Source organism: Cygnus olor, chromosome 3, assembly GCF_009769625.2.
Source record: "Cygnus olor isolate bCygOlo1 chromosome 3, bCygOlo1.pri.v2, whole genome shotgun sequence".
Classification (NCBI taxonomy): domain Eukaryota; kingdom Metazoa; phylum Chordata; class Aves; order Anseriformes; family Anatidae; genus Cygnus; species Cygnus olor.
In genome coordinates, this window is record NC_049171.1 from 88983860 (window position 1) to 89267908 (window position 284049).

General features: G+C 48.0%; 1 protein-coding gene and 1 long non-coding RNA gene across 5 annotated transcripts; one reads left to right on the forward strand and one right to left on the reverse strand.

Annotated features, from left to right (window-relative positions):
- Positions 1 to 90021: 90021 nt before the first annotated feature.
- On the reverse strand, positions 90022 to 226753 carry MDGA1 (MAM domain containing glycosylphosphatidylinositol anchor 1). Of its 4 annotated transcripts, none has more exons than XM_040552848.1 (17): positions 225399 to 226753; positions 178921 to 179060; positions 176477 to 176651; positions 172375 to 172571; positions 169415 to 169547; positions 165100 to 165285; positions 164373 to 164702; positions 161144 to 161437; positions 138977 to 139246; positions 135230 to 135381; positions 118651 to 118828; positions 117545 to 117568; positions 110519 to 110671; positions 109163 to 109297; positions 92429 to 92559; positions 91515 to 91623; positions 90022 to 90243 (listed from the first exon to the last, which is right to left on the reverse strand). In XM_040552848.1, the coding sequence occupies exons 1-17, from the start codon at positions 225523 to 225525 to the stop codon at positions 90152 to 90154; spliced, it is 2826 nt and encodes a 941-aa protein (XP_040408782.1). In that variant the 5' UTR covers positions 225526 to 226753; the 3' UTR covers positions 90022 to 90151. The 4 variants fall into 4 exon arrangements, with proteins under 4 accessions (XP_040408782.1, XP_040408781.1, XP_040408780.1 ...); XM_040552847.1 differs by having other exon boundaries at positions 110531 to 110671; positions 165100 to 165369; XM_040552846.1 differs by having other exon boundaries at positions 165100 to 165369.
- Positions 226754 to 226946: 193 nt separating this feature from the next.
- Positions 226947 to 229955, forward strand: LOC121067669. Its single transcript, XR_005818374.1, has 3 exons — positions 226947 to 227040; positions 227702 to 227803; positions 228874 to 229955. It is a non-coding gene; the product is annotated as an uncharacterized LOC121067669 (long non-coding RNA).
- Positions 229956 to 284049: the final 54094 nt, after the last annotated feature.

The window sequence follows — 284049 nt, forward strand, 5'->3', positions numbered from 1 at the left end:
TTGGACCAAGCCAGCAGCCCTGGGAAAGCAAAGCACTGGGGGAGGGAGAAAATGAAGAAGCAGGAGACTGTAATTTTTTCCCTTCTTAGACAGAAGACTTGCTTAGTGAGTGTAAATACAACCTTAAAATGCATAGAGGCTTGAAGAAAACCCATCTGTTATGGTTTGCAATGGGATGAAATAGCCATCAGTGCAGCAGAAAGCATTTTCTCCTTTACAAAGGTGAGTATTGATTCAGGGGAGAACTGTCAATTCTCACATGCACGCTTCTTCACAGAGAGACGTACACACACCATTTTGCGGGCAGATGAGCATGACCTTTGTTGTCACATCTTTTGGGAAGACAAAAGGGGAACTGGTTCCTCCCTCACAAACAAGCCACTGCTGCTGCCATCGCAAGCAGCAGATTTTAATTCATGCGTTGTTCCTCCTGGCCCTTCTGAATCCATCAGGCTGATAACCTCATTATGCTGCTCTCCTGGTCTTGGGTCTCCTCGTTCTGCCCTGAGCTGGCACCCCCTCTTCAGCCTTTTTGCTGTGTTACATCTCCATTTCTTTTGTAATGTCATTCAGGTCATCTATGCACTGACACAAGAAAGAAAGAAACTTCCTTTTTCTCAGCAAACTTTTAATCTTTTCCTTCTTGAAACCCAAAGAACAGATCTGGAAGTTTTTCACATGCAATGACATAATCTTTTGTATTTTAAAATGTCTACAGACATGAGTATGAATTTGAACTACTCCATATCAAGTGGCTGCTGGCTGGTCACAAGCATATTTAAGCTGGAAATTAGAAGTTTCTAGCTGTGAGAGCAATCAGGTTACAGAACACGCTTACTGCAAGAGGGTTAAGAGGAAAAGACTGAAATAGGTTTTATTCATCTCTTGAATGGGATGGTTTAGCACAATGCCTGTTAGAGGAGAGCCCAGGATGTGACGGCGTATAGCTGAACACCAAATCGCATATCCAGTAATTAGACTGGATAAGGCTCTGGTGAGACCCTACTCAGGGCCTCTGATTAGGCTACAACCACTGAGCTGGAGGGGTCACATCGTTGCAGTCAAAGTGAGTGATGAAGTGATATTAGAAACTGTAAAGATTACCCATATGTCAGTCTGAAAGGAACATTCAGGGGACTTTCCATCTACGCACCCACAGTCAGGACTGGATATACCGATGGCACCCATGTGGATGTTTGCCTTCCCTGCACTTAACACACACCAGGGATCCTGCCACCTCCTTGATATCCATTCTACTGCTCATTGAGTGATAGCTGGGAAGGTTTCCTTCCTGTTTATAACCTAATCAATCTTGTTGCATCTTGATCTGTTCTCAGGAGACAGGGGGACCAGCATCTTCCTTCAGTGATATCCCCCACTCCTGGTTTCTCCCTGGTAGACTCAACCCTCTTCATTCAACCCTATGCATTTTGCATCGCCTGTACTGTTTGTTACCTTCTTCCAGTCCCAACATGAACTAAGCCTGTCTGAGAACTTGTGGGTATTGAGAAAGTGAAAAGGCACTCCCTTGTCTTATATGCAGTATGCCTCACTAATATAGCCAAGAATATTTGCCTTTTTGTGCAACACCTTCACAATGGTAATTCATACTTAGTTCCTGGTTTCTGTAACTCCTTGATCCATTTCCTCAGTGCTGTGGTCTATTCACTTCTTCCCCCTTTTTTTGCTGGTGCATTTAATTTTCATACATCTCAGTACAGTGTTTTGCACCAGCCTTATGGGATTTTAGCTGACTGATTGTGATATATTTCTTCAATTTGTCAAGGTCTTTTGATTTCCAATGCTGCCTACAGTCTTGCAAGTTCTTCCAGACGTGGGGCAAGCCATGTACTTTAAACGTACTTTATTTCATCATCTAAGTTATTGAAGAAGCTACTTGATAGAACAGGTGTGACATCTCTGGAACAGATCTCAGTAAGTCCTCCTGGTCTGACTGCAGACCACTGGTAACTGCTTTCAGAGTGCACACCCATAACAAATATCATACGGGATTGTTTCAAAAAGCCTTACTGCGCATCAAGGTAGCTTTCAGTGCTGCACCTGCTCTCTCCACTATTCCAGTTACTACAACAAAGAAAGAAAGTTAACCGGTTTGATATGATTTGTTCTTGGTTTTCTCTTGTCTGGCTTTTTCTTATCACCTGATTATTTAATAATTTGTTCCACAATCATTCAGAAGATGGAAAGGTAATGACCGAGGACCGAAGAAGCAATGTTTTCATGAAGGTATAGGGATACTTGCTGATTTTTATCAGGGCAGTGCTGACTTTGAGGGTAATTTAATAGAACAAGCATTAAGTCTTCAATGGTAATTAAGTCTTTACTAGTAAATTAAACAATGTCAAGAAATGATCCCAGAATACAAACTCAATCATCTATGTGAAGTGTCAGCACATCCCCAGTATGGTTTGGCTTGGTCCCACTAGGACTGTCCCAAACAATGTCCGGGCATGATTTAGGAGTTTTGACAGGCAAAGGACCTTTCCCAATAGGCTTTTGCACGAGGTCACTGTTTCAGAGGCGAAGAGAGTTTAATAATATGGATGTAAGCCATTCAGTGCTAGTTTGCAGGATGTGTCTAGGAGAATGTTCCTGTGCACTCCTGATTTACTGCCTTCCTACCTCTTTTTGCCTTCTCCATCTGCAAGATTCACTGTGCATTGTAAGCACAAATGAATCAGTCCTCTGACAAGCCTGAGAGGAAGCTGAGGCCAGACACCTCACTTTATAGACGTGAAGAGTGAGATAATATCTGGCCCTGTCTCCACAGCAAGTAAGTAGCTGAGTTAGCGCTGAGTCCAGGGGCCTGATCCCTTATCCTTGACTAGGTCATGGGGAGCAATTCTCCATTCCCCAGGCATCTCCTTCCCCATCTGGTCACGAGGCAGTGTCTCAAGAGGACGGGACGTCCCAGGGACCTCCTGAGCACAGGTTCCCCAACACAGCAGGTGGCCAGCTCTAGCCCAGTGCCACCACTCCTCTCCCACCCCAGCCCTGCTGTACAAAATACAGCTGGTCTCTGGGACAGAAGGACACCCAGCACAAAGGAATCAGCAGAACATGTCACGGGGGCTGGGGCAGGGGTTGTGTGTTGACCACCTGGAGGAAGGAAGGGCTGAGTGAGCAGGAGGGGGAAAGCGAACAGAGGTGCTGTGAAATGGATGTGAGCTATAGGGACTGGAAAGGTGAAGAGCTCAGGAACAGCTGACGAATGGCTGCTAAGGCATGCTGAACTGAAATTGGGCAAATAACCTGCCCTTAGAGCTGCCTGCGGCAACAAGGGCTTTGCTTTTCCCCCATATGCTTTCCATAGGAGCAACATATAAATTCCCTCCTTTCTCCCCAAACCCTATAAGCAGGGATGAAACTGTGATTTTGAAACAATGACCAGGGGACACAGATTGCGGTGCAGATATACCTGCCCCTAGCGGGGACACTGCAGAATTAAACGCCACCAGGGAACAGAAGAGTGACAGAAAATGCTGTCAGGCTTCCACAGGCTGCAAGATGCTCCTTCCTGTAGCGTGGGGTGGTTTTTTTCCTCTTGGAAGATATATATAGAGAACCCAATGGGCTGCATCTTCAGTTTTGCATTCTCTGCTCCCACCTTGACGGGCTCCACACACATTCTGGGAACAGCTTGAGACTGTGGAATTAATTAAATGAAATTAATCAAAACAACTTACCCGGAGACAAAACTGGCATTGGTGAAATGCAGAGCTGGGCCAAGAAGGGATTCTGTAGCCAGGGATGATGCCTGCCCTCATCAGTAGGTTCTGTTTGGGTGAAATCGCATGTCCTACATGCCTTGGTCAAACGTGAGGGGCTCTGCAGAGTTGTACACTTCATGCAAGACCACACAGTGCAGTAATTGGAGCGGGAACAGATGGAGTCCTGTTTTTCGCAGAGCCAGACTCTGCGTGTAATCATAGATCTCACTTTGATGCTGAATGAAGCTGAACTCCAAAGCATGCTGTCTTAGTCTGGAGGATGTGGGAGAACTGGAGCAATGGCCTTTAAAGATGTGATCCTAGAGGGATTCGTAGGGTCCAGTTGGTGGGTCCCATTCCGCAAAGCCGGGAGCTGGGGTACCGATTTGCCCAAATGCATTACTGAAAATTGGAGATGCCCCCTTGCTTTAGTCGCTGCCCGTTCCCCCAGGATGCGTCAGCCCTACTTTTCTTATGCCAGGTTACCAGTTAGGAGGCATTTTTCTGGGCCTGCCTCAGCCATTTGTGTTATTTGTTCTACAAAAGCATTGCTGTCCTGCTATGAGCATGCAGCATCACATTGAGGGTCTAAAAAGTTGCGTGGGCATAGTTCCTATCTATCGAGCAAGGAGAAGAGCACAGTTACAGGAAGAAATACATGGCAGAGTGTGAAACGCTCAGATACATCGTGGGGATGGGTCCCTTATAAATATCTGAGAACAGAGAGAGAAACCTAAGCAGCTTTATGAAGTGTTGTGTTATTGGGGCCGCAGCCCTGTGACCGAGTTTATCCTGCAGGCAGCAGAGGCGCATCCATCACAGAGACGGGTGCTGCGGTGCAGAGACGGCACAGGGCCCCGCTGATTGCCCGGCAAGTCATGGGGAGCTGCGTGTTTCTGAATCAGGGCATGGCTGAGTGGAACAGCACGCCCTGCTTTTAACATTTGGCAAGCATAAGCATCACGTGAGGAAAAACGTGGCCATCACAGTTCCCCAGGGCAAACGTGCTTCTGACCTGTTGGGGGGAGCTTGGCAGGTGCCCCCTTGGCATCCATGGCAGTTCAAAATCGGGTGGCTGGCTTTATAGCCGTGTTTTTTACTGGGGATCCTGAACAACAGCCTAAGCTCTTTCTTGGCGATTTATCCCCTTGAATGGGCTCCAGGGAACCAGAAAGTGCTTACGAGGCAAATGGGCTGCAGTGTTTTAGGGAGCTGAAGTTGGCCTGGTGAGGTGGAGCTCGTGCACACATCTGTCTTGGCTTCAGAGGCAGTGATCATTTCTGGTCCTGCACTGGGCAACTGGCAGTGATCTGGCACCCACAGCCTCCATTCATGGCTGCTGTCACCCCATTTCCACCTGCTCTACCTCCGGTCCCGGTTGGTGATGCTGTGAAAGGCACGAGGAAGCTGAACCACATCATCTGTTCGTCATCAGCAGCACATTCTCTTTGGGTCCGCTGGGGGGTTTGTCCTACAAGATTCCAGGTCCTGCTGGGGTACCAAAGTGCTCACGGATTTTGTAGCATTGCTGGCAGAGGCGGGAGAAGCCAAATCCATGCCTCGTACTAGTCCGTCCCCGTCTGCAGGGCTGGTGAAGGACTTGCCCTGTAATGTGTTCTGTGCTTTTCTGGATGGCGGGACGCTGCCTGAAAAGAAAGGGCATAATAATCATGCTAAGTGACGCCACCCCCCACCCCCCATCGTGGCTGCCTCAAAGTCCCCCTTGCTCAGCTTGGTGCTCACTCATTGTGGGCAGCCCCCCCTGCTCCTCGGAGGACGTTGCCGACCCCTTGCTTCTTGTTTCCCCTGGGCAACGGGGAAAATGGGAGGCTTGTGAGGACAGGGTGCTCGGGGCTCCCCAGGCGGGCAGAAGCAAAGAGCTTGCTCCTACACCGAGGTGCCTGCCAACGGGAGGTTACAGCCGTTTGCATCCCTGCACGCTCACGTGATGTGTAGGTAGGAGAGCGATTACGTCCTCCCAGGTGTGTGCTGAGCTCCGAGGGAACGTGCGGCTCGCTGCCTCTGATCAAGGGGCTACCAGGGAGTCTGCAAATAGCATTATTTCTCCTGCTATCACTTTTGCTTCCTCAAGTGACTTTCCGGGTGATTGGTGGAGACAAATGCTCCAGAAGTGGGAACCTGGCAAGGAATCTGAATGCCCCCAAGTCTGAGATAGCCAAAGAGCCGAAATCAGACAGACAGACACACACTTCGTTAGCCGCTAGCCTGCATGTGAAATGAATTGAGATTTCCTGAGCTGGGATCCAGCTGGCGCCCTAACGAAGACTTCCCTTCGTTCTTGCGAGCAGAAAATAAAAAACAACCCAGATACACCCCCAGCTTCCCCAGGCGTTTCTGTTATATAAGTAGTCCGGGTCTTGATCAGTGTTTCTTTGATTATCTCTGTGCGCCCACATAAATATCCTGTGTGTGTGCACACAAAATCCATCTATTTAACCACCCCACAAACCATTTTGCTGGGAGACAGCATGGTCTCCTGAATTTTTTATGGCTCTACTTAGGTTGAAAACAATCCAGGGGTCAAACACTGCACTGTATCTCCAGTCACCTTGCCAGTCAGCACGGAGCATGGGTCTCTGATACTTTCTGAATCTCCGATCACCCACAGGGCACTAAATTACAGCTATTACACTGCAATTCGCTGTACAATTTTATTCTTTGATACACTACCTGCCTTTGTCTGTCTGCATAGCAGCGAGAGCGGTATGCATTATTTACCAGGCTAAGTACACTGCTGCTGCTAGTGTTGAAAAAAAAAAAAGAAGATAAGAGAACTGGAACAGGCTTGAAATATAAAAAGATGGCACAAATACGGCTTGCTGGGAAATGGTTTTGCTGTTATATAAAACTTTCTGAGGTTTTGCCTGCCTGTGCAGAGATGTAACCGGGGCTGCCAAGGAAGAGCAGAGGTGCTGGGAGCCCAGGCTGACCGTGTCGTGGCTTCAAGGGACCCCGTGACAAGTGCCGTGCCTGTCTGCAGGGTGCTGCTTCCTCCCAGATGGGGCACGGCAGGGCTTTTAATGGGTCTGCATCCCTCTTGGTTCGGCCAGAAATCCTCCTGTGGCTCCTGCTGAGGTACCGCACCGAGCAGGGATCGGGCAGCTGCAGCCAAAGCGGTTTCAAATCTAGTTTGTGGTCAGTAAAATGTTTGCTCGCTAGCTGGATGTCATGAGGCTAATGTGGAGGGGGGAGAGATCTGGGGTCTGCTTATTGCAGGGGTGGTTGAAGAGGCACTGGCCTGTATTGCGGCTCTGATTGTTTCCACTTTCCCCAGTGTTTGGGGGCCTGGTTCACTTTCTCTTCACCGTGCTTTCCATCTGAGCTGGCCCTATTATTGCTCAGCAATACAAAGTAGATTGCAGGTTGCTTTCTCCGGTTGGCCCCAAAAGCAGTCCTTACAGGAGATGGGTTTCTGATTGAAATCCTCCCCGTCAATTGCTGCTGGGATTCTTCCGGCACAGGGTGAACACACTTCTTGTCAAATTGCTAGCAAGACAGGGCTGTGTTTTCACCGGGCTCAGGCCCCCACTTCCTTCTGCTTGCTGGCAATGTGGCTTTGCCCCCATTTCAGAAGCTTTGCACCCCTTCAGCTTTTGCAGGTCCCTGAACCAGGAGGTGTCAGAGGAGCCCATGGGTGAGCACCCCCAAATCTCTGCCCTAAGCAAGCAAGGCTGCTGGTTGTACCTCCCGAGATAGGCATCTTCCTAAATTCAGTGCTAAGAAACAAATATTTTCCCTCTTGCTCAGGTGCACCAGCTCTGTGTGAGCCCCAAAGACGCTGTTTCTGACACACAGAGCATCAGCCGTGTCCCTGTCCCTTTGGGGCAGCCCAATCCAATGGTGTTCAAATACGGGATCCCCTGTGCTGATGGGATGCAGGAGGTGCCATCCTTTTCAGTGCGGGTGTTGGAGGCTCCTCTGACAGAGCAGCGTGGTACAGTCTGAGCAGCTTTTAGCGCAGCCAGGAGGTGCTTCAGGCACAGTTTGATGGACCCCAGGCTTGTTTCAAGGGCGGCACCTCAGCTCTCAGGGTGCTGGTGTGCCGGGGGAGTTCCCTCTGCTGCAAGGTTTTCCTCTGCAGACAGCAGAGGCAGTGGCCGTGTGAAGCAGGCTAATAGCTTCACTGCCTTTTCCTCTCAGATCGTCTGGCTGATAAATGTAAAGAAATTAAAAGCCAGTACCATTTTCTCCATTCCATCCTCTGCCTGACATTCCTTACAGGTGTCTCAGACACAAGGAAGGGTTTAAATGCCCAGAAGCTCATCTGTCTTTTCCAGCCACAGCAGCTGGAAAAGCGATTCTCCCGCCTCACATATTAGGCTTCCCTGGCTGCATTCGTTTCTCTCCCAGGAAGAATAGGACTGCTCCACGCTCCTCGGATGGCCATGAAACTGGGACAGCGTGCACATCTCTAGGAGGAGGCCAGATACAACTGGCTGTGGTGCTGCTCCAGGCTCAAAGCCTTCGCCTTGGCTGTGAAAGTGGCGTTGGCAGGCAGGAGGAAGACCAGGGCATGGAGGGGAAGGCGGCTGCAGCACGAGGCACGTGTTTTCTTTTCTAATTTGGGATTTGATGAGTATGTGGCACATGCAGGTGGGATTTGAATGCTTTTTGATGACTATGCAAAGGAATTCCGCTGTTCCCAGATTTCACAACCTGGAGGGAGAAGGGAATAAGCCAAACTACTTACCTCCAACCTCTAATGGCCAGTCCTTGAAATGACACCAAGCATCCTGCTTCAGAGCTGCCACTGGGGGCTTGGGAGAGGCAGGAGAGGTGCCACAAATCAGGGGAACACATCAAAAGAGGAAACAAACAGACAGACAGAGCCATTTTGTGCACCAGCTGCTGCTAAGCCTGACAAACAGGGACCACAGGAGGGGTCCCCATTCTGCTGAGGGTGCAGAGCTTGCTGCAGAACCCAGCTGCGACAGGAGTCCCCAAAACCCAGCCCTGGGTGCATTGCCCTGGAGTAGCCTGGGACATGGCTGGGACCTACTGTGTCCTTGCTTCTTCTAGGGAAAATGGTTTGTCCCCAGCAGGCATGTTTGGTGTATGAAGGCAGCAGGTAAGCCAGCTAAGGTAAGACTCGCTCTGCGAACTCTCTGCACTGGGGCAAGGCACCTTCCAACTCCAAAGGTGCTCAGCAGGAGACCTGACTTTTAAATTATCAAGAGCATTTTTTTTTTTATGACTTCTCTCGCAGACCCTGAGTGGCTGCCAATGCTGGAAGCAGCAGGGACCTGAAGCTGCCATTTGAAAGACCTGACAGTGGGGGACTGGCAACAGAAACGCTCTGGGTGAGCTGCTTGGAGAAGCCTTCAGAGCCATTCAGTTCAGCCACTGATACTAGTTAATTTCTGCCTCCCGTTGGAGTTTATTATTAAGAGCCTTGAAGCAGACACCTCACCCCTTTGAAATGTCTCCCGGCTCTCCCCCTCCAGTCTCCATCTCCTGTCACCAGCATCCCAGGCAGCTCCAGGGAAATGAAGAGAGAAGCTGTGAGTGGCAGATCAACACTCCTTGGTGAGAGAGCAAACACCAGGAGCTGGTAGTGGTTCTGTTCAGAAGATGACATCCCAAATGACAGTGCTCCAGGAACAGAGATGTGGGTGACACCTGCTATGAAAGCAAAATTTCCTCAGCAGGGCGGTAGTTGCAGTTCACAAGGAGCCAACACCTCATTAATTTTCTGCTGTGTGTAAAATAAAGCTGTTAATGATATTTAGTCCTTCTTTTGCACCTTCCCTTTGAGGAGCTTGAAAGCATTTTGCAGGCACTAATTAGTAATGGGTTGCAACTCCTTGGGAAACATGGCAAAAAAAAAAAATCTGTCTTTCATGCCTAGGGAGACTGAGGCACAAGGACGATGCGTTTCCTGCGTGATGCCAGGAGAGCACCACGTTGCCATCAGTAAAGGAAAACCTTCATGCAATAAATGGTTAATTGTCCTCTGCTTTTTTTTTCAGGTGGGAAGAGATTCAGGTCTTCTAGCTTCTCTTGGAAAAAGTCTATTTTCTATTTAGCCAAATCTTTGTCAGCTAATCTTGTTAAGGCCCGGCACAGGCATGGCAGCTTCTGTGTGAAATGAGCTGGGTAGGGCCTCAGCTCACACCCTAGGGTGTAGGTACAGGGTCAGAAACCAGGAGCTCGTCTCTTGCCCAGCCATGGCCAGCGAGGAATCCAGCGGCCTTTGGGACCTGGGACACTAAGAACGGAGGCTAGATCCATTGCAAGGCAAGGCAGAGGAAAGGACACCATCAACGCCTGCACCGTCAAAGCCCCAGCCTCCCTGAGGACAAATCACGGCCTCTCTGGAGGTTTCAGCTGACTGCCTTTGTCTGGGGCTGCACAAAAAAGCATGAGAAGAGGCACTGCAAGACGCGGTCTGTAGCCAGTGCAACGGCACCATGCCTATGCTACCCATTTTAGAGAGGTCGACAGACTAACGGGTTAATTGCTGATGAAAAGCCTCCCCCAGGTAGCTCTTACCCTAAAGTAGCAACAGCATGGCTGTGGTGTTCTCTGATCCATTAGAGCCTTATCTGGAGCTCTTTATTCATCTTCCAAAATCTCTTTAATTCACGTCTTCCCAGAAGACAAGCAACCCTCGTATGACTTCATCCTACTTAGCGTATATAATCGCCTGTAGTAATCCACGAAAACACCACTGATACCTTCCTGCTTGGGTTATCGAAATCCACTTTATCCTCTGTAGGAAGAATGTTTTTATCTCTCTCTTCTTTTTTCTTTAGACAGATTAATAATTTCCTGGGTTTATCACAACCCCCATGGGTGTCGGGCTGTTCCCTGTGCCTGGTATAAACTGCAGAGCTCTTTGAGGCAAAGTTCAGCATCTCTCCCACTATTTTAATAACAGTCCATCACAAGCAGATGCTTTTTATTTTCTTTGCTTTCTGCTCTGAGGTCCTTCCTGATTTCCCCCTCTAGTATCACGTAGGTTTGATACCGTGGGTGACCTGTGATGTGATTTGGTGAATCCCTCAGCAATACCGGGCAGCGAGGGCGTCTGGGTGCAGGGGTGCTTGGTGTGTGAGAGCGAGCAAGCACCCACCACTCACCCAGACCTGCAGGGACGAGTTGGTTGGTGCCTCACCTAGGAGCACCCAGCCCCACACAGCCCTGGGGGCTATCTGCAGGGGGGAGAGAAGGTCACAGCTAACCCAGCCTTCCTCTGGGACTTATACCCACTTCAGCCTCTGCAATCCCCTCCTGGGAGCGGGAAGCACTGCCTGAAACACACATCTTCTCACATCGCCTCCCACTTCTCGACAGTCCACTGTAAGAACCAGGAGCTCACCAAACCATCCTCACAGCTAGTGGGCTCAAAATGGAAAACATTTGTTCTTCATGCACTGTGGCTTTAGAAATCCTGGCCACAGGGCGTTGCGGTGCTTAAAGTTTCCTCTTTTTTTTTTTTTTTTTTTTTTAAAGGGGAAGCTGGATAGGTTCATGGAGGAAGAATGCAAAGAACTTTTCATGGTGACTACTTCTAGCTGCATGCACTGAAAAGACCTTGCAGGGGGAAGGATGCAGGTGGAGGGATGCCTGGTTTGTGTATTACAACGCTCTTACCTGCTTATGGAGCAGTGATTGTAGCCTATAGGCTCTACAGGGATGTTTTAAGGATCTGTGTTTTGTGCTCACACATGCTGCTTAATTCACATGTTCATTTTTTTCAGTTCCAGATGGAAATGGTATTCACCCACCTGCTTCCTCAGCATGTTGTGCTGCCTAGGAAATCTTAACGGAATGTTTTGGGATCTTGGGATGGAAGATGATCCACAGAGGCAAGAACTGACATGTTGTTGACTTGGAATGGTGGCCTTCATGTGAAGGCCTACAGGACCTATCGCAGCTCTCCCCTTTGGGACAGCTGGTGAACCACGTCCCTCTGGCACACTGTCCCTCTGGAAAGGAGGGATAATGTGCCACGTCTCACCGGGAACTATCAGCCCTCATCTCAGTGCATGGTGGTGAAAGATGCTGAGCTCTTCTGAGAGAGGATAAATGTTGAACACAAAAATGCACAGAAACAAGTCCAGTCTCCTCTGCAAATCCATTTAAAGGGCTATTAGCACCTAAGTATTTGCTCTCCAGCTTCAGATAACTGGAGTATTTTATAACTTTGTCTTTCCTGTGAAAATGCTAAAGGAATGGATGAGGTCAATAAGACTAGCTGAAAGCAAGCCAACTCTTCTGCGAAAGAAGGATGCTTTGGTCAAATTTGCAAGAGATAAAGGAACAGCCTCATCTGGCAGAAAGCAGCCTGAATTCTCCTTTCCTCCGGAGACATCAGGCATCTCAGGTCTCAGGAACTGGCAGATGGCTGAACAATACAGAGACAGCAATGAAAAGCAACTAAAATCCCTTCTACCAGCACCTTATCAATGAGTGGCTCAGCTGTCCCTCAGCCCAGTGTCCGTCCTCTTCCTCCTGCCAGCACCAAGAGCTGCAGAGAAGGACACGGCAGCACTGTGATGGGGATCCATGGGCTGGAACAGAGCCCAAGCCTAGCAGACATTTCCTCTCTTCCCTCCCAGCCAGGCAGCAGAGGTCCTGCACTGGGCTGGGAGGAGTTAAAACCCCGTACAGAGAGATTTTATTCTGTCAAGTGTAATGGTGGATATTTTCATTATTCATATCAATGGCTTTTCCTGTTCTGAATGCTGCTAAGCCTCTGTCCTCGGTAAAATCCCGTGGCAGTGAACTTCACAGGTTAATTATTCATTGCATAAAAATAGTCTCTTCTTTTATCAGTTTGAAATGCATTGCCTTTCGCTCTAATTTTGTGTCCTCCCTTCTTGTACTATTGAACTGTCTATGTGAAGGAATGATTTACTTCTGCCCTTCCAGCCCTATTTTGTACCTAGTTTTTGCATCGCTTTTATTTATCCGCTCTGTGTGTCACCCTTGCACCCTTCAGGGTGCCACATCTAGCAAGGAAAGGTGTGCTGCCTATTGGCATTGCTTGCTGTGCCGGGACCCACTCTGTGAGCCCACTTGTGTCTCTCGCTAGAGCCCTGCGTGGCTGTGGTCCCCTAACACATCACAAGGCAACAGGCAGCTCCAAAGCAAACTCGTCTTTGAAGTCATGTTGTTGTTGTTAAGACCTTTTTTTTGGTTGTTGTTTGAGTTTCCTCTTAAGTGTTTTATTTATTTATGTATTTTAATACTTGGCAATTGGCAAATGCAGCTTCCAGCTTATTTATTTATTTATTTATTTATTTATTTTCTATAATCAGGATGTTTGAAATTCGATAGGGACAAAGCAAGCTGAGATGCTCATGAAATAACGTGCCTCCAGGAGGTGAGGACTTGAGACTCTCCTTTTCCTATCCATCGAACAGCATAAGGCTTATGGAAGAAAAGTGAAGACTGATAACAGAGGTTTAACCAGCTTTCCACACATTTCTCAAAGACTGATGAAAACAGAAACTCCTGTGTGATCTGAAGAGGTACCAGAGGTACTCTCGTAGTAAAGCTACAGAAAGAGAGGAGATTGCTAAAGTCTTCTTGCCTCTTTGATCGTTTTTTAATTCTATTACCCGCACAGGTGCTGGTGCTGGTGCCACTGATTGTGTTTTAGCAGTTCTTTGAACCTGGTTTTGATCTTCAATAGCTACTTACATCTTACTTTTGATGACTTTGCTTTCAAATGGCGCCAGTCACTAGAAGGACTGTGGATGGAGGCTTTTTGAACATCCGAAAAAACCACCTCACTTCTCCTTTATCTGCTGTTTTGCTGACATGCACAAAGCATCCTATTACACGTGTGAGGCGTGAATACTTTTGCTGAAGCAGTGTTGGTTTGTTCCTGTTATATCATCACTGCCATCTAGATGTTTTATTCTTTGCACTTTAATTATCTTTTCAGCTAATTTGCCTAGTTCAGAGTAAGGCTCATTGGTCTGTAATTCCCAGGATCACCACTAATGCCAATTTTAAAGATAGATATGCTTTTACTGCCCTCTAATCCTCCTTCAATAGAGTAGCTTATTTTAATGAAATATCATAAGCATTAGAAGACCTGGATAAGCCACTGAGGCTCTCCTTCCTGATCAGTGAGTTCATTAGGCTGTTCCTGCACATATTCTCTCAGTCCGTTACAATCCTTTTTCACATTTTGCTTGAAAAGAGGGATCCTTGGCCAGCTTCCTCCTCTTACTCTCCTGTCCCCCAGACGAGTGCTCAGATGGATGCTGAGAAGGAGCAATCGCCTTCTTTCCCTACAGTGTCTTTCTGCACTCTGGTGGTCCCTTTCAGTCCCTTGCAGCTGACTCCCAGCAATGCCTCCTGCTCCTGGCAATGCCTTGAGCAGAGGTTTCTCAACCATTTCAATCCTTGGACCAGCTGCTGTGGCCCCCCAGAGGCAGTACAGACCGCTGGTGACCAGAGGTAAGCCTTTAGATGGCTGGTGTGCCCCCCTCGCTGCCCTTTACATCCCCAAGGAGGACCAGAGGGCTGTGGGGTGAAATCACTTCTTTGCAAAGCTCTTTTCTTCAAGCATTTCTTCTATTGCATGGTACGTGGCTCATCTGAGCCCAGGTTCAGGAGGCTGAAGAACCTCAGCATGGGCTATGCTGGGGGCTAGCACAAGAGTCCCTTGTCGTCCAGCTTCCCTCAGCACCCCAAAGAGGGTGACACACATGCCAGGGGCTTAGAAATGACCTTATGGGTGAATAAAGCCTGGGGCAGATCTCAGTAAAACTGGATCCTGCATGATGCATAAGAGGAGACAGGTACAGTGCCTTTTCCCTCACCTCCTCCCATGCTGAACTGCTCTTCTCAACTAGGACTAATTTATCTACATAAGAATGACATTTAAGGGCAATCTGTTCACATTTGGTACATAGCAATTTATAATCCATATCTGCACCTTGTTTAATCCTGCTGCTCTAAAGCAAGTCTTTTTATCATCAGCTGGAAGGCTCAGTAAGTGAAATGATACATCTTTGCTCATTAAAAACACAACTCCCCTTCTCTGTGATGAGTATGTAGCGTAAAACATTTTAGCATCCCATTTGCTTTTCATTTTCTCAAGCTCGCTATCTGTCAAATGAGTCTTTTGCCTCTTAATATACTGATTTTATATGTGTATGTATCTGCCTTTCAGCCTCCTCCATACCTGTAGGCTGCTATATCAGAAATCCAATGGTGGTTTCTAAACAGCGACTCTCATAACCCCCAGCTGAATTCTCTCCTATTTTTTCCTGGTAATGTCACACCTAGGGACTTTAATATATGGATCTGATTATGGCACTTAAACATATGCTCTGTCTTGCTGGCACACAATAATCCATAACGTCTAAGCACACATCTAAATCACCCCAAGTTCATCAGCAGTGTCATAGCTACCTACCTCAATAGACCTACATCTATAGGTCCAAACCTACCTGGAGAAGAGGCCAAGATGTATTTCATGCTATCTGCTCTGCTCCACAAGAGGCACCCAGCTCATCCAGCTTGGATTTGCTCATGGTTAGGGATGGGATGGAGAAGGCTTTGGTGCTGAGCTGGGTCTCAGTGCTCTCACTGCAGCCAGCAGAGATGGGGACAAGGCAGCCAGCGGAGTCGGGAGGACAATGCAAAGGGAAGAGCCTATGTCAGGGTGAGCCCCGCAGCTCTGGAGCCTCGCAAAGGTGAGATTTAGCTGCCTAAATACAGATGCCTCATGCTGTGTGGGAAGCATTGCTTTGAACTCTTATGCTGGGTTCAGACTGGTTTTGAGGTTTGAAATGGGAGAATGATTATTAATATCAAGTGTTAAGTGGTCGTAGTCATCGCTCAGAAAGCACTGATGTAATCTCAGGGAATGAACTCAGACAATGGTGTCTGAGTGTCTTCACCTGCTGCATGGTGTCTACTGGGTTTGGATGTGGGCAGGAAAAGATTCAAAAAAAATTGTGGAGAGCTGTCAAACTTAAAAATGAGAGTCCTTATGAATGCCATTAGAAATACCCATTGTGGTAGGCACTGAACGAGCATGAGAATCTGCTTCTTTGCTCAACAGGATTTCTAGCAGAGGAGGAGAGGGAAAGAAGAAGAAGACATAAAATAAAGGCACTTTTTGATAACTCCAGTACATGCCAGACACCTCTTTTTTATCCATCCACCTAATGCCTGTACACAGTCAGTGTCCTGAGGAAATACAGGAAATTTCCAGACACTGGAAGGACTTGCATGCAAATGGCAAGCAGCTGGCGTGGAGCTCTGATACATCTTTCAAGCCATGAATAACACCAGATTAGGGATTAGCGAAGGCAGTGTCTCTGGTTAATAAAGACAATAAATGTGCTCTGGGTATGTACATGCCCATGTCTGACCTCAGCTATATTTAAAGCTTTTAAGCAACTTATGAAGGATGGACAAATTAGCAGCGGTAAATGGAAAAGGTCATACAATGAAGTATGGGTTTTGCCCTGGGCAGATGATGGCAGAGCAATTTGATATCTTTCTTTGAGAAGACAGCTGATTTTCTAGAAAAAGGAGGATGTGAGAGATCATTTTATGCTTCAAATACATTTTTGATAAGGTGGCAGTGAGAAATCAGTGGAGCTGAAGGATTTGGGGATCAGTAGCATTGACAAGTAGGGTAAAAACTGTCTCAAGAGGAGATGACAGCAAAGTGTGTTTCACAGGAGTGAACTGACAAGGCTTAAAGGTCTAATGGTGTTCCTTGGGGATGAATCTTAAGACTGATATAGTATTTTCATTAACGAAAGCATAGATGTCCTCTGGTGGAATCTGGTGCAGGGCTTGGACCAGATGCCTCCAGAGGTCCCTGCCAACCTCCACCATCTATTTGAGTGCTTTCAAACAAATGTAGTCTGGAAAAAGGCTTTGTAAGCATCAGAAGGCAGTGGGATTCTGCAATAGTTTCCCAGCAAGTATAATGGGAAAAAGAAATATTCCAGTGGGATTTGAGAAGGAACTTGTCGACAAGTGAGAGGACATGGTCATTTGCTTGCCAGCTGGAGCAGGGGTTTGGGCTCAGGTGTTTCAGTGGCAAGCCCGTATTTTTAAACTGCCAAGGACAAATGCAGCTTTTAGGGCATTTCTCCAAACCCAAAGCTTCAGTGAGGATCTCTTGGTATCAGCAGGTCAGCGCTCTGTTTTATATCCTTTCTTCTTCTGAATTATCATTTTTAAACCCTTGCTGAAAGTTCACTTCTTCCTGTTGGCTTCCCAAATTGGAAAAAAAAAAAACAAAAAAGCACAGGCATAGCAGACTTATAATACGATCTTCCCTGCTTTTCTAGGTTGCTGTAAATCTAGGTTTTGGGAAATCCAATGTGTCACTATAATTGGCCTGGGCTGCCTCCCCGATGCTCCCTTCTCACTGCTGGGGATTTGTGCAGTACTTCCTGCTGTTGGAGAGTTATCTTTGCCCATCATATACCAAATATCTTTAACCGTGCTCCCTGGGAAAATGTCTCCATTCAGCAGTTTTGCACCGATGGGCAACCGGCTAAGAAATACAGCCCCCTGATGGCACAGGCAGTGAACCGAAGCTCCCTGCTCTGCAAACTGCACCAGGAGACCTTTGTTTCCCTGCTCAGACATGGTGGCTCACCCCCTTCGGGCACCGCTTTGTCTCTGCCTTTCTTTGCTCTCCTGGAGTTGTCAGCAGCCTGCCTTTCTGGCTGAGGGCAGGAATTACAGCTGCAGGAAGCTCTGTGCTCTTCCCTTACAGGGGCTTGGTGCATCTTCATTCCGTACATCCCTATTTTTTCCTGCAAGATGCTCCTTGTTTGCCTGCTGAACCTTGACACATCATGGGAAGCTTCCTCTACTACTCAGCTTGCATCTCCCAAATCTGGTCTGACGGTCCCCATTCCTTTGCTGCCCAAAGCCCCCTTGCACCAAAGCCAGAGGATATTGGGGCAGGCACTGGGCACTGAGGGGCTGCCACCGCTGCTCTGTGCAGTCCCTGCCTATAAAACTGGCACTTGGGCAGGATTTTCTGATGTGATTCAAGCTGTTAGAGAAGGAGTTCCCAGGGTGTTGGCTGGGGTGGGGAAGGAAGGTGGGCATCTCTCCCTGGTGGGATGCTGGCAGGGAGAAGGGTCCTGTGTCACTTGGAGGTGACAGGAGGTGGAGAGGAGAGCCCAGGGGCATCTCCGTGAGCTGGCCCTGAGGAGCGGGCTGCATCATCCACCCTTTCCTGGCTGTGGTTCTGTGGAGCTGAGTTTTCCAAGAGAGAAAATGCTGTGCAGCAGGCCTGGACGTAGCCACCTCAGCCCCTGCCATGAGCCCTAGGCCAGCCACTGCAACCGAGCTCACATTTGCTAGGTTTATGAGCACAGGAGGGAGGGAGAGGAAATTCAGGTACCCTCATCCAGGCAAGATGTGACCAGTGCATCCCAGTGCCCAGCCCAGCATGCACATACTGGTCTGAATTACGTCTCATTTTGAGCTAATGGAGGAGTTGTGGCACAGACTTAACCACAAGCCGAAGAGAACAACAAAGCACTGATGTATCTGTCAGATGAGAAGCATCATTTTTTTCTTTCCTTTGGTACGGAGGTGTGTATTTTACTGACAGCTTCAGCAGTAAAAGAACAACAGCAAGATGTTTGTGCTAAGAGACAATAATCCGTGACACGCTGGGGATCTGTGCTCCTCTGCTCTCTGCGTCATAGATAACAGCAATGTCACAGTGCATATCCCCAGCTGAACAAAAAGCCACCGCAGCAGCAGACCCGAGGCTGCCGCTCAGAGTAATGATGCCATTGCACTTGTGGCTATTACTCAGAGACGCTCTCCTTCCCATGAATATGCTGCCTGCCTTCAGCTTTCCTGGCTGCGACGGGCGATCTGGCCAGCTGGTGAGGCTCAGTGAGGCTGAGATGTCAGCTTTCGGCTCAGCTCGGTGCTGCTGGGAACACCCCGAATCGGAGAGGCAGAGGGGCTGCCAGCCCCACTGTGCACCCCAAGACCAGGGAGGGAGCACCCCATGAGCCTGGCAGTGCCTACTACCTGGAGGTGGCAGTGCCGGGGGAGGCAGCTTTCAGGTCCCTGGAGCGAGGGCTGACAGTCCCATTTGCTGTGCCAGTCCTCCAGTCCATGAAATGGGGATAATGAGTAAGTGAATAATTGCTTTATTCACTTCTTATCCCCCAGTTTGCAGAGCTGTGCTGCTGTGGGACTTGTTCAAAGTGCTGCCCTAGTGCAGGCAAGTGGCAGTGACAGGCAGAGGGTCACCCACCAGACTGCTGGTACCCCTTGGAAGGGGCTGGGGCCACCCAGTGCCACAGACTGGTCACACTGAGCCCATGGGTTCCTCCTCTCTGAAGGAAGCGGGCTAAGCTGCTGCTTTCTAAGGCCCAGGAGACTGCAGGGAATGTTTCAAGACTCATTGCACCAAAGCCTCCCTCGCTTCAGAGCTGTGATAAGCAAAATATGGAAACAAACCCGGGTTTCGCCTTTTCTAATTACTGCTCAGTGCTTGAGATGTGTCTCTCACATTTCTGGCTGCCATGGGAAGGTGGTGATGTGGAAAGCTGATGTATATTAAAAGAGCACTGATTTGGCTCCTTGTTGCTGCTGGCTCTGCTTCTCCGTAGAGCCTGCAGTACACCCTGATTTTCTGTAGATGTTGCTGCGCGCCTGCAGTCTCCCAGCGAGGATTTTCGCAGAGTCCCGAGCACCTGGAGAAGGTTGCACTCCCAGTTCTCTTCCCTCCCAGGGCCGCAGAAAGCAAAGATACAGGGGTGGGGGCTGATCTCTGCTGCCTGGCAGCGGGTCTTGAAGAACCAGCCTGGGATGGGTGCTGAGATCACTGTGGTGAAACCTGGTGAGCCACAAAGTTGAGAGTTTGCCGAAAATTATCAGCATCCTTGTGTCTGGGGCACATGTCCGTGTTGCAGCACCAGTGCCACTGGGCTCCTCACCACTGGCTCTGCACAGATGGGTGGTGTCTGAGATAAAAGCAAAGCTGCTGTTATTATTTTCATTCCACCCCGGGCAACCAAAGGCTCTGCAGGTATAGCACTCCCCGGCGTGTCCCCAGGCATGTGTACCCACCCTCCTGGGTGGCCCGAGTCCCCCGGCTCAGAAGTACAAGGTCTGGAGGCAGAGAGGATTCCTCCTATGACTTTAGGCTGCCTCTGCAAAGTTATCTGCCGAGTTACCAGCTGAAATTCACGGTGTGCCAGCCCACGCACTCCCAGTGGCAGGTCCTGCCCTGCGGCTGTTGCCTGAAGCCAGGTTAGAGATTGATGTGACTGCTCCTGACTGCAGGAGGGTAGGCAGCAGCCAGCCAGGCCCCAGGAACCCGGAGTAAATCCCAGCAGATGGGAAATACTCCTTGTGACAGATGCAGGACCTTAGAAGCAAGGAGCCATCAGAGGCGATTACCCTGAGATGTGATCTGTGCCAGGCACATACAGAGCGACTGGGGAGGCTCTTGCAACATTGCTCCCACTGCCATGTATTGTCAGGCTCCTCAGCCCCACGGGACAGGCAGGAAGGAAGTGGGCAGCAGGGTGAGGACGAGGAGTTATGCTGTTGATAGCTGTTTTTCCCGTCCTAACACCTGCAGCAAGCTACATGCTGGGTGATGGGGACGGGGGGCTATACCTCCTCCTTTCTCCGTGCTCCTCCTGCATAAACCCACCTTGTTTAATTAATACAAATCTCTTATCTGTGAATGCAGGAGAAATTTCTCATGGGGAAATTACTTGCTCTGGTTTAAGAAACCAGACAAGAAACACGATGATGAGTTTGAAGAAACAGCCCTGACTGAAAACCACACAGCGAGAGCTGGAATACAGGACTGATGTATTCATACCAGACTGGACCAGGCTCTGTTGATGCTGATCAACATTACACAATAGGATTAGCACAAGTGTTTGGCATGTTTGCTTGTAGGTAGTGTTGCTTTCCGATGCTTATGTCCTGAAATACAAGGTATAGCATGTGGGGGAAGCTGGAAGTCACTGGTTGTCACTGTACTGGAGCAGGGACAGAACTGGGGGTGCAGGACTGGGGATGATGGTGCTCGGGGTGCTCTGAGGCAAGTGCCATGGGGATGCCACATTCAGCGTGCAGGCTGTGGATTGCCTTTTAGGATCTGCAGGTCCTCTGGACTCGGATATCACCCTACAGCTTCATATTTAGCAAAGAGGAGGAGACCTTACCAGATACCCCTCTTCTCTCCCGAAATGCCAGGCACACACTGACTGGGGGCTCCCTGTCCTGCTGGCAGAGCTTGAAGCAGGGATGGTGAGATCCTGGCTGCGCTGGGCTCCCAGCATCATAACGGCTGCTGGGTGTGAGCTGGGCTGGCCTGGGACCTGGGCACACCTGATGGGGACAGTGCTGACCCCCCCGTGCTTTCCATCACTCTCAACATCCCTGCCTCCCCAGTTGGGTTACTCCTGCTTGGCAAGCAGAAAACAAAACCCATCAGAGGCTTCAGCCATTCCTCCCCTGCCCTGATGTGCTGCTTTAAAAAATGCCCCTCATTTTGGGTAACCCCCAAATCAGCCCTGCTTCAGGGGTGCAGCTGGGGCACGAAGGAGGTGAGCAGGGAACATCCCTGGCACCACACAGCCGTCGGGCTGCAGGGCAGGCAGGCCTTGGGCGGGTTGAATGTGGTTTTTTCTTTTCTAAAGAATACCTTAGGACCTCTAAATCCTGCCCAGAAATCTGCTTTGTTAAAGGCCAGCCCTGCCTCCCAGAGTCGGCTCCCTTTAGTTTCTTTGTGCTTCGGAGCAATCTGCTCCTACACATGTTAAGAAGCACTTAGCGAGTGACTAAAACAAAGCCTCAGAAAAGGAATAACCTAAGGATTTAATAAACTGCAAACGAAATTATATAAAAAATTTTCCCAGGCAGTTGAGTTTTCAGTGATTAAGAAAATACAATTTCCTGTAATTAAATCTTAACAAGAAATGTTATTAAAAACACTCTGTCCCGGCTTTTGTAATAATTGCCCATTCCCCCAGAACAGTAAACAGAATTAGAGTCTGCAACACACACTGTAATCCATGTGTCATTTTGATCAAATTTGCCTTAATAACTTTATCCGGAGAGAAAAGTTGAATCACGGTGTCTGAAATGGAAACCCCCACACGGCAAATGTGACACGCGGCTCCTGCTGGGGTGGGTGACAGTGACAGCAGAGGGGGTGGTGGCACCGGCCGGAGGTGGGAGACGCAGGCAGGCTTTGCTCGGCTCACTTGGGTGCTGGGGACCTGCAGAAGGAAGCTCTTCCAGACCCTTTCCCGTGGGAAACCGCTGTTTCTGTCGGTGTTTCTGCTGCTCTGACCTCTGTCCCACACGGCTGCCCCGTGTTCTGTGTGCAGGGACCCTCACCCAAGCACGGTGCAGACACCCAGGGCACCTCTCCTGCTCGTGGCTTTACCCCTCAGCATCTGCATCCCAAACTTCTTGGATGCCCAGGCTTCCAGAGACAGGGATGCCCCTGTGCACCTCTCCCAGCCCCACCACATCTTCTTATACCACTGTGGCCCCATCCCATAGACCTCCATGCAACATCTGAGTCACCCACAATGTCAGGGGGCACCCTTTGCTCACATGCACATGCCCTTGGCTGTAGCCCTGCCTCTTGGCAGCCACATTGCTCCCCATACAGCACCCCAAACCTCCCTGCTGGGGAGCCCTGCTCCGCAAGGGTCACTTGCCCACATCCATGGCTGGAGGCAGAAGGGAGGTTTTCTCCCTCTGCATGGTTTCTCTCCGTCCCAGAGCAATTCTTTTCAGGACATTGCATTTTCCCACCCAGCTTTATTGCCCTGTGGAGCTGTAGTTCAAGAGCCCACTGTCCTTGTTCTCCTTTAGTGACCCAGCTTCCCAGCTAGGTGCTGCCCAACCCTTGAGAGCCTGTCACCCACAGCGGGAGGCTCTCCTCACTGCATTGCAGGAGATGCAAGCCCACACAGGTGAGGGGACTCAGCCTCTCAAAGAGGATCTGAAGCCTGACCTATAAACCCCATAAGGTGCTGTACTCACAGGGAAGCACAGCTTCAAACCAGAAAGGTATGTAGAACCAGCAGTGCTCCATCCCCTGGCCCTGTGTATAGGTACCTAGCTGTGAGAAGGAGACAGGTGCTACCAAGGTGGTGCTGGCTGGCCAGCATGGCAAATAGGAGGAAGATAGATGGTTAAATGTCTCTATCTATCTATCTATCTACCTATCTATCCATCCATCCATCCATCCATCCACCTGTCTATTTCTCACTCCAGCCCTCCTTACTCTGCAGTCGCACCAATCCATCCGTCTCCATCGGAGGACTGCCCCATTACGCTGTTTGATGGTAGCAGCTCCCTCTCTGAGTAGTGTTTCTGTGGTGGCAATCATCACGGTAAAGGCACCACCTATCAGCAAAAGAAAAGGCTCAGAAAGTGCTCTGCGCCTCTGAAATACGGCCGCAAACCATTTTCTCTCTCTGAAAACCCCCAAACAAGGTCACAACAGATGCCATCTTTCTAAACAACAGCTTCTTGCAGAAACTAAGTTATGGGTTGTACGGCATCCAGCGGTAGCTCTGCCCTGCAGAAGCTGCGTGCTCCCCCTGGAACCAGTCCTGCATTATTTCAGGGAGGCGGCAGGGCAGGCTCCGTAGCCCGCATACTCCATCAATGCATTTTGCTGGCCAATTTCTTATCTGTCGGAGTCTAAAATGCCTGCTGCTGTCAGAGTGTTTGAACAAACTGCCAAATACTCGCTCCGTGTCACACTGCTGGCATCTGTTGCTTATTCTGGCAATAAACCAGTTTATACTGTCACGATCCAACCCAACAGTTCTCGTGAGTCTCTGTGCGTGGTGGCTCAGGAAGGCGGCTTCCTTTTTGCAAGGTTTTTATTAAAAACAGCATTGGAGAGAGGAGCTTCTGTGCTGAGATGGTGGAAGTGGTTCGGGGATTGTTTTTTATAGCACGTTGTACATTCGGTATTTTATGTGCGTCCTTCCTGCAGGGGATGGCCTTGATTCTTCTCTTCCTCTTGCAGGTGTAAATGAGGAGGCTTTTTAGTGGAGTTACCCTGCTGTGAAGCAGGTGTAAGCAAGAGGAAAATCAAGCCCCATCTAAACAGAATTGGCACAGATAAGGTCTTGGGAGCATGTCGGAGATTGCTGCTTCAGTAGCTACTTGAGGAATACTCTCTGTCAACCCAGGCAGCAGGGCCTTTGGCAACAGAAACCAAGTTTAAATAAAAACTTCCTCAGCTATTCAGCAGAAAGCAAGGCTACAGCAGTGCTAGGCTTCTAACACCGGTACAGCCACCATGCCAGGGTGGGATCTGCGTCCTTCCCCGCACCACCAAGCAGCTCGGGTGGGAATCTGGGGGATCCTAAGGCTGGTTTGGGCACCAAATGGCTTTGGCCCATCCAGCAAAGGAGAAATTATTTCAAAAGAAACACTGTCATGAGTGAATCACACTGCTTTGAAACTGAGCTTCCTCTGTTGTCTCAGCTAAAACCACCTGAAATCTGCAGGGGGGGGAGTTGTTTCACACTCAGAAGGTCCACAGCATCATTTTTAGTTGCTGTGTATGGAAATGTGCTGCAGACCCTTGTCTGGAAGCTGGGGTCCAGGGATCTGGGAAAATTTGTCCATATGGGAGTCATTCTGGGGTCCTCCCAGCTGCTACTTGCCAGAAGTCCAGCTCAGGGGGATGAGATACTGTGGGTATTTCACCTTGTGCCTCTTTCTTTTGGAAGCGTGGCATTACTGCCCACTGGAAGGACAAGTGTTTGGAAGCCCGTCTAGCTCCAGCCACTGGTGTAAAAGGGTTTATCTGAGCAAAGGAAGGAGAAAGTGCATAGCTGGCCACAGGCCTTGCTCCAGGAGCCCACTGGGTGGGTTATGAAGCTTGGAGGACAGCAGTGAGACCTCCCGTAGCACTTGCAAGGAAGGCAGCTACCATGCAGTGTGCACACTGTGCCATCATGGGAGAATCCTATTGCTCACCTGCAGCCCTGGGCTGCCATCATCTGTTTTTCCTGGCCCTGCAAACACCCAGCCAGTGGCTGAGCTCACTTGGCTTGTACCTCACCTCCAAACTCCAGCATCCATTGCTTTGTCTCCTTCCAGGAGACACAGTCACTTCTCTCTTCCCCCTCCACTAGGGAGGGAGCAGCATGATATGATCACAAGTAAAAGGCTGGGAGGAAAGGTGTTTGTTCTTGTAGTAGCAGACACAAACAAGAAAAACTACAAAGATCGTGTGCCTGGCTCAGTTTCATTAAGGCCTTTAGCTGTAAGCCAATGACAGGAATTGAGTTAAATCACTCAGGTCATGTTTTATTAAAAAAAGGAGAGAGAGATTTTAAGCCATTTTCATGATTTCCCCTCCCTTTGCGTTACTGCGAAATTTTAATTATCTCACTCTGTGCTTTGCACTGATCTTTGGATGTTAAAACTGAGACCTTAAGCTAAGGATCATGCTCTAATTTGGTATGGCTGCTGCACAGCAATGCAGCTCCCTTGGCACGCTGCAATCCTTGAATTCTCTAATCTTAATTCTCTAATCCTGCACTGGCTCAAGGAGCAGCAGAGCTCTCTGCTTTGGCCATGGATATTTTGAGCACTGTCCATCGGATCCTTCCCTGTCCTAGGAGGCCATGCAATCAAAGTGACACTCTTCAAATCAGTGTGCCCCATAGTTGTATGCATGCAGTCAGTAGTCTTCACACTCTCCTGGCTTTTAGATATCAAACCTTCCTTCCCCTTGAAAATGACTCAAGAACATCCAACTGGTCCTACACCATCATGAAGAATGGGAAAGCGTCTGTTTTTCTCTAAGTGGACCCAAAACAACGAGGTGCAATGGGAGAATGCTGCTGTTGGCTCAGAGACTGCAGGCTGGAGAGCTTCTGCTCTCTTTCTCTTCTTCCTCATCTCCAGAGGCAGCATCCAGTGACGACAGGGTTTGCTGCTCAGCCCTGTGCTCCTCCGTGGTCTAGACACCTCCTTGTTCTGGCAGATGGGTGGCCTGGGTTGCTCACCGACACCAGGAGCTGATGGGTGCCCGCTTCTCTGCTCTGCTGGGAGCAAGTAAATTCCAGCAGGAAGGTGGGGAGAGCAGGCAGGTGCACAGATATATGAAGCTGCTTCAGGTAAATGTTGCAGGGCTCATTTTTGGGAACCCACAGACAGCCTTTAAAGCGCAAATGCGCCTGTCTGCCTCTGTTCGTTTGAATTTTGCTTGGCTGTTTTCTGAAGGCTTTGAATGGGCTCTAAGTTTGTACTGTGTTATGCATGTTCAATAATGCATTTCCTGCTCACAGTGTTTAAATTCTTATCTTCATTGTTATTTATTAAAACATCTCCAGGAATGTCTGGACATTCGTGGCTCTGCATCTCAAGTGATTCATTAAAACACCCACTTCCTCTGTCAGAAGATCCACTCTTGCATTATATTCTGATCTTCACCACCGAGAGGGTGAAAGGCCCCGTGTGAGGCAGGATGAAACCTTTATCCCACCGCACACCCACAGGACAGGGCGCTTTGTGCAGTCTCTTGCGGATGGATGTGAGCGTATGCTTCCAGTTCTCCCCTCCGGTTACACGAGCATCTCCTCTAGCCTTAATGCCAAGCTCCAGCTCTCATGCCCCCATCTCGTTGGCATCTGAATCTCGAGTTCTGGGTTAAAGCTGGGGAGAAACACCAACAAACTGCAAGGAGCCAAGGGGAGGGACACAGATGGCTGTGGGCTGGGGCCGTGGCATGCGCAAAGTCTGGGGAAGCGAGGAGCTATTTGCTGTTTTCAACCACCAAAAGATCATTGCAAACAAGATGGGAAAAAATTGTTCTCAGGGGTGCACAGCAAAATGATGAAGTGCACAAATCACAGGGAGAGAAATAAAGGCATAAAGGACAAAATTCTTTCCTGTGAGAGTGGTTGAGCACTGGGATGGGCACCCAGAGAGTCTGTGGGGTCTCCATCCCACAGATACTGACAGGAGGTTGGGCTGGGCTGGGCTGGACAGCCTCTTCCATCTTGAATTAGTGTGATTATAATGCTGCCTTGACTCCTATAGCAAGCAACATTTCATAATCTCATAGCAGCCCTTCTCTTGATCGCCAGACAGAACTTGCTCCTCAAGCTATATGGCAGGTCTGCCTTTAGCCTCCTTCTGTCCCTACACAAAACACAACCTATCAAGGAAGACATTTATTCCTTCCTTGTGCCCAGACTTGCCAGCAGGCTTCCCTGCCTAAATTTTGGTCTCCTGAATGCACTCTCCACCTCGCTGTGTTGCAGTTAACACGTCCCTCACCCCAGCCGGGTGTCCCAGAAGGAGCTTCACCAGTCTGGGAATCAGATCACAGAGTTCCCCAAAATGCCTGGAGGAACGACAGTGCCATCCCATTCTGTCTTGTTCTTTAAATTCAAGAGCCATCACATAACTCTAGCAGGAGCTGAGCCTGAAAGAAGCCAAAAAAGGCGTTCCTCTTCCCAGGAAAGGTAATTACTCTGCTGCACTCTTTGCTGCTGGATGTTATGCTAAAGTTCCCATTAAGTCCAAAAGAGGAAAGCCCACTGGTAGTTACTAAACACAGAGAAATTACCTCTGTTTCGGGAAGTCCCTGTGCTGAAAATGATTGGAGAAGAAGGGAATTAAGAGCAAGCCTTGTGTTTGCCTGCCCTATTCTGCCTTGGCCACCATAAGGTACAGATGCTGGAGGATCCTGTGCAAATGTTCCTATGGAGGGAATCGTGTCTTCCTCACCACAAAACTCACCCCTTTCCAAAAAGACCTGCTAACAGTCTTCTGCCAGGCAGCTAGCTAAGACAACAAGCAGCCTCGGTTTCTGTGTTTGTTGGGAGAACGTGCCACATGCCTTCCCAGGCAGCTGTGTGGTCTTTTGTTCTTAGGTGGTCAGTAGGGAGTTTGAGGAAAGTGACATTTATCTGTAGCTGTGCACACAAGCACTCCTTTGGTTAGCTACAGGAACAGTGGCATTCAAAAAACAAACAAAACAAAACAAAAAAAAGAAAAGGAAAAAAAAACTGGGGGTCACTGTGAAATTCATTATTTTTCAGTTTCCCGTTGAAATGAAAAGCAGAAAAGTCATCTCGTGTTGAGTAAATGACTCGATTTGAAAGCAAATGTTCTGCTTAGGGATTTAAAAATGAAAGGTCTAATGGACTATTAGAGATCAGTAAAAATAAATGGTTATTTCAACAAGGAAACCCAAAACAGTTAATTCAGAAAATATTGAAATGGAGCCTTTGAACTTCTCAGGATTTTTCCCCTCAGCTGAAATAATTCGCTGATTTTTGCAGTGTTCCGTGACTTGGCTCAGTCAAACCCCAAACGTATATTTCGGTGAGAGACAGTGACCCTGAAAATTGACTCTTTCTCCTGCTCAGGTTCACCCCTAAAATGTACTCCTTCTCCTGCCATGCTGATTTTCAATTGCTGCTGCTGTGGTGCTGTCCTTGCCACTGCTGAGCTCTCCAGCTCATCCCTGAGCCTCCCTGGATGGAGGTCTAAAAAAAGCCATTGTGGGGTTGTCTGCTTCATGTCCACTTTCTCCTCCTCCAGGGTCTTTCTGGCTTTGCTTCTGAAGCAACAGGGATTTGAGATATGCTTTCAGCTCTCTGTGATACCACAAGGAACCCAGCTTGGTCCCTGTCTTTCTTCCTGGCATGGAAAGTGGCACTGCATAAAAGCAAGAGCAGCAAGGCTTGCAGGAACCCTGAGGAACACCGTGGGCTTCAGAGGGGTTTATAGCACGTGCAGCGTCTGACCTGAGGTCCTGAGGTCCTGTGGCTGCAGACCCCCAGCGTTAAGAGAGGAGAGGGTGGGTGCTGGGCGTTTATTTCTGACCTTGCACTGCCAGGTGGCCGAGGATGATGTGGAGCAGCGAGGTGCTGTGGATGCAGACACTGGTGCATGGGTGAGGGAAATTTCCACCCCCAGCTCCACAGGGTGAACGTGAGCCCTGCTCAGCATGGGAAAATGAGACAGGGCAGACTGAGATTTCCCATGCTCACAGATGCATGGGAATCTCCTATGCTCACAGATGCATGGGGGCTTCGGGCTGTATTCATTAGCGTCCACCAGGAGGGAGAAGATGTCGGGGGGAAGGCTCTGGGATGGCGGGGAGGGGGGGATTAGTCACTTGCAAGCACCCCCCCATGCTCAGGGGGAGCCGGGTGCTTGCTCAGCCTCGTTCCGCACAAACAGAGCGAGTCAATCCTGCCGCTGCGCTTCCTCGCAGCCCCCTCCCGGCTCCCAGAGCTGAATGCGAAATTAACACATTTATCACACGCTGTCTGAAAATAAATAAATAAATAAATAAAGAGAAAGAGATCAATTTGGAGCGACCTGTATTTGCAAACATCCGAGCCTGAAATAATGCAAACAAACAGTTGCGTGACAACTCCGCTGTCGCTTTCCACCCGCAGCGCTTTGCCAGGATCCAGCGGGCTGCCCCCGCCTTGCTTCTCCCTGCCCACTGAGGGCTGATGCAAACAGTTTCTGCGCTTGAGCCTCCAGTTATTCCAGCAAAAGCTCTTGAAGAGGCACCAAATACCATCTCAGCCCATGAACATCCCCAGCTGTGCCAGTGCCCTCACCCCCTGCGTGATGCTTCCCATGGTAATTTTCAGCGTGGCTGGGGTGTCCTCAGTGCTCTGACCCTTGGGAGAAGACAAGTTCTTCCATGATGGGCTTCCCAAAGGACGTGTCCCTCCCACTGGTGCTGTGATGCCTCCGCTGAGGCTCATCCCATCCACCTTCACCCCTCTGGCCAGCCGCCAGCAGCAGCAGGCTCAGCGCTTCGATGGCTGGCCAAAGACAGGTTATTTGTACAGGAGGGGACGCTAAGATGCTCCGCCAGCAGGGAGAGCTGTTTATTTTTAATCTGTACCAAGCCTTCAGAGCCAACTCCCTTCTCCATGCGTCTTTCTCAGTTCTCCCTCCGTCCCGCCCGCCCTCTTGTTGTCACTGTCGCAGGCTCACAAGGATGATGGATGAAGGGCCTTAAAAGCAGCTGGTTTCACATTTCATCACTGTCACATAACTCGCTCTCCTCTTCCCTGAAACTGCTGCCAGGAACGCCCTTGGCATCCCAAGGTGGGCTCTTCCCTCACCAGAGCCCAGCCGGTGGTGGCCGGCTGGAGGTGAGCGCCGCCGTCGTTCTGCGAGGTGCCTGGGTGCCTTGAGAGGAGGGATCCATCACAGCCCCCTGCTTCTGACAGCTGGGGACGGCAGCCTGGACTTTCACCACGGGGCGAAGGGGTGGCCTGGGCGCAGCAGGGATGCTGAGGCACCCAAACTGGGAGACCCTGGTGGCTGGGGATGGGTGGGTGCAGCAGACAGGGGGAGGACCAGTGATAACCACACTGGGTGCCCCCATCACCCAGCCCAGAGCCCTCCCCTGGGTGCCCCAGCAGGGAGCCACTTGGGGGTGAGGTGGGATTCGGGCAGGCGTATTTTCGCTGCTGCTTCTCGGGTTTGCTCCGCTTCCAGCGCAAGCAGGTGAAAGGCTCGGTTGCAATCCCCCCGCCAGCAGCTGTGATTGAATGCCCGAACAGGGGAGGGGAGGGAAAAGAGGAGAAGAAAAGAAATGATTGAATAAAAACCAGGCTAAAGTAAAATAAGAATCAGTGTGAAGCAAGAGAAGACATTGTAAATCAAATCCTGCAAAAGGAGGCAGAGAGCAAACACTTCAGCCAGGCCTGAGCCACCACCAGTTATTTATTCAGATAACATATTATTAGTGAGGAGAGACACTCACATCTGATATATACCTCCCAGTCCCAGGGAAATATGAAAAGGCAGCTGGCTCTGCTCCTATCAGAACCATTCCAGATGTTTTCAGCTGGTGTCAGACATGCTGCTTGGCATGACAAAGCAAAGGGAAAAAAGGAGAGAGAAGGAAAAAGAAAAAGAAATGCCATAATCTTATTTTTAAAGTACAAGAGGAAAAAAAAAACAAAAAAAAAAAAAAAAAACCTCCGTGGCTTCTGATATTAAATGTTTCCCCTGGCAGCCTGTGGTGCGGTTGTCATTATTAGCTGAAACAGCAAGAAGGACGGCGGAACGTGGGGCTCCTGGTTACCTCTGTTAATCAAGCACCAACTGCTGGTTTAGATATTCTTAAATCATCATGAGGAACATTTCAAAAGCATCAAGAGCCCAAGACCCCTTCTGAAAAGTGCTTCCCATATCCGACTATCAACATCTGAGCTCTTTAGGTGCCTCTGAAGATTTTTCCCTGAGTGGTCCCGGCTGAGATGGGAGCACGGATGTTTTGTGCCAGCTGCTGCAGCCGCCGTGCCCTGAAGGTTTGGATGAACACTGCAAAAGGTGCAGGAGGAACTGCAACCATCTGATTATACAGGTGGGGGATGAAGTTATACAGAGATTAAGGGTGGTGCCTGTATTGCCGTATTAGATAACCCAGGGAACAGAGGTCGGTGCAGTGGTGTGTGTGCCGTGTGGTAGCCGTGAGCCTTGCTGTGCGCTTCCCAAGCAGTGCCGCTGCTGCAAGACCAGGCTTTCTGCCTTCTGTTGGGAGGAAGAAGGAGCGAGCCACTAAAGGAGCAGCAAAGATAAACACAAGCAGCGCTGAGGCAAGGCAAACACGGGCTGGGATGCAGCCGGAGCCAGTTTCCATAGCTACTCCCCATCCCTGTGGGGATGGGGCGAAGGCAGCAGCTCCTGGCACCCCGAGCACGGGGAGCAACCAGGGCCTGGGCTGATGCTGGCCTGACCCGACATGGGCAAGGAGAAAGTCCCCAACACCCTAAAGCTGGCATGGTGCAGCTCCACGGCTGGGATCCAAGCCCACTGCTTCTGCGGGGTTTTGCTGGGGGATGGGCAAAGATGTGGGAGTGCAAAGAGCAACCAGAGGTTGGTGGTGGGCTTAGTGGTGCTGCTTGCCTTGTAGGTATGAGTCTGGGAAGCTTGTGGGAAAGGAGGGCTTCTCTTGGAATTCCTGGTGTGGGATCAAGTTGGGATTTCCAGGATAGCTGGCTGCTCTTGTTCACACTGAGACCTAAGCTTAGATCTCTTTAGGGCCGCTGGAGGAGCTGCCTGGAGGATCCCATAGGCTGTTCACCCTTCTTGACTGTGCAGAGTGCCTCTGTGCTCTTGAGTGCCCTGCTCCCAAAGAAAACACCCAAACTCCAGCTTTGCTTTGGGCCCATCACTGGGATATCAAAGAACATGCTTTACCTGTACTCAGCATGAGTCTGAGCCCCCAAAACCACCTGGAAAGTGGAGCTGTGCTGCAGGATGTCAAGGGTAGAAATGGCAAGGGCCTTTCCCTGGCAAGAGGCTGATGTGCAGTGGCACTGACCAGTGGGTGGCTTGTCCTCTCTGAAACAGCGACAAGGAGACATTTACATGCGAGTGAGAGAAAAGCAGCTTGGAAAATGAACCAGAAGGCCCTGGAAGTTCACCTTGAGCACACTGGTGGCCACCTGCAGCACCATGGCCCGGGGCTTGCCTGCTGATGGGCACCCCAGCTGGTGTGCTGGGTGCCTCGGTGCAAAGCTTGGTGTCGAGCTGCAGGACAGAAAGTTTGAAGAAACGGAGACTTAGGGGATGGTAGCAGGCAGCCCCATCCCACAGGATGGGGGTCAAACAGGCTCTGAGGGCTCCGCACCCTCCAGAGGCGGTAGCTGAGAGCCGGGACCGTAACCATGGCAGCAGCAGCTCCTGCATCGCCACATGGCTTGGGGACACGAGAAACAGGAAAAGGACCAAAAAAATAAAATAAAATTAGAAATTCTAATAATTCTCTAAGCCTGCCGGCGGATCCGGCTTGCTGAATGCCTCTCTCCCCGGCAGGGCCCACCCCCGGGCACCAGTTGCAAATGCGGTTCGCAGAGGATGCCAAGCGTGTGCTCCGGGAAATCGGGTCGTGAGCGCGCGGCTGGAGGCGGGGAAGGGGCTCCGCTGGCTGCCTCGCTCCTGCAGCTCTCATTACACTAATAGGGAGCACGGGGCAGAGGCATGGGTGTCAGCACCCTTGCTGTGCACTTAATAAAGCGCCTGAAGCTCCTCTATACTTTTTTATTAAAAAAGTGTCAGTGTCTCGGTGAAAGGCGGGGGGGGGGAGGACTAAATTGCTGTTAAGCGACATGTTGAGACATGAAATCAAGTGGAAGGCTACGTTTTTAAATTAGTTTTTGACAGTTCTTTCCCCAGTGTCTCACCAATCTGCAGCTCCTGGGAGAAGTTGTCCCCTCCCTCCCCTGTCCCCCTTCACCACGACCTGCGGTGCCCGTTTTCCCCGTCGCAGAGGCTGGGCTGGGGAGGTGGGAGCAGGGCAGGCTCTGCAGGCAGGACAGGGATCTGCTCCTCTGTGTTTGGGACCGAGCTGTCAAAGCACCAAGGAGGGGCTGGGAGGGAGCAGGGCACCTCTGGTGTTCCCCTAATGCTGTGTGATTGCTCCGCTCCCCAGTGGTCTGGCTGGTTTTGCTGTGATGGCGATGATGGGTTGGTGATGTTCCTGAGTTTCATGGCTCTCCAGGATGCCCAAACCGACTCTTGGTCCATGCACGCAACCCATACCCACTCCCTGCTGCCCAGCCCTTGCCAAATTTGTATTTTGCTGGCAAAATGGGGTGCTGCTGGGACAAAATGGGGTGCTGGGGTGGGTGGGACTCTTCCAGTCGCACTGCAAGCAGAGCAAAGCCACGTCTCCGAGAGGCAGACTCGTTTGCATTGCTCCTCACTTACTGCAGGAGTCCAACACCTCTCCCCAGCAGGGATGAAGTGAAGGGTCAGCCCCAGCTCCCAAGGTTTGGTTTGCTTCGTCTCGTCTGGGATTTATCACAGAAAAAGCAGCTTCACAAGTTTAAAGGGTCAGGGCTCGGAGCTCCATTAGCTGTCGTGGGGAGGACAGCAACGATGGAGCAGGGAATGGTGGGGATGAAGGCAAGTTCAGGGATAAGCTAGGGGCAGCTCTCAGGCTGCATGCCTAGGTGCAGGGAGCTCATACATAAGCCTTCATCCCCTGTCTGAACCCCCTTAGAGCTTCTCAGGTCAGAGACATGGACAGGGGCCCCTGCAGGAAGTGGGGGCAGGCTGTCATCTCCGATGAGGAGGGTGCCACAAAGAAAGGAAGAGTTTCCTGCCTGACACCCGCGTGCTTCTCCCATCCCTCGCTTCTGTTATGGAGTATTAAAAATTAACCAAACCATGTTCGTCATTAACACACGTTGCCTTTGTTCTCCAGGCTCCCAGAACTCATTTGCGAGACTTTTGTTATGTATTTTTCAGCACTTTGTCTCTTTAATTGCTTGCTTCTCTCTGACATGCCAGGCTGTGGTTTGCAAGTCAGCTGTGGGGAACAGGGGGGCATTTTGATTGCTTCACACTGGAAGAGAGTGAAAGAAAAGGCTCCGCAAGCCCTGGCACTTGCAGTTGAAGCAGGGTCTCTGGGTGCCCATGATGGATGCTCCTTGCCTACTGGGGGGCAGCCGGCTCCAGAGTCCTTAATCCCTTGGGGGCAGAGGGATGGAGGGAGTCTCTTCTGAAACTGAGGCTGCCTTTGCTCCACTCCAGCCCACTCCTCCCACTGTTGAGCTGCGTAGATCTTTTCCTCATGCCGATGTGCAGTGCGGGGCAGGGATGCAGGCGCTGCTGGGCTGGGGGCCCTGGGCAAGCTCAGCAAGGCAACAGCCACGAGGTCACCTCTTGGAAGAGGTACCCGAGGGGGAGATACCAGGGCCGGGGGTCTCTGTTTTGGGAGCAGCGGAGGGGGAGGCTGTTTGGGACTGAATCCTGCCCTCTGGCAGCTTGGGCAGAGAATTTGCCTTTGGGTATGGACGATTAGTAGCACTGCAGTTGGGACTCAGCTCTTTGATCAACAAATAACCCAAGACACCCAGTTTCTGGGATTAATTCAAAGGCTGCTGACTGCAGTTCGACAAACCATGCCATGAGGAAGGGCAAAGATAAACATCTGTTTCTTCTGCCCCAAAACTCTGTCTGTCACCCTGCTGGCAGCAGTATCCGGGGCCTCAACTGTGCTAGTTCATCTCCTAACCATTCTGATCCTAAAGGTGGTAGATCCCCAAAGCATCCATCAGACCTGGTGAAGGACTCAAGTCCCACTGAAGGCAGTGTAAATCTTTCCCTGGACTTCAGCAGGCTTTGGGTCAGTGCTGGGCTCACAGTGGTCTCCTCAAGGCAAGGTGCAATGGCACTGTGATGAAAACAGCTCCCAGTGGTGGTGATGGCAGGAAGTATCAGGAGGGGAAAGGCTGGTGTCAGCATTCCCTGCAAGAACTTTAACACCCAACGTGTTGAAATTTAATAATTAAGGAGCTGCTTTCACTTTTTTTTTTTTTTTTTTTTTTTTTTTTTTTTTTAATGGTCTAACAGCATGAAATAAGCCATTCAATAATTAATTGACAAAGTCAAACCACACGTTCCAGCACCCGAGCTGAGGGTGTGGGCTCAGCCTTTGCAGACAAATGAAGTGAGAAGTAATTGCTTGATGAAGAAAAGGAAGATATTAACATAAGATTTGTCAGGTCCCTCGTAGGAATTCATCATAGTGGGTCTGGGGCTTCGAATGGGATTTGTGCTGCTAATTCATCACTAATTAACACTATAAATTGGCCCAGACGTGAGGGGAGGAAGAGAGCTAGGGTGATGTGAGACTTTGAAGAGAGCAAGAAGGAGGGGGGGAGAGAAAACCTTGATTTGTAGGGCACGATTCGGAGGGAAGGAGGGAACATACTACTGGTGCTGGATGACATCTGGACGTGCATGTGTGCCGTAGGGGAGGTGTCTAGCAGTGCTGACACCCAAAAGGACGATCCCAATGTGGATGGGGACCCACTTCCAGTGAAACAGGTCCCAGCTTCACTCCTGGCTGACTCCAGCCTCCCTCCTGCTCTCCCTTGTAGGGATGTTACGACTGCTCTGACTGGGGGAGATGAGCCATTCAGCATGGCCCTGGTCCTCTGCTGCCCGAACTTTGCTACTTCTGCAACCAGGAGAAAGCGATAGGTGCACCAGTGAGGGTATCCACCGCCTCCGATACACAGGCTGAGCATGTAATAGGTTACAAATCCTCCCAGCTGCCACCTAAAGCTGGCAGCTGCACATACAGTAATAGGCGGCACGTCAGAGGTGTCCCAATAAGTTAAGTCTGCCTCAGCAATACATCACCGAGCAGAGCTGTGCGAACGCCTGCAAAGTCTCCCAAGCATTACGGCTGCTTTAGCTCCTTACAACCTCGTTTGATCTGCCTGGTTACATGGCGTTAACACCAGGTTTTGTCTCTCTGTCTCTGCATGTGTGGTATGTGACTTGGGTCCCCTAATTGGCACCAGGTGGGTCAGCTCCACTGGGAGAGACAGGGAGGGCTCAGCCAGACTGCCCCAGCCTGGCACTTAGGGTACCCTTGAGAGGTGTGAGAGCATCAGATGCACTTTCTGACCCACCAGATTCAGGAGTTTGACATCAGAAATGTTCTGTTCCCCTCCATGTACTGATTCCCTGGCTATTAGAGCAGTGTCACCTTCTCTGTCAATCTCTCTTTCTCTCTCCCTTTCTCCCTTTCTCTTTCCCTTTCTCCCTTTCTCCTTTTATTCCCTTCTCCCTCTTTCTCACTTTCTTTCTCTCTTTCTCTCTCTTTCTTTCTTTCTCCTCTTTATGACAAAGCTCGAAAGTCTTGCTTCAACATGATAAAACCACTAAAACCTTGAAAAGTGTGCCTGAGAGGAAATTGTTTTTCCCTGCTCCAAGTTCATTCCCAGGGTAACAGATTAGTGGTGTTTAAGGCTGAAAAGGATCACTGTGTTAATCGATAGATTAAAGAAGATCACAGCCATTAGTGCCAGACTTTGATTTCCATGCTGCCACTGCATTTTATATGGCTGCCTCCCAACCTGTGGCATGTTAGAGCACTCAGAGTACCTCTGTGTTACCCCAGTCTGATTTGTGCTCTGATCTTACAGTATTTGCCTACATCTTTGCTATCTCTTATCTCTTTGGATGTTCCTGGATTGGACATGATGGTGTGGACGGAGTGCCTGCCAGGCTTGGAGCACCTGAGCCAGCTGCCAGAGTCTTCCCAAGTGGGACTGCCAGGAATTGGATAATCTCTGGAGAACAAAAGGCATTTCTCCACTCTCTGCTCTTTCCTATCTTACAGCAGCTGAGGTACTTCTCTCTCCACCTGACCTGTTTCTGATCCTGGGCTCTCCTGCTGATGATAACTCTGGAGCACTCTCACAAAGGGCAGATCCCAGGCTAAGTACATTGCTGTCCACCCAGCTGCTGCTTGGAGGTTGGGAGTGCTGTAGAAAAGTCCATGCCAAGAAGTATCCCCATGCCTCTTGTTTGCACAGCATGGAGCACTGTGGAGTCCTGGTCGGGGACCAACACCTGCCTGTGTCACTGTACAGATAATAAATAATATTGAGACTGGTGACAGATTTACTGTGGAATGGGGAAAAGCTCTGGAGCAGGGAAAGAAAAAGAAATGGATTGCAAAAAAGTTGTTTTCTCAGAAAGTCAGCTCCAAAGGTCCCCTGAACTTGTGTAATTTTTTTTTTTTTGCTGCCTAGATGTGTCTATATACGTGGGTGGATGAATTAGGATGCTGCAGCAGGACAGGCTACAGACAGAAATGAAGACACTGACAAATAACAGTGTTTCCTTGGTGGAGCTTATTCCAGAGACCTTGCTGCAGCTTCTAGGAAAGGAGTTACCCTTGAGGGAATACAGCAAATTTTTAACGTCTCAGGAGGCAAAACCTCCTTTCTTAAAAATGCATTTGGGTTTCCAGCTGGGACCCCTGTGAAAAGCATCTCAGTGTGTTTTGGGATCTGGTTATCTGTGCATTGTATGCACAAACATACCCCTTCCTCATCTGCTGTTCACCGAGAAGGAAAATTTTAGTGGCAGCTGCTTTTATGAATACTGGACTTCCTGAGTCAGAAAAGCAGAAGAAAACTTCATTGCAGAGAGCCACCAGTCTGTTCTCTTTCTTCGTGGTACAAGTCTCTCGGTGACTTTCTCTAGATCTGCTACAGACAGGTGACATTTTCTGTCCCAGCTTTGAACTGATTGGCACTGAGCATTTCTACTCTATTGTTATGTGTCCAGATGGGAAAATGAGAAATCCTTAACTGAGGCCTTTAGCTCCATATTTCTATCTCGGTCTTCATGAGGCCCCCTTGGTCACTGCTCATCCAGCAGAAAGCCTCCTCAAGGGTTTGTTTCCTGCTGATCAACAAAGCTTATTGCAGTGAGGTTTTATGTTTGCGTTTCAGGGTGAGCTGGGAGTTTTAACAGGCTTTGGACATCCCTTTTAAGGCCAAAACAGCAATGTTGTCTGATAAGTAGCTTCCTACAAGTCTTATCATCCATCAGTGCTGTAACTTCACAAAGGTGCAAGCTCTCCAAAGCTGGTCTGAGATGCGCAGGTCAGCAGTGATCCAGAGGGGAACCTTCCGCCAGACTGTGAATACCTGTTCCTGACTCCCCATGGCTACCTCTTGTGTCTCCTGATTTCTCCTGGCAGGTTTTCTGCTCCAGAACCCACCAAGGACCCAGCTGTGGACAGGGACATTGCCTCAGTGTGCCCAAATAGTCCCGAGGATAGCACAAGCTTCCTTCTCCACTGGGAACAGCAGGTACCTGCAGCTCTGGAGTCAAAACAACATCTCCAACTACTTCCACAGTGGGATTTTTAAGACAGCAGAGACAGAGAATGGGCTCTGCTCAGTGAACCTCCTGGAGACCTGTGTCTTGCCACAGTAGTGAATGTGATTGTATTCTGGGAAGAAATTCTGGAATAAAATGACTCTGGTGTGTGCTTTTGGTGTGTATTGGGTGCATATCTCTGCACCAGGCCTGGTGTACATAAGGCAGGTGGGTAACAGTTTGGTGTATGCCTGGAAAGTATATCTGCAACATTATGTTAGGCTTGTGGCTCCCTGGAAAGACCCAGTGAGCTGCACGCAAAAGCAATACATTAGTGTATTGCAAGCAAAAGCAATACATTAGTTTAGAACAAGCAATAATGTTTCCCTGCAATAGCCAGCAACTGTAATAGCTTTCTCTTGACTTTCTGCTGGAAGAATGACTCTTAGCTGGAACGATGTATTGGTGGGTAAGGGTGCTCTCCAGTACCAGCAGCTGCTGTGAGCTTTGCAAGGAACACTCTTGCATATATCCTCAAACCTCAAAATCTGCAAACAAAATGACCCTGAAGCATCCTCTTCAGTGACATTGAAAGGAAATCTCGTAGCTTCATAAATCAAACTGCAGTGAGGAAAGCGAGTGGAGGCTGCCGAGCTGAAACCGGGGGGGTCAGCCGATGGAAGGAGCACCTTTGTGCTGGGTGTCAGATCTATCCAACTTCCAGGAGTAAGTGACGGTGTCCTGGCTGGGTCTGATAGGAGCAGGATGGATGGAGTGGTAAAGGCTGAGACAGGCAGATCTACAGCTGAGCAAATAGGACCAAACGTGCTGTGTATATCATGCAATTCAGCCTCTTTTCCTCCTGGGGGGAATGCCAGCCATCTGCCATTTCGCTGAATCCACTTAGCATTCAGAATAATAGGAGTGGCTGGGAAAGCGGGGAGATAAGCGCAGTTTTTATATGTGATAGCAAAAGGATCGACTGCAAGGGTCTGATCTGCCAAGGCTTGTGGCCAGGCTCTGCTATTATCCCCCAAACTGCCCCTGCCATGCCCAGGGGAGCGTGGCACCCCCAGGGACCTCCCTTAGTTTAGTACCTGCTTTGCTGAAAATGCTTTCTGCTTGGAAAATTGCCTGCCGTAGGCAACCAGTCCAGGAGGGCTCCCCATCTACCTTCCCCCTGGGGCACCGCTGATGGGTTGGGGCAGGGGGAGGCTTTGGCCACCAGTGAAGCATGCTAGGGGTGGTGGCAGGGCTGCAACGCTCCCACTTGCAAGCTCTCAGCTCTTCCTTCACTCAGGCGGATTTAAAAGGAAATCCAATGCGCGTTTACAAGCTCCCAGCCCATTAATGAACAGGTTCATAAAGCAGCGAACAGAGGCTAATCAATATGCTGAGTGCAGGGGAGAAAGAGCCTGAAAGCATCCCCTAATCAGGGGGACGCTGTCGGCCTCGTAAATAAGCAGGGTGTCTCTCTGATGGGGAGTGGGCCCCGGGAGCAACTCGGCACCTCTCATCCCGGTCACCTGTAAATGCTGCTCGCCCGTAATGAGCCCACCGCTCTCCTGGCTCCCGGGTGCATGGCGAGGAGAAGGAGGAGGAGGCAGGCGGAGCTGCTGCTAATGGTGACTTGCCACCGGGATCAATGGATGGGGAGCAAATTAGCCGGGCTCCCGGGGGCGTCGATAAGAGGGGTGGCGGGGAGTGACACCAGATCGGACGGCTGTGCAGCTTCGCACATACCAGCGTGTAATGAACACCCGAGGGACCCGCAGGATGGGCGTCCTGGCTGACTGGGAAGCTGCCTTCCCTCACCTAATCCTCCCATTAGCATATACGCGGCTTTGATTTTCCCCCTAATGAGTCCTCTTGCTGCCTCTCTCCCTCTGCAAGATGCTGCTTCCCCAACAAATCCCTCCTGCAGATGGCCCTGGGAACAGGAAAGGAGCTTGGACCCAAACCCACCACGCTGGGGCTCCTCACGGAGAGTGACCGGGGGGCTTTGCCTTAGGACACCCCTGAACCAATTCCCAGAGGCCTGCAGCCTCCCTCACTGCCTTTCCTGAGATGACATGCTTGAAAATAAAGCCCTGGCTTTTTGCTCAGCTTAATGGCTGTTGTGGGACAGTGCTGTGAGGTGGAGAGGCAGGAGAGAAAGGGCTTGGCTGGGCTTTCCTCCATCAACCCTTCCTTCTGGGCACGGGACAGGAAGGATGCTTCCCCAAGCAATGGAGCTGCTGAAGCACATTCCTCTCCCTGCCAGGTTGGCTAGTTGGCTGATTTTTAATATTTTTGACCATTTCCAGAGACTGAGGTGTCCTCAGAGTCTCCAGCCAGCACCCAGCACAGGAAGCTGGTAACCTTATGGACACGGGACTGCTGTGAGGTTGGGGTTATGGAGCAAATATCTCCATCGGAAACTGATGCAGCCTTTATGCATTGTTGCTTGACCCTCAGCTGCTCCAGCTACAAAATTAGGGGAACAGCCCTCGGCTGGGAGCTCAGAGGTGGCTCCTGTCTGCAGTCTTCATCTGCATGTAGTGTGCCTGGCACTGTGGGTGTCAGTCCTGAACCGCAGCCAGCAGAGCAGAGAGGAGGAGAAGGAGGAGCAGGACCAAGCCTGGCTTGGAAAAGGGCAGGAGTTGCAAGCTCTGGTACCTGCTGGTGGTGTTTTGAACAGGAAATTTGTGTGCAAGTAGTGATTTCAACAATTGGACCAGATCTCATTATCTCCGTGGTAATATTAGGCAGCTCTGGCAGGAGGGTGGGTGGATATGAAGGACAAGAGCAGGGGAAAATAGTGGGCTAAGAAAAGCAAGTCCTACTCACACGCAATGACCAGGATAACCCTGCTGGAGCATGAGTCGTGTCTGTGGAGCAGATCCGTGTTTAGTCACTCTCCTGTGCTGCAGATCGCAGGGTGCGGTGTCGCAAGGCATGAGTCAGGTGCCCAGAGAGCCATGGACTGGATTTCCCAGGGCAGTTGGTGGAAGAGGAGCAAGATTCAGGTTCCTGGAAGCCAGCACCAGCCTTTCTGTGGGGCAAAACTTACATGTAGACAACGATGGGCGCTCCTCCTGGAGAGGGCCAAGGACACCCTCATTCTCCTGGAGCCACCTGAAGCAGATCGCAAGGCTGAGTCTGGTGACTTCTGGGGAGGGCACACAAGCTCCCCAGGTGGCTGGGGAGCACATGGGCATGAGGTGCATCCCTGAGCACGCAGAGGGGGGCATCCACACCTCTGTCTCTCACCTCCAGTGGAGGAGGGAGAGGAATGGAGGCACTCCCACAGGCATCTTTCTGGCAGCAAGCGATCCAAAGGAGCAGGGCCATCTCTGGGCTGCACTCCCTGAGCTGCTCAGTCAAGGGAAAGTTCTCGCTGTGCTGGGAAGTGCTGCCCCTCCTCGACTGCCTGACAGCTCATGCTCTGGAGGGCTTATTTGGTGCAGAGCCAGCAGCGAGTTCAAATCACATTTAATTTTGCCGGCACGCACAGAAGAGAAAATCCCATTGTTTCTGCTGCTAGCTGCTTGACTGGCTGCCCAAACAAACAGGGAAGATAAAGTGACCCTGGGCATCTCTGCTGAGCCGTGGCCAAGGCTTGATTGAGCAAATGAACCTGCAGACAGAGAACAGAAAAGGCAGGGGATTTGCTCTGCGTTGGCCGTCCTCCCTCCAAAGGCTGCCGGCACCCGAGGGAGCGGGGCTTTGAATGAGTTTCACATCAAGCAAAGCCAGGACCTGAGTCCCTCTCGGTCCTGGGCACCCTTCTTGCTGTGGGCTGAGGGGGCAGGAAGACGGCCAGCTTTATGGTGGGGGGAGAAGGAAGGAAGGGATCTATGGCGTGCCCACCTGCCCCCTTCTCTGCTCATGGCAGGGACGGGCAAAGTCCCGGTGTCTGTGGGCATGCTTAGGAAGACATGTTCAGGATCGTGTTGTTATCGGCCTGAAAATAATCCTTCCTTGCCTCCTTCTGTCTCTCTCACCGCCTTCTGCACCCTGCTTTCTCATCCCTCCACCTCTCCTTGCCACTTCTCAGCCGATCTCCGCCTTCCTTCCTCGCCCTCCCTCCCTCCAGTCTCTCCCCTCCCCTTACTCCCACCCTCTCTCTGCGGCAGGGCTGTGCCTCTAAAGCGGCCTGCTGAGGGGCCTTGCCAGAGGAGCCATCAGCTGGAAGTGGAGCAGAGGCCTGTGGTGCTGAAAACAAAAGGAGCCCTGGTGGAGGGCAAGGGGTAAGGGCCACTCTGGGCAAGCTCCTCGCTGTGCATCAGTCTGAAGGTGACAGAAGAGGCTGGCAAGCTCCTGGCTTTTTCAGGTCGTTAGGAAATAGAAGGTAATAAACATGTTTTTCCCACAAAAGCACATTGCCTTGCTGACATGGCAGGGGCTGAGCATGAAGACATCTCAACCCTTGGTCACCGTTAGGAGTGGAGAAGAATGGTCTGCATACAAAAATGGAAAATGAGTTGAACTCGGCTCCCCACCTCTCTGTGCCCAAACTCTTTGAGGTTAAAATAATGCCTGGATTTGGGGACAACTTCCACTGGGACAGTTTAATAGGACTGCTAGGACATTATCCCTTTTCCTCCACTAGAGGTTAAGCCTAGCTGCCTTCCCAGCACCACACGAGCAGTTTCCTCACACAAAGTTTCTGCCCTAGCAAAGCCCCAGTTTGTTCCTCATATATATAGGATGTAGTGATGCTGTAGATATAAATCAATATAGATGAGTGCTTAATATCAAAAAAAAGAGCAGCATCATATCAATCGTCACCTAAGTGCTTTGAGATCCCCAAATATAACAATTGATATAAATGCAAAATCACTATCATTTTGCAAAAATTATTCATTTCCTTCTATTATACTCACACGCACCAAGGAGTACGTTCCCATTGCCAAGCATTTGTGAATAATCTCTCGAGAGGGGGTTGTCTGATGTGTTTATTCAGTGTAAATAAGTTAAATGTTAGGGAATGAATGGTTCTACTAATTGAATTTATTCTTGTAAATTTAATGCCATTCTAGCCAAATGCGCCATCAAAAATGTGCATTATTTTGTTCATCTGCATGGCCACCATTGAAACTCAAAGAACACATCTGATATCCTGGTGCATGGCTGGAGGAAATGGTCTTTCCAGCAACCCATGGAAGTGCAGTGTGGAACTGCCATATTTGTATATCCAGAACGACTACTTAAGTTCTTTCAGTAGAAGGATCGCTGACTGCAGTTGTAAGGTTGGAGTATGCCCACTGTGAGGGAAAGTAGTGTTTCTTATTTTTTCTTAGGTCTCTCATAGGGCTCCCTTTGTGGCTCGCAGTCCCTCTGCTTGCTGTATGCTCACAGAGGATTTCTAAAATAAAAAGGAAGGGACCAAGGAAAATCTGTAAGTTTTTCTATAACCGTGCTTTATGTACATGGTAAGAATTATACTCAGGCATAACTCAGCACCAGCTAGGCATATTTTATTCTGATTCAAGCTGTTTTATAGCCCTTATGGAGACCTGACAGCAACGAGCAGGCTGTTTGTGAGGACACTATTAAGCGGTTTGGAAGTCCTGAGTGCAGGTGTGTCTTTTCATGTCTGAGTGCTAGGATGGTCTGTTACACTCCTTGCAGCTCTTCATCCATGCCTCAGGCCACAGCAGGCTGTGTGTCTGCCACAAACCCATTGTGATCTTCTGAGCCTGTTCAACAAGGTGGCTTGGAGGTGGAGGAAGCTCCTGCTAGCCGTGCCATAAGAAGGAAAGAGAAGCAAAGCAGAGCACATTGTTACGCCACTGCCCATGTGCTGAGTAGGGTAGACAGTTCTGGCTTCTCCAGTTCATATGTCTTTTATATTTTAGAGCTATAATGACTCAGAGCAGGGCAGCAAGGATGACCAAAGGTGTGGGATGGCTGGAGTGTGGGAGATAATTAACAGGGCCAGGACCCCCTTGCCTGGAAGAGATGGACGAGGAGCTAAAGTTTATGAAATCGTGAGTACTGTGGGGAAGGGGAAAAAGGAATGACTGCTATTTCCTAGCCTCAGGACTGGGGGGTCCTGAGGGGAGTAGAGGAGGTGGCTCCACACCTGTGACATTGCTGAGCTGAGAAACACCATGGTACCCAGCACCTGGAGCATCCTGAACGTGACTGGACAGCTCTGTGCTAGAAAAATCTATCGTGAAGTATGAAACACAGGAATGCCATGTGCAACCTGGGACATCCTCGAGAGAAAGGTGGCTGGGAGAGTAATCTGGGGAAATCCCACAGCATCCCTGCCTTGTTCTCGTCTGCTGCTGGTTGCAGACAGGCTGTTGAGTTATCTGGGCCTCTGGTCTCACCCGATGTGGCCATTATTACATGTTCATGTCCGTTGTTCAAAAGAACGCCCAATGGCAGTCAGTTCAGCCTGAGGAACACTAAACTTTACAGAGTTCTGTAACTATTAACTGCTTTATCTTCATGCCATTAAGTATCATTAGGTCCCTACCACGGGTTTAGCAAAACCCAGATGAGCCAAGAGGGAGAAATAATTGCAGCCCATATGCCTGAAATCATCCATCCCACTAAGGGCTGCAATTCAGCTCATGAGCTGTAATCACATCAATTAACCTTTGTTCCATTTAACATTAGGAGGGCCACAGAATTACAGTGTTCGTAATTAACCTCCTGGATACAGATGCATCCAAAAACAAAGAAATATCCTTGTGTCTCCCAGGCCTGTGCAAAGGCGGGGCCAGAGGTGAGGGTTATTAAGCAAAAGAAAAGAGGGATTAACATCTCCTGAGCTCTGCTGCTGCCTTGTGAGGAGAAAGGCTGCCAGGAGCCCCGTGGGCTGAACAGCCACACCATGGGGTATGTGCCAGGGAAATGAAGGCCCTGGATCCAGAAAAGGGAAAAGGGGGAGTCCCCAGGGTCTACGTGACAGTGAATAAAGGAAGACCCCTCCCCAGAAAGGGTGTCTGCGTGGTCCCCCAGCACCTCTGGGATCAGGTGCATCTCTGAAGAACCATGGGCTGGGTGGGAGCTGGTCTCTGCTGCCCCATTGGAGGGGCAGAGCTGGCCCCAGGGATGGAAAAACACAGAGCAGCCGTTTAAGTGGGAAAAAAATGGAGAAGATTCACTGAGCAGCAATGGGAAAGTAATTGAGCTAAACTGAAACGTAATTGGAAAATAATCATGGTGAACAGCAGTTTAACACATTTTATTCTAATTTGAACAGAAGTTGCTTTATGAGTTGGTGTTTGTGGCGTGCTGTCTATAGCCTAGACAAAAGACTTTTTTCTGTAGCTGGGACTGAAGCCAGAAGCAGACCCTGCTCCCAAATCCTCACTGCCACCTCTGTCTCCATTCTCAGTGCTGGGGGCAGAGAAGGACGAAGCATCCAGTTTCTCCAGCAGTGTGCCAGAAGGACGGTGGTACCTCTGCAGGAGGCGGTGGCTGCTGGTTGGGGGGACGAGGCTGGGAGACCCTGAAGGCTTGCTGTGCAGTAGTCAAGAGTATTTTCTGTCCATGCCTTCTCCGTGCTGTTCTGCTCCAAAGCTGCTTATGCAAAGCGTTCGATAAATACCCCCTGAAACGTGGAGGAGATGAACAAGGTAATGTGAAGAATAATGAAATGTCCCTCAGCCTCCGGGGAAGCAGTATTGACCAGCCATGGAGAGAGCTTGTAATGAGGCCCACTTTACCCAGAGAGAACAGTAATAGCCTTCCCTTCCGCAGCCCCCCTCGCCCCCCCCGCCCCGTAAATTGTGTTTGCTCAAGAAAATGATTTGTTCAGGAAAGGAGACAGGCAGCGAGTGCTGGCTGGAGGAGCCAGCAAGGAGGCAAGGAGAAGGGCTGCGGGGAGAGTCATGGGCCAGCTGTGGCTCCCCAAGGTCGGTCGCTGTTGCAAACAAGATGTGCTGTGTCAAAACGCCCCTCTGCATCCTGCTGGCCCAGGAGGCCGGGGGAAGGACACTTTGGGAGCGGGGCAGCCAGAGGTGGCAGCAGGGGTGGATCCTGTGTCCTGTGAAAGCTACCCTCATCCTAAACGTTCTTCCTTTTGCCTCACCCGAACCTGTCCGTTCAAACCTCTGTTCTTTGCACAGGTGGTGAGATCTCTCTCTCTGCTGGTCACCCTTGCTCTGCTGCAGAAGGCTCTCACGACATGTCTGGATTCCTTGATACCCACTTGCACAGATTGCAATTCCTGGATTCCTGGATACCCACTGATTGCAATTCCTGGATTCCTGGATACCCACTTGCACAGTGGGTTTACTGCTCACTCTTTGGCCCATTTATTGAGCACCGTCTGCCATGGAGACCCCCGAAGCTGTGGCTGTGGACTCATTCTTGAATTTGCAGAGCATCCAGCAGAGATTACACCCCTGCACAAATAGAGGTGCAACCCAGAAAACTGCCTGCTCAGCAGCAGGCTGCTCAGCCCATCAGGGCTGCAGCTTCCCACCCACAGCTGCTCTTGTTTTCTAGCCCATGACCAGCAGCCTTTTCTGCACCACAGTGCCCCTTGTTTCAGCATCATGGGGGTTTCTAGGGCTGCTCATTTGGTTTTAACCATGCTATCTGTTCAAGGCACCACCCTGTCTACATTAACCTTTATTGCATTATTCCTGTGTCTTCCATTCCTCATTTCCATTCGTTGCCCCCTTGTTATCTGGGGACATAGCAGGTCACTTTGCTTTGCTGTTCTTCCTGTTTGCATCTCTGCCTTTTGCTGTCAGTTTCCTTTGCCTGCTCCCTCCCTGAGCAGCACTCCATTTGGGATCAGCGTCTCATTGGACTGCAATTCCCTTTGCTTTGGTCCAGTGTACAAAGTGACAGACCCTCTCAAATTGATCTGGGACTCTTGCCTCACAGCCAGCAAGGTCACTGCTGTCCAAGGAGCTCCTCAGCATGTGTGTGTGTGTTGTGTCCCACATTAACACAGTACAAAAGGTAGCTTGGCAAATTTTACAGCTATCTGAGTCCTCAAGCTGGTGCATTTGAACACCCACAGGCTACATAGTGTGTTTGGAAGATGGAGGGAGAATAAGGGTTTATGTTTATTATAACTATACAATTTATGTCCTTCGTGATGTCCAGAGGAGAGACTCCTGCCTGCCTCCATGGCAGCTGAGAGAAGGCTGCAGGGGAAAACACCAGAGAGGAGACACCTAGTGCAGAGACCTGCCACGTATGACTGGGATATGTGAGACCTGAGTGAGTTGTGGATCACAAACACACAGCAGCTCACCAACCATGATGGTGTGGTCTGCCCCAGGAGGGTTTCTTCTTCCCTGCTATGTTCTGATGTGATCCAGCACATGGTCAATCCAGACAAAGTGTTTCAAAACTTTGCTGTGTCTTCCATGGTCTCACCCTGGTACTCGGGACAAGGTCATGATCCCTCCCAAGCTGTGGACAGTCCCATGCTGGCACCCTCAGTGGACACGTGTCTTTCCTCTCCAGGCAGGGAACAGAGGGGTTAGACTTCACCATGCCCTGGACAAAATGCTCTGGAAGCTGTCAGGCTAAAGCAAATTGGAAGAGCCTCCCTACTGTGTTCAATCTGTTGATTAAAGCAGCAGCTGATCTTATTGTCATTCCTAACAGATCAGCGCTGTGTTTTCCAAGGCTGCTGCTGAGCCTATTGTTAGCTTGGCTGGTTGCAATGATCTGAATTTATCCTAAGGGTTTTTGTTGTTGTTGGTGGTGGTTGGTTGGTTTGTTTGTTTTGTTTATTTGTTTTGGTTTTCAAGGCTTTGAGCCTGCTCAGAAAAATAACTTCATTCTCCCTGTGGGTTCATTGGGGTTTCACGTGGAGGAACCTGCCCACCTGGCCACAAACATTTGGTTGTGAGTTCCTGACTCACACTAACTAAAGAAAACTCATTGAAATCAGAAAAAAAAAGCCAAGATAGGACAAAAGCAGACCACGTTCAGACAGACCTCCTTAGATTAGCCCGAACCGGACCAAACCGCAGACCTACCTTGATTTGAGCAGACCTGACCTGGCATAGCTGAGTTTAACCAGGCTGTTCAGATTCTGTGGTTTGGTTTTGCTATATATTGGGTTAAATCAACCTGCTCATCTGTTGACACAGCCTCTTCTGCAAACCAAGGACCTTCTGGGATGCATCCCAGCAGGACAGACCTGTAACCTTGCATTAGCTGTTGCCCTCATACTGCTTAATGTGGGATTGCTCTCACACTGGCTTAATGTGCAGAGATCCCAGGGACGGCTCAGAGCAGTTGGTTGAGTGCCAGCAGGTGCAGTAGGCTACTAGGTGCTGCTTGGCACCTACTGCACATAGGCACAGCGTTTCAGGGGGCGACCACTTTTCCCTAGGTAGAAAAAAGACCTTGTGATAAAAGCCAAATGAAAGCAGACCCTCATCCTTACCCGGTATTTACTGCCTTAGGAATCTCTGGAAACAATTTGGGAAACAGCACCCATCCGTATCACACCTCTGAATGTGACTTTTCTGCTATGAGTGATGCCAGGTGCTGAATTTGATTTCCTCCTACCTGGAGGTGACACACAGCCCTGATCTAAATGAAGGAGCTAGGAAGCTGCGCATCTATGACATATACCAGTGTAACGTACATGGTAATTATCAATGCTAGAGGGGCTGAGCTAAAGGAGTCCCATATATAACATGGGACTAAAGCTCCTTTACACTTTTGATAAATCCAGACCTGAACACCAGGGTATATATAGATCCTTGACTCAAAGTTTTTGTGTTATACCTACTTAGCAGTCTGCCACCCATCTTCCAAACTAAAAATATTGATTGCGTAAGCAGATAAAATGGGCTACCTGAAATGATCCTGTTCATTGAAACCCATGTAGGCACAACACTCATCAATAAAATCAAACTGGAAAATAAGAGGGTGTTATAACAGTTAGAAGGTGTAACAAAATGATGGGCAGACCTTGTAGGAAGGTCCTGAGGTGTTCTGGAAACGGACAAAGAGTTTCTTCATCAGAGATCCCTCCTGGCTAAAAATACAAGTTCTGTGGGAATATCGCAGGTCAGATTAAAGTGTACCCTGGATTGCCCTGGAAACCAGGCTAAGACAAGTTTGTTGCCTTAGCAGCTCTTTGCAGTCTACTAAGCCTCCATCTCCAAGTGAGTTCACCTTGCTGACTGCAATAGAGCTGGGGAGATGAGGGCTTCCTGGACAATGTTGCTACGTTGATGCTCTGCAGAGCTGGAAATCCTAGAACTTCCAGTGCCCGCAGGTCCCAACATTTGTCTCTCTGGTTGCCCCAAAGTTGAGCATCACCAATCCTTTCAGATCCTCTGATGTGAAGTTGTGACCTAGTTGTGTTTTCCAGCATGAGCTTTCAAGCCCAAATGGGGCAGTTGGGACCTCTTGAACCCTGTCAGCTCGGGATGCCATAATTGTTCCAACTGTAGCTCTTGGGACTTTTAGGGTCTCTGTATTTCAGCCCTGGAAATCCTGACATAAGCTCTCCAATGCACTGCAGAAAACTTGAAGTCCTGAGAGCCTGACTTGACTAGGATCCACTTGCTTCCCACCTTCTTCATATAGATGACAGTAGACTGTGCACTCCATGGGCCAGGAGAAGTGTAGGAGAGGAGAAACAAAAGATATATATCAGAGACGTATTGGTGAAGGTTATCCACTATTTTGGATGCTTCGAGGAAAAAAGCTTAGAAGAGAAAAACTAAAGTCTGAATCTTGAATGACATTTTGGACACCAAAAGCTGAAAGTCAATTTCCCATCCCTTTGAGTAACATCCTTTAAAAGTCCTCACTGACCCTGACCAGAGCGAGATGTCTTGCTGGCACTCTGTCCTTCCTAGCTAAGGAGAGAAAACTATTTTCAGTAGAGCTTGATATGGAGTCTCATGGATCACAATCAGCAGCACGGCTTCATACCCTTGCTGCTTTCCACACAATGAGACATCCAAGGGCAATCCTAAACAGGAACACTGAGTGTTAAATGCAGCAGCTCTTTGGAGACTGGGTATTTACCAGGCTGTCATTATCTGTTGAAGTTCCCCACATGATTTTCCCCATAAAAACAAAGAAACAAACAAACAACCCAGCAGAAATAATTTTCTGCAGTCTCAACAATCAGGATAAAATCTTTGTTTTTAGATGCTCTTTACTTCCCTGCGCTTCAGGTTGAGCTTGTTACTTTTCCCAGTTAATTAGCATGCAGCCTGCAGGTTCCACAGCATCAGCTAAATATAAACCATCCTTTTATTTTTTCCCTTTATTTGAGGGCTGTTGACAGAGCTTTTTGTTCACATGAAAGGTAGAGGATTAGCCATGTGAGGTTCATCCCTCATGTCTGTCTCCTGTCATCAGAGGACGGTGGGTCTCATCCATTAACCAGGCACACGTCCAAGGCAATGCACTGGGCAAGGCTTCACAGAGGACAATGTCACAGCCAGACTCAGGAGACTGTGTTCCTGGTCTCTGACTTGGCCACAGTCTAAGTGCTGAGGACAAGAGCTCGGCTCTTGTCAGTCCTGGCTTTTCTTCCCTGCTCTTGGCTGTCCGGAGAAGTTACCTCCCTTCAATATGCTTTGCCTTCTCCATGTGGTCTTCAGGGAACAGTCCTGCTTGGGACGTGGAGTGGCTGAAGAAGGACTTGCAGGAAGACTTGACCCCAGTCTTCGACCTTTAGCTTTAACCAGTTTGTACTTGTAAACTTCTCTGAGATTTCCTAATAAATGAACTTCCAGCAGACACGGGGGCAATGATACGTGTCCTCTCCATGTGCTTTCCAGGCTTCTACTAACAGACTTGGCCCCTGTATCTGGCTTGCCTGCCAGTTTGTAATGCTTTAGGAGCAATGACATTCCAGGCTGAGGAAGGATGAACACAGCCTCTATGTTAATTTCTCTCTGTTCGGTGCCCCCCGTGTCCCTTTTATACCCATTAGGAGGACAGGGTGACATTAAGGGAGCCACAGACTGCATTTCCAACCCTAAGGGATCCCATCTTGGCTGAACTGTAGCTGACATTTCACCCAGTCTGGGCTTTAATGCACAACCAAGACCCTCTGGGCATGATACACAACCGTTTTATAGAGCACTGAAACTGAGCTTTCTCCAGCTGGGATAATAAAGGAGGGGATTTTTTTTTCGATGGCTCCTGTTGGAACACATTATGAAGCCCTTTGTGAGAGGCTTTAAACAGTGCCTTTAAAGTGAATTCAAATGGAGTGAGACTTGGCAGAGATTGAAGTGGAAGATGAAGGTGGGAGTGTAGGGAGAATCTCCGAACCAAGGGGAATCGTTCCTGGAGCATGAAGAAAGCTCTGTAGGATTAGATCTCCTTTGTCCTTCCAGCCACAAGACTGAGATTTCCCGATGCCAGGTGCCCTGTGCTTCCCTTGAGCTGGCATGCAGCCGGCCAGTTTGGCACTGGCTCACTCTGGGTGGCCCCAGCACAGACTCGCTGCCTGCCAGTGACCAGGTGATTTGACTGTGCTGTGACCCCAGACGAACATCCCCTGGGCCCTGCACTATCTCTGCAGCCAGAGGGGTTCCCATTCATGTCTGCCTCGCTCCTATTTATTTCTTTGACTCCTGCTGGAGGTGGAAACAAACTGCCACCCCCTGCAGCATCTGTCCTCCTCTCTTGTTCCCCTCTCTAGGGCTGTCTCTATGACTTCTCTCTTTTTCTACCCAGTTCCATTTATCAGTGTCCAGCATCATCAGAGCTTTCAGCATGGAGAAGAAAGACTATTTGTTAAAAAGTTAAAGAGATCCCCACGGCCAACACATGTGGAGTTTTGTAGTGGAATTTACAAAGCCAGGGAGCCTGAACCTATCAGTTCAAGAGCTAAGACCTTCACCCTGCTGAGCTGACACCTCACCTAGCCTGTGTCCTGCTTGCTGACGGTTCATCCTGGCAAGCCTAGAAGGCTGTGGGACTCCCTTGCTTCCCAGTCCCCTGCTGCTGACCCTATGCTGCCTTCACCTGAGGACAGAAAGGGAAGAGGAACAAGCCATTTGCTGAGGGGGCAGCATCATCGACAAGCACACAACAAGGACTTCTGTCACAGATTTTTGTCTGACTGGCAGCGAGGGCTGCTGGACGTCCAGAAATCAATGTCCTCCTGAAGAGTTAAGATGGTAGGGACTGATGTGTTAGAGGTTTTCTGGTACCTTGTGGTTCTCCTGGGGAGCCTGGTGAAAGAGAAAGCAGGTGCTTTCTGAGGAAGCCTTGATTTCTGAGTTAAATTGAAGTGTTACTACAATGAGTAAGGGCATGAAACCTAAAGACAGGGATGAGAGCAGAAGCCTGCTTGAAAAGGTCTCTCCTACATGTTTGAGTCTTCCCCAAAAGGAGGAAATAAAAATTAGTCTGGAACTGAAGTGCAAGAGAGCCTGAGCCTGCCTGAGCCTTGGGAGAAGGAGGGAGTAAGGGAATAGTGTGTTTGGGGATCTTTATGGTCTGTCAGCGAAGCCTTTTGGCGCAGAACAGGTCTTGTGTCATCTCTGGGCTTTCCAACGACAGCACAATGACACATCTGTGACACACAAAATAGAAAAGAAAAGCTAGAAATCCGATAGCTTGACCGGAGCCTGACTCTGCTATCTTTTCCTTAAATCCATCCTCATTGCTGCACTACAGCCATTAGTTTCAAAACCTTGATTCCTCTGTGCCTACTCCAAAGTTGATCCGTATGTTAACTGTGCGAGCTGGGGTTTTCAAAGCTGGAAATATGCCTCGGGCTGTTTTAATGTTTCATCTAAAGTGTGCCATTCATTTTTGAGGGGAAGATTAGGGAAAAAATAAACACCGCTGGTTTGACCACACCAAACAAAATTCTGACAGACGAGTGGCTGGGAAGTGAAAGCTTATGTGTTGGAGAAGGGAAGCAATGTTTGTAAAACACCACTCAGCCTAGCTAAAGCTACCCCCGTGAAAAGTTGTGCACCTTGGAAAACTCCCCAGCCCATATATATTCTGCAGAGAGCAGTTGCAGCTTGACTGCTCTCTCCCTCAACGTGTCTGTGTAGGCTGAGCTTGCTCTGTCTTCCCATGGCACCTACAGTCCAGTTTGACATCTTTTCCAACAGCTCCAGGGGGAATTTTTTCTGCAGCTGTTGTGTCAGGACAGGGTTTTCAACCCACAAGGCAATCTAAAGCACTCGTGCTAAAAGGCCTCTCCCCTTTGCAGGAGGCTGCTCCCCCTCCAGGAGCTCCCCTCACTGTTGCACATGGGGAAGGTTGGGAAGGAATAAGGCAGGGAAATGCAAAAAGCAGAAGGATGATTTCTCACTGCCCATCCCAAGGAACTGGCTTGCTTTCTTCTTCTGACACTGTCAGGGGGAAGGTTGCATAAAGTAAGGTGCTCACTGAGAGCAACATATTTCTCCTCTGAGTAATAAGATTTATTTGTGCTGTCCATTATACCCAGATGGACCCATGCTTTGGACACAAAAAATCCTATGTAAACCCTGAAAAAGCAGACTTTAAGATCTTTGGAAACCTAGCTTCCCAAATCAATGATGATTTCGAATAAATTTGGCTTTGTTTCTGTCCCTCAGTTCCTTAGTTATGAAGATAATAAAACCACCTAATTCAACGGGGAAACTGCTGATGAACAATTCATTAATACCTGTGGCACTCGAATGCTATGATGAGCAGAGCTTACAAAAGGCTTTGAGGAAACCCATCAGGGTTCAGCTGAAACACAGCAAATAAGATACGGAGCTGCACGTGGAGAGATGTGGATAAAGCAGAATTGTGATGAACTCCTTCCATCTTGTGCACTGAATGACCCTCGAAATATAAAACACAGGGAAGAAATCAGAGGTTTCTGCACCTACTACGTGCAGAAGGATCCAACCAAGGTCAGAAGGCAAAGCCTGCTGAGATGTTGTCCATCTCTGTCTCCCCTCTGGGCATCACTGGTTGCACCCAGGAGATTCGGGGTGCTAACAGACCCTTCCTAAATTCTCACTCCACGGAGATCATAACCCAAGGAGGCCTCAGACACACACAGCTGGGTGGTTCTGCCTGAGGAAGCAAAGCCAACAATCCCACGGGGGAGCCAAGGCAGCAGCATGGGGCAGAGGCACCGAGTGTGCCTGATGGCTGGTGGAAGTGCAGACCCCCTTACAGGAGGGCAGAGGAGGATGCACAACTGCTGTCCCCCGCTGAAGTCTGTGAATGAGCCAGAGCCAGAGCCAGAGAGACACTGTCTTAAGTACTAAGTATTATCTGCAAAACAGGAGTCACAACAGACAATTCAAAGCACCTGACAGCCTTCTTCGTATGGCACAGTGGTAATGTGAGGATCCTCTGTCCCACAGAGGTCTGTTAATTACAGAAGAGATCAAAGTGATCACAGTGATGGGAATGATCTGTCTGGAGGGTTGGATGGAGGTATTTCATATCCTCCAGTGGTCTAAGAGCCTGAGCCCAGGTGACTCCAGCTTCTTCCCTCACATATCACCAGGAACAGCAGGACAGAGGTCTTCAGACGTCCTCTGGCTGAGTTAGCTTTGGGAGGAGAGCTTAGGTAAGGCCAAGCAGTGAGCTACTGCTTGGTACCAGCTGTAAGTCACCTGCATGGGAAAGAGCTGTGCTTTGCAACAGCCTGAGCAGCCTAAGATAAAATTTGATAAAGTGCCACAGCAATGGGGTCTTCCACTGTAAGGCTCCTATTCATTAAAACCCAGAGTGTGCGACGATGAGAGCTGGCTTCTGTGAGTGGGAAAAAATATACATGCGAGAGGGAGAGAGGAGCAAGCATCCCAATGCAGCTGCTGGCCACAGGCTTCTCCTCCTTCCCCTCCTTCCGTGGAGCCTTTGGATGGAAAATGCCACATTGCCACTTGGCGAGGGGAAAAATGCTGCAGCCTCCCTCCCTGCCCGCCATGCAGCTGGATCCGTCCCTCTGGAGCAGCAGCGAGGGGAGAGGGGAAGGCACAGCGGCAGGGAGGGCCGGGCGGGAGAAGCCCGTTTGAAACCCTCGATAAATGCCACGGTGCAGCCAGCGTGAAATGAAGAAATATTGCTCCTGGTAAATATTTATTTTATATCAGAAATTAGCATACCAAATGTAATTAAAAACATCTTTATGTGCACATCCCCCAACCCCCCAGTCTGTCAAATGACGTTTTGGAATAACTAGTCATAAAGAATGTGGCCTAATTAGCAAGCATCCCAGCCTACTGTTGCCGTTTGATAATTACCCTGCAATGAGCATCTGAAATTAGGATTTCATACCCCCATCACAGCCCTCCTCCGGCAGAAGCAAGTGCTGGCAGGTTCTTGTCATCCCCACCTTCATTTTACCTCTCTCCTGGTGAACACCCAGCCTGGGAAACCCATCACTTTGTGAGCAGGGGATCAGGGAGCGATGCCTGTCAGCAGGGGTGCCCCGTGCCCCAGCCACTGCGCTCCCCGAGCCCCGATCCAGGTTCCCTGAGAGCTTGGAGATGGGGACAGTGCACCTCGGATGGGGGGGAAAGGATGGAGGCATGGGAGGAGCAATGGGAAAGGTCTTGAGACCAACCAGGGAGCAATTAATCCTGCTGGGGTGTGCAGCAGTTTAATTGCTCGTCCCGGAGCTGCTCGGGGACTGCCGGCATGCAGCAAGCATGCTGCCTCCATGCACCGGGGCGTGTGTGAGATAAAAATCAGTTTTGAAGAGGGCTTGCAAAGTCTTAAATCCATCAGAAATGACCCATCAGTGAAAAAAAAAACAACATAAAAGGACCAGATGGCGCCTTGTAAAAGTCTTTCTCCTTCTGTAGCTCAAGTGAAAACGGTGCTCTCTGTGAGCCTGGGGAGCTGAGGTTTAGGGCAATAAGTCCCAGGGGGTCTGGTGGGGGCTCATCACCTGCCTCGGCCACCTGCAGCCTGCGTGTCTCTGCCCGAACGAGCCCCTTGCTCCCTGGTCCTTACGGGAGAGGACAAGGTGCTTTGAGGGCTTGGTGTGCCTGACTTGTTTTAGACATTGACTCTGGCATGAGACAAATTACGTCATGGTGGAGGCTGTTTTCTTCACTGACTAAGCAGAGACCCCAGGGTGACTTAATCAGATGGAAAAGAAAAAAAAAAAACAACAGCAAGATGAATCCCATTCTGAGATCTTGTTTTCCCACAAATAAGGACTAACAAAGACAAAGCAGAGCAGAGGGGCAGCTAGTATTAAAGAACAACAGGATTAGCTGTAAGGGGAAGCATTTCCCAAGAGACTCTTAAAAAAATAAGACTTTTCATCAGCCTGTGAGAGAGGCACTGGCTTTGTCTTTGTCTGGGATGCTTCAGCCAGAGGGATGAGGGGAGGAAGGGCTCGGATTTTGGAGGGAGCACCAGCAGGAAAAGCCATGCTGGAGCCGAGTTCCCTGCAAATTCAGAAGTGGTGCTGAGCCACCCTCAGCTCCGTGGTGGTGCTTTTGGCAGCTTGGTCGGGAGCAGCAGGGAAAGGAGAGGTTGTGGTGATTTTGCTGGGCCTGTAGATGAGGGGGGCATTGAGCAGATGTGCTGCAGTAATCAATAACCTCACCATCTCTCTTGTTCTGCTTCTCCCCACCATCTTGCGGGGGCTTGTGTCCCCATGGAGCTCCACGTGGGTAGATCAGGGCTGCCAAGCTGGATGAGGAGCTCCAGCATGCTCCAGCCCTCGCTTCCCGGTAGCCTCTGTCAGTGCTGCCAACTTTCTTGAGATCTCCTCCTCCTCCCCCTCTCAGAGAGGTCAGGGAGGATCTCCATGCTGACATTGCAAATGCAGCAGCCCCAGGCGCTGGTTTCCTAATTGCTGTGCATGGCTGAGTCCTCCTGGGGATCCGGGAAGGAGGGCTATTGAAGATAAAGAAATCTGACGTTTCGTTTAAGTCATTAGAGAGCTCCTTGGGGAGCTGGAGGGAAGACAAAGTGAGAGGGATGGAGGGGGAGAGGGAGGGCGAGGCAGCGGGAGAGGAGGGGAGCAAGGAGAAAAGGAGGGAGGGAGGGAAGGTGTAGGCAAAATAGGATGGAAATAGGGTGAAAGTATCTGTGAGGAAGGAAAAGAGAAGGGAAGAGGAGAGAAGGGTGTGGGTGAGGGAGATGGGGGGGTGATGGAGGAAGGGTAATCCTACCCTGCAGCACAGGTCCCCCTGAGGAGCCCCGAGCTGTCCCCTGGGAAGGGGATGCCCATGGGGAGGGCACCGGCTGGGGTACAGGGCAGGAAGAGGCAGAAACAAGAGATGCTGCCCGACCTCCTGCCCGTGCAGGGCTGCAGCAGCCAGCTCATGGCAGCAGGGCGAGCTCGGCAGCGCGGGCTGTGCGCTCAGGAACTTCTCATTGGAAATGGTTGGCTTGTTTTCTCTGGAAATGTTTGCTGGCTTGAAAATAAAGTCTCTTCTCTATATACATTTTTTTAAGGTAGCAGATTGTTGTTTCTGTAGAGCATAACATTTAGTAGATGGAAAAAATAACAAATATGTACAACTATATGCTTTCTTTTCTTCCTTTTTTTTTTTTTTTTTTTTTTTTTTTTTTTTTTTTTCCATGTAGGACATAAAGGGAAAAAGAGAGAAAAATGTGTCTGAATAAGTGAAATATTTTCATGGATTATTTTGAAGAAAGTGATTTTTTTGTTGTGCTTGCAGAGCAACAGAAAGAAGAAAAGAGTTTTGATGAATTTTGCTTGCATCCTGAATAGACAAAGGGGAATACCTTCACTGCAGGTATTTCAGTACTGTTTTGAGGCAGGGGAAACTGAGGCATGGGCAGCATCCCCAGAGGATGGGGATATGGTAGATGGGCTTGCCAGACATGCCTTACACACACCTATCTCCTTCCAGTCTAAATGGCACCGTACCTTTCCCCTCCTGCACACAGCATACTTACACCACCCTTGCTCCACCCCAGATCCAGCTCGGGGGGACTGGGCACACTGGAAACGAGCCGTGCACAAAGGACATTTCTGCAAGAGGAGAGGCCAGGGAGGAGCAGGGAGGAGATGATTTAATTGCAGGAACTCAGGACGTTTTACAACACAGACTTTCTCAAACAAGGGATGCATCAAACCTAATTGCTTTCCAGGCTGACCGGCTCCTTAATTAGGAAGCATTTTAAAGCCCTGTGTCAACTGATAAAAACACCTCCCAGCACAAAGTGAGGACCGGCTGCCCTCAGCTCCTTGTTGAGTGCCTGGACCAAGGTGGGAGCACAGGGTCCTGTGTGCAGGGAAAGCCACGGGGCCACAGCACTGTGGGGTTTGAGGGTGCCCTCTGCCCCTGCCACCCCTCCTTCCCCAGCCCATTCCCACCTAGGACGTGTGTCCCTGGGGATGAAGGGATAGAAAACCCCAGCTCAGCGAGGACTTGAGGGGTTGTTGTGGGTTCAGTCCTGAGGCTGGACGAAATGAGAGCAGCAAGGGGCACGCTGGGGAGATGCTCCATGGCTTCCCTGGTGTGGAGATGCTGCAGTGTCAGCTCTGCTGGTCCACACTGCAGCACATCCATGGGAGCGAGAGGAAGCAAATACTCCCCAGTGCAGCCTCCTGCCTCTGAACGTGCCCCCCCCCGCCACCTTTCCCCGCTACCCTGTTGTCATTTCCCACTTGGCCAGCTCCACAAACATCTTAATTTCATGCCTCCTTGTCAGGACCGCTTTGTGAAACATCTGAATGACATTAGCACAGTTTAAGAGTGTGACAGACTGAGGAGCAGCAGCCTCCTGCGATTACCTATTCCAGATGGTTGAGTGACAAATCTCACTTCTGAGATCTTAACTAGAGAGGTGTGGCAGGACAAAGCCCCCCGGGGAGACCCAGACCCATCCCCACGCCGGCTCCGAGCCCTCTCTGGGGGCAGGCAGCGGTTAATCCAGACGGAAGCAGACACGCAGCAGATGCTGTGTTCTTCAGGGACCCTGAAAGCTTTTCCTCTGACTTGTTGCTGTCTCATCTCAATTACGTGCACAGCCACAAGCAAAACCCTTGTTTTTTTCCTGCAAGCATCTTCTGCCCAGTGGCTACTCTCACTAGTGTGGTGCTCCGTCGTGTTGCCTTCCAATGGCATTTGCAGTCTCATAGACGCGCTTCAAACCCCAAACCATTGCAGGATGTTTTGGGGGAGAAACTCTGCATTCACACGTGTAGTGGAAGATGAGCATTGCTGGGGGAAAGTTTACAGTCAGAACTTGATGTGCACATGAGTGTTTTCAGTCAAAATATAGCCCAGAATGGTGAAGACTCCTGTTCAGGGTGACACTGCAAGCTGCTTGCATCTCTACTGCCTTGCTGCGTGCAGCTTGGCTTGGCAATGCAGCCACTCCTGGGGCATAGCTAGCTCCTGGGCCACTTACACTGCTCTAAGAGGCTCCTGCTACTGCTGCCTTGGGGAGTGGTAGAAATGCACTGCAGGACCAGTGATTGCAGGGTCACACTCTGCTGGTAAGCAAAGCTAGATGTTTCTGGGCAGCACAGGTGACTCTGTGTGTATGGATTGTTATTCTGCCTCCTGAAATGCAGCTGACCCAGCCCAGAGCACAGCAGCTGGCTGGACAGGACAGGGCGGGGGATGGTAGGGAAATAAATACTGTAAAACTGAGGAGGGATATTTAATGATCACCTACAGCTGGAGTTTTGTGCCTCCGCTGCAGCACAGCAGTGTTACAACACTTCTAATGAATAACTGGCATAAAACGCTTCCTTTCATCCTTGCAATTTAATGCGCGTTTCCCATCCCAGCTCAGGATCTGGATCCTGAGGCGACGATGTCTTTTCACAAAAAAGTGAATTTGAGGGTCTTGGGACAAGATCAGCTTGAGCAGCAAACCCCAACACCCCACCTTGTGCCCCGTCCCAGGCAGCTCTCTGTTTTGGGGGACACCCAAGGGGCAGAAGCAGCACCATGTCTCACAGTGGCTTGCTCATGCCAGTGACCTGGACAGGGAGCAGAGCAGTTTACCAGTGCTGAGGCAAGGAAATCTGTCCATCTGTACTGTAGTCCTGAAGCAAGGGCTCCCTTGCCCTCTGAGCCAGAAGCTGAAGTCCTGGCAATAGGTCTAAGAGGCAGGAATAAAAGACAGCAGCCGATCAGAAAATAAAACCAGAGAGCCTGAGGAGAGGAATTAAACCCAGCTTTTACCGATCTTACGTAAAATAGCAGCGACCTGATGGTTAAATAATTGCTTTTGTAAAATGCTTAGGTTTTAATGTAGTGGTTGAAGGTTTTCTGGTGATGTCACATGAATACATTTGGGTGCAGCTACAGCTTTGCTCTTGGTGAGACATTTGCATTTGGTATCAGGTGGCTCACAACTGCAACCACAGTTCTGGCTTGCACTTGCACTCAGCTACTGCAGTCTGGAGGAAGATCTTTGGCTTGCAGACTCCAGAGAAATGCTCACAGGAGGCATCCATCAGCATCCTGGTCCCTGCCTGCCTGCCCTCTGTTGCGCTGGTGCAGGTCTGTTACTTCAGAAGTATTCCTTGAGCCTCTCTGAAGTAGGACTGCATGGGAATTATGTGCTGTGGAAACTGTCTTCTGCCCTCTGCTGAAGGGAGGCAGAAATGGAGTTGGATCCAGCTACAGTTACTCTGATGGCTGAAATGATTCCCAGGCTGGTCCCAGAAGGACAGACTGAAGTGTGGGTGCAGGCAGAACAAACCTCTAAACCAACCTTGACAGTGGAGAAATGTTTCAAGTTACACTCCCAAGCAATAAATGAGATGTTCAAGGACCAAGGAAAGTGACCTGGCCTGATTTATTTCTTCTGAGGGGCTGTGAGCACGAGGAATCACCTGCCTCCACTGGTCCATGGCATGTCCATCACCTGCACCCACTGCCTCCCTCCCGAGGGATCCAGGGAAAAGTGGCAGGCGGAGCTAAGCAGGACCAGAGGGCCTCGGGAAGACAGCAGAAAAGTCCCCAGCCATGAGCAAACAACACATTTCTCAGTGCTTTTAATCTCCTTATTATGGAAATGGGCTGATAACTGGTTGTGTAGTTAAAATGGAAGTTGACACCAGGGCTGCGGTTTCTCTGACTTCAGAGAGATGCTGCAGTAAACAACCTGGTAAAGGGCTGTAAGAGCTGGTGTTCTGCTTCAAGCCTGTGTTAATGGGAGTCTGGAGAAGTGCAAGAAAATAAAGGGAAGCTGAATTTATGGAGATGGATGCATCAAATACCTTGGGTAAATAAAGCATTTCTTGGCCTAGAAAAGGGATGGCAAGAGAGGTCACCCTGTGCGCGATGAAGAAAAAGCATGGAACATACACATGTCGGGTCTGGCTTACCCCTGCCAAAGCACATCAGCTGCTCCTGACATTTTTCCTTTTTGCTTGGCCCAGCTGATCAGACAGGGCTTTAATAGCATGTCAGTCTTTTCCTTTACTGATGCTTTAATTCCTGGCTTCTGTTTTTGTACTGTCTAGTTCTAAGAGATTTAGTGTGGCCCAGCATGTTGGCAAAGCTTTTGCCCTCCATGCATTTCCCTTGAGTTTTCCAAATGTTTGGGAGCTCATCTCTATTGCTTCAAATGATCTGACAACTTTCCTTCTGTCCTGTCCTGTCCTGTCCTGTCCTGTCCTGTCCTGTCCTACCCTACCCTACCCTATCCTATCCTATCCCATCCCATCCCATCCCATCCCAGATCCCCTGGTTCGTTATAAGACCATTCCAGCAAAACACAGTGCAATGACCGATGTCCATGGCCTGTAGTTTGTTCTCCTATCTTCACTCTTGCCATTGCTCGGCACCCAGCTGTATCTGTACAATGGGGAAGAGGGATCCCTGCCATGGTCCTAGTAGTTCAGTTGCGGAGGTTAAGAAGAAGGTAGCGGGGCTAGGAACCTATTTTCTTCTCTATCTCTATGAGCACCTCTCTCTCACACTATAGAAAAAGAAGGGGAAGAACCTCTCTCCACTTGCCCTTCTGAGATAGGTGACAACAGATGAGGCAAACAGTAAACTCCTCTGAACTGCTGAGCTCTCAGTACTTTTTCAAAACCTTTGAGGAATTGCAGGTTGATTGACTGATGGCTTCTGGGAAAATCCTTGTGCAGACCTGCTGGATTTACCCCAGTGAAGCTCTTTATTCGTGCTTTACCAGCCACTTAGGCCACTCAGTTCTCCCTTTGAAAAACAGAATGAAAAAGACTGTCATTGTGAGACTCTGCTTTCACTTTTTTTTTTTTTTTTTTAAAACTCATGGTCAAGTACATTTGCGTAAGGGAAAAAAAAAAGACCCATTGAATTTCAAGGTCTTGGGCAGCAGCTATTTCCTGCATTAAGCAGACAGACGTGGGGAAATGAGGGAAAGCATATTGATTGATTTTACCACCGTCCATTATAGGTTGTGTGGATATTGAAATATGCATCTGGCTTTGACATCAGGCAGAGAGGAAGCCAGACTCCCTAGAGATTGCTGCAATGAGGAGGTACAGGCTCGCTCTGCCACTGGGCTGGGCAGAGGGGGGATGAGAGCTCCCCAGAGGTCCAAGCATGGGAAGGCAGGGCCATTGTGTGCTTCTGGAGGGAGCCTGTTGCATGTCAAAAAGCTTTGATACACCAACTTACAAATGGAGTTATTTATGCAGAAGGTTTAGGACCCATCCTCTTCCTTACGAGGGCTCTGGCACAATGTGGGTGTCCGTGAAGCCTCAGACCCCACCGTGAGCAGGTAGGGATGGGTTTGCCTAGCTCCCCAGGCACCCTGCACCCATGTGCCAGCACTGGGGTCGAGATGGATGCGGCTCCTCAGCAGCAGGAGCTGGGGACCACGCTCAGCCTGCCCCTGAGTACTGACTGACTTAATACCTGATGAAAAGGCAGTATTTATAGGGGAGTCCGTGGAAGCCTAAAGCCTGAAAGGTGCTTTTTACTGGCTAGATTGGGGAAATACTGTCTGTCCAGAGTGATTAGCTAAGAGTGCAGTATTTAGCACGGAGTCTTTTATCTAGCTGTGCATAGCACCCTCAGGTAAGGAGAAGCAAATCTGCAGGCCTGCAAAAACCCTTCACTGGCTGTGCTCCACGAGTGCTGGAAAGGAAACAGGTCTGAGGGGATTAAACTGAGATGCCCAACAAGCTTTGTGGGCTAATGGATGTCTCTCACTCTCCCTTATTCCCAGCCTCTTGAGAGCAAGGAGAATTCACAGTGCAAATCAGAGCAAGTTCAGCTCCTTGAGGCAATGCAGTACTGCAATCTGAGCTGTGCCGATTGCACAGCATGTGCGAAGCTGTGGAACTCCTTGCCACAAGAAATTATCCTACTTATGGTGAGATTAACTTAGCAAAGCTTGATGACACGTGTAGCTAGGCAAACTGTATTAGTAATTCAGTCTTGTGATCCACAGCATAAGAAAGAGTTTCTATTCTAGCTATTAGGTCTGGGGGTGCTGTCCCAGGTTTTCTCAACATGCTAAACAAATACCTCTTTGCATGTTTATTGTCCTGGTTTCAGCTGGGATAGAGTTAATTTTCTTCCTAGTAGCTGTTATGGTGCTGCGTTTTGGATTTAGGATGAGAATAATGTTGATAATATGTTGATGTTTTAGTTGTTGCAGAGCAGTGCTTACACTAAGTCAAGGACTTTTCAGCTTCTCATGCTGCCCTGCCAGAGAGGAGGCTGGGGTGCACAAGGAGCTGGGAGGGGACAGATCCAGGACAGATGACCCAACGGGATGTCCCATACCATATGGTGTTATGCTCAGCAATAAAACTGGGGTTGGCCAGGGGACAGGGGGGTCACTGCTCAGGGATTTTCTGCACATTAGTCTGTGGGTGACGAGCAATCGCTCTCTGTACATCCCTTTATTTTTATTTTCTCCTTTGTCTTCTCCTTCGCCTTCTCCTTCTCCTTCTTCTCCTTCTACTTTGTCATAAGCTAATCATGGCACTAAATATCTGTATTGTGCTTAGCTGTCTGCTGGGTTAAACCACAACATTTCTGCTTGCACCCATATTTGTAGCAGGGAAATAGAGAGAGGTGGCAAATATCTCATCTGTGGGATGCTGCTTGACTGATGTACCCTGAGCTAGGAATGTGGACTCCTGTAAATGCAGATAACAAGTATCCATGCACTTGTTTTTCCTTCCCAGAGGTATCGGTAAATCCATCTCATGTTTCAAACCCCTTAACCCGCCCAGCTGTTCTTTGGAGGCTTTGTGACCTGAAGGAGTCACTTCTGAGGAACTCCTGACAGTCAAGGCATGCCCTGCTCCTCTTGTCCCTTTCTGCCCACATCCCAGCTCCCTTACCCCAACCCGTGCACTTGACAGACACTGCCCATCAACTTGGAAAAAACAGCTGCTGTCTGCTACCCACTCGGCTGCCTCCTTCCTATCCCTCTCACCGTGGCTGCATGCCAGATTTAAGGAGTGTTCCCTGGTGGGAACTGGGCTCTTGTCTCCTCCCACTCCACGGCACATCGTTTGTGTCCTTGTCACCTCTCTGGTGCCATACTGCTTTCTCTGCTGGCCTCTCCTTATTAGATGCCATTTGCAGAGGGCTCCCTCCCTTTACACAGTCCCAGGAGCACCCATTAGCATTAGACTTTCCCTTCGTGCAAATCACTGGCAGCCCCACTCTTTTTGGGTTCAGCCTCTAATTTTAACATCACTTTTTCTTGCAGCTGCTCTTCCCAGAAGGTCAGTAAAGTCCCTGCCCTGTCACAGGCATTATTCCTTTGGAAACACGTATTCCCTCATGTGCATATCAGTGCACGTACCTGCAGCTCTGCCCTGTGACAGGACCTCTCACACCTCCCTTCTCCACCTGGCACTGCTCTGCAGCCGTGTTTCCAGACCTGGGCAGGCCATCTGAGCTCTGCCTCTGGGACCTATTCCCTTTTGTCTCTTCCCAAGCTGTACGGAATCCTTGCAGCCCCTGGTTGGTCCTAAGCTTGGCCCTTATCCAAAGATATTTTGCTCCGGATTTGCATTTTAGAAAGCTGCTTAAATGCTCGGGAGAGCAGAGGTAGAGCAGAGCCCTCCCCTAGCTCCTCTGGGAGAAGGACGTGTTTCCCTCAGCAGGAATTGCCTGGGCTGCTGCCTGGCTCCCAGAGCGTGGCTTCTCACAGAGATTGCCTCCGATGTCTCCGAGCTGACTGACACCCTCTATGAAGCGAGCTGCCTTTTGGTAGCGCCGCACGGACGGCATGGCAGGGCTGCGCACTGAGGTTCTTCATGAAGAAAGGCAGCCCATGAATTATTTAAGCACCTCTGTTTCTGATTAGCTTTATGACTAATGCTCATCGCGCCAACCCATGAGACGCCGTGTCTTAAAGCTACTGGAGGAAGAAATATAATGGGTTGAATTGCTTTCTAGGTGGCAAGGTACACACGGAGCTTTTGTGGACTTTTGTGTGTTTGTTTTGCTTTTAAGTAGGCGCGCACTAGGAGAGAGGCTGCTTGGGGATTGGGAGGTCACAACGGGCCTGAATAATTTTTAAAGGGCAACAGGGAACAATGGGGAGTGAATGCCACAACAGTCATGGGAATTAGAAAGAAATCCTCTTCCTGATGCTACATTAAGGTTCTAAAAGCTGTAGGACCTGGAGAGAAGGCAGGGAGAAAATATTGACTTGAGACAGCCCGTGGAAAGAAGGGTGCATGAGCAACACCAGCAAATTTCACACCACGTTGAAAAATATAAAAAATAGTGTTGGTGGAGCTCAGGATCCAGAGGCCAATGTTACAGCAAGTTAATAAAAGTATGGTGTGTGCTGACCTCTGTGCTTTATGGCCAGAAACACTTTCCCACTGGATATATGACAGCCCCAGCTACATATGTGAGTCTTAGGCAGGAGCTCAGCTCCAAGCCCCCTTGTAAATTGAAGAGACCAACCCAGAAATTGACAATGCAGAGATTTAACTAACAGTTTCATGTAGGATTTGGGTACTCAACATTATCCCAACAGTTTCCCAAATGATTCCTGTACCTATTAGCAGCCCCCCTTGCCAGGTGGCAGGTCTGGTTTGGGGTCAGTGAGGAGCACAGTACCTTTTTGTCTGCTTCCCTTCTTGCTCTGGGTCAAATGCATTGAAAACTCTCAGCTTGTGCTTCTTTGTTCATCTATGTTGACTGTCATCTACAGTCCCTCCGGATACCCCTGTGATGGCTTGTTAGTCACCTTAGTTATATTTGCTAAATAAGGATACGGTCCTTGATCGCAAAACCCAAACAGCAACAATAAAGGAAATCTCATTAGTCACTGCATTATTCCACGATATCAGTGCCAGCTGCACTGCGTTCCCAGTGGTGTGAGTTTCCTGCAGACTTTTCCATCAGCTGAGCTCCCTTCAGGTAAACCAGCAGTTTAAGCCACTTAGAACAAAAATTTGGGGCCCGGAAGGAAGATAAAGATGTGTCCTGCTGGGGACCACACACCAGCTCCTGCAGACTCCTTCAAAACTTGCATCTGGTTACAGAGCCAAACCACAGAGAAGACGGCTGTCACCCAGATCTCCTGTCCCCCCACCCCGTCCCCATAAAAGTTGATGGAAGAATATCTTGGCTGTGGCACAGGATCTCCCTTTCTGCTCCCCTTGCTGCTGAGGAAATCAGCTCAGCGACAGCTCTGAGTTTATGCGGGTGTCTGCTGCCAGTCCCAGCTCCTCCAGGCATCTTCCTCTGGTGTGCTGAGCCCAGCGAGCGCTGGGCTTCCTGGCACCGTACGCAGACTGCATATCTCAGACTAACATCTCAGGTGCAGGACCCGCTTCTGCCTGCTCCCTTCATTAGCTTCGAAGGGCTAACGAGGTCTTTTAAACCATCTGAAGTCTCCAGACTCCCACCTCCCTGTAGTTAAGGCTTCATCAGATCTAAAGTAAGCTGGATCTTGCCTGGTCAATGTCCCCTGCAAGGGGAAGCCTGCAAGGCACATGCGAAGTGCTTAAGCAAGCAGAAGCAGCGGCTTTCAGCACCACTAGCGAGGTCTGATGCGAAGTGGAGCTTTGCTGCTGGATGAGCCCTCTCCTAGCCAAAACCTGAAACACAGACTTCAGTGACGCCTTGACAATTTTTAGCCCTGCTGTTGTGACCGTACCACAAAACTTGTGACATTCCCTTGTGCACCAGTACCACTGGGGCTGATATTCCTCACTCCCTGCTGATTCCTAAAAGTTCTGCCTCGTGCATAGATCAGCTCCAGGGCCCAGCCCGAGGCAGCTGCACGGTGGGACCCTGCTGCCTGTGGGAGCCCCTGGAGTAGGAAGGTGCTGCCGCAGTGCCTTGGTGGTGGCAGGAGGGAGGTCATTGCTGGGGACCAGCTGCTCTCCCTCTCTGCCATATGTCTGTCTCTGTACACAGCCCGAATGCAAATGCCTTTTATTAAATAACAACGTCTTTAATTGAATAAAACTCCCAAGGCTGGTTGGATTCCAAAAAACGTCAGCTCCAGGCACTACATTGCCTCTCTCCTTTGACTTTTAGATTCTTAAGCCCAAAGATTTCTCAGATATTATCTCTTCTGCATTCTTATTTGGTAGGAGTCACCAGTTTAAAACAGTTCTGTGCTCAGTTTGAGGAACAGCAGCGCCTAGGGATTGTGGCCAGCAGGCAGCATAGATGAGGACATCCTGTTTGAGGAGGAGAAGAGATTTTAGCTGCATGGATGTGAGCCTTTAGCAAGCTGTGCTGCTTGCTTTCCTCACCAGAGAGCAGGACTCTGAGGCCAGGAGAAAGGGTGTCTCTTCCTTGTCCAGCACTTGTGGTCTGATCAACTTGTGGTTCCTCAGACGGATCAGTCATCTGAGGAAAAGGATGGATCGTGCAATTTTTCTGCATTCCTGGGGCTTTTCTCATTGCACACATCCCTGGTGGACTCATCAGACACATCTCAGGTCACAGAAGTCCCCTGCCAGCCCAGCCAGCCCTGGGTCCCTTTCGGGAGAGCCATTCTGCCAGGGGTAACGGCACCAAGGAGGGACGCAGTGTATGGGTTGGTGAGGGTCCAGGGCATGCACAGGGTGCTGAGCAGCCTGCCTGGGATTACTGGGGGATAGCCCAGACCCTGGCAGCACGTCTCCTCCATTGATTTGTCAGTCTCTGGCCACTGCACAAAGCTCCCGGCCAGGATCTCCCTGCAGATACGCAGTGCTGTGGAGCACCGTGCTCTGGCACAGTGCATTGGGCAACCTGGACACACACTTAGCTGTGTTTTCCAACACAGACAGACAAGGGCAGTCATTACTGCGCAGACATTATCTCATCTGTCCTAGTGGTGCCCACTCCAGCTCCCTCTGCATTTCGCCTGGCACCTCCTCAGTGCAGTGTGCTCCACAGGAGGGTGGCTCGACTGCCTCATTCCTCTTCACTGTGCCCAACTGTCAGCACCAGAAACCACCTGTTTTCTCCCCATACCTCTTTCAGACTCGGGATTAAAGCAGTGAGAAGCCAGGAGTGTTTCCCTTCTCGGCAGCCAGGCTGCTGCTGTTAGGAGCTTTCATGCGCCTGAGCTGAAACTTGAACATGGAGCGCAGGGATCTGTAATCAGAGCCAATTGCTTTCATCACCCGCTGCTTTCTGTGCTCACCTGGACACAGTCTCCAGCTGTTCCTGCAAGAACTGGCAATGCTTCCATAGCAGCGCTGTTTCTTGCTATGAAAACACTTTGCTGGTGACAGTTGTCCCCACTATGCTCTTTGCAAGGCTCTTGGTTAATGTGTTGCGTAGCTTGTGTGATGCTGTTGCAAATCCCTGGCATCTTTGGTACTTGTTTCCAGTGCTATTCCAATTTTTTCAAGCAACTTTGGGGTCAAATCAGCCTTGCTCTATAATCATTGGTTGGGGGTTGTTTTATTTCCCTGAACACAGAGTACCCAGTTCGTTCATGCATCATTTATATTCCCTGCACCCTGGCAAAGCTCTGGCCATTTCTCTATTCCAGCCACGTATTCAGAAATGTTCATTTTCTTTCAGATTCTCTTTATAAAAACAGAAATGCTCTATCATCACCAGTGACTCTGAGGATAGGTGATTTTGTAGATTTTCCACAATCTCAGCAAATGCTTTGTCTGCAGATTTAATAGACACTGCTAGGCTATACAGCAGATTATAAATTTCAGCCTCTATTATGATCAGCAAACTGCCATTTTTTTTCAGATATTATGCACTGTTCACTCTTCCAGCACAGGGGGGCCAGTCTCCCCAAGCCAGAGGAAAAGCCTGTTTTCCCCAGACAGCCGGACGAGTTTAATCCTATCTCTCTTTCCCCTGGTGCGAGTGGATAACTGCCAGCCCTGTGCTCTCCCGGCTCCCCTCGCCCACCAGCAGCCTGTCCTCCCCCAGCTCTGCTGCTGGCCTGATGGGTGGCCGTGTCCCTGCCACTTCGCCTCTCTGTATCTCACTTTGCCTGGCTGTAGAAATGCAGATCAGTGACTGAGCATGCAATGAAACACACCTTGCGAAAGCCAGATATAGTTATTCCAGAGCCCAGCAGCTTTGGGTGTGTGGCCCCTCTCTTTGTGGTCTCCCCCTGTGGTGGCAGCAGCTCGGGTCTACTCCTTCAGCTCCAGTGAGAGGTGACTTCAGTGTCTGTGCTTTGGATGCTGGCAGTCCAAGGTTCAGGTATGACACCATCTGCAAGGTACAGCCTGTCCGTGACCAAGGCTTGATGTAATTGCTCCTAATAGTAACAGTGCAGGCGCTCCTGCTTTTGGGGAGGAGGTGGCACTGGCAGCACCGCAGCCCTTGCTGCTGGGAAGACGAGCAGAGGGTGGCTGGGCAGAAGAAGCTGTGGCTGTGGGATGCATGGCCTCAGCATCTTGCTTGTGCAGCTGGTGAGACCTATCCATCACGGTACCACTCAGTATCAAGAAGCTGGGCACAAAAAGCCTTCACTCCTTCATCATAATTTGGAGGCATGGGGCTGGCCAAGAATTCCCTCAGGCAGAAGCAGCTGAAGCAGGAGGAAGGACTCCTCTGGGTCTGGGCAGAGGTGGCGAGGGTTGGAGATAATATTGTGCACAAGCCCCTGGGCCCAGCTTCCTCCTGGGGGGCTCTGGTGGGTTCACCTGCTCTCTGCTGATCCTCCCCAACCTCCCAAAGAGGGGTGTTTTTGTTTTTTTTTTTTTAACTGCAGAGTCAGTACAAATAGTTGGGGAAGGGGAGGCGGGTATTGCAGTAGCCTTTTTTGTTGATGATGTTGCAGATTTTGGGTAAAAAGAAGCTGCAGGTGTTCAAAGCTGTGGGGCAGAAGGCAGCAATGAGGATGTAGGAAGGTCTGCACAGATCTGCAGGGAGTGGAGGGATGGCTGCCACCTTCTATGGGGCTTGGGAGCCCCGCCATGGGGCAGCTGAGGGACAAGGTAGGTCTTTGGAGGAGGGACACAGAGCAGGAGACTGCATTTGTATGGCAGAAAAGGCCACGGTTTGCCCAGCCTTGTCCAGGTGTACACAAAGAGACAATTGCTGCCTGGAAAAATGCATGAGCTGTGAAGCCAAGAGGTAAACAAAAGGCATGATGGGAGAAAAGAAGGCCATTGTGAACACAGGAGATGCTGTATCGGACCAGATGAATGTCCCTTTAGGCCCTTATCTCAACCCTGACAGTAGCTGATATCAGATGCTCCACAGAAAGCTGCAAAAACAATCTTCACAACACATCTGGGCATCAGTGTGATAGTATCCCCATGGGGGCTCTTCCTGCCAGAACCCATTTGCGGATCAGCCCACACATGGAAATGAGAAGACGGAGCGCTCTTGTCGGCTTGGCTCCGATTGATATTGCAGCCAGAAGGACTTTCACTCATGTAACCTGCTTGCCCAGCTGGTTTCCTTCCCCAGTTGCAATATCCTGGGTGTGCTCCGGCCTCCTCCACCTTCTGCTAAGTGTAGACCCAAGGTGGGCTGGACAATGCCCTTTCTAGCCATGTCTAACTGCTGTGGATTGGGGGCTTACTCATTTTTCACCCCACACTTCTCTCCCCTTGCACCTCTCAGCTCTTCAACCCCCTGCCTCCTTCTCCCATGGGACTGACTGACGATTGCTGAGCAAGTTGTTGGGGTACGGCCCTACCCTGAGGGACCTTTGATGGTCCATAAGATGACGGATCTGCAGAGCTATGGTGCACAGACCTCCTCACGGAAAACACACGCTATCTGTTCATACTCAAAGCACAAGGAAAACAACAAGAGAAAAATAAAAAAGAGTAAAAAACTTTCAAAGCTGTATTTGTCTGTAAGTGGCAATTGCTCTGGGCTCTCTGCGCAGGAGGCTCTGCAGGAAGATTTCTCAGCAGCTTAGGTAGCCGTTTACAAAACCGGAGATAATGAAACTCTGATCTGATGGGTTTTCTGGTCAAAGTCCCCGTGGATCAGATTAGATGTGAGCCTGGGAATGCCTTGAGAAAGGCCCTCCCTCTGCTCAGTGCTGTGTGTGATTTGGCAGCATAAACCACGGGGAACCCCCTGGCTCACGGCGGGGTCAGTTCTTCTAATGGGGAATGCTGAACATGCTGAGGGGTGTGGGGCTTTGGTTTTGGGTTTCCCTCCCTCTTGTGTGACCACATGCGTGTGCACAATTGCCCAGTGGCTTCCAGGAGCCATTTTCATGATTTCCCCCAGCTGCAGGACTACATGCCTAGCAAGCAGAAGCATTTTTGCTCTGCCCCCTCCATGCCCTCCTTCCAAGAATTGATTTTGGTGAACACACCGCACCGATTTATTGCTGTTCCTTTACATCCCTACCATAAAAGCGTTGGCCATGGATCACAGCTCCACCGGCCTGTTGGACGTGCTCGGGTGCACAGCACCACTGTCCCCAGGCAGCGGTCACAGCCTGCCACCTCGCTGTGCCCCCTCGCTGGGGGTGTCCCCTGGGATGTGACCGCCTGGCCGCCCAGCTGCTGTCAGCACTCTGCTGACGTGTGCCACGGGGGCAGTTTGGGGCGCAGGGGGTGGCACGTGCCGTGGTGAGATACGTCCTCCCCACCGGCCCTCCGTGCCCCGCTGCAGCCCCCCGGGAGGTGGCTGTCACTCCCTGACCGCTGCATCATGGGGTCGGGGCTGCGGTGGCTTCGTGTTGTCACCGCGTGGCACAGGGGCCCGCTGGAGTGCGGGCAGCCTAGGGAAGATAAATCAGTGGCTTTCCAGGGATGAACTCTCCGTGCACCAGCCCTTTCCCTCCTCTTTCTTCCGGCCTTTGGTGTGAACCTTCTGGCTCTCGGGGAGGCAAGTGGGGACATCTGAAAGCTATCACTCATGGGTTTAGACCTATGCTGCCTGCTTTTTTTGAGGCTCAGAATTATTTGCTGCTGGGACACTGTGCTTGTGTTCCTGCAGTCACTTCAGTGCCATCCAGAGAGACAGAGCTCATGATAAAAGCTGCCCAGAGCAATGCCTCTGCAAGACCCCAGCTCTCCATCGGCTATCCCTGCTCTTGCTCTGGGCATCTGGGGCAGCTTCGCACCCTGCTTTTGTATGTGTCAGGTGAGGGCAATGGGTAGTATCCATCCTTGGGCTGCTTGGGGGTTCTGCTTTGGCTTAGCTTTGTAGTTTCCAGCACTTGGTTTGGAACAACAGGCTCTGAATGTGAATTGTCACATGCATGCTCTTTCCCTTTAAATTAACACTTTCAGGACGCCAACATGGAGTTTGGCAGCCTGCAGTGATTTTTTTTTTCTCTTTTTATCCCCAGTTTAGCATAATTGTTTCATATATATATATATACACACACACATACATATACATATATATATGCTACATATATATATGTAGGGTAGCAATGGCTATTTTAAAGCTATTTCCAAACGAAAAAAAATAAATCAGAATTACTCACAAAGCTTTTACCAGGTTGGGAAAAGCTACGAATGATGTGAAATCTGAAATGGCAGCCATGTCCTGACAGAAGCTGTTGAAACACACTGGACTTCTCTGTCCCCCTACTGCAAGAGAAATGTTTATAGCTAACACAGAGCGAAAATTAATGAAGTGTTCCTTACATGATTAAAACTGTAGCCCAACATATTTTCCCCTCCAGACACATTATAACCCTTCTAAACAGCAGCTTAGAGCTTGGGCAATCCTGCTGCTCACACAATATAGATCCACAGCTAAAGGATTAGGGGAGCCAGCTCTACTCTGCTGCTCTCCAAAGCACGCTGCAGGGCAGAGGAGCAGAGGAGAGAAGGTTGTTCAGATGCAAAGCATCTGAAGCCAAGCTTGGGTCTCATCAAGCTGAGAGTAAGTGGTCTATTAGCTTTGTGGAAGAGACAGAAGATTTTGAGCTTGGACACCCTGAAATTCAGGGAAGGCATTTGGGAGAGATAGGAGAAGGGCAGGATTGTGCCTCTGGCAATACCACTATGTAGAAATGCATTTTGCCGGATAAATTGAGTAAGATCATCTCAGTCTCACAGAACAAGTGTCTGAGTCGTAATATTTTGCCTTCACTGTTGGTGACATACATGGTGGAGGCATGGCGGAGACAGACGACTGAACAAGGGATTTGTAGCTCTTAACAAAGATGCTGGTACTGATCCATGCAGTGCCTGTCATCTTTCTGCATGTAAACAAGGGAATTCATCCTCCAGGGACTCTCAGGCTAGTTTCTTTCATTAAGAATAATTTAAACGTTAAAAAAAATAGAGGAGGAAATTAAAAAAGCTTTTCTTTTTTTTTTCTTTTTTTTTTTTTTTTTTTTTTTTTGATTGGAACACATTTCTTTAAAGCTCTGACTGGAAGAAGCAACATGTAGTGCAATGTATTTCAAACAGATAGAAATAATGCCCTAAATACACCAGCCTAATTAGATGTACTTTCTCTACAAAACCACAATTCTAATGTTCCTGTTTCGCTGTAATTAAAGAAGCATTTACCACGCATTGGAACTTTTAATTAGGTCTAGCATCTAATAAACTTGGAGTAAACTAACAAATATTTTCTCTGTCAGTGGGTAGTTTTTAATCATTGTCTGGAGGTTTAAAATTTCAGACAGCAGACATGCCAGTGCCTGGAGAACCCGAGGAGACATTTAAGCATAACCTGGGAACTGCCGAGCTCATCCCAGTGAGGACACATCTAGGGAACCGATTCCCAGCCTTTCCACCTTTGGTGGTGTAAGTCTCCTTGGGGAATCCCTTTGCAGACCATATTTGCAGGAGGTTTCTCCCCATCCTGTACTCCAAGAAAGCCCTGCTAGGAAGAGGAAGATCTGGGTGATTTTACTGAGGTGTCCCTGCACAGAAAGCAGAGCACAGCCCACAGAAGAGCTCTCAGGGAGGAGAATACATCTACTGGTGATGATGAGGTTGCAAGAGCTCAGTGGGGAGCACTCACGTTGCTCATCTGGAGAACTGCAGACTTTCCTTTGGGAGGGGGAGACAGGGACTGGGGAGCTGGGACTTGGATGCTGAGGAGGATGGAGTGGCAAAGCATATTCAGTGTAAGGTGTATCTGCTTGCAGCACCTTCCCCAAGCATCTTAGATTGCCTCCAGGCTCCATTCATGCTATCTTCCTATGTCCTGCATCTTCTCCCTTCTTCTGGCAGTTATTTGAGGTTAATGGTCTGGATGATTACCTTCTACTGCAGCTCCGATGTAATGCTATTGCTGTGGTAAAGGGTCCTGAGAGACATTCTTACTCTCAGGAAAGGAATCCCCACCTTGTACCAGTGGGGTAGCAGGGCAAAGGGAGAGGGGAAACTTAGCCATGAATTAACACAGAGACCCCCACATTCTCCACAAAAGCAGAAGATGTGGCAGGGTATGGGAATACACATTAAAGGAGCTCTTGGGGAAGCAGACAGAAGACTGGTGACACATGCACAGGGCAAAATCTAAGGGAACACCGTCTGGAGAAAAGGGTGTAGCAGAGTACTGGATGCAATGGAGAAAGCTGGGAGGATGGGGAAGGGGTAAAGGCTTTCAGGTTTGGCTGTGGAAATGGGTTCAGGACTTTTTGGAGGGGCAAGAAGGAGCCCAGGTGCCTCTGTGAATGGAGACACAAGGCAGGGTCTGTGAGGGAGCCTGGAGAAAGGCAGTGTAGCATTTGCTCTGCTACAACTGGCAGGTGCCTGTGTTTTTTGAACAGAAGGTCATATATTTTGTGTGAAGTCTCCTGCATCTAGGGAATGACTTTAATGTAGCTTGAAGTGCCAATAAGTAGAACAAGTATGTGCCATTACCAATAACAATAACAGCCCCAGAATATTTTCTACGCAAGGATCTCGAAGCACTTATTTTTATGACTTATTCATTGACTCTTTATGTCCCCTGGGTGGGAGGGGATTATAACGATCACCCACTTTACACATGGTGAAACTGAGGGTAAGTGCCTGGGCTGTGAACAGAGCCGTGACTGTTCTCCTCTGACAGCATCAATTTCCCAAGTCATTGGTAGAGAGGGAAAAAACTGCAGTAGCTGCTGGGAAATCTTAGACATCACAAGGAGTGTGGAGGGGATGCCTGTCACCCCTTCCTCAGGCCACTGCCAGGTGGGGAGGACAGACACACGGACACCCTGGGAGGCATCGGTGTAAGGCCACCTAACGCCTTGCTTCTTTCCCTGGGTTTGGCACGTGGTCAGGTGTATGGGGTTGTGCATACCCTGGGGAAAGGAAGCTGGGTTGGTTTAAATAACTGTCCTGCTATGTGTCGGCGATGATCTGCTACCTAATTATCCCTTCTGGTCATGGTCCAAGCTCCAAAGTGTCCTGGCTCCATCTCTGGCTTGCTCCGTCTCTCAGGCTAAAGCAAAAAGCCTGTGCTTGCCTTCTGCAGCTGATGAGGGGCTGGGGAAGCTGCGTGGCAGAGCTGAGTTATTGCTGTGGCATTCATGGAGCATGTTGCTATGAATCGATATCTCACCATAATTATCTCATTTGCCCATTTTTCAAATTAGGTAACAAGGTTGAACGCTTGACCAGACTATCCCTCATCCATTTACGTTTCCTCCCCTCCTTGGCAGAGGAGAGGAGCCCCTCTGCCATTAATCAGCAGGCTTTGGGGTAGGGGGGTTACACCCTGAAGCCTCCCAGCTCCGTTTGCCTGTCATGTCTGCATGTCGTCACCAAAAGTTGGGAGGCCAGGCCCGACCTCCCCCGCAGGGTGGCTGTTTGCCCCAGCTGGCTGCGTGCTGAGGTGGGAGGCGGCGGGGAATGAGCTCACGCTCTGCTCAGACGGTGACATTTCCATGGGGCAGGGCTCATCCATCACCGTGCGGTGGCTGGGGAGAGCTGTTAACTGTTTCGAGCTGGCTGGCTGCCTCCCATGCTGCAGCAAGGGCTGGGTCCCCAGGGAAGCCTCCCTTTGTACCTGGCCTTTTCTTTGCGGGGACAGACAGACTCCCCCAGCACGCTTCCAGCCGGTGTGGGTGCTCATGGTGTGCACCAGACAGACAGATATCCACCTCTTAGCTCAGGGGTCGACCCCTGGCAGGACCCATCACCTCCTCATGCTTGTGGCCAGGGTGTTTCTGTTTGAGCACCCCTGCTCATGCAGGTGGCCAGTCGGCTTCTGTGAAAATGATAAGCACTCAAAATCAGAGGCTCTGCCAGCTTAAATCCCACCCCACATATCCTCATCCCTCCCTCTGGAGCCAGCCTCTGGGGCAATGCCTGTTAGCAGGTATTACAAGCAAAGCACATGCTTGTAGTCAGATGGCTCATTAGCTCCTGCTCCTCTGGGGATGTCCCCGTGTGTTTCTGCTGTTCCCTCTCTCCTGCGACAGCAAAGGCTGGCACCCCTCCCCACCTTTGTCATTGCTGGATAAGGAGCAATTAGAGAGTCATTAATCTGCAGAAAGGAGGGCAGGAGGGGCACCAGCTGCTAAGCTGCTGTTGCAGGGCTGAAGCATGGCGATTTGGGGGATCAGAGACGGGGAACTGGCTGGTGCCTCTCCCTTGCTGTCAATTAGTCCACGAGGTTAGCTATACCTCCAAGGAGCCAGGGGACCTTGGTGCAGCTCTGAAAACCGCAGGCAGACTCTTTGGAGACTAATTGGGGTCTTTCACCTCCTTTTAGCTGCTTCCAAGTGATTTGCTCTGGAGTGCAAGCAGGAGAGGAGGCACTTACTTTGCCAGATGCCGGGAGTCAGCAGGCATTTACCACTGCACTGGAGTCTGAGGAGAAATAGAAAAAGAGTCCCGAGAGAGATGGTCTTGAGGTACTCTGCTGCTAGGAGCAGACCCTCATAGGGCAGGATGGTGCCTGCAAAGGCATGGGGGATCCCCAGCTCCTGCTTTCAGACCCTGCACTGAAAGCCCCCAGCTTTCCAGAGACTCCCTGCTTTTGCATCCTTCTCCGTGCCCAGATCCTCAGGTAAATGCTCACATTCATTTCTTCTGCTTGGTCCCAGAATCCTGAAATGCATTGCCTGACCTCTCTGCCAGGCCTCTGCACTTTGCTCAGCCCTTTCACAAGATGTGGCTAGACTGGACCCACATATGGAAGCACAGCCCCTGCTGGACCCCCAAGCCTAAAGGATTTGGATACCCACATCTGCTTCCTCCCATCCTCTTCCAGCTCCCCTAATAACACATCACCTGCTTAGTCCCCATAGGGAGCCTCAGTGCTCAACCTGTAAGGGACCACTAATCTTCTCCCATACCTTCTCCCTTGGTGGGACATATATGGGGAGGCATTTATGTGTGCAGGAGGGAGCTGGAGTTTTGCTAGTGTGCTGCAGAGGAGGAACATATTCACCTGGGGAAGCACCCCTTTCCCTACGCAGCTGGAGGAGTCTGACGGCAGCTTCCATCAAAAGGTAAAGGAAGTTGTCCCACAAAAAGGCACGGAGAAGGCCTGTCCAGAGGTCTCTTCCTCCTCCTGAGGAGAGGAGCAATGGATGGGGTTGTTCTGAAGAGATGATCTGGACTGCACCAAAATACACCACGCGACGAGCTTGAATGGCGGCTGGTTATGAGCCCCTGGGGGGGCAGCTGGATTCAGGCTCAGTTATTAAGACCATAAATCATGGAGACAGCCATGGGGAAGGCTGATGAGGCAGGCACGGGCAGCCAGAAGTACTGGGAGGGAGAGGCGGTGGGCATCGGCGGCTCACGGCTGCTCCACGTTGCCTGTTATTTTAGGAGTTTTTCACTTTTATGGCGGTGCTGTCAGTTCTCTCAGAAGATGGGACCGAATGATTTCAGGCTCCCCAATTTCCTGCAGGCCTAGGCGTGAATGCCACGTTGCTCCTGATTAAGAGGGAGACGGCAGCTGCAAGGGGTGCAGAGCAGGAGGGACAGGGCTGGGTGAGTACCGGGGTACCGAGGGGAGCCTGTCCTCAGGGCAGGAAAAGGCCGGCACTGGGGATGGCGGTGCTTTCACCACCAACAGCAGAAGGGAGCCTTCGGTTCACCTCCAGAAGAAAAACCTTTGCCACATGCGGCCTACATATGCCCCATGGAGGTCCACGTCACCACTTCCTCCTCCCCACAGTGCCCTTGGAGCCCTCCAGAGAAGGGGCATTCCTCATGCCATGGTCTCAATGTGTGTGAAGGACAATTCTGCAGCTGCATGCATGAGATGGCAGGAACCTGGGCCTGAAACTCGGGAGAGAAAACAAGGATCCCTGTCTTAGTGCCTCCTTTGGTGCTTCCATGTCACTTCTGTGAGGAGAAAAGAGGTTGGGGATTCTCCCAGGCTGGTGCAGGGCAGGGTCCTGGCCGGGAACCGCAGCTCAGCCACCATGCGTGGCCTGGGAACCCTCCTCCCCATCCTTGGAGGTGACAAGCACTTTCTGATGCTCCCCTCCCACCAGAGGTGCTGGCAGCCCCATGGTTTGCTGCAGAGGATCGCAGAAGAGCTGAAAGCTCGTGTGCTTTCCTCCAGGCCAGGCCTAGTCCCATCTGCAGAACTTGCTCGCCTGTGGCTTGCTCTGCCCCAGGGGAGGCTCCATGCTGCCAGCTGCAGCCCCAGCTCAAATACCAACAGCACGCTGGGCTCCAGCTGCCAAAACCCCTGCCTCACCTCCACTGGGAAGCATCAGGCACTGCTTCTCCCCAAGGCAACGTGCAGTCATTAGCTAATTAATCCCCACTCCCTCCCCACGGTGGTGGGAATCCCAGCTCTCTGCCAAAGCAGAGGCACAACAGTGGGCAGCACTAATCCAGCCCAGCTTCCCCTCCCCTGCACGCCAAGCTGATGGACAAGGCTTTTCCAGCCAGACTCACAACCCGCTGCTGCTCTGGGGCTGACAGGTGCTGGCAGGATGCTGCTGTGGTGGGCTGTAGCTACAGCTCGTATCTCTAAATCTTTTTAGGTCACTTTGTTCTCCTTATAAATCCTGGCCCTGTTGTGCAAGCCATAAATCTTTCTCTCCAGTCAGCATCATTTATTTTTTTCCTCCGGTCTTGTTAAAATAACAGGGTCAGAAAATTTAAAATCCAGATTGTTGCATTTTCTGCAGTTTTGGAGCATAATAAGTAATATCTTCCTCTCTGGGAAACTGTCACAAACTCATGGCCAGGCAGGACAGCTTGGGGATTTGGGGGGAGAGAAGAATGGGGGAAAAAGGGAACCAAAAGGTGTGCTGAAGTGATCTGCACTTTCACAGCCCTCATAGGCGGGAAAAATCTCATCACAACCATCCTTGCTCAGTGCTCTGCAGCTTCTCCCCTTACCCCCCCAGTGCCAGTACCATCTTCTCAGCCACATCCTTGGCCCGCTCTGCTTCCTCACCCCTTCCCACAAGATGCTGCTGGGTACCCACCCGGGGGGGGCAGCCCCTCTCCTCTGCCACCTGTCTGGGGATGGGGAGAGGCACCGTGACACCATGGGTCTGTGTGTTGGCATAGTGGGAAATAGCCCCTACTAAACAGATACCTGGGCAGCCCTGCATGGACCAGGAGCCTGCCAACAAGGCATGTGTGAAAACCCAACGGGTGTGACACCAGTGTGACACCAGCAGTCCCGTGCTCAGCCAGATGGGAGCCTGCAGAAGTGCAGCCAAGCATCCTTGTGTGTCTGCATTACAGTCCTCTTCTTAATGACCGTACAGCCAGTGTTTCTGCAGGTTTCATGTGAAGGACTGTACTCACTTGAGCGTGCAGTCAATACCCCTTTTGATCTTCATCACTCACTGTCTGGCTCCAGGCTTTATTTATTCCACAGCATCGAATCCCAAGCCAAAGACAAAAATGGCTCATTCTCTTGTGGCCTTTTCAGTGGGCATTCCCAGTGATTGCAAACTTTAACAGAATTAGCATTGCTCTTACCTTTGGAGGTGATATTGCTGTCTCCACTGCATGCAGGAGGAGCTGAGCCATAGCAGCTCTGCCATCAATGGTACAGAGCACCTTGCAGGGGCAGCCTGGACCTCAATCTAGTTTCAAATCTGCTGGCATATCCTCCTCTCCCACTGGGAAGGATTGCAGCATAAGCCCAGATACAAGTCAGTGTGGAGGCTGTGAGGATGACTGCAGATGGGGTGTACGACACAAATTGAAGTGTGAAGTCTGGATTATTCTCAATGGTGATACCCTGTATGGGAGAGCTAGGGACCCTGCTTTTAAAGTGTGAGTGTCATTTTATAGCAGACAACGTGCTGAAAGTTGGGAGAGCTTCTGCAAAGCCACATTTATAGGACATCTCAACCAGGTGGAATTAACAATTAATGACAAAAATACATAGTGACAGGGCACTTGGAGAGCCCTCTTGCCTTTCTTTGAGCCTTCTCCCAGACTTTCTCCAGGCAGTCCTAGATGCCAGCATCATAACGGTAGGAGAAGCGGAGGATATGGCTGTAGCCCAACCAACCCTACGATAAGCTCTAATAGTGATCTCATTTACATGTTACTATAACCCTGATGTTGGTGTGAAACTTTTTTTTTTTTTTTTAAAAAACTTAGGTTCTTGCTGCAGAAGCCCTGCAGACCTCTGTCCCACAAAGAAGACACGTTCAACCGAGAGCATCTCAGGCATTGCGTGGACCACAGCCAGCACTGCCCATTCCCTTAGGAGACCAAGAAACAGCCAGGCCCATGCTCGAGACCCAGGGGTGCAAGGCAGTACTGGAGGTTGGAAGCAGAGGTTTGGATAAGGCAGCAGCAGTGCAGGATAAAAGGACATTGGGAGGGCAGCCCACTCTGTGCCCTTTCACATGGCTGCCCCAGTGCTAAGCACCCCAAAGCTATCTATACCATGTCCCATGCCCAGTCACCATGGAGAGGTTTGCGCAAGAATGAGAAGCCTTCCCCAGGGACCTAGGCAGGCTTTTTGGGAAGAGCCAAGGGCCAAACATCAGCATGTCCCTTGGTGTTAGGCAGCAATAGCGGCTCCTCCCTGCCGCAGCCACCATGAACACAAATCACAGGCTCCATCCCAGTCCCCTGGTCGCCATCCCAACCCGGCACAGATGGACACGCAGGCTCACCCGCTCGGGTACTGCAGCTTTATTTAAATGAAACAATCCACGCTGAGAGTCTATAGGTTACACGGCGGGCGCGTCAGGGTTGGGGGGTGGACGAGGCAACGCTTATAAAACATCTCACCCTGTTTAAAAGGTTCGGTTCAGTCCCTTTGTGCTTTGTGCTTTGAACATTGTGGACGTCTCGGTATCGTGGCGGTGAGAGGGCCCCAGCTCTGCTCGACGGCAGAGGCAGCACCCTACGAGATGTGGAGTGGGACGGGACAAGACACGGTGGCGATGAGGAGGCGGGTGGGCTCTGTCCCAGGGTCCCCACCCAGGATGCCGACGTGAAAAGAAACAGGCGACACCAGAGGACCCCCCCCTTTCTCCGTGGTATCCCCAAATACACAGAGTCTGTGCGCAGCTCCTTTTGGGGGGGTGTTTCTGAGTGCTTCCGTCAGGTCAACACATACTTTCTACTGGCCTTGGAACCTGGAAGCATGAGAGTGGTGGCATCTTGCTGGCTCTGGATCCCACTGAAGTGGCTCACTGTTGGGCCTGAGCTGGTTCTCCCTGCCCCTTGCAAGCTGAGGACGGGATTTTGGTGTGATCCCCATCTATGGGATCCAGGGATGATCTGCTGCTGGTCTCTCCAGGCTGGAAATGAAATGCCTGGTGAGGATGAGTTTGGGGCAGGGGGATGGAGTGAGGAAGAGTGTGGGAAGCACTGCCTGATGCTCACCTCTGGCCCCACAGCTGCTGCCCTGTGAGACAGTGGCATACTGGGTGACAGCCCCTTTCCTCCTCTGTGTGCATTGTGATACAGGCAGGATGGTTCTGGCTGGGAAAAAAGACCCAAGTGAAACCATCCAGCACCAAATCTTCCACCCTATCTAGACACAGGAGACTGTCTCCATGCTGTTAGGCAAGGGCTATGACCAAAAGCACAAAGAAGAGACAAGTATCTGTAGCATCCCCAGCTTTTTGGGAATGTCCTGAGAGATGGATGTATGTTGTGGAGCCCTCTGGGGTGAGAGGGTAAATCTAGACGATCCCAAGAGCCATGAAAACAGGCCAAGATCATCTACTTGAAAGCACTGGCACTAGGTCACTTTACCCAGAGCTGATGCCACCAGTTACACCAATGCACTGAGAAGCTAGGGCTGGGGAGCAGAAGAGGACAAACAGCAAGGCTTAATGAGAGCAACAGGTCACCTCCAGCAAACTCTGGGAGAGTCTTCTTGTCCTGGGACGTTACGTACCAGGGGCCCCTAGGAAACAACCAGATAAATGCACATGAAAGCTCCTTTGCTCCACTTCCCCCACCAGCATCTAAATTTCCCAGGGAACCCTCCAGTGCCCAGGACCCCCTCTCTGCCCAGCCTCTGGGCAGTACACGCTGCCACCCACACAAAAGACCTAACACACTGCCCCCAGTCAGTGTTCATGGCATTTCAAAGGCAGCAAGGACTTGATTTTCCCCTCTCACCACAATCTAGGTGCTGTCTGAGCTCACCATGCCGTTGCAGCCTCTGCTGGCTCTTGCTCCGTGTTTACTGGTACCCGTAACTAATTCCCGGGATCAAGGCCCAGTGGGACAAGATATATACTAAATGTCCCCACCTTGGAGGCTGCTCAGCACCTTGCCCGAGGTGCTCAGCACAGGATCAGGCACTTGAGGGGGAACATCTGCAATCACCTCCTGGGCTGGCTGACCCACCAGGAGACCTGCAAAGGGTTTGAGTGTAGCCAGTGGGAGAAGGGAAAGGTGGGAAGCTGCTGCAACCAAAAGGGGTTTTTAAGTTCTTTCTCCTCTCTACTGCATCGCTGACAGCTGCTGCACACCCACACCTCTGTTTGTAGTCCTGATCTCTTCACATGCTGCTAAGATGACATACCTCACCTGAGCCCGACCTACACCATGCAAGCAACTCCTACAGACATCTGCATCTCAATGCCATCTTATTATCACAGCACCAAAAGAAAACTGGCTGGTGCCTGCCAGCAGAGGCTGAGATGCAGGTGGGGAGGTGGGGCAGCTCTCTTGGAGCTGTTTGGGCTCAGCCTGCACCCAGAGCAGCTGTAATGCTAGCAGCAAAGAAGTTGCTGATCACCCCCCTGCCTGAGCAGGACTGCCAATGCCTGGTGTATTTCAGCTCCTATCCAGGGCCTGCCTGTGCTGATGATCTTATGCCACAGGTATGCAAGTTTTGATCATCTAGGAGTAAATCCTCACGGTAACAGCTGGGTTTTATGCAACTGAAAGCCACACTGCTGCCTAAATGGCAGGACCAGAGCCCAGCTCCTTCTGCCAAAGGAGACCAGGAGGAACGTAGAGATGCTTATGCAGGGTGGCAGAGCAGCCAGTTACCCTTCAGCAGGCTCAGTGCTCAGCCAAGGACTGGCCATTATCACATCGACCACTGCCAGCAAAGCAGCGAGCCCTGGGCACCAGCCCTGCTGTGGGGAATGGCACTGTGTGAGGGCTGTCCAGCTGTGCTATGCTGCGTCCAGGCCACCCTGGGGGTAAAAAATCCCACTGTAAGCCAAGCATTCATAGCTAAATCAGCCTTTAGGGCAGGAGTTAATGGAAGCATAAAATTGTGCCTCCTTCCACAGCAGCAAGTGGTTTATAGGCCATCCCCAATCTATGCAAAAAAGCACAGACCTTCCCATGTCTCCACACAAAAAAGCTATTTGCCCAGCTCTCCCTGCCAGCAGAGACAGCTTCTCCCTTGATCCTGTTCCTTCGCTCTCTGCCCCACGCTGGAAAATCCTTGTCGTGCTGGATCCTGAGCTCTGCCTCCCTTTGCAGCTTCCCCAGGGCTTTTCACCGTTTCAGCGGTACAGGTTCAGCTGGGCAATCTGATCTAAGGGCTTCTCTTTGTTCTCCTTCACCTAGCATCCAAGCAGCTGCAGGGCAGAGCCCACTGCCTGCCACCAGTGAAATGAAGGGCAATGCAGCGTGGAGCCTTCTTTCCTTTTCACAATTAATGCCATCATGCCCTGGTTCTTCCTCGCAGCCATCCTTGGCACTGTCATGAGCCCTCTTTTTCCCATGGGAAGACAGGATATGACCTTCACAAGTTCTCTGACGGGGTCAACACATGCCCTGGAGTGCTCCTGTCTTCCTGCTCCATCACCAGCACCCAGGCAGCCCCAGCAGCCTCCCAGGCTGTGCCAGGGCTGGGGGGAGCCAGGTGGAGAAGGTGACCATACCAGGCTGTCAGCAGCCATCTGAAGACCCCAGAATCCCCTGGGGTGGGCTGGGTGGTTGCAGACAATCAGGCAAACTGGCACGTGTCTTACTGCAAAGGGGTGACTGCTGAAAAACACCTATATATCACAGCTATCAATTGGGATGCTGAGTGTACTGGGGCTATTCAGCTCCCTGCTGGAAACCACCAGCCGCCAGTTATTACCAGGGAGTGTAAATTGGGTCCTGTTAAAATGCAATTTCCAGAGCTCTCCGGGACTTGTTTTTCTTCAAATGCCTTTTGTCTGCATTAAATGCCTTCCCAGGCCGAGCAGGATGAGCAGTTAATAGTGGGGCCAAAGTAAAACAAAAACAGAGGCAGCACCTGGCTTCCCCAGCAGCCTGCATGGGGTCGTGCTGCTGTATGCCTGGTGGCTCCGCAGTGCAGGGTGCACCCGCATTGAAGGCAGCCTGGAAGAGACAAGATGCCCTGAGCAGTTCAGATCCCTGCCAAAGCCAGAAGTGTGAGAGAGGGCCTCTCTCTTGCACAGCAGACACTCACAGTGCAGCTCCTGTCCCCTTCAAAAGCATCATCCTGCTCCCCAGGCGCAGAGCTGGGCATCACCTGGGGGCGATGAAGGATGAAGGAGCCCCTGGCTATTCCCACAGGCAGAACTCCCTGCCTGAGCCTTGCTGAGGGATAGAAGGGAGCAGGGATTCCTCCTGCCAACGCCTTGCACAGGGGTGGGCACAGCCTGGAGGCAAGGCTGAGGGCAGTGATGGAGCGATGGAGGGATGCTTCTCCCAGCAGCACCATCCTGGTGACCATCCCGGCCGGCTGGGTGCCCAAGAGCAGAGCGGTTCTCCTGGTGCAGAGTGGGAGTGACAGGCTGGGGAGGGGGCACCTTGCCCTCCCTGCAGCACTGCTGCATTTTCACGTCATTGTGGAGTAGTGCACCCGCAGGACTTTGTATAAAGAGAAATTAGATTTCCATGCTTCGAACAGCAATGGAGAGTGGAACACAATTTGTATGGCGTTTGCTATACTCATTCATACATCCACAAACTATCCTTGCAGGAGATTTTCCAGCCTAAACACCTGAACGCCCCCCCCCCCCCCCACACACACACTTTCCCCCTGATCGCAGCCCTGCCTCCTTCCAGAACAAAATCCCCTCCCAGAAGCGGGGCTCCCTGTCGCTGTGGGGCAGACCAGGCGTGCCGTGCCCACCCACGCAGCTCAGGAGCTCCCAGACCACGTGCGTGCTATGCGCCGCGCTGAGATTTGTCACAGAGATGAAACATCTTTTCGCTCCCGTACGGCCGGGAAGAGCTGCGCTCAGGCATTCCGAATTACTTAACTTCGCATCAAATGAAACATATTAGCTCCCTCGCTTTCCAGCGGCTGATCTACATGGGAGAAAAATAGGCTATTACTACTACCAGCCGGGAGCTGCTCCTCAGAGCAAGTAGTAGGAATTTATATTTGTGTTGTTAAAAGCCATCGATTAAAGTCCTGTTGATGACCTGTTATAGGGACTTGCATCAAAACGTGGAAATTATAATACAAAAAATGTATTTTTTTTTTCAGAATACAATGAACAACTACAAAAAGAGGTTTCAAATGAAAGTTTCTTTGTAAGCCCTGCTTGTAACTACACAGTAGCAGTCACTACTTCTAATATCTACAGCTTATACTCAGGAGCCTGCACACTCACATATTTTCTGTTTTATACCCTGGAAAAAAAAAAAAAAAAAAAGAAATGGAGTATATATCGGCTAACACCCACACAGCATTCTTCCTAATGTATTTCTACAACTACCAAGCAGAGGTCTCCTTGTAAATAAAAGCAGTCTCTTAAATTTATATTGCACTTTTCTTCTGCAGGGACTTTCATTCTATGTACAGGAATAATCTCCACCATCACTGAAATGCAGCCACTTCTGGAGTGGAATAAAGCAGCTACTCGATAGGCACACAGCAACATAAAACATCAGGGAGAGAAACATAATGTACCCAGTTGGGACTGCAACAGATATTTAAGAAGACAGTCTGTAATTAAGTTTAAGGACAGTTATTTAGCCAGAACACTGTGAATAGTTGTGAGGGGGTCTTTAATTGCAAGGGGTAAGGGGCATGGCTTTATATCTCACCTGGGATGCATTACTTCCTCGAGAAGAATTGCCCCCTCAAGCATGGGGCTGGGGTAGCAAACCCCAAATACCACTGCCCTTGGAGAGGAGAGATGGAGCCTCCCCCTCCACCACAGCACACTCACACACGCACACAGGGACCCCCTCCATCGCTGCACAGCTTCCCATCCTTGCTGCTGAAGTGCCTCTTTCCTCCGCTACGCTCTCTCTGCACACCTGCCAGGGAAATGAGGTCCTTCCTTTCTTCCTCGGTACTTCTGACAAGCCGAGGCACTTAGGTTAATGACTTTCCCCCAAACTCACCAGCAGCTGCTTTCAAGCCAGAGGTAAAGGAGCAGGGCTCTAAGTGGGAAGGGGCTCCCTGAGACTGTTTCTGAAGCTGCTGTGCCGGCAAGAGGCACGCCTGCTCCTGGCAGCAGGAGAAGGCTTCACCTCTGGCTGGGGCGAGCTGCTTGATCTGCCCTGGACCCATGGCCACAGGTGGGCTTCCTGAGCCGTGGGTCAGCTTGTGAGGCATTTACACCCTTCCTCACAGGTATGGGGCTGGCAGCAGGACATGGATGCCTTCCCTGCATGTCTCCCTTTCTAATAATGTGGTGCCCCTTGGCTGGCACTTGATAATGCTTTGCCCGTGATCCTGAACCTTCAGGCTCCACCAGTGCTGGAGCAAGGCCATGAGGGTCTCTGTCTCAAAGCACAGAAGGTGAAGTGGTCGCCCTGAGCTCTTACCAGGGGCAGAGTGATGAATTCTGGCCTCCAACAAACATGGAGGACAAGAAGAGCAGAGCACTGGACTGAAAGAGCTCAGCTGAGAGACGACGAGGGCACTGATTGCCTGTGAAAATGGCAACAGACAGCAAGAAGCTGAATTGCTCTAGGCACACACAACATCCCACAGCACTGTCTGGTCCCGGGAGACTGCCACGGATCTCCTGGTCAGATATTCAGTGTGATCAAGGTCTGGGCTCTGGAGGGAGGAACGGAGACAGAGCAGATGATGGGGCTCATTCTTGGAAGTGGAGAAGAGCAACAGGAGCAAGGGAGACCCCTCTCATCCCCTTTCACCTGTCTTGCAAGGCCCCCCCCGTGAGGGATGTCCCCTCATCCCTCAGAGCTGATGCCCTTTTCTCTCTCTGAAGCTGGATGGGAAGTGTTAGTGCAGAGGAATTCCTGCCCAGGAGCAAAGAGAGCTGGGTTTGAGGACTTCAGACTGCATTTCTTGAGAGTGAAATAAAAGCTTTCCCCCTCCACCAGTGGAGGAAAGGAGGCACCAGCTGTTTCCAGAAGCTGAGCAACGCAGGAGGCAGCCAATACATTCAGGTGGTTTTGGACAAATACAGCTGTCTCAGGGAAGCTGACATAGTCATCAGAAATGGGGAGAGAGCCATGGGTACTGAGGGGGTGGTGAGAGAGCATTCTACATCTGTGGTGCCTGGGTGTGGAGTTCAGGTGGGGTGTCCCTTAGGGGGAGAAGTCACTCTTATCTAGTGGGCTGGTAAACCCCAGTCCACAGTACTATGGGGCCAACTCTGTCCTGTGCAGGGAGGCAAATCATGCTCAGAGCTGCTTCCAGTAGCAGCAAGGCTCTCACCTGGCCAGTTCAGGGCAGTCCCTTCTCCTGGTGCTTCACCTGAAGCAGCACGTGCCTCCGCCCTGAGCAGGCCAGGTCTGCTGCAGAGACACCAGCTTTACCCCTTCGTGATGCCAGCAGAAAGAAGACGAAGCCGCCACTCCCTGTCTGTTTCCCAATGTCTCAGGGACAAACAGGAGCAGAGCTCAGCACGAACCCCTCTTTCTAGTCCAGCTTCCTGCCTCTGTCCTTCCTTGGGGCACTTTCCTGCCTGTCCCACCCTGCAGCTCCTCTGCCTACATCGGTGCCAGTGGGAGCGGAGTAGCTGTAAGACTGCACGTGCTGACAAAACTCAGCCACCTCTCCCCTGAGCAGTGGTGCTGTTGCCACATTTCACCCTCTCTGCAGATAAGACCTTAGCAGTTTTCTGACCAGCTGTCCCGGGGGCTGCCTCACAGGCACAGGGCCTGCTGCTTGGCGGGAGGAGGTTGAAATGCCTGACCCTTCCCATAACCCAAAACGCTTGAGCGTTGGGGAGTTAAGCAAAGGAATTAGACTAGAATAAATAACTAATGAAAGACAGACAGAGAAGCAATCCTGGGCTTAGGGCTGAGGAGGCTCTTATCCCAAAATATGTAGGGGGAAGCCAATGTGCAAGTGCTTCCCCCTTCCCATCCCACCCCACCCCACCCCAGCCCAGCCCGTCCCTCAGCCCCACTGAGAGACCTTTGTGTCTGCAGCTCAGACTTGCTCTCACAGCTTCTCCACCCAGCCAGAGGTGCTGAGAGAGAGAAAGAGGCTGAGGCCAGCACCACGGCCGGATCCAGCCAGGCCTCCTCCACCCCTCAGTGCGGTCCATGGGATGGGTCCATTCCTGCTCCGTCTTCTTCAGGCTGCCGGGCGAGAAGCACAGAGAGGTGGGGAAAGGACGGCAGCGCGAGCCAAAGCAAACCACACGGGGGGCAATTAAATACATGGGAGCCTGGAGGATGTGGGTGGATGGAGACACTGAAGCACATGCGGACGAGGCAAGGTGCTCCGGCTGCCGGCACGTGGGGCTGCCGCTGCGATGCTGCAGGGCAGCCCCAGCCAGCAGGGGAGCACGGGGCGCCGAGGGGAGCACTGCGGTGTGTCATCCACGAAGCCGTGGGCTCTGCAGTAAAGAAGGTAACTGTTCTGGTAGAAATTTGTGCTTTAATATATTTTTTGTTTGTTTGTTTGTTTAAAACAAGTTCCCACTTCCCTGAGGAAGCCCTGTCCGACATTCCCAAGGAAACATGGGGGTGGTTTTTTTCCTCCTTTATTTGCTCTTCACATTTCTTCATTCCTATTTTTTGTCTTTCGTTCCTTCTTTCCTGTTTTTCTGTTTCTTTCCTTCCTTCCTCTCTTTCTCTCACTCTCTTGTGCACGTGCTTTTAAAAAAAACTTGTCTTTATTTTTTTAATTTTGTTTTAGACATTACGACTTTCTCAAGGAGTGCTCCAGTTCTGAACCAGATCCCTTTGCGTGGTCATGCCTGTCAGTCTTTGGTAACGTATGGACACTTTGGTGTGCCAGTGAGGAGGGGAGGAAGAGGAGCAGAGGTGGCTGAGTAGGAAAGGAGTAGGAATGTCTCGGTCCGAAGACAGGAACGCTCGCTTGCCATCATCTGAGCAGCACGTAAAGGAAGAAAGTCAATGGGCCGCAAAGACAAGGGCTGTGCAGGGCTGGGACACCGCTTCCTGGAAGAGCAACCGCTGCCAGCCAAGGAGAGAGAAAGAGAATTAGTGATGGGAGAGAGACAGACCTCATCAAACACGTCAGTGCACATCAGCGTCACAGCCTCTCCTCCCACCCCAAACCACAAAGCACATCTCAGATCTAATGAAAGGTCTTTATACCCTTCCCTGGACATTTTCAAGGCTTCCCAATTTTATTTCCTTTCCAGCACGGGTAAAAATGCTGAATCTTGGTTACTTTTGCAATCCATCCCTCCTCTCTTCCTCAGAAGATTCAACCTGAGCCAAAGAAAAAGTTCTGCTTGTGGTTTGGTTAAAGTTTGGCCATGCTAGGCTGAAACAGATCTTTAACTGCACTGGAAATTTGGACATTTTTGGGGTGTTCTGTCTGTTTTGTTTTCCCCTCTACCTTTGGAACTAAGAAAATTGTTAACAGGAACTCTTTCTCAACATTTTATTTTCTTTTTCCTTTAAAAATGAATAAAACAAATCAAACCTTGCTCACAAATCTCTGGCTTGCATACAGTGGACATCAGCTCTCCTGCCTACCTGGGGCATGTTACTGAGGGCACAGGCAGGACTAAGGCATGAGACACACCAGTGATTCCTACCCAGGGACTAACACCTGCATACTGGTTGTGCACCTTGCTACGGCTTCGACGTCAGTGAGATGGGACTGTCTCATTTTCTGGAAAGCTGGCACCAGGAAAATGTGGATGATAGCTAAACACCATTGTCAGGATAAGGAGGGAGGTGATATTCAGCTCAGGTAGCTTGCTCCCATTGCTCATGTGATTCCCTGCCTGGCCATGTCTCTCTGCTCAGAGAGCAATGGGAAGAAGCACAGCCCTTCTTGCTCCAGGCCACAAGAGGCAGATTTTTTTTTCCTGGATAAAGGTTGACTTAACCCTGCAGAAGCCCTTTAGCACTTTCCCTTTCCAAAGCTGCCATACCTAGGGCTTCTAGGAAATGAGATATTGCAGAAGCTTTTAGTGGCCTGGGGGTGACACCCCCAACCCAACCGACTGGCATGGACTTCAGCATGCTGGAGTCTGGCAGCACAGCTCCTACAGGATCCAGCTGTTCCTCTGAGCTCTTGCTGACTCACTGCTATAAAGAATGAGTTCAAGGGTTTGACAGGGCCTCTCCTATCTTCTGTTGGTGGAGTTGACCATCTTGTTGGGTCCCACCAGTACATGTGCTTTGAAATGAGCTGCACATCCTTAGCACATGCATTCACGTATGCACTCCCACCGGCTGGTTGTCCCCTGAGGCACACACACTCTCACCCTTGTTTGGTCCAATTGGCTTCCTCGGACAGTCCCCCTTTTTCAGAGTGACATCATCGATGGCAATGTCCCCCTCGTAGCTCGTGCCCCGGACACCTTCAAAGATGATCTGCAACCAGAGCACGGGGCAGAGCCCCCTGTGAAGCTGCAGAGGACCTGCTCCCTTCCCACGCAGGGGGAACAGCCTCACTGCAGGGCTCTGCAGGGACGAGCAGGGCACAGACCAACCCTTACCAGCCCCCAGTGAACAACTCCCCCTATTTCTCCAGCACTCACAGGATTTGGAGGGCTGAGCCCCATAGCTTAGTGGGCCAACCCCTGTGTGCTGAGCGTCTGCAGAGTAAAAAAATGAGCATGTAGAGTTTTGCTTTATTTAGTATGTTACACGAGCAAAACCAGCGCTGAATAGCACTCACAAGAGTAACTAAATCCTTATTTATTATTTTACAGTACCCAAAAGCGTACTGGGCATTTTGCCACAGTACCACATCTTACCAGCCTGCACAGCCCCAGCTCTCACAAACAACCCTACGACAGCCAAGTAGCCTGTTGGGCAAAGGCACCTGCAATAAAACACCCAGTAACAAAGCCACACACTTGTCTGTTACTCATAAATGATAAGCAGATACAGCATGCCCAGTTCACATTCACAGGCTGTCCTATGGTCCTAAACCAGAGGCATCGTGGGGGTGGGCTCTTGTAAGACACGCTATGAGAAGCCTCCAGCGCTGTCACCTCTGATTTCCACTAATTAGCTCCAGCAACCCTGAGGGTGCAGAGCTCCCACGTGCCCTCCCCATGCCTGACCAGCCCCCATGCCATGGAGGTAGACCTGTGCTGGGAGATGTCCTATGGGCCATGGCACATGGATAGGGTAGGTGGCAGGCAGCTCTTTGGTGTTGGCCCTAACTTACCTGGAAGGGTCCTGGCGGGTTGATGGGCACGTGTGCTTGCTGCCACATGTTCCCCCGGTTCCCGCTGAGTGACCACACCTGGGTGTCGATGGCCCGCTTGTTCCGCACGCGAACCAGCAGATTCAAGGAGCCTGTAGGGGAGAAACCGGGCACTGGTGACATGGGGCATGCAGGAAACCCAGCCCGATGGGCTGACCCTTGGCGTAGCTCTTTCTCCTGGGTTGACCTGAATGTCCCACTGGCAATATTTCATCTACCTGGGCTATCCAAGGGAGGATACAGAGCCTGATAAAGACAGAGAAGAGCTGATGAGGAAGAAAGAGTCTGTGGCATGGCCGATGTGGTCTTGCACAAGAAATGGGTGGCAGAAAGGCTTGCTACAAGGGACTTCCAGAGGGGTCCTGTTCAACCTCCTGCCTGAAGCTATTTCCAGCTCTAGATCAGAGCAGCATGGTTTTGTCTGGCCAGGTCTTGAAATTCTCTGAGGACAACAGCTTTTCTGAATGTCCAACATGAACCCCCAGTGCTGCCACGTGTGGCCACTGTTCCCTGTTATATTGTCACATACTACCGGTAAGAGTTTGGACCAGTTATCTTTGTAGTTGCCCTTCATATAGTTGGGGGCCAAGAACTGATAGCAGCCTCCTCTTCGCCAGGCTGAGCAAGTCCAGCTCCTTCAACCTCTCTTCTCCAGGACATGTGTTCCTGGCCCTTGACCAGCCTGATGCCTCTCCAGTGGACCCACACCAGTTCCTCCACATCCCACTTGAACTGGGGAGGCCAGGACACACGTTCCCCTCTCCGCATTCACCACTAACACCTGGCACATGCAGCCTATAGCCTTCTCCTTGCTCTGGCTATTAGAATTGTGACCAGTGCCCTCAGCAGCCACTTGCCTCCCATCCCAGCCCCCACGTTTCAGGGGGACACAAACATTCCGTGAATCAGCACTGGCTTTAGGCCCTTGCAATCAAAACAATTCCCCCAAGGTTTTGTCTGCCATTAAAACAAAAACAAAGCCAACAAATCTCAAAGCGTTTCCAGTTTTTGCTTTGAAAAGTGTCACACCCCCCCCTACACTCCACCCACAAATGAAACTGTTTACCTTCCCATAGTGTCTTTTCAGCAATCCTCCCCAGCTGACTGTTTTTTTTTTTTTTCCTTTTATGAAAACATTTTTAAACATTCATTTGGGGTTGAACTGAAACACTTTTTTTTTTATTATTTTTTTTTCAATTCAGCTGGTGAACCAAAAAAATCAATCACGACTCTACGGTTGTTCATCAGTGTTTCTGGTCTCCATACCCAGACGTATTACCTCTGAGAGCAGAGAAGCAATAACAGCCTTTACTTAGGTGTCCTTAGTCTGTCTGTGCTTGGGATGTCACTTTCCCACCTGGTGTGCTTTTCTGAGAGGCAGCAGGGAACCATCAGGTGAAGGGATAGGGAAAGGGACTTTCCTAGATAACCTCCTTCCTATACAATACCCTGAAATTCTTCTTGTCATGTCAGCCCTGGGGTTACTGTGTGAAGGACAAGGACATGGAAGTACCCCTGTCAAGTGCCTGGCTGTCAGAGAGCGAGATACATCACAGGGAGTTCAGAGATGCACAATAAAGATGATTAAATGTTTAGATTCTGAATGGCTGACTTACAAGAAAAGGTTAAAAGAATGAAATATGTGTATAATTTAGTGAACTGAGAAAAGACGGGCACGGTTATTGACTGGAAATATTCAGAAGCTCTAGCATTAATGCTGGCTGAGAAAACTAGACGAAGGCCTGACCAACCAGGAAGAGGGCAGGACTGCAGTGTCCGCAGGGAAGGAGGGCTTCCTCCTGTCATCTGGTGGACATCTCACCACCTGGGATGCATCTGACCAGCATGCAGAGCTAACACCCCCCTTCCAATTCCTGCAAGCCAAAGGTGAATAAGAGAAAGCGGGGAAACATCCTTCTGCCTGGAAATATCCCGCTATCAAATTCCTTTCCCCAGTGGTTCTGAGTTTCCCAGCTGGGATGCACACCACAACCCAAGGTGAGGAGAGAAATAACTTGTTTCTCTCTTGGGATCAGCTGGCACTGTGCGAGCTCAGGGACACAGAGGCAAGCGAGCAGGATCTCCCTCCTGGAAGCAGGATGCCTAGGATGACAGAAGTCACCACAGGAGCCTCTGGCAAAACCAGATTTGAGCCACTGGCTTCTTGGTGTCCTCCTTTACCTCTGGAGCTTAGGGGAAGTCTCACTAGGAAGGATACCTGGTCCTCACTGGGGCCTGTGGCCAAACCGATGGCCCACGCGGGATCTATGCAACCCCATAGATCAATGTCAGCCAGAGTGTGTTCAGAGGAGCTAATTACAGAGGCCAGAGCTGGTGAGGTGAGGAACTGAGAGAGAATGAAGAATTAATGTGGAGCTGCCAGCAAGCACGGATTAAAAACAACCGCTGTCTATTCTAACCTCATTCGGTGACTTGCAGCTAGGATCTGCTGCATCAGAGCCTGGCTGAGCAGCCAGCGCTAGGACAAATCAGGCGGCAAATGAACTTTGGTGCTCTAGGATAAAAGAGAAGGAGAGATAGAAAAGGACCCAGGGAAGCATCTGGAATGCAAATCAGTGCCCCCAAAGTACTGGCTGTGAATACCTGGCCTGAACCCAAACTGAGCCTGAGCATTTCCTGGCTGACAGCTCACTGTCCTTGCAGCGAGAGGAGAAAAAGTTTCAACCTTCTGGCCTCCAAATTCCCTAGTAGAACTATACTGAACATGAGCAGGCACTCTTCAAGTGGTTTGCAATTGGAAAGGAAGCTCCCCTGTCTGCCCACAAAATGCAATGTTTCACCATCCCTGTCTACACGTTAAAAACTGAAGGTCAAAACAGCCAAGCAACATGTCCATGACTGTCTTATAAATCAGTCAGAGGTGCAAAGGGCATCAGATCTGCTGCTTGTAGCCTACGTGCAATCCCAGCTAAGTTACAAAGCCTCCCCAAGGCTGGGAAAGAACCACAAAACCTCCCTTCTCCAGTAACACTGTCACTGGGAATGTGCTTCTGGGAGACATGGCAGGGACTCTCTATGCCTTCAAACTAAACAGGGGTGAAGCCCCTGTCCCATATGAGCTGGGCTGACAGTATCGTAGGTGTTAAAGATTGCACAAGTCTTCTGCTTTAGTCCTTTCCTCTGTGCGTCTGTCTGCCACAGTCTGCCAATCCAGCTTAATGGCATATATCCTGGGATGAAAGTGCCTGGAAATGAACATTCAGAAGTGAGCTACAGGCAGAGCCATCTAACTTAGCAGTCCTGCACTACAGAAAGCCCCAAGTCATCTCTCTAATTGCTCAGAGTTTATCTCTGTTTTTCAGTCTGGCCTGAAAGGCAGCTCCGTGATGGAACAAGTGCTGCAGGGCTTTGTGTTTTCCAAGGGAAAGCTTTGGGTGCAGCCCACTGCCCTAGCACCAGATGTTGTTCCAGGATCCTACTTACATCAGAATCCTTACGCAGGAAGTAGACGAAGGCTCTGGCTAAAATGGAAGGTGGAGATATCGATGTCCATAGCTCCTGACCCCTGGTGAACCCACACCTCCCCACACCCACCTCTGTGCAATCTGGCAATGCCCCTCTCAAACCTAATTAACTCTGCTCATACCCTGTGTAGCTTTCAGCATGACACACAAGTTCAGGCCAAACCTGATGCTTGTAAGATCCCAAAGATGCTCCTCCTGGAGCAGAAACTCAGCACCCAAATGCCACTGTGCAGAAGGTGGGCAATGCACGGGCCACTCATGCACAGGGATCGTGGACCTCATTCACAGCTGTGACACTAACTGGCCACATGATCCTTAGCAAACTGCTTTCAGCCTCTGTGCTTTATTCCCCTTATCCGCTGACATGACATGATGAAGGTAATGAAGAGGGATAATAACATTCACTGGCTGAGAGGGGAATTCAGAAACATCAAATGTTTTACGAGTGCTCTAAGACCTGAGAAAGAATATACTAGAGAACAGGAATACCTGAGCTCTTCTGCCTTTCCAATAGTCAAAGAAGGAGAAAAACCAAAGTAGGACCTACTTTCTAACCCCCATTCCTCTATCAGTGGAGATGTGAAAGGCCCTTGTGGGATGTTCTCCGGTGCCAGCTGTTGCAGCCAAGTCTTTTGTCTGTTTTTGTACTACATTCATATCCAGTTTCTTGTATCAGAGTCCAAATCCAGCTGGCCAGTTTTGTCACCTATTTGTTTAGCCTGTTTAGCCATCGCCCTTTCCCCGTCTCCTCCGTCAGATGTGCCTGGCATTTCCTAAGGGCACACACAAAGACAGGCCATCTATCTGCTGCCGAATCTCTCCAGCTGACCAGAGGCAGGCAAACACAAGAGAAATCCCAGGATGCCCGCAATCCTGTTGTTACCTCTCCCCAAACAAGGCAGTCTTCACATTTCTCTTGTAATCTGTATTATTCCTTCTTCCCAAACAAAAGGGAGAATAAAGGCCAGTGAGGAGCGATGAGGAATCAATTACAGTGGGAGCGAGCCCTGCCTTCTGCTGGCTCCCTTTAAGACCAAAGCTGGCATTTCAAGAGTGGCATGCACACAAAAGAGCACCAGCTGGGCTGCCAGATAGGGTAGCCCAAGGGATGCCTTTAAATGTTACCTTCTCACAAGAAGAAAAGGTCTCCTCTCAGTTTCCATGGGATAGGGACTTCACTGTCACACTGAAAAGCAGCGTGGATCTGGAAGAGCTGGAAGGGTCTGCAGGGGCAATGCCATGGGCACAGAATGTGTGGGGTGGCCGAGCAGTCAGAGGTTGCCTCCAGGGCTCTCTGCGGTGCAGCTGAGAAGGTGAACATGGGGTGGGAAGAGGCTGCTGCATGCAGAGTTGGGCACACAGCTCAGTTTATGAGGTTGGTGGGGAAGGCACGGGGCAAGAGCAGCCATAAAGCGAAGGGAAGACAACGCTGTGCGCTGGGAGGCAGGGTGCTGTGCCAGGCAGAGCTCCGTGGGCTGCATCGGGAAGCTTGTCAGGATTCACAGCCAGGAGCAGGGGATGCTGCAGGCTCAGGCTGATCTCACCACGGCTCCCTGCCACTTTCCTGCAGCATCCCCGCTCTGGGACCGAGTGATCCCAGTCTCTATGAACTATGAAGTCCTGGCTGCAGCCACAGTTTGGGCTTGGCACCCAACTGAAGCTGGTCAGAGAGGGGAATCCAGGGCTTGGAGCCCCATGGAAATTCCCAGGGCGTTACAACTGCATGCAAGACAAACTGAGAAGAGATGCAGAATCTGAATCGTGGCAGGAGATGTCCAGTGTGGAGAGGACTGGGACACTATGCAGCCTGGCAGAGTCATTTGCAGACCTAATATGAGGTCTAAAGCCAGACCATAGAGAGAAGAGCTCTTACGTTTCAAACAGGGGCTTTGAACACTTCCTTAAGTGTGGTTTAGTGTAACACTACTGATCACAAACTGAAGCCCAAAGCTTAGTGCAGGCAAATCCCAGGAGTGAACAAAAGTCCCCAGAAAGAATTTATTACAGCTCATAATCCCCAGAACAAATACACGCCTCTGCCTCTCTCCCCCTCTCATTTAAATGGATGTTAATGAAAAGCAGTCCGTGTCAGGCTTGTGTTCTCAGTTACAGTGCTGTGTGGGAAAGTTACTGCTCCGAGAGCCAGGAAGCAGAGAGTGGAAAAATAATCGTAGCACAGATAGAGACAGGGAAATAATATCAGCTTGTACTGAGTCATAATTTCAAGGAATGTGAGTTGCCTTCATGCCATGATAGGATGTATTTATTCCTTCACAGTCTCTAATGATGCTTCATACATTAATATATGCGGAATAAGACAGTTAAAGCCCTTCAGCTTCTTCCACCCCTGGTTACACAGAAACCTTATCTCAACGTGTCTTTAACTGATCCCAGCTTGGTGTGCAGGGTTCCCCGTGTCCACTCGCAGGGTCGCTACACAGACCCCTTCCACTCCTTCAGCAACTACAAAGCAGGAAAGTTCAGGGAGCTCATCAATACCGAATAAACTGAGTCTTGGTCACAGTTTGGAAAGCAGGGCTATCCCAGCTCTATTCACAAGGTATCCCCTTTAGCTTTAGAGAGACTGAGCATGTTCAGTGCTGTGTCACAGGCCTGCTAATTGCTATGGGATGTTCTCTTTCAGCTTCATTATGCTGGGGAGACTCTGATGAAAAGGATTGGGGGAATCAAAGTCTCCAGTTCCCTGCTGTGGCTGGGACTTTCTGAGGATAAACATCAATATAGTAAGTTTTGATTGGCAATGTTTCCCCTACAGCAAACCTGTGAAAATCATTTATATCTCGCTACAGGGAATTTTCTTGGATTTTACTGTGGATTTAAAAATCAAAGAAACAAACACATCTCCACCCCTGACCTCCTAAACCACCATCAAATGAGGATGGGCTTGAAGCAGCATCCCCTGACATGGCAAAGCCAATTGCACAGACTGATCTATGGTCCATCACTGTCTGACCTGCCTGGCATGTTTATGAATGTTGGGATGGAGGGAACGGACCAGCAGAGAAGCAATAAAACTGCAAAAAGGCAAAGTGGACACGTGGCTGGCAACCTGAGGGTTACATGCTGGATAGAAAGGGACCTGGGGCATGCAGGCAGTGGGGTAAATGCAATGGCATGGTTGTGCCTACCTTATGTAATGAGGAGTGGAAGCGCTAACGGGAGGGGAGTGGGCAAGCTACAGCTACACCTCCTTCTCTCCAGGATATCCCCACCTGCCTGTGTGCATGGAGAGCAGATGGTGATATGGTAGGAGCAGACTTGCAGTGGAGCTACGCTTGAGTTCCTTTGCTCATTTGATCCACAGTCTAATTAGAGAAAGTGTTGGCACATAAAGATGAATGGTACAAGACATCCATTTCTGAAGCCGTGTGTACAAAGAAAAATCCTGCCATCCCTCTTCATGGAAAATTCCCTCAGAGGTTGTTTGTGACCAGTAACAGGCTTTCCTACACGTGGACAAGAGGATGTGGATTAAGAAATTCAAAAACAGGAAAAAGAAATCTCTACACTCCACAAAGTCAAATTAATGCTGTCTCAGAAGAACAAAGGCCCACCTAATATGCAGCCAGAATAGAGCAGAGGGAGGGTTCAGAGTCTGGCATCTAAAAGACGAGAAGCAGGAGTCCTCAGGCATTTCGCCAACTCCACATCTGATTCATCATGCCATCTTGCTCAACAACACCCCTTTCCAGTACTTAAAACATGTTGCAGGGGATAACGTGGACAGGCTATGTCCTTCTGCACAGGACAGTTGGGGTGTTTCACTCCCAACCTCAAGCCCTGCTCCATTTCCACAAGCCCTGAATGCCACTTGGGCACCAGCTCTGCTCCTGGGTGCCAGCTCACCCTGCTGCTGCCACCCACCTGTGCCCAGCACCAGAGCCACCATAGCAATGTGCACATTGGCAGGAATAAAAAAAAAGCAGGAAACAAGCCACATCTGGAGCTGAACAAATCTCCAAACAACTGCATCCCTGTCTCTTGCCAAGCCCAGTGGGGAGAGAGTGTACTCAGCTCACGGGGACCACGCAGCCTCCCCAGATCTTGCTCTTCCCAGCCTCAGCCGAGAGGACACAAACACTTTCCCAAAGAGGTGGTCATTGACCCACAGCAATGGGACTGGGCAGTCTCTTGGCTCGCTACCAACCCCGTGGGGGCTGTTGTCCCCATTCCTGCATGAAGGTGCTCCATCACGAGATGGAGATTCCCACAGGGGTTCATCCTGCCTTACTACTGCCCCCTCCATGCATCCCCCTCAGGAAATACCTTAAGCCCATAAGGGGAGGGATTTGCACTACAAGAAAAACCACATATTTGTCTGAAGTGTCTCCCATTGTACTATACCCCAGACCTGCCTTTATCCAGGGATCCTTGTAAAGGGTAAGGATGTGCATCCTCGGGGACCTCCCCATCTCTACAGCCTATGAAGGAGAGAGATGGACATAGCCCGGACATTTTGAGAGCAGAATTCTATTTCTAGTGATTGTTCCACCCCTTGTCCAGCCTGCCATTTTGCTTCTAGCAGAGATCCCCAATAAAAACCAACAACAACCAAACACACAGGATGTAGCCTGCCAAAAGTCACAGAGCAGGAGGAGGTATGTCCTTCTCTAAATGCAGCTGTGCAGCCCTTCTTTCACCCATCCAGCTACGAGAATGGAGTGGAGAAGTCTATCATTTTTCCATAGCCACTGCTTCTACCTAGACAGCAGGAGCAGATAAACTAGACATACTGGACATTTGGATGAAATTCTTTTTTTTCTCTCTCTTTTTTTTTCTTTTTTTTTTTTTCTTAAAAATAAAAAAAACACACCAAACAAAACCTCATTGAAATTCTGTCAGGAGGGAAGATGTCCTAAAGGTACAAAGTGGCTGGTCAGGGAAAGCTGGCTGTGGCAGAGAGAGGGCACGTTTGATTTCAACAGAGTATGGGAAAAGGTAACCAAGGGGTAAGATCAGAGCTAGAAGCTCAGCAGGGTCACAGCTGCCTCTGCCTCAGTCAACACAGGGGAAGCCCCATGAACCCAGCACTGGAATGAATGCTGCTGCTTATCTCAGGCTCCCAGAAAGCAGGATGGGATGTGCCACCTGGGATTTACCTGCAAAGCCCTGACTCCCTCCATGCAACATGGGCAGCAAAGCAGCCTGGCCCTGCTGTCTCTTTGGCCTTTAGTGTGGCCCTAATCCTCCCAAACACAGTATCATCTCTCCCTTAATTAAATGAGCAATTGTGGGACTATTGCTGCACTATTTATGGTCGGCATGTGGGGCAAAGGGATGGAAAACACATGAATTAACCCTTATGGGACACATGATGCAAAGCAAGGCTGATCCCAGCTTCGGCTGCTAGCAAAGCCACCGGCACTGGGGCTTGGTAAGTCTGGATGGGGCTCTTCTAGGGCCCAAAAGGAGGTCCGGAGGGTGATTTGGAGGGGTCAGGCTCCTGGTTGTCCTGAGTAGAAGACAGACTGTGTTGGTCTTTATCAGACGTGCCAACCTTACTGTTCTTGTTGTGAGCAGGGCCAGGACCTGGCAGCCTGAATCCCTTACCACACTCATGGTGTTGAGCACCATAGATGAGATCTCCTGGTCGAGCACCATAGAGGAGAGCACCTAAATTCATCTCAAACCCCAGAACACACTGTCTAGATTACGGTCCTAAGGCCTTGCCGAGGACAGATGCCAGACCACGATTTCTCATTACATAGGCCAAACATAAGGCAGGGTTTCAGACCTACTCTGGTGAGGTGTCTGTGAAGAACTACCCAAAGGCAGCAGGGCTGGCCAGCCCAGGGATTGGATCATTGTACATGCTCTGTGCCTCAGACAAGTGAGCTACAGCATCCTGTCTTTCTTCCCCTCAGACATTTTCTGGGACACAGCTGTCTGAAGGCAGCCAAGCAGCTCCTTTCCTTTCACTGTTGCTGTATCTGGTGGTACCCAGAAGGAGACCTTAGCAAGAAGAGGTCGGCCTAAGGGAAAATGGAAGTACAAGGAGCATAGCACGAAGGAGATGACACGTAATTGACTTTTCCCACCAATTCTGCAGAATGAAGAAGCAGAGTGAACCAGAGTTACTGTGAGGTCTGCCTGCTCCTTGCTCACCCTCTGTTTCGCGATATTCCCAGATGCCTCCAGGCAGACCCCTCTCTTCCCCCAGCTTTGATAACTGACCCTTTCCTCTCTGCCACCAGAGGCAGCTGGCCCCTCTGTGCAACTCTTGTTCCCAGCTCACAGGCTGAGAGCGCGCACTGTGCTCAGCTCTCTGACTAGCTGAAATGGAAGCCTGCTGCACAGACACTGCCAGGTTTAAAAGAGCACTTGCATCCCTTCTGCGGGCAGGCTTCACAAAGACCTTGGTCAGAGGGGAAGGAGCCTCTCAGAGCCCCCAGGATACAAGTGGTGTTGTGGGGAGGCTTCCTGACAAAACCCCTGCAGAAGCAGATGTACTTACACTGTCTCTTCTCTGTCCCTATTAACAGCCTATTTCCCCATCATCGCCCAGGAGCCAAGCACAGGGCAGCCGCACGTCTGCAGGGCTTGCAGCAGATGGGCTGTGTTAGTGCAGTGCCAAAGCAGGCAAGACAGCAGGGATGAGCAGCTGAGATCGAGTATTCTTCCTCTTGAACTGAAGACTCTGCTCAAAAGCTGCTCTCTGGCCTCCTCCTCTGTCTGACCCGAAGAGGGGGATGTTTAGGGCATGGGAAGTAGGGAGGATAGTGTCCTCTTCAGGCACTGTAAGAAGGCTGTTGAGCAGGCTGTGTTCCCAGCTTTGAGGTGGGATGGATTATTATAACCACAGACTCCCTTCCCATTTCATGCCTGGCTATAATTTCCCCCAAAAACTTACTGGGGAGAGGCTGAAATGGTGAGGCTCCCAACCAGGATGTGCAAACTCCAGCAGTTCAGGTGCTGGGGTGCCTGTCACCTCTGTGGAACTCTCTTTGGGAGAGGCAGTCACTCCTGGAAGCAGTGGTGATGGCTGACACTTGTTGAATATTTTTGGATTTTCTGGGAAGCACTTCAGTGCATGTTACACAATTAAGTCTTGCTGAAGTTCAAGAACAGGCTGGGATGGTTGCACAGGTAGTGCAAGATAGTTTTGTCCACTGCCCCCCAACTTTATCCAGTCAGAGCACCTGGGGGGTCTCTGGGGGTGTACCTGGAATGACCAGCTTCAGCCTCCACTTGTACAAGTATGAAACTAGGCACTGGAGAAATAGTTGACGCTCCATGGAGAATGAAAGAGTGACCTGGAAGTGCTAAAGAAGAATCCAGATAGGCACTTAGAGCTCCCATTTTCTCTTAAGCCTCTGTAATGCTTTGTATCTAGCAATTTCAGAGTCTGAATAATTGATACAACACCTGATCGTTCAGGAGACGATCAGGTTGCAGTTTATCCTTACTCAGCTTTGCACATGGCTGCAGCTGCTGTGAGCCAAGTCTGAATGGAAGATGCTTTGCTCAGAGCCTGGAGGAAGGGAAGGGGGATTGTAGCAGCTTCCCACACGACAAGTAACAGTGACTTAAATCAGGTAAGCAGGAGCAAAGATGATCTATGAGGATTCAGGGCACCTGCAAATGAATTGGTGTCAGTGATCTGTGCCTGACATTCTCTCCAACAAATTCTGTATCAGGAGCATGGTTAGATCATGACTGGAAAATCAGCAGAAGTGGACTTCTGAAGAAGGCAACATTTCAGTGGCTATCTGCACTGAGAACTTGATTCAGTGATGCACTGATGGGGCAGGGGCAAGGAAAGGTGGGGATCGGTGCACAAGGATTCGAGGTAATAGCAGAATGCCTGCATCAACACGAAGACACGCTGTTCATGGAATGAACAGGACATATAACAGCCAACACATATATGACTCCCTTTTCTCCCTCTCCAAGTCTTCTTCAGCTTTACACGTCAAGCTCTTTGGGCTAGGGACATGTCAGTCCCACATCTGTAAGCTGTGTCAAGCATACTGTCAGTGCTGTTTGTAAAGTAAACATCCAATCAAGCTGTAGACACCTGTTATTTACTGGGTTCCAGCAAGAGTAACTGAAGGGAGTTGTCTGCCCTTGGTTATGCAGGAACTTTGATTAGATGATATATTGGTCCCATCTGGCCTTAATAATCTTTAGATCTATGGCTTTAATCCAAAGCTCACTGAAGTCTTTAGAAAAGCAATGACTTCAACAGCCTTTGGTTCAGAGCCACTGTATTGAACCCACAGAGCTTGAATGACACTTTACAAATACGTAGTTACCTTGCCAGGTATTTATAATCCTTGCTCGTGATCATGGTATTTGACTAACTTCCAAAAGAACTGAGCAGATACTATCAGAAGAGACCATAGTCTATCCAAAGGGTCCATACCATAGCCCACAGAAAGCTGCTTGACGACTGCATGGAACATTAGTTAAATACACATCTATTGATGGATGAATGAGTAAAGCCAAGAACCCATTTGAATAAGTGGAAAAAGAAAGGGTATAAAAAAATTGAATACATTTTTTCATCACAAACTGTTCACTTAGCTCTAACTGCAAGTTGTTTTCAAGAGCCTTGAGGGAAGTGAATCACACTCATTAGGAAAATCAGCCTCCCCTCAATCAATCCAGTGATGTAATCTCTACCGCGTAGAAATACTGCACTGGTCACAATGGCATGGATTTAATTAATTTTGCAGTCTTATATTAGGCAAACTTTGTATCTCCAGCACAATGCAGCTACCTCCAGGGTGGTACCTGTATAACTGCATGCGGTAGCATGGTGCTGTATGCTTAACCAACAGAATGCATTTATCCATGGGGTTTGGGTGGGAATGAGGGAGCTGAGATGTTGAATATTACAAAAAGGACTTCTTCATGGTTCAGGGCACTTTTACATTGACATAGCTAGTACTTGTGAATTTGTGTGACCTAACACCTCTCTTACTACTGCCACTTGTCAGAAACAAGAAGCAACCATGGCAGGTATCCCTGCAAATATTGTCCCCTATTGCGTTCATCCACCACGACCTCTCAGACACACCTTTGCACTAGCTGCATTATTTGAGTCGAAGAAGTAAAGCAGCAATTCAGTTTGGCAGGCCTTCCTGTCTGTGTTTCCTGATCAGCAGGAGGGTGTCAGTGGTGACACCACCAGCCCACAAACCTATTACCCTGGTAAAACAGCTTATGGATTTCTTGAACTTGGATGCTGTGGCAAGTGGTGTGATCAGAGCTCATTGTTTCTACTGACTTGGAACTAAAATCCCTTTTAATCAGTCCCAAACACTGTTCCTCACAGTAGTTTACAATTTCACTGAAAGCTTCCCATCCTGATTATACACAGGCCAGGCTTAGCTGGTGTGATCAGATAGGGTCTGTATCAGCACTAAGCTGGAACAACAGCACCTGTAACTCTCCAGGTTTTGCATAGATCTTGGATGCATCTCAGAAAATAAGTTTCTTCTCTGATTTCTGGAAGTGGGACTTGCCAAGGTAAGTCTGTGGCACTGCTAGTGCAGATAAGAGGCTTGAACTACAAAACTGAAAACCAAGAGCAGGATCTTCAGACGTTGTGTTTAACCAGGCCTGGCTCTCGAAGCCCAGGACCTGCCAGTTTTACTAGGGGAAGCAGATGAACATTCCCAGCTTGGGAGACACCCCAGGGCAAGGAGGGGTCTTTGCCTTCTCCCCTTTCAGAAACCCCATGTTATAAGCCTCTGTGCAGTCATGAGTTCTTTAAAAGCACAGCAAAAATAGTTTGGAAAGGGTCTGCCCGTAAGCTCACAAATAAAAAGGAGGCTAAAAATTTCCTGTTTGGGTACACTCGATATCACTGCTTGCACATGGGTACCCCCTGCAAGCATCCCCCTAGCAGGCAGACTCTGGGAAGGGAGGAAGAGCCTGATGGTGGAAGCATGTGGGCATCTGTCCCCAGCTTCAAGGCTGACTCACCAGGCCAACTTGATAAAGAGTTGCACTTGATAACTGGTCACTGCCTGCTGTGGCTAGCTTCCTCTCCTGAAGGAGGGTGCAAAGCAAGCAATTCCTCATTTGACATAGCTGCACCTGCCACAAACAAGGCACCCTTGTTCTTGAATGCCTGATGGAAACCATATTTCTTTCCTTCTCCTCCTCCTGATTTTCTTGTTTGGTCTGGCAGGATTGTAGAGCAATGCGAATGCTTGCTCTGGAGGGGTGCAAAAGAAGGAAAAACGATGACCAAATAACTCCAGAAGAATGGGAATTGCCTCCAGGGAGCTCCCCTTCACCCTGCTCTCTCATCAGCTGCAAGATATTCAACATCATCCTGCTCTGCTAGCCGCTGAATATTTTATACCACGGCTACAAACGCTCCATTTGTATTCTGTTTCTCTCTTTCGTCATATCTATTATAAACGAGTAGTGTCTGAAAACTCTCCCAGGGAAGATTTGCCTGGATGGCTATGGATATTTTATAGTCAAATTGTGAGAGTAAACCAGCTTTCAAGTTCTGTAGAGGGGGAAAAGGGTAATAAAAGGGTTATTAAAAAAATAAATAAATGTCGGGGTTTTATATGGCTTCCTTTCATAGTGACAGAGCTTCAGTTGGCTCCACGATGGAGCTGGAGCTGCTATGAGAGGCTTGAGCTGAGAGATGTCCTCTTGCTGGCGCTGTTTGTCATCAGGAGCCATCTGATATGGCTGACTCAGCAGGGCTGGTCTTCTGGCTTGGTAGGACTGGGCTGACACTAGGTGGCACAGGGGTAAGGGATGGGTCTGCAGGCACTGGGGACAGGTGGCTATATGGGAAGTGATATGGACGTGGCCCAGGGTGGTGGCCACCCCATCTTTGCCTTCATATCGACACTTACGTGATACAGGTAGGAGGCAAGGGTCTGTCCCTTCATTTGGCAGGAGTCCTAGCAAGGGGGGCTGTATCTGAGGGTGACTCTCCTCTTCTCCAGCCAGGGGCTAAAGAGGAAGGTGGCAACAAGCTGAAGAAGCTTGCTTTGCCCTCAGGCAGGCTGCCACTTCCACAGGGGGATCTCAGAGGACTTCAGCCACCAAGGGTGTCGAGATTGGCACCATCCAAACAAGCTAAAGGTTTCTAGCTGGATTTCACAACCTTCACACAAGCAAAACAAGCCAGGGAGTATCCAACATGCATTAGAAAGGCAGATTGAGCCATTAGACCTGCTGTTGGAACAGAGGGCGTCCCAAATGTGGGTTCATTCATGTGTGGATACAAGGGACTGAATTTCAAATTACAGATGGATATATTGTGGGTTTCCTAGACCAAAGCACATCTTCCATAGCCCAAGAGAAAAGAACTGTCCCTCATTTTTTTCTCCTTCATTCTGACTCTATCTAATCAGTCTAATTTTTAAATAATTTATTCGCTCTCGGCTCAGCAGCACCCACCCTGGAAAATCATCGCATAGTATTAAACAGTCTATTTACCTCAGACAAATTTAACAGCCCCTTTGTGCATCCAGGGGGAAATGGGAAACAGGCAGGGACAACAACATAAAGGAAAAATCAACTCATATAGAAGGCACCTGAAGCTGGGAAATACAAATAGCACTTGGCAGCTTCCCGAGGTCTTCAGCGTAACCGTATATTTTGCTCTGGGCAATTTGTGGATAAAGAAAATGGGTGAAGAGTTAAAATGTTAAAAGCCAAAAATCAGTCATGAATTGATTCCATAGCATGCCCAGTCCACACCGTCTCTGGACAAACCACGTGAATGCTGTCACACAAAGCTCTCTTCCAATACAGACCAAAGCTAAGGGGCTTTTACTTTCCCAGTGAAATGAACTTGGAAATGGGATACACAGCTGTATTCCTAAAGGAAACAAAGCAAGAGGAGGTCTTCTCCCTCCACATCTTTCTTCCTTGTCAGTCTCCCACTTCTCCCCATTGGTCTGTGCCACCCTTGATTGTAATCACAAATACCTAAATCCCTTACAAAAATGCCAGGACATGTGGGCATTAGGCAGCAAAGCCAACTGACCACAAAGGAAAATGGCAGAGAAAAGGGAATTTGCCAGCCAGCATTAACGGCTGGATTCTGTCAGTTAAGCAAGCCCAGGAAAACTTGCTGTCAACCCCTACCGACAGTGCTCTGCCTGAGTAACCTGCCAGCATGAAGGCAGAGCAGAGCAGCCCATCTGCAGGAGAAATACAGGTATGTGGAAACACCTCTGACCTAGCAGAAAACACCTCTGACTGCAGAAAGCAAACACAGGTCCTCATAGCAAAGACAGAGATGGAGACCTGCTCGGTGAACCGCAATCCATCCCTTACCGCTGGCACCCACAGGGTCAGGGTTTCAGCCTAGCCCCCACCGAGACAAGAAGATTTTACAGCTTTAACTCTCTGCTCAGCCACACATGCACAGGGACGTGATGGCTGGACTCGGGAGTGTGCTCCCTCCCAATGCCATCCATGGTGCTGAGGCAGAGAGCTGTTAATTAACCCCGTTTATTGAAGGGCGGACACATTCCTGCCTGGGCCCTGATTTTTCAGTCAGGCTCCAGTCCAGCAGGTGATTAATAACCCAGCGTGCTGTGGGAAGAGTGCATCTATTATTCAAATTAATGAAATTATAATCAAGAGGTGACGAATTAGCAATTGCTCCTTGACTGGATATGGAAACTCATTAGTGTGCCAGGCACTTCCGTGGTGCTCGCTGCGCTCGTAGGCTTACGGTTGGAGAGGAAGGAGCCAGGGAGAGCAGGGAGCCCCTTGGCAGAGCTTTGCCCCGGCACATGCATCCTGACCATTCCAAAATAGCTGTGGCTACCACAGAGCCCTCCGGTCCCACAAAGTGCCTCCACCTCCATCTCCTCTCTGACACCCCATTGTCTAGAGCAAGGTGGCTGTGGCCATGTGAGGGAGAAGCACATGAACGCAGCTGCAATGCTCTTTTTTTGTGGAAGGTAGGGGGGCCCTGTGCCAGAGAAGGCACGAACCAGAGGGGAAGGGGTGATGGTTGACTTCAGGAAACTGTCCCGAGGACAGGCTGCAGCAGGCACACAATCCTAGCACTGCTAAGCTGTGGGTAAGGGACAACCATCTGAAGACCATCCTGCTGCTTTGAGCACTGGAGCGAGTCTCCCACCCACCCAAATCGCTGGCTGCAGTCGTGGCTGGTGAAGCTGGGGCTGGAGGTCTTCCCCAACACCCTGATCCAGGCTGGGGCCACCCGTTCCCAGACGGTACTCACCGATGTGCTTGCCGTACATGTGGTAGTAGAAGGAGACACAGTAGTACTTGGCCGTAATGTTGTAGAGGGGGCTGATCAGCCGGGCTTTGTCTCCCGTCACCCTGGGCCGAGATGCCTCGATGAACATGTAATAACCTACACAAGGAGAGGGAAAGGTGGGGAAAGACAGCACACACTGCATCTCCTGCCCTGCAAGTGAGGGGATGCTGTAGGCTGGGAGACAACTCCTCCTCCGAGAGACATGGCCTTGCTCTTCCCATTCAGTTGTGACCCCAGCCAGAAACATTCCTAGAATATCTGCAGGTGTTCTCCCTCCACCTGATGTATTTGGGGAAGAGCAGGAGAGATGGGCATCAGCAGACCCCATGTGAGTTCATGCAGCAGATGAGTCCCTTAACATGCATGCACACGTCTGTTTGGGGGCAAAATGAGCCTTGCTCCTGCAGCACAAGGAGCCCCAGAGCTGGCTGGCAAGAAGGAAAGCAGAAAGGGGATGGTGAAACCAATCAAGCCTAATTTCTCGGCCTCAAGCAGAAGGAGAGAGCATTCAATACATTTGGCCTAAACAATGTTGTTATCTAAAGAGAACAATACCAAAGTAGTTGCTAACAACCCAGGGAGGAATAGATTAGCTACTTAATTTGTTGGCATCATTTTCAATGCTGGATCAGGCTGGCATACTGAACACTAACGGAAAAAGCCATTTCCTTAGCTGGCCACTGGATGTTTCCCATTTTTTTCTGAGTTCAGAGAGTTGTGCTTGCATACAAATTTACTTTCCTTATTACAGAAAGGGAAAAGTAATATCCAGCTAAATCTGGAGTGTGTACCCCATGCACAGCTCATGTGAGCAGTACATAACACCATTCTCCTCCAGCCAGGGGTGAGGCACCTGGTGAGTGTCACCTCCCCCAGCCTCATTCCTCATGCTGCTGTTTAATACTGAGGAGATCTGGTTGTCCCACTGAAACCTTCTTTGAGGAAACAGTTGTCTAAAACCAGCAGGGTGATTTCTAGGTGTTAGAAACGTTCTCCTACTTGTTTATCCTTTTTTGACTTCAAAACAAGCATCAGACAGGACAAGGACATTAGGCAGTAGGCAATTAGCTGGTAACAAGAACTAATGCTCACACTATTCCCTTAAATAAAGTCGTGGGCGCTTTAATTGTGTGTTTAGTGCCAATCAGTAACATGCAAATTAACCGCCGGCTCCCTGCACCCTGCACGGAGGAGAAGCGCGTGTGCGGAAAGCAGATCAGCGCTCCGCCGGCTCCCAGAGCCTCAGGACTCCAAAAGAGCAGTGGTGTGTGCCTCGCATCCACGGCTGAGCCAGAAGAAACCTAGAAGTGTGCCTACCCTCCGGCGTACCGCTGATGTCTGTGGGGGGCCCCGTGTTGACGGTGCGCTTGGGGTTCTGTGTCAGGGCGTTCTGCCGCGTCCAGTCGAAGTTGTCCATCTTGTCCTGCACGAAGCCACAGATCTTCTCGTCCTCGAAGCGGCAGGTGTTATCTGCAGGGAAGGACAGGGGATGGTCAGCTGCATCTTCTCAAACCTCCTCCCCGAGGCTGCCTGGCTGCTTGAGGAGGGCACACGCCGCTGCTGCAGCACCGCTGAGGCTCTGTGTCGAGCTGAGCACAGATGGGCAGCCCCTGGCCCCAGGAGGAGGCTGGAAAGGAATATTTCCATGATTAGTGTGATTACGGAAGGGTTAATCCAGGCTGATGGATGCAATGATCTGGAAAAATAGAGTAAGGCTAATAGGACTACAGAGGAAGAGACGGTCTGCTGGGAGGTCTCAGGGAGCAGATGTAGAGGAGGGTAAAAATGGTAAGAGGAGCACGGAAGGCAAACAGGCCACAAGGGCTTTTAAACCAGAACAACTTGATGGTAGAATAATTTCCCCAGGAGAAAGGAGAAAGTGCGAGACGATGACCCCCACTTTGTTCTATGTATTACACTAAACTATGGCACACATGAAAAAATCAGCTGTGGAGAAGAGGTCAGCTCAGCGCTACAAATGTGTCATTTAGCTACAGCACATTCAATTTATACCAGCTAAGAGACACGTTTGCTATTGCACCTTATGCTGGTTCCCCTAACAAAATAAGTTATGCAGGCAAAGGGTTTTTATGTAGGATCAGCCACGTGTGCAAAAGGGCTTCCTCCTACTGCTACCACAAGACAGTCACACCTCATGGCAATATTATAAGACAGGTGAAAAATCTGGGACATAGGCATGATCCAATATAGACTTAAAAAGAATGGTGCGAACTGGGCTTGACCAGACTGAAGATGGTCTTTTGTCTAACCTTTGTGGTGAAAAGGTACTTCCTGAGCCACAAAACCAAAGGCAAAGGACAAGCCTTGCACTGCTAATATGGTTGGAGAAGGACAGGGAAAACAGGCAGAAAAGAAAGAGAAAATAAGTCCAAGATCGGTTATGAAAATTGCTCTGTGTTTTTCAAAGATCCATGGACAGAAATCAGAACTGAGGAATGAGCTGAGAGTGGGATCTTACAGCTTATAAGTGGTGCAGACACAGCAAGCACAGATCTCTACCTTCTGTCTTTATATTAGAGCCAAGAGTTTGTGCTATGAAACTGGAAGATAAGGTAACTAAAATCCATTAAAGAATACGCAGAAGAGAAAACCATGTTCTTGCTGAGGTCTTAATATTTGTTAGAAAGCTCATCCATGGCATGACGATGCGTGATTCATCTCCTTGGGGTTTACCCCCACACTGTTCCTGCTATCATGGCCAGATGAAGAGAAGCCTGAATGCCTGCCTGGGCTCCTACATTCCTCTGTCCTCAGTGGTGGTTTGCTCTGATTCCTGAGCAGGATGCCTCAGGCTTTCTGTTTGAGCATGGGTGACTCTAGCAGGACATGTAGGACAGAGCAGGGTTGGCAACCTATGTGCTGGGTGCCAATGATGGGACGGGGAAGGGAAGTTTCCTCCAAGACCAGGGTGAAAAGTTTGAGACATGGTATGTTGTGATGGTGGAGCTTCTCACACCTACCATGCACCCCCAAAACTGCCTTCTTGTACCAGAGAGAAGAGACCAGCCATGAAATGAACAGCACCTTGACTCTGAGATGCTACACCTCCCAGCTCCTCCCTCACAGCTAAAGCCCCCCCAGTTTGTGAAAGAAAACCACTGTCTGCCGCACAGACATCAAAAGCATGCAGACTCCTGTGGTAGGGACCCTGGGGCTCTGTGCTATTGTTCCCCCTTTTGCCTAGCTCCCCCACCAAAGCAGAAAGAAAGAGGAGGCAGCGTCCTCCCACGGCTCATGAAATGGCTGGACACTGCTGCAAACCAAGGGCTCGGTTCATGGATCGGGGCAGCTGGTTTTTCTTCTAGCTCAGCAGGAAACACCGCTCCTGCGAGCTGAGCACAGCCATAGGGAGCTTGGCTGGGCTGTCCACTTAACTGCTGATTAACCCTGGCTAAGTGCTTTCCGTTCAATCCGCTCATTTCTAATTAGCATCCTAATCCAAATTAGCCGCTGCTCCACAGTGCACTGCTGGGCACTGGGGGCCACGTGGCAGCTGGAGCTGCAGGCAGGATCGGATGGGGCAGACGCCTGCAGGGGCTGAAGCCCGGCAATAAAACAGGCCAGAGGGGCTCTATCATCCCCAGCACAAGGAGACGGAGGGGGAAAAGGGTGAGAAAACAGCTTCTAAGGGTCCTTCCCCAGCCCTCGTGGCTGAGAGGAGGGCGCTCGTGGCTGTAGCAGGCACCCGCTACAGGTCCTCGGAGGAGGCGCTGGAGCCCACAGGCTTTCTGATATTGCTGGGGTGGTCCAGCACCCCTGGCTTGTCTCTGTTAGACTGAAAACAAACATTTGTGTGGCTCCAGCTTACAGGATGCTGGCTGCAGTTAGTAGACACAAGTTTTCTCTTACAATGGCATTACTTGACACAGCAGAATCCACTGTGACTGTCCTTTTGCAATCAAAGGTTGTGGGACAGGGAGGGTTTGCACCTCTGACCCTGTTGTGCTTGTGGACCTTCAGAGGAGGAAGGTAACATCTTTCCCCAGCACAAAATTCTCTTAACAGGGAATATCAGATAGAAAGCAGAGCTGAAATATGTAACACAGAGGCCAGACCAGCAACTGACTGAGAGGGAGCAAACCCACAAAGAAAAAAGTACAGAAACCAAAGGAGAGGTAGGCTAGGGAGAAAGCCCAAGTCAAGGTGGAGATCTGAGAGAGGATGATCAAAAGACTCAGCGTGGGGAGAGAGAAAAAACAGATCTCTGCAAGACAAAAGGAGAGTGTTCTTGGCTTACAAGTGCCAGATGATGGCCTGCTGTATAAGAAGTCCCACACACTCATGGGAAGAGGACCTGAAAGCTTGAAGATGGTAGGAAGAGGCTGCTCTTACTGCTGCATGTGGGACACCTGTCACAGGACAAGACATAGTATGCTACGGACTCCTAGCTCCTTGAATGCCAAAACAGGGCCCTGACTCCATCCTCTCCTCTCACTCAGATGCAGCCATTTCCAGAAGGCAATGCTTCCAGTAGAGAGACCAAAGTGGAGGAGGACCCTGGGCACCACAGCAGGATCAGGCTTACTTGCAACACCTTTTGCTGTGTGGGAGTTTAACTACAGCATGTTGCCTCTGCTTGTCTTGGGATCTCAAGGCACTGCAACAGCTAATGAACAAGGCTTCTCAATATCTCCAGGAAGCAGCAATGCCTCTCTTTATATATCTCTTGCTTTACACATGGGGAAACAGATGCACAAAAATACAGGCAGACACATTTAAGGTCACAGCAGGTAGTTCTAAAGCTGGAAACAGAACCCAGGTGTTCTGACTCCTGGTCCTTTGGTTTAAAACAAACCACAGGAAGGCAGAAGCTCTGCTGTTTCTCCAAGCTAGAAGTGGAGATGCCCAGAATGACTTGGGTATGTTCGGTGTGGTTTGGGACACAACCAGTATGTCACCTCTGGATGGTTATCAGCAATGCTGACTGGGAGAAAACTGGCAGATCCATCTGAAAAGCAAACCTTTCAATGACCTGCTGTGTCTCAGAGGCCACAGCAGTGATCTAACTGCTGACCTTGTCTGTGTGAAGCAAACCTTCTTTCAGGCTCACACCATCTGCCAGGGATCCTGGCTCAGCACCGTGGAGCAAAGGAACCTTCCTGTTTAAAAATTAAACAGGGGCTTTAAATATTGAACACAGAAGTTGTTCTCTGGATTGTTAGAGGCGAGGTGGAAGTAGCAAGGGAGCTGGTTCCTCAAAGGCTGGTGTTAGTGCTGTCTTCACCAAACAGATTTCCTTGGCAGGCTTTGCAGTGGCAGCAGCTCAAAGTGCAGAGATGTTTGCTCCTGGTTACAGACACCTCCCTGCATTCCCAAGGGAGAGACCCTCAGCCACAGCTATTAGCATTTCTCATTGCTTTACCTTCTTGAGAAACATAATGGAGGTTTTCATTTCAAGTCCTTAGGGGGAAGCCATTCCTGGCCCTGAAATTCTGACTGCCAGATGAATGCATACAAAAAATAATAATATGATCCTAGCTGCAAACTATGGGTGAATAGCAGATGGAAGCTCATTCGAATAAAATTGCTTTCATCATTTAGCTGTGCTCTGACGGCTGAAACTGGCTTGGAGCACAGGGGACCATGATCCGAGCCTCAGCTCTGTTACAGACCCTCAGTGTGACCCACAGCCCGTCACTGGAGATCACTTTTCCAACTAGAATATGAAGACAATGCAAACTGGATAGTGACCTCAAAGTACTCTGGGATTTAAGAAGCAGCATGTAACAAAATTTTCCTTGATAAGTTTCTAAAGCATTTATAACCAGCAATGGAAGAAAGCTTCACCACACAATAGCTGTTTGGGTCACACTAGAACACTATGTGCTTTAATATCCCCATCTACCACACTGGGATAATATGGCCTGTACAGTCCTATTTGCCATTGTGATACAAGGAACTGGTGGCACTGCAGTGTTTGGGTTAGAAAGTGAAGGCTATATCCAAATGAAATTGCAGGGTCAGGGTAAGAAGGACAGAACAGATTCTCCAGCACTGGAATTTAGACATGACATTAAAATGATCAGTTATCCTAAGATATATTAAAGACAATACCTTAGAAATATGATAACACCAAGAAAGTTTTTTAAGATAAATTCTGGTTTCTAGAACCAGATGAACTGATTTTTAAGAGTTATTCAGTCTTACTGCTAACCTTTAGGTAAGTGAAATTTTCAGTGTCTTTTGTTCACTCCCTCTGGTTTTAGATTGCTTCTGCTTTATAACCCTAGCACCTGGCTATGTGACCATGGCACATGCATGCCTGCCCCAGTGCCATTAACATCTTATTAGGCTGGGAGAGAAAGTACATGAAGAAATAATTGTATTAAGTGACTCTCAGAGTTTGTAAATTAATCACCATTGTGCATGCCCTTGGATCAGGCTGCCAGAGGCATTAATCATCCAATCCTTGCCTTTCAGTTGAGAGCTCTCAATGTTTGCTCCCAGAATTTGGCTGGGCAGCCTAGTGTGAGGATACCTTTGCAATCCTCTCCCAACCCCTTCCCCTGGGGCTGGTGGTAGGAAGGGAAGTGGTGGGAAAAAGTGGCAGTAGCAAGGCTTTCCATGATGCTGAACTGAGAGGCTGGCAACTGAGCCATGGCCCAGAGACAGAGCTACGAGGCTTTGCACTCATATTTGCAATGGCAGCAAGTCTGAAAGGAAGGGGCATCTCTGAAAACAAGTGTGGTGGATACAGTTTTAAGGCAGTCAATCTCAAGGCGTGAACTCAGAGGCAAGACCCTAATGACTGGCCCAGCAGTCCCAATGTTCAGCACAGGCTGGATAACATATTGAGGAGAAACCTTAAGTGCTGGGTTTACTGCATGAAAAGAGAAACGTAGCTGAGTACTCCTCTGCCATGCACAAATTTCATGTAACTTTCTCGTCTCAGTCAAGCTGCCAAAGCAATCCCAGATGAGCAGTCTGAAGGCTCAGCTTACAAAGACCCCAAGGAAACTGACACAATTAGACCGAAGTTGCCCTGGCATTATCAGCGATATATGCAGTGTAAAAGCAAGTGGCAAAAGGCCAGATTTTGTCACTTCCTCCAGCGAGCCAGGATGCTCACCTACTCCAGCAAGTGCTGAAGGACACACTCTGGAGTGGATCGCTGGCAATACGTTCAGGGTTTCCAAGTGAGTTCCCTCTGGAGAATGTTAGAGGAGGATCAGAAAGTGGGGAAAAGCAAAGAAAAGAGAACCAGAAACTACAGCTACAAATTCCCTCTGTCTCTGTGAGAAGCTCCTGCTCTCAGGTAGGGTATGGTGCATCAAATCATCCTCAGAGAGTGAACAAATGCCTCATGGCTGCCCTAACAAGATAATCCTGCTCCCAATTTCCTGGTTATTACTGCCCAGTCCCACCTCCTCTTGCCCATTGGTATTCTGCAGCACATCAGTAACACTTGCCTGCCTATACACATACTGCCTAACATGACTGAATGCCGTTTCAGCTTCTTTTTATTTTACTCAGCAGCTGGAAATGGGAAAAAAAAGAACAGTTACATGGAATGAGCTCTGTGGAACACCAGCAAGGAATCTGCCCATCTCTACCCAAGAGTTTTGCCTGGGCTTATATCCAGCAATCAAAGCACGGGAATTTTGTTTCATCCCCTGGAGGTCACTCCACCACTACTTACAGCATGCTAGAAATCCTCTTCTATGCTCAACGGAAACCATCGTGTTCTTGTTAAAGACCACCATTCTGAGATGTTGTGTATTCTGCTCTTAAAATCAATGGGAGCTCTTGGTGCTCACTAAGGATGGGCCTGCATCTAAATGTCAGGCTGTCTTGGCAGGAATGACTGGAAGGTAAATGAGCAAGTAAACAGAGATGACACTGGAGGGGAAGAAGATAGGAACCGGGCTCAACGAGTTTGCGAGAGGAACCAGATCTGAGCTGGAGACTGCTCCATACCAGCCTGCAGAGGTGTCAAGCAGTACCCTTTCCAATCAAGAAGAACATGGGGGTTATAGACATTAAATGCAGATATTTTGGAGGACATAGAATATTCTGTTTACTCGATGCAGATTGCTAATATTAGGGGAAAGGTGGGTTCAAGTTCACAGCCTACCCAGTCAAAGAGATACCAGGTGTAAATGGGAGGTATGTCTCTGGCATATGTCTTTGTGACAACTCAAGGTACAAAAAAAAAAATGGCATTACTTATTGGAAGCATTATTACTGTACGAAATTTCATGCTTTTTGGGGGAAAAACATTTTTGCAAAGTCAGTGCTGTTTTCCAGCTTGCTTGATCTGCTGGAGCACTTGACTAACATGCATTACATTCAGAACATAAATACAAAGGTCTTGTTGCTTACCCGTTGGGTTGGGATAGTTGATTGCTGGAAAAGAAAATGGAAAAACAGCAAGTCAGAACAGCTTGTACTCCCTCAAATCACAAATTACAATCAAAGCCTGAAAATAAAACAAACACATCAAGAAAGGTCATAGATGTACAAATCTCCTAAAATCACCCCTGCAAAACAGCAGTGTTTGGTGTCTGCCTTGGTGATGGAACAAGCTGCTGGCTCACTGATCCAAGCAGCAACAAATCTGAAGAAGAAAATCCCACCTAAGTGGTGATCATGGGACTGCACAGGGGAACTGTTCTGGTATCCCAAGCAGTTTCTTTCTGGAGCACCCACTGGCAGCTAAAGCTTGGTATCTGTGAGGGACGTCAAAGTAGTTTGAGACGCTGTGGAAGTCTGAAACAAGTATCTTAGAAATACTTGATGTGGAGTGACTCCCCAGGACAAGAGGGTTCAGTGAAATCAGGCAAACATAGCAGGAAGGGGCTCTATACTTTCTCCTAAAATACAGGTCCAGAGGGGAATCAAGACATCATCTTGATCTCACAAGGTTGTGAGAATGGGGTGAGCTGCGAGCTGTTGGGATACTGGTCAACGTCTATCAATGTGATGATCTGGGGTTCAGGGTGTTGGACAGAGCTACAGGATTAGTAGTTGCTAGTTAGGAAAGGACATGAATTCTTTCAGATCTAGAAAGAAAGAAGCCCCTTGAAATCCTCTTACTTTTATGGGCATGTGGCTAATATATAATATCCACTATCCTCTATCCTCTAAAATACACTGCTGAGCTACAGGAAACTGCAGGACGGCCTGACTGGGGATTGGGGTTTTGGTGCTCTCCTGCCCACAGAGTGCAGAGCATTTGTTGGAGCCGCTGAGTGAAGAACGAGTAGAGATTTATCCTCAGAGGTCTCTATCTGGTTCTCTGCATTGAAGGCAGCAGCCAAAATGTGGCCTAGCGTGGCTGCACCATGCCATCAAACCTTTATACAGCACACAGATCCACCCGAGGGTCACAGGAGACAATGTGTACACATGCCCGTGTCCATAGGCCTGACCCACTGCCAGAGGCTCGGGCCTGATCTTGTAGCCAGGGCCGAGGAGGAGACACCTACGTTCCATGTACCGGATGATGCGGGCAGCCATGTCCCCAGCCCCAAAGCTGGTGATGGGCGTCAGGCGAACTTCGTAGCTCTGAGGCACTTTCAGGTTGGGCAAGATGTGCTCCAGCAGCAGGCCCTTCTCCATCTTCTGCACAGGAATGAAGGTTTGGATGGTGCTTCTCTGAGCCAGCTGCATTGAAAGAGAACACAGTGTCACGACGATCCTGAAATTAAAAACCTGAGAGGTCCTATTCGCCATCCAACACCTAGTTTCTTCCCTTCGTATACAGGCAAGTACACCTGGTCTGTCAGAGAGTTCATCATGCTGAGTTGGGTTAAAATTCCCTGCCCTGGTACAGAGCATTGGTCAGGAACTTGAGCTTTCACCGAAGAGAAGCATCCAGGTCCTTCTGACTAGGAGTACTACTTGAACTCCGGGCCTGGAGCAACTCCATGTCCAGACCAATGGCTCCGAGAGGGGAGAAATGAACCCGACTCACTTGCATCAGTGCACTAAGGTCTTGCACTTGTTGCAGCATGGCGTTTTGCCAAGATACCCAAGTCACTGCTGCAGCATTCATTCATTTGCTGCCTGGGCCCCGTGGCATTTCATGTGGTGCCTCACTGGCACCTGTCTGCTGCCATGTTTCCTCATCACCTTTTCATAGGATCCACCTTTAAATCCTAACCATCACTGCTTCTGCAGACCAGAGCAAGGTGTCTAGTTCAAATCAGTGATCCTTTGCAGTCACCAACAGGCTCCCTCTTTCTCCAAAGCCCATCGAGGAAGGAGACGAGCCATGCTAGCTGAACCTTACTAGATGTTTGGTGTGATAAGGCAGCAAGGATGTTTCAAGAAAAATATGGGAAAAATATCCTTGTCAAAATCACCACCACTGAAAATGATGAATTATGTGTCAGCAAAACTTCCCTGCCACAGTCATGCTTGCTTGGTGGGGGAAGGACAAGAACAAAGATTGCATTGTAAAGATACAGTTCCCTGCCTGTTGTTGTGCAGTGCCTAGATCCCTGTGGCAAGATTTGGTCTGGCTGTGTTGTTGAGGCACTGGTCCTGGTAATAAGACCTCTGGTAGGGCTTTCCATGGCCCTATCTTCACTTCCCAGACACTCGGCCTTCCACTGGTATATCCTCTAGGCTGACAGGTTTAATTGCAAAGGCATTTCTTCAGATAGCTGGGCCCAGGGATCATCATTAAGTCTGCAGTTATGGGACTGAAGCAGGTATGCAGGGAGGAAGGTTTACAGCAAATCCATCAGTTTGGAGAGTGTGAGGCAAGACTACGGAGTGAGGGCATGGCAGGAGTGGAGGCCGTCAGCAAGGCAGGGCAGGGGAGGGATGCAGGCAGAGCACCTGGGAACAGCTAGCGCATGCAATCCCATCTCTGCCTGCCTCCAGCCCTACCATACGTGACTCTAAGTTCAAACTGAGAAGAAATGACTGCCTCTGAAGAGTTCGCAGTGCCAGAGCCCCGTTCTTTTCCAGCACGGAAAAAGGACTCACTCAGGACCCACCACCTCACTTGAGCTGATCTACTCACTGGATGGATGGAGCTCCCAAGCGAAGGGCAGGGCTGGACCAGATCCTGCCATGGTACTCCAGGGTCCCCTGGGGACCTGTGGTTGCTTGTGGTTCTCACAGTGAACAGCAGCTTTGTACCTGCCTTAAACAAATCAGGATGCAAGTTGCTTGAGGAACTGCTTTTGGCACCCTCCTCCCCTGGCAAAAAGGGGCCAGAGGACTGGGAACTATTTCGGTGCCTTCCCCCATCACCGTCCCTCCCTGGGATCAGTCCCAGTGGGCAGGAGCAGGGCAGTGCCTCAGGGAACCAAGCATGAACTTGGCACCGGGATACTGTCAAGATCCATTCGCATCAACAACGCCCCATCTGCACGCACGCAGGCTGGGTGCTGATCCAACTGGCATGCCTACCGCCCAGCCCTTCCATCTGCCAGCCTGCTGCACTGCTGCTCTGCCAAGCAAGAGCGGAGCCGGCTCTCGGCAGCTCCAATCTTACCTGGGATTGTTAGCACCAGATCCCCAATTACCTGGGAGAAGAGGAGGGGGCACAAGCTAGAATTAGGGGGCTGGAGTGGTATGGCTCCTGGCATGGGGCTTTTGGGGAGCAGAGCAGGACCAGGGGGCTGGCAGCACCTCCTCCTTGCAGACTGCCTCGAGGCCTGGGTGCTGGGAAGGCAGCCAGCAAATAGGAGGGGGTCAGAAGCCATTTCCCTCGTCTAGACATAACCTTTAGAAGAGAAACAAAATGGAGAATCGAAGAGAAGCCTGAGGGTGAGGTTCAGACAGTGCAAATTCCTCCTCAGCTGGGAGTTATGTGGAATTTGGGTATCTGAAGCCTCTGGGAGCAAAGTGAAATCACGTACTCTCCCACATCACCTAACCCAGGACACTGAGAAATCAGCCTCCAGTCTGGACTGCAAAGCTCTAGGTTCCCCAGTCAAGTCTATCTGCAGGGGCACGTGGGTTTAATCAAATAAATACCTGGCTGCCACATAGGTTTGGCTCTAAATCAGAAAAGAAAAACTGCACCTATGTCCCCATGGGTCGCAACTGTCCTGCTCCCAGGTGAGACTTATATCTCCAGGCAATGGGCAAGCCACAGCTGGTGCACTGGACACACCTCCTCTAGGCGCATAGGAGGAAAGATTTGTGAAGGCAGAGAGAGGGAACAGACTGGAGCTCAGCACAGTTTAAAAGGCATGAAATCAGTGCAAGAGGGAACAAGGGCAAAGCTCCAGCCAGCTGCTCGCCCTGCGTGTGCAGAGCTGGTGTGGGCTTGCAGTGACTAGTACAGGTCCAGTAGAGAGCAACGTTAGGGCCAAGGGCTGGCTCTGCCTCCCCCTCCCCAAACACCCTTTGCCTCCCTGACTGCCAGCAGCAGAGCTGCGTGCATCAGTCCAGCTGGAACCCATTTTCAATCCTTTGCTCCAATCTCCCACTGCTGCTCTTCTACCATGCTGCCCTGGTAACTTCTTCCTTCCATCCCCTCTGCAGCCTCTTTCCTCCTGGTCACGCTGGCCCAGTGCTCCAACTTAATGCGGTGCAGTTAATAAAGCAGAGGCAGGCACAGAGGATGGTGAAACGCTGGCCACCTTATTAGAGATGCTGAAGCCTCTGTGGAGGATCTCACGCACCAAGCTTGTTCATCACCAGGCTCAGGATGCTGCCAGCAGGGCCAGAACAAGAGCACAGCACAACGCACAGCTTCATTTCTGCCTTCACCTCCTTCCATTTCAAATAATGAGAGGGAGGGGATGGGAAGAGAAAAAACAAACAAACCCACACTGTTTCTACCAGCTGGCTGTGAATATCACACAGGATGCAGAGGTGGGAATGCTCTTGCAGCACGGGTTTGCTAGAAACACCTTACAAAAGACAAAATAAGCCCCAGGTGGGGCATATGTATTCACACAAACAGTATGCAAGCTGTCCATTTCCCCGTCACTTGTAAGCAATATTGGCAACCAAGGGAGAGCACGCACAAACACTCACATGTGTACTTAGCCGTCAAGCCTCCCAGAATTGCAGACTAGGTCTGACCATTCTCATTTCTCACCATCACACCCTGTTGGCAGGTCTTGTCCACCCAGTCCCCTGACTTATCCTGTGAACTGGTTTGTGATCCACAGAGAGGGCTTGTGCCACTGTGGTCCCCTGAGCTGGCTTACAGTCCAGGAACACACAGCAAGAGCCTCAGAGAGAAAAGCGAGGTGCCACACTACCTCTGCCACCACATTTTGTTCCCAGCTGGGACACCGTCTCAGCAGAAAGGTCCAAAGTACAGCACCACCATGCCTAGGCTTTCTGTTTATTAAAGGAACAAAGAATGTCGTTTTCAGACTGTGACATTTAAGCCAGGTATGTAACAGCTAGCAGATATAATAAAGCCTCAGCATATTTACAAACACATCCATCAATAGTTAATGTTGCACTGCTGCTCAACAAGCCACACCACGGATTCACAAGAGCACGATCACCCACATGTGCTGGGACTTGGTGCGGCCCGAGCAGCCATGCACACGCTCTCACAGCCTGCTGCACTCTAAGCAGCTGCACGCTTGTTTAGGGAAGAAACTGAAATCAGAAAGGAAACCTGTTTCAGCACTGGGCCCTGGGGAATCGTTGCAAACACCAGCTAGAAAAATGTACACTAAAATCGTGCAGATTCCCCAGCAAGCAGATCAGAGCAAAGGAGACGCTTGGCAGGCATCCTGCTTCCCAGCACTGCTCTTCACTCCTGCTGATCTCTCCTTATTTGTCCCCCTTTTTCAACAGCTCTGCTCAGCACACAAGCTCTGCTCTCCAGCATCTTCTCTCAAAATCCTTTCTCCACGCACTCACCCTCTCTCCCATCTTTCCTCTGCCTCCTTCCAGTTCCCGTGGCTGCTCCTTCGTTCAGCACCAACCAGAAGGGGTGGCTGCCTGCCCACTGGTGCTCTCACCCCCAGCTAACTGCAGGCGTGGGGAGCTGGGGAAACCCCTGGCTCCCATCCCCAGCCACGTGGGCTGAAGGCAGAGGAGATGGACACATAAAGGTGGGCCGGGGTGACCTGGCAGTCTCACACCAGCTCTCATTTTCACTCCCTGTGCATCTCCACAGGGGAGCACAACAGACAAGCGCAGTGTCCGGCATGCATGCACATGCCCCCACCACACACCTTCTTGCTCAGCTGTGAGCATCAGGTGGCTTTTGTACTTGCTCTGCAGTAGCAATTTGGCTGCTGCACATGGAGGTAGCAGGAGTGAGCAGGGCTGTCTTGAACCCACTGCCCTGGTGAGCGGGCGTGCATCAACCAGAGTCTGTGAGGTGCCTCAGTGTGCAGGAAGCACAGGCGTCCCTTCCAAGGGTAGCACCTCACCAGGAACAATCACACCACTGGTTTTAACATGATAACACTAGCAGCACTTGTGGTCTTCAACTGGTGACAGTCAGGAAAGATGCTCCCAGACACCCTGTCCTTGGGACTGGAAGGGATTGAGCTTTTTTATGGTGCTGGTGGCAACTCCTGAGATGAATGTGGGACTCTGCAATGCAAAGCACCACGCTACTACAGCAGACATGCCTTGCCCTCAATTTCTGCACCAACTGCACCTCCAGAGCTACAGGATCCCTTGTAGAGAGGTAACTTTAGAGAGTTTAGATGCCACAGGCTTCTCAAGATTTGAAAAAAAAAAAAAAAAAAAGGAAAAAAGGAAAAGATGATGACAGGATTTACGAATTTATGATTACAGTGTCAAAGACTGAGCAAATTGCCCAAAGGCCAGACCCACAGGAGCATTTGCAGGTGCTCCATTTGCCTTGAAATGAACAGAAGTTGGGCTGGGACAATGAGCAGAGTTGTCCCCACACAGAGCTTCTCACATTAAGGTATTTAATCCTCCAGTGGCTACTGCTAGAGAAGGAGAATCCAGGAGATTAGGTCCATGGGTGAAAATAACATCATAGCAAATTCCTTGGGAACAGAGAAATTAAAAATGCTCAAAAACAGAGGCATGAGGAAGGTGGAGACAGGGAATTTAGGAACTTCTCCTGGACATGAAGCTGCAGGATTTTCCACTGATCCTTCACTCCCACTTCTTCCCATTCACTTTCTGGCACACAGCAGTGGATTGAGAATCTGGTCTTTGACATCACCTTGGCACCACAGGACAGAGCAGAGGAAGATGGGTTTTCTTTGATGTTACATTTGGACACTAGGGATTTGATTCTTGCTCTCTGTATTTTGGCAGAGGGATAAAACCCCTCTGCACTGGCAACATCCTCCTATCTTCCAGGAGTTTAGGAAAGGGAACAGCATATCTGTCCTGGTTTCAGGTAGGACAGAGTTAATTTTCCTCCTAGTAGCTGGCAGAGTGCTATGTTTTGGATTAGAATGAGAAGAGCGCTGATAACATGCTGATGTTTTAATTGTTGTAGAGCAGTGCTTACACCAAGCCAAGGACTTTTCAGCTTCTCTCTCTGTCCTGCTAGCGAGCAGGCTAGGGATGCAGCAGCAGCTGGGAGGGGACAGACCCAGGACAGCTGACCCAAACTGGCCAAAGGGGTATTCCATACCATCTGACGTCATGCTGAACAATATATAGGGGTGGCTAGCCGGGGTGGAGGGGGGGGCCAGCTGCTCGGGGATAGGCTGGGCATCGGTCAACGGGTGGTGAGCAATTGCATTGTGCATCACTTATTTCGTACACATTATTACTATTAATACTATTATTATTATTCTTTTCCCTGTCTTAATAAACTGTCTTTATCTCAACTCACAGACTTCACTTTCCCGTTTCTCTCCCCCATCCCGGAGAGGGAGGGTGAGCGAACGGCTGTGTGGTGTTTGGCTGCCAGCCGGGCTAAAACCACAACAATAGCCAACTTCAGGGACTCAGCAGGGGAGGTACAGTGCTGGCTCACAGAGTCCAGTCCCCTGGCACCACAGGGGCTACTTCTGCTCATTTGTTTTATGAACATATCACATCCCATCTTAAAAGCCGTTCCCGTTTGGCCTGCTCCTCCTGCTGGATGGCTGTTCCAGGGCCTGACCACCCTAATGATCTCATTTCCAGCCTGAATTTATTCACAGGCAGCTTGCACCCAGTTGATCTTGTGACAGTATTGTCCTTTAGCTTAAATGGCCCTTTTCCCTCCCTGCTGCTTGACCCTCTGTTGTTTTCATAGACAGCAATCACACCCCCCTTCACCCTTTGCTTTGCTAGGCTAAACAAGCAGAGCACTCTGTGCTTCCTCTTATAACACACTGTCACGTTCCCTGATCTACTCTATAATCCTTTTCTGCACGATCCCACTCACTGGGTATCCCAGCCCTGCATATAGGATGCAGTTGCTCCACTCCACCTTCCCTGGAGGTACCTCGGGCTTCACGTAGGAGTGCATTTGCCCTTTCTCACACCTGCCTCTTACCAGCAGCTCCCTGCAGTCAGCTCATTCACCCACATCATGCCTCCACGTCAGTCATTTCCCACTGATGAGCTCCCAGATTGTAGCAGACTCCTCTGCTAGCACTTCCCACATTCACAACCTTGCATTTGTATTTGTACTGCTGCATTTCATCCCACCTGACCCACTCAAGTAGGTTTCAGTCTCCCAGATCTTCTTTACAATAGCCTGATCTTTCACTGTGGTGTCATTACCTTCCCAATGGGTATCACACACATATTTCAGCAGCACACACCTAACAAGAGATTCTGATCTGACTGCAAGTTATGAGCCACAGTGAAGACGTCTTCCCCCTCAGCAGGGTAGCTGCCATCTGCAAAAGCTATTTAGGTAAGTTTGGGGTAGTGGAGAAGTTTGGTTTGGATATGGAGACTTACAGTAGCTGTGACATTTCTTACAATTTCTCATCAGACTTCCTGTGCCTGTTAGATTGGATAGAAGCATGTTCCTGGGTTAGTACTTCATCACAACCTCGAACTGAAATGATATCAAGCATAAACAGCATCAATTAAAGCTCTAGGATAAATTTAAACATGGATTCATTTCCTTTTCCTTGCTTGATGACCAATACTTATTAGGGATTTCTAGAGCAAATAATCACACTGCAAACAAAATTGGCATCTGCTAGACAAGCACACCGGTGAACCAAAATTCATGCCTACGTTGTTCATCAGTCAAGCACACAGGTTCAGACTCTGGGGTTAAGCAAGCATGAGTGGCCAAAGCAAATCCATTATTCAGTCTAAATGAGTAGTCCTGGAAGGTTTTCTTCCTAGGCCGTCCTTAGCAGAAGGCTCCCTTTCTGGGCTGAGACATCCCTAGCTCCAAAGAGAGAAGTAACCGCGACCTTCAGTAGCTGCAGAGGACAGCTGGAGCCATCCAAGCCAGAAGACAGCCTCTCTCTCTTTCTCTCACGCAGGCAATCAGCTGCCCATCCTCATTAGGTGCCGAGAGCAGCAGTTTACAGCTTCCCAGAGAAGCCAAATTGGTGCTGTCATGAATTACTGTAAGTGCTTGTTCCACACTCTTCAATAATGTCTTTCATTAGGGGCTGATCAGAAAGCAATATGTATTTTATTAGCATATGTTCCCCGGTATAAGAAGAGCAGACCTAATCTTCACTCTGTCAGGGAGACAAAGTAAAAGCCTTAACTGAGGCACAGCATGACTGGCAACATCATGAGCCGTGGCCTTAGTGGAGCATCGCAAGGCTGCGCGTCCTGAGGAGCTCAGGAGCTGGAGGAGAAGAGGGGTAAAACAGCACCTGGATTTGGTGAGGGGTGGGAAGGGAGGGAGAGTCACATGCTCCCCAGTCTGTGCAAGGAGCTTGTGTTGGTGTCCCTGTGGCCTGAGAAGTAAAAGCAAGCCGGCTGTGCACAGCCCAAATTGTTCCAGTTTCAGTTAGGCTGAGCTCTGAGCCATATTGCCTATAATATGGTTGAGACTTAGCAAGTGAGACCTGTGCAACCAATAGGAATTGCCACCTCCAAGGCCCCCTTTAGACACTGGCAGAACACACTGTTAGGGCACCTTCACCCTTACAAACAACAGCTAATAAAGTATGGGGCTATTGCTTACTGGAACAGAAGCAGCCTTTGTGTGGGACTCCGGGCTTTCGAGTCTGGTACCCATAAAGAAGGTATACAGGCAGGTATCACCCCAGCACCTATGGGCCACCTCTAACTCAATTGCATTTGCAGTATTACCTCTAGTAAAGCAGGGGCAGACAGCACAGCATATGCAGGGAGAGCCATAAAAATCCTTCACGTTCCTCCATGCTGCCTGCACTGGCAGCAAGACTGCGTAGGCTTTGTTTCTTTCTGAAGCATGGTCAAAAAATCCTCCTAGTGCATACTCCTGCCAGTTTGTCACTAGCTACGGGAGAGATTACATCTCCCTTCCAAACCCTTCCCCCTTCACACACTTTCTCTGCTTATCTCCAACATGCTCTAGGAAGCGAGAGCCAGGAAAAAAAAAAAGGAGATGGAAACAATAGACTGAAGAGGTGGAAAATAAGGAGAGGGAATAGGGAAGAGGAAGGTGTGTAAAGAAAATACTCCAAAGCAGCAGGAGGAACATGGACTGACTACTGACAACAACAGACAAGCAGAGTAAATGGGAGGAAGCTACATCACAGACTATCAGTAGGGACTCTCAAAAAGACTCGATAACCGGCATGTACCCCTTGAAGCCACTGAAGGAGTGTGGATCAGAGATGCACACAAAGGACCCACTTCTACCTTTGAGACCTGGCAAGCATTTTTCATCCTGTGCTCAGTTTTGTAAAACAGAAGCCAAGAGCCCGCTAGATACAAACAAGCACGAGGGTGTGAAAACAACATCGCAAGCCTGCAAGGCTGATACGAGGGGGTATATTGGTTGGGTGAATGTGATTATCTCTTCTCTCACATTCTCCTTACCCTGAATGAGCACTGAACAGTGGTGTTAGGAGCTAGAGATAGATGAGATTTTTGTAAGTAGATGTGTTTTAAGAGCATATGAGCCTTTCTAGCAAGATTATTCATACTGTTCTTCTCAGGCACCGTAACTATTCCAAACAGACCTAAGAGTGGGAAAACTGTTCTAATTATTCCCTTGTACCAGGAAAGCTAAACAATATCCTGCTTTCTCTCTTGCCCAATCAAGTACTTGAATTGCACTGGGAGCAGTTCTTATGAAAAGTGAATATTAAAATGAAATCTCAGCAGCAACACACCTTTTGAATGGCAAGCCATGTTGTAAAGCCTTTGGCTACCCAGTTGTGGACAGGTTACTTTACTTGGTATAATCAGAGAGGATAAATGGTAACACGAGCCTGAGGCATGATTAACTTGCCACTGCTCATATTGCCATTTTTTCCCCAATTAACTGATAGCAAATGATGTCTGGACCAAGAAAACCATGAATCATAATGAAGAGCAATGTGTGAATGCAAAAAGACAGAATTAGTCAGGCAAATTCATTTCTTAGGCATTGTTTGTGGGAAGAGAAGTCTCACTAGCAGAACTGGAAGATATTTGGCAGACCTAGGGAAAACCTCATCCCACTGCTCCCAGGTGTTTCCACTGAACTCACCTGACCCATCTGTGCTGTTCAGGGTAGTGTTGAGCATCTTTGGCCAGCCTTGCAGGAGCCACCCTGACCCTCCAGCTGACAACAACCATGGCCAGGCAGACACCTCTGCCTGCAGCAAGCAAGAGCCAGGAGGAAACTCCATTTGCACTGGGTGGAAGCTCCACTGTTGCTGACTTAGCCAATAAAGAATACATATATGAAATGAGGAAAAAGCTTCTTGCTTCCCACCCCCTTCTAACATCCATCCGGTCTGGAGCCTTTCCTTCCAGCACAGGTAGAGAGGGTCTTGTTTTAGCAGCTGCTCTTGTGGATGCATCCCCCATGGTGGATTGCTGGGGGTGAAAAGAGAGATGGCTCAGCTGCAATGACTGATGCTGTGTCCCATTTACAGGCAGGAGAGAACACAGCTGAGGCAGGATCCTGCCCTCTCTGCTCCCAGCTGCCTGCGGTACAGTTATGGCTTTACTCCCCAGGTCCTTCATAACAATCTCATTAAGACTCAAGCAGAGCTTGTCCATCAAATGCTATTGATCAGCCAGCTCTCCTTCCTCCAGCGTGTGGCTGCCACTCAGTCCCACCACGTCCCAAACCTCTCCTCCTCTCACAGCCTAAAAAGGCAGTGTCACCTCTCCCTCCACTCGCTTTCCCTGGCTTTGCATCGTGATGGCTTTTTGAACCATCTGCTAAACACACTGCCCTGACACACTGGCTTCCTTCTGTAGCCTTTTCCACCTCCCTCAGGGCTGACTTCTCGCAGCATCACGTACGCCACTAGCATAACTGAAGGCAACTGGCTGGAGAGCACAAATATAATCTGCCTATTCTCAGTGCCTGCACAAATGTTGGAAAAAAAAGAAAAAAAAAAAAAAGCATCAGCTGGGGAGACGGGCGAGTTAGAGCTGAAAAAACACCTCTTCCTGCTAGAGAGGGCAGCTCAGCAGGTAGGTGGAATTGTGTTGATTTGACTTTGTCCTATACGACAGCAGCCTGTGATCAGACATCAAACTGGCAGACGGGGCAGGCAAAAAAGAAAAGAGGACTACAGAAGCTTTCCAGCAGGTGTGACTTACAAGCCTTCCCACAACAGAAGGTCTGCTTTGAAATTCAGTCCTGGGCAAACATTGCAAGGCCAAGTCACTGCAGTCCCCAGTCCTAGCACCAGTGAGACAGGCCCAGCACAAACCATATCCAGTGACATGATGAATGGTAAAGGGATGTGCCCTTTGTCACACCCCACAAATCTTTTGATCCATGCAGCATCTAACAAGCAGCCAGGGGCACTATCTGCTTCTTCGTGAGAAACCACGCTCCTCTTCCTCAGGCTGGGACAGCGATGCTGTAGAAGGGAGGAGGAAAGGAAAAGGGGCTTGCACTTCCCTTTTCCATGTGCTCTGTCTATGTCTTTGCATATCAAATCATGCTGTCCAGTTAAGTAGACTCTCAGTTTCACTCAGCAGGGAGGATTTCTTGGAGGAATCAGCATCACAAGCGCTTCCCATCCTCCAGGTAACACAGGTGAGCGCTGTACAGCTCACCTTTGATCCAGAGCAGGATGGCACCCTCCCCAGTTTACCTACCATAACTAACTCCATCCTTTAATCTTATCTTCTAGTATGAGAAGGATTTAAAAGGACTTCCCAGAGAGTTTTTTAGCTATGCTCTCCTAAAGCCTCACTGCATCACCTCCCCAGCTCCTGCAGTGCCCCCCACCTGAAAACACTAGTGGGGGGACAGGCAGGATGGGACCACGAGGATCATGGGGCCATCAGGAGCCTCGGGATGAGGGCTATGGACACAGGCCTATTCACAGACCCATCTTTGTTACCTTGGTGATGGCAGCGCTGGCCAGACAGCATGCAGTCCCTGGGAGGCAGCAACACGTTAGCCTGTTTGTTTGCAAAACGAGTTCAGCCACCCCTGCCTGTCTTATGCAGAGCTTTCTTCTTCTGTAGCCCTCAAGCAAGCTCCCCCGAAAAAAGAAGAGAAGGCTCTGGGGAGACCTTATAGTGGCCTTCCAGTCAGTACCTAAAGGGGACCTACAGGAAAGCTGAGCAGGGACTCTTTGTCAGGGAGTGTAGTTATAGGACAAGAGGTAATGCCTTTAAACTAAATGAGGGTAGGTTTAGATTGGACGTTAGGAAGAAGTTCTTTACTCTGAGGGTGGTGAGGCACTGGCACAGGCTGCCCAGAGAAACTGTAGGTGCCCCATCCCTGGAGGTGCTCAAGGCCAGGCTGGATGGGGCTTTGGGCAGCCTGGTCTGGTGGGAGGTGTCCCTGCCCATGGCGGGGGGGTGGAACCAGGTGGTCTTTAAGGTCCCTTCCAACCCAAACCATTCTGTGATTCTGTGATTCCGTGATTCTGTCACAGGGTTGCTCACAAGCATTGGAAGATGCATCCAGCTTCATTAGGTTGTGCTTGTCATGTGTCAAGGACCACCTACACGGGTTCATCAAGCTACAGTGGTGCATGAAGGGGGGAAAACAGTAGTGTGAGCTAACAGTGCTCTGCACTAAAGCTTTATGTAGAAGCATGTGGCCTCGAGTACGGCTTACTCGTCCTCCCTCTCGAGTCGCACAACCCCTGCTTGGTACGTGACAAGAGAGTGTGAGGGCTGGCCCTGCCCTGTCCTGCACGCCCTTGGAGGGGCAGCTGGCTCCATGCACTAATGAGGCCCCAGGCAGCCAGCAGCTGACAGACGCTGCTGAAGTGGGCTCTGAGGAGAGCAAAAGAATGACTTGGAGGTAGAAATGAAGCGATACAGTTCTGCAGCCCGTGGGCCTCAGCGTAAAGACAATCCCGCTAGGTTGCAATGGCCATCAGCAGAGTTAACCTTCTGCTCTAATCACAATCATTAAATTCCTGCTAACGCCCCTGTCCTATATATGTCCAAACAGCTCTGTTACCTGTCACCTCCCCTCACGGTGAGCCCGGCTCCCCACTGCCACAGCTCTCATTAATGCCGCTCTGGCTGGCTGATGAGGCAAGTGGCAGCCTGCTCTGGAGCCCAGATGAGTTTTGTGGACAGCAGGGGATGTTTATCCAACATGGAGGGGATGAAAGTACAAACAAAGAGCGGCCGCACAATTACTCAGGCATCGCACAGGGCCACTCTCATTAAAGACAGTCTCCCTGACAGGAATTAATCTGAAGTGACAACCCAGTGACCTAAATTAGCACATGGGTCCGGGCTTGGCTGGGTGCAAATCACAGGGGTCTGTCTGCCAGGTAGGGCTGAGCCTGTTCCACAGAGAGGAAAGGCAGGAAGGTGTTAAGCTGGCCTTCTTCTGCCCAAGTCTGCGTATAAGAAGGTGCAGGGGAAACGGCAGCCTTGGGTCTCCTCGAGGGGCACAATGAAGATTAAAGTATCCTTCTGTGCTGATACCTTCTCCTTCCTCTTTCTCCTGCAGCCTCAGGTCACAGATGGGTTCCAGCTCATTACGTGCACAGTAATTCTGCCACTATCCACTGCAACTGTAACCACCAGCCCAGCTCAGATCTTTCCTCCAGGATGCAACCTGCTTGCAGTATTAGATGGCTTCTCATTTCTCTTTAATGTTAGAGCAGAGCTCTGGGAGGGGATAAAATACACAGAGAGAAACAAGCAACTTAAAAGGTTTTTTATTTTTTTAAGCAAAGATCTGGTTTGAGGAGGCTGCTTTGAATCCCCAAGCAATGAAAAGCATTTTCAGTTGGAGTGCAGTGGCTCAGTGCCTTTCCATGCTACAAGAGCACAGAGAAGAAAAAAGCTGACCAAGCAATCACCCCAAAGCCTTCTGGATCAGCCCACAACCAAATGACCCAAGGCTATGGACTCATTAAGTTCACTAGCTACAGTGAAGTAAGACAGATGGCATTTGGACCAGTTGCCTTGGAGCAAGAAAGGGAAAACCTCCCAAACCCCCAGAACAGCCATCTGTGAGGCACCTGCAGTTCCTCAATGGGGAAATTTTCCCCATGGAATTGGCACTCAACGCTACGCTGCTGCCTAGCCCACCTGACTGATGCACTCCAGAAAATCACAGCCTATTTACCAAGTTATACAACAAAGGCTTTACAAGAAGCTTGCTCCACAATTCTATCGTATGTGCTTTGCCTGGGTCAGTGGCTCCAAGCTGTCAGGCTGTTTATTAGGTTTTAATCTAAGATTAATTCTTATTCTACTGGAACTGGTGCATCTGCTGTGCCACTCAGCCTGCGCCACAGTGCTGGGAACAATCGGCTCCTATGGAAATGCACCTGCCTGTGTTGCTGGAAGCCCCCATGCATTACTTAGGAAACCAAATTCCCCCAGACTGCTTGCAATCCCCGCAGGAATGCCTGGTCAGCAGTTGGAAGCTGTTGAACAGGGAGAGTTGGAAGAGCCACAGCACCAACCAATTAATAAGCAGCACTTTTGCTCTCACCCAGCCCCATTTTCAGCAGCTGCAGCAAGCAAATTTAATTCAAGGGTTCCCAGGTGCCTTGCAAAACATTCTGAGACTTAGGGATCTTCACATTACATATGCCAAGAGCTCTTCAAGAAAACTGGGAAGAGCAAAAAGAAAACCAGCAAAGCATGTCACAGTCAGTGGGCATCCCAGCTGGCTGCTCTTTGGATATCAGCTCAGCAATAGTTAACTTCCCCCCTCACCACCCAGCAGGTACCCTGAGAGGTGTGCTGTTCGATTCTCCTTCATCCTTAGGACACAGAAGAGCACTCGGCCATAGAGACCAGGGAGCTCCCACAGGGCTGGAGGAGGAGCTGGCTGGGTAAGCTTTCATCAGCTTGATGACGACGATAAATCAATGAATAAATCAATTACCTGTAATGCTTATATATATATATATATATATAATCTGGGGAGAATATCCACTTCAATCCCAGCTCTCTGGGAGGGTTTTTGTGCCACCCCCAGCTAGAACCTGGAAGCCGTAGCATCCAGTGAGGATGGTGCACAGGCAACCAGCAGCTCACCATGAGATGCAAGTGGCTTTGTAGGAGGAGGGCCAGGAGGCAATACTGTGAACTCTTTCCAGACTGCTTCCTGCTTGTGGTCAACAGAATTTGGGAACAAAACTCGCCTGCTTCCTCCTTGCTCTGCTGTCCATTATTCAGATCCAAGCCACAAAAATGGGAACTGTAGCCATTTCTAAGCACCTCCCATACAAGAGATTAGATTACTGCAGGGTCACAGTACAACACTCCTCCAAAATACACTGCTCAAGAGTCAATACTATGCAGTGCTACTGCACAAGAAACATTAACAGCAATAACTGACAGGGAGTGAAAAAAATCAAAACGTTTTACTTTCACGGGCACTCAGCTTCCTTTATGTCATAACTTAAAGCAGAAATGTGGCTTTTCCTTCTCTTAATCCCTTTCAGTAGGAGTTCAATGAGGACAAGATCCGAGATTACTTTTAGGCACTATGCAAAAGGAAAAAACCTCAATATCACTGGAGAAAGATAAAAATCACAAATTAGTTTGTTGAGTTGCTATGCTGATAATAGCAAAACTTGGCTAACGGGGAAGGGGTACTATGACAAACTGCCTTCATTATTAGAGGCTCCCCTGTGTCCTGCATTATTATTAAGCACTGACAATGTGCTCTGCGCTGTATGAATAACAAACAAAGGCTGTCCCACCCCAGAGAGCTCACAAGCAAACGGAGACATAAAACTGAAGCCTACTGTGCAGAACTAGAGGAGAGAGACACTGGGATCTTTCTAATTATTTTGTTTTCTATCTGCAGTAAACAAACTTCTTACAAAATGCATTTGCTTCCAAGCTACTACTGAATGGCAAGAACCGCCAATTTTAAGTGTCCCCATTTTTAAAATGTGTTGAATGCAGGCACTTTGCTGAGCTTGGATGAAAGTACCTGGCAATCCTGCTAGGTTAATGTGTTCTTTAAAAACATCAGACTCTTTTACCTAACCTTCTCCAACCAGTGATCTCTTCAATGTTCCCTCAGTTCACCCCCCACCCCACCCGCCCCTGCTCTGGCATGATTTCTCTTCAGATTAAGAAAACCTTGAAACCCACTTCTCTTCCCCTGCAGAGTTTATACAGTCCCAATAGCTTCATTACTGAGACAGTATGAAAGCCCTTTTGCAACACAAACAGACACTGACTTTTTCCTGCAGTTCCTGCCTGGAGAGCTCTTCAGCTTATTCCCTTTATTTCATACAAGTGGGGAGGGTAGAATTCCACTTGCTTGAATCTTTGGCCTATAAAATCTCTAAAACCTACTAATGACTGTGGGCTTTTGTTCATATTAAAACCCCCTTCAGAACACTGAGCATTAACAGTCCGAGGGGAGGCAGTGGGGCTTTGAAAGCTCTCGATTGTACCCAACACCTGACTTAATGAACACTGAGCTGTGTACTCAGCCTGTCTCTCCCATTCAGCAGGGAAGGCACAAGACCATCAGGGTCTGGCAGTTTCCTCAACTACAGCTCTTAATCAGCAAGGAGACATTGATGGAGCTGCTTTCTGAGGTTCTCTTCCCAAGAGCAAGCACTGAGGCTCCAGAAGAGCAGACCTTACCTGCCTGACTTCCAGGCGATACTTGAGGATGGGATCCACAGCATCAGGCTCCTTCTGCGTCCACTGCAAGATGTAAGAGTAATTCTTGGATTGCTTCTGGCTCAAGGTGGGGTTGGGAGTATCATAGTAAAACTCTGGGCTGTAAGCTTTTGCTGAAGGAAGAAAAAAAGGAGGAAAGTAAAGCGTGGGATGGAAGGGGAACATAAATTACAGAGATGCGGTGCGAGTGGAAGGGGACTGCTCACCCAATTTGCCTTTGACATGGCAAATCCCTTTAATATTCCAGTTGGTGTTGCATTGACATGCTAAACTGTTCATGGCATCTTTCTCTGTGGATCACTACTGCTTTCCCAGCCTAACCTACTGGGAGGGTTCACAGACCCGCAACACCAGTGGGGCATGACCAACACCCGAAAAGGTGGGAACAGCTTCAGTTCTCCAGCTGGAACCAGCTGTCATATTTTCCGTCTTGCTTTTGTAGTTTGGATTGAGGTAACAGCTTTAAACTGGCACTTCTCCTCTTTCATCTGCTGCTTTACAGAGTCCCCTGCTAACAATCCCTGAAGAAAGATCATTTGGCCAGTAGGTCATAGGAAAAGCATTATTTATCACACAGGGACCATGGCATTTAAAAGGAGACCTTGATCCTTCTGCATCTCCTCTGCCCTGGCAGCACAGTGCTCCAGCCTCTTTGTAACGTGACGGTCAACTCTGCAGCAAAGGGGATGCTGACCTCAGCCAGGGTGAAAACAGCAGGAGCTTTGGCAAGGGCAGAGATGTCTTTTCTAAACCCACCTCTCCTCTTAAAAACAGAGGGCAGCAGGAGGAAAAGACACACAGAAGAAACAATGTACTGGAGAGAAATTGGATGGTTCAGAGAATAAGGGATTTCCCATCATTTCCCCAGCTACTGCTGTAGTAACAAACAGGGCTTGAAAGCTGGCTGCCAGCAAAGCCCATCCAGTTTGCTGGAAGTGACCGAGAGCCCTCCCTGGCACTGCCTTGCCAAATCTGCCCCACAGCGCTGCCACAACGCAATGCTGGCTGCAGCCCAGCAGGCAGCAGGCATGGCTGGACACCAGAAGGACAGCAAGTTTAAGCTTATACAGAGAGATACTGCAGGCTCAAGCATTCTCCTTCACCATTATATGACAAGACTCTCCCAAAATGTCACCATGTCCACAGAAATGAATTTTGGCTTAGGTGTTGCACCCAGCTCCTCAGAGTGAGTCAGTAACAACTTGAGGTCTTACCCCAAACGGGCCTGTTTGAGATTACCTTCCCTTCTCCCTGTGCAATTCAATTTTTGGGAGGTTCTGGGCAACGCAGGAGCTGGCCCTGAACCCAAAGCCTCCTTTCTGAGGTCAGGTCCAATCCGGACCTGCACAGACCAGAAACGCATAGAGCAGAGCAGACACAAACCGCATCTCCCCAAGCAGTCTGCCGCACCTTGCCACTTGAATCATGGGTCCTGCCATTCAGTGTGGTTATAATTAGGCTCGAAAGGATTCAATGTTTATTTTTTATGAACTCGGATAATATTGATGTTTATTTCCAAGTCCTTTTTTTCTTATTATTTTTATTGACTTGAATTTTTGCACAAGCAAGAAGTTCAGAACCACCTCAGAGACTAATTGCTGCTTATTCAACTTGTATTGACTGTGGAAGTCAAGCTTCATAATGGATTCAGAAATAAAATCAGAGCTGATGATAATCATAATCTTGCATGATATTAATTCCTTATTAATTGACTCTAAAATAGAAATAGAAGCTAAAAAAAAATGCTTCCAATAGAAAGGAAGCACATCAAAATACTTTTGGAACTTCCTTTCTGGAAACTTTTACCATTGCCAGAAAGTTTTGTCTTTTTCTTTCAGCTGACAGGAAGAGCTAAAGGTTATTCACTCAGTCTTTCAGGGCTTTTGTGAGCTTGCAGATAGTGGGAGAGCAGCTGGTGACCAGTATGGGTGGCCCTGATAACTTGCTCAAGGGAGTGGGTTGGATGCCTCACTATTCTTTCAAAATATTACCAAAAAAGCTAATCTTTCATCCACAGAAGAAACTAATCCCATCCCATAGACCTTGGCAGGTTTATGTACTCTGTTTCCAGTATGTCTGAATGCCTCACAGTCACAACTGAGTCACTGCCTCCCCATCAGACAGGAAGGTTCATGGACCTTCTTTCACAGAATAGAAACAAAAAGAGACTACGCTGTTCCTCCACAGAGGAATTCTGTAGCAAATGTGAATTTAAACTAGAGCTCAAGTGCCCTAGTCCAGCCACTGGATTATTTTTCTTATTGCTCTAGAGGTTCAGAAGGTCTAATCGATTTGTAGCTGTGCAGGACACAGGCAGAGATGTTTGGAGCTGAAAAGCCAGCATCAGCTATCAACACCTTGGAAGAAGAGGAAAGATGCAGAAAAACAAATGCTTGCAGCTTTCCAGATGAGGGCTCTGTAGGGATGACCACTGCTTTCTGCTGAGGGGATCTTTTCTCATGGGGCATGCCATGGCACATAAGATGGCAGTGTGTACTTGTTACTACTTCCAGCAAGAAATTGAGAACCTGGGAGCGTTCCCGAACTTGTTAAGAACAAAGTTCGCCCTGATGGATGGCTCATAGTGAGGTATAGTTTGCCATGTAGTTAGTGAGATGAGAGTTGCAAGCATATGAAGAAAGATTAGGTAGCCAAGGCTCTGAAGCATAATCCACTGCCAGACAAATTCTGGGAGACACCCACAGTTGAGGGTAAGGTCCTGAAAAATGTTCCAAAGAATAGAAATGGTTTGGGTTGCCCCATTCCTGAGAGCATCTCAGAGTTACGGCATAACTGAGCTTCTCCAGCCCCCAGGAAAGATTTAAAGATTTGCTTTAAAGTCTGACCTCTTTGCATATTATTTATTCTCTCTCTCTCATTTTTATTTTTTTCCCAGCCCTGTCTTGACATGTATTATAAATTGGCCCTATTCTGGAAAAATAATATTTTGGCTGAATTTACTGTTTATTAAGGCAACTTCATCTGAGAGCTTGTCTAGAATCTGGTGCCCAAGTCAATTCTGAGGTCATGGGAAAAACAGATTTAATGATCAGTTAGAGAGGCTAGGTCAGATGTGTGGTTTCAGATGCTATAACTCTGCCATCCCTCTCTGCAGTTGCAGGTGCTAGAAAGCAGCCCTGGTGCGTGCTGGAAAACAAAACGAAACTGAGCAGTAAATCCACTAGTACTAGAATCCAACCCCAGATCATGCTTGTCCTAGCAGACATTATGACACAAAGACAGCCTGGAGTCACAGGGAAGGTATAGGAATACATGGTACTGTTTGTTTGTTTGTTTGTTTCAGAGGGGAAATTAGATGTTTTTGGAGACTGCTGGCAGGATGTAGAGCCTTTCAATCGTCCTTGGTCAATACTTACCTACCAAGCTTGAAAATACTACTACCAAGCCTGAAAGCAGATGACAGCCTTGAGTTTTAGTCCCATATCGTTCAGACAAATTTCTAAATACTGCTAACATACAACAGAGGCTGGCACTAACTGTTCTGGGTCCATCCCAGACTTGAAGGACTGCCTGGATGATGGAGACACTGTGGGCTTACAGAAAGTCACCCCTCCTGAACACAATGCCATGTACAAAGGAGGCAGCAGAAGTGGGACATGTTGCTTGTACCAACATTTACTGGGATCAAGCTTCCCACCTCCGTGCCCCCATCTAGCATCTCGCTCCCACGTGCGCTCTATGACTTACCAGACACCTGGAAGAGGCAGGCGGAGACCCCCACGTCATTAGAAATGCTGCACTCATAGTTGCCGCTGGTCTCCCGGCTCACGCTGTCCACCTTCAGCTCCGAGTAGTCCTGCTGCTCCACCGGGGGCTGCGCCAGGAGGGTCCCGTTGAAGCGCCAGACGGAGGTGGCCACCTTCATGGGGCTGCCCTTCAGCATGGTGCAGCGCAGGGTGACGCTGCGCCCCATGCCCTGGCGCACGTCCTGGAAGTCTGGCTCCACCACCGGCGGGACTGGGGACCGAACAGAGCAACAGACAGGGATGCCATCAGGGGACAGCCATACCACTCAGCGCGGCCACCATGGCACTGCCTCTGAAGAGACAGGCGCCAGTTATTTCCGAGGGGATATTTGTTTTCTATCTGGAGACAGATTTGTTGGACTAAAAGCAGCAATAACCACCTGGCGTCTCCTTCTGACTGAGCTGGAGTCACCTATCAACTCCCTGCCATTTATTAGGTAGGTTTTTTTTTTAGCAAGTTCTCATCCCATAGGGAGACTGAGCACCATAGCTTGGGTTCAGTCCTCGAATCCCAATCAGAATAAACACGGTCCTCATTCCTCATATGCAGCATAAACCACACCACCCAAGCAGGCAGGTACACTCACAGGCAGTAATGTTCATGTCCTTCTGTTCAGTGTCCAACAGGGCTACCAGAGACACCACGTTCAGGTGGAGAGATGAACACTGTGTGTCCTCAGACCTCAAGGGATGTTAGAGGAATACATCAATACAATACACCAGGGACTGGCTACCAGGACCCTTGGTCCTATTCTAATCTCTACCAGCAATGCCCTGATGTCATGAGGTGAATCACTTCTCTCCATGTCAGTTTCTTTGCCAGTTACATGAGAGTGATGATATATGGACGTCTTCCTAGCAAAGGAGGTTAACTCTTGTTCTTTAGCACTTGCAAAAAATTACAGGAACCTCATGATTTGGGCATGGCTGAGGCAGAGCGAGGAGAAGGTCTGTGTTGGTATTGCTTGGGTCAACAACCTTATTTAACACAGTGGCAGAGGACCTCACTCTCCACAGCCATCTGCTGGACATGTTTCATATGCAATAAGATCTTAATTAAAACACTGGAGCATGGGAATAACCAGCAACTCTCCCTCTAAAATGAGAAAAGGCTTCCTGAACACAAAGCAGCTGTTAGCCCAAAAGGACATGAGGGAGAACAGATTTATAGCAGCTCCAGCACAATCACAACTCACCTTCTCTGGGTTCAGAGCACCTGCTCTTCCACTGACAACTTCCTACAACGCACCTGTCCCCTCTAAATGTCTGCAGAGCTTCCAAGCATAGGTCCCCAAACCTGCAACATGCAGCCGTCCCCTCCCACAGCCTGATCCCAGCAAGGCCCTCCTACAGCTCTGTAACACTGGTGACTTCTCCATCAGCCACCGTATAGGTCTGCCATGCAGTGTCCTCTCCCTATGGACACCGCCGAATCTGTGGGTATGCATCATATGAGCACTCCCTCCACCTGGCAGCCCCGCTCAACTGTGGCTGATTGTTTTCTAGGTATCTGTTCTCAGCTCTCAGGCTCTGGGCCCTTTACTGCACTTAAGTGGATTAAAAGCAACCCTTGACTGAGCTCACGTTGCCGTGCTGAGTGGCATGGTCAGCTCATTACAGATGGTTTTGCTAGCAATGTGTCTCAGCGGGTGTTCCAAGCACTGACTTGCCTTTGGCTCGCATGTCTCCCACCTCACGGTGAGAATTATGTGAGAAGTTGTTTGATTAGACCTAGTGCCATGAATGTGTCATCTCCATCCCTAGCTGCTATCCCATTTCATGGGTCACATCTGCTCCTTAATTGAAGACGGTGGGGTCTCACATTATAATCAAGGCCGGCTGGTGACATAGGGAAAAAAAAAAAAAAAGAAAGAAAAGAAAAAGAAAAATGGGAGACAGAAGAGAAAGGAAGGTTTAAAAATATCATGTCACAGCAGCTCCAGATGTGCTCAAAACAATACGCATCACAAAAGGGAGAGAGAGGAATGGGAGACGAGCACCGCGTGTGGAGCTGAGATAGAGGAAGAGAAAAGGTCTGACAGAGGACAAAGTGCCCCCCACAAGGCCATAGCCTGTGCCCCTCTGTTAGGGAGGGCTTGGGGCTGGGAAAGGGACACAGAGGAGTGGGGCTGGGACCGTCCAGATGTTTCCTTAGGTCCCAGGAACAGCAGGGCAGCCATGGATGCGGAAGATATTTAATCTTCTTCATCTGGGAAATGGGATTTACTTGGTTTGCACTGGGACAGGCTCAGGACCTATATTATCACCTTGTGAAGGGAATGTCTCAAAGTACCTACACAGTAAAAACTGATTCTATTTTCTCCTCTTGCCTCTGGCACTAGGAAACACCCAACAAGCACTGACCGTGCAGATGGTCCTGGAGCCCCCGAGTTTTCTGGAGAGAGAGCAGAAGGAGGTCATCCCATGAGCACAAAGGATGCAGCACCATGGCAAGGGGCAGCTGGTGCTGAAGGATGCCAGTGGTTATGAAAGAAGTGAGTGGTCAACAGCAATTACAGAGCCAGACATCAGCTCTGGCCCAACAACTGCTGGGGAGCCCACACTTCTGCAGGTAAGCTACACATAAAAGGGAAACCCGTGACCAAGGCGGGGATTCAGATTGCAAACCTCATCGGATAACCACATGGCCTTTTCTCATTCTCAGCTTAACACAAAAGAAAGCTGGTTTAAATGAGCTGGTACTCTGACTGCCTCGGAGCAGAGCCCTCCAACACGACTCCTGCACAGACACCTTTGGGGAGCTGCAGGGAATGATAATGATTTTCCAGGTGCCTCTGACACCCACAGGGAAGCAGCATCCCTGCTGGCTGTAAGGGAACTGATCTGCTGCGCACAGCAATATCAGGCTGTTCTGGCTCACTAAGCTGTTGTGGTGCTCTTTGGGGAGCCTGGAAATCAGACCCAGTTTTAAGTCTGCTTCCAAAGGAGGGTTCTTGTCCAGAGGCTCCTGAAATGCCTTCCCATGTCTCCCTGATCTCCAGCGCAGGCAGCTGAGGTGCTCTGTTAAGCAGCAGCCACATCCCAGGCGGCAGGTTGCTACACTTCAAGAGGGAGGTGAAAAAAAAAACAAAAACAACCAACCCTTTGCATACACAGGGCACCAGGATTCCCTGGTAGGCATCACAGCAAAAAAATATAGGCGATTACTGCTTTCTCTCAGCACAGCTTAGCTCTGAAAGAGCTAGCCAGCAGGAGGAGCGATGCAGGGGGTGAAGAGGGCAGTGCATTGCTGTTGTAGGCAGCGATAGAGGAGCAAGGCTCCTCCGGCAACCTTGTTAAGATGCGGCTGCTGTGAGAAACAAGGCAGGGCAGCCCGCCTTCACAGTAGAATTATTGTGCAACAGAAGAAAACATAATCACTCACCTGCTCGTTAGGAGCAAATCAAATCAGCCCGACACAGGCGACCTACTCCAGTGTGCCAGGCACCAGGACGCAAAGCCGGGCTGCAGGCAGCTCCCTTGCTGTGAGCCCGAGCAGATGCTCTGCTCTGAAGGGGTTGCTAAACTGGCATAGTGTTCACAATGATGAAGGGCAAGAGCAAGGGAAGCACAACAAAGAAGTGTCAAGTGCCGGGGGGTGTTGCTTAGTACCCCAATAAGCTCTCATTTTCTTGGTTCCATTGGAAATGCAGCACTGAAATGCACTGTCCCGCCAGATGAGTGAGGAAAGCATTGGCCGCTGGGCTGTGGCCAAGTCTGCAAATACTTGTTTTAAAAGTCCATTCTTATTTTAGCCTTGTGGAAAGGAGGACTGTTCTTCTTCACAAGACTCAGAGTATTTACTGGAGAGACCACAGTCTTTGTGCAGTGTTACCTTGTGGTTCTACTCGGGCACGGCTCAGGGAGGGCTACTCCGTGATCCCTGTGATGCCATCTGCTTGCTGCAGGTTTCCACCAAGCTCAGATGCTTCCAGAAGGCATCTACTTGTGTCAAGGATGCTTCATCCACCAAGGATTAAGTCAGAGCACCCCAGGATGGCAGCAATGAACCATGAACAAACACCTTCTACTCTGCCCTCCAGAGTCCAGTCATCATTTACATTTCTATTTAAATCTGGAAAGTACAGCACTTAACATAAGCTATGAAAATAGCAAGTCTTGCTAGGTTAGAAAGCAGCTTGATTTTCAGCAGCTCTCAGCCTAATCTGCTGAATGAGTCCCTCCAAGCTTAGCCATGCAATTACAGTGCCAGTGGGACTCCTGCTTGCAGGCTCCACCTCACCCTGTGTGTGTGAGCTGATAATTGACCACTCATTTATGAAATTAAAACTGCAAAGGACACACAGAAAATCTGGTATGAAAGACTGCACTTTCCACTTAGTTTCAATTATTAGCTGTGTTTTGTTACCCAAAGTGGCTAAATATATCCGACCACAATTTTTCTCTGGAAAAGAAATCAGCATGGGCTGCTATCAAGGCCTTACGGAACATATACGACTCTATCCAACATCCATTTACATTCTGGTAGGTACCCTCCTGCAGTCGCACTGGATTTATCTAGATAACAAAAGCAATGCCAGCAGGGGGTATCTTTTTTGTCTGGTTCCTGGTCCCATAATCCAGGGTGCTAGATATGTCACAGGCATCATGATGCTGCACTATTGCCTTCACAGCTGGTAGAAAACTCCATGGTTTGAGTTCCAGGAGAGATCACAGCTCTCCATCCAAACCAGAGGGAAGCTCTTTTGTTGTCACAAGGCTGAGAAGTCACAGCTGAGTAATTCTATTCCCTCCAGTAGCACCCATAATCCACACACCAATAATGCACACTGGGCACCAGTCAAAGCGGTTTTCCATTTGGAGACAAATATCCAACTAATATTTGCAAGCTCAGTCTCCTCTGCTTGTTTCTGAGATATAATTGAGTAGTTAGGAGAGGGGAGATGGAGGAAGGCTAGCTCGACCAATCTGAGCTAAAAGCCAGAATATCTTTCTTTCATCTTCTATGCCTTTTGCCTTTGCACTCCAGTTTCCCCACATATAAAGAGATAAAATGTGTATTTCTGCAAAATGCTTGAAAGCCAAGTTGCAAGTATTGTTATTTCAAACAAAACAAATTTATTTGAGTACGTTTTCTGCCAGGCGAGTGGGTGGAGGAAGGAGAGGAGCAGGGCTCAGAGCAGAGCAGGGTTAGCTCTGTGCTAGTTGACTGCTTTTAAAAGAAGAACAAATGAAATAAATTCACTACCAGCTGTTCTGCTTTCCTCTTCTCTGAACTTTCCAAGCCAATTAGCTCAACCTGTCTTCACCTTGGTTTAATAAAGAGGGATTCGCTAAAGGATTTCCTCTTCTGCATGATGAGCTGTGGTGATTAATACATGAGATCCCCTAGCTCACTTTGCAAAGTGCTTTCAAGAAAGTCCATCCTGGGTGGGAATTTCCCGACCTTCTGCCTCATATATATGTCTCCTCAAAAAAGATCTGTCCCAGACATGCTGGAACTCCACTCAGACTCACTGCCCAATTAATTCATGCTAACAAGACACTACAAAGACGAGCATTCCCTTGCAGTGTAAAGCCACCTCATTCCCATGCCTCACTTACCTTCAAGTGCCTGCTTTCAAAACAGTGCGCTCCCCTAATTGAAACAGATGAGTGGGAAAGGATGATGTATGTGCAGAAGACATACACATTTGTATGTGAAATGCATGCTGTTAATCCTCCCCCCACCCCCACAAAACCCAATTAAAAAAGTTATTCACAAAAGAAATAAAGAGGGTAAGAGAGTGGGCATGCCTATTTCAGGACTAATGCCTACAATTACTGCCTGACCAATGACATAACGCAAATCTAGACTTTGCAGGAAAATGTTGTCTCTAGCTCACAGGCAATTTTGCTGGTTATAGCATAGTGAAGCAGGATGACAGCTACCCCAGATCTGGGATTCTCTTGCCCACCCACAAGGGGAAGTCCTCTCATTTGAAACAGCGTCAGACCACCAACTCTCCACTCAGGTTTTGCTTCTGTCTCCTAAAAGATAACGAGATGCCAGCTCATACCCGTGCATCCATTATTACATGCTTCTGTTTAACAAATTGGGCTGGCAGTGACATCCTGCTCCCAATAGCATATAAATAGTTTAGATGCAAACATTCACTAACAGTCAGCCAATGATACTCTTTCCCCAAAAGCATCCCACATGCATTAACTTTTGGCAGAGAACCAGTTATCTTACTACTCAATAATTCATAGGTGAGCTACTCAGCTGGGTAGTTCTGGGAATAAAGAAACCCATTGCCAGTGCAAACTAAGGAGAAACAAAACAAAACAAACAAAGATCAATTTAAAAAACAAAAACAAACAAAAATGCCAACAAAGAACCAAATGGGATTCTTCTTCCAGAATGGAGAATCCACATCTTTCTTCCTACTTCAGGGTTTAATCAGTAGTTTTTTTGTTACCATCTAACTTCATTTCCTTGCTGTAGTTTAAACCTATTGCCAGTCATCCCCGTAGCTGGTATTTTCATCCTAGTAATCAACTCTGACCTATCCTCGTAGCTCTCAACCTGAACAAATAACAAAAGGAGAGAAATTTTGGCCCTCTTCTGAAATCCTTGACAAATGATGTTGGCATTTCATAAACATACATACCTACACATTTCCCCTTTCTCTCCTCCCTCTGCTCTTCAAGTGGCAGGGTCACAGCTTTAGTTTCTATTTAGGTTTTTGTTTTCTCTGGGCAGAAACACTGCCTTAGAGTATTAAATGCTAGAGGAATCACACCTAGTTTGAGGAAGGAGAAAAGTAAAAGACAAATCTGAAAGTACAGCTCTGACTCTCCTCACATGCCTGGCAGAAACAAGCAGGGCACAAGGGCCTGTAAAGGGGCAGAGAGCAACAGGTACTGTTTAAAACCTTGTGAGCAGAAACAGAGCTGCTTGGCCTATTACAGCAGAACGGGCTTCCCCTATGCTTCCATCCACAGTGTAAAGATTAAAACAGAGGGAAAACAACCAATCTGTGGTGTTCATAGTCCCAGGATAGGCCCTCCATATTCCTGTGAAGGATTGGAACAACTGAGAAAAGACTGATCCTCTTCCCAAGTTTGACAACAAACTTGGAGCTAGCTGAAACAGGACTTTGAAGTCCTAATTTATCCTAATGTCCTCTATATGAATCTCTCCAAGAACTTCCAGTGGCTTGCTGAAAGAGTTCCTCACACACATCTGAGTCGTAACATGCATTTGAAGCTTGGACACCACGTCCTGCTGTTGGGCAGGAGCCACCTCCTGTGTTTGAGCCACTTTGTACCACAATGGAGCTACCCTGGGAAGGAAAACAAATACCAGCCAGCACGTTCCCTACAGCAAATCTAGCGAAAAATCTTTGGACTCCAGACAGCATCCAATTAGTGCCACTGCTAGGGCTCATGCCCAGGGTATGCAGCTGCCTGCAAGGAATTGACTGAGTTTCCCCTTGTCTCCTCTGGAGGATCTCACAGGTAGCTCTCCCAGAAGAGCTACCAGGTAGAGGTGACTGCTGACTGCAAGTAGCAATCCAGTAACAACAGGCTCCTGTTCCATCACCAGCCGCCTGAGCAATTCAATCGCCTCCATATGTTTGGACCCTTTTAAATAAAATAACTGAAAGTTAGGGGCAGGGAGGTTGCAGGATAAAGTGCCTCTGAGAACCACAATACTGTCAAAAGGGAGGAGAGCTTCTGCTTTAGAAATGCAATGATTTTCAGAGCCACAGGTGGTCAGAACCTTCTGCTCACAGCTGGGCTACAGTGTTACCTCACCTTCTGTTTTCTGATAGCTAAATTGGGAGCACTAGATGATCCCTCCACAGCTGCTTTCAAAACAGGCAAGCAAAACAAGAGGCAGCATAGCCAAAAGAAAAAATGTTGATTAAAAAATCAGAGCTCCTTTAATGTAAAGGTGGTGTCAGAGCTGGAAATGGGGGAGATCCAAGCCAGAAAGAGTCTGGTAGGGGAAAAAGGGCAGTCCAAGGCAATTAAGATAATCAAATATTAACCAGCACTCCTTAATATGCTTGCTTTGAATTCTCTGCCTGTACTATTAAGCAAAAAGGATGCATGGGGCAAAGCTAGACTAGGAGGAGTTAATGCAGTGGTTCTTCACTTACCTACACAGTGAAAAGAGGTCAAGCTTCCCATGAAAACTTGGCTCTTCCTCAGACTCTCCTTCAGGCCTAGTAAGGAATTTGGATCAGGGAAGAAGAACATATCAAAGAACAACACCCAGTTCTCCATCGCTTCTCTATCTGCTGCCTCCGAGTTCTGCCGCCAATCGTTTAATACCCTGCTCTGTTAACTGTCATCATTACGCCGTTTTTCCATCCTTCACCCTTGATTGATCTTGATTCATCTGAGGAAAATGACGACAATGAAAACGTAACCATTCAGAAGGATGCTGAAAGGACGCTCAAACTAAAAGATTTATGTCAGATATTCAGTTTCATAGATGAAGCAGCTGAGGTCAACAGATATCAAAGCAATTTTTCCCATAAGAATTAATGTAACAAGGGGGGTGGTGCATACAGGAACTTAAGAAATGCACACAATTTAAAAACACAGGATCAGCAGATGTAGCGTAGAGAAAGGAGAGGGAAGAACATTTTTTTACTATAGGCATTTTTGCTGTCTCTCTGTGGATGGTTCTCTCTTCATCACTGTCATCATCATCTTCAGATGAATCAAAATAGATCAAATCAATCAAGGATGAAGGATGGAAAAATGGAGATAGATTCAGGTGCTCCATCAGATGAAATGGCTGGGGTCTTCCAGAGCAGTGACTGGCTCCAAAAAGCCAGCTGCCAAGTAGCCACCATCTCTGCCATCTGAAAGTCCTGTATTCCCTGTCCGTCCTTCACACTGTTGCCTGCATGACTTTTGAATGTGTGAGTGTCCCACGTCCCTGCGTCCAACTCCTCCTCTATTAACTAATTCTAATGGAAAAATACACCTTCAGCAGGTTGCTGGTCACAGAAAATCACCTCTCTGCACCTTGTTCCCAAAACTGGTGGCCACCTATGGTCCCTGTGGAGGCTGCGTTTTGTGTCTAGGTTGGATAATAGCAATGACGGAACAGTGAAAGATTCTGGGCATCAACCAGGCCCCTGTCATAAACTGATTAAGAAAAATGGGTTGTTAAGCCATTTAGTCTCACATTTTAGAATTATTTCTCTGCTGTTTCAATAATTTAGCCTCATAGCTTCCCATGCTGAGCCTGGTGTACGCATACTTAACAACCTCATGTCATTAACAGCAAGACGTATTGAGCTACAGAGAGATCTGCTCGCACTGTTAACCAAGTATCTATTGCACAGAGGACACAAAACTAAGTATGAGGAGTTATTACAAAACGTTGCTTACTGATTCACACAACAGGAAGAAGGCAAGCTTCCCATGCGTATCAGCCTCCTGCTCTAACAGTGGGCAGAAAGCACTAGCAGGAGCTGGACCAGAAGCCAGGGGAGGTGACCACCAGCTCCCAGCCAGGCCAGCAGCCTCCAGTCTCCCCAGCCATCATCAGGAGTCTGTGTCACAGGTGAGCGGAGGCTTTGGCAGCTTGTTTCTTCAGGCCTGAATGATACCAGCTGTATCAGAGGACATGGACTCGAGCTACAGAGGACTCGCTTGCCTGCTGGAAACCTCATGTCTTCTCTCTGCATCGCCACCTTGTTTCCAGACAAGCAGCACACCAACCTCACTGCTGAAGCACGCGTGCAACCCCGCAGCTCTCACCTTTCTCTGCGTTAGGAAGAGCACTGTCACTTCTGACAGCTCTAGGTGTGGTGGCCTCCCAGAAATCACTCTCTGGGTCTCAGGGTCTCCTCTGCAGCAGAAGGCACAGGACGGAGGCCAGTGACAAAGCTGGCAATCATTCAAGGACAGCAGCCTGCTCTCTCGACCTCCCCATCTGGCTGTCAGCTCTGTCCCATCTCCTTTGGACTTGGACCAGAAGGAAATTTATTAGCAAGCCCACTCACCGGATAAGTCTGCTCTGACATTCGATTTTCCAGGCTGCTTCTGTGTCTGACCCTAAACTGGGACAGCACTAGAGAAACCACTTGGAGGAGCAGCATCCCTGCCACAGCTACTTTTTCACATTGACTGAGAACTTAGGTAGCAGCGAAGATGTTCTGCAGATCAACCGGGAGTGATACGCACTTCCTTTCTTCTCCTGATGGCCTCAGGTCAGAGCGGATTTTGGTCCAACAGATAAATGCCTGTAATCTGTTCCATAATGCTTCCTTTGTTCACAATGCCAACTTTTTGGGGGCACAAAAAGTCAGCCCATTACCTTCCTCATCCTCACCCATTGCATCAAGAGTTGAAACTGGATCCTGGCTTGAGTCAGTCCGTCAGCAGTTTTCAGCCTGAGGAGTTGCAGCAGCACTCACTGTAACATGGCACCCTGCTCCTTCCACCTTCTCTGTGATAGATAGCAACAGCTCCCAGAATCAGATACCCCAGGTGAAAAGGACATGTTAAACACATTTCAACAATGTTTGCTGAGCCATCCCACTGTGGTGAGCAGAGAGAGGACATAATTCTGTGTACAACTCTGGAAAGAACCTGCATGGACTGAAATCTGGGAATATCTGTGGCTAATTCTATGAATAAAGCCAGAAATTAAGGGAAGACAGGCTTCTCTATGTCCTGTTTGTGAGACTTTTGTTCAATCTGCAAATCTCGGTCTGAATTCATCTATGCATATATGTCAGAATTACAGATCATAAAACCTCAAAAATTCCTTACGAAGTAGGAAAACATGGAGGAAAAAATTATTTAGCCAGGACTTGGAAAGGAAGTGTGTGATGGCATTCTGTGAATACCAGAGGAGATAAAATTATTCTGTAACCTCCATGCTTGTGTAGCTTATAAGAGTACAGATATGAACCAATTGGGTCAATGTAAGCAGAGGAGAACTCAGAACAGCAATAAACCTTTTTTTTTTTCTCATTGATTTCAGAAGAAGAACTCATGGAAGATGAATGTGGGATGCAACTGTATAAATTAAAAAATGAATGGTGATTAATATAGTTTTATGGGTCCTTGGCAGACAAACTGGGTAGTGTTTGAGAAGGCAACAAGAAAAGTAACTATCTTGTCATAACATCCTCAGGCATTGGAAGAATCCTGGCTTGCTTCCACACGACAGACTAATTGAAGATGTAATACTATTCAAATCTAGCCCACATTAAGCAGCTTAAAAACACATTAGCTGAAAGAGTTCAAAAAGAAATCTTAAATTGGCGCACACACCACTGCTATCTCTCTTGTGATAGGGCAGACCTCCTCTAGGAAGACTTCCCTGGTGGGATCCCGTATGAAACTCTTAAGCTGGTTCTATTTCATATCACCACCAAGGTCAGAGAGCCAACCAGCAGGTTGGCATAGCCAAAGCATATCAATCACAAAGTCCCCAGATCCGTCTGTGTAGCCAGCATCACACATAACCAACCGCTGTTGGTGTCTAAATGACCTGGCATCCATTTGCAGTTGGGATGATGGGGTGAAGACTTTGACACAGCTCTAGGATGCAGCTTGGGCTTTTCTTCCTTCCATCCCACACAAAGGCAGTGTTTTAATGTGTGGTACATGAGAATCACCATCCTTAAGCGCCTATATCAGGATAAGATAGTAACGTCTGTGGAGAACACAAAATACACAGCAGTAAATAACATACTTGGGAGGTGTCTCATGCAGGACAACTTGGTTTGCTTGATAGAATGGGTTTATGGTAACAGCACTCAATTTGGCTCAGAAACTGTGAAGATCTGGAAGGAAAACTGTTGAGCAGAGAATGTGTCACTGTCAGGACAATGACTCCAGGAGGATCCTGAGTCAATATAGCCAGCTTAATTCTGTAGTCCAAAGATGTTCAAAGCTTCGGATGATTAAACCAAAGATTTAAAAAAAAACAAACAAATTGTGAGGTGGACATCACTGCTGTATCTGTATTGTTGAGATCATTTGTGAAAATCTGTTGAACAGGGGTGACCACCATGCTGCCAGCATGATGCTGAAAAAAAAGGGGGGTATGAAAAACATGCCTTGCAATGAATGGCTAGGAGACTCTTTCTGACTGTGTACAGAAAAAAGGCTAAGAGATTAAGAGATTACTTGTTCTGGTATCTCAGACTACACAAGAAAGAGACTGCTAATAACAAATAGTTCTTTATGTGAGAAGACAAAAGCATAAACAGAGCTTGTATTTGGAAACTGAAATAAGACAGGCTTAGATTAAATAATGACCACTGAAGCATGGGAGTATAAATCCATTGGAACAATTTACTGAGGGAAACAACTTACTGAGGGACGCAGTGAATTCTTTGTCACTTCAGTCTATGAGTAGCTGCTGCACAAAAAATGTACAAATAGTGCAAGTTTAGATCCACAAAGGTAAATTAACCATGTTGCTCAGCTCCACGACTAAGAGTGACAACACTTGGCATTTCAATAACTCTCCTACATAGACAAACAGCACAAAAAGGTTATAAAGAGATCAAAGAGCTTTTGCTTTCTCAGCGACATCAGAAAGCTGGAGTTCCAGCATTTTGGAAGGGCAGATTGGAGCACATAAGCAATTTAAAAAAAAAGAAAGGGAAAGAAAAAAATCCCCCCAAACAACACCTTTCCTCCTCGCTTTAAAACCAGAAGGTGAGCTCATTTCCATCTTTTCATTTATACGTATGAACTAGTCCCTAGAAAGTCAATCAGAATGAAAACTTGCCCATTCCCATGCATAAATCTGGACTTCTGCAAGGCCTCTTTACAAGCAGTTCAAGGGCAGGAGAAAAAAACCCAAACCACAAAGATCTGTTCTGAATGCTGCTCTGTTTTTCTCTCACCCGCTGCCACCATCTTCCCTTCCCTTCGGACCCATTATGCTCTTTCCTGCAAACCACCTTACACAGAGCACTGCTCCCTTTTCTTCAAGCCCCAGCTCCCTGTTTTACAGCATACCAACATATTGGCTGAAGGGCCTGTGTTACGCACATGCTGTGAACTGCTAAGAAAATGCCAGCAAAGCTAGCACTATTAAACCCATCTATATCACATTAAGCTCTTATTAGCTACTGCATTCTAGCTTATGATTACGACAGTAAAATATCTCTTTGCAATCAGCGCTTGGTAGGGAAAACTCCTGTTCTGTGCAAATGCCACTCTTATTTATTATTCTCTTGACCTCAGTCTCAGCCACTGTCAGGAACCCATTAGTTTTGGCACTCCAACCAATCCCTCCCATCAAACATGTGGCTGACTTGGACCCAGAGTTGCAGCATATTTGGAATGGATGAGATTTACAGCCCTCATTTCATCAGACATAAGCACAGGTCACAACAGTTCAAGAGCCTACAAAGGGTCAGCTGGAATGGCCTTAAATTGCCTTTCTTTCCTCACCAGCAGGGATCTACCCCGGGTGCCTCTTCCCCACAGAAATGGAGAAATTTTCAGTCTCTTCTACTTCCCATTCATCCCCCTGCAGCTTTGGCAAGCAGCAAACACTCGGAAGTCAGCTTCCTCCCAGTCAACAGTAATGAAAAATTTCCATGGTTTCCCGCGATTGCACATAACCCCAGAAACAAGGACTCCGAAATCATGCAAAATGCAACAGGTGTGCATGCAACTAGGAAATTTAAGCATATCTGTCAATCCCGGGGACCAATGAGGGCTTTGCAAGGGTTATCACTGGGTTCATGACTGTTTTATCTGAGTCCTGGAGACCAATTAAATCCAAATCAGAAGCAAAAACTGAGGTAGGGTACGAGCGTGTGCACACATGCTTATTTGTGTTTGCAATAGAGACACACAGAGAGAGAAATCAGAAACTATATGAAGTGAAATAGGGTGAGAGGTGCATGTTGGAAATGTGATCTCTGTGTGCTGAGAAAACAGTTTCCTGGCTTCAAAGAAAAATTAGTCTATTTCTCAGAGACAGCCCCAAGTGGAAAAGCATAAGCTTGTAACTGAGCATTTTCTTCCCCACAGAAACCTCCAAAAAGACTTACACCTTTCCTAAAAACTGAATCCTCAGTCCCCCAGTACCGTGTCCCAGACAGAACTGGTGGCAGGAAGACTTGTTAAGCTGCAAAGAAGCCTGAACACTTCTGAAATGTAATTCATATGCAGACAGTTTCCCTGCAGGAGTGACTGTAATCGGTGCTGTTTTGGAGTTTGGGGTAAGGATGTCCACAGCTAATTACAATTCAGACCCCTCCCTGGGATGCTCATTTTCCCCTTAGGTTTTCTATTCACACTGGGAGTGCTTCAGAGGGACTTCCCCACACAAGACCCCTCTTCCAAGGTGGCTTTGCTGTTCTCTGCCTTACCTCTACATGCCCACTGCAGTCCTCCAGTGGGTCAGGAGGAACTAGCTCTGCTCCGGTGCCAGGGCACAGGGAGGAGGTAAGGGATAGCACGGAAACCTGTTCCTGCACCCTCACAGATGCAGCCTGAAGGAGTTTGTGGCCCAAAAATCATGGGGAAAAAAAGCAAAGCCACTCTGACACGACACCACGTAGTTTCTCTCTGGCAAAGAGGCTGGGGACAGCAGGCATCAGCTCCCCAGGCCTAGGTCCTGTGTCAGGTCTGATGTCATATGTGCTCCCTTGCAAGTGTGGACAGCTATTTTCACCTCTCCGTGCCTCAGGCTCTTCTGCAGAGTCTAAGAGTTATGAGAAAATGACTTGCTTTTTTTTGCCTGCTCAGTGTCTTCCTGGTTCCCCTAGCGAGTCTGGGTCCATGGCATCTCTCTCTGGGCACTCAACGTGCTCGCTTCCTGGTCACCAAGAGGCAGGACTTGATAGGGACAGGCTATTCCCTTGTTTTCCCCCTTGTGATCCCAGCCTTAAAATGAGATCTGACAGCAGTTTTCTGACTCCCTTCATCTACCACTTTCCTTGCCCTGTGTCTCCTGTTGCCAGTGGTACTGCGCAGCTTGCAGTATAGCACATGCCTCCCCAAATCTATTTTGCTCAGGTGCTAGCAGCAGCTCTCTGTCTTGCCAGAACATGTACACAAGCCTTCCCATCCTCTTAGCTCCCATATCCCTAGCCTAGGTCCCCAGACTCAAGACTTTTCTCTTTCAGGAAAATCTTTAAACCAGTATCTGATCTTGAGCAGCGCTAGATGTGGTGGTCAGCCCTGAGAGGGTCACAGTAGGGAAGCAATTGTCCAAAAAGAGTTGACCAACACTGTCTGCCACCCACTATGTCTGTGCAGCTCTTGTCTCTCCTTTCCTGCCAAAATGGTATAGCTTGGACATCTCTCTCACTTGATAAAATTAAGTTGCTCTCCCTAGAGAGTCTAGCAAAAATAGAATAATGGCAGTTTATGGAAAGCGTATTTGTTTCTCCCAACAGTGACTGAGAAATGGATTAGCTGATTTAAACTGGTTGTCTTCAAAGCAAACGAATTCATCTCTCTAGGTGAGGAGCTCTCACACAAGCTTTTACTCATCCTCTCGTTACAGCCACGGAGGTGTTTAGAGATGAGTAATGAGCCACAGAAAGGCTGAACGGCAGCACAGGCAGGCTGCAATCCAGGTAGCAGACCCAGCTCTCCCCTTTTAGGAGGGCTCCCCACCTTCCTGAGGTACACATCTGGGTGTCACCGTCTCTTCCCTCATGGACATTTCCCCAGGACACAGTAAGGAGGCCTCATGGTGCTTTGCAGAGGTAAATCTGAAAAGCTCTCAGGATGCAAGGGAGACTTCCCAAGAAAACCTCGGTTAGTGGCAGCACATGGGAACCTTTCCCATCAGGCAGCAAGCAGCAAAGAAACTAGGGTCCTGCAGAACAAGTCCTAACTGCTGTGTGCTGAAGGAAAAAAAGTCAGGCAAGCCAAAATTCATACAACTGCTTTACCCTGGGAAATATTTTTTTTTCCTCCAAAGATTCACACACCAAATGCTACAAAAAAAAGCAACACCGGGAGTCCTGGGGCTTTGATCCGTGAAGATAAAGACTGCAAAGGCAGTCACAAACAAGGTTTTGGCTGAGCATCCCTTGGCATGTCAGACTAGCTGCCCCTCACAACCATGAGGCTGGCAGGAGGGTAGGGCCAACAGGTCCTAGACAAGCAGGAGCCATTCCCTCTTAGGCCACATTTGGTACAACCCCATCTCAAGATTCAATTTGAAACCGATGTAAGCGCTGTCACAGTCTCTGTCTGCCAGGCCCCAGGCCCAATAGATGGTAATTGTTAAAACAAATCTGAGGCCAGCTAAGCCTCTGTGGTTGTTACTGTGCTCTGAACCATGGCCATTTGGATTTATAGCCATGACGGAGTAAAATGGATTCCTCCTTCAGCCCATCCTTAGACTGACAACCCTAATTACTTGTTAGCAGCCCAGGCACTGGGCAGCAGAGTGAGCAATCCTCATGCTGTAGCGCTGAGGACAGGGCTGTATGCACAAACACAAACTCGGAGCAACGTAATCCCAGACACAGTGCTGCTAGCTGAAAATGTGTTGACAATCAGGAACAAAACTCTCTGCTCTTAACAAGGGGGTTTATATGTGTTGATAGAAACACAGAAATAATGTATACTCTCAGCTTAGATACACAAAACTCTGTATAACAAATTAGGTGGGAAACAGGGAGGATTTCCATCAGAGTGGGACCAGACGACGGGGTCAGGCTTTGTTTGTTCAGGCTGCTGGGTTGAGGTCACGTCCATGACTGCAAATGATTTTCTTCTCCTTAATGAAGGTCTCCAGATTTGCAAACACTGAATTTGCAGAAAGCACAGTTTGCCCGTGACTTTGAATGCAGAAATCTCTTTCCCAGAACCTCAGGTAATTCTTAAACCTTTGATGGCTTAATATGATCCAGAGCACTCCAGAGCTCTGTTTGGCATGAGGGCCTAGGGTTACCCTTTTACCCTTTTTTGGGAGCAAGACCTGCAGGATATAGTGCAATGATATTGGAACGTGAGTGGAAAGGCAGGAAAGACCCAGCCACTCTAAGGGTAGAAAAATCACCTCCTGCCCCTAAGTAAGCTTCCCAACTGCGCTTGCCAGCTTGGAGGAGGGTGTCAGAATAGACTTCACTGATGAAAATAATAATAATAAAAAAATAAAATACAACTACTATTAATAAATGTACTCACAAATGAATCCAGCCAAGGCTAAAATTCTTAGCAGATGGCTCCACACTCCAGCTCACGTGGCCAAGCAGCAAGATGGATAAGCCAGCTCCATCACAGATATGGGTCAGCTCTGGCCAGGGACATCTCCTTTCTCTTAGACTCCCTTCACATGAGCAGGGAGAGCTTCAGGGAGCTCTCAGGAGCCAAATGTCCCATCCTAACCACTCTGAAGAACCATGTCCAAGCCAGAAGCATGTCTCAAGAGCATTTTTAACAGAGCAGTTAATATCCATGCTTCTGTTTCAGAGGGGGTGGGACACCTGCAAAGAGTACTGACACTGAGCGATGGCTTCAACAGTTGATCGAAACAGTTTAATGTGTTTCTGTTTCCAGTTGCTTGGATCCAGCGATGCTTCTTACTTATTTACAGTATCACTCCCTCCTCTCCTCCCTGCTCTTCTGTTTGCTACATAGATAACGGGAAATCGATGCTGACTATTGCCCGTCTGAGCACTGCCAATGGGTTCAGGAGGGTTTTAAAGAGGAATAAGTCAACAGGGTGACCAAGAATAACATTTGCCAGCATGTGAGCCCAGATGGGAAAACAAATCCTTGTATACCCGAACATTTCTTTAAGTGACAAGGGCAACAGATGCCTCAACAGGACATATTCTGGCTGCCTTTCAGGTAGGGGCAAAGCCAGACTTTCTCGTCACTGGCTCTGTGGTCGTTCCTGTGTCTAGGAATATTCACGTCTCCTGAAGTCCTGTTAACTGTGATAGCTGCCCTTCCAAAGGAAAATGTTGGTCTACTTTCCTGATTGCACCTAACATTCATTATGCTTTGAAGTTAAACACAATAATCCACCTGCTGCTGTGTGTGACAAAACTCAACCTAAGGGCAGTAAACCTAATTCTTTGGAGATCAATCCCAGGTGATTGTGGGCTATTATTTTGAATCCAGAAGGGGCCAAGTTCTCAGGCCATGTTGTTAATTTTCTAGTCTTTCTTCCTGCCAAGATGTCACCTGTAGTGTGACCCAAAGATGAAAAACAGCATCAGCTTTCAGACTGGACTATCCAAAACAAGGTCAACTCCACATAAATATTCCCTTCTTTCTCTTTACTTCTTTCTCTGAGCACTTAGAGATACCAAGACTTCTGCCAAAGACAAGAATGGCACCAGCAAAAGTCTGCTTATCCAGTAAACAGAATTTGGTGAACTAATTACATCTCTCAATAGAGGAGAAGGGTGCTCTGCTATCAGTTTTTGGTGTTTAGCCAAAGAGAGAGAACCTATTCAGGTGTTTGATAGTCTCCCCTCAAGCAAGGGCCTGAGACGAGTAGCAAGTGCTGTGAGGATAAACAGATCAGAGGGAAAGTACTGGAGGTGATGTATCAAGGATTAGGTGTGATGGGGAGGGCAGGGTTGAGGTGGACTTTGACAGAGCTGTCTAGCAGTTTTATGACATGGTCAGGACTGAAAAACCTTCAGGACTGACACAATATCATGTAACATGGTAACGTATGGGGATCAAATTTTATACCACAATGTTATATGAGGCTCCAAGAAAGTAAATATAACATCACCATGATAAGATAGTCATCTCAAAGGCCAGTTATTGTAAAGGCTAGAGTTTAGAGTTACTCCTCCTCTTTGTAATTCATGGAAATGCTATTTTAGACAGGCTTTCAGGATACAGGTATATATATATATTTTTCTTCAGTTTGCTATTATATACTTGCTAAATTTGCATCTAGGTAGCATCCTTTTCACTGATCCACACGCACACACTTTTTTTCTTTCCTCTTTTCATACATATTGGCTCAAATGACACTTTGTAAACCAAAACGCACAGAACGCCGTACATTTTCAAGCCCAGTATGTGTTTTACTGCCTTATGCTGATCTCATCTACACAGGGTGACCCAGTCCTGATTTTAAACCCACCTCTGCAGAAGATTCACTTTGCTGCTGGGACTTTTTCTTGAGTGAGTACCTAATCCTGGAAAAAGGCTTGACAACAGCATTAGCAATAGCATCGATATTATTAACAACAGTACTCTGCCCTTCCATGGCTATTTTTATTCCAAGATTTCAAAGTGCTGTGTTTATTATGCCTCACAAATCCTCAAAGAGACAGATCAGTTTTATTCCTGCTTTAAAGATATAGGAAAAGACAAGAAATTGTCGCTCTGTGTGGCAGCTAGGTTCCCAGGAGTTCTGACAAGCCCAATGTCTCGCTCTAACCAGTATATAACATTTCTTTATCTTAACCACAGAGCTATGAGACTGCAAGGACTTTCACGAACTTATTAATCTTCCAAACCCCTACAGTTCAGACCAAGAAGTCGAGGGAACAGACCATCCAGCCTGTCAGAAAGCTGATGATAGAAAATTACTGCCTATAAGATAAAAGAAGAACTAGTTTTTCTGCTTGAAAAAAAAATAAAAATAATAAAAACACTTTTTTTTTTTTTGGGGGTGGACAACAGCTGACTTGTTCTTTTTGTCTTCTTGTTTTCTCTCTTTCCAATACTGCAGTGCAGTTGGCAAAGCCTCTTTGTGGGCTAGTTTGTTACAGCACAGAACTATATGCATGAGGGCGAGGGGAGAAAAAGAAAAGAAAAAAGAAACACAGAAACAGGTTCTGACATCTAATCAGATCTGCTGTATTGATTTTGCAACTTTAGCTTTGGAGCAAATCAGAGAAACAGCCACATTATCACCCAGAATTCGCTCTTCCCTTGAGCGAGCCGGTTCAAAGGGAGCTCACGCAGGCACACACAGAGGCACGTCCGCATGCACACACACACACGCACGCGGCCGCATGGATGCACGTCACCCACACGGGCTCTCCGGTGGGAAGCGCTCATCACGGAGGCTGCAGAAGCCACACGATCCCCATTTCCGACAAGATGAGAATTCCAGAGCAAGCGAGCAGACTAATGAGCTCCCCACGCTGCAGAGCAGCGTTTCAATTAACCACCGCGGCCCCCGCCACCGCACTCAGCGCCTTCCAGCTGCCTGAACAAGGAGGAGAGGCACAAGCAGAGACTATGCACTTTGTTGTTGGCTTTTTTTTTAGGGGAGGGGAAAGGGTTATAAAGGGGATGGGGGCAATTCGTGCCCTACTTTCTTGCTCCACGGAGGATGCCACTCTTACCTGAGTTAGATCACAACAAAGCGTTGGTTGGCCTTGGGAAGAGCAATAGGAGGAATATGTTGAGATGCTCTTTACAAAGAAGTTCATTGCATCTTTACCTTCTTGTGGGTCACATTTGGGGCTCTGCCCCAAAACAGCTTCTGGTTTCTACCTACAGTGTATTGCTTGCGGAGTCATGTCCACCCCCTCCAGCCCAAGATTCAGGGCTGTGATTCCCTTCCAGACTACCTAGCAAGACTGGATTCAGCCCAGGCTGGGCATTGCCCCTTCCTCTGCAAGGGCAATGACAGGCAGTGGGGACCACACTGCCTTCAAACACCACCTCTGAACCGAGGACACCAGAAGCTCTTATGGTTCTTTGCTCCAGAGTGAGATTTTGTTGCATCTCCCATCAGTTCTTGGGGTGAAAGAGTCACCCTTCCTGGTGTGTGCCTCTCCCAGCCTGCCTCCCAAAACAGCTTAAACCAAGACACCCATGTCTACCCTGCTCAGGGGAAGCTTCTCCATCCACACTTACCTCCACAGAAATCTGCACACATTTCTGTGTCCCTGTGCTGTGATTCAATTGCTGACATGCTCCCAAATGAACAGACTGATCATTTTAAAAGGAGGTTCTTTGAATATGCAAAGTGCTTGCAGGATCTGGCACATCTTTTGTTACTGCTGTGCTCCCACCAGCTTGAATCAGCCAGCAGTGTGCCTGCTTGGCTGCAGACAGGTTATCTGCTTCAGTCTTGCTTCTCCTCTCCCCAGGGATCAAGCCAGGGAGGAGTGTGGCAGCGTGTCTAATGAGTGCTGCTGTGCTGTGCTGTGCGTGGATGCTCTTCAGTCACAGCCCAGAGACAGCATGCCTGGGTGCAAATTAACCTGCTCCCTACCATCCCACACCTGCCAGATCCATGTTGCTTAGAGGATTTCAGCCATCCCGCTATCCCAACAGGATGAGGTGTTCAAGGGAGGGCTGTTCCTGCAGTCACTGCTCCTTCCAGATTGAGGCATTTCACCCTGCTGCCTTCACCCTGATTCAAAATCTTGAAGGAGACAGCACAGACCCTCTGCTTCTGCCTGTCCCCAGCATGTCAAAACAGACCTCAACACCACAGGAGCACTCCTTTACCTGGAGGTAGGAGCTGCTACAGGGAAAGGATGCAGTCACCCCATGCGGACACCAGCAGCATCCCTCCCTCCACACTCACCTTTACGCACAGATATCACTGCCAAGCGGAGCTGCAAATGTCACCCAGCACCGAAATCACTCAATACACCACATGCTAGGAATCAGTTTTCTGTTGCTTACAGCTTTGCTGCACAGAAACGGGGATTATGCAGTCCATAGTAAGGTCTGCCTACCACTGCTTTTTTGGCAAAATATTTCAGGCATGTCCAGAAGTGACAGCTGCGGGAACTTAGTTGCAGAAAGCATTATGGGGTAGAAGTGGTGTCATTGACATTCATTTGCTGTCTTTTGAGCGCTTGACTTCACAGCCTTATTAATATGCCCTGAAGATATTTTGCACGTATGTTACGCACGTAAATGCACACCCTGCAAAGCTGCTGTTCTGCAGTCATCCGCTGATAGGGAAATGGGAAGCATCGTGTACGAACACACACAACACCCCTCCCTTCCACTTGCATCACACCGCCCGTACGGTATCCTGCCCTTGCCTTCTGCAGCCAGGCCAATTAAATACAAACTGCTCAAAGGTCCCCAGACAAAAGAGACGTGTCAGCTCAGCCCAGTAAGAAAGGTCAGCCCTGCCTGAAAGCTGCACAGTGTGTCAGAGATGCTTAGCCCGCATGCTTACGCGCACACAGGCATTCAGACCGGCGCCTCAGGACTGTATGGTTATACTCACACTGCACGTTGAGCTGCACCAGGGCTTCCCGGGGTCTGATGTTAAAGCCATTGTACCTGGCTGTCTGACATTTATAGGTCCCGCTCATGTCTCGGCTCACACTCTCCAGGCGCAGCTTCCCATCATATGTCTCCGCCGTCATTGTCCCTGAAGGCATGGGGGTTTCCTTATCTACCCGGGACCAGATGATGGGTGGCCTGGGCTTCCCTCGCACCTCGCACTGCAGCTCAGCCCTGGAGCCCTCCCGGACGGTGATGGTGGACTGGCCCTTGGGGACACTGATGGTTGGTGGCACTAAAAGGGAGATAAGAAGGGACTGGTTTTACGCTTAGTTTCCAGCACGTGAGGAATATTCTTGGGATGCGTGTGTCTGCATCACACCAACAACCCTGAGAACTACCTAACTTGACACTAGTCACACCAGTGCAACCCCTATAGGAACACAGTGCCCATGTAAATCATCCTACAGCACCTGAAGCTGCAGGGCACCAAGGAAGATCCCGAGCTTCTCCTATGGGAATGGAAAGTGCCAGCTTTACTTGGATATCCCCCCAGCTCCCACTTCTCTGGATGAAAAATGCTCTCCAGCAGCAGGGCTAGCACTGATGAACCCAAAACCCAAAGCCTCTTTGATCCATGTCTCCACTTCTGGTCAGTTAATTTCCCAAATGGAATTGCAAACTTTTGACCCAGAAATAAAAGTTGTATCTGCCAAGGCACCTAGTCCTCTTACACAGGTGAGACCAAAGCCAAGATTTATAGGATTAGTGTTTTTCAAACCTCCTGCCTTGCCAGACACCCATAATCCTGTATATTTTACATTGAGATACATATTGTGTTGGTTATCTCTGGCTCACATGAGAGAGGGGTTCCAGTAAAGATCACTTCTGTGCATCCTTCCAGGCCAGACTCAGAACAGCTCACTGAGCCAGAACTGCTGCCTAGTGGGGGCTAGAGCTGATGGCACAGCAACACTCAAGAAATACTCAGCTATCAGTTGGGAAACAAAACTTTGCCGATAAACAAAGTTAAAAGAAACCCACCAAAACAAACAAACAAGAAAAACAACCCAAGGACTGCAGCTAAAAGGAGCAGAGGTTACAGTGGGAAGAAGTTTGTTGTTCATGTCCCCAAGTCCACCAAGTTCCCCTTCCCAGGAAGGGGAAGCTCATGCCAAAAAACATATTATGTTGACATTTTATTTGTATTAGGCTTCAGAATTAACAGTTCAGCTAAGGCAAATATGGAAGCAATTGTTTTCTGAAAGCTCCTCTTTCAGCCCTTCAAGCTGACAGTGGCAACACTTGGATTGACACTTCCATAACCACAAGGGCTACGTACTTCATTTCCGTTTAAAGAAAAGTTAAAGACTACAGAGTCCATAACAAGCTGTATTAGCTCAATTCAGCTCCAGCAAAGGAGATTGTGCTACAGTAATTGCACACATTACAGCCCACAGCAGCTTTAGAGGAGATTTAGGATGGCTCCAGCCCCGTCTCCCGCAGCAGTGACCTCCCTATGCAACAGGGAGGCCACATTTTCAATTTGCAAGTCTCCCATGGGCTGAGGAACCTCATCACTCCCTGTCCTGAACAGCGCCACGGACGACAGCGCTCTCGGTGCTGACACCGCCAGCAGCTGTTCACCTGGCGAGAGGCAATTTTCTCCATGGGGAAAAGCTGTAAATTGTATTTGGAATTTTATTTTATTTTTTTTTTTAATTAAACCTGTCTCCTCGGAAGCACTCAGCAGAAGCTGCCACCTTTGTGAGCACAGGCTTTGTTTGACGGGGAAACATGAAGCTGCCACTGCTGCCCTCCTGCACTTATCCTGTGCTCTGGGGAAAATCCACTGGGTTTTTATTTAGGAACCATGTGCTGGAAGTGGCTCAGTGACTGCTGGGGGGGATGCCGTGATCTGGGCAGCCTCAACTGCTGCCCATTCTGCATGGAGGGCTGCTCCAGCAGGGATGATGGTATTTACTCCCTCGGTCACAAAGTAGCTTTGCTGGACCAGATTGCTGAAGGGAGGCTTTAAAATGCCCCTCTCCAGCAGCAGCACCCATGTGAGCACGTGGGTCTCACCTCCACCAGGAGGGCCAGAGCTCAGAGCAGCTGCCAGTGCCAGTGGCCAGCTGGCTCCTGGGCCAATACCTGCACCAACAGACACTGCCCAGCTCTTTGGTGGGATCATCCAGGGGCTCCCGGCCCTTTGCTGCCTCTTAGCCTTGTAGTCTTAAACACAACTGCACTCTGCCATCTAGTGATCTTGGGCAAAAAGGGTTGCTCCCAGCGGCGGCAGCCACACGAGGTTGGGAGACCCAGCTTTGCACCAGGGCTGAGGGGTTGCTAGCAGAGGAAGCACCACCACTGACATTTATCAGGTCCGTGGCTCAGTCTTCAGGCTCCTGCTGAATGTGGGTGCAGTCCCTTTGGGAACAGACCGGTCCCAGCATTTCTGCTGAGAGACAGAGGGATCCTGAGTCCTCAAAGCAGTACAACAGCACTTTCTGCTGGGGTGCTGAAGCAAGCAAGGTCCAGAAACAACACTGGGACCAGCCTGACTAATAGGTTCAGCACAACCAAGGACTGAGGACAAACTTCCCATGAAGATTCAGGACAAACTCCATGGGCAGCTCATTGCCCCCAGGAGCCCTTACCAGATAACTAGCCCGATGCTGCTTTGTGCCATGCCCTCACGGTGGCATGGATGTATTAGAGGGCAGAGCTGGACCCTCCAACTTCTCCAGGTGCCAAAAGACAGCCCTAAGACCTTGAATTTTAGTCCCCACAGTGACTCACAAACACACCTATAGCTTAGTGCTGTCCTCACCAAGTTTTGACCCTTGATTTACAGGGAGGAGACATTTATAACATATGGACTTCTGCAGAGAGTGCCCAAGACAGACTGAAATTGCAATCCAGTGAACATTAAAGTTCTTCACAGAATTTGCTACGACTGATGGTACCAGTCTTCCGGCCACAGCTCTGAAAGAAAGGGATATTCCTCATAAGCAATGCCAAAGAAAGCAAAGAGCTTTATTTCTCTTTTATTCCCTTCTAAGCAAAAGGACCTTTGAAATTTACTGAAATAACACCTCTGCTTTCTTCCTTCAGAATTTGGTGGCTTCTTTGAGCAGTCACACTCTAAACCTGTGGGATGTGGTCTGGGGAAAGCTGGTGATGCCAACAGCTCCCCTAAGGTCCCCAGCTGCCACAGAGGGGCTCACCTGTCTCTGAGGAGATGTTCACCTCCACGCTGAGGTCAGGAATGGGTGCTCCCTGGAAGGTGGCCACACACAGGTAGGTGCCGTAGTCACTGAACCTCAGGTCGATTATCTCCAAGCTGCAGGTCACGGGTGGGAGCTCGGGGTCATTCCTGGTGATGAGCAACCGGTCTGAGAACCTGGCTGGCTTCCCATTCTTGTACCAGGAGTAGACAACCTTCTCCTGGGGGACAGCATCCACGTGGCATGAGAGTTTCAAGTCCTGCCCTAACTGGATGGTCTCACTCTCTTTGATCACATCAGGGGTGATTTGGAACGTGGCATTCTTCATGGCTGGGACGAACACAGGTGCAAAACTATTTAGGGACAGCAAAGTGTCTCACATGGCACAAGATAACAGCCCTTTGTTGCTCTGGAGGGCAACATCTCTGTGCAAAATGTGTCCTGAGACCTTCCCCAGCTATGCTCGTGCAAGAGATCCCCAGGGCTCCCACCTGGTGGGCTGGGATCGCTTCTAGCCCAGAACAGTAGTATAGCCTGGGACGAGGCTGCAACAGCACTAGCACAGCTGCCGACCTGGGAGCAGAGAAGATTGCATGACAGCTTCTCCAGAATACGAATCTCTGCTAAGCATTGCACTTACCCTCAGCTGTACAAGAACAGTCAGGAAAAATGCAAGGCTGGCCCCTTCACCCAGAAAACCCACGCTACGAGAAAAAGAGCAACTTACACCGCACCAGCAGGTTCACTGTCTTCTTGGCTGGGTTCCCCACGTTGTTGATGGCTGTGCAGTTGTAGTAGCCTGAGTCCTCCACACGGATCCTCCAGATGGTGAGGTTGCCCCCTTGCACAAGGCTGTTGGGAGGCATCGGGCCAGGAGAGTGAGACCAAATCACCTCTGGCTGTGGGTCACCGCCTGTCAGAGAGCACTGCATAGTGATGTTGTCACCGGGGTTGACCACCAACGTCTCATTGACCGACAGTTTCAGAGCAGGTGGGGCTGGAAGAGGTCCAAGAGACACTGCTGAGCTTGAAAAGGACTCACCCACTCACCTGTGCACAGCTTCATACTTCCCAGGATTTCTTCATCAAAGCCTTCAGCCTAAGAGCCTTGCACAGAGGACCAGAACCAGACCATGAAGAGCAACTCCACACCCACTCCACGGGTGTCAAATACAATCTTCTATAGACCTGTGGACTATAGACCAAGTCCCGGGGATGCTCTTTCATGCACAACTGAAAAACTGGGAATGATTCAAAACGTCTAGACAACCTTCATTTTGAATAACCTAGTACGTGGCTTTGGCTTGTTTTATTTCTGCACCCTTCTCACTACATCCCCCTCCATGAACTGATCCAAAAAAACACCTCCCTTTGTATTCTCCATTTCATCCCATGACAAGCCTTTTAAAGCCCTTGTCAGCAACATCGCTTGCTCCATCCAGACAGCGCTGAGAGAGTAGCGGTCCCCAGCACAAAGGCGGGGAGTATGTTTTAAGTAACAGCCATAATAATGCAAAAGAAGACATTGTTCCATATTCATGAAGCCTGATTTAACAGCATCATTATTTCTGCCTCTCCTCTCCCTGGACCCTGCGTTAATGAGCTGTGCTGGATTGGTGTTGGATCTCTGAATTACAGCCCGTACAAACAAGGCAAGGAATGCTCTTTGCTCAGTACCCACACCATAATTTAGCTGCACAGCTACCTCTATGCTGGAATATTGTTTTGGTGCACCAAACCCGGTGTCCTCTCCCCGGCCATGGCATGTGGTATTTGTGCCAGATGTAGCCAGCTTGTACCTATGGATGAAGGCAACTCCTCTGCCACCTGCATTGGCCATTTTGGGGCCTGTGGTTGGAGCCCTTGAATTCGGAGAGGCCACGGCCTGAACACAGAGCCTTTGACAGGCTTATCTGCTGGACTCTTGGAAACAGAGTCCAAAGATTAATGCTCACTAAGCAGCAACACAAAGAGCTGTGCTCCCTTTCTGGGTGCCGGCTGGTTTCATGAGACGTGGTGAAGCCCGGGGATGCAGCAGCTCAACAGGTTGTGGTTGAGCAGGACGCTTCTGTGGCTAATGGGAGCTGATACCAATAGCTGCTCCTGCCCTCTAACACTGAACGAGTCTCAGATAAAGGCACAGACAAGCTGATAGACGCAGCATCTTGCCTGGGGACATCCTCACATCCCCTTCAAAGCTATAGAAAGGCTGAGACCAGCTTATGTTGAGAGAGGATGTCAGAGTTGGGGAGCAGGAACCAGAGTTCCTGCAGGCTTTGGTTAAGATTTCAGGATCCTGTGTTGTTTGATGTGCACATATCTGACCAACACTCATCTTGCTGAGCAGCGACACGTTCTGGGCAAGGCAAAATGGAAGAGAAGTGACAGGTTGGGCAAGGACTGCCTCAGGGCAGGCTGTGTGTGCATGCAAGAGGAGAGGCAGGCAAACTGCAAAGCAGCCACCCGCTCGGCTTGAGGCAGCGAGCTCCCAAAGCATGTCCCAAAACGGAGCCCTGGCTGTGGCAGCCTGCACAGGCTCCCACTCCCACTCCTGTCAGCGGATAGAGGTTAACATGCCGCAGACATTGTTATGCAGGAGATGAATCTCATTTATTTGTAACCTGTGGCAATTCCTTTTGTTCTTGGCTCAGAAAACCTGCTGGCGGAGTCTGCCGAGAAGCAAGGGGACCATTAAAAACAAAGAGTCGCTTTCAATTCCCTTTGAAGTCCAATTTGCTGCAGTAAAACTGCAGGAAAATTAACCAGCTGGGCTGCTTAATTTTGCAGAAATCAAGGAAGGGGAAAACATCAGCCCAGCCTTGTCGGGGCAGGCAATGACAGCCCGGTACTGAGCCAGCCCCACGGTTCTGCGGGACCCAGCCTGCTGCTCCAGAGCCACACAAGGGCAGCGGGACAGAGCAGGAGCAGGGAAAACCTCCTTCCCACCAAGGCTGCAGGCTAAGCATTGGTTGCCTGCTGCAAGGGCCAAGCTGTTGACACTGAGCTGGGGAGAAGCACATCTCCACGCTGGAGTCTGTGGTCTGTCCGAAGGCCCCTGCCAGAGGAGTCCAAGTGAGCCACCTAAGGAAGAGAAAACAAACTAGGAGGAGCAGATTCCCTTGGCCTGACATGCCACGACCCACTGGCTCCTCTCAAAGTCCATTGTGGCTGGGTCTATAAATATTTAAGAGATCAATTTCCATGCACCTCGGTGCCCTTTGGGCCCTCCTCAGTTACAAAGGCGAAGGCATCCTGAGCGAAGCTGCTCAGCATGCTGGGCACAGCCGAGGCTATGGAGGTTGCTAATGCATGAGCACAAGAGGCAAAGAAGAAATCTATGCAAACAAAAAAAAAAAAAAAAAAAGAAAGAAGAGGAGAGAATTAAGATTTTTCTTTAAATATTCTTGTCTATGCACAACACTACATACAGGGTAAGTGAGCCAGATAATATTTCATGTTAAATATGCTCCTGTTATTTAACACAAACCCTCCTTTCAGAGCAACACCAGCTTCATTTTTGTGGGAAGCTTTTAATACAATTTACTAGGAATACATATTCCATAGTCCCTTTGAGCTTGTGGTGTCAGGCTCCACTGTAACTGTGTATAAATATGCATTTACAGCTAAATAACACGAAAGAAGAACTAGATGTATGTGCCACATGGGCCAGGTTCAGAGCTTTAGTAAGTACCCTAAGAAGTTGGTAGGAAGTCAGCCATATGCTGGCTTCTGATCTGGCAACAACTTGAAAATACATTTTCCCTGTTCACTCAGTAAAGGGATTGGACCAAAATGAAGGATACTTTCCATGTGCTTGGGCTGTCAGGGGGAACAGGGCATGGAGAAATTTTTTTATTTTTATTTTTTTAATTCTTCAAATGTAAAGCCACACCAAGAAAGAGCAGCTGCCTGAGATCCCTTTCTACACCTCAAGCACAGGTTTTTAAAGGGAATATTCCTGCATTCTCTACAGTCTCCTCCTGACAGAAACTCAGGCAGTGATGTGAGCTGCCTGAGATATGTTCACAGGGATCTTACCACAGGAAGAATTTTTTTTTCCAACATTAGCTATATTTCACTTTCTTAAGCTTATTATTTTTCTTCTTTCCACATAAAATGAAGCAACTATTGTTCAGCACCCTGGGCTCAGTCAGATCAATAAACATAATTTATACAGTATCAACAATATCCCATCAACAGTTGGCAACATCAAAAGAGTTCTGTTTCCACTGCACAAAGATGACACCAGGGATACAAACTGCTTTGTGCTACATTAGAGAGAGGTGAATAATTCAAACAACTACATTGCCTTTCTTTCTGATCATGGAATACCCCAGAGCCGGAAGCGATTTCCTGACATTTACTTACTATTTGAAAATATTTGACATATGTGGGGACTTTGTCATGCTTTATTTTTTTTTTTCACGTTAAATGGACAGTTTGCAGTCAGGTCCTTGCAAGTGTTTGGTATGTGATTTTGGCTATCGGTGGGTTATTGCAAGTCAAGCAATAGGCACCAAATTGATTTTGTTCGCAACTGGAGGCACACTCAGGCAGTGCCAGCATGGATATCAGCATGTGTGTAGTAGTAAGATTTAATTATTGGGAAGGCAATGGAGATATTTGCTTTCCAGAAACATTGGCACCAGCAGGACCCCTGGGCTGGGAGGTGCTCTGAGCGCAGCCTTGCAAACCAGGCCAGAATCACACGTGAATGAATTATTTGTAAGGACTTCTGCAGCATCTGCCCTGCTCCAGACTGCATCAAATCTATTTTTAAAGTCACTTAGAATTATAAATAAATAAAACAGCATCTGGATTAAAAACTACATTGTACTTCAACACCTACAGGTAGTCTGCTTCAGTGATCACACAGCAGGCCTGGCCAAGGCACCAGCTAGAGGAAATCGAAGTATTCTTGGCCACAAAACTTCTGCGTTAAGGATTTACAACCTTAGCAGCCACACATGTGAACTTGAGGTGGTCCTCTCATTGCTGTAGGCCTGGAGAGGCAATGGCTGCTCAGCAGGCCATTACATTACCTGTGGTGTTTGTGAGCTGGAAGGTGATGGACTTGTCGGGGATGCTGCAGACGTTGCGGACGGACACCTGGCACGTGTAGCTGGCGTAATCCTGGGGCCGCAGGTTCTTCAGCTTCAGGACTTTGGTTTCACCCTGAGAGTTGGGAGGAAAGAGGGAGGGAAAGACACAGGTGTACAAAGCTCAGCTCATCATTGCATCCATCACCTGGCCCAAAGGCTACCAGCAACAACCACTGAAATCCCAGGGAGCTGTGCAGGCTCCAAGCCCTTCTAGCTCTGTACAAAGGAGACACGAAGGGTTTGCAGTGATAGCTCCACCTCCAGGATTTCTCAAAACACCCAGCAACCGACTGTCATATAACCTGAAAGCAGCGCTGAATGGGTCTAGGCATAATTTCTTGTCAACTGCTGTCAGAATCATCTTGCAGAACTCAAAAAGACTTGAACGTCCAAGAACAGGCCCTGATCTCATGCCAAGATGTCAGTAGGAGCCCAAATGAAGTCAGTGGGGTCTCAATATTGCAAAACCAAAGTAAACGGGAGCAGATGCTGGCCTAAATATGACATGCTTAACAGTTAAGCTTTAAAAAATTGCAGTGCAGGAAAAAAAAAAAAAGATAATTCAGAAAAATATTCAAATAACCCTCCCCAACCTTTCTGATCTCCTTTCTCCAGATTCTAATCTCATTTATGCTGGCATAAATCCAGAGTGTCTGCACTGACTTTGATAGCCTTTTCTCACACTATGGTAACAAACAAACAAACACAAAAATCACTCGCTAGCACTCCATCAGTTACTGGCATGTTGTAGAAACAGAATAAAGTTGTTAAATTAACAATAGATGTGTTCTGTAAATTTTTATTTATGGAATGCGGAAAGCTCTGAGATGCATCCTGTGGTTTGCACACCCTGCAACTCATATGTCTTCCCACGACAGCTTGTCGCTGCTGTTCTCCTTGTGTTTGTCTAAATCTCTTTTGAAGAAACCATTCCATAATTGCCTGTAAATGTGAGAAGGTGTCAGCACGACAAATCCTCTTGAGACAACCTCAAGGGACTGGGCGATGAGCTCAGGCATGCTAATATGTGGAGAACAAGGATCTGAACTGAGTAAATTAGAAAGATAAATACCTAGGAGACCAGTAACCCCATGGAAGTCCTGTCCCGTGAGATTTGTTGCTACACCACACAAACAATGGCATTTACAATGTGCACGTCAGCTGGTGACTTACACAGTCATATGTATCCATTTTATTGATTAGTAAATGTTGGGTAAATGTGTATAAACCTTCAGGGTAAATAAGTTTTGAGAAGCTTAAACAGCAAAGTCTTCTTGTCCTTTTTATTGTGAAGGCCTAACCAAACCTGACACGGACACCAGTTTCTCTGGCCTGACTCTCAGACCACAGTACCCCTATGAAAGGTGCTTTGTTAAACATAACTAATTTGAGCTCTGGCGAGGTTTGCTGTAGAGGTGTGTTTTGCCTAACTTCAACTCTTCTCAACCCAAATTCACAGATTTACACTGGTGCGAGCAGAAGGACCATCAGGGCATGCCTGAGTGAGCACGGCTGTCCTAACACCCACCCCAGAGGTGGGGATGACCCATCGTGGCAGGAGCATTGCCTGACAGGATCTGCAGGATCATTTACATGTTAATGAGGCGCCACAGTGAATTTCTGCCAGATGTTTTATTTAGCTTGAGAACACATCTCAAGTCCTCGGATATCCCCTCATTAAGCAATGTCTCCTGTTAATCACAGTGAGCTTAATGAAAGCTGGAAGTGCCCATGGTGGCTTCCTCTGAGGCCAGGGATGTCCTGCTTCGATGCCACATAACACTGGACAAGGCAAAGCTCTCTTGAGGTCCAAAGAGCAGCACTGACCTAAAGTATTTCTGCAAATCTGCTGCAAATCAGCATCTCTGTGCTCTGTCCTAATCCCACCACAAGTTTCCATTCGGCTGCCCATTTCCACGACCTGCAGAAATGGCCCATTTCAATAAAACATGAACATGACTGCATTGACTGAAAAGTTGCCTGGGACACCGCTCAGAAATCAAACTCAGCCACAATGTGCTTATGGCCCAGCTTTGGGAGCACTGGAGAGCAGAACGGTGTGTGGGATGAAACAGGCACCCTCGGGAGCTGCCCTCCCCTCCTCACGCTGCCTAGCGGTCTTGCAAAAGCACTAGGACTGGTTGACATCTGAAGGATACTCAGGGTTATAGCATGGCTTAGGATAACATGCCCAAGGTGCCTTGTCAAAAGAAAAATCCCTTGAATCACCCACTGCTTTGTCAGGCTAGTGACTGTGAAGGAAGTGGCATTCAGAGGGGTAACAGCTGTGCAGGGGCAAGTCCAGCACAGGTGAGCAGGGGAAGCAGAGAGGATGTGGCATGACACCTTGCCCCAGGACATCAGTCAGAAAGTGCCCAGACAGCCCAGCTGCATCTGTTGCTTGTAGCCATTAGGAAAAACTCTTCATCATTTGCCTCAGCAAGCCCACAGCAATTCCTGACATGGGCTCACACTGCTAAATATGAAACACTTTCCCTTGTTTATGGAGCTTGGGTGCTTGTTTAAGTAAAAAATAGCACTGAGAAGTAGAGGAGACCTTTTTTTTTTTTTTTTTGGAGAACAGTCTCAGCCACCCAACAGTCACGTAAATTCATTAGGGAAACTGTGGTCTGCTCTCAGGGAGCATGCCAAAAGGGGAAGGGATGGAAAGCCAGGGACTTCTAGGCTGTCACGCCCCCTCCTGCTGCTCTTTCCCCCTGAGAACCTGCATACAGAAAAAGGTACTACCAGAGCTTCTGGAGCTAGTGCTCCTTCCAGTGCCCACCACCCTCTCCCCAGCATCATAACCCCCACGCAGAGAGAAACACCATCCACTGCAGAGGGCACCATATCACACCACGATGCTCCTCACAAGCTGGTGGAGGTTTGCTTTTTTTCACCTGTGTGTAGAGGGGTTCATAGATGTCCACGCCATTGTCCTGACTGTGGGAAAGCGTCTCAGATCCCCGTTTCCATATGAAGCGAGCTGGAGGGTTGGAGTTGACGGTGCAACGGAGGAAGACAGTCTTCTCCTGGTAGAAGCTGCCACGTACATCGCTGATGGTCTGGTGAACGGTGAGAACAGGTTCATCTAGATCTGGAAGGAAGGCAAGGAGGGCCGCAGCAGTTGTTAGTGAAGCTTGGTCTGCCTGTACAGCCTGCAGAGTGGATGAAGCTCCAGGGGCCATAGGGGAAAGGGGAAGCTCCCACACATTTGGCCAAGGACAACTGCTGAGTTCAGAGCTGATCTGAGGGCAGGTAACACAAACAATATCTAAAGGGAACAGACAGGAGAAGCCAAAATTCTCCCGCTCACCACACAACATTCAAAGAATAGAAAGCACCCTCTGGTTGACAGATCCCATGTGATCCTCCAGTAAACTAGTTGCCTGCCACACACCTCTCTGACAAGTGGGCTGTATCACCCTCCTCAGAGGCATCCCACACCCAAAATCACCATTCTACACTTCAGTGAAACTACTCCATTCTCATTTCCTCTGCTCCCAATTTCCACTTCTCAGTGCTCTCCTGAAATCATGGGGCTAAGCCCATGCCTGTGAGATGCCAACGCAAAAGACATGACAAACCTACAAGTCAAGGGGTGAGAGTAGAAACTAGGTCAAGATCAAGGTCCTAGACAGGAGCAAGTCTGGTGGGGTGCCATGGGAACATGAGATGCAAAACACAGTGACAAGTGTGCACAATTTCCCTTGCTTTTCCTATTAAAGTATCCTCTGTGTATTTTCCCCTTTCCAGGTCTGTACTGACTCTCCCTCTTCAGCAGCTTCTACTCAATACATCCCTACCACCCACCCCTAAACTGATCAGATTCCTTTCTCCCTTTACAGAAAATACTCCTTCCTTCACCATACCTGCACCAGACACTAGCCCTTGTGATCAGATCACTGGTTATCAATAACTTCACTTGCAAGGAGGCAGGCAATAGCTCTGCAGGGAGCATACTTTCTCCCTCTACCCAGGGCACACTGCTCCCCAGGGACTGCCCTCCTGCTTAAAAAGAGATCATTTTCTGGGGCTTTTGCACCAGATACCACTGTTGGAACATCAAGGAAACACAGGGAGAACCTCAGAGGAGGTGGATCTTCCTCCTTCCAGAACTACTTTGAGATTGATTAGGGTTAAATATAAAGATCCCACTTGGCAAGATGGAACCAGCTAGCTCTCTAAAAACGAAATCTGCCCCCATGCCCTTAAACATATCTTGTAAAGTGTCTGTTGAGCTCAGTGAAGCAATTCTGTGCTTTCAGCAGCCTTATGACCCCATCTTCGACTGCAAGAAAACTGAGGCACATGCACCCAGTATGCCCATGTGCTGCCAACACTGTCTTCTGCACACGATAGCAGAGAGGATGAAGACACGTGCCTATCACCTCCAGCTCTCTCATGTCACCTAATTTTCAAGATATTTTATTCTAGAGATTTGCAAGTTTGGAAGTCTGGCTCCCAGGAAGGAAGTGGGGGAGCAGGGATGAGTTCCTGTTAACGTGTCATCCAAATAACGTATGTTCTATGCTGAATCACAAGTGTTAAGTGGTGGATTTGCATATTTTAATGAGCTGTATGCTTGGTAGACAGCACTTGTAATGGGACACAAGATTTGTTGGCTTGACCATACCATAGCTCAGAGAGACGAGAAGAGCTGTTAACTGAATGTCGACAAGAAAGGAGGAAAAAAAAAAAAAAAAGAAAGAAATAGGAAAAAAAGTGTAAAAAACATACGAAGGTGGAGGAAAATGGACCCTCTCCATAAAGTGCTCTATGTGTCTGTAAGATGACTGAATTTCTGAATTTTACATCAAATTCTCTTGGACCAGGTCTTTGGACACAGTCTTTCCTCTTTGCCCCTTCTTTATTCCTTAATCCCCCTTTATTTGTTCACACTTTACAGGAGCAAGTCTGTAGCTATCATCCCTCTGAGCCCCATTTCTCAGCAGGATTCAAGGCAAAACACTTCCCTTACCCATCAAAGAAGACACTCTCCATTCAGTTCTGCTGACTCCCAGCTACTCCTCACACAGAAAATATCTTCCTTTTTCTTGCTAAACCTTTCCCTCTTCAAATCTTTCATCCTTCTTTAATAGCAGTCAGCTCTAAGCCTAGTCCTCCTGAGAAAAGCTAAAATAAGACCTACGATGGTATACATGTCCTTGATGTACGAGTAATGCCACTGATGTCAGTGAGCTGCACAAATGATAAATTTGGCCCAAGGCTGCTCATGGAGATGATCACATGGGATGTTTCATGCGCAATATAAACTTGTAAACATCCATTCTTTCTTTCTCTTTCCTCTCCCTCTCTCCCACATGGAAATACTCCACACGACGGCTGTCTCTCTGCCAGTGCCTAGCCAATACTTTAAAGCCTCACTCAACATACATTTGGGGCACAGGAATAACTTGCTACACGGGTTAGTGCTTCTGTATTGATATCCTCTTGGCACCAATGATGCTCTCCACACAATCTGGCTGTCTAATACTAAAAGAATGAGTGAGGACTAGCACTGGCTGTCAAGGACACCAAGGTCCACATGAGAGTGATTACTTACCTCTAACGACAAATTAGGATGTAGGGAAAAGAGGGGTTTGTTTTCAGATTCTGGTTCATTCAGATGAAGGTTGCCTGGGTGAGCGTTCAACAAAAACTGTGGCTGTTCCTATGTGTTCCCTTGTACTTACTGCAAATGCCAGCAGAAAATAGACTCTCCTCCCCAAAAACCAAGTGAGCAGAACAGAAGTGTGTTACCAAGTCCATCTGCAGAGTAGATGTTAGTATGAGAAAGCCCTTGGCCACCCCATTAGCCCCATAGTTCTACAGGTCAGAGCTGCACGAGGGACCACGGGATGCTACATCACTCTAGCTCCAGTCTGCACTCCAGAAGTAAAGGGAATGCCTGCAGGCCATAAAGAGAGACTCATGCCACAATTCTGTTCCTAGAGACACAGGCCCTGGCAAGGAGTCATGCTGAGGACTGACAAAAACAAGTTCTTTTCATTACAGAAGGCTATTGTACACTGCACCTCAGCACAGAGGACTGTATTCCTAGAAGGACTTTGGGAACAGGGGGTGATGGGCTCATGGATAGGAGAGTTCCAGCTGTTGTAATTTATAATAATTTGTATGTATATATATTTTTAAGCATCAACCTCTTGCTGGCTAGGCCTTCTCAGATGATGTGAGTGAGAAGAGGGATTTCGTGTTAACAGGGCTGGAAGAAACTGGAATAGTGGAGAGCCAAGGACAATGAGAAGAATGATAATATTCCCCTAGAGGCCAAATCTCCTTGAAAGTTGCCAAGACTTTAAATCTCCAATTCCTCCTATCAGGGGGCATGGAAAAAGTCTAATTTCCTTCTCTTTTGATCGCAACAGCCCAAAAATAAACTTTAAGTCAGCATGAGAAACCTTCAGATCTTGGGGTGCAAGGTGGCATCTCCAGGACACAAGACAGACAGGCATTGCAAGCAGCCAGAGGAACGTTGAGTCACTGCTGAAACCGAGAGGTCCTCAACAGCTTCCCTCGTGTTTACCCCTTCACAGCACAGCTTTCTCAGGTGCATCCCAGAATCTTTTGCTCTGTTTCCACCACACTGCATTTAGCAATGGCACTGGTTTCAGAAGTGCTCCAGGCACCTGGGGCACTACTGATTCCAAGAAGCAAACCAAGGCTTGTTCAAAATGAAGACAAAGAAAGCAGAAGCCATCTACAACGCCACATCCCACACAAGTGCTAGGTACCCCTGGCAGTGACAGACATCACAGCACCTAGATAAGAGTGGTCTACGTGGACAGGCAGAGCCATCTTTTTCCCATAAGGTCCTGTTCTCCTAGGGAAAACAGACCCTGGGGACACCACAGTAGTCCCTTTGCTCCTGAATGAGATACGCATGGTCCTAGGGCAATGCAGCTCCCTACTGGCCACGCAGCAAAGCAGAGACACGCAGTAGAACTGTGGGAAGGTCTGGGTTGCCACTAAACGACTTACACTGCACATCTACTCGAATGGACTTGATGGCTGGGACCCCAACCCCATTTTCTGCTTTACAGTAATAGCGGCCCCCCTGCAGCCTTTGGATCTTCTCAATCCGCAGGGTCTCGTTAAGCACTGACGTCTCTTGGAATTTGTCCGATGCGCTGCCAGCGGTTTTGGTCCATCTCACCTGCACAAGAAGAATGATGGAAACACAAACTGTCAGTGGCACGAGCCAGAGATCCCAGAGAATGGCTGCAATCACTTTTCTCCTTTTCCTTTTCCTCCCCAGTCAGTCACAAAAGGGGTCCCTACAACACCGCCAGACCTTACCAAATTTCAGCTGCTGGTCTCAGTATGTCTCAGTAGACCAGCTGCTGATTCTCACCTGTTGCCAACCCCCATGTCCTAACACCTGGGGTAACCCTTCAGTTCACCCATACACACACTGCACATTCACCACTCCTACTCTGGTGCAGCAAACCCCAGCAACTTGCTTAGTTTAATACCACCACATGCACAGCACAGGACTTTCAGCATTAAGCCTCTGGATCCCATGTGGCTAGCAGGCCATGAAGCTACAGCAGACATCAGCTCATACCTACAGGGCTTTTATTGCAGTCAGCACCCTTTCATCTTTCTCTGGACAGCAAGGTTATTTCTGTTGTTTGCTTTTCCAAGAGTTGAAACCGCTGTTACTATCTGGCTCTAGCCTCCTTCCCACAGGGAACCCCATGTATGTTATTTTTTTAAAGTCATTCTTCTGCAGTACACAAACTTTTACTTTGATTTGGAAGCTACAGGAAAAGAAAAGGGGAAAAAAATCCTTTCAGATTACAGACTGTCTTGCATTTTTGGCCTTATGTTATGTGTCTTAAGGTCCTGGCTGGCGGGGGCAACATAGTGGCATGGTATTTCACGGTGAACAGTGGCAAGAGGACAGCACTCCTAAAGACTGAAGGATAATTCTTACGTCTGTAATGAGGTACAGCCCAAGCAGCTGAAGTACAAGCTTGCTCTCATTTTCTGCAACCCAGACAATAGAAGAGAGAGACGGCTTTTCTCAGCCCATTGGGGCCCTATGTCAAAAACCTGCCTTCTGAAGGCTGGTGACTCTGATGGTCTCCCACAGTTGTGCCACCTACATTCTGGGGCTGAGATCCAGCAGGTTCTGCCAACAGAAAGGAGATGGATTTTCATTCAACTTTGGCCATGGATGAGAAAGACCAGATACCTTGACCCCATACCTCAAGTTTTGCTTAAAGCTCACTGCCACCACCTGATTGATGCTGTTGCTCTAGAAAGAGCAGGGGTGTCCAAATCCCAGTCCCAGAGCACCAGGCTGAGCAGATTTTTGGAGCTAATGACCATGGATTTATTTAGTCTTTGTAGGCTTATTATGAAATTGTCTGAGGGCCCCAGGACTCTCAGAGTCTCATGTTTGCAAGGACACTTCAGCCAGCTCTTTAATCTTTTCAATTTCAATCTCATTTAAGTATTTTGGCCACATTTTCATGCTTTAATGACTGGCTGATAAAAGGGAAAAGAAAAGATTAAACAAAGGTTAGGAAAAGAGCTTAACTGTGGAAGAAATCTATCCATGAGGAGGGAGGGCAGAAACAGGACACGTGCCATGTTTTATATACACAGGTCCCAGCCTCCCTGGTCACGCCTGGTTCTACACTCCAGTGTCTCCCTTGTGTGTCTGGGCAATGACAAGCTGCAGTGTTGCCCACTAGCATGCTGTCTGCATCAGGCTCTGCTCCAGAAATCTCTCTGACTACTCAGGCTCAAATCCCCACACCCTGCCAGTACCTTCCCACATGTTCAACGTCCTTAGGCAGGGCCAGCCCTACCATCTTCCTCCTTTCTGATGTACATAGCTATCACCTAGCCATCACTGCCACAAGCCTAACCTGATCATTCTTGCTGACCTGGTTTAGATTTTTTTTTTTAATTGTTTCTAGGATATGTTTTGATGGATAATCCATTTCGAATCTTGCTGGCTGAGTCTCTTTCCCTCTCTTTTGTCAACTCCTCTAGCCAGGCCTCTCTTCACAAGAAAGTCCATGGAGGGGTTGAGGTGTATGCAGATGTATGGCTTCTCAGCACAAATGTCTTGGACTGTCAGGATTGGGGAAGGGGGCCGAGAAGGTGCATATATCATACTTGGCTCCCTTGAGTGTATTCTGCCACATCCAGCCTCCCAGGACACACCAGGTGCCACTCCTACAATGCTCTGTCCTGGAGCAGGCTGACCCATGCTCTGGTCCTTCACATACTGAAGACCACTAGAACTTCTGGCTAGGCTCCTGCAAAATTCTTTGGACATATTCCTTGAAAGCAAGGCTGGCCTCTTCATACTTTAAACAAAACTTGTGTTATAGGGCATCCCTAATTGACTCCAACACATACGATGAAGCCGGGCACCCTGCTGACAGGCCAGGCTGAAAGCTTACCTGTGGCCGGGGGTGTCCTGTGACCAGACACTGCAGGACCAGTGTGTCCCCCTCCCTAATCGTGTAAACACGCTCGCTGATGTTGTCCTCCTTCACCACGCACGCCTGCCCGGCATGGATGATTTGGGCCTGAGCAGGAGCTGTGGGGAGGAAAGAAGAGGTAAAGAGGGAGACAAGCAGCACCCCAGCCCCTTGACCCACCACCCATGGTGGCTGTTCCCATAGCAGGGTGGAGGAGCCACCTCTTTGAACCACAGAGGGGAAGAGTCAGACAGTGCTATGCACGAGACACAAATGCCTGAGGAAATGGAGCACTGAGAGATCTTCCCCGTCTCCTGAGGGGCTGCTATCAACTCTTACTTTAAATCCTTTGGTGCTGTTGCGTTCAGTGCCTAGAGCTACTAATCCCATGTGGAGCTTTCCTAAGGCCTGCACAGTGTCCTGCACAGGCTTGAGGACCAAGGCCTTCCTGCTCTCACCTCGCCCAGAAACATGCATACGCAAGCGGTTAAAGCAGGGATCTGGCCAAATCACATCTGCTCTATGTCTAAAACAGGCCTGACAGCTATGATTTACCATGCAGGGGGGCATAACAAACAGCACCTATGTCCCACTGTAGCCCTGACCAGCAGCAGGGAGAGAGAAGCTGTAGGAGAAGAGGATCAAATAAAGCAGCTCCGGAGGCGTGCACAAGTAGGCCTCGGCTCCCTACTCCGAAAGCGCCTGTGTGATCACCAAAGCGGCTGAGATGTATTGAAGGTGACTGCGCAGCCCGATGGGACACCCGTGCTTGTTCGAGGGGAAAACTCCAGTCACACTTCAAGGAACAGAGAATCCCACAAATGTGTCTAAGAACCAGTAACTCAGTGACAGTCCCCCTGGGATGCACTTCCCCGTCTTGCTACAACGCTTCCAGGTGACTCCAGAGCTGCAGCTCTAGTTCCCATTAGTGAAATACAATGCAAACGAACCAGCCACTGAGGAGACGATCAAAGGCTTTAAAGCAAAGAGCCTTCGTGAGCCTTCTGAAACAAGCACTGCTTTTTCCACAGCCTGTTAAAGCTGAACTGAGCACCCACTTTTTCAAAAAGGTTAGCTGAACTTCAAGACTACTTTTTTTTCTTTTTGAAAGCACATTTTCGCTCTGCCACAGGCATGACCAAAATGCCTTAAACCCACCCAACTGGGAAATGGAAGTGCTCAAATTTATGCTGGTTTCATCCACCAGCAGCACAGACCAAGGGCAGGCTGGGCTTGGGCAGCAGAGAAGATCCGCCTTTGAGGTTGGCCTCTACAAGCTGGTGTCACTGCATTGCACTGCTCCCTGAGCAGCAGGGACACAAGAACAGCCCCAGCGCTAGTGGGGAGCATGCTGCTCTTGCTGCTGGGATTTTCCAGCCTTCCATGACCACCCAGCACGCTGGCAGCAGCACTGCTCAGACAGCAAGTTACTCCTTTTTGCACCTCTTCCTTCCAGCTTAGTGCCACTTTGTTGACAAAATCATTTTGTCCTTTTGCTATCCTAACTATGACTAAGTGAAGCGACACATCTATTCGAATAATATGATGGCACAAGCATAGACAAATCCCTCAGCTTTCCCATCTTCAGGGCTCATAGGAACATGCCTACCATCACTTGGACACCATGCAATACTGAAACCACTTAGCAGGTGAGTGACCTTCCCTGCCTCGATGGCAGAAGATCCTTGTTAAAACAGAAGAAAGAAGAAATCAGAAACCTGTATATGTGCAGGTATACATGTGTGTATGTATACACTTATTAAGTAATACAGTGACTTATCCAGAAAAGACGTCATGATTGCTTGTCAAGTGAACAATAGCAGAGGAGCAATCCAGATGCCCATGTAACCTTTGCCAATACACCTTAATCCAAAAGACAGTCTCATCATGCTGCTTCAGCCCTCAGATCAGTCCTCTGCAGACATGTCATAACACACATGCACCGCAGAGAATCATTCACAATGCCATGACCCAGTCTGTGATATTGAAGACTCCCTGCTCTATGATTAAAGAAGGCATCCTGTCCTTTCCTATCCTGGAGTATATTCTCCCTGTGACCTGTGCTACCCATTTTTCAGTGGGATCCTGACACCCTGCAGCAGCAAAGCTCTTGAAATCTCTCTACACTTTCTCTGGGCTGCATTTGCCGGCTGGTGGCTCTGTTCTCCCTTTGCAAATGTAACCTTGCTGCAAAAACTAATTGCCAGCCACCCCATGGAGAATTAGAATATTTATCTGCAGCTCTAGCTCTCAGTTAAATGTTTCCTTGAGTTGCTCTGCCATACCCCATATAGTGCACAATTTCTCTAGCCTTAAGTCGTTCAACTTGTATGCTTCTGCCTTTGGCCATCCCGCTTCCATACATTCACCTGTCTTCTGTAACCCTTGTCTGCCACCTGTCTAAAGGCATTCATACCTGGGGAATTTCCACAACAAAACAAGTAAGTACAGTGTTATGGGACAAGAGAGCGTTTGTCTAACTACTTGGGTGCTAAAATACTTTGCCACCATCATTGTTGCCTGAGTTTGATAGAAATATTATTTAAAGTAATCCTTATTCTGCAGTACAAAGCATTATATGGCACTAGCTTATAGCAAAATGACAATGTTAGAAATAAGCCCTGCATCACAGTTTTGTTCTTCTCTCCCAAATCCCCCATGGGTCCACTGGGCTGTCATGAAGCTCAGAAGCAAGGCTGTATATGTTCCAGCTTTGTTTGTAGGTGCCTTAACTTGCCTGTGTTACCATCAGTAATACCTTCAGCTATATTTAGTGGAAAGGGACGTCACTTTAAGTGAATCCCCACTGTTCAAGCTGTAACATCTCTCTTGTAATCACAGCATCAGGTCCCCAGCAAGACCAACAATTGTTTTGACGTGTTTTAAACTTCATATGAATCTAAATCTCTCAAAAGCGAGCCCAGAAAGCCTGGGGTTGTCTTGGAGAGAAAAGCATTCAGGGAGATTGAATAGGAGGCTGAGAAAACTGACATTGGTGGAGGTGTGGGGGCTGAGCAAGGGACCAATACAGCTCCTGAGGGATTGCTTTAAATTACAGGATGAGACTCTGGAAGGCTTCGGTTCTAAGCTTAGCCTGCCACAGCATGCAGAGGCTGGAAAAGTCACCTCGTTCCATGTTATGAATGAGCAGAGAGATCGTGAGGATTAATTGCACTTTTAATGTGCTTGAACAGAAAGAATACATTATTGTTTGACATCATCCCAGGTTTCCTGGAGGATTTCAGGATGCAGACAGTTTGCACATTGCCAGGACAACAGGATGGCAGGACCATGCCTGTCAGAGTCACCTGTTTCACAGAAGGCCCTTGGGAGGAAAAAGAAAGGCTGGAGCATGATGCCAGGTGCTGGAGATGAAGCAGTAATCTCAGCGGTGCTCCACAAGCAGTGAGCCTTGCACAGATATAGCCTGCCCTGCTAAGCTCTGTGGAGCAAAACCAATCTCCTCAGGCTGGCAAACCCCAAAGGAGACGGACAAGACCGACCTCTGGAGACTTCTGGGGAGTAAGAAGGGCCACATTGTTCCCTGCCCTTTTTCCCATCATTTCCATGGATAGATGCATCATCACTTCCATTCCACTTCCAGGTGAGAGATCAATTTATGGAAGTCTCCCAGCACAAAGCACACCAGCGAAACTGATCCAACCAACTTTTTAAAGGCAGACACTTAGTCATGCAAAATTCAGGCTCTGAACCTGCTCCATTAAGAACTTCCTCTGGAAAGGGCTGACTTGCAATACATTTGGCATCTGCATGGAGATTTCCTACTATGCTTTCCACTTGATATATTTACACATTAAAACAAAAGGAAATTGGAATGGGTAAAATAATTTTATTCCCAATGCAATGTACTATACGATGTTATTATTACCATAATCCGGAAAGTTTATGACACTCCTGGTGCTTAGAGGTTGCTAATATCATTAAAAGGCAGAAAAGGAGATTTTTTTTTTTTTTTGAGAGGACTGAGTAATGTGCATTTGGTTCACACATCTAGCCACTTCATCTTTTTGAACCTGAGATCCCATCTCTATGATGACAATGATGAGAACTCCTTCACAGAGAGGGTGGTGGGAGATGGATACTGCATTGCGAGGAGCCAAGTGAAAATCTATAGCTCAAGGAGGACAGAGCGAGATGGGGGCAGGAGATGGGGAGCAGAGATAGACAAGAAGGGAACAGCGTCCTTAGGGCTCTAACAGTTTATTATCTACTCCAGATATATATGTCTCCAGCCCTGTCTGCCACTCAGAAGAAAACCTCTGAACACACAGCAGCACACAGCCCCCCAGGCACACCAGAGGGGCTGGTTGGTGTGCCTGGTCCCCCTGCACACACTCCCTCCGTCATGGCCAGCAGCCACCAGGACAACCACTCATCCCTTTTATAGCACTGTATCAACTACACTGCCACATTTACCACCTGCACGTGTCCTGCATACAGCCTCAACAATGAAGAGCATTCATCTCCAAAGCTGCTGGCGTAGGACCTCCCATGGTCATGCTCACTGGGACACTACATCCTCCCCCAGTGCTGCCCTCCTGCTGGGTGCAGAAAGGGAAGCCATGGCTGAGCTCTGCCACATGATGCCCTCTTGCATCCCTGGTGTAATTTTAATGTCAGACTCTTCTGCAAGTATGCTAGGCAAAGAAGCCAGGTTCCTGCCTACCCCTTCCTTCACAGACTCCCTGGACTTATATCCCTCAGCTACGTAGGAACATGGCAGGGGGCACTAGTCACTAACCTGCTGCTGAAACCTCAAAAACCCTGCTGGTCTCCTTCCCTCCCCTTTCCTGCCCTGATCAAGTGACACAAAGTACACAACTCGAAGGGAGTTCCCAGAAAGGGGAAAAATACACTGCATTTATGGAGCAGATGTGGTTGAATAAGAACATCATCAGTGAAATCTGTATGTGACTTTTGTTGCTGCATGGCCACTCTCAGTAACAGCTTGCCCATGGGTGGCACTGCCCTATGGCACTGTTAGTTACAGATGCTGCAGTGCAAAGCACCCAGGGAGCATCCCAGGCTTTGAAGTCACTGCTTTAATGTTTTATCCATCTTGTTCATACAATGTGCAACACTCTGCCTGAAGAGGAGGCAGACACAAACATGAAGACCTTTGAAAAAGAGGTCGTGTCCCCTTAGGAGGGCACAAAGAGAAGCAGGGCACAAATAAAGGGAAGAGACACCGGCAACAATCAGCAGGAGCAAGGAAGGTCTGGTAGGATGGGAAGGGTCTGCAGAGGCCATGTCCTGACAGTCAGACAAAACATCCTGCTTATGCCTGCTCTGGGAAGGGACGGCAGCTGCCTCGTTGTGTGGTCTGTCACTATTCAGCTGGTCTCATTGATTGCTCCACTGTGGATGAAGACCACAGGCCCTGCTGAAAATTTCAACTAAACAAATTAACCAGGCCAGCTCCAGCCCACAATGCTGGGCATGATATCGATGGGCCATTTGAAAAAGAAAACTCACTCCAGCTTGAGGCTGATTATGGAAATAATAATACACAATCAGTGTCCATTAACACTGTCAGGAGGTCTGTGGATCAATAGCGTATTAATGGCTGAAGAAAGACCGCCCATACCTACAGGCAGTTAAGACCAGCACGCTGGCAGAGGGAGAGGAGATAGCAGCTGACGGGTGTAAAGGAGCTCAAACACCTGATGCCTTTGAGCAGCCTGCCCTGGGGTGCCCGTGCCACCACCACTGTCTGAACATGTTCCCTGTCTGCTTGGCGAACCCGTCTGCGCCTCATCCCCCTCCAGACCCTCTCCCAGCTGAAGGTGCCCGGCACAGCCTAGCCTGCCTAGGGTTACTCCCAGAGCAAAGAGGGAGGATGGTGACACAGAAGTCCCCAGGGAGGGGAGAGCTGCAAGGAGCAAAGCACGTCCATGTTCCCAGGTTTCCTCCCGCTCCTTGCTCTGAGCCTTCCTTCACCTCTCCAGCACTACCTTCAGCACACGGCCTCCTGTGAGCCCAGGGCTTCTCTCCCGAAGCTCCTCCTGTTGACTCTTCCAACACGGCGTGCTGCCTGAGTGACTCTGCCATACCAAAAGGCTGTCCTAAAGCAAAAGCCTCCAGGAAGCCCTCCCGGCATGCTGACACTAAGGATTACAGCTCCAAGCAAGACTGATCACCGCTGAGACTCTCTTGATCCCCATGTACCAGTGCTGCAGTCCAAACCACGTACACCTAAAAAAGGTCTGCTTGCTGGACTCTTGGCCTAAATTTGCAGCAGAGAATATATATATTTCAGCAGCAAAATGCCTGACTCTTCATCATAATTAAAATACAAACATCAATCCACACACAAAAGAAACACAGCCACTTCTGAGATATGCAAAGTGACCATGCCTAACCCTATACAACACTTCACAGCACTCTTGAGCAAAAAGGGAAGAATATAATTTTTTTTCTGATGGAAAGCACACAGAAATCACAAGAGACGAGGAAAACAATCACAGAGCATGAAACTTGGCCAAAACTATCTCTTTACATCTCTGGCTGCTTGCATATCCAGAAACAGAGTTCCCTTTCACAAAGCTCAGCCAGATGATTTGCATGGTCTTAAAATAACTTTTTGCTTAATCAATGTCACTTCCTTGAAGCATCTGTACAATTTGGTTTCTTTTAGAAAAATGCCAGCAACAAAATCACGTGAGATGTCATGAATAGCAGGTACATCCCCCAGCGACTGCAACAGCTGCTTCTGAGATCTTCATTCGATTTAAAACTGAAGAGGGTATTGTATGCTTTACTGAAGAGCAACCAGATCATCACTAACTCCCCCAGCCCCAACTCCAGTGCCTGCAGCAGCTCATCAGTTTTCCACAGTGTTCAAGAAACTTGCTTACACAGGTCCACCCAACTGCAGAGCATCACGCTGCAGAGCGAAATCAATCAGAAACGTTTTGTTGGATAGGTATCAAGTGATAGATATTACACACACAACACTACTGTGGCATGAACTCTGCATCACTGCCTAACTCGTGCCTGAGGGGAATTTGTACAGATGACTTAACACAAGGTAGGTTGCGTTCAAACCATTTGGGGTTCCAGATGCAGTGGCAGTCAGAGCCTGCACCCGAGTTATACTGTGCTGGGAGCATCCAGCTTTGGTTAGGAAATGAAAAAACAAGTGTGTCTCACGATGACCATAAAAGAGACTATCTTTCCCAGCCCACTTCCTACTGTACCAGCTTCAAAGTCTGTGCTGTATCACTAAATCTTGCTGCAAAACCCAACGAGCCACAGAGCCACACTCAGGAGAGGTGATCCAGCTAGGCTGAGTGTTCAAAGCATCATACTTAAAAAGCCATTTCTTGTCTGGTTGCTACTTAATGTTCTTAAGCATTTGGGGGGGGGGGGGGGGGGGGGAGGGTGGAACGGAAACGAAACAAGCAGCTTGGAGGAGAAATCAAGCACTCTGTCTTCTAGGGCCCACAGACAGACTGACCTGTTTGCCAGCTGGTAAAACACCTAGAAATTAAACAGTCCGGTCAGAAAAAAAAAGAGGGCTGCAAGAAGAGAAACTCAGCTGGGCACAGCACTGACATTTCCTTATCCTGCCTGTGAGCTGCAGGAATGCTCCTGAGGGCAGACCAGCAGCAGGTTGATCCCTTGCTTGCCAATGGAAACTCCCAACAGGTCTCCAGTGCCCTGAGTGGATCCCCAGCTGTTCCATTGTCCCACCACCCTCCAAAGGGGCACAGACAAATGCAGGCTTACAGAAAACCCACCAACACTCCAGTCTTTCATAAGCAGCCCACACGCCCTCAGCTTCCAGCACACCCCTCACCCAGATAACTCTGTGCTCTGGATAGTTTCTGAGCACCCGGCCAGCAGGAGAGCTGAGATCGGCTTGGATGGACAGGAGCCAGCTGTTCTTCACACATCTCACTTTCTATTCTCACTCTTCTTTCCCAACATGAAGCATCCTCTGAAGCTTCACATCCCCACTCAGCCATGAAAGCTGCGTTCCACAGAGATGCGGCAGCTTCTCAGCACGGCCCAACAGGTGCCCAGTACCTGCAGTTAATAACCCTTGCAAGCAAATGGGCTTTGCTCAAACTGTCCCAAGGGCTTTGCTCCTCTCCTCCTTTCCCTGAATTCAAGGTCTGCTCATTCCCAAAGTCATCATTGATATTGCTTGTTCCATATCCTTTTCCTTCTTATGTTAAATCGCTTTGGTACAACAGTGACTTTTCAACAGAGGTTCATGCACAGATCTATAAACCAACGTAGTTTGAAACTCAGCTGTTGTTTTATTGCTGGACCATTTAACACAGGAGATGAAAGGAGAGCACAACAAAGACTCGTCATCCCTTCAAAAGGGAGAAAATATGTCAATTTGCTAATCATCTGTCACCTACATTAGCGGAAAAGGTGCATGAACTCCAATCAATGAATAACTACAGGCTCCTTTTCGTATCAGAAAGGAAAAAAAATAAGCATAAGGCAACAGCTGTGACACCTGAATCAGAAAAATAAGGAGAGGCAGAGGAAGGAAGCAGTTTCAAACCCAGTTCCCTGGCTGGCAGGACACACAAGGAATGCTACACATTTATCTGTTGAAAAACGAGGGCTCCACTGAAGTTGCACACACGTGATAACCCACCTCTGAAAACACAGGATAACAGAAACTGATGCAAGAACAATAGACAAGAAAAAACAAAAAGCGAAGCCCTGTGTAGTCAGGGTACACTAACCCAGTCTGGGTAGGAATAGGAGTATTTCCATGAAAATCCAGCTGATGATGTTCAAAATGCTAAACTTTGAGGTCCAGATTCTTCAGTGCTGAGGTAGAACCTGGGGTCTGGTGAGTATCAGACGGGCAGGCAGAGCAGAGCTGTCCAAGGAGGGGACTTCTCGCTGTGTGGAGAGCCACAAGGGACGTTGCACACGCAGGGCTGCTGGCCCCAGCAGGTGTGTGCAGCAGTGCAAGGCACTTGGGGTTGTGCCCCAGCAATCCTACAGACTTTACCATCTGCATGACCAAACTAGCTCCACCTCTGCCACAAGAACTTCTGCAGAGGCACAGAGCTCGGTGCAGACCACAAAGCCCATCTGAGGAGCTGGGTAAATACTCAGGCACTGAATCTATGCTAAATCCTCACCTGCCACAGCTGAGCTGCTTCAAGGGCCCAATCTAGCTGGCTCAGAGGGAGCTGGGGACATGAGGGCAATCACAGCTTGATGACAGCACAAACATTTGCTCCGTACAGCAGAGGAAAGATTCAACAAATGGCTATTTTTACCTGCTAGTACACCCAGCCTCCACAGCAAGGGAAAGGTTATTTCAGCTGAGGAACAGAGCAGGGGCAGGGGGGAAATCACCACAGGAGCGAGAGGGTGATAAGAGCAGCAGGAGAGAGACTGAAATAAAATTTCACTGAAAGCCTCTTTTGTTCTTGTCATAGCTAGAAAAAGCTGGAAGTACAAATGCCACTCTTAATTCAAGTATCCAAAAGTCCATTTTTTCTACTGAAAAGTGGTGGGCAGCAAGGGCCTCTCTCTGTTTAAAGCTCTGAGCCCAGAGGTACCTGCCAACAAGCTCCCCAGCCCACCAGCACCAAAGTCCACCTTGTGGGGGTCAGGCAAGTGCAGCACAGACCCCAGCTCAGCCCTGGCAGAGATGCTGGGGACCCAGGGGACAGCCAGGACTTGGCACCCATCGGTCCCGTACCTAATTCCAGTTTGGCACCTTGTAATGCCAAGGCCAATCTTTAGCCTCCGTGGCTGCCTAATCCAGCACTAATCCACAGTCGCAGGGAGAGGAGGAAGGAAACCTCTTGCACAACTCAAAGAAGTTTACTTGAGAAAAACTGATTTCCACTGGATTTTCTCCCATATCCCTTTTCACCACCACTGGGAACTCAAGTACAAAGACTACTGCCAGCAAGCAAAATGACCCAGGGAGCGAAAAGCAAATACAACAGCTCAACTCCACCCCAAAAGAAGAAAGCAAGCACAGGGAGGAAATGCCAGCAAATTGTCAGCAAAGCTGAGGCAACTGGGGCTGCATGACACCCCTGGAAATCAAGCCAAGTAATGTTTTATCTTGACAGCATCCTCTACATCCCTATAGTGCCTTTGGTGTGAAGAGTCCTAGAAAGTCCCTGGTTCTTTCCCTCTCGAGTACCAATAATTAGCAACCACAACCTGGCACACAAGCCAGCAATTCCCCCCAGTTCCGATAAGAGGAGCTGACATCTCTCTAACCCCAGCCACCTCCATTGTTTTATTCTCTTTTTTTATTGATCCTTTTATGCACATGACGCAAATTGACATTTAATAATTCAGCTGAGTTAATGGTGCTTAAATATTAAAAAGCTTTTCTTTTTTAATTAGCTGTAGCAAAATAGGCAACAAAGGAGTGCTAGATAGATGCCATTTAAAACACTCTTGGACAAGTTCTTTGGCATTTTTCTAAGGATGGGAAGGAACAGTTTGGGGAAAATTTCATACAAATTTCCCACTCTCGCTAGGAAGGTAAATAATTCATAGCAGCTTTTCCAGAGCCTTTGATTCATAGAAAAAATTTATCTTTGTCAGTTCTTTGTTTTCTCTGCCTTCTGCTGATAAAGACAGAGGGGAAGGAGGGGCAGAAGGTAGGAGAAAAATTCTTCCTTGTAAGAAGCACTGCTACTGGAGGCCAGCACTGCGGGTAACACAGTGTGGACATGGATGCAGATGCATTCAAACATGTCATTGCAAGACCTGCAGACAGGTGAAAACTGTGTTAAATGAAAGAAGCACATACAGTGAATTGAAGAAATACAAACAGCACGGAAATCTAGCAATTATTCCTTGGGGCAAGAATAACTAACCCAGGAAATTCATGTAAGATTATACTGGAGGGGAAAAAAAAAAAGATTTCCAGATATAGCAGGGTAAGGGAACACACATTTATTCTTCCTCTCTCTGTTATGCCAAGGGTTGAGAATGAGAGGAAAAATACATGATATCTTTAAACCTCAGTTTCATCTCATCTGCAGCCAATGGAAGTAATACATCTTAGTCACAATGTTGCTGGTGTATGGCATCACAACACAAATTGCTGGTATTATTTGGGGTGTTTTAAGTGTGCGTATCTCCCCTCTTAATTAGCTCTCATTTTAAGTACTGGATCTGTTTGAGTTTGGGATAATGATGTCCTACCTGACCCAGAGCAGAACCACAGTCACAATAATTAGATACAGTAACTGTTAATAACTTAGCTTAATTACAACCTATTTTCTTCCAATTTTAGCCTAGACTTAAGACTTCGATGAATTTTATTTACATGCCACATTTGAGGAGCCTGTGCTGTTACATTATTCAGTTAGTTCCAGACAAATAGAAAGACTGACAAATACTAAATTCCTTACTGAGGACACTAAAAAAAACAACAAAAACCCACAACCTTAATTCAGGCCAATTAATGGATTGACTTGGAAACTCTCTGCAAATTCATTCTCCCAGCAAGGACTAAGTACTGTAATTCTGTAGAGGGTAAGCAGCATTTTTCACACATAACAGAGATCGAATCCCTAGTTAACAGCAAAGTTGAGCTCGTCCTCAGCAGCAGAGCTGCTACCTGCATTTCCACAAAACACTCTGAATCTGCAGGGCAGGAAACCATAGGGAAGGGTGTCCCCCACCTGCCATGGCACCAGGCAACTTCAGGACCGTGGTAGGGGGCTGGTCCCCCTGCCCAGAAGGGCCAGGGTGTGCGACACAGCCCTCTGCACAGCCAGCATCCTCCCACGCACACAGGAGAGGGCAGTGGTGCCTGTAGCAGAGCCAGCCCACGATGCTTTTATGACAGATTTTAAGCTGGGGGAATTGTGATGCAGGAACTGCTACTCGTTCTCCCCTTGCACACAAGTTCTAGAGGGTCTCACAACCTGCTCTGCTCAGGATATCCCCTGCTGTCTGCTTTGAGGGAACATGGGGGAACCCCTCCTCACCCTCTGTCTGTCTTGCTGCACAGAGGGAGCGTTTTCTGTCACTCTGCATCTGCCACAAGCTGAAATATTCTTGACACCATAACAAACAGTTTGCACTGTTTCCCTTTAACAGATTATCCATCCACTCCTCCCCAGCTGTGCTGTACATCTGGCCACACTGCCTTTCCTAGGCAGGCACTCCTTGGCCCGCTATGCTGCTTATTGGTGCTCAGAGGACTTGGAAGTGATGGGGGAGTAGATGCCCCACAAATGGGTAGGATCTCCAGAAGTGTTCAGAAACAATAAAACACAAGCACCTAGTTGTCTGCTTTGGCCTTCTGTAGTCTCCTTTCCACATGCAGGTGTTCTCAGTACAGACAGGGCACTCTGGATGTGCCTGTGATTCCCAAACACAATACTGCAAGGCAGTTCCTGCGAAGGAGGTGGGCTTTGAGCCACCTCTCCTCAACAGCAAGTGCCAGCTATCGGTCTCAGGAGCATTCCCCGGCCCCCACAAAATTAGAGAACCTCTGGCATTGCCACGTCCTGGCACACACTCAGCTGTGCCAGCTCAAACGCTTTATCTCTTTGAGGGGAATAAGAACAAAAGAGAGAAGAAGGAAAATGGACTAGCAAAGAGGTTTGAGAGGGTAAAAAATCCAGCAACAACAAAAAAGCACACCAATTACAGGCAAGGAGAGGCAAGGCAGGCTGATGTTGGCATGGCTGTTCCCTGGTGAGAGACTGATAGCAATGAACTTCGGAGCAGCAGTTCCACAATACAGGGCTATGAATTTATTACTCTGCATCTGTGCAGAGTCAAAAGATCATCTGAAACACCAGAGATTTGCAGAGGAAATTGGGGAAGCGCTAATGCACATGGGATGGTGTTTAAAATAATTTCTCAGCTGGCTGGCTGCACGGGGGGTAGGGACAGAGATTAATTCTCTGCCTGAGATCATGCATTTGTGCAAACATTGTTGAGCACTTGTACAACAGGGGATTCGGGGACAAATGCAGCCATATCAAAGCAGCCAGGGTCTAGCTGACAGCCTTGCAAGGGAAGCAAGATGATCTTTGACACTGAGGAAATAAAGCTCTGAGAGACTGAAATGCTGACAGGCACCAGCCTCCAAGAGGAAGTGTGTCTGAAGAGGAAAGCTCTTTAAAGATTTTTGTTCTCAAACTCTTTTCTGCCAGAGAAAGGGCTTTGGCCTACTTAGGCAAGGCCGCAGCAGGCTAAGACCTCAGCATATTTTAAAACGACTTATCCTCAGCTTCATCAGATGTTCTCTTGACATTACTAAGAATTTTAGTTTTATTTAAAGCAGTCCTGGGCCTTTGGCTGGCTATGGAATAACACAGAGCAACCCACCTCATGAAGAATAAAGCAGTCCCCTGGTTTCCAAGGGTGATGGGAGGAAAGCAAACTGCCAAAGAGAACAAGGTCTCAAACCAACCTCCTTTCTTCAAGTCCTCAACCATCCCAGCCTGTTGCCTCCCATCTTTGGACAAATTAACACAAAATTAGACAATGGGCTTCCCATTTAAAATTTAAAAAAAAAAAAAAAAAAAAAAAGAGTTTTAGGAGGTAAAAGAGTTCCTCTTGCACAGGCCAACAAGCATCCTAAAATATGTGGGGAACAGGAATTTCAATTGTCAGTCATGCTTTCCCTGTTGCTACCTGCCAAAGACAGGGGCTGGGAGCCAGCTCAAGTATCTGGGGAGCTACTGGTTAAACACAGAGGGATTTCACTTGCAACAGCAGGAATGATCCAAACCGACAGTCACCATTGAGCACTGATTGCAAATGGCTCTCCAGAACTCCGTTAACCACGAAGTTATTCAGTGAAACTCCCCCAACTTCACGCAGGAGACATGGTATCATGTATTTTATGCTCAGTTAGATGGACCTAATGTTCTTCAGTTCATGGCCTTCATCCTCTACTGCTCTGCTCAACTACAGCACAAAGGAAGATAAAAAGAGTAGGAGAGAAACCCAGAAACTGAGAAGAGTGAGCGCTAGTCAGTAACTGACTTGATGTCAGACCTTGGGCAAGCATGTTCTCTTCTTGGTACACCTTTGTCTCCCCATGTGTCACTTGACTAATTATACTACCTTGTCATGTAGGGTATTTTTAGAGCTTGTTTATACAACATTTTGAAGATGCAAAGCACAATATAAGTGCTAAGTATTATTGTGGCTATTACCTTCCTCACAGGGGGGTTATGAAGCTTCATAATTAATGTTTGTAAAACAATCCTCTGTCATCGGTTGGAATGTGCTACAGAAGTGCAGAGGATTAATATCCTCAGTAATCTGATGTGCATTTTACAGTATGTGTAATACTTAATAAAATGTAATTAAAAACAAGTTTAAGTTGATACTGGTAGGAAGGATTAGGAGGTGGGGCTGGACTTATGTGGGGACAACCTGCTCTCCATTAATTAAGACCTACACCATCAGTCTCCAAGACAGTGCCAAGTGTCTTCTTGGTCCTTGCAATAACCTTAAAGCTGATTTTGGGTAACTAGAACTCTTGAGCACCCTAAGAAGTCTCACACTGCAAGTAGTAATACCAAACATGGCTGAAGCAGCATGGCTCTAAGCCCCTCAACCCTTTAAACAGCAATTGGTACAAGGGGAATTGAATGGACAGAGAATAAATAAGTGCATATATGTTGAAGGACTCCACAAGCAGGTAGGAACAGAGGGGGAGGAAGCCGGCAATCCACCCATTGGACCCCAGTCCCATATACCTCAAGTCCCTGGTCTCCAGTAGCTAAGCCTGAAGGAGTAAAGAGATATTGCTCCTTTGACTGCGTAGGATTCAAGTCCCCCATTGCACAGGTAGCTACCAGTCCTACAAACCAAGAACCAGTAGCTCAATGGCTCTGTAGAATAAATACCAATGGCATTATATTTCTTCAGGATGATGATTAAGTCCACTGCCTCTCACAGCAGCCCAAATCATCTCTTGGTTGCTTGTGCTCCCACTTTCCCATGGGTTCAGCTATGCCTCTTCCTTTCCTGTAAATTCTTGAAGGCACACTCCCGCTTTGTCTTTTTCCAGTGCTGACCACAATAGCCTTTTGGCCCAAGATGGAACCACTTAGCCGCTGCCTTCAAGCAACTCATAAGTTATAAAACTAACAACAATGACTAAAAGATACGGAAGGCCAAAAATTGTAATTTCCTTTCCTGCTCAGGCCCAGACTGCATACTGACTCGAGGGACTGAGATAAGGACCCTATGATCTCAAGGTCTAAAGCTCAAATAGCTCCCGGACCGATAGCCATCAAGTCTACCACTCTCTAGGGAATAGTTACGGGCTTATGCACTGCAAGTTGAAGAATATGGTATCCATCATAACAGGATGGATGATGCTTCACTTAAAGACAGTCTGAGTAGGGGAGCTAAAGGCTGAATGAGAAACTTATCTCTAAAGCAAAGAAGCGAGGGATAAGGAGAGAAAGCTTACCCAAGAACTGGGCTGGAAAGCACCAAACGTGATAATTACAAAGCATCTGCAACGACAGGCCCCCGAACAGCAAAGTACGTTCTGCAACACTGGAGCCTATCCAGCTTTCTGCTAAATCCCAGAAATGCAGCTGCAGAAGTGATTCACAGTGCAGCCACTTCCACAGGCAACATAGATGGAGGGGCCTGTGAAGAGTTTCTTGGATAACAATTACCACCAGAGAAGGAAAATGGCTAGTATTTGTTTTAGCTGCTTGAGTAGCATCTTTCTCTCCATCACAGCAGATGCACAGAGAGTCAGTACTGTCTACCTCCTGTACATGCATTAACAAAAGTCCTCCAAATTCTTTAGGTGACTGAGTTCCCACCTCATATCCCCTGGTACCAGGTGGTAAAGGCACAGGCTATCCTGCATTTATGTGCACAGGTTGCAACAGTACTCTTGCTAGGAGACCGAAAAATCAACAGGATGTCCAAGGCATGCAGATTTTTTTTATGCAGCTGCTAATCAGATTTCACTCTTACTGCATCTACACACACGACTTCTCATGGTGCTAGTTTACTCTTTGCTGTTAACCAAAGAGTAAAAGTGTTACCAGTTTTGCCTGGCATGTGTGCATACATTGTCCAAAGACAAATGGACCAACAGCAAACTCAGAGGCGCTACAGAAAGAGCTCCAGGAACCACGCACATTACAGACAGAAGTCTCACAGTACCTACCAGGTCATCTTCAAGTTTTCCCTCCAGCCTGCTCCACAGTGCTGAGCCTGATTAAGCTTTAAAATGTCCCCAGAGAAGCATTTCCACGGCTGTTTTCATTTTTGCATCAATAAAATTGCCCTGACATGCATCCCAAGTTGTCCCCACAGAAACGGAGTTAAAGACAGTGTGGAAAAACAGCACCCAAAGCACCTGTCTTGTAGCAGGCTTGTCTTCTTTTTGTTTGCCACTTGAAGGGACACAGCAAGGAAATCTGAGCTCACATCAAGTGTTCCAGTAATAGGTGTGATTACCAACAACCCTGGCTGGGCTTGACACACCACCACAGCAGGGAAGAGACACATCCTCTCTCTGCAGAGGGTTCCACGTGGTGCTGGGAAGCTGACTGCACCGCCACAAGACAGACAACAGCCACTCAAGGAGTCCATGGGGTGGGGTGGGGGCTTGATAAGCTAAACAAATATCCTTCATGCAAAAAGGCCCCACACAGCACTCACTTTTGAATCCTGAAAAAGCACCTTCCCTCTATACTGACTTATTTCAGACTAAAAAAGGGATAACAAAGATCTGTGTGGTACTGTGTGGCAGTGTCACATCCCTTACTTATCTCTGCCCAGCACAAAGGATCAAGCCAAATGTCCCCTCTCCATCTTCAGTTTTACATGGGGGGAGTTGGAGGTCGTCGTGCTTCATTGGAGGAAGCTCTGCTAATCCTTGCTACACGGGACTGATAAGGGCAAAGGATTAGTATCACCAGCTGCTCTGCTAGGAAGTGCTACGTGGAAAATTGGATGCATATATGCAGTGTGGAGCCATTAGGAAGAACTGTCTCAAACACCTCCTCCTCCCCATATTGCTGTTCATAATTCCCCATCTCATGCCCACTACGCTCCCCTTCACAACACAGTCTTTATTTTGTCTCCTCTGCCGCCGGTTACTCCAAGTGGCATTTCCACTGCCGAAACACGAGCAACACCCCTCTCCCATCTGCACTGCTGCAGAGCGTGCTACTCTCACCAAAACCACCCAGGGCAGCTGGCACGCGCCACAGGACGAGCAAAGAATTCGGCACCTTCTGCAGCTTGCCCTTGGCAGGAGGGAAATGCCAGATAGCCCAGATGTGAGAATTCACTTCATCTCACATTTCATTATCGTTTGTCACATCAAAAAGACTTCAGAAGTACGCAAGTGGGGGAAGGGGGCTGCTCCTATAAGCAATAAAATACATCTTCCTCTGAAGTAGAACATAGCCTGTTAACAGGGCTCAGGAACATTACCTAATTGCTCGGGCTAGAAAAGAAAAAGCAATCTAAACTGATTTGAAGCTTCAGAGGGAATTAGGGAAGCAGAATATAATTACTTAAGTTGGAATTTGGCCAGAGGTTGGGGGGGAGGGGGGGAGATTCTGTTCCTTAATGACCACAAACAATCAGCAATTTAGCTTTCCATGCCTTTGCAGAGCGCTGCGGGTGTGCATTTGATCTCATTCACACTTACACTGCTCTTCAAGAAGCAGCTCTGAGGTAAAGAAAGATGCACAGCGTTTACACCAATGTGGCTGTCAACTACATTGCAGTACTATGCTGGACAGACCACAAAGGTCATAATGTCTCACATCACACAGGTGACCTCAAATTTTAGAGTTTGCAGATTTTCAGTCCTTGAACTTGACAGTTTTTAAAATGCCCCTAGAAAATCCTCAAGAAAGTAAGTAGAGAGTAACGTCCAACAACAGCCAAACGTTTTTCAGAACATTACATACCTGCCATCTCAAGACCTTTCACAAAGCACTCATGGAAGAACAGGAGGTTTTCTATGGCCAGTGGTCAGCTGCACAGCTCTGGGTCCTCCTGTCCCAGCAGAAGCTCTCAGTAGCAAAGGGCTTGGTCAAACCCATCCAAGCCACAGGAAGACTCTGTCCCAGCTCCTTAGCTCACCAGCTCACAGGTACTTAGGACAAACTTCTGTCCTTCCTTTGTGCCCAGGTGCTGGGTAGATCAGGGAGGCAGAGCGAGTCCTTGTCTGTGCCCAGAGGGGAGCACAGGGCTTAGGTCTCCCCTGCCAGTAACAGCCAGGTCTCAATCTGAGGGTGCCAGCAGAGTGGATGGGACCAGACAGCTTGAATTGAACAGGCTGAAGCCTTTGTCTTTCTGTCCAAAATGCTTCATCTCCAAAGCATGTGTCAGTACTATTTCTGGCAGGCCTGTTGTCACAGTGAGAAGAGACCAGGAAAGCATGCAATACCAAGGCAGTAAATGCCTTCGATCTCATTAGCTCAGGCACACCATAGCTTTGAAGCTTCCCTGGTATTTTACAAGCTGTGAGAGGCAGCCCAGCCAAATCTGGTTTGTTTAAAGGACAGCCTGACTCCCACTCAGGTCTGAAACATTACACAGCTGCCTGCAGCTCACATGAAGCCCAGATGGGGAACAGGTCATGGCTAAAACATCACTCACAGGAAGCTGCCAGCAGTGCCAGACTGGCCCTGTTCCACCTCCAACCTAGCAAGCACCTGTGAATGAATAAAACAAGGCTGCTGCCCTTCTGCTCCAGCCTACCCAGAAACAGAGACAAAGCTCAGCACTGACAAGGTCTGAGCATTGAATATTCATGTCAAATGTGGCAGGAGAGGCACAGAAGAAGCTGGGGAGCAAAGCCCACTTCTGTTTCCCTGGGGAGAGGGCTTGCCCCACAGCAGTCATCACCAGCCCTAGCTTTGAGAGCTTCAGCCAGCACAAAGCTGGCACCAAGGGCATAACCCTCATCACCCCTACTGGTTTTAGCCAAGTGCCTGTTTCACATTTTCATCATAGTTAAGGGCAGCATTTGGGCTGATCCCATCCCACTGAAAAGAATCCCCATGATTTATCATGCTGAGTCCCTGCAGACAACTCAGTGCGAGTGCTTAAAAGTAGGACGATGTATTAAAAGTCACACCCAGCGTTAATGTTGCACTGACGTGGGCTTGAAGAAGCCCTCTACCAGAGTGATCACGGGGGGATGGAGAGGGCAGCACTGTCCCTGCAGATTGGTACCAGTCACAATGCTTTGACAACGTTGTTTTGCTCTTCTGAAGTAGAGGATGAAGGGGGTGGGACTGAAGGCAGCTTGGGGCAATGGGGAGGTCTGCCAGGAGAAATTCACATTTTTAGTGCTTAATATAATCCAATTAAAAAATCTCTGAGTCTTCACAGAAATTAAAATGTCACAGACTATAACACTTAAAAATACGCACACAAAAAAAAAGGAAAAGATTGGCAACAGGTTTGGTTTACACCCTGCCACACTTCAGATCTTAGTGGTAAAGCAGTGTGGTGGGAGACACGGATATCTCCAGTCCACTGTAGACTGGGTGAAGTGCTGGTCACAGACACCTGGGAAGGGTCTTGCACTGACCTTGGGAAAAGAGGAAGTTAGCAATGGGTTTTCTGTCTCCAATACATATGGATCCAATTCCACCTTCCGCTGCAAAATGGTAACATTCACTGCAGTCGATAGGAATTACACCTATTTAATAGACGGCAGAATTGATTTTGTGATCTCAGGTGTCTGTATGCGCAAGATTTCCAGCCCACATAACTTTAGATAAAAATCCAGCAAACTCCAAGATAATGAAGTCTTTGAGATTCCACAAACACTCCCTTACCAAGCAAAGCTCAGAGGTGACTAGAGCTCAATGCAATCACGAGCTAAATTACCTTGGGCAAGAAACATTGCAGATCAGGACATTTCCAGCCAGGCTAGAGACTAATGCCATGAGAATTGCTACCTAAGGGATAATTTTATTGCTACTCCATTGCTCCTGGGCAAAATGCAAAAGGGATGATGTGTACACAGCACTACAATCCCCATCTAGGAGTTGAACCTGAGCTTCACATCAAGCTGTTTGACTTTACTCTGCAAGCTTTGCTTGTCACAGTGCAAACGCAATGATGTATTTAAGGAGATCCTGTTACCAGAGAGAAAGAGTGAGAAAGACAGCAGGAGCAGCTGTCGCCTGCTGAGACACGGCTTTGCAACTTAGTTGGTGTCACGTTGAGGACTGTGAAGTGCCTGACAGGAGCAATGAAAGGTCACAGATACATATCTCAGCAGTAGGTCTTGGCACCTTGATCTAAGCACCCCTGGGAGGTGGAGACACTCCTGCCTTCTCTGGGTTTTGCTCTCCTTGCTGAGCTTCTTGAGGGCAACAGGCTGCTGCTGGAGCCAGCAGGTGCCCGGCAGATGGGGGAGTTTGATGGAGAGGGCAGGACGAAGACACAAAACACAAGGACAAACATCTACAACTTTTCTCCCAGAATGTCTCATCTTTTCAGCAGCACGGGGAAGTCTCACCATGCTCGAAGGGCAAGAGGCACCACCTTCCCCCAGCAGCAGGGAGGAGACACTGAAGCCATGCCAAGCAACAGGCTGGGTGCTCAGCAGGGCTTGTCTCGCTGTGCCATCCCACAGCCATACCTGCTGCAGACCCAAAGGCTGGCCCAGAGTCCTACAGATGAATTAAGAGCACTCAAACAAGATTTTGGCATGTAATTCTTGTTTCCCTTGCAGGATACAGCCTCTGCTCTCCTTCTCCACTGGGACCACTCATGAATCTTACTGCATTCAGTTCAGCATCCCTTCTCCATCACCAGTAACTCAATACCAGTAGACCCTGCAGATCCATGTGACGCATCATTTATGTTGTGCAGAAATCACATCATTCAGCATGCACGCTGGCCACAAACTGCACAGTTTTGTCATCTATTGGCCATAATGATGGTGGCCCTTGAGGACCAGGTATGGCTGGTGGCACTCCGCCACCTCTCTGAAGGCAGACGGCAGAAAGAGGAGCTGTGGCACCCCACAGGAGCCTGCATCATAACCAGAGAAGGGTAGGTGGGGGAAAGAGGGAAACTCATATACATCATCTCTCCACTATGGGGGAGGAAGTCTGCCTGTTAGGCACCTAAGGATACACCAAGTGGCTGAAGCAAGCACTTGGACTGAAAGGATTTGCTTCTCTGCTCCTCCACCCAGCCTTACACAGGCCTTTCTTTTGCAGAGGGACAGATGTTCATGCCATCCCAGTAGGCTGTCCAACAGCTGTCCTGGTAAGGGAACTGGGGGCAGAGAGATTAAGGATGGTGACCAGGGTGCTCAGGGACCTGGCACTGAAACATTCAGGAGCTCACTGCTAATTTGATCCTGTAACTATAGCAGTCATCAGTGACGTATGGGGAGGAACAGCCTCTTTGGTGCTCACTCGTGTAGCTTCCAGTCCAGCATCCCAGTTGCATGTCTCCCAGCCTCCCACAAAGGCAATCACAGTACAGAAATTACCACAGCCTTCAGCACCCACTTTCTGTATGGCATCCAGCGTACATGAGCACAGGCAGCCTGGTGCATCCCTATCCTGCTGTAGCTGCTCACTACAACAGCTCATGCCACACAGCACCTGAGGAGCCTAGAAAAAGAGGTGCTACGAAGGCTCTGCGCCACTTGTGAGCAGCAGGCTGTGAACATGCCCTCACCAGCTGCCCCCTCAGCTTCAGGTCTGTCATTTCCAAACCACCCCAACACATAGAGCCCCTCGGCCTCCTGAAGGAAACAAGGGAAAGGGGCATCTGGAGATGTACGACACAGCTGCTGCAGCAGCAGAGCAAACCCCGGGTGACAGACTTGAGGCCAGCATGGCCATGAAAACCAGCTGGGGAGGCTGTGCCCCACAGTGACTGCCAGCACTGCCTTCCCATTATCCCAGCAGGGCAGATTACGGAAGGCTGGACCCTGCAGCAGGGAAGGCACATGGCCTCCCACGTAACATCTTCAACAGCAGGTTTCAGGCTACTGAACACGTGGTCTGCAATTGACTCCCACTCGCGTCTTGAGCCAAAATCCTCAAAGCGGAGGCTGATCCTCACGCGTTACCGTTTACCACTTCTCCCCTCACAGGCTCCCTCCTTCCTCGTAAAATTTAACACATATAGGCTATTTCATGGTCTGTCTCTCCCACGTTGCCACAGAAGTGCGTCCACGTGGGGGCAGAACCCAGCAGCAGTTTAATGGTGTGTTCCAGCACCAAACATCGCTTGAGTAGGGCAGGAGAAAGAGGAACATTAAATATTATCTCACACCAGACATAAAAACGCTCCTGTAATCATAAGAACCAAAACAAATGAACAAACAAAAAAAAACAACCAAAAGAACGACAAGTTTTTCTTTTGGAAATCTCCAGGCAGTCAGCCAAGCTCAGAGACCAGTGCAACACCAGATATTCACACCAGCACAGCAAGCAAGACAGTGTTTTGCCATTCATCTCCCATCAATGTTACCCAAGTGCTGGGAGACGTTCCCATCTGTTCCCAAACCAGGGATCTCTGCTGTCTCCTGTGCTCATGACCCACACCACTGCATAGGATGCTCACAGCTCTACTTCATGAGGGAAGACAAGGTTAAAAACAAACAAACAACAAAAAAAAAACAGCAGCAAATGGCAAAGTGCTCATAGTGCACTTACACACGTGCTGGTGAAACTAGTGCTGCTGGGTAGACACTGGGTAGTTATAACAGTTCCCAGACAGAAGATGAGTTAGAGACCTAGGGAAGGCAGCTTTTCTGCAGCTGTGAGGTAGAGCTGGTGTGTCAGGAGCTGAGGAGGGTGGGAAGCAGTGAGGACTTGCCACCTGCACACAGCCTCATCCTAGTTAGGCTTTTTGCACCGTTACAGGTAGTACTCTGGGAAGGACTTGCCTTGAGAGGCCACCTGACCTAGACAGGTCGGTAAATGACTTTATAAGGACACCACACAAGGACAAAATTGCAGGTTCAGCTGGATGGAGACACACATGATGGAGGCTTCTTTCCTCCAACACCCCCCTGCCTACCCTACTGCTGCTGGCTGCCAAGCCCAAAGGAGGCAGGAAAATGAGGAGGGAGTTTTGATGAAGGGTAGAAAAAAAAGGAATAACCTCCTCCAATTATTTGGAGAGAATTAAGGTTACTCTCAGAGAGGAAACATCAGGGACCAGCACCAGACCCACCTGGGGAAAAGCAAGCTCACCTGGGAGAAGTTCAAAGACCAAAGAGCAGATATGTAGAAAGTGCAGAACTAAGTTTTAAAACAGGAATGGATGCGGTATAAGGAGCAAGTTTCATCTTATAGTGCGATAATTGTCTTGTTTTTCCTTAGATTGCATTTCTCAAACATTTTTTCCCCCACCCTTTTGTCCAGATCCCTTCCAACACTGATCTGTGCCTCTCTTGCAGGTACAAAGCTGGTGAAGAATCAGGAAGCAGCCAGGCTGGGAGCCCAAAGGCTTCAGTTCCTTGCATTGAGACAGCACTGAATCCACTGCTGCTGTCTTGGCTACAGCACATCAGTCCAGCAAAGATGCTCCCCTCCATCCCCTCCACACAAACTTAATCAAAATTCAGGGAAGAAATGGGAAAAGATCCCATCGCTGCCCTTTCCTGGCTTGCAGGAAGGCAGTGCTTTGGCCACAGCCTGCTGCACAGATGACCACAGCACCAGCCATCCCCGTTCTCACTCCAATTTACCTCCGTGCTTTGGTCCAAGGCCTGAAATATGAACTGCTGCTCACGCCAAGCAGAGCTGCCAGGATCAGGAGCTGCTCCCTCTGGTTTCACGCTATCAGCCCCACATTAGGGGGAGATGCAGCCCCTGGAGCTTGCCTGTGCACACAGGGCTTGAGGAGCATGAGATTCAGAGCTGGAAGAGACTGAATCAAGCGGTGCCCCAGCAACACGGGCAGGCAGGCTCGCAGATAAACGGATGCAAGCGAGCCCTGCGAGGAACATCCTTCCTTGAACATCTCGAGGGAACTACCCCTGCCAGTGTTGTTACCTCACAGAACACACACTTGGCAAGATGTTAAAGTGAACACAAGAATACACATCAACAGAGCTGGTGGAGGGAAGCAGGTGCTGTTTCAGAGTCCTGAAGCAGACAGGAGCCTGCTACCATCCCTAGGAGAAACACGCTGAATCAGCCTCGCACAACAGCGGGGAGACCTGCTGTGATTCGGGGGACCTGTCGCAGACTCTGCTGTGCGTCCCAGGGACATGCTGAGTTTCCACAGATACCCTGCGTACTTTCCCAGTAGCCTTTCCCAAGCCTTTTCTCCACAATATATGCTACAAAACTTTAAACTTGAATTGGAAGAAACAGCTTGCCTCAGTCCTTACGGTAACCTGTGGATACTGTGCATCCCTCCCTTCACACACTTCCCTGGGTGGGTAAGAGTCACCCACAGCATCTTCTCCCTACAACCAAGCCAAAGCAGGGCCTGACAACCCTCCCCTGTGCTTCTGCCCCACTAATCTCCTCCTGTCAAGCTGCTGCTTGATGCTGTGCACAGGATTCCCCATGGGAGCAAGCACACAGCTCAATAGCAGCCTAGCTGCATCTCCTCAGCAAGGCAGCTTGCTTTGTTTGCTGCAGGACCCAGCACTGCAGAGGACAGGCAAAAGCATTAAAGATGTAGCAGGAACAGTTCAGTTCCCTCCTACAGCCTGAGCCACAGCCCAGGAGGAGACAGACAGTGGAATGAAAGGGCAGCGCATCCAAAGCAACGCAAAGGACCCGCAGCTTGACAACTCTGTTTCATGAGTCATTCTTCTTTCTGCTAAAGCCCTGGGAACTGGTCACGTTTAAGGAAGGGATTGGACCAATTAGCTGGTATGAAAGGCTTAAAGTCCTGCACCTGATGGGAGCCAATCAATAGCACGTATCAAGCGAGTGGCACCTTGGATTTTAATTGCCCCCCTCTAGCCTGCTTTGCTCGGGCAACCTAGCACAGCGCTTGCTCTGCCTGCTGTCCAGAAGCAATGCTGCAGGCTGGAGGAAGGAGGCGGGCAGGAGGCTTGGGGTCCCCTTCTTCAGCAGCTGGTGCCCAGCACGGAGGAGCCTGCCCTGCACCGTGCCTCCCTCCAGCACCCTAACAAGCCCTCTGCTAACCGTATAAGCAGCAAAAGCACACTCCACAGCCCTGATACCAGTAAATACTCTCCTAAATATTGCAAAATGCTGTTGTTGTCGCTCCCACACACACTCTCCTCATGTCATTAACTGTAGGGACCCTCTGTTTGGCTGCTTTAAAAATCTCATAAACTTTCACACTCTTTCTCAAAGCTGGAGTTACTGCTCTCCCCAGGATCCAGGCCAGTTCCCTGGAAGTTACAGCCAAGTCAAAAATAAGCTTGCAGTTTAAAAATTGAACAGACTTAAGATTTAAGGTCTTTATTTATTTCTTCCTTTCTAGCCCTTCTCCCTCCCTGTAAGTGTTCCTATGACCATCACTAAATTACAGCAGGTATAACAAGGCTGAGGAGAATTCCAGCCAATTTTAAAGGCTAAAAGCAACATTAGGAGAAGAAACCCACCCTATTACTCCCCCTACCCCTTTGCTTTTATACAAAGGAAGGTTTTTTTCCCTTGCCTTCTTCACATGAAGGATTTTTCCATGTTAGATTCCTGTATTTGGGCAAGTCACGGAAAAGAGGCAGCATGGTATCACTGGTTAACATGCAAGCCCAACATATGCCATATAGATATCAGTCAGCTGATGTTTAGAGACCTCCTCTAGTACTAACGTCTGTCAAGGTGGTGTATTTCAAGTCACAACCCTGACTTTAGTGGCTTTCTCAGAGGCAGAGAGCACACTGCTATGTGTGAACCAGGGCTTTCCAAATGAGCTCCTCACCTCTCCAGCCATGACTTTACATCTTCCCCATTACCAAGACAAATGGGCTAAAACCCAGACCTGGAGGCCAGCAGGGAGCAGCCTGCATTAGACCTGCTGGTGGCCTGACATACACTCGAAACCACAAGCTTTGCTAACCTTGTCATTTTTTTCACTGCCATTGAGACTTTTGGTGGCTCTCGATAGCTGCAAGCACTGGATTTAAGGGGTGCTGATATTATTTCCTTGTCCGGATTACTTCTGAAATAATAATGTAATAGGCAGCCAACTGTGAGGAGTAAGAAGGGGAGCTCAATGTCCTTAGGGCACCCTCAGCACAGCTTTGTGGGGAAGCTGGGAACAAAAGCTTATTAGGTGACTTTTGGCAGACCCCAAGAAAGAATCAGGATGCAGGATTCTTTCTTCTGAATCAGAATCAGAAACTCCTACAGTGGGCTCTTCACTCGAGAGAAGCAGCACCCATGCTGGCCTTCTCCACTGAGGAAAATCAGGGTCGAGCCACTTGTGAGCCCAGTTGGTCCAGGCTGAAATCCACTGCTGGAGAACACCAACCATCTTCAAAAGAAACCGTTTTCTCCACCAGTACTGACAGTGCATGGAAAGAAGGTGTAAGCAGGAGGAAGGCTGCCTTTGCTTCTGCCCTCTCTCTAAAAGCCTGCAGGGAGGGAAATGATTCACCCCTTTCCTGCACAACTTGTCCTTCAGGGCAGGCAGATTTAAGTGGCCTCAACTGCAGTAAAAGAGGACTTCAAACTCCAGGACTGCTGTCAGGTTGGTCCCTTAGACCTTAGCATGAAAATTCAGTAAGATATAGGGAATGCCTTTGTGCGTGCACATATGCCATGATGGCACAAGAAGTCCTCCTAGGAGAAGGCCTCCTCTCCTCCCTGGAACAGCTTTGACAGGACAAGGCCATGCCTCCTCCCTGCCAAGGGGATGCAAAGGGCTGCACTGCTCCCCTTGACATGCCAGCCTGCTGTAGATAACACCCAGACTACCCAACGAGACAGAAGGAGGGTGCCCAGCTCAGAGTTTAATCAGGCATTGTGTTCAGCCAAGTTACCTGGCTCAAGCTTGATTCCCACTTGACAAGCACCAACCCACAAACCCCCCCAACAGGGCCCCCCTCTGTATACTGTGCAAATTGGAATACAAATCAGAGGAAAAAGCTTTCCTCTGTTTGAACAAATTGCTATAGATTCACCCCCGTCTCAGGTCAGAGCCCCCGATGGGAAATATTTTCACTGGCTGACTGCTAATAGACTCTGGAGCAGCCATTGGATCAATACCTGAATAAGAAAATTAGCCAAAGCACACAATCTGATTTTGCCTTGTTTTGAATTACAGCAGGTTTGTGTTTATTTCGTTCCCTTTTCCCTCCTTCCCTCTCTAGCGCGCTTCCCCAGCCTTGCTCCCTGGTTACCTATCTATCACATCTAGTCAGATTTGTGGGAATATAATAAAGTACGTGCAGGAAGATGTAATGCCTTTAGAAAAAAATGTTTACATGCATTAATATTTTCTAGTGAAGCTGCAGCACTGCCACTCCCTTGGAGGAGTCAGCTCAGGAGCAGCACTGAGATTTGCACACACATACATAGCCCACCCCCCAAAAAAAACAATGCAGGGGACCTGCAAAGCATGAGCAGGGACTGGCTGCACTCTCCCTCTCAGAAAACCCAGGGGGTCAGCAATGAGGTTTCCACATTGTAAATAAAAAATAACAAGAAAAGTAATAATAATAATAAAAAAGGATCAGAGTCCTTTCACTCGGATACTGGTAGCAAGAGAGATGTGCAGCTGCACTTGGGCTAGATTTCAGGTGCACTGAGGGTGAGACAGACCTTAGAAGCCATCTTTGTTCCTTGAAAGACTTCACCAGCAAGGCAACCAGCAAAGGGGATGCCTTTCACACCAATTCAATGCTGTGTTTTTGGCAGCTGAACACAAAGACTTCCCATCTTCCCAATCTCTTTTTGCTCGTTAAAAGCCTATTTCATTCTAATCTGGAAATGGCCCTACAAGAGGGGAAGAGACAGAGAAAAAGAACAGACACTGAGCACATTAGAAAAAAAAAATGCTACCAAACCAACTGTTCAGATAGGGCATATTGCCCAGATAAAATTCAGTGGGAGTAAAATAATTTCTTCTTCTTCCTACCCCAGCATCCCACTCCCTGTCCCACCTACAATTTTGTCAAATGAAGAGAGAAAGCAAAACTGAATCTCCAGCACTTCATGCTGTGAAGCAAAGCCACCAACCAGGTGCCTATGGAGAACTCAAAGTGCAAAGAAACCCCAGAGAATCCAACGTGAGATGAGGTGTCCCTGCCACATTAGCTCACCGCAAGTGGCTTCGAACTAAGCAGTCTGAGCAGGACCTGACGCTGCCTTTACAAAGCATCCCTGAGAAACTGCACATCTTTCTTCCTAGCCACTCATTTGTTGCTACACCCTGGGGACACAACCGTCTTATGCTGACAAGGTGCACAGCACAGGACATCTGCTGGACACACTTTGCTTTCTAACCAAGCAAACTGGAGCTGGGTACCTCAACCAACACCCTGCAAAATTTGTGTATAGCACATTAAACGTGTGTATATATATGTGTGCATATTTAAACAGAGGCTTTTCTTCCTCTGGTGTGTAGTCAATGGATCTATTGACATTTTCCACCATCTCTGACCCAATGCATGTTTAATCTTTTTGTTACGCTTGCAGAAGAACACTAAATATGGTTATTTCCAGAGATCACATTGCACTTAATGGAAAAATGTACAAATGTCTACCCGTGTGTCTTCAGTTTCTCTGCTTGTCTTCATAGCAGGCTACATCAAGAGTGTGCTAATTACAGCAGTATTAATCAACGAACTTTAAGGATTAGGACAGGCCACAAAGAAATCCTTTCTATAAGCACCACATAGCAAGAACCATCTCACTGCAGAAAATATCTTTCGTGGTTTCTTCCAGAAAGCATCACTTACATCTTGGATCAAGTCCAGTGCAAGACCATCGGGAAGGTCAGGCAGGGGGAGCACGTGGTGTATAAAGAAAGCTGAGAAAAATGTTTTTGTTCACACACATATCTCAAGACAAAGGAGATGCTGATATTACTTAATGAGGGGATGAAGAAAGAGCCAGCCTCTCCCCAGAGGTGCATGGTGAAAGGAAGAATGCCAAAAACTACAGGTTGCAACACAGGAAATTCCCATTAGCCAATTAAAAAAAAAAAAATTATATATATATATATTTCACACTGAGGTTGGTCAAATGACAGTAGACGGGCCCAGAGCACTTATGGAACCTCCCTCCACCCTTGGAGATGCTCAACATACAATTGAACAAGGTCCTGAGCAATCTGCTTTAACTTCAAAGTTGGCTCTAACCCCAGAACAGCCCTGCTTGGAGCAGGCAGCTGGTCCAGATGGCTTCCAGAGGTCCCTTCCAACTACAGTTATTCTCTGAAGCAACCAAGGCAAGACTGTATTAGACTGGCACCACAAAGGAGAGGGGGTTTGGTCTGTGCCCTTGTCTCCTCCAGGGGGAAGAGAGGTCATACCACCTTAATAATAAATACATGAAGATATAAATAGACACATCTTAAGCTAACAGATTTCAATGTAAAGATGTAGAAGCAAGGTAAAAAACCAAAATCACTAATGTCACGAACATTGCATTTATTGATAATATATGTTTCATTTCCTTTTGTTTGGTTTTGTTTTTTAAAGCTTTGTTCCATTAATACAGGAGTTGATAGAAATGAGCAAAGGATTTTATGGTTTAAGACCTCTAAACTGGGCTGCAGTCCAGACTGTAGGAATTTCTGTCAGTCCTTTCACCAAGATTCAGACTAAATCCTCAATTACAATTACTTTGGTGTTGGCTTAAATCCCCAGGCCTTAGCATCTCCCAGGGGAAAAAAAAAAAAAAAAAAAAGTACAAGGAATGGAAAGATGCCAGAGATTAGATGTAAACTCAGTCTCAAAACAAAAAACAACAAGAGATCTGTAGGGTATCTTTTTTTTTCTTTTTTTTTTTTTTTCCTTAAAAAACAAATGTGGATTTCCTTCTCCCCTCTTTATATAGTGTTGTTCTTCACCATTATGGAGTTACTGTACCATTTCCCTTTGAAGACCATAAAACCCAGAAAGAGCTTCTGGGAAGGTGGTCACAGAGCTCCTAAAACAATGCAAAATGACACCACTTTCCCCAGGCAGGGATTCCAGGGGAACCTAACAGATTATCAGAGACACAAAAGCAGTGTTCCCCAAATGGATGAATGATGCACTCGTTCCAAAGCCTACAACCATACTGCTCACCTAAGACACCTCACTGCCGCAGGCTGTAGGCATGCACGCTCCTGGGGGAGAGCCACCAAGTACTGGAGAAGATGAATAGACCAGCTATGAAAGGGGACATGCTCCCGAGGAATGGGAATGAAAGAAAGGTCACTCTACAGTTTAAGTAGAAAAGAATTGAATGAATCCCTCATCTTTGGTACAAAAGAGGTGGTACTTGCTTCTATTCAACCTAGCTATCCCCAGACACTGTAGAAGTTGTTTTTTTTTTTTTTTTTTTAAACACTTACTAAAAAATTACTTGAGGAAGCCACAAAACACTGATCCAGCAGCAACGCATGCTATAAGCACACAAGTATCATGAGGGGACTGCTTCCTTTCTCCACCCTGGGGAGTTTAGTGCCAGGTTATTCTGCCTAGAGGTTATTCTGTCCCAGAACACGGAGAAGCTGAGTTGTGGCTTCCTTTCAATGCCAGCACTGGGCTTAGAAGCAGTCTGGCCCAACTGGCACTCACACCAGGAAGGGTAGCACTCCTGGAGACACATTAACCCAGAAATACATGAGCAGTAGCATACCCAAACCAGCTTTTCTTCCTAGAGGGTGATGGAAAGATGGATTGATTATCTGGGAAAATACCTGCTCAAGAAAAAGGTAATTAAAAAAAAAAAAAGTAGAGATATTAGTAATGTCTGTGATTCCACAAGAGCTGACAAGAACATACTTTAACCATTTATTTGGCCTCATCTCTAACCAGAGGTGGTTTGCAACCATGGCTTTACCAAAACTGGTCCCAAACTTCCAGATACATTTACTGCATAAGACTGCTCAGCATATGTAAGACTTTTGAGGACATAACAGGGCAAGCATTCATATCCCACCTGCAGAGTAGAACATCCTGCACCAGCCCTTCATTTCCCAGCACAAGCTCCTATTCTACTTGAAACATTTTTTTTTTCCATTTACTCTGGCAAGTTAATAGCAAATCCAGCCTGTGAAGTCAGCACAGCCACCCATCCTTAGGTGCTTGCCTGAGCACCACACACTAAACCAGAGAAGGCAGGAATGTCCAGTCAATGAAACCTGCAGAAGAGCTGAAAGGCAGATTCAAAATGAAAGTTCAGAGTAAGAATACCTTAGAAAAGGATACAAATGGAAAAGGGAGAAGGAAAGAAGGTCTTCCTCAAAGCAGGGGTTGAGGAACAGTTAACGATATCATGGGCAGAATTCATGCGTGTGAAGCCATACACATTTGCCCACAGAAGGGACAAATGTGTATGAGGCTACCAAGATGACTCTAAGCAGAAAGGAAAGCAGACAGAGGGAGCACTGGAAATCCCAGAAGCTACTTGACAGGGAAAATGAAAGTTCACTGAAAGTTCACTCTTGCTTTTAAAATGGAAACAGTGATGACCATTCAGATCAGAAAAGCAAATGCAAGAGCAGAGATGGTTAGCGCTGCTGCAGAAACAGCCCTGAAGCCTGTCTGCCCTGCCTCAGCTTACATCAGGTCTCACACAGTTCCCGAGAGACTCAGGAGCTGCCCCTTGAATCCAAACTCCCTAACCCCTGTTGATGACCAGGCTAGGTTCTCACCACAGTAGGATGATACTTTTAATACCAAACACGTACAAATATTCAGAGAAATATTACCAGGAAGGAAAGGCAAGAGATGGACACAACAGAAAAATTCATCTTCTCTGTGTTCAGAGAATAAAGACCAAAGAAAGAAGCAGAGGGAGGGTAAGAAAATGCTGTACCATTGTCATCCCTACCCAAAGAGAGTGTTAGAGAATCCAAGCCAGCACAGACAATCCATAAACACAGGACATGGAGAAGGACAGCAGACTGCCATGCACGGCAATACTTGAGGGGACATCCCCCAGGGGCTTGGGAAGCTCCGCCTCAAGTGCCATGTGCTGTCAGTCTAACTCGGTAACAGTCAACCATCCAGATTAAAAATTACAAGTTGCAAATATCAGCCCTATCAAACAGAGACTTTAAAGGCACAGCTGGCCAAGTCGCACACACACAAACACTTTGAGGTATACCAATACCCCAATAAGGGAGAGGGACACGGGCTAAGCGGTGTCAAGCTCTTGGGTCACCATTCCTTCAGTAGGAGCTGAAGTTATTCTGCGCTTCTCCAAACCTGCTCAAAAGCTTTGTGAACAGGGATCAGGAAAGTAGCTCTCACCAGCACCATGCCTGCTACTTAATCTTATTCATACAGAAAGATCAAACCAAGCTTCCAGCTGCTGTTCGCCTTCAGTGTTATAGCTCAGTATAAAGGTATCACTGGCACGATTTCAATGCCACTTGGTTTTCCCTTGCAACAGCAACTCCTAGCGAAGCAGCAGCAGCAGCATTTGGGCATTTGCATGCCAGGAAGCAGGAGAAAAGGGCTTTCTTCAGTTGCAGACCTCTTGCAGGAATTTAATTGCATACTCATTTTATGTGCAAAAGCATACAGTTGGACTTTCTTTGCAAAGCTGTCTCTCACAGAGCCAACATGTGTATCTAAACTAAGCTGATAATACACTCCTTTAATACAGCTTTTACTATTCAAACAAATATTATTTTAAGCAAAGTGAATACAGCTAGGATTCTGAAGGTGAAACACCAGGAACCAATGAAAGAGAAGAGGCAGCTGGAAGACAGCGGGACAAAGGAACAAAGACTCCCCACCACGAGGCACATATCTCCAAACCTGAGTGAGATCCTGAACACTAGCTCTATTTATGTCCCTTCCTTCTAGCTGTACTTTTTAAGGCCATCGGAAGAGCTAGGGAATAAATGTAGGTGACAAAGGCAAGGAAAAATGGTCTCAGCCAAGTATAATGCAATTAAGGAAAAGAGGAATTTTTCCTTTCTGTAGCTAACACAACAATCCTGCTGAAAAGCAAAGGCTGGAAAACTGCTCTTTTCAGCTACCCCAAATTCACTTAGAGTGACAGGTCTGCAGTCTCTAGGAAAGGGCGCACAAATAATATCACATACTGGACAAAAAAGACAAAAATGTTTGGGATAAGAAATACGGTTTTTCCCATCATTCCAAGATTAACCAATGAAAACAGAGGCATAACTTGCTGAGAGTTGAACTATACTTCTAGTATAATAGGAATTATCCCACTCTGGAATAAACAGAAGCATAATCTAAATCATCCATAGCAGTGGGTCTTAAAACCAAAGTATCTGGACACTTTCCACGTCCGTAGAAATGAGAAAACCCTCTAAAGAAGCCATCATCTCAGACAATAGGTCCAGAAAACCCTGGCTACAAAGCTTGGCTCCGTAGAAGCATTTTATGTGGCTAGCCTAAGGCCTGAGGCATTGCACACTGTACAAAGCAAGCATCCTCCTGCTTTATGAAGCAGGTTCACACACGGGGATTTTCTGCACTTAGACCACACATGGGTTCTCCAGCAGCATCTTGCTGAAGGCAGCTCAGAAGCTGCTTGAGAGTGGCAGCAGCACAGTGACCACAGCAACCAGCTATCAAAGAAAGGATGCTCCCCAATGCATCAAAGTGGAAACTGCCACAAGACTACAGAAGTCTTGAGTCAAAATTTAATGCTGATGGGGGGACAAGGAGGATGGGGATGGATATCACATCACTGAAAAACCTCAACTACTACACAGAAACTGAGGTTGCTTGTCTGTGCCCTCCCTTCTCATCCAGCCGGAGACACCTCACTGAAACCAACAGCTTACAAAACATCTGAGGCAGACAAATGGCACCACCTTCTATTCACACAAGCAGAAGACCAGGAGAAACTAACAGACATGGCATCTCTTGTGGTTTGTTTTAAGGTTTATTTTATTTATTTTAACATGCTTGGCTTCCACTGAAGTCTTGAAAAAAAATCAGAAAGGAAGATTGACAGAGACAGGATCCAAGCCATTATGTGCAGCATTTCAGGCCAGCATTTTTACTAGAGGAACAGCTCATCTAGATTCAACTCCCCTCACTTAGAATTAAAACACCATCTACATGAGTAACACAGCAGAGCCAAAAAAAAATGTAGCCAGGAAAGCGATACCCAGTAGTTCCTCTAAGATTTTATTTTTCCTTCTAACGTCTGCTTTCACAGAGAAGCTGAAGAAGCACAATCATTCTTCCCAGCCAAATGGTAAGATGCTGAAGTGAGTTTGGCCAACAATTTTTTTTTCTTTTTTTTTGCTAATGGCAATGCCGAAGGCACAATGGCTGCCTGCTCATACCCCCTTAGCTGTATCGTTCCCTTCTGGGCTAACAAGTAGAAAGCTCACAGTACCAGTACAGCAAGCAGGTGTGACAAAACTCATGTAAGAAATAAGAGCTTATATATATAAAAAAAATGTAATCAGAAAAATATGCCTCAAAGACTAATTACAATGACTTTAACTAGATTAGAAAAAAATGAAAAAAAGTGAAAAAAAATCAGATGTTCTACAAATTAGCCTCTAAATTACAAGCTCTTGCCTATTCTGTAGCATCCTGAGATTTGGGCTCCAGCTTCAGTGTTACCTACAACTGTTTCCTATAGACAACAGCTCTTTCCTGTCACAAAGCATCCAGGGCCTTTAAAAAAAAAAAAAAAGGAGTATAGGAGCATATATGCACAATCTACATTATATCCTCCCGTTTCTTGTTTATTGTAGGGGGTGGTGGTGCTAAGACCAGCCCCTTTTTCCCTGACCTTAATATAACAGCTCTCACCCTCCAGGAGATCTGTAAGCCTGTTTCAGCAAGGCTCCCGCCTATCGGAGACGGCACTTCTCACTTGCTCTTCCAATCCTTCATTTTGAACAGCAACAATGTCACGGGTATTATCATGAGGGCAATGAAAGAGAGAAATATTCTCACTCCTAGAATTTATACACCGTCAACAGCATCAATTTCTTTTCTCTCTTTTTAAATCTAGCAATAGCTAGACACATTTCCTTCTCATTTCCCTGTCTACCTCAACAAGCACATCACAGATCCTGGTACTTTTTAGCACCTTCCCCTGCTTCCTTCTTCTGCAAAGCTTTTATTTAGGCCTAACAAGCAAACAGCTCACACTGATGTTTCCTTCCCCCAGCCTCCTCACTCTCTGCTTCTAGACTTGCTTTTAAATAATTGAATGCAATTCTTAAATTAAAACCCTGTTTATTATTAGCTCTGCTGGAGCTATTCTGTGTGTTACTTGGTACTGCTGACCTACGCAAGGAAAGAAAGTTTGCAATGCCACGTTGAGGGCCTCGCTCCTCGTTTCTCTCTGCTGCTCTTTTAAGGGCCTGTACAAAATGCCCTGCTGACCCCTTGGAAGCGGAGTGATAAGCAGCTGATTTACTGTGTCTTAACGAATGTCTCTTATCTAAAACGGTCTTAAGCAAGCCATATGCTGCAAACATACTTTGAAATGTCTCCATAATAATCTGAGAAGCAGAACTGTTTGTCAAATAGCGCACACACTACTGCTGGCCACTTGGAATAACCATCAGCCACAAGTAGGTACATATGCTCATTGTGATCTGCAAAAATCAGCATGTCATATTTGCCAAGGCTTAGCGAATGCCATAGAGTGCTTTTGAGCTTTGATAGCCACTGTAAACTTTGGTTAATTTGTCCTTTTACATCATGTTTCAAGCCTGATTACCAAATACGAACATGTAGCAAACTGCTCCTTTCAATTTATTGTGATAATACTCATTCATTTCACCCAGCATCCCCACATGAAAGATTTATGGTATTAATCATGCACATCATAGTGAACAGTCATTCTCTACTGTCTATTTCATTTTTCTGCAGGAGTAAGGATGAAAGTCCTGATCCGCTGTATCATTAGACCAACCAGAAAACAAACTATTATTGCACTATTTTAACCAAAGCTGGAGCTTAGTTACTATGGGGAACGTCTTCACATGCAGCTATGTGCTTCAGGAGCTCGACTATCCCATTTTGAAAAACAATTTAGAAACTTAATCACAGTTAAATGCAGGGCTTGTCTTTGCAGGGAGCTATTCGAGAATAGCTTTTCAAGTAAAAAAAAAAAAAAAAAAATTAAAAAAAATGAAGATTAATTTTAGACCTGTTGCCCAGAGCTTTGCTTTCACAACAGCAAGCTGCATTAAGGCAACTTGCACTCTTGCATTGCAAGCTCTGCTTGCTTGACAGATACCACAGAGCAAGAACAACTATGGCATTTGTCTTGCCAGAGTTAGCAATCACTGGAGTGTGCTAGCAAAGCTGCTACAGCCTCGAGCTTCAAACTACACCCCACGACAAAGCTGGGTTTACAGGATCTCTACCCGGTTGCTCAGGTGGGACTCGAGCATATTTGTTTGCTCTGCAGTCCAAAAGCAAGCATTAACCTGGTGCAGGCATCCTCAACGTTTTCGTCACGGAGCTGAGCCCAGCGTTTGGTGACCTCAGATGCAAGGGGCTCTGCATGCTGTGCAGCATCCTGAGAGGGTTTTGCAGCAACAGCTGGATCGTGAGCCAGACCGAGCTCCACGCTGTTAGTGCTGCACTGTGACCAGCAGCTGAAACAGCTCATTTAAGGCTTGCTCAGGAGCGCGCCCACAGGATACAGTCCCACTTTTGCTCAGGCACAGTGTACACGTACCTCAAGTCAACGTGCTTGCAAAGGTATTCCCCTAATCTCTCTGTCTCATAGCATGGGGAAGCTCCTGTCTTCCTATCCAATATCTAAGCATTTCTCTTTTGTGGAGGTAGTGCAAGGCACCCTCTTTCACAACACCTTAACACAGGGATTTTCCCGATGTGCAGCTAACACCACTGCCCTCTTCTGATTCCCCATTGCCAGAGATAGTCTTCTTGTTCAGCAACTGTTTGATCACTAATCATGATTATCCCCTTCTCAAAAAAATCACTTGTAAATTTTGATTGCTCTAAATATAATAGGAACATCTCTTTTTCAAAAGAGAAAAAAAAGTCACTGTCACTAATTCCTTTCAGCCTTTGTTAGCATTTGGGAAACAAACACTGAAGATTTCTTCTTCCTATCTTTGTACTTGTAAGAAAAACAAGAATACAGACTTAGCATATAATTAAAATAATAAAACTTATTGGAATATTCAGACTTCCCTTCTTCAAAGCTGCACGCTGCTCTGGCATCCAGCCTCACTTTGGAACCACAGCTCTGACCTCGTTACCATTACTTCTCCTCTGGTCCAGACACTGCCTCCAGTAACACACCTATGATATTGTCCCCTACTTTTTCCCCCCTTCCTAAATCTCTGCTCCTTCATGGCATAATCAATGTTTTTGTCCTTCCCTTTGGTGCCAGAAAGTTATTTAGCCTCACCCACTCATGAAAACAGCTTTTTATGTATATACAATTTAATTCTTTGATGCTTTGATCAAGTGCAAAATAATTTAAATTGCTGCCAAATGAATCAACATATTCCACAACCAATCTTTGCACTACCCTCAGAGCAATTTTCCAAGCCACCAGCAGACTCAAGCAGAAGAGAGACACGTATGTACCCGTGTCTGAAAGATTTCCCTCTTTATACCCCAGTGCTGTACAGTACGGCTCAACTTCTGGTACACCTTAAAAGATATCCCCAAATAAATCTTTACAAGTGAACAAAGATGAGCTAGATTAGTACTGGAAAACAAACATGGTTTTGTTGTTTTTAATTAAAAAAAAAAAAAGCAGCTTAATTCTGAGATACCTGTTCTTAATGGCTTATTCCTTCTTCAGGATGTATTTACCTTGCATCTGTCAGCCACAGGGATCGCACATAGTACCAGCTGCACTTTACTGGATAGAAAAGGATGTTTAAAACTTTGCTGATGTTCGATTCTCCTTTCTGCTAAGGGCAAATCACTTAATCTCCATCTCATTTCCCCACAGGCAGAGTGGAATAACTGTAGACAACAGGGGCTGCGTGAAGGTGGAAGTTCATGGATATTACAGTGACAGGAAACACCTAAACTAACAAGAAATCCTACTTGTGTGCTCTGAGATGATTTTCAGGGTCTAACAACCACAGAGGAAGCTCTCAGCTGGTCTGGAGCACTTAACACCCCAGACGTGTACACTTGCCTGGCAGGGGAGTTCAGTCACGCAACCCCAGCTGTCTTCTGCTGAGGTCAGGTTGTTTTTGTGAGCCTTGATTTCTCACATCCCCACTATTTCAAGGGGTGCTCTGAGTTGGAATAATCAATTTATTAAACTCGCAAGAGACAGTCATTCTTCACCCTGTAATTCTACAACTGCCTTTACCAACCACAGAAGGTATAGAACAAACACCAATGAGTCAAACGGTGTCTGTAAGCAAAAGCCATTTCGCCACGTTTCTCAAAAGTGGCTGAATCACATTTCTTTTCCCTTTTTATTTCATCATGAAGGCACACAAGAGATGCAGAAGATTCCCCATCCACATTTATCTTAAAACAATTTGTGCCAATTAGTGAAGGACCATTTCCTTCTGAAACTGGAGCAGCAACAGCGAGCATCTCCTCGTTTTAAATGTCCACCTGCAGACATCCTAAAGCTTTTCTCACAGCTTGACTTTAGCTTTCAGTGTTATATCGGTTCTTTATGCAACACGCGCTAATTTTTCTTCAGAAATTACAGTCCTTACTGCACCTTTGTCAATTGCTACCCTCCCCCTGCCATCATTTCCACTTCCACGAAACCCAGCAAAAGTGTCTGCACGCCATTTGTCCTGTGCTACAGTTCACAGCGGAGACACCATCAGCCAACACATCACAGCCATATTTTTTGGTACATCCGTGGGATCTCCCTTACACGAGGTACAGCAGGATAGCAGCCAACAGCACCTCCCCGAGCGATTTGCAGCACGAACGAGAAGAGCAACAGGAAAGCAAGAGGCTGACTGGATAGATCCATGCTTGCTGCTTGAAACACTTGTTCCCCGCTCTCCCTGCAGGTCTGCAGCACTGCTGAGCTGTGACCTGCTTGCAGGACAGCAGAGGTGACACTGAACTGCCATGCCACTCTGCCACCATGGCTGTCCTGCCTCATCTGCAGCCACTGAGAGGTATAACTTTGTCTGCACTGCTGCTCATTACTAACACAATGCTGAGAACACAGTGTGCTCCACAGGAGTGTACAAAGGGAACGTCTTCCTCGTAGGAGTTTACACATTACAAGACCGTAAAGCTTCCGAGATTTTGGGGATGCAGTCATACAAGCATATGCTGGTGCACCCAGATTGCCTAGTCTAGAAAAACATGTAGGAAATTTAAAGAAGTAATCATTTGCGTTCAGTAGTATTTCACCAGTTCCCTGTTTACTTCGGGCATCTCCCTTCACCTGGACCAGAGTGTTTAGGCATTAAAACGTATGGTATTAACGGTCAGAAGCTGACCTGGGATATCATGCAGCCAGCATACTGGTGCACAAAGAGCTCCCTGTAGGCAGCCATGATGCTCAGGAGATAACGTTGCAGTGAGCCAAGCCCTAAGTCACACTTTTGCAAGAGCCAAATCTGATGTATGAGCATCAATACTAGCCTCTGCTGGGGCACCCTCAGCTCTGCTGCCTCGTGGCAGCACTGCAGCACCTGGGTGCTCACCTGGGTGCATCAGGGGCACTGCTAGCCAGCTGCCACCTCGCTGTCATCTTTTCTCCTCCTGCCAGAGGAAAGTTGTGCATGAGGATCACTCTTCCCTCATAACTGTTCAGATTCCTCTAGCCCTGTTGTTCTTTTTCAAAAAAAAAAAAAGAAAAAAGAAAATGTAAAAACAAAAACAAAAAAACATAATCCATGATCACCCAAGTATGTGAAGAAAAAAGAAACGGAGACCATGGCTGAAAAGCTAACTAGGGGTTTAAGATGCCTGCACTTATTTATTATATGATCTTTTATGGGAAATTGACAATGAGATACTCCTGAAAGGGAAAAGAAAAATAGGATCATGAACTGCTTGGACACTGTGTGACAGAACTTCAGACCCTAAAACAAACGAGATTTGTATAGAAGCAAGCGAGCAGCCAGCGCTGACAAAAGGGAAGGAGCAGCTCCAACCCAGGTGCAGCTCCTGCTGGGCAGAGCTGGTGGGATCACTGGGCTGCCCTTTCCCCAAGCCCACCTGGGTGGCTGCGGTGTCCATGCCAGAAAGCAGACCCAACACATCTGTGGGGTCACTCCCCAGTGCCCCGTCTCCACCAGCTTTTCTTTCAGCGAAGCTGTGGCACCCCCAGGTGCTGGAAAGCCTACCCCTGCTGGGCACATCCCCACCACCCAGGTGTGCCCTGTGTCCCCCCAGCCAGATGAGTCCCATCCCCATCCCCTCGGCCAGATGTGGCACAGCTGGGCTGAGACCTGTGGGCTGCCTTTCCGTGGGCAGGGGGCACGAAAGCAAGTGGGGAGTGGGAGCCTCTGCTCCAAGAAATGCCCCGGTGTTGACCTGATAACTCAGCCTCCAAGCGGGTTGTGGCCCAGCTGTTCTGTCGGTAAAAGCTCTTCTTGGCTCTGCTTTTGCTGCACCACGATCACAGATGCCCGGGACTTCCCTTACCTGGCTCCAGTTTTCAAGTTCTTCCGCAGATCTTTAATGCAGCGGTTTTTGATCACCAGCTCCATGGGGTATCACACATTTAATTTCTTCTTTTAAACACTGAGCTAGCGCTTGGCCATAAAAATAAACCTCTGTTGTTCCTTCAACCCTTTCCCCCAAGTAAAGGGCAGATGAAAGCTTTTTTTCCTTTTCAAAGCGAGTGCTTTGGATCCTGACAGAGGAGAGATCTCCCCATTAAAGACAGGCACAGAGACATGAAACACACACTCCCTTCTCCCACCTCTTCACAGCACATCGCTGTCTCCGGTAGATCCCAGAGCCCTGCCTGATCTGCCTTCTGCTGCACAGTGCCGGTACCCCACAGCCCTCTCGCCCTTCCTCCACAAGCCAGGGGGATGCTGGCATGTTTTCCCAGTCTGAATTCAAGCCAGCAGCTGATGAGTAGCAGAAGGTGACCGGGATGGGAGCACTTGACGTCCCCACCTTGACTGCTTGAGACTAGAAACAAAGTTTTCTTAATAGTTTTGATAAGACCTCAGCTGCTAAGGATAGCCTAAAGACACTCCTAGTGTATTACCAGATGCAGGTACCTGCTGCATCTCTGAGACCAAAACCATGTTTTCCACTGTTGTGTTTTTTTTTTTTTTTTTTTTTTTTTTTTTTCTGGAAAGAGCCCATCATAAGCCGAACACCCAGCTTCTCCACAGCAGAACACAGCCCCCTCTGCGGGCACAACACAGCAATCCCTTGGCACAAAACCCACCAATGCTTATCTACCACGGTGAGAACTTCACCACTAAGCTCTCTCTGCAGAGCTACGTAGGCTGCTGACTTACCTAATGCCACCTAAAGAAACCCTTTGCAGGTAGGGTTCAGAAGACTTCCACCAGAGGAGCAGAGCACACCCCACCAGGCAGCCTTTCACTAGTAGAAATGCACCCGGCTCTACTGCTTTCACCAGCACACAGAAGTCGGTCACAGTGCAATTTTTGCCCTACACCTCAGTTCTTCCCTCACCAAACAAGACATAGCTGTGCAGGCAAGACTCATAGGCATTGACTACACTTAATGAACCAAGAGAGCGCGATATGTATGTATGGAGGGTGTGGAAGCCTGAAACCACACTACTCAAGAAAGCAGAACAGCAATAACTCCAGTCAAAACATGGGCAAAACACTAAGGCTTCTGGCTGATGGGAAGCGTCACAGGATCTCTGAGTCTCCACCATGGAAGTCTCTCTGTCTTGTTATTTAAAAATAAGAACAGCAGTCCCAGCTGCACAGCATCCCTCATTGCCACTACTGAATTGCTGTCTGACTATTAAACCACCAAGGCCATCCTCAGCTGCATTTTCCACTTACAGGGAGCCACTTACTGCACATCCCTCCCCTATCTCTTAAAATCATCTGAAATATATATAACTAAAAAGAAGGAAAAAAAACCCCACAAGATAAATCCAGTGCAAAGCTGACATGGTGATAATTTTAAAAGCTATGCTGCTCATGTCAAATTATTCAACATCTGTCTTCATGTTCCCACAAAAATTAGCATAGGATGGTGGTTTCTGGTGACACCTATAGTGAAATATTTTGACTTCTACCAGCAAGGTTGCAAACAACCTGTCAAGAGAATAATGTCAGTTTTCTAGTACTGCATATTAAAGTCAATTGAGGGTTTATCTGGTGTGTGAAGCTACTGACCTGACCTAAAAACAAAGACTCTGGTCTCAGGAGGGTGAGTCTGATGCACTACAGCTGGAGGATGCCAAGGCATGCTGGAGCACAGGGCTGGCTAAATTTAATGTCTTGGACTTAAAGAGCTGCCAGAGAACTACGCAAATGTTGGAGCAGGCCAGTCTTTAGGTGTAGCCTTCCAGTTACAAAACACCTGTGATGGAAAGGCTACAGCGAGTCACCACAGATTTCAGGGCTGGACAACAAGGAGAAATGGCTGAGCCCACAGGGGAGGATGTGTGTCTGCATATGTTTTATACATAAAAGATGCATATACACACTCGTACATAGATGTCTGGAGTACTGCTGTGCTCGTACATCCCCTTTTCCAGGGAGGATCAGCCAAGCAGGGGCTGACAGGAGCCAGCTCCGTTGCTGCTTTAGCCAGCAATTTTCTCACTCTTTTCAGAGGGCACGGGGAGCACTGGGATAACAGCAAGAAAGCTGAGGAGCTCCTTGCCTGGCCCCCTGCTCCTGCTGGCAAAACAGGTAGTGAGAGGCAGGGGAGGGGGACAGATCCATGCCACCAGGCTCAAGGTTAACACTGGAGTGTGCCTGCTCCCTCCGAAACTGGCAGCAAAGTCACACGTGTGAGCTGAGACACCCCGCTTGAGCGGTGGTGCACTGAAAGCTCCAGGAGGAGAGGCTTTTACTTCACAGGTAAGAGGAGCAGGAAACAAATCTTGTCACGTGGACACGAAATGAAAGAGTGGGAATGTTTATGGCCTAAACCTAGGATATGTTTTACCACGACACTCCCCTGTTGCAGGCACAAGAAAACATTCTCCCACTAGATTTTATGCCTGCCTGCAGTGGCACCTCAGAGGTGATTCAGTGTGATGGTGTCTCTTTAAAGAAAGGGCTTTATGGGGTCATTTATCCCCAACCTCAGAGGCCAGGACTACTCTGTATGTGCTTCACTCACACCAGTTTTAAGTATCTGAAGCACCACAGCCCATCCAAGCCCCCCAGTCTCCGTGCCAGGCAGCTTTCCCTGCTGCCCAGCCCAAGCCTTCCTTTTATTCCCTGTCCCTTGCCTTGCTGCAGCCCCTCATTGCACACTGCCATGACCATTCCTGAAAGGCTTCTCAGATGCCTTTTCAGCAGGTGAATTATGAGAGGCAGGGGACAAAACAGCCCGCTCTCTTTTATCCTGCCCCCAAAAAAAGGCTGCTGCTGATCATCTGGACTGGGCTAGCTGCCAGACACCCCAGAAATGTTAATTATACGCTACACATGGAGTAAGCAAAGCAGCAGCCCTGGGCACACCCTGAATCAGAGCTAAGTGTGTTCTGGAGTCTGCAAGGCTGACGAGGAAGCAAGAGGCGTGCTCATCCCTTTGGAAACCCTCTCTACCCTCCCCTTTCAGTCTAATATATAGCCTTTAAGCACTGATAACTTGAAGCATGGGAGGTCAGGACCCCTTTCCCTCTTACCTCTTCTTCTCTCCCTCCAAATTATGACATTTCCTACAAATTGGTTACTGCTTGCTCCTTATCTTGACCGGCAGCAGTAATGCACCGGGACTGACAGGCACACACAGAGTTTGGGAAATGGGGCACCACGAAAGGCTAAGCCTGCTGAGCTGCCTCCCATGTCAGGCCAGCTTTGTCTTATTTCAACAAACAAGGCTGAAAGGATGGGATCAGCTAATGAGAAGAGGGTTTCAGACACTCTTCAGTCATTACAACAAATGCCAATTTATATAACAAGCCTCTTCAGGTAGCAGGCTAAAAGCACCTTGACTCCTAATTAAATCGCACCTCCACTGCGAAAGCTTCTTTCCCAGCAACCCCCTTACACACATTTTATTTATACCATTCATCTCAATAAACCTCTCCAACAACTCCACTCTCCTAGACAGAGGTCTTTTGTGTGCATCCATGTGGGTGTATTATTTAAAGAGTACATCACATGGATACTTTATCTAGTTTAATCTGATTTAATCTTAGCAGATTTACTAAAGTAAAATATATTTATAGACCAATATACATGCCTCTCCCTATTCCCATCACCATGAATCCTCAAAAGCAGAAAAATGGACCCGAACCATGACACCTGAGTTCCCAAAACTGCCACGATAAGCGCCACGCGAGACCAACATTCACAGCACAGAACACCTAAGCGTGATCAGCTCGAAGCTACGGTGAGAGGCTAACATTTCAGACAAAGCAGCGGGGCAGTATGACTGATTTTTAATCCTGCTTTAGTTATCCTTGTAAATATAACGGTATCAATCCAGTCCTGCGTGAGCCATCAATAACAGCAATTTACCACCCAAACAGCGCTGGCTGCACAAAGCACGAAATCAGTGCAGATAGGGGGACCGAAGGCAGGGTTGGGAGAGACAAAATGAAAACTATTAGTCACCGCAGAAGTTTGCGGTGTGCTGCTTCCACAACACGCTGCTCTGGGCTGCGCTCGGGGACGGCTGCGTGCTAAGACTCCCGACAGCCTCAACAGATAGTTGGAAGACGTAGGGGAGGGGAGAGGAGGGAGAGAGCGGGTTTCTCCTCTGCGTAGTTAAGTAAGAGAATAGATGGGAGTAGTACCATTTTGACTCAGAGATGCCGTCATTTTAGTGCACGTCTGTCTATCTGGGCTTTGTTTTGCATGCTGCTTCTCCGGTCTCTCTCAGAGAAAAAGAGAAAGCCACCTGTAAGTTATCCTGAGGATCTAATTCAGCTGCAGCTCTAACAAATGCAAGTTCATGGAAGTAAATGAAAAAGCCCACAACAGCCAGCCTTCTCAGGCACATTTAAGTAAACCATGTGTAAGCTCTGTCCCTCTTGCTACACTCCTGAGCAAAGAGGCCGTTCTACAGCATCAGCTACTCAGCAGCAAGCACATTAAGACAAAATTAAGAAAGTTCAGCTAGAAACACATTGCCTGGTTTAAAGGATTAAATAACCTGACTTGACTAGGTTTCTGTACCACAAACTCATTCTGCTCTTCATTTCCCTGCAATTTTCCTCTGGACATGAGGACTGCGAGAAAATGTACTGGGAGGAAGAAAGAGCAAAGGAAGCAAAACCCCCTCCATTTAAAAATGGTTATTTTACAAAACAGACCTAAACTCAAATTAACATCCCAGCCCTCAAAGAGAAAGGAGGGATTGTTCCCATTAAAGAAATCCATCATTAAAAAGTGACCTACAAAGACTTACCCATAGCCAGGGAGACTGAACTGATCTTTGCCAGGGCTCACACAAGAGACTGGCTGCGTGCTGTTAAAAAGGGGGAGGAGGGGGCTGGCTTCTCTCACTGGGGTCTCTCTTCAGAGCTCAGAGAGCCGGGCTTGTTAGAGGCAGAGGCATGCCTTCCAGAAGGACTTTACAGCAACGCACAACTGAGTCGCAAGCCAAGATAAAGCCGGCTTGTTAGGAGAGGCAAGTCTTGGGGGTTGCTTTTATTTATTTTTTTCCCAGTGTGTTGGAAATGCAGACACTGGAAAGGCAGAATTAAGAGAGGGGGCTGGGGGCTGGCTCACGCGCATCCCACCCAGGGCTGGTGCTCGGAGGGGGCACGGGGGGTCCCCAGCCGCTGCCCCCCGCCCTCCTCTGCTGCACTGGGCTTGCCATTTGCCACCCTGCCTGCGAACGAGGTGTGGGGGGGAAATAAGCAACACCACGGTCCGAGAAATAATATGAAAATAAAAATAAACCCCAAGCAGCTCCACATCAGCTCGGGGCAAAGTTCACCAGGGCGCAAGGGCAGCCCCCAGGGGGAGGGGGGAGCCCGGCGGGGGTCGCCCTGGGGATCGGGGAGGGGGGGGTGATTTGGGGCAGGGCAGCACGGAGGGCAGCCGAGCCGGCACCGTGCAGGGGAAGGGGAGGCACCCGTCCCCCCCCCTCCCATCCCCCCCCGGGGCGGCCGGGGGTTACGGGGAGGAATTAGGAAGAAGCCACAGGCTCCGGGAAGCCTATCGCTGCGTAAACCTCTCCGCTCGGGCTGCGGCGAGCTTTGGCAGCGTCATTTACTTTCTCCTGCAGGTGCTTTTTAACTTTGATCCCATCGCCGCCGCCCTGCGCCCTCGCCTCCCCCTCCCTCCCTCCGAGCAGCCACCGCGATGCCGCCCCTTACCGTAAACCCCCTGTCCCCTGCTGTAGGCTGGCACCAGAGACAGGAATAAAAAACAGATCATCTCCATCTTCAAGGCAGCGCCTTCATCGCCGGCGAAGAAAAACAGCCAAAAGAGCCCAGGCAGCATCCGGCGGGGGAGCGAGGAGCGGGCGAAAACCTCCCGAAACGCCGCCCCATGCGCCCCGCTCCGGACACCGGCGGAGGAAGGGACCCCCCCGCCGGAGCCGCCTGGGGATAAGAATTAAAAAGCAACAAGAAAAAAATGGAAAAAAAAAAAAAAAAGAAAAAAAAAAGAAGTGAAAAAGAGAAGGAGGCAGGGAGGGCAGGAAAGCGGAGAGCCGCTTCTCCCTTCACAAGGATGCTCGAGGATGCCCAAGAAAAGGAGCAGGGCAGTGGGCAGCCCGCAGGAGCAGGAGTGGGGTCCGGGCCAGCCCAGCGCTGCCCACCCCCCCCCCCACGGGAAGGGGTTTCCTTTGTGCAGGGGGAGCCGCCGAGCGCTGCCCGGAGTCCTGGGCTGCCCGAAGTGCTGCCAACTGGGGCCAACTTGGGAGAGTCCTCGCCCGCCCTCCTCCCGACGAGGCTCTGGCCGCAGCCCCACGAGCGAATGGGGGAAAGGAGAAGGAGGTGGAGGGAAAAAAAAAAGAGAAAAAAAAATTGGGGGGGAGGTGGGGGGTGGGGGGCGAGGAGCCAGCTGCTGAAAGGCGGAGGGAGGGCTAGGTATCCTCTTCTCCAGATCTTCTGGGGAGGGGATTGTTGTAATTAATCAAATCCAGGATTTTTTTTTATTATTATTAGTATTATTTTAAAGCGTCTCCCAGGAGCTCCCCCAGCCGCACTGCATCGCCCCAGCCAGCCTGAAGGGAGAAGCGAGCGAGGAGCAGCCCCAGCAGGCGCCCTGCAGCTCAGCCCGGCTCTCCTCTCCTCCTCCCCAGCCTGCCAGCTCCTTCTCCCTTCAAAACTTTCCCCGGTGTTGCGTGCAGGGCTCTGCCGGCTGCTTCTCCCCCGCCGCTCTCCGGCTCCTCCCGCCTCGCAGGTGCTGTGCAGCCGCGGGGAGATCCGCGCCGCTCCCCCCCCGACGGCTGCCGGAGCCCCCCCGGGGAAGCAGCGGGAGCTGCAGCTGGAAGGGAGCCGCCGAGGAGGATGGAGGAGCTGCAAGAAGTTGGCTTACTCCCGGCCGGGTGCTCGCCCCGAAAGGCGACGATCCCCAGCACGAAGTTGCCGGCGGCGTCCCCGCTCCCCTGGCGGCCCCGGGGGGCTCCTCTCCGCTGCCCCCCCGACGGGGCGTCCGGGGGCACCGAGCCCCGGGCTTGCCTCAGCCCTGCCTGCCAGCTCTGCCCAGCACGCCGCGTTTTCCTCACCCTTTGGCTTTCCAGTTTTTTTTTTTTTTTTCCTCCCCTCCCCTCTTCACCATTCCATTCCCCTTCGGTTTAAAAAAAAAAATAATAATAAAAAAAATAAATAAAAAAATCCGAGCCAATTAAAGCAGCCGTGCTCCGGCAGAGCCCTGCCTCCTGCCCAATTCCCCGAGCCTCGGCCCAATTAGAGGCGACACCGCAGGGCTGGGGAGGAAAGGGGCTCGCTCCGGGCGGAGAAATCAGCCGCCAGCCCCGGGTCCCTCCGTCCTCAGGATGCTCCCGGCAAGGTCGGCTTCTCCCGGGCGGGATGCGCGCTGAGAAAAGCCCGGTGCTGGGGAGCGGGGCTCGGGGGCGGCGGGGACGGGGGGGCTTCTCCATGCTTGGATTTTCGGGGGGGGGGGGGGAGGCAAGGTTTGCCGAGAAGTTTGTGCCCCCCTGTAGGAGGGCTGCGGGGGCTGCCCTGTGCCTGCTGGGGTGGGGGCTCGGCGGTGCCCCCCCCCCCCCCGCCCTGGCACCCGAAGAAAGCATCCCCCGGCGGGCGGCGGTTCGCCACGCGAGCGTGTCGCTACCTGGATAAAAATGTAATTAAAGAATAAAATAGTAATAAAAAATAACAGTAATTGAGAGATACGGCCCAGAGAGCGGCTGGCTGCTAAGTCATGCTCTAACAAACAAGCAATTAATAGATACAGCCGCTAATTACGAAGCAGTTATTCCTGTTGTAAACGGTGCTCAGCGGCAGAGAAAAGCGGTACCGAAAGGCAGCAGAGGGAAGGCAGCGATAGGGACAGGGCAGCATCATCCCCCTGACCAGCATCCCCCAGGCAGGGCAGGGGAATTCCCCTTCCCCTGGACCCTGCCGGACCCTATCTCCTCTCTTGTAAGGATGCCGCGAGTCTGAAACTGCCTTTTTTTTTTTTTTTTTTTTTTTTCTCCCCTCCTCCCCAGCCAATCTAAGGCAACGCTTGCCAAGAAACCGTGGGCTTCACGCTCCGAGGTGTCCTTCCCAAAGATGATGGCATGGGGAAAGACCGTACAAAGGTGTCTGGTGTGAGCAAGTTTATGATTATTATTACTATTTTTAATTCAGTAAGCCCTTCATTGAGAAGGATGTGATCCTTCCCACGGTGGGTGCTGGCAACACGGCTGTAGGGTCTGCAGGCAGAAGGAGAGTGGAGGGCGGCACCGGGAGGACGGGAGGAGCAGCCCCTTTGCCAGGGCATGGGGAGAAGCAGGAGCTGACACTGAGGAGGGAAAGTAAAACTGTCCCCATCTGCACAAAGCAGGCTGGCAGCAGCGCAAGGAAACAAGGCAAGGAGATGTTTGCAGATCCAGGAAGCTGAGTGGTGATAAAAAAAACAGTGAGACATGAGTCTCGTTTTTTCCACTCTTCAGTTTAAGATAAGGATATTTTGGGGGCGCTTCATAGCCTTTCTAGTATTTTTTTTTTTTTTTTCAGGGATTCTCATTTGATTATGAAATAATGCCTTGGAGTTTGAATGACTCTGAATTACAGATATGGATAATGAGTCTTTAAAAAAAAATCCCAGAAATGTATGCTTCACACCCCTTTTTTGTGCTAACTTTCAATGCACATGCTCATGTTTCCTTGGCACAAATGCTCATGAAAAATGAATTTCACAGTAAACTGCCAAAGTATGTGAAACAACCCAGCTTTCTCTTAGCAAATAATAGTATTTGTGCCAAAAGTAGCTTTGAACTCATCCAATTAAGGAATAGTTTAAAAAAGTACAAAAAGAAAAAAAAAAAGCCCATAAATAGAGAGTGTGAATGGTCCATTGAATTGAAGGGAAAATAACTGGATAATAAATAATTAGAAAAAGCTGTCACCTGTCAATGGATACTCTGAGTGAAAAAAAAAAAAAAAAGATACTGCCAAAACCTCAGTACACCATTGCATTTGCTAAATAAGGTAATTAATAATTATTTGTTGAGTCCTAATAAATCATAACAGCCAGAGCAATAGAGTTTCCAAGCACAACAGTGAGCCAGCCTTCCCGACACACTTGTAAGCAATCCACTTGTCATAAAGAACCCGCGCCCTGCGGTGATTCTACTTGTCAAAAGGAACGGCTAAGGGATGCCTTCCTTCCCCACAGGCCGTTTCTGCAGAACAGATTTGTCCCATCCTTCCGGCTGGGAGTCAGCGTCTCCAGTCCCTTCTCAAACCCCGACTTGTCAAATGAGTCCTGTCTCCCTGCAATATTTATACGCACTACATCACCTATATTTCACAGCTACGTTGAGGTAGACAGTCTCCGGGACGGATGTGGTGTTCAAAGAGAGCAAATCATAGCCGGCACAATGTCACCAGGCAAGAGATGACTGAAGAAGTGTGTGAGGCCAAGGTCCAGTTACAAGGACATTAATTCTCTTTGTGTCAATGTTTTCATGCTATAATCTGGTGCAGGCTGTCATTTATTTCTTCTCGGAGATGATGCAACTATCTGTGGTTCCCGGTGATCTCTTGAGCATGTGGCCTGACATTTCGGTCACCTCTTTCTCGCTCATTTTCTTCGCAGCACAACAGTCACGAATGCCTCCAAGTTTGATCTCTTCCTTCCTCCCTCCCCACGCACACACATGGAAGTGAGGGCAGCCCAGCTGGAAGCTTTCCTGCGGCATTTCCCTTGCTATTGCCTCCTAAAAGGGAGTAGAAAGAGGAAGTAGGAAGGGGAAAGGAAAAAAAAAAATGGGGCACCTTAAAGACAATGGGTGACTTTGAGTGCTGCAAGAGAGTTGGGAAGGGGAAAGCCAGAGGACTCTGTAGCACTGCAGCAAGGATGGGAAACCCAGGGAATTATAACTGCAGCACAGGGCTGCATCAAGGAGCTGGGAGCACAGGGGTGCTCCTGCGGTGCTGCTGTGCCCTGCTGAGCTGGGGAGGCACTGACGCAGCGCAGCACAGGCCCGGGGCAAGGGTCTGACCCAAGGTGATGAGATAAGGCACACAGGAGCCAAGCAGAGGGAATTGGGATGGGCAAGGGAGAGCCAGCGTCTGTGGTGTCTGTGTGGGGAGAGGGAGCCCTGTAGGGCTGCTATAAACACGTTAGGGAAACAGCACCAAGCGCTCTGCAAAGTGAGAACTGCTGGAAGATGGGGAAGCAGGGGCTAAGCTACAATGACAGGATGAAATCTGTCCACTGTCTGTTTTCTCTCTGTTTAATTGATCTTCATAGGAGAACTGTAAAAATAAATAAATAAATAAATAAAAGCATAAAAATGCTAGTTTGTGATTCTGAAGTGCTGGAATCAGCATCTCTTTGGGGGAAAAAATCTCCCTAGCCTGGAGTGGTGCTTGCTGCCATCCTTAACATTAGGCTGGTGCTGCTTCTGCCGTGGATCCTCCTGGGTATCTCCTGCTCCCCATACAAAGCATGCCAAGGTAGGGCTATAAATCCCAAGGGCTCTGCTTTGCTGTCCTCAATTCTCTGGTGTATTCCACCCCAGGGAATATACCTATGCTGTGTTTGCTTTCTTCCTAGATGCATTTTACATAGTACCTCTGAGCCTCTTGTGTATTCTCTGCTTTTTTTTTTGATTAACTCTCCCCATCACCAAGTGTGTTGGGCACTGAAAGGAGTGATGAAGAGGGAACCCACCTCTATTCCTCACCCCGGGTACTCATCCTGCCCCGGCTTCACCACCCTTCCTCCCTGTGCTTGCGTGATGCAGCCAGTCCCTGGGCCATGCTGGGAGTTCTGGCACCTGTCTGACATTGCACCGGGTTTTGCTTTTCCTGCCTTTCCCCAGTTACACTTTGAGAAATTTCTATTTCCTGGTTCAGGCTTATCTGAAACCCGTTGCAATCCCTTCCTCTGTGATCTCCATGTGTGGCCACTTTTCTTTCCTCAGCTCAAGTGCTGACACACTCGCACACCATCCCACTTCTTGTGCACTAAAACCACAGGCTTTTAACTCAACATTTTCTACCAATCTTTACGCTTTTTAGACTATATATCTAGTTTGCCAGAAATCCTGCTGGTTTTTTTTTGCTCTTGTGCTTTAGGACAGATAGGGGCTGGTGTAGGGGTGCAGACAAGTGTCTCAGCACCACTGGAAGCATCTTTTGCCTGTTTCACCTTTTCTTTGATCTTTTTTTTCCTCTGCCTCCTTCTCCTCCTGCATTCATGCTTTCTTCTTCTTTACCACCCTCCCTTTCATCTGTAAAAAGTGAGTTGGAAAAATGTCAAGCTGGTGCTGGTCAAAGGAACTTGTTCTCCTTTCTTCCACTTGCTTTCATTGCCTCAGCCCCCATCTTCTAGCATGTGTCTCCCAGAGTGCACAGGTAAGGGATGTTTTTTCACCAAGAGCAGATACAAAAGGCTGGGTATGATCCTCCCCTGTTGGTGCTGTCTGCCACTGTCAGCAAAGGGCGCATCGATCACTGGTCTTTTTAGCATCAGGCAGATGATCTGAAATGTGTGATCTCTGGCCCGCGGTGGAGAGCGGGGTGCTGGGGAGGGTGCAGGAGCTGCTCCTCAAGATGCCTTCAGCCAGAGCCTTGTTGCTCGAGCAGCTCTCCCAAAGGGCTGTGCTACTTTTCCTGTGAAATGTTTCAAATACAAGTCACAGCATGGAGCGGGTTGTCAGGAGCTGATGTAAAACATGCGCAGGACAACCTCAGATGGGGTCTTGCCATCACAGCCTTGGTGGAGACAGCCCCTGGCCACAGGTAGCACGTTACATCTCCCATACCCTGACATGAGGAGGAGGCCATCCTGCAGAGGCTCTTTTATGGGATCTCTCAGGTTAGGCTGTGGTCTCACAGGCCCTGAGACCATTGACTGGTGAGAAAACGCCCCAGCTGGTACCTCCTCACTTCAGCTGCCCCATGACCACCCTTGTCTGGGGAATCTTTGCAAGGGAAGCTGAACTATTAGCAATGCATTCACTTAAAATTGCACACGAGGAGTTCCTCAGTCCCTTTTTGTCTCCAGGCAGAGATGCCTTCACTTTAAGAAGGTAAGCATCTGTATTTTGGATGAAAAAAGAAAGCTGCAGGGAAAAAAAGTATTTTTCCACCAGAATCCCCCCTCATTACTGATCCCAGACCACGACAAGGTGGTAAAGACGGTTACAGAAAGATTCAGCAGTGTGCCAGGCAGACTGCAGAAAAGAGCATGCCATTCATTGCCTGAAGCATCCCTTTTGCTTTCTGAGGAGCCATGTTCATCAGCGCTGCAGCTCTCTGTAACGACAACAAAAAACACATGAAACCCAGAGGTGTAAGGAGCCAATGTGCACTGCGACCATCCAAAAGCTCAGGGGGTCAGACTTTGCACAGGTATTTTCCTTGCTGGATGCTCTACATGGACCATGAGTTACCCCCTCAAGTTACTCATGGCTTTTCATCTTCAGCTGTTCTTGGCCACTGCTGAACACTCTTGACTTGAGGATCCAGTAATTGTTGTCTTTGTGTGAACCTGTATGTACATCCACACACACACATCCTTTTACCCTCCTGTCCAGTGATGCACTACAGCTTCATTTTCACAAACCACCTGTTCAAGTCAAAATACCTTAATCAATTCTTTGTGAAAATTCAGAGGATGCAAAAGAACTGTGTAAAGAAGCAAAAGCATTTGGAACTGTGCCTGCTGAAAGGATGCTTTATACACATACACCCCCTCCCCAAACCTTGCTGCTCCCTCCTTACCTTTGGTGGGTCTGAACCACAACTCCCTGGTGCCTCAATGCTTAAATACACTTACATCCTTAAGGCACAGTGGCATCCTTGTCTTTCCTCCGTAACCTGATAGACTGTTCCATTTTAGAAAACTCATGGTGAAAGACTATTTTGATTTATCATGACTATTTATAACACAGCTCTCTGGCAAACCAGAGTTAGAAGCACCATTACTGTACAGCTGTGTAACGTGAGCCAGCTCATACTAGAAATTAACAGAAAAACCCTAGTGGGTGGAAATTATAGAAGCACCAACCACTTCTTTTTCATCTGAGCTGCCCCTAATCATTTTAGCCAAGCTGGGGCTGGCACTACCCGGGGACACAGTATGGATGTGCTGAAGCAGAGAGTCAGAGTTTGCCAGCACAGGGTTTACCTGCCCCTGCCAGGAGCAAGGCAGAGGTATGGGCAGAGCTGGGAGGGAATACTTTCTTCTCTCATTCCTCAGTGTGGCTCCAGACAGACAGTATTGCCACTGAACTGTGTATTCCTATGTATAATTACTTGCTTATTAGCTGGAGAGCTCATCATGCCAAGAAAGTTAGTGGGAATACAGAGCAAAAACATTTCTCCTCTCCCTGTCTTCCAGACCAGAGAAGTAACAACAGATCTTGCAACCTGCAGGGAACCTCCACCTCCTCCACCCTTTATTGCCTGGAGGAGGTTGGAGTTTGATTGATTTCTCAGTTACATTTAGTCCCTAGAAGAAAGAGAAAAAGAGCTAATCACGCTAGCCTGATGCTAGAGCCAGAGATGTTGATGGCCATGGCCATTACCACTTTCAGTGCCATGCTGGGCACGTGTCCCTGGCCGGGGACCTCACACTGAGCCGTGAGGATGAGGGGAGCTCAACCACACACCATTCCTCAGCCCTTCACAAAGGACTGAGACAGTGGGAGGAATATCACAGTGTCAACCTAAGGTAAAGACGAATACAGGGCCACAGGAGTCGAGAGATGGTTTGGTTTATTTATTGTACAGGAGGCATTTTTTAAAAGCTTGGAAATGCAATGCAGCTGTTGCAACCTCCCACTGGGGGCTCACCAGATGCTGAGGTATTTTCCTGTACTTCCCTCATGTCTCGAGCATTGCACACTCACCCTGTGGGTTTCCAAAGAAGTTTCTCCATGCAGCTCCCCAGAAGGCTGCACTCCAGCGAAAGATGAAGCCATTGCCATGGCCAGACAAGCTGCAGCATCCAAACTTCCCTAGGAAAACTAGGTGAGGTATTTGAGTAACAGCAGCAGACTTCCCTATCAGCAAAATCAAGCAGGGAAATTAGTGGAAAATAGCATAATTTTTATATGGATCAAATCATTCACAGGTTACAGAGACAGAAGGAGACACTGCTGGTCTGACCTCCCGTTCTAATCAGAGCACATTGTAAGGAGTAACCTCCAGTCCTGATTTCTAAGAAGCCAATAATAAACCATTCATTTGTATTTCATACAGAGTAATGCCATATTTCATCAGGATGCACAAACCTGTATTCTGAAGGAACAATACACATTTGGGATTGGATTTACAGCTGTTTAGTAGCTCTCACATTTGCAGGCAAACTGCAGTACCTGAATGGCCGGGAGGTTTCCTGGCATGCGGCAGTGGGTGTCAGGACAGAGGAGCTGCCTGTCCACCCAGCTTCAGCAGGGACTGGGGAAACCAGCAAGATCCAGGAGAGAGGGAGAAGCCAGGGGAAAGCTGGGGCAGGATTGACTTAGGAATTAATGAGGGCAGGCAGAAAAAGGAGGGTGCAAGAAGTGGCCCAAGGGGGGATAAAATAGGGATGCTGGGGCAGCTTGAAGCGTGGGAGGAGAAATGAGGGCTGTGGGAAGGATGCTGGGGGAAAACAAAAAAATGAAACTTGGGGACAGACAGGATGTAGGCTGGCATTGCTGGGGCATCACAAGGGCAGGGAATGATGGTTCTGGGGGCTGAAATGGGGTCCTGGGCCAGGGGCAGGGCTAGGGAGTCCCAGGGTTGGGCAGGGACCGTCAGATCTGGTGGTGCCCTCAGGACCCTGGCTATTCTGCCCCTTTTTCTGCTCTTATTTCTCTCCATCCCAACCCGTCAGACTTCCCCAACATATCCTGTCCTTGCAGGGAACAGGAAGGGCTGGAGGGGCTGATGGGAAGGTGTGGGAGGAAAAGCCAGCCCAGATCCCCTGGCTGCAGCTGGCCGTGGGGACGCCATGCAGTCTGACCACCTCGGACAACCTGGAAGTGAGCTTACCCTGCTCCAAACAGCTTGCATGAGCTCTCATATTAAATCCACTTCCACAGTCATCACGTCTGGAAAAAGGACCTCTGAGCCCCCACAAACAGCAGACATTTTGATGAAAGATGCTTGAGAAAGAATATTTTAGTGAAAACAAGAGATGCCTGTCTCTTTGGAAAATGAACATTGGCCGATCAAGAAATTACCAATAGAAATTTATCATATTAGCACTTTTTTTTTCCTCCTTGCTTGTCTTGGTGGAGAATAACATTTCATTTTCAAACCACAGTTCTACATTTATCATCCCTGATTTGGTAAATTGCCTCTTGCAGAAGCGGTGTCTAACCTACCTTTATTTAAGACTTTGCAGGATAATGTGTTTATGTTGGACTCAGAGAGGGTCACAAAAAAAGTGACAGGTGCTGCAAACATATTGAAATGGAGGTAATGTAAATGATTTTAGATTTAAAATATTCCTCCTCAAGTAACTTCACACTTTCTGAAAATATTGTATTGTCAGTGAGACTTAAATCTATAATCTTGAAAGCAAGAGGAGTTTTATTGTCTTTCTCCTATATTTTCTTCTTAACAGGGATCAAAATCAACCTTTCAATAAGCCTCTCTTTGTAGTCAAAATAGAAGGAGGTGAAGATACCTCTATAATCAGAGTTGGCTCAAGGCTTATCAGCAGGGTAGGCAGAATTTAATTTTGTAGCCCAAGGATTTTCTCTTCATCCCTGGGCAGGCAAAATTCAGCTGTGTGGTAGCGTCAGGGTGGGTACCTCCCGTGACGTGTTTCTCTTTTTCTACCCCCATCTTGATACTGCACAACTCTGGGGGCAAAGGCTGGGCGGGCAGCCTGCTCCTGCTGCTGCAGCAGCCATCCCTGTCCCTTCTAGCATGGGCAAGGGGCTGCTGGCTGCCCCTGGCAGGCCACCACCTTTGGCAGCCAGCAGCTTTGCCTGTTGCCCAAAACCAGCCCTGTCTGTAATGAGGTACAGAAGCTTGTGCCTGCAAAGCCGAGCCTGAAATCATTATCTTGGAGCTGCAAACGCAGCCTCACACTTAAATTAAAGGATGCAGATAATTGGGTTATCTTGTATAAAACAAATTCTGCCCTGTAAACTATAACCAGGGCACACCATGCATACTCACGGTGCCAGCCGGGAATGAGGGGTATTGGGACTGAGGTTGGCTTACCCCAAACCGAGAGAGAACCGCTCCTGCGCCCTTGGCTTCCACACCTGGACTGCAGGGGATCACGACATTCATGCGCATGTCCCCTGTTTGTGCTCTGTGGCAATACGATCAAGCTGATGCTTTCCAGTGGAATCAATATGAAAGGCAGAGGGCATCAACAAAATCATTAATAAATTTCTCTCAATTATAATCCACTTTCTTCAAATACAGCTGTTGCTGGAGCCTCCAGCCAGAATTAATGATATGGAAAATCTGAAGGACAATAAACAGTATATTTGTGAGCTAGAGGGATCAGAACAAACAGTACACAAAAAGGGAAATGTCAAAGGGGTTAAATCTTTAATAAACTACTGCTCCAAAAGCATTTGATAAGCTCTCCTTCAGATGGTTCACAACCACACTCCCTTGTTTTCAGAGTCAGGCTGGTCTTTTTTAAGCTAAACATGTTTCACAAGACAAAATTGTAAAGGAGCAATAATGGGCCTTTAACAGAGACATAGATTGTAACCTTATTTTTACATTTTCAAATATATTTAAAACATCACGAATGAAAAGATTACACATTTGTCATGGCTGGAATTCCTCATTCCTCATAGGTATACAATGTTCAGCGTGTAGCATACCAATATTCGATAATTTGTGTTGTTTTTTTTTTTTTTTAAGTGAATCAAGCAGGTACATTTTGCAATTGTTAGTACTAAGGGTAATAATATACACACACATATGCATCCACCCACATAAGCATGGAGAGGTTAATGCTGATCTAAAAATATTTTGCATGGCACAAAGAACACAGAAACATTGTCAACAGAGCTGTTGGAAGACACGGCAACATTTAATGGGACGTTTGTAGTCTTGGGCACGTGAGTGCAGGATTTAATCTGTGTTCATCTGTCCAGCCTGGGCAAACACTGCATTTACCTCTTTTGAAGTAGTTTATCAAATGCTTTGGGATGAAAAAGGCTACAACCCCTGTATGGCTTAAATAAAGGAGCCAACAACAGAGACGAAAAAGGCACATTTATGAAGCCAGGAAGGAACCAATAAGTTTTCTTAGGCCTGATTTCATGTCACAGGTGCATTTCTGTTACTTTTGAACTTGCCAAGAGCGACTCAAAATGCAGAATTCTAATCCCCCCAAGGCTCAGAGACAATCAATCACTGATGAAGGGGAAATGCTGAATTCCCAGTATCTTGCCTTCTCCAAGAAAGCCTGTCGGCTGTGTAATGCAAACTAATCTGTTTCAAGAATCAGCTTTTTTGTTTCTTGCCCTGGTTCACGTACATACACACATCCAGGGGGAAAGAGAGAGAAAGACAGAGAAAAAGAGAGAGAGGCCACATCCACACATATCAATGACTGCTCGAAGAAAACAGGTAATACACGGAGCTGGAGCTGGAGCAAGGTGGGACTGCTCCGCAATTCTCCTAGTGAACTGCAGCTGAGATCAGCCCAGAACCAGCAGAAATAAAACACTGCACAGAAGATGAAAACCAGGGCATGTTTTTCTACTGGCTGAGGGAGGGGGGGAATAGCTATAGATTGTAGCTGGGAGAAGCAGATGGCAGTGTATTAAGAGGACAGGGCACTGCTGCTGTTGCAGCCGCTGCCGCAACTGCCACAGCTCAGCTCTTTCCCATCTGACAGAAGGGCCCCTGGGCAGCCAGGGATGAGTCAGGCTCATGTGTGTTGCACAGGCGTCTCTGGAGGACCCCACTCTTCTCCTCTCATTTGTGTCACGCTGCTTCAGGGTTCGAAGCAAGTCGTGCAGCCCAGACATCCTACGAGCACCATCCTTCCCAAGCAGCTGAGCCATGGCCAGCTCCTGATGAGCACCCTCTAGATCACACAGGATGGGCCCCTGCAGTCTCTAACCAAAGGTGCCACTGGCATCTTCCGAGTGTTGCACTAAAAAGGCTCCACCTGCAAACACGAGGACGGGCAGATGTGTCTCAAAGATTCAGGATTTAGCAAACCCACTTAAAACTCCAGGTTACCCTTTAGCACTGCTGAATGGTCTTTGCTGGCTCTGGAGACATCTCATCCCCTGACCAACACTGGCCCCAAAACCCCATAGACAGAGGAAGCAGGAAGACAGCATTTTAAACTTGAGATTGGTGGAAACACATATCCAGTGTATCCCACCAACCACCAGCTGCTCACAAAAGAGAAACTAAGACAACGACGGCACCCTGGGTTGCTCTCTTTTACACAAGATGTAGCTGTTGGTTTGAAGCTGATGAGCAGTTTCCTATCCTCAAAAGACTATTTTAAGATCCACACAGAGCAGTTGGTGGACAAGCTGTGTTGATGAGGAAGAGAAGCAGCAAATCCTTTCCACCTTCATCGCTAATGCTTCCTCCTCCTGGAAAAGAGACCTGAGGCTCCCTGCAGCAGGCTGCTGCCCTGGCAGCTGGGAGGGGAAGGGGTACCCTGGTCTGCCCTCAAGCACCAGCCTGCTGGCTGAGGGCTGTGCTAGAGGAGGGGAGACAGTCTGGATGAGGATTTATCACTCTCTGTGCTTTGATACTTTCTGTGGAAAAAAAAAATAATTAAAAAAAAAAAACAGGGTTACTTAGCTGATGTCATGCAAACATTTTATGCAAATCTTATCTTTGGCTTCTGCATACTGGTACATAATTTGCATCTGATTATCAACTTCGGGTCTATTGTTTTTTTCTAAACAGAATTCCTGCTGCTGAAAGGTTTTGGATTGACAACCCTGGTGAATAAAGTCATCTTTTTAACTAGTGGGGCAGGAGAAGAACAGCTTCCCACACAGAGTGCCCTGCCATTATTTCTTATCCAGGCCCAACAGAATGGATGCCAGCCCTTGGCCTCTTCTGAGCCTGCCAGCTGATGTAAAAGGAGGTTGTGAATATGAAACCCATGTGAACTTTCTACAAAGACAACCCAAAATCCTTTAAAAAAGAACAGGTAGTCTGTTAGGTTGGATTCACATTCATGCTTCATGCACAAAGTGTTCCAGTACCTAGCTGGCTCTCACGTGACACTCAAGTATCATGAGAAAATTCACACCATGGGATCTTCCCAAGCAAAATGAAAACCTTTACCCTCTTGACCTAGGGGAGAGGAGTCTTTTGCTCCCCCTGGCACATACACAAACACTGCCAGTTGGATATAGCCCTGTCCACAGCAGCAGCAACATGTTGGGTCCTTTTCCTGGCTGTCATAGTGTGTCTTGCTTTGTAACAAGGTAAGTCAAAATGACTTGCCTAGGGTTGGAGCGGCTTAGCTCCACTGGAGTTGGTGGTGTGACTTCAGTTTACCTTGGTTAAGATAGGCTCAGTTACACTACATTAGTAGAAGCTTTTTGGGAAGACCTGTGTAGAAACCAATGATAACCATAGATCATGGTCTTTTAGTTCTGCAGCCTCTGGATCTTATCTGTTGCCTCCTCTGTGTCTAGAAAGATGCTTTTTTTCCACCTTGAGCAGGGGCACAGGGCCCTCCCAAGTGCTGAGGAAGCCCAGGGAAATATTCACAGCAGCTACAGGATGAGACGGGGACTGAACTACCAACAGCTTACCCTGGGACACAGGGCTGCTTCTATCAAGCCAAAGGATGAGGACTAATGAATGTTAATTCTGATCCTTAGGCTTCAGCAGCCACAGCACTGAGCGCTATGAGTCTGTCCACTTGACTTTGGGATGGATGGCTGCTCTAGCTGTATTTGTCCTGTCAATAAAGTATTCAGCCCTAGTAACAGCTGCTTCTGAAAGAGTGCCAGATTAAGACAAATAATACAGACTTAGTGCTCTTTACATGGATTGCATGGGCTGACCCAGCTGCAATATGCACACCCACAAATCTTCTCAGCTCATTACCTCATTGAACACTGCTGTTCCTCTGTAAGGACAGGAGACAGCGATACCCTGACAGAATTTGAACACAACGTGCTAAGTCAGAGCTGGAAATTGCTGACTGAAAGCTCTGGGCCTGGCCTGGCAGGGAGATGGGCCCCACCAGCAAAGCACAGCCTGAAAGACACGTGGCAGCCCTGCTGGACAGGACCCTTGCCTTTGCGGAGGGGGAGTAGCTTTTAAGTCAGCCCTTTTTATTTCTGCACTTGCTCTTTGCTCAACAACCCCTCAGTATTTCACTTCTGTCCTTCACTGCATGGCCAGGTCTGGGTTGAGAAAGCAGGAGTATGCATTGTGTAAATAAAGGTTGTTGTTTTCCTTTGAAGTATGTAGGAAGGCTTTGAAAACGCAACTGCAGCTGTTCCCAATAATCTCAACTTTCTGCTCTATTTCTCTGGTTAACCTTGCTGACTCAAAACAACAAAAAGCATAGCCTGGAGGAAATAGTGCTCACTGCTTTCTTAACTTTCCAATGGCATTTTACTGGAGATATTTTCTTTTTGTCGAGATCTTTGAAGTCCGTTCCTCTTTGTTTGTGTGGATTTGCATTGAGACTGAATGGCTCTTAACAGCTTGCTTCCCTGGGCACAGGGTAGGAAGCATGACTGCCTTCCCCAGCTTATAACAAGAGTGAAGAGGCAGTGAGAGGGTTGCTGAGATGTCAACAGTAAACAATTCATCACAGAGATGTGGTTGATTTTCCAAGCATGCTGGGAGTTAGGTGTCTCACAGGCATGTCCCAACCAGAGAGCCAAGATATGCGCTATTAGCCCACCACTCTGCTGGTGAACAAGTCTCTCTTTCATCTTGCTTTGCAGTCAGCTCAAGAGGTCACTCTTGACTCAAGCGAATTTGCTTCCCCCACACACTCTTGCTTCCCCTTCCCCTAGCTGTATTTACAAACTAATTGCTTGGAGAAGGAAGCAACAGGAGCTTCACATCAAGGCAGGCTCCTGCCAAGCTTTGCTAAAATATCTGCCTGGCTGAAGAGGGTGAAATCTGCCAACGAGGTCACTTGAGGGAAAGCAGACACCCTTCCTTATACCCTTCCCACTACTGTACTGCCGGGCAAGAGTCCATCTCCCCTCTTTTCTGACTCAAAGGACCGTGGTTTGCTTGTCTGTCTCAAATGCTTTACTCAGAACGGTTTTCCACATGCTGGTCAGTGACTTGAGGGACCACCATCCCATCTCTGCAAGGTATAGATATTGCTTCTGCTGAGGTGTAAATCATGAACATGAAGACCATGAAGGAGAAGTACGTTTGTCCTTCATAGGACACCACATCATAGAGCAGGCTAAAAATGGGAAAGACCCACAGCTGGGGGATGTATCTGCCAAGATTTTGTTGAAGTCCTCTCCCATGGATAGAGAAATAGGGTTTACCCGACCAATTAAACAGAATACACCAACCACCTACCTACAAGGATTTAACATCACCATCTCCTGCCTATCTCTCTTCTTTAAGGAAATGTCTAGTCCTTCAGTGGAAGATGAAGATAAAAAACTTGTTCTGCCTCCATAAATCTCAGCCCATCCATCCTAGAGGCACCAAATAAAGGGAGGTGGAAAGAGCTGTATAAACAGGCCCCTTGAACATAATTGAAGGACTAGACTAATTTGGCTTGTCTTTATAACAGTCCAGAGCTGGGCACTAGACTTACCCACAACAGATAAAGATGAGTAACTACATAATGAGGTTAAAATATTCATTAAGCTAATTGCATGTTAATTAAGTAAAGGATGCTATTAGGGATCCATTGAGCTCCATCTGTGTGTGCAAACAGGAGTGAGAATAATCACACCAGAAAGCAGAAGAGACAGTGACAGCGCCGGAGCCCCCAGCACACAGGAACCACAAGGGTCAGGGGCAGCTCCATGTGCCGGGGGAGCTGGCAGCCATGAAGGGGAGAATGGTCTCATGAGCAGAGGGGGAGCTGGTAAGGAGAAGCTATGAGAGCTGTTACAAGCAATCACTTATGAATGGGCATTTCCCCACGTTCTGACTCCATTTACAGGTATGTAAAACAAGAACTATAACCATGTCCCCAGTGAGAAAATTCATAAGAGAACTCAGAAACTCAGGGTCTAGACAAACATACCTTTTCTATTATATCTGTTGATTTTATCAGAATTGCTTGCCGGGGCAGAGATCCATCACACCAGAAAGCACCACAGCATTCAAGTCAACAGGCCGCAAGGCATTAGAAAGGTCCATTTTTGAAAATGGCCTAAAAGAAGGCTAAAAATAAGGAGGCAGAAATTAGTTTTCAATTTAAACTTCCTCTGTCAGCACCACAGAGGACAGTTTCTAATAAATACTTCTTCAAAAAAGGAGAAAAAAATTCTATTTGACATAATTATGGCCAACAGTCCATAAGGCAGAATAGGGAAAATGTCTACATATTTCATGTTAAAATTCATCAATAATGGAATACGAGGATTAAATTATATAACTGCCACCTTTAAGTTAAATAATATTTTCAGCAAAAGGCAAGGGAGATGGGATAACTCTATAGCCAACACGTTTATTTCAGCGTATGAATAATTTAGGTAAATAATACAACAGCTTTTTAGAAGGGAGAAGATTCAATGAAGAGGTTGGGTTAGAAGGGACTTGCACTGCATTTGGAGATTTGAAGGACTGGGAGAATAATTCATATTCAATCATTTATTTGATTAATTTCTCCTTTCTTTCAGGCCACTAATGGGCAGATCGTTCTTTTCACAAATGCACTTACAGTCTGAAGTTACTGGAATAAATCTGGTCCATGGTTCCCCTTCAGTGGCCATTTTCTTGCAAGTAGTCACTGTGCTAAATGGAAGTAATTTTGGGTGGGGATGCCGGCTCCCAGAGGGTTTCTGATCTCAGACCAGCTCCTCCAATACCTTCTATACCTTCTGCAATGAATGTAACCTTTCTCATTTTCCTGCAATAACTGCTTAGAATTTCCACTTTTACAGGTAGACCTGCCAGCTCACCTGGCTCATCCTGCGTGGGTAGAAACTGGGGGAGCGAACGTGTATGAACCAGATTCATTAGCAATTTCAGACCATTATTCATGAAAAATTAGTTTATTGTGCTAGCCTGTCCCCAGTGATGCTGGCATTGATCCAAAGCACCCTTCTGATGAGTGGGAAGGAGAAGAACTACCTAATTCATTCATAACTCTGCATTAAAACCTGACAGATGAAGCTTTATCCAGGGGCTGATTATTGTCATGTGCAAAACAAAAAATCCCTGTAGAACCTGATAAGCATACAACCGTATGTGTTCTTCTCCACAGTCCCAGAGCCTCCCAGACACACTCTGACTCACAACAGATGCCCAGGAGAACTGGCACAGCCCTTCCCACAGGCTCCTAGATAAAACCAGCTGCAGAAGTTAACCAGATTTCTCTGAGCCACTGGAGCTGCTGGCAAGAGGATGGGATGCTGGTCTTGGTGTGATGACGACTGCATAAGAGCAGAGCTTGGGCGCCCAGAAGCCATTCCTGTGACTGACTCAGCAGGAAGCCTTGATCCTGATTGTTTTATGGCTGTTAGAGCCCTGTGCCTAATGATTTTTTCCAGGGTGCCTGCCCATTTCCAGGTAGATAAATGCCTGTGGAATGAAAACAGAAGCTCTGCTTGGCACTGAGCTGCCTGCCAAGCTAGAGATCTGAGCAGGCAGACCAAGGGCTTAGCTCAGTCTCCATCGCCATCTCACACTCCCCATCTGGAGAAGGCTGTTTTGCAGTAGAAGAGACAGACAGTAAAAGGAACTAAAATGCATGGTACTTCTGTCTTGTCTGTAGTAGTAACAAGCAAAGAACACTCAGAGCCTATTTAATTTTGCATTCTATTCTCCTCATTCAAAGAAAAATTAAAAATAATAAAAACTTCTGAAAATATTTGCTGTGGGTTTGAGATGCAAGTGAAATCAAGGGAGTTCATATGTGCATGCAAATGGGAGGAAGAGCAAGAAAGAATGAGAGAGGAAAGGCAGGTGAGATGGAGACTGTTGTTTTATTTGAGCTGCTTTATGGGCTAGATGACCTAATAAGTCTTTTCCATCTCTAATTTCTCTGCTTCACCTATCCCTAGTTTATCATTAAGAAATCACTTATGCAAATTCAATTAAGTATTTAACATTTTCCTTCCTGTGGTTCCCCGCCTCACTGACTTTTCATCCCATTTCAAGTCTCAGCTGACAACATCTCTTACCTCACTGGCTCCCACTTCTGTGCCTTTACACTATTAACTCAGCAACTGTGTGATTTAATCCAAAGAAATATTTTGGGTTTTCACTGCCTTGTAAAGGAGAGACAAAATGAAGCTACAGTGTACTGCATTAGCAAATCCTTGCTCACAGCTGCTGGGTGCACTGTTGTATGCTACAGGGACTTAGCACGCTGACCAGGCAGCTCTGGTGACCTGGCTACATTAAGTCATGAATGAAAGTGAGGTTTTCCTTTCTGTTATTTCTGTTCACTTTACTACATATGACATATGGGGTTGAGTTTAGCAAAGTGTTTTCATGAGCTTACAATGGGAAGAGGCAGGTTATGATGTGGGCCAGAGAAAGGGGAAGACCAGGACATAGAGCAAAGATATGTAAGCACTGCAAAGTCTTGGCCAGTAGCTACCATTCTTCTGGGCTTTAGGAAACAATTTAACTGTTTAGCACCTTGGTTTTTATCCTCCTTTCTGCTGTTCTTCTGGATTTTCATTCCTTACAGTGCATGCTACCCTCCCTCCCCACGTAAACACTAATGCAATTGTATGCAAACTTGCTTGAGTTGAAAAGCAATGTTCTAGAAAGGCTCAGGAGCAAGTCACAGCTAAGTGCTTAATTATATAGTACTTGGAGTAATTTTCCTTTTCCTCTGAAAACGCACATTGGCTCTGATTTTCGTATCTGCAGATTGTAAGCTCATAATTAGCAGTAAATTACTCACACAAGTGACAAATTTTGTGCTTTCAAGTAAACAGACAAAATACCCGCAGTTTACAAATTGCCGCTTGGTGCCGCAGACACCTGGCTTTTCCTGCTCCTATCTATCCCTCTTGCTGGATGGATAGAAGCAGCAGAAAATATCTCTTCGAGGAGCTTGGATGATGACATCAATTACTGAGTTACCACAAAAAGCTATAAAAGGCAACTGCTGAGCTAATGCTAGTCAGTCCCCTGGGACTACGTGTCTTGGCTGGGTGTGAGCAGGAGCATGCTCAGCTGAAGGCCCCTCTGCAGGCATGTCCCCAGCCTGCCTACTCAGAGCTTCTGAGGACATCAGTAAATCCCTGAAGGATGACCTGCAGAGGATACATCTAACCCCCTCAAGCAAGAGGAAGCAATGTTAAATAATATGTTTTCTTGGGAAGCTGCTGCAGAGCACTGGAGGAAGGTGAACTTGCTGAGTTATGGTGGAGCAAGGGTTGGAGCAAGCATTAAGGGAGGAATGAGCTCCTTACAGCCCAGTCTGGTCTTGGGTAATGCTGTATGGTGAAGCAACAGTGATATTGTTTGTTAATCACTGTTAAACTGTTAATATTTAAATGCCACCGATGGCCAGATGTCTTGCTGGGGAGACAGCCCAAGCAGAATGAGTGGACTTCAGGGCGAATGAGCCTCTGATTTTTCAATTTTAAAAGTCATCGTCTGAGAAATGGCTCCTGGAAGAAGCCCCAGAGATGGGTGGAGCTGGATGGAAAATCATCTGTCCTGACTCGGCATCTGTCTGAGGTTCAGAGAATGGCAACAGTCCCATTCATCTGGTTAATGAGCAATACATTTTCAGGGATCTGACCTGATGGCCATCAGTATATCTACCACATAACAAGAAGATGTCTCAGAAAAAAAAATTGTCATGGCAATTATCAGAGAGAGAGAGATGACAACAGGAAAAAAAAAAAGATTTTTGGGGTCAAAAGGTAGCTGCCTGGCAATGCATAAATGCAAAGGAGGGCTTATTGGAACACGCAGTTTAGAGTAGAGGAACAAAAAGAAAATGTGAGGAGAAGATGCTGGGCAAGAGAGTTTGTTTGCTTTAGAGTAATTTGCCAAAAGGCAGTGTGTGCAGTGGCAGGGTAAGCTTGTTCCCAGATCTGGGATGCTGTCATGGATGCTGCTGTTAAAACGGGCATCAAAAAAGGCAAAAATTATATTCTAATTTTGGTCACTGGAAATTTGGGAGGGGTAAACAACATATTCTACTCAACAAGCAGGAAAGAACAAAAGAGGAAAGGAAAGATATTTAAAATGAAATTAAAAAAAATAGAAAAAGGGGGGAGATTACACGGAAGTTAAAAAAAAAAAAAAAAAAGGTAACCAGAGGTTAAAGTTGGCTTGGTATCATAATCCTTTCATTATTACATATTAATATGTAAGGGATGTTTGCACGGAAAAGATAGGATAAAACAATTAGTCTAGAGCATCCATCCAGAGAGAGGCAATTCTGTCCTATATGTAGTATCATGTGAATACATTAGTAACAGGCCTGATCACAGAAATATTTCACACTAAATTCAGTCACATTTTTAAAGGTGGACTGAAATTTTCTAAAATATACATATTTCGGAATACCGTTAAAGTTCTTGAATAACAATACTTTGCACTTTTGTAGCAACTTCCTTCTGAAGGACTCAAAGGACTTTACAAATACGAATTAATTAAGTTTCTCCAACCCACTGTGAGGGAGATAACTACGATTACCTTATTATACAAGGGGAGGAGGGGAAACAGCAACACAGAACAGTTAAGCAATTTGACAGAAGTCGCAGAGTACATCTGATGGTCTGAAGGAATTGAAGAAAGAAGTTGTTAAGACGCTACAGAAAGTGTGCAGCCTGGCTGATATTGGCTCTAAGGAGAATCAGGGGGTGGAAACATTGCAGCAGCCCTCTGAAATGAGTGCTTGGGAGAGCAGAGCGGGGTGTGTTGGTCACCTGGGATGAAAACAGGACTGGAATGACAAAATATCTGAAAGTTGCAGATATAACAGGGACTCTGGAAGGGCATTTGCAAAACCACCTCAATCTATTAGCACTCTTTGTGTGTGTCAGCAGATATGGGACAAATGAAAATTGTCTGCCTCTTTCCACTTGGGTTTTCAAAACATTCTCAACAGGACCCAAAGAAGAGGGTAGACAATCAGGTACTGTATTAATGAGAACATCCTGCCATGGCAGAGGGAAACAGGCTAAGGGTCTGAAGAAAATAAATATATAATTTAGATTCAAGTTTTCCATTTCCAATATGGCAAAATATTAGTAGCAGCATGCATCTAGCCTCTAGAAAGATCAGCATTGGTTTGTACATCAGCAGATAATATGGCAAAAGTGAGTAGTCAGGGAGGTGGCAATGTTTGCAAACAGTAAATATTCCTTGTCAAAGGTGGTGAAATGTGAGGAATCAACCACATAACAGTGTAAAGTTTTTTGCTAACAAACACACATTGAAAGAACGCATTTGGATCATCCAAATGTGTTGCCAGGTTTGATATGAGAATGATCTGATGTCTTCCGAGGCTGCATTCTAATTTCTTGTGGCACTGTGCTTCTCTGGTCAGTGTTCTCCATTTGCTGGTGCGTACATAGGCGCTAGGGTGGAATTTCTTACTAAAAATGGTGCAAGATCAGTAGGTAAGTACATTATGTCTGGAACATTGTGTTCAGTTCTGTATTCAAATAAAATTATAGCAGAAATCAAAGAGGTCCAGAAATAGTCAAAACAATTGTTTCAAGGCATTGCATGACTTCCATGTAGGAAGAGAATTAAATGGCAGGTGTATTTATTTTAGAAATCATATGAATAGAATAGGCATTCAAAATAGTTAGAATAAATTATGTAGAAAAGTAAATTCAATGTTCCTATTTACCTTGTCTTTCACACTCCAGCACCAAAGGCACATCTCATTAAACTGAGTGATAGGGAAAGTATTCCTTCAAAGGGAATACTTTTCCTCAGGCATCCTCATTCACCTGTGGAAATCTCTGCTACAAGATATCTCTGAGGTGCAGGGTGTGGAAGGATTTGAATAAGAAGATACTCATGGATATTGAAATTTTCCAGATTTTCAATAGGTGATGTTAAGATACAAATGATGAATATAAAAGCTTCAACGCTACAGCATGTAAGCCAACCACTAATGAGGGTGCTAGGAAGCATATTTCCTGAAGCAACAATTTTTAAGTGTCCAATGTGAGATCCTGTGAGCCTTCTTTCATGGCTTCTGGTGCTCACCAGTATCAAAGACAAAAGAGGAAACAACTGGATAACTGGCCACATCAGACATGGCATTTCCTGTGTACTTGAGCTCTTCTCAGCTTCTTTCTATCTTTAAGGCTACCCTTCCTGTCATCTAAAGTGCATGGAGGTACCACTGAATGATTTAACATTGCTATCAGTGTTTTTTTGGCTCTTTCAAGCAATTGAACTCATGGTGCCCAGTGTCAGGCTCACTGCCAATTTTGACTTGACCTGGTCACAATTTTGCAAGCACTGTCAATGCCAGAGCGACGTCTGAAATGGAAATTTTAATGATGTTAATGAATAAAAGCTTAAGCTGTGCTTCCTGCACCTGGGCAGCAAAAGTACATTTATAATTACTTGCCAAACAAGCCTTCTGGCTGCATTCTATCAGCCCCAGGCAAGCAGTTAACTGAGGTTCTCTCCTTTCACGAAGATTATTTCTGAGTGAATACTTCTGCCAGTGAAAGGTGTTGGATTGACAGCTCTGGAAACTGAAGTCCTCTATTATGTGACAGAAGTGAAAAAATGTGTAACAACAGTTTTTATTAGGTCACCTAGTTCATCCCTCTGTCAACACAGGATTGTTCTCTCTAATACATTCTTGAGTGATTTTCCCCACACACCCCTCCTGCTCTTAAATATAAATCCCCAAGTTTTTTCCATTTTGCTGCATGGCTCTGATCCTCACAGGCTCTTCCACACTGACACTGTAGAAAACCCCTCTGTGTGTGTGTGTGTGTGAGTGGGCAGATAAGTGTGCACATCTTCCAGGCTCCAAGAGTTAATCAGAGAAGGGGCAACAAGAGAATTTGGAGTCAGCAGGGAAGATACTTAGAAACTATCAAAAAGTAATTTCTGTCTGCCAGTGCTTTTCCTTGTACATGCCTCCTGGAAGGAGTCTTCAGATCTAACAATGTTCGTTTTCTTGCTCTAATGCTAATAAACTACTGGTATTGTTTGGAAACTTCATGTCATCTTGACTCATCTTTTTTCCAGGGGAGTGCCCTGAGAATTCATCTTGGCCTTTGTTTTAAAGAAAGAGAACTGAGGGACAGGGGGATTAAGTGACTTGTTCAAGATGTTAGTCAGTAAAATGAGCCCAGACTTGTCCCTAGCTTCTGGCCCAACCTCTTCAAGCTTCTCTGGGGACTGGTTCAATAAATCTCAAATGTTGATGAATCATTGCGTAACAGGGTGGGGGTCTCACACCAGTGCAGTAGGCCCAGAAGAGTCCTGACCTCAAAGACTTCAGTCCTGGAACATAGAGACTTAACCAAATCTGCATTGCATAGATTTCTGGGAATTCAGATCTCCACTTAGTCTCTTCCCCAACCCTTGCATATTGCCAAGGAACAGGATTTATTGCCCCAGTAATCTAACATGATAGTTTTTCTTCCAGGATAGGTTCTTCCCTTGTGTCAAAGTTAAATCAACAAACAGATGAAAATCGGAGCCCTGCTTAACCTCATGAGAAGAGCTTGGATAGCTGTTGCTAGTTATTACATGAATGGGAATGGTAGCAGAAACTACACCAGGGATGACCAGTTTAGAAGGATGTATTTTACCTCTGTTCTGAAAAATAATTACCAGGCACCCTTTCTTATCAGATTCCCTTCCTGCTACCACTTCGTGTTCTAGGGCAGACCTGGGTTAGGCAGCATCCTCCAGAGAGGCAGCCTGAGACCCCTTAGCTTCAAAGGACTAGCATATTGCTAAATAATATGCCCAAGACGGCTCTCCCAGTCATTATACAGTTTGGTTAGCGTTTGGGTTTCTGCCATTTAATTCCGTGCATTACATTTACAGAAGCCCCTTGGCTGGCTGTGACAAACAGTAACCAGGTGTGCTCAGTCGGAGAGTTACAACTGACTTGTTCATTGCTGTGACAGTGCACATGGCCAGATCCTAGGCCGTGTGCTCCAAATCACAGGGCATCTTCTGCTCCCTTTTACACTGGAGAGCATATCTGCATCATGCACTGCAGTTCATGCAGAGAAACTGCCAGGTTTGCACAGCGTTACTCAGCTGTGGTTTCAGAGGTACGAGGACTGCACTGTGTGGTGCTGGCTCCAGGGACTCAGTCCTGCTGGGAGCACTCTGCTGGCGTTGTGGTGCCACTTCTATGACCTGTGATAACATTTCCATGCAGCACCCTGCTGTCGGGTCTGCTCAGCACTCCAGCACAGCAATGCACCATGGCACCATGTGGTGCAGACATACCCTTGGGCCACTCGCCAAAGTCACTCAGTTTCTCCCAACTCACGCAACGGCAACTGTGCAGCATCCAGCTACTTTTATTGAAAAAGACTGATTACAAGAGGGTGTAAGTGATGGTTTCTAGGAGCCTGAGCTGGAGAAGGGCCAGCTCAAGAAATTCAGAGTGTGAACAGAGTTTAGAAAGTACCCTGAGACTGAAGACAGCCTCTGTGGGGATTTCTCTATGCAGAAGAAAAGTACTTTCGTAGGCCAGATTCAGTGAAGAAATAGAAGATACTGAAAGTGCTGAAAAAGAATTAGTAAGGCATTTAAAAGAAGGTGAGAATCTGGCATGTAAATACCAGTTGTGTCAGATGTCTGGACCAAGCCTGGCCACCTGGCCTCCTTCTGTCTAATATCGTTACTTTGCACTTAGCAGAACAAGGGCTGGCTGGCAAAGCAAAGACACAGGGAGGTGCCCCGTCCTGGAACAGAGACACCTGGCTCCCGGCCACCCGCACACACCACAGAGCAGCCAAGGGCAGGAGCTGTGAGGACCACCTGGGGTCTCGCCCACACCATACCCACAGCGCTCATCCAGGAGCATGCGATGTTGTGCCCTGGCACAATTCACGCCCTCTGTAAGTGAACAATTTCCGACGGAGTAACACAAGTGATTCATTCTGTCTGACAGTCTTTCACATGTAAATATTTTATATTCCTATTGAATATTTTTGGATGATTATGAATTCTTGATGTGATGAGGACCTTGCTATGTATGAGATGCAGGCAGCAGCAAGGACTCGGCAAGGAGGAAAAGCATCCAGGAAATAAAAATAAGATATTACAAACTACAAGTTAGAAAGCTGGGAGAAAAACAGAGGCACACATTGTTCTTCCTTCTCTGTCTGTACACTTTCAGAAACTGTCTGGAGCTCACATAAGGAGATTTGCACATGGATAGATATGAAGTCAGCTGCCTCTCTCTCTCTCTCTCTCTCCTGATTTAGTTTTACTTTCTTTATTCCTGTTGAAAGATGCAACACCAATAGCCCAAGGGACCCAAGATTGAAGTCACTACAGAGTTAATTTACAGGAACACTTCTGTTTTGTCTTCATTTTGACTCTGTTTCTACCGTGCACCCAGACACCAAGACTGCACCTCCGATTCCACACGGTGAGTCTAGACTGAAGGTGGAGAACTTCTACAAAATTGGAAAAGATTTAGACAAGAGAAAGTTTTCTGTTATATCCCTGTTATTGTTAGCAGCAGTATGAGCTTCTGTATGAGTACTGAAATGGCTCAGAGTCTACATGAGGGACTTTGCTGGGCTACAAGAATTGAGCTCTGTCTCATTGATCCTGTTAGTCATAAGGATTTGTGCACATGCAGAACTGAAGGGGTCAGAAATGACCAGTCTCCATTAAATTAGGAAAGAGCTTGCCAGCAGAAACATACCCTCTTGATTTGGACTGAAATAACTAAATGCATGAATTAGAGTTAATGTTCTTTATCCTTACGTATCCATACCTAAGGTTTGCTTCTTTTCTAACAGTCCTCCCGTCCAGCGAACTAGGAGGTGGACCAATACTGCCAATTCTTTTCATAGTGCTCTGACTGGCAACACAATGTCAATGTCTGTGGGTCAACACAAGCTGGCTGAAGCCTCACATGTTGGCCCAGATATGAAAATACATGGCTCAAGTCTATCCAAAGGTCATGCAGTTTACATTGCTGGTATACTTAGCAAGATTAGGAATAATACCCTTTCCAAGGTTTCCCTACGATCCTGTTTGTCCCTGGGCCCAGAAATTGCATCTCCACAGAAGTCCAGTGACAAAGAGGCATGCTGCTACCTGCAGAAGAACTGTCTCCCCAAAGTCTCTAGAGAATAACAAAGATTCCTTTCCCTTATTTATGTGGTGATGGCAGAGAAGCTAGTATGGTCTTTGCAAGAGTGAAGGCTAATTTGGACAGACCTTCACTAAGAAATCAACACAGAAAATGCTGTCCTGAGACTCATCTTGCAGACCTGTCCATCTCTGCTCATGCAACCCTGAGTAGATGTCTGCAAGAACAACCCCTGTGTGACTGACTGCTTAGCATGTGGCCTGCAGAGACAAACCGGAATCCCACTGTGTGCCAGGGAAACACGGGGCCACCAGCACGGTGAGGAGAGCACTCAGCTGGGCAAGTCCAGATAAGGATTGCACAAAGGGCCCTGATTATCTGGTTCCCGTAGTGCAGGCATCAAAGTCCTGCACTGAGCATTAGGGTTTCCATGAGTCCCCAGGGTGCGGTACATTGACTTCACTTGCAGTGCAATTTAAGATTGATGAATTCACAGGTTTTAAATCAACTCCAAGCATCTGGGCTGGCCCCTTGATGGAGGCTGTTAACTTAATGAAACTGAAAGGCTGTGAAGTCAGATAACAGACATTAGAGTCTTTATTTACCTAGAGATTAAAGGAGACCTTTCTGAGGTAGCACAGGACTTCTTTTCTGAGAAGTGTAAGCTGCAGCCTGGCAGCACTTCCCAGGCACCCGTATGCACACACGCATACACATTGGCTGCCAGGAAGGCATGGTGTGCTGACAACTGCTCCCTCCCTCACACATTGGCTGACAAGCAGCGTGGGGTAGCATGAGGAGAATGTCTCCTTTTAAAAGTACAGGTTCTGCTGCAGAGGCTACCTGGCACCAAAGGAAGGACATCCAGCAACCATTGGGGTCCACATAGCCATCCCCCAAGAATGAAGCATGATTAATAGATGCTTTTGACCAGGTATACCCGAATTCACTCAGAAACTTGGTGGCAGGGCCAAGGACAGAGGCCCACTCTCTTGACCGCTGCCCAGCTGTGCAGGGCACCAGGCACCGCAGCTTTCCATCACATGCTTCAAGAGGATGAGCCAGAGCAGTGCTCCAGCTGAGTGAGCTGAGATTTAGTACCAACTGAGATCCTCGTACTCCCTGCCTCATGATTAATTCATGTGGCATAGCACGTGCATGCTCTTTCTGTGAACAAATGTTGCCCATTTCAACTCCTATCTGAAGGAGTTCCTCTGATAAGCTCAAACCTTATGTCTCCTGCCTTCTCTCTGCTTAACACACGCAGTGACAGTGACAGGGTGCACTGTTCAGATGCTCCAGTGGCTGCACACGAGGCAGGAGAGGCCTGGCCATCTGGCTCTCTGCTTTCAGGAGCAAGTGGGAGCTGCAAAGCATGCACCCAGCACGTACAGCAGTCCCAGGCCCCCCTGCATGGCATCCCGGCATCACCAGCAGTACCAGGGAAAGGGCAAGGAGAAAGGGAGCAGCAGACGGATGCTGAAAAAATGGAGCAACCCCCCAGCCCTTCTCTTCCTTGGCAGCCACTTCAAGGAGGAGAGAAGGTGTTTGGAAAAAAAAAAAAAAAAAACACAAAGCAACATAACAGCTCAGAGTCCCTGCCCTCACTGCAGCCAGCTTACAAAGAGGTGAAATCCCACCAGATTTCACCAACCACACAGCTCTGCACAGAGGGCTGTTAGGGCTGTGTAGTAGCCTCCTACAAGGCAGTAAAGATGTCCTGCTGCCTAGGCCATTTGGAATAACAACCTCGAGTGAACCACTAACTGTCAGATGTGTTCACAGTTATGACTCCTTTGTTCAAAACTGCCCTTCTCCCTCACTTACTGAGGTGCACCGGGACAAGTTCTTTATAGGTCACTCCTGTCTTGGAGACACTACTGCAGAGCCTAGCGTATCTTGCACAAATATGCTTGGATTCCTCCCAGCACCAAACAGAAGGACCCTCAGAAGCATATGATAGAGGATTTCAGTGTCAAAATAACTAAGGAGTATTAGGGAATTTATCTTGGCTAAATGACATATGTTTCAATTTGTATGATGCTGAGGACTATTCCATTTAAGCTCTTATGCAGATAATTTTTACTTCACTTCACCTAGATACAACCACGTCTGTTCAGTGAAAGTGCAGGGGTCACTGCCTGAAAAAGTCTTTCTATTCAATCAGGAAAAAAAAAAAAAAAAGCAGTTAAGGTTTACCTTTTAAACCTTTTCCAGTTTCCGGCTTTCTTCTTTTAGTGATGTAACACTTCTTTGGATTATCCTGTGAGCTGAATGCATTAGTTAGTCAGTAGCAAGAGCAGTACATTTAAGTTCCAGGATTATCTTCCATCTGCAAGGAGTTGGGATCAAATGTTATGCTCAAGATCTCATTTACGGGCAAAAAGAAAACATACATATATATATATATATATATACACAAAGCCAAGAATCCATTGTTAATGTAACTGAAATCTTAACAGTGTGATACAAGAGTCATAATACTCCAGATCAGACTATAACAGGAAAAGGAAGAACACTTCTGTACAGAAAACAAAACAAAACAAAACAAAAAACAGTAGTAGTAATAATACAGTTGAAGTAGTTATACACACACTTCTCAGTTTTTGCCCTTCCACTGCTCTTCTGGGTCTTGATGTTGCCTTTCTTTCTGATGGGAGGAAGTGGGGGTATCACAGTTCGTCATCAGACACTGGAGTCCTTCAACAGGAAGAATATGAGAATGTTGATGGTTTCTTCTTCTTTCTCACTCTAGGATCCTTATGGGGTATTTTTATATGTTTGCTAACATACTTTTACACTTTCTTCTTTCTTTATTGGTCTGCAGTTCCACAATACATCCAAATTTATTATGTATGGTGCAGTTTACATATGTTAGGTATTGTTCTTTGTTTTCTTTGTTGCCTACAAAAACTGTTTTTGTCCAGCTCCAGGTCTGCATTGCACAGAGTTGAGTAGCTTTTCCTTTTGAATCCATGTGGCTCTCATTGCTGGTTCACTCCATCCTACCTGCTGCCTTGCACTTCTAATTAAAGTGCAAAGACCACGTCATGAGGACTGTGAAGTTGTAGCGGGACTGCAAAATTTGTCTCCTAGCCCTGTCACCAACTTATTGACCGATCTCAAGCAAAACCACACTGTGTCTGCCATTAGTTTTTCCCTTTGCGAGGAAAGGATGACATTGCTTGTATATCTTTGCAGCACTCTGAGAGGATAATACATTGACCCGGATTTGCAAGTGTGCCAGAGCTCTGTTCTGACAACTCAGAGAACAAAGTGGCTATAACAGACTATTTTTCTGAACAGTTTTTTACTGGGTGTGGTTCTGAGGAGGAGAAGAGAAAACTCGGGGATCACTGAATAGCTAGTTTAGATCGTTCTCAAGGGATTATCTACCTGCAGGGGTTGGTGAAAGTAAAGTGTGATTCCCTCACTTCTCCCATATCCTTCACACCTACTGCGCCGTGGATAGGCTGGGTACTGATGTTGGACCTCATCCATGAGACCTGGTCAGATCTGTATGGGTAACTCCTCAACAAGCAGGTGCACATCCCCTCTGGCAGGACAACATGACGAAGAAGGTCTGATAACCTTTCAGAAGCAGTTATAACAGCAGTAAGAGGAGCAGTCTCTCTTGCAGCCTGCCTCCCAGACTGAGGATTTCTTGCTGAGGCTCTCATCCTAATTCACTGCTTCATGCCTCAAAGACTGCAACTGCAGAAGCATGCCATTGTGCTCAAAAAACATTTCTAGTGTACAGCCGCTGGCTCCATTATTAGAAAATTGTGCATTATCCACCGGTGAGTGACTTGTGTACTAAAAGACACCCATGGAGCCCTGTGTGTAAAGGTTGGTTATCAAAGCCTTTGGTTATCAAGATTTGGCATTTTCTTTCAAGTTGCCATAGACTATTTCTTCTCCATCCCTGTGTCACACTGCCTATCACAGTCTAGCCATAATTCTGTGTACTGGAGGGTTACTTCTGCTTGAGTTGTGATTGTGCAAATGGGCAGCAGTATTGCTAAGGACTGATGGACATATTACAGGCTAGGGGAAAGCAGAATTCAGCCTTCTTATTCTCAGACAGCTCCTGCAGCAAACAACAACAACAAAAAAAGCAAGTAATACAAGTAATTACATCTCCTACATCTTACCCTTTAGCATTAGGAATAATTAGGGACCTGGATGTAGTCCCATATCCAAAATCAGGGTTGTAAATTTTGCCTTCTCAGCACAGCTGACAAGGGGTTTGGGAAGGAAAAAAAAAAAACACCAAAAAACAAACAAACAATAAAAAAAAACAACCCACGCCACAAAATGATAACTGTTCCTGTCCCCATTCCCTGCTGGAGTATTTCTGTCCTGTTAGTTGTTGCAGAGCCAGAGAAATAGCAGATTGACTGCTTGTCACATTTCTTCTTTGGCAACTCACCCTTTAAAGACAGTGCCCTTTCCCTTTTCTATTCTGGCTTGGGAGCATTGCTCCTTCCTGTATCCTCATCAGCAGTTTTAACCCTGCCTGACAGAAGTAGCCAATTCTGAGTGTGGCTCAGTCTGTCTCAAGTAGCATCACCACAGGGTAGGGGAATGGGACCTGCCTGGCTTGACACCACGGGGAACTGAATGGAAACTCTGTAAAAGATATTAAACAAAACTAACCCATTATCATCTGTGAGAACAATAATGATTAAATCTACTGTGAACTACTCTAACCTAACTCTCCTTTCTCCAGACTACCTGGTTCTAGGGGCAGAAATGCAGCTTTAAATTGGCCACCCCAAACTGAGATCAACTGGGAGTTCCCTGAGCAGGGACCCTCAGCATGGGCCTTGTCTGTAGGAGCAGTTGGGGAAATAGCTCAGCACACACGCAGCTTCCTTGGAATTGTGTCCAATTACTACAGAGAGCCCAGGATCACTGCCAGCTGCCTGCCCAGCCACCTTGGGCAAATTCAGCATTTACTATGTCATACCCGAGGCAGATTTCACAAGGCGTCAATTCTGTTTTGCCCAAGAACAAGCACGGAAAGCTTGCCACAGCTGAGCCCCAAAGAAAGAAAGGGATGCTCATCTGCTGCTCAGCATGGGCGGGTGACAGACACATTAGGGAATTTGCAGCCCCACACTCCTCAGAGAGCAGGTAAGCACCCAAACTTCTGGGTCTTTAAGCCATTTACAGCTTTGCTGAGGCCCTGCCTTCCCCACCTTCTCCACCCCCAGAGCAGGACTAGATGGCGTTTCTCCAGCCAGCCTGGCCCTGCCATGTGTTTTGTCTTTTCCCTCTGTTGTAGCTGGATTAACCCTACTGCTCAGCTGGGCAAGCTGATTAGTTAAAGAACTTGTTTCGTCCTTCTCTAGGGCTTTATTTTTCATCTGTCATTTTCCCCTGGATTACTGTGGGAAGCCTCTGCCTCCTCAGCTCTCCACACATTCCCAACCTCACGGCCCCCTCCATTTTCCCTGCCATCAGCCCTACCACCCTTTCCCAGATGGAGTGAGGGAGCAGGGCCTTCTCATTTACCCCTGTGTGGTATTTCCCAATATCCTTTCACCTCCTCTGCTCAAGCACTCCCTTTCACAAGAGTTAATCCCCCATTTACTCCCCCAGCACTCTGCTTTTGTGCTCCCTTCTGTTCCATCTCCCCAGGGCTGCGTAGGCACCATGCATGTGACAGTGCTTATAGGCCCCGGTGCTCCTGCACTTGCAAAGACAAGAGGCCTCCCCTCATATTGGGGTCTCTGCCAACCATGCGTGGTAGTTTCATACCAAGAGTCACCGAGGACAGTGTGTGAATGTACTTTCCCTGTAGAAAGCATGTGCATTGGTGCTCTTTGCTGGTCAACAGAAGCTCTGAACCAAGAAAGGGAGGCTCCAGGATATTACAATCAATCAGAACGAGAGGGACTAGGGCTACTAGCCTTCCCCAGCCTTTTGCAGGGCTAGCAACAAGAGCTCCTTGGCTCCCTTACTCATCTCAGCAGTTTGAACATAGCTTTATTTCTCCTTCATGGTTCTGCATGGTCTGTTGGTTACTGCAACCTGACCAAAGCTCACTCCTCCTGCCACCTCCGCTCTCCACCCTTGTCCCTCCACGTGCCCCTCCATGTCTTTCTCCATCTCTGAGCAATACAAATGAGCCCTCCAAATGCTGGGCAAATGAGATGTATATTTAGGAAAAAAAAAAAGAGAGAGAGAAAAAAAAAAAACACACAGAGAAAAAACACACACACAAAAAAAGCCCATAATTATGCTGCCCCTGTGGCTCCTAGCAACAACCCTGATCACTTTGATTGCACGTTGTGACCTCTTTTGCCATGCTCCATCTGTTTGTTTTTATAGTCTGTAAATTTGCAGCAGCTAAAGGAACATGTCTTCTTATTTGTATCTGGAGGGTCCCCTGTGCAATCTGCCCTAGTCCTGACCAGGGCCTTGCTCTACAGGAAAGACAAGTAAGAATAACAATGAAAAGTGGGAGCTGCAGCTAGAAGCACAGCCCTACTTTGGGAGCAGAAAAAGACAATTAAGGAAAGGATTTTCAAATAATCCAAATGAAGAATACAAGGGAATAAATATTTAATACTCAGTCATGCAGCTTCATCCTTTCTAATAATCCCTAATGTTTCTACAGTGCCTTTCAGAAGGGGGAAGTGCATAAAGGGCAGATGCGAAACTGGTTCTGACAGACAAAGATCCCCCTGCTTCCCCCAGTGGGATAGCAAGTGCGCAGCTACAGCCAAGACATGAGGGAGCTCTTTATGCAGGCAGCCACAGCTGTAACCCCATGGAGGCCTGTTGGAAGTATTTATTCTACTTAAGAAGTAGTTGTACTTCCTACTCTTACTCTTCCTGACTCCATGAGCAGGAGCATGCAGAGATTGTGGATATGTAATACAGTAATACACTGTTTAAAATTAAATAAAACCAAGTTACTTTTTTTTTTTTTTTTTTTTTTTAACACAGTCCACGGGGTCCTTCACCTGTGGGGCTCAGCAAATATTACGAGGGTCAGAAGAAAGTACTCTGCATGTGGAGAGAGGGTACACTAGCCATAGGTCTTCTGCAAAAACTTGGTATCTCCCAGGCTGTTTCTTTGCCCTCCTCTTCCCAAAGCCCTCTCAGGCTGAATCCCCAGCGCGGACCAGTGCCAGTATGAGGAATACTGGTGACCAAGCCGGGCTGAGGGGCACTGAGGACTGTATGAAATGAGAGACAGGTTGCCTGTGGGTTGGAATGGCCAGAGAGAGGAAAAGAAAGGAAGACAGGCCATGTGTGTTTTAGAGGAGATTCGGGAGATAGTGCCTGGGATATGTGCAGGTGGGAGTATTTTATCTGTGTGTGTGGAAAAAGGGGGGGCTTCCAACATTCTGGTTTTAAGCCCTTTTTTCCCTTGCTTGATTATCATCACAATTACAAGCCAAAATTAACAAGTCAAGCTCATGATGTGCAGGTGATATCTGTGCAAAATAGGAGACTTAAATATCTAGTAGGGAACAGGCCACCTCTAGGGTGTCTACATCCCTCTTACCTCTCTAATTACGAGCTTACTCTAGCTTTCTGCTTAATAGTTGGGGGCTATTTGCAAACAGTGGAGGGGGAGAGGAGAACTGTTATCAACCAGCTGCATCCTTGTATCTGAGAGCCTATGACTGTATTTGGGTGAAAAGAAGTCCCAATGGCAAAGGATGGATCCACTCTGGGACCAATAACGTTAATTAGGGGATGGTGCTAGCTTTCTAAGTCTTGGACAAAAGGGCTGCTCTACCAGAAACTCTCTGGATTATCAAACTCTTTGCAATATTCTGCAAAACAAACCATGTGGATGGAGAAAGCCCCCACTTTCTAAGGTGTTTTTCCACATCTCAGTTTCTACATCCCAAGAGGAAGAATGACAGGCATTTCAGAAAGGCATTTTCCCTCAGCAATTTGCATGTGACCATGAGTACAACACTACACAGAGGCAACCTTGGGAGGAGAAATGAGCCCAAACAAATAATTACTGAATAATCCAGGTTGGAAATGACCTTCCAGCTTCTGCTTGTAGTGTAGCTAACTTCAAAGCTAAGTAGGGTTACCCAGGGCCTTGAGCTGCTGAGTTTTGAAGATCTTCAAAGATGGAGATCCCACAGCCGCTCTGAGCACCTTTCTCATGGAGAAAAGTTTCTCCCTTATGTCCAAATGGAATTTCCAGTGCTGCAATTCATGATGACTGTCTCCTGTCCTTTCATCTCTGGGAAGAGCATCTTCATTATCTACCCTTTTTAGGCAGTAGAAAACAGCAATTAGATCTCCCCTTTGCCTTCCCTACTGAAGACTAGAAAAACACACCTCAATTGCTCCTTCTGCATCATGTACCGCAGCTCCAAATTACCACAGTGACCCTGTACTGGACTCCCTCCAGTTTGCCAAGCTCTTTCTTTTACTGGGAAATCCCATGCTGGTCGTAGAGCACAACATATAGCCTCATGAGTTACAAATAGAGGGTACTAATCACTTTGCTCAGTCTGATGTTCAGCTCAGCTTTCCAGATCTGTCCCTAATCAATCCACATCCTGGATGTGTCCTCTGCTAGTTCTGTGCTTTGTTGCATACATGTCAGAAAAGGGAGGGTTTACTGGTGAGAATCAGGCAAAAAATCCTTCTATACTAAAAAAAAAAATAAATAAAAAAAAAAAAAATAAAAAAAATGTTTGCAAATTACCAAGAGGAAAGAGATTTTAAATGTTCAGTAACATTTAAGGGCAAATTGTGTGTGTGTATATGTGGGATGTAAGTGAGTAGGTGGCTGAGTGGGTGTCAGTGGCACCAGAAAGGATTTTTTTGATGATTTTTAAAATAAAAAACATTAAGGAGCTAACTGTATGAAATAGCAATTATTATGAAGCGTGATCTCATTTCTGAAACTGGTATGAATTTCAGGCTCTGTAGTTATTACATTTTGAATAAATAGCAATTAACATCTAAGGCTTTTCTATTTCTTCTTCTTCATTTTTTTAAAAACTCCTGGCTAACAGACAAACTTAAGCCATTCTATTATTCAAACACTATAGAAGAGAATGTCAAGACCCCTAAATCACCACTAACAGCAAAAAATAAAAAATAAAAAAAATCCAAACCATGTTGTCCAGCTTTGAGATTTTGCTGCATTTTCTTGGAGTGACATGTACTGACCACTTGTGGGTTGTCATTTATTGCAGTGCCAAATGCCTGCAAATCTCTTGCTGACTGCAGTTGGTTTGTGGTTCAGCTTCTCATTCTAGAGTCTCACTATGAAGCTTAGACATTTTTTTCCCTTGTTTGCAAATAAAACACATAACATAGCTTTGCAGACCATTTTCTACCGTCAGTGGTGTTTGAGCAACTCCACTTTCTGCAGTTCTCTGCTGGTGATACAAATGCATATGCTAATTCTCCAAATTGTGCCTGAAGCAGCAGTTGTGAGATGCCCAATGTGAGATGCTCCAATGGCATTTGTGAAAATGCAGTGTGGAGACGAGGCATGGGGAGCTGGAGCTCAGGTCACCTTTCCAAGAGATGTATTGGTGCTGTAAGAGATATAAAATTGAAAACCAATGACAATGTGGTTATCAGAGAAACCAAACCTAATTCTCAGATGGTACCATTTCCTTTCACTAGAAAGGCTTTTCTAACCCATCTTTCTTCTCCTGATGTCTCTAGTCAGTATGTCTAACATCTACAACTAGAAAAATGTTTTGAGGGCAAGATGAAACATCTACACCAATAGGTGATCCCATATGTTCAGTTTATGAGCCCCTTAAAAATTTATTTCCTGTAGAACAAATGTAAGACAGCTAACAACACTTAAGCTCATATGTTGTCTTTTGCAAGTTGTAGGAGCAGTCTGTGGACCTCCACGACTCTTCAGAGTTTGGACTGAAAACCACTGCAGTAATGTATACAGAGCAGGTATACTGGCTGCAGAGTTGGCAGTAGGACTGCTGCTCAGCCAGTTATGAAAGCTTCTAATAGACAACACATTTTGGTATTAACTGCTATTTAATAGAAAGTGCTATTGCTGGATGACTGATACGAGTGTCATATTTGGAGAAGAAGCAGTACTACATATCACCTGATCCTGAAACATTAACCTTACTAAGAAAGCAGTGCAAATAGACAGAGGCTGTGTAGTGCCTGCTTTAAGACAGCCACAAATGGTCTTCCACCCCTTTCCTTGGGAGACTGCTCTACAGCCACATAGATGTTCAGTCAAGATTTGCATTTAGACTGAATAATGCAGTTCAGAATAGAATCACGGAATAATTTAAAAGATCCTTAAGATCATCAAGTCCAGCCATCACCTAACACTACCAAGTCCACCTCTAAACTGTGTCCCTAAGTGCCACATCAACATGTGTTTTAAATACCTCCATGGATGGCGACTCCACCACTTCCCTGAGCAGCCTGTTCCAATGCCTAACCACTCTTTCCATGAAAAAATACTTCCAGACATCTAATCTAAACCTCCCCTGGTACAACTTGAAACCATTTCCTCATGTCCTATCACTTGCCACCTGAGAAAAGAGACCAAAACCTACATCTATACAACCTCCTTTCAGGTAGTTGCAGAAAGAGTTGAGTTTGCTGTTATTTTATCCTTCCCCTGCAGTGTTTTACCTATTGCTTTCATGTACACTTTCCAAACCTCCACTAAAGCAAGCTGGGGTATTTGCTCACTCAGAGTGTGACTCTAAGTAAGGCTCCAGTTGTCCCTCTCTATGTCTTCACACTTGACTCCGCATTGCATCTGCAAACCACATCCCTGCCAGTGCTGGATCTGGATGGAGGAAGTCTCCTGGAAGGTTTCCCCTCTGCAAGGGCAGGATTTTCCCCCACAGCTGAAGGGACACAGCCTCTGCTGAGGGCGGAAACAGGGAGCTGAGCGGCATTATCGAATCTCTCATTCGCTGCCATTACCAACGGTCACTTTCAAGCGCTTCTCCCTTAATGAAGCGCTGGCTGTTCCTTCCTGGTATTTCATTAAATTGTAAGCTGGAGCAAGCAAAGATGCACTGGAGTGAAAACAGAGAGAGGGGCCGCAGCTGGAGCCCTCTGTCCTCCCTTGGAGCCTTCAGCCTCCCCCTAGCTCACTGAAGATTAAAGCACCTATTTTTTGTTTTCAGTTTTTTTTTGTTGCTGTTGTTGTTGTTGTCACCTTTCCCCAGCACCGTGCCCATCGTTCCAAAGAGAGGAGTGAATATTTGATTGCGGTAATTAGTTAATCAGTAACTGGCATAATTTTTTCCCTGATTAATGCTTTGAATAATCATTGCAGCCCTATCTGTAGGCAGTCCTGTTATCAGAGTCACTTTGAAAACAGCTTTGAAAAGATAGATCTGCATCCTTACAGATAAAATTAGACAGGTCAGATGCTCCGCCCTCCAAAAACTGCTCCTTCTCTGATGTTGGCCAGGGAAAAAAAAGAGATCAAAACCACATCCTCTTCCCCCAGCTCACTCATTTGCACTTCCCTGTAAGAACCATGCGGTAAGGACCTGGGGAAGGAGTCCACATGGAAAATTTCTAGCTCACAGGGCAGATGGAGACACAGGATGGGCCTTCCTGGAAATGAGGACCAGGAAGAACATTTATACAAAGCCTAACCTATCTCCTGCCTGGAGAGTTTTTCATTGCTCCAGGTGAATGCTGAAACAGAGGGACCACATACTGATCTCAGGGAAGAGTAAGCTCAGTGTGGACTCTCTGTGTTTATACACAAATATATATATACATGCTTGTGCAAGAAAATATTAAAACTAGTGTTATTCTGTAGTAAGAAAAGGATGTGACATTGTCCTCCCTTCAGGAGTAAATCCAACTCCTAAAGCAGTGTTGAAGCTGAAAGTCAGCCTTGCTTTGGAGGGATGGATAGAACTCACTGGGGATTGCTATAACCAGTCTGGGTGGGAATTTTTCAACTCAGAAAAAAAAAAATGTAACAAATTATTAATACAGAAAAGCTGAAAATCTCCAGAATGATACCCCAGTCCCAATGCAGAGTGTCTCAGTAATAGTCTCTTTGGCTCCTGGGTGGGATTTCTAAGAGGCATGTGAGAGAGACATCACAAGGGAACATGTGCAATGCTTAGAACACTCAGCGAGAGGGAGGGCTCAATGGGAAGGGACCAGCTTTCAAAACCATGTCCTCTCCTATTGCGTCTGGAAACCTGAATCATGGTTTTACTCATCCCAGGTCAGTGCTGTGATATCCTTCATGTGAGTTATTCTGAGGGTTTCCTTCCAGTCTGTCATCTCTCACCAAAACAAACAAAATACAGACTGAAAGATCTTGGCTTTTTTATTATTATTATTTGTTTGTGCATGTGTGTGGGTTTTTTGTTTGTTTGTTTGTTTGTTGTTTTGTTTTGTTTTGTTTTTCCACTGTGATGAGAGGGTATTTCTGAAATCCTCAAAATGCTGTGAGGATGGGATGCCATTCCCTGACAGCTCCACCTGGACCACCTGATCCCGGAAAATATCACATCTGCAACGGACACATCAGAAGTTGTGCAATGGTCCCATCAGCAGCTGTGATTTGATTATCACATCACAAAACCCAGGGCAAGAATACAGAGGGTATTTTCCCAGGGTACATTTCTGTTTATTTGATGGAAGTATATTGTTTTTTATCAGCCACTGTTAGCTATCAACAGCCATGGGAAACTAGCGATCCTTGCTGTGCTTGTTAACAGTGGCTAGGTAAACAGAGCACGACCTGCTGCCATTTTTGCTAAAAGAAAAGAATGAGAAGATGTGTACAGGAGGTGAAGAAAGTGTCCCTCTGCAACTGGGTCTATCATGGCAAGGATGAGCTAGACAGGATAAAATAGGGAGCAACCCAAGCATCCTCTCAGATACAAGTTGAATCTCCTCATTGGACCAGTTCTTAGAAAACTACAGCACTGAGAAAGTATGAGCATCAGGTAGAAATCAAAGAAATTTTTAGATTAAAGGTGAAGAGAAAAGCACATTTTATTTGTGAGGACATACGCTACATCATTCAGAAGTGCTGGACGTGGCTCCTCCACGTGACCTCACAGACATTAGCTGAGAAAGGGTTGAGAGAACCGCCCCTATGAGACTGGGATTTCCTGTAATATACACAAAGAAATATATTTATCAATCTTATAATGTGATATTACAAGTAAATCAGGAACAAAGCAATACACTTATGATCAGACTGTCTTATCTTTATGTAAGTTATGTCCTCAGTTACACCGCAACTTAGGTAAAAAATTAAGTCTACTGTCTTCTTGGCAATGAGGCCATTTCTTCTGACCTTTTGCCCGTGGAAAGCCTCAAGTCATTTGTCTCACACCTCCAATATTTCCTGGACATTTAACTTCCACTTAGCCTACCTAATGCTGAGCTGACAAAAGCTGTCTTAGTAATGGGTACTCATATGTGTGAAATTACCACCTATACTCCTATCATATTCCATCTCTAATGATTATTGTATAATATTTCCTACTTTATCTTATGCTTAATACTATACTTAGACCTACTAAAAGAGACAGGATTAAATGACATGTGAACAGCTATCAAAATGGATAATACTATTCCCCTAGCATCAGGAAGACTCCCAGAGTGATATGGTCTGGCTGGCCAGCACATTTCTAGTCATGAGAAATCAAACAGGCAGATACCTACTTATTTCTGGCTCTGGAGAAAGGAGAGCTTAGAGCTGCTTTCTGGCTGCTTAGCATGCAATGGCCACCTACACAGGAGAATAAAGTAGGACCCAGGTCCCGGAGTGGACCTTAGGACAACCCTTTCTCATTGCTTTACTTGGAAGAGCCAGGTCACTTACTAGTAAAGCAAACAAAAATCGTGAGCTTCATTTTTGTTTATATGATTTCAGAAATAGCTCACATCTTCCAGAGATTGTTTCTGCCTTAATAATTGACCTGGTCCTGCCAATACAGAGATATCCACAGAGGGTAAAAGACGGTCATTTACTGATGTTTATTCACTCTCCTCCCAGTGGAGATGCACCAAGAACAGAGTAGTGGACTCCCCTGTCCATTTATTTAACTAAGGGAATTTGTGCTTGGAGCTGTCCAGCAAACCCAGGGCTCCCAAACCAGGCAGAGCTAGGACTGCTGTCCCATCCCTGCTGGTGGCAACTCCACAGCCCCTGGAGACTCAAACTTCACTGGAAACGCAGGAAGCAGCAGTAATGTTAAATTTAGACCACGTTCATTTCTGCTGAGGGAAGAGGGGAGCAGCTGCCTATGCCCTGAAACCCCCATCTGATCTATCTCTCTCTCACGCTTGGATGCTTGGGCATGAAGAAAGTCTGGGAAAGGACTAGGGCTGGGGGCAGAGGCAGGAAAGCTGGAGAACCTCTAGACACTCTCATCCCCAGGGAGAATCTCCCCAGGCTTGGCTGTATTTTTAATCTGCCTGTTCCATCAGCAATAACAAACACAGTCAGAAGAAATAATAACAGGAATTTTGCTGTGTATGAACTTGTTATCACAAAATGTAATCTCTCGATCAAATTAGAGCTGTGTTCAGACGTTCTCTTTACTGACCTTGGGCTCATCAAGAGAAAAACATTTCCCTCCAAAGGTGGCCTGCTGTTCACTCAGCCACCTAGGCACTTTCCCCTTGTAACTATTGCTCTAATCTATCTATGCCTAACCACACCTGCCTAACTCTGGCTGACTCAACAAGTAAAGTCAAAGCAGTTTGAGATGTTTTATTGAACGTGATATGTGCCATAAAACCACAGCTGAATCTGTTTACTATCAGGGCTCTTGTTACTCCTATCCCCAGGACAAATTCCAAGCCAGAAGAGTTGCAGTCCACCCTAGATTTATCCTACAGCTTCAGATGGACAGGAATACCTCTTCTCCTCATATTCCTAACTGATATGTAGCTATGAACTGGAAAGTGACTGCTGTAGTTCACAGCAGGGCTAACGATTTCAGTGGCAGGCAGAATGATACCAGTATGCATAAGGTGCAAGGAACTGATGAAGTTTGCTAAAAATCATGGGTGCTAGACATCTTGGTGGAAGACTCTCATTCATCCACTAGGTCAGGACGCTTCATCCCCAAGTGCCAGTGCTTAACAGCACACAAGGAGCCAACAGCTATTGCACCTGCATTCCTGGGGAATGACCTTTATGGTGAATGCATGGCAGTATTCCCTCCTGACTCCTAAGGCTTATCGGACAACTCCCTGATTCATGCAGGCTGGTTCTTCGTCCAGTGCTCCAGCAGATTATTCCTAGCCCACCCAGCAGAAGGTATAGGGCAGAGGTACTGAATGACCCTGCCTTGTCCTTAACTTGCCAGCATGCATAATTCATCATCCTTGGATAACCTGCAGTCCTTCCACCCTTCTGGTGACTGTATCAGCATTTGCAATGCAGAGCACTCCTTTAATTTTATTTATTGAGGGACTGATTTGCACAGCAGGGCATCACTTTGTTTATTCTCCGCTATCATTGTTACCTTTAATGAAGACAATGAAGAATTTAAAATAATAATTAAAAAATATATCTCCCTCAGTTACCGTGGCAACAAGCTGGAGCTTTTTAACACTGCCACATATTCCATCTGTTTCTTTCTTTTAAATGACAAAACAGCTTCCTCCCATACCAGCATTGCATGGAGGAGAGGAGGTTCTCAGGAAGGGGAAAACAGAAATTCCAGCTAATAAACAACTCATGTTCCTACCCTGAAGGAAAGCCCCTTTCTAGTCAAAAGTGGTTTCCTCCCACCAGTGCTGTCTGGCGTGGTTTTCTCTAGACACAAAAGGGCACTAGTCTGTTAGCAGCCAAGCCTCCAGTACTTTCTCATTCCCCTGTCACCGGGGCAATAGATAAAGTGTTGCATGTCTCCCTCTGTTTCCTCTGTCTCAAGCTAAATCAAACTCTGTCAGCTGAATGTCCTTGAACTTGATGCCAGTCTAGACCTGGATAAGACTCAGCCTGGTTTTGAAGGGAAATACGAAGGGCATACTTGTGACAATGTGAGAGAGATGTCATAGCAAGGTGCTTTCTGATAGATTTTGGGGGTGGGAGTAAACAAAATATCACAAAATTATTGTTTCCTAGCCTCATAGGTTTCCTCATTTCTCTCTATCTCAGATTTTCTGGACTTTTTTCTGTTCCTCCTCATTCTCAGACTCTGGTTTGGGACTTACTCCAGCCCACCTCTGTTCTCAGAAATCTTTCACGAGCTCCACTTCAGCCAAAGCTGACATTTCTTAGCACCCTAAAATGGGCTCTGGTCTTCTCTCTTTCCTTGGGCTTTAGTTTTCTTGGCAGATAAGCCCTCTTCCCCTAGGCTGGCTGGCTGCCACTGCTGTATGTCACACCTGCCTTCTGCTTAGCATCTGACTCACAATTTAATCTGGAATAATCTGTAATATGGATAATCTATCTGAAAGATTTTTCTCTTCATTGTATGGATATAAATCCAAAGCAATTCTCCCAGATTCAGTGGAGACATTCCCTCTCTTAGGCTTGCGTTACCAAGACCAGAACTATGCTAAAATGTTGCTGTTGGTCTGATGGCCTGCAGAGGAACAGCAGTGGACAAAACTGAATGCTTAGAAAGAAAGCTGGGAAATCACCTTGCATGCACAGCAAAAGCGAGCCTTACCTTCAGAAGTATCTTCAGGATCAAAGAGGCTGTGGTCTCTCTCCCTTTCCCTCCAGCTTTCAAGGTGTTTTTTTTTTTTTTTTTTTTTTTTTTTTCTCCCTTTTATCTAAATTTCTCCTGTAGTCTTCTACACTCATTGGCAGTAGTTTTTCCCTTTTCTGTCTAGTGTCCTATTGTATCTCTCAGAGTCCAGTTCAACCCCAACTGGAATTTTAGTTTCAGGCAGGCTGTAGAGTGTTTTGGTCTTTTGCCTGTCCTCATATAGCCAGTTTATTGGTTCCCTCTGTCCTTCCAAATAAGCAGCAGATTGCAGCTGGGTAAAAACAAAAACAAACAAACAAAAAAACTGTTGGCTGTTTCTCTCTGGGAAGCAATCTGAGAGTCCACCCAGTGTTGGGGCAGCAACTCTAACCAAGCTTGAAATGAGAGACAACACCTGGCCAGAAGAGGTTAATGCCTTTCACCTCTGCACACATGGATCCTGGCTACAGCTGCCAATGAAATGAGTTTGGTAGAAAACATTTTGGCAACCACTATGAGACACCAGAATATCATCATGGTGGCAATCTCTGCTTTGGAAAGGTTCAGGGCTGAATAGCAGAGAAACGGGACAGTCAATAGCAAGGATCTCTCTGCAGGAAAGCCTGTAGATCACAGACTGGAGTAGAAGAAGGTGCTGTAATACCAACTGAGATTGCCCCAGGACATGAATTACAACAGGGCAGGCACTTGATGGAGTTGAAGGGCTAACTGTGTGGTGGTTGCCATGTACAGAATGTGACAGAAGCAGTAAGAGTGGTCTCAAGGGAGGATGTTTAGGAAGGTTTGGGTATGGACACACAAGGAGGAAGAGAAGAAGGGCTGTAAGAACAGCAGATGTTGATGGCACCAAGACGAGTGGGTCACCAGGATCACAACATACCTACCTGCAGTTTCTCAAGAAAAAATAAAATAAAATAAAATAAAATAAAATAAAATAAAATAAAATAAAATAAAATAAAAATATATATATAAAAATAAAGGACAACCTAAAATAAAGGATTTTTGGTTTTGTTGTTTTGGTCAGCTCTGGTGTCACTGCAGACATAGAAATACCATTAAGCTTTCTGTGCCATATAGAGATTGAGATATTCCTTCTCCCCTCATCTTCTCCTGTAAAAAGGAGGTTCCCAGAAATGCTTTTAATTTCCTGATGAAGCCAAAGTGTTGGGAGATCAACAGGGATGTTTGCCTATAACCTTGATGAGCCATGGAACCAGGGCCTTTCAGGATTTTTGTTTGCTGATGTTCTCCAATTCAGAGATCCAGAAAAATGAGAAAAGCTGAAGATCAGGGTGGGGAGTGGTGAAGCTTGACTGCTAAACAGCCCAGGGTGGGGTTAGTGGGAAGACTGACAGAGGACTCCTCAGTGAAGAAGGATTTAGACACTGTTGGAGGAGAAACAGAAAAGCTTAGTGGCTATTTAGCAAGTGGAATGGAAACACCACTCAATGAGTAATAGAAGATGGAAAAGCTGGGCTGTTTTTGTGATACCTTGCCTCAGGTCTTCTGAGGGCAATGTACAGTCTCTGAATGATAAAACACTAGCAATGTGATTGATACCTGTCTTAAGAGACACTGTGAGGAAATCCTTGAGAATTAGAAGAGGAAACCAGACCTTTAACATCTTCTGTAATGCATGGGTGAACCAAGAGGGTTTGGGGTGGAAATGCCACCATCTTGGGCGTGCTGTTTTATGATTGCCCGTGATTTTACCCTTCATGCTGAGATGTCCCTTTGTGTCCACTCTAATAAACAGGGCACTGGAGCCAGATGGTCCCATCAGCAGTCCTGATGCTGGCAAGACAGGAGTACTACTGCATGGCACTTGGCACTTTATTACTTCCTCCTTTACATTGTGTATAACTGATGGTTGTGCTGCTAAAGAAGGACAAATATGATAAATAACCATGGAAAAGAAATCTATGGAGATGGATATTCTACTGTAAACCATATGTCTCTGTCCAAGACTACTGCACAGTCATTACTGAAAACAGCAGGGTAATAAAAAGCAAGATTTCCTACATTTTCAATAATATTTTCTGACCACCTGAATTATCAAGTGTTGAGAGACTGGCCAGAATTGCAGCCCTGGAGGCCAGACAAAACCTCCTCATGTCATGCCTTCTGGGTCTTTTTACTAAGAGGAGGGAGCCATTGCTGTCGGCCAGTTCTTGCCTGGCACCAGGCCCTCCTCCTCCTGCTGGTGATGAATCTGCACCTCCAAAAGAAGACAGTTTTCACTGCAATCCTCATGATCATAAAGTTAAATGTACTGGCCCTTGGCATTAGCTGTATGAGGAAGGAAAACTTACTTAGAGGGAGAATAAATGCATAAACTGTGAAAATTACGAAATACTAGTGCCAACAAAGAGTTAAATCCCCAATTTCCCTGATGACAAAGTCAACCTATGAGATTTCTTTTTCACTCATCAATGAGGATGTCCTATGGGGAGCAGCTTCTGAACACCCACCTACCAAACCCCACTCATGGCTAGAAATAATATCACCTTAGGTATTCCTTTGCAGACCTGCCTCTACTCCTTACAGAACCATCTGCATTCACTCTCTTATTCTAGCTAATTATTCACCTCAAATAACCCCCACACAGGGAGGACTTAGCAGAGGCCTTTCTGCTCTAATAACACCCTGACCATCATCTTTCACCCCAAAGTCTTCTCTAACAGCTGCCATTGCCAAACCTTCAGTCTATGTCTGAATTTCTTGATTTATACATTCTGCAGCAAATCCTTACAGGATGAAAGCTGAAAGTGCTTAGCAAGGCAAGGACCAAGATCAATGAAATGTAGTGTTTGGTACTCCCAGGTGAGCAGCAAGACACGAGTAAACACAATATGCTCCAAGTTTGAAGCAGTGCTGTCCTTTACCTGCATCCAGGGAGACGTAGTGAGTGGGCAGTTAATTAACTGGTGCCCCCACACAAGAATGTTTTCTGAAATTCAGCATAAATCATTGTGAATCTTACAAATCTGAAATCCAAGGCTATATAGTGTTATGGTAATTATTGCCCTGTCACACAAAGCACTGTGGGTAGGTAACCCATGCAAATGGAAGTAGCCAAGGAGTAATTTTCTCCTCTGCCTGAGTAGGCAGAATAAAGAGGCCTTTCTCCATTACAGCTCTGGCTTTTGGGCCTTGGCAAGCTGGGAAGATTACCTTTTTACTAGCAACTACAGATGTAATAGAGATTTTCAGTTGGATTTATGCCCCACTGTGTTCATAGAAGTGAAGCATTAAAGGAGAGAAGAGCATCTGCAAGCCATCCTTCCACGTCTTATCATCTTCTAGCTGCTAAGAGGAGCCGAAGGATTTGTTCCCCTACCTGTCTTTCCCAAGCTATTTTTCATAGTGGACAGAGAAGGGCTTAAATATTACAGATGGCTGAAAATCTTGAGGCATCAGCATGGAATGGCTGTTTCTGTTCATGCTAATAGACCAAAATGAACAGCAGCAGCAGCAATGTGCCATTGTGAGCCTTGCTCCGGTTCCCTTAGTGTCAATCAACTGAAAAAAATGAACTGACATACCTGGTGTCAAATAGAATCCCAGGCTTTTTTGGCCCAAATTTCCAACTGTTACTAAGACTGCTTTGGCTCCCTCAGTGGTAGCAATGAGAAGTGAGAAGGCCCATCCAGACAGCTGCCAGTATTGTTAACGTGTTGTTTAACAAATCTGGACCTAAGTGACTATATAGGATATTTGTGTGTTGTGCATAGCAAGGGAACTTTCAAAGCCTCTTGCTGTGTTTGAGACTGTTTGGCTACCAGATCCCATTAACTTAGCTCTCTACGCTAGCAGAAGCCAACAGGTCAGTGTTGCATAGCATTTCTTCTGCTGTGTGGTCTTGGAGCAGCATTCAAGGTAGGCAGCATCTGGCTGTCTAACTGCTCTGTCTGTTAGCCAAACCAGTGCATGAATGCACAGTGTCCTGTACATGTGGGTTTTTAATTGGAAGGCCTCTCAATCGGTCCTTGTAGAAGTTCTTCCACATATTTGGTCCCTTCAGACACTGCCTCCTTTCTGTCTTATTCATTCCTTTTGTTGCAGATGGAATTTGTTATAATAATAATATGAGGGTGAGAAAGCAGCTACATTATATGTCTGCACAGCGTGTTGATTATTAAATGCAGTTGCCTGGTGCAAGAGCGCCTGCAACTGAAACCCATCACCAGAGCCCTGGAATCCTCTGCTCCTCATACTCCTCCCTGAAAGACAGGAATTTGCCAGCATACATATGCATGGACATGTGTGTCATCTCTACAGCTGTTTCTGTAACTAAATGTGTAAGCAGGTATCCAGCCAGGCCTGTGTTTGAATTGTTCATCTTACGACAGGAAAAGTGATCCTTTTAAAAAAATTATGAGCAGGTATATTAATACTTCAGGAGGTACATTTGTTGGAGACAGGTTCCAGGATGCTCCAGAGAAGCTGAGCTCAGCTAGCAGTAAGTCATAAGACCTAAAACTCACTTTCCGTGTTCTTTTGCAGATATGTTTTTAACACTAACCATGATTATGCTTTGGACTAGCATCCTAGGAAAGCAGATGGGTTTTCCTGGCATTGGGTTCCCTGGGCTTTTGGCTGTTGGAGGCTACTGCATCCTGTTGTGAAGTGAATGTATTTTCCAGTGCCCTAACACGATTCTATCTATTTCCAAATATAATGGTTCCCTGGTAATTCTCAGGCATGAGGTAATGCCAGGCATGGCTCAGCCTGACACCAGTTTACTACAATGCACATGTGAAAATAGCCTGATTTCTGCATTGGGTTCCAAGCCAGGAATTAATTGAGCCAAGAACAAATAAATAATTCCTTGTTTATTCCTCACTTAAGCTTTGCTTCTGTTGTCAGGCCACAACAGGTCAAGGAGGACAACTGCTCTGTGTACCTTGCAGAAAATATTACTCACTATTAAAGAAAATTAATAAATAGCAACACTCCAGAGTGGAAAAGGACTTATCCTTCTTCTCTGTAATTTACGGTAGTGTTTAATAATCTCTACCCCTTAACTACAAATAGTAGCAGTATCCCTACTACTTTTTAAAGCAGTGGAAAAGTTCAACCAGAGAGGACAAGATGCAGATCTTCCCTGGAGTCTTCTCACACCTGGGACTCCACATAGGTTCCCCTACTGGGAAGTCGTAGAGGTTATGCTTGGCTTTAGAGCAAATCCAGAGACAACACAGCTGAAAGCACGGAGTTTGTGAGCTGAACCCATAGATTTACGTGTAAAAACACCTGAGAGTTAGTGTTCAACAGAGCATCATTGCCTCAGTAATGCCATGGGATCTGAACCATGATCTCCTTCTGAAGCTCTCTGTCCTGAAACACCACAGTCAGAAGCAGCAGGAGTCTCCAGTAAGTGCTGCCCAATATGCTCTCTTTCTATGTAGATGCTTTTGAGAAGCTCATTGGGTTGTGATTCCGTTTCTGGTCACCAGAAAGTTTTCTTCTGGATTTACATCTCAGGTGGGAAAAGGCTAAGCTAGAGGGGAGCCCGTGGGGACACACAGTCCTGCTCCAGCGAGGGACATGGACAGGCTGTCTCTCCCTGCAAGGGGCTGGTGCGGATGCTCCTCTCCTCAGCTGAGACAAGGGGCTGCTTCGGGACTCTGCTCCATGCCTCTGCCATTCCTCTCTGACCATGGCATGTGGCTACTGTTACAGCGGTGCTTCCACCTTAGTATTCCACATTTCTCTTCTGCTTTGTTTTAACATTGTTCAATGAGCAACAGCCCCCTTTTAGAGTGGTGATAAACACCACTGATATAACTCACAACTGGTAGAGTCCTGCCTCTCTTGATGTAAGACAGCCTTGAGATGAATAACCTGTGGAGATCAAAGTGGCTGTTTAGTGGTGTCCAGTAAAATTTTGCAAGAGTATACGGCAAAAAGCAAAGTGAAAACCTGCACTAATCAGAAGTGTTAGGGAGATTTAAAGAGTGGGACCATAAATAACCTGGCAGGAGTTTGGCCAGAAAACCCTGTGTAGTGCCCCACTTTCTTTAGGAAAGCATCGTTTTTTGTTGTTGTTTGTTTGTTTGTTTTTGTTTGTTTCTTTTTTCTGTGTGCAGCAAATAAGGGTTTTACCAGAATATTAACAAAATCCCCATTCCTATATAACAGTGCATCCTTGATGCAAATAGAAAGGTATTGCTTGCCACCCACGGTCTATTGCCTTTGTTACTTAAAGACCCCAAGCATTTCCACTTTGCATTTCACCAGCCACTTGGAATATATATACTAGCTATAAAATGATACTTAAAGAGTTCCTGCACTTTGTACAAATGGCTATTTATGACCTGCCATCAATGTTGTGCTACAGAGAGGCATGGGGAGGGGGAAATTGATGGAGCACTGAGCCTAATCCATCAATCACTCTGCTACAAACTCTAAACAGATTTTAATTGTGAGGCCAGATTTACTCCAGCCATCTGTATAGCAAACATGTCTCCCCACTGAAATAGAGAAATACTTTATTCTGAATGCTCTTTTGCAATGTATATATTGTATCAATGTCAATAAAATATTCTTCACAGCAAAAATGTAAGCCTGTCTGCTGCATAACAGAGAGTCCCAGTGGAAGGCAACACTCCCAGATTTAATGCTGACTAAACTTCTCAGTTTCACAGGAAATTAATGGGGCTGGGGAAGAGCCTTGCAATTAGAGGAACAGGGCTACAAATTCTTGCCTTGCTGTTGGCTTTCTTTATTGGAAAGATCTCAGTTCTCTGAGCAGGACTGGGCTGATAGCTGGAATTGCTGGAAGCTTTTATGTCTCCTTAGAGCAAGAAAAATAAAGCCACTGGCATTATAAGCTTGCTTAAGCCTCTGTCCCCGGCTCTGCCAGTGCACCCCAGGTTGTTCCCCACCCAGAGCAGTGGATTTACTCCCTGCAACCCCTTTAAACCATGGCATCACTGCTGAGACTGCCAACAAGGGAGCCAATTAGGTGGTGCTACAAAGATGTTGATGCCTGTGGTCTGAGAGCTATCAGCTCATCTCAGATATCCCCTGGATGGCCATGTGGTGGTAGCAGCTTTTAATCACTGCTGAGCTTGACTTCATTCAGACCGTTTCCTTAAGCTATCCAGTCCTTTTGTCCATCTCACTTCTACGGTGATTAAAACACTGTTTGCTACAAGGAGGCACTTGCTTTAAATGTTGTTCCTTTCCTCAAAGCTAGCTATGATAGAATTGCTCCAGAGAATCCTTTTGTGAATCAGTTTCCATGTAACATGCCCCTCTCACATGGCAGGCCCAGCCAGTTGTCACAGATCTCTGGCCAGCCGGCACAGTCACCGTAGTGCAGGCCTGGTAGCCAGCCCTGCTCTGCTGCAGTGCAGCTCTGTCCAGCTCTCAGAGGAGACCTAGTTCATAGTCACAGAATCACAGAGTGGTTTGGGTTGGAAGGGACCTTAAAGACGAGCTGGTTCCACCCCCCTGCCATGGGTAGGGACACCTCCCACCAGACCAGGTTGCCCAAAGCCCCATCCAGCCTGGCCTTGAACACCTCCAGGGATGGGGCATCCACAGCTTCTCCGGGCAACCTGTGCCAGTGCCTCACCACCCTCCGCATAAAGAATTTCACCCTAATATCTATGGAATTACACTGTCCTTTCTGCATTACCACAGGCAGACCCTTTCTGCCACTCTTAGGTCAGTTTTAAACTGGGTAGAACAGCTTTTCTTTACAATTCTTGAGGCACTTGCTAGTGAGATGTAGCTCAGAACAAAGTGCCCAGCCTAAGAGCTTGTTTGCTCAGGAGAGGTTGTTCTCTGGGTTTCCCAGGAGCCCAGTCCTGCATGCCCAGTGCATGCAGATGCCATCAGTTTCCTCTGTGAAGGTGCAAATCCTACCAGTCCCGTTGCATCCACATTTTTCTCCTCTGATGTTACAGGTGCCACTTTTTAATCTCTTGGAATTTGGGGTTATTCCCACAGCTGAAGGCACAAGACTTTAGTCTGGTGGTCATTAGTAATTAATCTGAACGGATGCCGGCATGTTAAACATTGCATACTTTGATTTATAAAGTTCAAATGTTTATCCTTGGAAGGCTTTTCAGAATCTAATTTGTTTTTCACTTTCTGCTGTTTGCTTGTTCCTTGGCATTTCTCTCAGATGGACAATGAAAACAGATGCATAGCTTTCACTTCAGTTTCTAATCAGGTTTACTTTCTGAATTTTGTGCACTAGAAGAGTAAGATTCATGTTGCAAGTCCCAAAAAGGATTTTTTCCTTGTCTTTAAGAATGTTTCTTTAACAGTATTTTTCTTAGATGAATTGCAGTGCAATATTTTTATTGGTCTGTGGCATATTGTGGGCAGGCTTATTTCTAGCAGAAACTGTGTTGGGGGGGTTAAGCCTTGGCCTGGTAAATCCCTTAGAATGGTGGTCACTGGGTAATAGTTACAAGAATCTAAAACATTCATTACAGGTTTCATGTGTGCATGAAGGGAAGAGCAAATATCAACAGCCTCCTATCTCTATTTTCGGTCAGTCCTGCTTGGTGTCGGGGCAGTAGCTCTCAAGTCACCAGATGAACCAAGACGTCTGCACTGTGTGATTCAGAGAGGTGTGCCAAAAGAAGAAAATAGTAGGTCAGCGTCGGTCCTTTAGCGTTAACCTGGTGATATTCACTGCACAGGCAGGAGTCTCGTCTCCTGGGTGATATTGAGCAGCCCAGGAATGACTCCAAACTCCTCAGGCTTTGCTCTCGCTGGGCTGGTGTTGCATTTCTCCCTTCTCCCATTAGTGGTGAAGTGAGACGGAGTGTATGGATGGGAGGATAAGACAGGATCCCAGTGAGGCAGGCAATAGTTTGGCAGTTAAATTTACCATCAAAAACACTCCAATGTATTCTAGAGGCATTTTAAGTGCACTGCATTAAACACGACTGGTAATACAAAAACAGAGCAAAAATATGCCTTTGATTTCCTTGCTTGTGTTTTATTGCTCTACCGTGTGCTCCATAAACCACGTGAGCATTTACATCCCGGATAAGGCATTAAGTGACAGTGCAATTCAGTGGGCAATGTTCCTGCCTCTAGGTAGGAAGGTCAGTGGTTCGTGTTTTCCTCCAGGCTCACACCTCTTCGTAGGACAGCAGCAAAGGGCCGGAGGGATATGTTGCTTTTTGGACCTAGCATTACACACAGAAACAATGCGAGATGCAACAGGGTGAAAATGAGGATGCACATCACTCATTTCAGAAACATTATAGTGGGGTATGTACATCTGACACATAACAAAACTTATTAAAATGACAGTACAAAGCCAAGCACTGAAAAATTAGGAAAAGGCAGGAATCTTCAGGCAACCATTAGTTTGCTCCCTTATGCGTTAATCACGTAGCTACACAGTTTTCCCTGCAGGGCCCTGTTTTATTCACTGCACAAAGTAGGCAGCACTAATTTAATAAATAGCATTTCAGTATTTCTTTTCTCCTTGGCGCTCATTCTGTTTTCTGTCTGGTTAGGTTCCTCATCTCCTCTGCCCCTCTCCCCTTTCCTGGTGCCTGTGCTCCCAGCCATGTTTCCCCATCCTTGCTGGTGTCCCCTGCTGGTTCCTCTCCTCAGACTCAACAATGAGTCTTGTTGCCCCTTCCCATCAGCACCTCCAAGCATCCTGTCACATTAGTCTCAGCTCTCCTACATCCACCTTGTCCCCTTTCTTCCAGTCACCCCACTCATCTCCCCACTCCTAGATGTACACCAAGGTCCCACCATTACCTCCCCATGCACCTAATCTCAGGCACTGAGGACCCAGCCAGCCCTGGCCAAGCCGGGGAAGAGATGAAGGGAAGAACTGAGGAATGAAAGCTGCATCCAGGGGCTGGGGAGTCGAACTGTGACACGGAGGGATGCCCTGCAGGAGGTTTGTGTGCCAGCATGGGATTGGGACTCTGTGGTACAGGCAGATGCCCAGTTCTCATTGGCCTTGGCTTAAAACCCCCAGGGGATTCAGCAGCTGACATCCCTCCTGCAGGCTGTGAGGCTGGGCTCCATCTGATCCTGCAGAGGTGTCCATCTGAGCTAATCATCTGACAAGCCTTTTGTAGTCAAGGCAGAGAAATCAGCAGTCCTGGGGCATGATTCATCCTAAGCAGACATTTAATATAGGTCACATGAATTGTTCCCTGTGAGTGTCACTGACTGTAAATGGAAACAGAGAATATGAAGCTATGCAAGATGAATGCCACACTGGTGGCCAGGAGAGGGTGATCACACCATCACCTAGGCAGTCTCTTTCTTTCTGCAGTCCCAGCCCAGTCTGACTCCCTTATCCCTCTTCCCTCAGCCTGACCATTTTCCAATCCGAGTCTTTGCTTGCCACGTCCCAGCCTGCAGTCTTTCACCTTTCTCCGCACCCCACACCCCCATTTCCTTCTCTCTCACCTTCATCATGTCCCAGGTGAAGCTCCAATCCCCATGAGGCTCCTGTGTAAATCTGCTCCCCCAGCAGCACCTGAAAGCTGGTTCCAGTGGCTACAGCCTGCATGCCCCAGTGTACGGGAAATTCTGCATAGCCTGGGGCATCAAACATGCCCAGGACAGGTAGACTCTTGGGGGAACACTGCTTCTATGATCAAAGAAATTTCTAATAGGCATGTGCAAATTGCCATTTCTGGAGGCCAGATTTGGGCCAGGTTCATGAAAATACAAATGGTGCATTCTCAATTCGGAAACTACCCAAGTGCTCAATTTCAAGTCCGATTTCCACAGCACGCAGGATACAGAGCATTGATAGTAAAAGGTCACCCTCATTTTTAACATGGGCAAAGACATTTTTTTCTTTTGGCTTCATTCTTGAAAACTGCTACATCGTTTTGGTTGAAATAGATACAAATGCACATACCCCCAAAAGAAAGAGAAAGGAATCATGAACAATCTCTGCCCAGAAAAATTCTTACATAACTAAAAATAAGATCTGATGATGGGAATTGCTGGACAGTCTTAATTATAGGTGAGGCTAACAACCTGAACATAAAGATGAGACAGTGTCAGGAATTGATGTATCAAAAAAAAATGCTAGAATAAATGGATTACATTAAAGAGTATTAAATCACCAGCTTCTGATTGCCCAGGTTAAAAAATTCTGAAGGTGCTTAAGAAAGAAATTTTGAAGGAAAATATATAATCTCTCAATAGAATTAGTTATACAGCTGGAAGATAGCAAACACTGAATTTACCATTTTCAGAAGCACTAGGGTTAGTCATCCCGGGAAATACAAATCAATACACCTTACTCTGATAAACAAGTTTTGTAATGAAAATTTAAAACATAATTATAGTGCCACTGATTGAGATATGTTAGGGTCTAACAGGCAAATTTTCAACACAGGAAAATCACGTTTCATCGGTCGATTGGTCTTCTTTGGATAAAAAGGCAGTGGAGAATTTGTTGCTACAGGCTATTGGATTCCTACACAACTTTTGACAAAGTCTACCTTAAGATAGAAATGCAGAAACTGAGCAGCCAGGGGCAAAGCAACATAATAAATTAGAGCAAAAGAAAACGAAGAGGAACAAATTGGTTATTTTCATTATGGTAAAGCACCACTAGTGAGTTACAACAAGGTTTAGTGTTAGAGGATCATATTATTTAATATAGTCATTGGTGATCTTGAAATGGGAACAAGCAGCGTGACAGCAAAATGGGCCGATGAGGTCCCTTTACTTAGCCAAGACCGTGTGAGACTGGGAGGCCTGGTCCAGGTGGATCAGACCTCTGGTGGGGCCACTACAGCAGGCCGGGCTTTGGGCCTACAAACCCCACTTAGAGCCTACACCGCTTTCCTAAGCCTGCAGCTGCTGTGTTCATTTTTCTGACTGTGATTCAAAGCACAGCTGCCCTTCGGGCAAATGCTTCCTTAAAATCATTGTTATTTTCTTGTGAAGTGTAGCCCCTGAATCTAGTGGCCTGCGCTACTGTAGCTGGCTCCTGAACTGTCATTGCAATGACTATACAGTGTCTGTTGTATTAATGTATGGAGGGAGGCTCAGCCTTCCCTCCCAGGAAGCCATCTTGCACAACCCTTGCTGCATTTGCTCTGGACCATGAAGCTCAGCGCTGGTACCAACAGGGCTCCTGTGCCTGGAAACCTCTGCTTCAAACTCTGTAAAATTTCCACTACATTTTTAAACAACGTAGCATCATGTATATTTATAGCATTATAAAAATTAAAATAGTCATTTTACTACCACCAGTCCACTCTACTCAAGGGTCAAGCTAGTCTAGGTTCTTTGTCCTGGCACATTTGGATAGGATGCTCCTTAAACTGCCTACAGACCAGCCAAGTTGAAGCCAATTGCTCTGGAGGGCAACTGCTTTAGTGTCTCCTGTGTCTCTGCTTTTGAACTCTCTGCTTAAAGCTGCTGAGGACAAGGCACCTCTAATCCCAGCAGCTGGGCGTGCATCCAAACATCACAACACCTCTTGGGTCTGACCTCATTTTTTGCTGTGGCACAAACAAATTGCCCATATTGTGCACATAGCGGGTAATAAACAAGCCTTGTGCTCCCAGATATGCGTCACTGCTGAGTGTGGGGGGCAGACAAGAAGATGCTGTTTCCCTTGACTTCAAGAATGTTTCTCTATTGGGATTTTCCCCTCTTCTCTCGCAAAGAGGAACTGCAACACCCAGGAGCTTTCAAAAGCTCTCCACCCACAGCAGCTCCCCACAGTGCTGTGAAAGGGGATGTAGGGAAGAGGTGGAGGAGGAAGAGGAAAGACAAACTCATCAGAAAGGGGAGTCAGAAATGGGAAGTGTTTCCAGGCCCTCACCCGCAACATGACTTTCAGAATGGTCAGGTTGGTTTAGAGGCTGCAGTTCTGTGATAAGGTTTGGAGAGTGCTCTGCGAAGAGCTGGACAGTCCCCAGCTTGGTCCCTGCGGTATGACAGTAATATGTTCTGCTGCGGTCTGACAGCAATATGCTCTGCAACCATTCATCCCTGGGCAGTGCCAGCCACCGGGATGCTAGCTGCCTATGCTCTCTGATGGGGCTACGTGCTGCAGAGATGCTGCTCTCTCCTCTCTGCACAGTCCCTTCCTTTGCACGCAGTGTCCCAAGATGCTCAACTGAAGATCCTGGGGATCCTGGTGATGTCTGCTCATAATCATTAACTGCACAACACATCATGAAACTGCAATCACCTCCTCTTCTCCCTCTAAATCTTCTTGCTGTGTAAGCCACCAGTTTTTCCTCCTCAGATTCCCATTTGGAAATTCACATTTTCCCTGTTTGACTTCCACAAAGGGCTTCCCTAAATACTGCCCTTTTAAGAAGCGAACATCAAATCAGGATTTTTTTCACAGCAGAAAATATATATATATATATTTCCTGTTTCTCCAGCTATTTATAAAGGAAAGCTGATGTCCCCTGCTAGTGAGTGCAGGAGGCAGTGAAAGCCACCCGCCAGTGCTACTAAAGAAAAGCAGATCCACAGAATAGCCAGCTGAGCTGAACTCCAGCACCACCCCTCGGCCTCCCCTTTGCCTTTTCACCCCTTCCTCCAAGTCCCCAGCTGCACAGCAGAAAGGCAGCACATCTTTAAAGGTCATATGCTGGTGCTGGCTTGCTGGGGTAGGGGAGATTGGCGTCTGACTTGCAATGCAGTGTCGTTTTCCCTAGTGCCCACAGCTCAGTGACAGGCTGTTTTGAGGATGTCACCCCAGAAGCAAGATGGATATTTGGGGTCTGAGTTGGATGACAGCTGTCTAATATTGAAAAGAAGTATAAGGGGACAGTGGTGTGGACCTGGCAGCAAGGGACCAGCCCCCTGATTAATATCTTCACACGAAGCCTGGAAAGAGAGCCCTCCCCACCCGTCCCTCCATCTGACTGCCTCAGAGAGCCGGGGGAGCATTTTCTGGCACTCCGCTGGCAGAAGAGTAGCCCTCACAGCAAGGAAATAATGGTCAAAAGCAGGACAGCTCTGAGGTACGATGCACACACGTCTCCCTGGAGTGCTGTGCAGAAGGCACCAGCCCAAACACACACAGTAGGAAAAAACAGCTGCCTGAAAGATAGTGCGAAGAAATTAATGAAGCTTGTGTATTTGCACAAGTTTTGCACAAGAAGCTATATCTGGGGTCACACGTGCCCATGACTTTGTACCTCCTGCAAATCGCTAAGGTATAAGGGATGAGAAAGAGGCCACCTTCCTTCATGGCCAGCTGAAGATCTTGCTAGCTAATCTCCACTGCCATTTGCAGGCAACGGGAGGTGGCAGGGAATGTTGCAGCTTTCCACGCTGACCTGTTGGGCTGGAGGGATGTGGGTCATGCAGCTCACAGAGCACACCAGGCTATCTGCAGTCCCCTGACAGTCAAAACCGGGTAGAGCATCTGCTCCCTCCTGCACTTGGCCCAGGGTGGAGTTGTGCCCAGACACCAGCATACACCTGGGGGTGGTTTTTCTCCCAGCATAAATCATCCGTGGGGGAAGGCAGGCATTTCTAGCACACCTCCTTGCTCCAGACACCCCACTTGTCTGGGCAGAGGGCATAAAAAAGGTGAGAAAGGGACCTGGCAGGTCATGGGGGGGCCCAAAGTGGAGATTAAACCAGGGACAACAGGAGAGAGATTTCTCCCCCCAGTGGTTAAATATGTTATTTGGGTCCCTTTACTTGAGCTTACTTTTTGTGGGGGGGTTATGAATCATTTTGGGACATTTCAGATTTTTCTGCAAGAGGTTTATAAGTTTGTGGGGAAACCCAACAGCTAACGAAAAACTCCTCAGGTGCTCTGATGGGGAAAATGCTAGGGCCCCACGAGTGGTCAGGTAAAGTTCACAAGCAGAGACTATGAATTTCTTGACAGTGTCATAAGTCCAGAACAGCAACCTCAGGCATCTTTATAAAGCAGCAGTGCATCTTTTCTTATAGGGGTCGGGCTGCCACCTCATCCTGCTCTAAGTAATACTGCGGGGGAACTAAAACAGAATTCCCAGATAGGGTCTGTCAAGCTGTCTTCCCTCTGGCTCAGCTATCTGAGACTTTCAGCCCCACTCTCTGGCCATACACGAGAGCCTTAGCTGGGCACAATGTACTGAGTGGTAAGGGGGGGGGCAGAAAGTTTATTCCTTTTTATGCCATTTTGTCAATGGCTTTCTCTATTAGACTTTTTCTTCAATAGGAATTGTTTCAATTTAGACCTCTAGGGATAGTCTACGCATAATTTTTCATACTGACTTAACTATATTAGCTTCAAAGCCAATGTAATTAAAGTAGTATTCCCTCCTCCTCCACAGTCACACTTTAACTGGTATAAAGGGACTCCTAATGGTACCGCTTACATGAAAATGAA

Bases quoted from the DNA above. Each gene is read 5' to 3' on its own strand.
- MDGA1 (XM_040552846.1), bottom strand. From the start codon at position 225,525: ATGCTGCCTGGGCTCTTTTGGCTGTTTTTCTTCGCCGGCGATGAAGGC. The intron at 139,247-161,143 runs GTGAGTATAACC...TTCGGTCCCCAG, and splicing joins GGTGCAGCTCAACGTGCAGT to TCCCGCCGGTGGTGGAGCCA. The intron at 118,829-135,229 runs GTAAGGTCTGCT...CTTTCAATGCAG, and splicing joins ATCGCCTGGAAGTCAGGCAG to CTGGCTCAGAGAAGCACCAT.